The sequence below is a fragment of the Petromyzon marinus genome, chromosome 27 (assembly GCF_048934315.1).
Source record: "Petromyzon marinus isolate PM22_M1 ecotype Great Lakes invasive population chromosome 27, UKy_Petmar_22M1.pri1.0, whole genome shotgun sequence".
NCBI lineage: Eukaryota > Metazoa > Chordata > Hyperoartia > Petromyzontiformes > Petromyzontidae > Petromyzon > Petromyzon marinus.
Genome location: NC_133693.1, coordinates 10,917,775 through 11,206,132, shown reverse-complemented (window position 1 = coordinate 11,206,132; position 288,358 = coordinate 10,917,775). Strand labels below are relative to the sequence as shown.

Below are 288,358 nucleotides of genomic sequence, written 5' to 3'. Positions count from 1 at the left end.
AAGCTTCCCCACGCGATATTATGGGCGTTGTTTGACCATACTTCAGGGTGGGGTGGGGGATGGGGGTTGAGATATTACTCACCATTGACGTTAACCACGGCTGGAGGTCGGCTATTGCTCGCTGGGTTCAGAGTGACGGCATGCTAATCGCTATGCCGTCACTCCCCCGTAAATTCCTGGCCGAATCAGGATGAATACAATATCTATGATCGAAGCTGTGCTTGAGCGTCGCATCCTTCAGACTTCATGGGTGGGCATGCAACCTCTGAACCGACGGCCAACTTAGGGGCAAGGTAACACATGTTTTCATAATGGAGGTTTTTGGGTTGAGATCGCGTCAATATAAATGCGTCGTTAAACATCGCCACCACCTGACACGGCCAATTAGCAAGGCTTGTCACGTGAACAAAACATGCCAATTCGTTCCTAGTACAGCAGCAGCACGCCGGTGTGTTGGAGAGTAAAGCCACAGCATTTACGACGTTTCGCCAGTAATTGCAACCGGCATCATCAGGCGACAGCCAGATTTGTAGAGAAATCCTCCTGTGTCGGTCTCAAGTAAAGGGATACATGTGATGTCGTCACTTGTGAGCCAATCAGGCGTGAAGGCCAGAGGGAAGGGGGGGGGTAATGTGTGCCAAGGCCGGAGCCATGGAGTCAACATTGGGGGGGATCAAATCTTTCAGGGGGTCTGGGGGTCCTCCCCCAGAAAAAAAAAAAATAATCCGAATTTGAAAACTAATTTCCTGCTTAAAATATAAAAAAAAATAATTAACACAGGATGGACTTTTTTTTTACAATAATGTCTAATAGTGTATATTGTATTACATTGCTCTGTTTTTTTAATTTTTACCTTTTCTTGTTTCATTGTATGTAATGACAGAGATTAGGGATTAATAAAGTACAACTATAACCACAATCGTATAAACAAAAATCTATTTTATAGCAATATATTGGGGGGAGACATTTTGAGCGTATTTGAATTTTTTGGGGGGGGATGTGTCCCCCTCAATATATTTATTATAATTACGGCCTTGATGTGTGCACACATTTTTGTTCACATTTACTACTTCGTGGCACTACCCAACAGGAGATGCACAAACATGAGAGCAGGGCAAGCTGAGTGGTGAGTCAGAAGCGGTGCTCCATTGTATGCCCGCATTGTGTTTTTGTCTATCTTGCGGTTGTGTCGGCGACTGTCACTATTATTGCCGACGGTCTACTCAGAAGTTGAGCGCCCGTTCAATCCGTGTTTGGGGAGGGGGGAGGCATTTTACATACGCGCATTATATGAATGAAACGGGCACGAGTATCTGGTTCATAATCAAAGGCACGTCCTCCATCATGCCCTGACACTGTGGAGTGGATTTGATATTCCTGAAAAATGTAAAGAAACATAAACATCGGTATGGAAGTACATGGGATAAATATAATCTGTACTCTAGCAGGCGGGAGGAAATGCTCTAAAATACTAAGCTGCAACTGTTGGTTTCTAAATGGGTCACAGTTGTGAGTTATTTCATGGGTTGTGTACATCGTCATATACTTGTTGATATTGTGCTTAGATCTGCCAAACATTTATCCGAGGACAAAACGCGTTTTTAATGTCAATTGTAATGAGGGATGTTGCTGGACCTGAATCCAGAGGTCACCGGATTGACCTCCCAAATTGGCAATTTAAACAATGACGCAAGTTTATTCAATCTCCCCCACGTCTGTCCCACTCTGCAGTGTAAATGGGTGCACCACAGTCGGTTGGCAGATTGTGTGTACTGGCCAGCGAGGAAGAGTAGGCCTATTACCCTCCAGAGGGGCTCACTCTCGAGCGCCCTCTAGTGAGTGTCTTTCTGCCAACAGCGGTGTGAGTACGGAATTGCGGGGCTACGCCTTGACCTTTTACATGTCGATGGACCGGTAGCAGCAGAAGATGAACTGTCTGAATGGGACTGTTAATGCATTGCCTCCGCGTAGTCTTAGTCACAAGCTCAGTCGCTGGCCCATCCAGTCACCCACGACTGGACTCGTGAATAGTACTGACCTTGCCTGTGGAGTAATTCTATAGTAATAATTGATAGCTAGCCATCTTTCAAACAACCATCAGATTTTGTCTACTTTAAATGTTGCATCCGTCTTGCGCATAATTAATTTTAACATCGACGTGTCCTGTCGAGGCCGAAATAATGGGTCCGAAGGCTTACGGACCTCACGGGACGTGGAAAAATAACATTTACACTACTCGGGACAGGACGGGCTGCTGCAGGTGGTTGTTCGTCAGTGTGCGAATGAAAGGTTTCTGTACAAGTGGCATTTGAAAAAGAACAATAACTTTTTAGCGGTTAGAATGAAACATCTCTCATACTTGTAATTTCTCTGAGCGGAGAAAGTTGGTGGTGTTGACTCACCAGCTGTAATCTCAAAGCAGCTCGCTGTTTGGGAATTTTGAAGCTAATTGGTTTTTTTTTAAATAAGGCTGCCAAGTTAAAACTTTGAATTCCAAGAATTCATAAATGCCCAGGGCTTGAAAATAAATCATCAGATACTGTAAACCAAACCACGCAAATGAGAGTGCAGGGAACAATTCACGCAACACATCACAATGTTAAAATATATATTGTGGAAGATTTTAATGTAAAATGAGCATGATTTTCGGTGTGAGCTGGGCTACATTTATATGGTTTCATTCATACAATTCAAAGGCTTTCGCATTTTCCTTGAAAATGTATGATTTATATAAGCAAGTGCCATTCACATACACAATAGGGCTCATTCAGCACCACACGAGAATATTATTTTAAAAACTCATATGCCATCATTGGCATTATGAGTACCACAATGATAAATACAAAAAAGTATTACTATTTTGTTCTTTCGGTAAAGTCACGTAGAAATAAATAAAATAAAATAATAATAGAATACGACGTTTCGATTGCAACCCAAGCAACCATCATCAGGTACAAATGAATGAGAAAACAAACCTAGTAAACCTGGAAATATAATGCAATACAACACAGAGAGTCGGCCAGTCAACACCCCAGAGAGTCGGCCAACACGACAGTCAACACCCCACCTGGTTGATTACGTTCTTCCAAATATTGCTAAATTTGAGAGAGAGACAAAACATAGACACGGAGACACACAGACAGACACACAAGCAGAGAGAGACTCACACAGAGATAAACAGAGAGAGACACACACATAGGTACACAGAAAGACAACGTCTCTGTGTCGAGGCCTTAAATAGAGAGATTAGGGGGGGGGGGGCAGAGGGGGAGTTTTGTGGAATTCCTGCCCATAGCGGCCGGTTCAAAGCAAATTTAGTCAAATTAGGAAGTGTAATGCAATGCAACACAGAGAGTCGGTTAGCACACAGTTAACGCATAGTCTGCTTGTGTGTCTGTGTGTCTCCGTGTCTATGTTTTGTCTCGCTCTCAAATTTAGCAATCTTTGGAAGAATGTAATCAACCAGGTGGGGTATTGACTGTTGTGTTGGCCGACTCTCTGTGTTCTATTGCATTATAGTTCCAAGTTTACTATGTTTATTTTCTCATTCATTTGTTCCTGATTATGGCTGCTTGTGTTGCAATAGAAACGTCGTATTCTATTATTTAATTTAATGTATTTCTACGTGACTTTACCGAAATAACAAAATAGTAATTCCTGCAGTCACGGAAGCTTTGGACAAAAAAGTATGTTTCTCCATGTTGGGTTTTTCTGTGACCTAGATTGTTACATTTATTAGGATTTGAATTTGATCTGATAGTTGTTGCACCCTTATTTGTTCATGAATAAAGGGCCCATTGGGCTGCTATGGGTCCTGGTTTGTTCATACCGAGCACCGCTACTGCTCGGATCACGAACATTATTAGTGCGGCACCCTTTGTCAGAGTTGCCCTATGGATAGACTGGCTTCTGCCATGGTAACGTGTAACGTCCACCTTGAAATTGGGGCTGTCAATTGAGACCAACATCAGCCCAAGCTCGACTGAGTGGACAGGCTATGACTTTCGACTTTGAGCAGCACTCGTCCCAACAGTCCATCTCGGCTAGAATTTGATTTTTTGTGTCTGTCGTTGAATTATCCACACTGCCGCTCCATCACCCCACGACACATGGAATGAGCCATCTGCTCACGAACTGACATTTCATCCTTCATGACAGCAAACCCGTGCCGCTGTGTACATGCAAATTTGGGGATGTCAGAAACACGACGAACAATTTTGAATACACGTGCAATTGTACTCAAATAATACAATTACGTCACCAAAAGTTATTTTCTATTACTCAGGGTTTTTTAAAATGTTTTGCCAGAATTCTGACCGATTATGTGCATAGCCTGCTTGTAGTATGAATGACGGACCTGTATAACAGGTCACACATAATAGTGCCATATTCCAGTGAATTATGACTTCAGTATTAGTATCACCATCAGATAGTTTATATGCACAAATATATTGCTGCATATCAATCGCCATGGTTATATGGAATAGAATTGAATAATAGATCATTCATGACAAAACAATGTAATTTAGATGCAAATATTATTTTTCAAAGGCCCAAAATAAAATGTTTATAAATAGTGTAGGTTTTATCTACGAATACTCAGGGCGATGCAGTGAACTCCGTTTACTTGTTCGTTTGAATGTTATTTAAAAATGCCATGCGAAATCAATTTTTAGTAAATGTAACTCCTCAAAAACTGAGCGTAACGGAAATCACACACGCTCCTGCATTGTATAATGAAGCACTATATGGTTTAATGCACGTAATATATTACCTGCCAGCGCCGGTTTAGATCATTTAAAATGTTGCCATGCAAATGATGGCATGTCGTCTGGCCTCTGCGGTCAGGGGATTTGTAAATTAAGCGGAAGTGGCAGCGGCTGAAGGTGGCGCGCATTGCGGTGACACACCGCGGACTGTTGTTGGACCTTCACGCGAGGTTTCCAACGTCCAACTTGAACCGGCTCTTCCACACTGGAAAGGAGTAGTTTAACATTTAAATATATATTTACATTTCTCTATTCGGTGTTGAGAACATGCCCAATAGGTTAAAATGGAATTAATTGTACTCGGAAGGAAAGAAAATATAATAAAAGTAATGAAACGTATTTTTAAATGTAGTTACCATACAAGTAATTATTTGATGCTGTTATTGTCCATGCTTTATTCTATATGTATATAGGATTGGTAATCCTGAGTAATTTCTCATACACAACATGCCCTGGTATAATGTGTTGAAATATCGAGTGACTCCATGGAGGTGATTTACCACCTCTGATGGAGCTGGTAAATTATGGAATGTTTTGTTTATTACTTAGATGAGGACAAGTACATAAAACATAACCAGATGGAACAGCTGCTAGAGACACTGTCCGCAGGCTGTCTCAACGGCCATAGCCCGGCACATTTGGTTGAGTCGTACTGCAAAGTCTAATGAAGCTGGGTAAGATGAAATCAATTGCAAACACCAATCGAGGCTGCATTGTCACTCATTGCTAACTGGGCTGAGTCCCGCAAACTCATTGCACAAGGGTATCTTATTGACCCCAGTGAGTAATCAAGGGCTCGAACCCAAGATCTCATTCTTGCCGGTTCAGTGCCCTGACACAAGCGGTTAGCGATCCTGGGGAGCCACGCGGTCATCTCGTTTAGTTACAGAACGTGAGATGCGCCACCGCCGCATCGCACCTGACGCGTCGTGCTCTCGTCACCAAGGAATGCACAAAACCCCAATGTTTCGGACCGGCAAGCTTAGCAATGTTTCAAGCCATATACCTGTACATGGTCGCTGCTCAGGGCTGTATGTTAACCCCTGTGATATATAGGCGCCGCGGTGACGATATGTTATCGATCTCGCCTTGTATGCAGGAGGTCGTGGGTTTGATCCCGACCCTAATTCCTGTATATTTGGAGTTTGCGTGTTCTCCCCGTGGTCGCGTGGATTTTTTTCTGGGTCCTCCGGGTTTTCTCTCCACATTTAGAAACATGCGTTCGGAGTATTTTGGCTGCTATAAATTTCCACGTGATAAGCCACTTCGTTGAGCTATCATTTGTGGCCAGGTCGCTTCTGAAAAAGATGTCTATAGCTCAGTGGGCCTTGCCTGATACAATTAAAAATATGTATCGTTTTGTAGATACTACAGCACAGCATACATTTAACAAGCACTATTGCAACTTTAAAGTATGCAAAATAAATATTGCTCAAAGGCAATGACACTGTAACAATATTTATTCTCAATAGAGACAGCACTTCATTGGTCCATGATGTGGATATATGCATCTGTTGATGAAATACAACGACAGTACTGTATATCCAGTTCCGTAATGGACCTCATTACCATCAGCCATTATCTGTCCATGTGAATGAAGGCTTTCCCGCGTCTTCACCATCTTTCGCAGCCTTACGATATCGCAATCCGTCTCGCTCCTGCACACACGCGCTGATATTATCGCTACATCTCTGCCACGGGTGTCCTTATGTCAACGAGATGGCTGAAAAACGCGTTGTTCCTTGATCCATACATTTGCGAGCAAAAGCATGATGGAGTGGTTTTGGGAAATTAAGATTTATAATGAAAATCAATGTTACCAATGCGCCCGAATAGGAACGTTTTCTCTCAGTACGTATTACCTGCAACACAATAGATCATAAACATTGAGTCTGATAAAGAACATAAAACACAAGCTGAAGAGCATAACAAGAAGCATGGAGGATGCAAGGAACTACTCTGCTGTATATCCTACAATGCATTATCAAACATGTACAGTATGCTCCTGGAATGATACTATGCTGTGCTAGAAAACAGTTGTCATTTTTTTTAATCTGTTCACGTAATCAGTGTCACCTTGCGATAACAAAAAAATCCAGAGCTGTGCTGCAAGGTATAGAGTCATGTTTATGATTCTAGTCAACAACAGCATCCTACATCGAAGGCCGCATCCAAACTGTCGTCATCCAAGGAAATCAAACTTTCATGCGAAGTACCTCAGGGTTCGGTCCTCGGCCCTTTGCTATTCCCTGCCTACACCTCTCCAATTGGCCATCTCGTTGAAAGCTTTGGTCTAAATCACAGAAGATGGCCTCCTCTTCACCTTCGTCGGTTCCATCCAACGCCTCTCGACTCGAATGGCTTCCTTTTTGTGTGTTTAGTTTGTCGTCCTTCCCCCGCACCTCCGATTCGCACGGGTCGGCTATGCACGGTGCGAACGAAGTTCAACATACCACCTTGCAGCAGTGATTCTGGGCCCACGATCTCTCTTTGAACGTGTCCAAATCAGAGGCCATCCCTTTATAGCGTATTCATTGCTGGCTCCATCCATTTTCTCCACATTTGACAGCCGACACACTCGACTCCACCTTATCCTTCGACAGCTACATCAACCACATCATCAGATCTCGCAAACACCACCTCAGGGCCCTCCGTAATGTACGTCCACTCGTCACCAATCGAAATCGCCAATACCCTCGCCTGCAGCGTAGTTGGGTCTCGCTTTGACTCTTGCAGTCCGTCCTTGTTCGACCTTCACAGAGTAACCTTAAACAAAATAAAACAACTCCCAACGATTGCAAAACTATCTCTCCCGTATCATCATCATCAGGCGCCTGCCATCCTCGGCGAGATTACCTCGCCTCCCTCCGTTCCCTCCGTTGGTGTCTCATCGTCAGCAGGGTCGGCTACAAGATGGCCTGCTTCTGCCAACGCGCCTCTACTTTTGGTCATTCGCCTTCCCCCGCACCTCCGGTTATCACGGTTGGCTATGTACGGTGCGAAAGAAGTTCAACATACATACATATACTCCTACACTAAAGCTCATGGTAGAACTCTCCGCGTGGTTGGCAAAGCACGGTGCTAAAGAAGCTCAACATATATACATATATACTGTACACCGACTTTTAAGAGACACTTAAAGCCCCACCTCTATCGCCCGGCTTTATAGACACATTGAGTTTGGCTCCGCATCTCAGAGCCATGGTCATTTATGTACCGCGAAATATTGCGCGCATTATCGTATATTATTATCCCTACATTGAAGTTGACAGAATTCACCACGGTATTAATGCGTCCAAAACAAACCATGAGGCACATGATGCGCTATCACGTATTCCCGTGGAAATCAAGAACTAACAATGTAATTAACAATCAGTGATCTAAAACAGTCGCACTGGGCGCTGACCTTTCGTGACCCTGTCAACGGTATAGGGAAGTGTTCGAGCCACGTGGTGAGACTGAGATCATTAACAGGCCGTATAAGTGACTGGAGTAATCACAGTGGCTGCTGGCTTGAACGGTGTGAAATGAGATGTCACAATTCATTTTACAGCAAGCTGCAGTCTGACAGATAGGCCCGCTCACTGCAATTGCGAGAGGTGATAGATTTCAGAGAAGCGCGGCAATGCCGTTTAAATTAAGTATTTCGGGATGACGGTGTAAAAGTTGGCTCATGTCATTTTTAAAGATTGGTCTTGTTCTGCTCGTGCGATTTTGTCCCTTTTTTGCGCGCGGTTCTGTGATCGTTTTTTTCTGCTCCCAACTTAAAGAAGTTGATTATTCCGAATGGAAGCTTACTCAATTTGTACTCTCTGTGTTAGTTTATCCTTTATTACATTGGCTTTATCAGAATGACCAGAGTAGGGCTTGTTTCCCATGCGGGTAATTGATTGTCTACTGTGTCAAATGCTACCTTGTCCCAGCAGAAAGGTAAATCACCAACTGGGAGTATTCCACACACTAGCATACTTCCACAGCTATCCTGTAGTACATAATCTACTAGTTGCACTTGCTAACACTTCATTAATAACACACTTACTGGATGCATGTGTCATGGGAAAGCATGGACCACTTTTAAGGAAAAGGAGCATGAACTTGGTTCCAACCGTGACATGTTTTAATGTTGATTTAAAGTATTCGTGACTGCAGGGATTCATTTTCTTGGTTCTTTTGGTAAAGTCACGTAGAAGGGAAACAATAAAACAATATATTGTTTTCATATTTTTATTATTTTTAGAAGGGAAACAATAAAATAATAAGAAAATATATTGTTTTCATATTTTTATTATTTTATTGTTTCCCTTCTACGTGACTTTACCGAAAGAACCAAGAATGTGCTTTAATGTGGCAATATTCGGTACAGTAACACCCCGATTAACGTTTCCTCATTTAACGTCGTTTCGCAAATGCGTCGCCTCAACCCAACACTGACGTCGCTGACAGCATCATCTTTCCTTTCTCCTATCTGTCGCCTCTCTCAGCCTTCGCAGTCACCTACCTCGTAAATCGCTTTGATTTAAGTCGTTTTGATGATATTCGTCATTGCACCTTTCAGGAACGCATCACCCCCGATGTAAACCGGGGTATTACCGTTTCACAGCTTCAGATGACATCACCGATGTGTATTTTGCTTGGCGATATTCACTTACAATTCAATTGTTTAGCACGATACACCATCAAAATCTGTGAATTTATTTAATATTTACACACGAATGCGATTGCTCTTGTAATTTATGCTGTCTTGGAGACTTGGTTAAAGTGTTATTTTTAATTTACAACACATCCTTTAAATAAAATAGAGTACCCATCAGGTTTTTAAAATGTAAAAGCAAAAGTATAATTACAATACTTCAACAGTTTTGAATCCCTAGAGACACTTGTGAGATGATTATTTCGAACAAATTTAATCTCATCTTGAACATTTCCCTTGTATTAAACATGAATTAAAATTGACGACAGTAAATGTCAGGCGCACGGAGCTGAGAATAAAATATTACCTTCAGAAATACCAACTTGTGGATAGGGAAATATATAATTAAAATGTAACACACCATGTTGATAGACAAGGTAATATCAAAATATGTTTTTATTTATTCATATGTAATGCTTTCCGATACAGTTAACATTATTTGCACCGAATATCACAATGCTGAGTTTGTTTGCACAAATGGATGATCGAGCTTCTTTATGGAATAATCGTGACAATGCAAAATGATATATCAAGGGACATGTTTTGATCTCCACCGTGATAATAATGAAGCACTTTGTAAATGTCAAACGACCCCCACGACCTACAGTGTGGGGGAGGGCCTTCATCCAGCAGCGGCTTGAGCTGTCGATGATTTACATAATGTATAAATAACTAGACAGTGATGTTGGGTTTAGTTTTACATGGCTTTATCTCTGCAGTGTTAAGCACTGCAGGCAGTGTGAGATAATGCCTTGTTTGACCAGGTGCACTGGTCAACGGTGCAGAGTGAAACCCCTCTGGGAGTGGACTTCACCGGTGCATCGGAGTTGAACCCACAAGCCACAAAGAACATATCTATGAATGATCAAAATGCTAATTTCACGAGTGTCTGTGGCACGTGACACAGTCCCGTATTTATGAAAATGAACACTTCTACGAAGCAATTACACATAAAAGGGTTCGGGGAGGTGTGGGGAGCATTTAGTTGTCTTTTAAAGTTTATTGAGACGATGCCACTTCATACATGGGATTAAAGACAGCCTGTTGTAGAGTACAGCCAACAGATGTGTGGGCCATTATTTTCTCACCCGCCTCCGTGACTTTATTTCAGCGTAAAGTATACATTTCCTTTGATATTTTTCGAAAAGCTATTTCACAAGTACAAAATTGCAATTTTTAATGTCAGCCTCCATTATTATGCTTTGGAGAGAGAGAGAGAGACAGTTTCTCCTGATGCATGTCAACGGAATCCAAATGTTTTGCAATTCAAAAAAATGCATCTGTCGTTGTGTTCCTAAATGCATATACCTGCTGTGCAGCCTAATTCAATATAAAATCAATCTGATCGCTTTGGCCTTGCCTGAAAATGTATGTGCATAAAGTGTTCCCATTATGAGCTCTGCAGGTGCGCTGGAAGGGAATGAAAGACGGTAAATCCTCCAATCCCACTAAACACTCATTATTAACTGGCCAAAGGAAATTCTGGGAATCAGCTAAGGCTATTATTTCTCAAGATTATATGGACATTGACTTATCACCCTGATCATCACCATCATCATCAATGTCAAGTATTTACTTGATTTTACTCTTTGCATTTATATCTTAAGATTTTTAAAATTATTATATTAATTGATATGTAAACCCAAAATATATTTATTTTTAGTTAGGATTAGCATTTATAAATGTGATATTTCAGAAAAACTTAATTCGATTTGACATGACAAGGTAATGTATTAAAAAATAATGTCCATATAAGTGGTATGCAAAGTATTTGTAGTGTTTGATGCATTTAAACTTTTAAACAAAATGCTAGTTAATGGAATATATTATCAGGTGGTGTGCATATATATAAAGTGTGCAGTGAATAATATGATGATGACATTGGCTAGAAATGTAATAAAAAATGAAGGTACATTGAAAACGTGTTCTTGGTGCGCTCAGTATGTGTATGCTTCTCTAATAGAGCAACGATTTTCCTCGTGCAGGAAATTTTCCCCACCACCTGCAGCAAAGCAGTGCCACTCCACATGGAACAACTTTTGGAATCCAAAGTTGCAGCTTCCCTCGCCGATCTAACGATCCTTTTTTTCTCTTTTACTATTTTTTATTTAGTTTTACCATTTGAGGTCCACTGAGCTGTATAGCTCTTTTTCGGAAGCGACCTGACTTTCACAAATGATAGCTCAACAAAGTGGCTTATCGATAGCAGCCAAATACTCTAAACGCGCGATGTTGATTCTGAATGTGGATGGAAAAACAAGAGGGCTCGGTGATAAACCCACGTGACCACCGGGAGACAGAGACACGCAAACTCCAAATATACAGCAGCAGCAGGCGTCGGGGTCGGGATCGAACCCACGACCTCCTGTATACCGGGCGAGGTAGTTAACATCTCCTAGCCACCGTGATGATGATGGGAGAGAAAGACGCGCAAACTCCAAATATACAGCAGCAGCAGGCGTCAGGGTCGGGATCGAACCACAGCCTCCTGCATACCGGGCGAGGTAGTTAACATCTCGATGAGGGGACATAACCTTCCCAATGGCAGTGACCCTTGAAGCTGCGTGAAACATTTAAAATACGATTGGCTCACACTGATACATGTTAATTGGGACTGAACTAATTATGGATCAGTGATTACTTTTAATTACGTATGGTTCATTAGAAGCTAATGATATGCCGCTAATTAGCATTCAGCCTGGTGAAATCGGACACCACCTCCACGTGCTGCGTGAATGCTGAGCTTGTACAGAACACAGCCACGTGCGAGCTCTCTGTTTTAACTTTGACTCTTGTTATCTTTCGGACACAATCAATTATATTGTACCGTATAAATTATAGTATACTGCATGCATTATCGTGCACTGTGTATATTGAGTGTGCTGTATACATTAAAGGGTACTGTAGAAATTATAGTGTCCTGTAGAAATTATAGTTGCAGTGTATTAATTATATTGTACTGTATGCATCAGTGCACTGTATAAATCACGATGCACTGTATACATTAGTATACTGCACAAATCACAGTATACGGTGTCAATTACAGTGTATGTACAAATGGGGAGGTTGGATGGGTGGCGAATTTGCTCGCAACACTGCGCTGTTAAGAGATAACCCAAAGGTGGTGTTCCTCGGAGTAACGTTGGGACAGGAGTCTAGACACTGCACCGCCCACACCTATGGCACGTATGGCTGGACGATTTTGGGAAAATATGTAATTGCGATTTTTCTGACAGATCGATTGCGATTTGATTTGCGGTTACATTTTTTCAAGTCAAGCTTCAGTTCAATAATCACTGTGTAATAGATTTAAAACATGTGATGGGGCATTGCCACATGATACCATCAAATTATGAAGTGCTCTATATACTCTAATGCAAGGATGAGAACTTAAAAGATATTAATTGCTTCCAACATGTATTTATTAAAATGTTTTAATTGAAATAGAACAATCAAACATATAACAATTGTTAAGTTAAATAAATAAAGTTATATTGATACAAAAACACAATTCCATAAGAAAGTAATATGACTTTTCAAATCGCAAAAAATCGCAGACTTTACGATTTGCTAATCGCATTGTGTCAAATTGCGATTTAGATTTTAAATCGATAAATCATACAGCCCTACCGGCGAGTTGCTGTTCATGGAACTGGCCGGTGGCCCCGGCTGGCTAGCCCCTGCTGGCTGGCCCCAGCAGGCTGGCCCCGGCAGGCTGCCCCGGCAGGCTGGCCCCAGCTGGCTGGCCCCTGCTGGCTGGCCCCGGCAGGCTGGCCCCGGCAGGCTGGCCACTGCTGGCTGGCCCCAGCAGGCTGGCCCCAGCTGGCTGGCCCCGGCAGGCTGGCCCCGGCTGGCTGGCCCCAGCAGGCTGGCCCCGGCTGACTGGCCACTGCTGGCTGGCCCCGGCAGGCTGGCCCCTGCTGGCTGGCCCCGGCAGGCTGGCCCCTGCTGGCTGGCCCCGGCAGGCTGGCCCCGGCAGGCTGGCCCCGGCTGGCTGGCCCCGGCAGGCTGGCCCCGGCTGGCTGGCCCCGGCAGGCTGGCCCCGGCTGGCTGGCCCCGGCTGGCTGGCCCCGGCAGGCTGGCCCCGGCAGGCTGGCCCCGGCTGGCTGGCCACTGCTGGCTGGCTCAACGTGGGGCGCTGGTAACCCGACGGTGCCTCTCGCTCTGACCCTCCCTGTGCTGCTACTCTGCGAGCAGAACGCTGTCCAACACCGTGTGGACTTGATCAGCTCGCACAAAATTGGTGGACACTCGGCTGAAGTGTCACCAATCAGGACGAACCCATGGCTGTTAACCCATACGGTTTACCCCGTATTCTTGTGCAGGGACATCGAGTTTTCAGGTCCACATGGCGTACAGACATCCAATACGCAAACACCTTTTGTTTTGTCTATTTATGTTGTGTTTCTCCCTTGTGATGAGACTTCGTATGATAAACGTTGACATTTATAAGGGGCACGGGGTGACCAAAAAGGTCTGAATTGGTCTGTAATAATGTTGGCACTGACAAGGAGCTGATAGGTTTGCGAAACCCTACGGCCGTGGTTTCCAGTACTCTGCAACATCCCCCCTCACTCCCCCCGGCCCAAAAACGTGCCACCGGGCTGCAGCGGCCTAGATCCTGGACAAGGTACAACGTGCGGCACCGATCGACACCTTAAAGCCTCCACCCGTGCTGTCCCAATGACCCTGAAGTCCTGAACACCCAGTGTGGGCATTGCCGCAGTCCGCCGGCTCGAGTGGGCGGGAGATACCCGCACTGCCTGGGGTGAGGAATGGAGATGCGTGGATGTGTGCCTAACAAGGGCCTCGTCAATGATCCGTCTGTCCCAGATGCCTGGCTTCGACCTCCCAAGATGCCAGTCGGGCAGTGGGCGGCTCGTGACATGTCCACTAAGTGGGGCTGTTGTGAGTGACCTCTGAAAAGATGGTGTTCCAATGAAGAAAAAAATTCGTCGTGTTATTGGCCTTCCCGTGAAAGTGATATCACTGTCTTATCTACCAACAGTAAGGCGTTTATAAACAATGCGAAAATAAACAACAAAGCACTCAAATGCTTTTACCTATGACCCTCAAGTCCACACTACACAACCCTTTCATACTTTCAAATGGAATATTTAGAAGTGACTCCACGTTGTTCGTTGCTAAATGTTTCGTTTGCTGCACCTGCTGCCATCGCTATTGCTGTTTCCTCCTAGAGCGTGTAGGCTGTGACCTGCTATATTTCGTGACATCGCCACGGGCGCCTTTTTCACCGCCCTGAATGACTGAACGGGGACATCTCTCACTCGGACGCCTTCACAGCCGCACCCGAGACCTCCCCGAGGCACAAATCAGACTGCGGTGTTGCAGCCGTTTATAATATGAACAACTTTAAATGTTATCTTCGTAATTTTTTTATTAGAAAAATAATTTTCTCGGCTCCAGCTGCTTGGTCGTGGCTGCTCCCCAACGTCCCGAGTGGACGAATCGCGCCTGCAGTCAGGTTCATTTCGACCACTTCGCGTGCGACCAGGGGGCATCGTATTACTCCGTGACAGTCCTGCTGTGTGAATGCGAGGAGCAGCAGGAGACAGTGGAGCACCATCGTCTCCGGCCGTGAAGTCTGTCAGGGCGTGCCGGTTGCCGACCCTTGACCATGGAAATGCAGTTCGCCATGGAAGTCCAGTTTAATGTGGGCAGCGGTCGGCAACCTGTGAAGGACCGTCTTGTATTCACGTGCATTTCGGCTCTTGAAATATTGTTTTTTACCGAATTTGAAAAAAATGGCTCCGTGTCTGTGCTGATGCCACTACTCACCAGCGAGTACAGTCACTGTCAACCTCAGCCTACAATTTCTGTACAAATTTACATGCAGATATCCTCATTCACATTTACAAACAAATACGGTCACTTGAAAATTATACCCCATCAATAAATGAGTTGCCAAAGGCAACACACAAGTAGAAATGGTGTGAATAGCAGTGGTGTCACTTAGTGTGGGCACCCGTTATGCGTATCCCGACCCTATGGGTAGATGTCTCCTTTAATCCACATTCATCCACAGCTGTCCACGTGGGTAAGATGACTTTTTTCTGCAAATAAACAGATAATAGCATGCATGATGAATAGTACACCCCCCCCCCCCCTCATAGGTATGAGGAGACTGACAGCCAGACCATGAGAGTTCTGATGAATCCAGTTGAAACCCACCCTCTCGTTTTTAACGACCGCTACAAACTCGTTGCCTCTGGCTTTTTACTATAGACGTGCAGGTCGTGCACAACTCCATAATCAATGCGCGTATGATACAAAGTATTTGGTGATACTGTTAGGCAGTGGTGTACAAGCACAAATCACAACTTTCAACACGTTCATTAATAACATTGCCTCAGAATGAAAACTATATGATAGGCGACATTTCGACTAATGGCAAGTCTTCATAGCAAAAACATATACATTTTTAAACATTTGCTTTTAAGAATGGCCGTTGACCAAACCATCGCCAATTTTATATATACATATTCATGCCACAGTGTTATCGACATACTATATATGGTCAATACAAATGTACACAGAAAACTCATATGTTTTCATTTCCATTACTTGACTTTAAATGTGGCTTAGAAATACAGACGGTTACATTCCTTGCTGTAGATAAGAGGCACTGTGAATATCACAGCCGTTGGTGTGACCTCGCTTGCATTTAAGGGAAGACGGTGTTGCATCACTTAACGGATGGCCATGCAAGTGGTGGTGACAGCCTACACTTAGTTGGAGGCATACGAAACTAATAAAATCACATACACTCCCACCTATTTCTGCTGCACAGGTTTACGTCGCACGGAGATCACTGATTGGTCAGCCGCTGGCTGTACGGAATTCTGGCCCATTGCCTGGGCCATATCCTGCCTTTGTTGCCGCTCTCTGTGCGATGACTGGGACACATTTATCTGCTGGCATGGGGTCCATTGCCCCAGGGACGAAGCAGAGGGCTGGTCCCAGCCATCTCGCAAACACATAAATCCCCCCTACGGCGGGCTCTGTGATTTGGAGGTGAAGAGAAATCAAGTCAGCGTAACTGGCCAAAGCACCCACCCTCTGCCAGACCCAATACACTGCGCATACCGGAGCCTTATCTCTAGGCTACGGTAACTTTAATACATTTGAACTTGTCTCAACCCAGGACATTCCCTCCAGAGTAGGGGTTTCTGTTCTTGCTCTTAAGCCCTCGGCCATGTTGCCCATTGGGAAATTGGAAACATTGTGATAGATGCCCCAATACAATGAGTTGACTGTACGAGTGTTTTCAGATTAATGTTTGACCACAAAGTACTTCACTAGTTTTGGGAATTTGAGGTGTGTTTAGTTTCTGCATTTCATGATTGTTGAAAGGGTCTGTTGATACCGACATTGAGCTGGAATACTTGAGCACCAGAGCAGCATTGTCTAGGGTAGTGGTTCTCAACCTCTTTTGGCTACTGTGACACCCTTGTTGAATGTTGTTTCAACCGAGTAACCCCCACGCATTACCCAACATGGTTCTGAGAAATAAATATATGAATAATGAACATTAATATTTTAACCGATTGTCCATTTTGCGAGGTATCCTAACTGGCCAGTAACTCCAAGCGAATAAAAAAAAATCAACGGACGCTCTGGATCCGTGACGTAATTTGATCACGCTCGCTGGTTACTCTTGGAAACCACATTGTTGCCGATAAATGAGTTTAGAAAGGTATTTTACGTCGTTCTAGGTTACCATATGGATTAAAATGTTATCGTAGTTATATTGGCAGATGTGTACATGATTATTCACCAATGACTCTCACGTGTGATATTATTACACACATTTATAAATGACCCCACGCACCCTCTGGGACATTGCCACGTACCTCCAGGGGTCCGCGTACCCCAGGTTGAGAACCACTGCTCTAGGGGGACACAGAATATACTCGCATGCGCCTCACTTGTAGGTTCGATTTCCTCTTTTCTTTGCCAATGATGAGCAAAGGGATCCCACGACGTCTGACCCCTCTAAGGGCCCCAGTATAGAGTGCGGGGCCCATTCAGGTACCATACCTTTCTGTTGATAAGTATCATTTTAGAAATTACCATTTGCAATTAACGAGATGCCCACCAATGCTGAAATATAATATTCACTTTAGCCAAGAGAGGAACTCTCCTCTCATAGTCCCAGTGAGTCACTCAGGCACAGCCTGGTAGCGATGGCCTTGTTTAAAAGGGGGATGGGGGGGGGCACAGTAAAGTCAATGTTTAACAAATTTTAAACAAATGTTAAACCATGAACAGAATGAGCAACGATGTGATATGCTGTTGTCCATCGTGCAATCTGCTGGAGTCTCCCACCCCTTTTTATATGAGTCAGTCCCCTCCAGTTACCCCCCTCCGTCCCCCCCACGCTAAAGGGCTGCTCTGGCCCTTTTCCACCCTGACATATACCAACCCTTGGCTTCCTTCCCTTCCTCCTTTGAGTCACTCTGTAGCTTCCCCTTAACAGAAAACATGGGTAAACTTGTTTTTACAGATCATGTCCACGTTGGTTCTTGTATGTATGATGAGCTTCTTTCGCACAGTACGTAGCCAACCGTGCTAAACCTTCACAAGCACCTTTGTTTTTCTGTGTCTGTTTTCACACGTGCATGGGCAGTGATGCTCACCCCCTTTGTAAACTCTGAGCGAGTGGTGGAAATTCCATATTTCCATGACAAGAGCCAATATGTCCAGAGAACAGCCAACGGTTGATTTTATTTGCACGCGGTATGTACATATAGCATTTTATTGACTCCAGCGCGATGATGAGCTTTTTCAACTCTTGGCCCACACTTGGGAATGTTCAATTGTGAGCAGAGGTCTGGCATAGCACCAAACCCATAAGTGGCTCAAATCCCCGTAACAAGCCGTGTATCTGTCAATTAAAAAACTGGAAGCATGAACACTACAAAGCCTCGCAAATCGTCAGTGACAAGCAATGTTATTGTGGTATTTTTGCTTACAAGGCTGCAACTTTAAACAGCCTTTGATTTTGTGAACTAAACTTGGCCGATTTGTAAATACAACCGCTGGTGCTGAAGGCTGTGAGTATACACTGGACAGATTGGTGTTCAGTGTACATCACCCTTTGCCACAACATGAACTAAAGAGGCACTGTGGTCTTCGTTTGACCTCGAGCCGCATACATTTCCTGCAACGTCTACGGCTAATTGCCACCCCCAGAAATGACTGATCTGTTTGAGAATTACATAAAATGATGAAGCACATTAGTCTGCCTGCAGCTACAGAATGCTACTCGCTTTGTGTTTTGTTTTATGCACAAAGCAAAATGCTCGTTACGTGATCCTCTTTTATCAACTCATCACACAACGATGATCCATTTTCTTGTGCCCTTAAATCATTTAAAAATATTTGAGATGATGAGATGACTCGAAGGTCTAATGGAGCCGTCCGACATAAAACCGGGTCTCAAGTGAGGTCACATTTATGGTCTTCGTACATTTGCCAGAGAATGTCCAAAATGATCATCGTAAAATCTGCTTTTGGTTCTTAAATTTACGAAGCTCCCTAGGCTCATAAAACAAGGGTGAACGGTTATGATAGGATAGACCCTTGACTGATAGTGATAATGTGTTATATACTGTGATGGACCAAACCAACCCGCTTTACAATGTACACTTTGATTAAGATTCACACCATAGTATGTTTAATGGAAGGACTCTTAAAATACAAGGTTCAAAATGTTAGTGTAGAAGCCAAGGAACCTCCCTGTTGCACGCCTTGGTGCAATGGTTGCATGCATGTGTGTTTGTTGAACTTCTTTCTCACCCTACATAGCCCACCGCGCTAATCATAGGTGCATGTTTTGAACACCGCTTTTTTCACCATATGAAACGATCCCCCATCGGACCTAAGTACTGCAGACTGTCAGGGAAAGTGCTGTTAGCGAGCACCAATCAAGGCTAATGACTTCCGGTTCCTGTTGAGAACCCATTTAATGTTTGGTGGACAGACCCAATGTTATTCCAGGAAACCTAATCTATCTCTCATGGGAATTCAATCCAATTATTCTGGACTATGTTTGCATACACTTTGTATGTGTGTATGTTACCAGTCAATAGTGGATATTTAACATCACATTTATTAAAATTCATTCCTAAGCTCACGACACTTCCATCAAAGTGTTGTAAGAATGAATCTGCTATTTGGACAACTTAACAAAATAAAATACTATTGTAACAGTTTATTTTATGAGAAAGTTCCCGATGCTGTGGGAAATATGTTTGATCTCAAAAGGCTCTAACCTTGACACGTACGATATATAGTTTGGGTTCAAATTAATCGCAAAAGTTACAACTTCATAGTTTTCCAGGAGATAAGAACATCTAACACTGGTTATTTGAGATGCTCCGGCGGTATGATTCCTTCGATTGTCGAGTAGAGAACCCTTCTACATTTGAGAGTTTTTTCTTACAATAAATATCACTACATTGGCATGTGCGTAACTTTGAAAAATGTTTAGAGAATTGGCGAGGCGGAGCGGAGCACGGTCGACAGCAAAACAAAGGGTGGTTTGTGTTTCTGGGCTCCTCGGGTCAGGGATAATGACAGGGCCCTCTGCAGTCACCAGTGCACAGTGCTGCTTCAGTCGCCCATGCTAGGTGGTGATGGGGCCAGCACAATACTCGACTGTATGCCTTTATCTCGCTAGCCGTGACGGGGCACTACAAGACCAGACCGTGTACGTGCAGCGTTCCGCAAGCCGCATTGGCTTAGGGTTGCCGACCGAATTCGTTTAAAGGTCGCAATCGTTGCACGCAAAGTGCCTGCCACAAATGAACCACAGTACCTTGCTGAGCTCGTCATGGAGCATACACCATTAGGTTCACTCGGGTCTATCTCGCAGCGGCTTTGGGCAAACCACCGCAATCAGATGCGTTTCTGCGGCCGTCTGGAACGCTCTTCTGATGTTAGGAGTTTATGCACTTTTAAATCGCCTAGATTGAAAAGTAATTTCTTTAGGACTGCTTTTTTGTGTTGAGTTTGTTGCCCTTCTCCATCGCGTCTCCAATGAGCGTGGTTGGCTACGCACGGTGCGAAATACTTTCAACATACGTCTCGCTCGTTTGTGATTTTGAGACAGCTGCACAATACACAGCGCTCATTATACGCAGAGTTGACGTAGGGGAGGGACCAACTCCAGCTTCAGATAACAACGTTTCGCTGGTGTGCAAGGTCGGGGAGTCGGAACCTGCTCACAGCGGCATCGTTCAACAATTCGCCGTCAACGCCACTGCGAACCCCCTGGCTCTGGCGTACTCGCTGGGAAGCATCGCAGCAGCTTTGCGGCTGCAGAGTTTCGCGCTGTCAGCTTTAACGGCCTCCAATATCGGCTTGAAGACACTCGGAAGGCGAGTCCTGCCCGGTTATATAGCCACCGCTCTGTGAAAACAAAACATTCGCTCCTTAGACAACTCACCAAAAGGCAGCGATGCCAATTATAGTTGCCGCTGATTTATCTCGCTCATCCCCCGTGCATCTTTCTCTGCAAGAGGGGGGTGGGAGGATTTCACATCAAACATAGATTCATGAGTGTGTGTTTTTTTCGCCGTTTCTAAAAGTCTGCAAACCGAGGATTTATGACTCGAATATGTTTTTTTATGTTCTTTTACTTTATTGTTATTGGGAATGGTTGCCCCATTTTGCTTCATAGAGTTGTGTTAACCACAGGGATTGGGGATGAGATAAATTAAACTTTCTCTTCTTGCTATTTACATAATAATATTGCAATGTAATGCACTGCTTGTTTTTTTGTATTATTGACGATTATGATCCACATTTGTCATGGTTTGTGCCCCAAAAAAAACAGGACATTAAACATACTGATAAAGTTTAAATTATTAATAGACCTTAACATTAATACATTATGTTGTCAAATGTGCACGTACAGATGTTGCTTCAGTCTTTATTTGTCATAACCTATTGTACACTTAACAGATAAATATCATTAATCATTCTCTATCCACTTCCAAGTGAAGGCCTACACATGTGGGAAATGTTTCAAGTCCAGTGATATGATAATTAATATATTTGTTTCCATGTGCGTGCGCACACATTTTTTTAACGTTGGTAAACGCATGCTGAAACATGCTTCGAGAAAGATGCGACCAAAGGGGGTGGCAGCTTGTGGACATTGTTCCTGCAAATTGAAACCAATGTTTCACGAAATAATAACATCATTGATCAGGGATTTCTTAAAATAGGGCACTGAAATGATCACAAAGCAGTGGCTGGGAACGTGGTGGGGGTCTTGGGGAAGGAAGCCAGGCAGAGCGAACCACTTCATTAAAAGGGTCCCTTAGGTGCACACCAAATAACATTTTCCCACCCCTTGGCAGAAGCACCCACAGCCACAGTCTGTCGTCCCACAGATAGAGCACGGGGAGTTGCGGGTGGAGGGGAGATGAACAGTGTGGGTGTGTGTGTCTGTGTGTGTGTGTCTGTGTGTGTGTCTGTGTGTGTGTCTGTATATCTGTGTGTATGTCTGTGTGTCTGTGTGTGTGTTTGTGTGTGTGTCTGTGTGTGTGTGGGAAGCGATAGTGTTGCGGTTAGCGCGCTGCGCTATGAACCTGGCGACCCGGGTTCGATTCCCGCTCACGGCCAGCACCAGTGACAATGATCTGAACCGATCCTGGGCCTCCCCTAGGTCGACTCAGCCGCAAATGAGTATCTGTTGCAGTATATATCACCACGAGGGAGACAAAGGCGGCCGGGCGTGGTGCTGGCCACCCACCCCTTCGTGTGCCGTGCCTACCTTCATTGGTGTTCGCTAACGGCACTTGCCCCAACAGCCTGCTAGGGATACACGGGGGATCTTTGTCATTGCCTTTTGTGTGTTCCACGACCCCCAAGAGGTGATATTGGACCTCTTAGAAGACAACGCAATTTCCCGCACACACAAATCTACTACTGCACCGGACTAAGGCTCCTCCTGGCAGTTGCCGAAAGCCCAGCCAGCAGCTCCAACTAACACGGGGCTTGCGAGCAGCCGTTCGCCTCCGTCCATCACTCCGGCTTTAGCGCCGTGCTCATGCTCACCCCCACAGCGGCCCGTGCGTTTGAGCGCACATCACCTCGAGCGTGTCAAAAGGAAATTCTGCAAGGAAATGGTCCGTTAACAGACGCTTGGAAGTAGCCGAGGTGGAATTCGATGCCTCCATCTGGGGGAAGGTGCCTCCTGCTGGAGTGGTGGATGGCAGAGTTGGATTTGTTTCCAATTTTTTTGTTTCTTCTCACCGCCGGTGTTCGGTTTTACTTTATATACCAATTATTTCTTATAGTTCAACTGTGTATTGTGTCTGTGCTTTGTAGCATTTGTGACAACAGCAGTCGTTTTTCTACGGGGAGGATTCTTGTGAGGAACAAAAAATACACGTACAAGGGCAAAAGAAGTCACTTGCTATTATTCATACGGTCCTAGACTTAATTATTAATCTTTGATTTAAAGCTTTCGTGACTGCAGTAATTTATATTCTTAGCTCTTTCGGTAAAGTCACGTTGAAGGGAAACAATAACATAATAAAATATATATAAAACAAGAAAAATTCTCACGACGTTTCGACCATAACACAAACGGTCGTCATCAGGTGTGTCGGTTTGCATAAATTTACGTATTTAATTTAGTAGATTCGCCCACAGATGACATCAGCAACGATGTTGCAGTGTCTGTTACGTGTGCAATGGTAGCCAACATAATTTGAGCGAATGAACGCAAACCGACACACCTGATGACGACCGTTTGTGTTATGGTCGAAACGTCGTGAGAATTTTTATTGTTTTATATATATTTTATTGTTTTATTGTTTCCCTTCAACGTGACCTTACCGAAAGAGCTAAGAATATTAATTATTAATGTTTTGTAATCAGAGTCCACCTTTTAAAATCAAGAGTGGATTGATCCTAACACAGTGGTTCTTAACCTTGACTGCAGCCTTGCACCCATTTGGTTCTCAATCGTAAAAAAAATGTAAAATGTTAATAAACACAAACAGAGGTTTGATGAAACACAGTCGTTGTACTCACGTGCCCCGTGCTTAATCTGTTTCGATGATTTACAATCTAAAAAAATATATGGCATGTCTCGCACTCCCAGAAAGGGCATCTCACACCTCGAGGGGCTGCGTCTACCCCAAGTTAAGAACCACTGTTAATTTAGCACAACACAGGCTCTGCTTGTGGAAGACATCACAGGATCCTTTAACTCGGTTGTACAACAAACAGCAACCCAGAGGCATTGCCGGGCAGAGTGAGGAATCTCACGATCCCACAATGTATGTTCGACATCGTACGTGCCAACTCGGTCATAATTAGTTGAGTCAAGATAGCAAAATAAATGTACTACAGTCGTTAAAAAGAGCAAACCTTTTACATTTTATACTTTGAATGCTATCTCTGTCTGTTCAAGAAGGTGGCGCAAGCAAAGCGATAAAATGGTTATGTGATAAATTATGATAACGTCAAGTAGGTTTATCATTTTGATTTAAAGCTTTCGTGACTGCAGTAATTCATATTCTAAGCTCTTTCGGTAAAGTCACGTTGAAGGGAAACAATAAAATAATAAAAAAATATATAAAAAACAATAAAAATGCTCACGACGTTTCGACCATAACACAAACGGTCGTCATCAGGTGTGTCGGTTTGCATTAATTTATTTATTTTTAAAACGGTGTATTTATTTATTTTAAAAAAACGTCAGCGCCACGCGCAGCGATTTGGCAGTTTATTTAGAAGGACAAGTCCATCTATGTTCTGAAAAGAGGAGGCGGGAGACGAAAAATTAATTTATGCTGTCTGAAAGCCACCGTAAGCGTGAACAATCAATTAAGACCTAAAATGGTTTATCAAATCTTTCCAATGATTGCTAAGCCAGAATCCATCTTCTCGGTTGAAATTGTCTCTGTGCTTGTATATGTGGATAGCCTCATGAACGAATCTCTCATGGTAGCCAGATGGCTTACAAATAATTTCTGTCTTGGAAAAGTCAATGTCAATACATACTTCACTTGGAATGGAACTTTCTACAAACAAACTGAGGGCACCCCAATGGGTTCCCTCCCCCCTATCTCCGGTTATAGCTAACATTTTCATGGAGAAATTTGAGACTGACGCCATCCAGACTGCCACTCTGCGCCCAACCTTATGGAAGAGGTACGTGGATGACACTTTTGTCATCTGGCCACATGGCCGGCCTGCTCTAGACCAATTCTTCGACCACATCAATTCCATACACCCAGCCATCAGATTTACCATGGAAGTCGAAAAAGATGGCAAGCTACCTTTTTTGGATGTCCTAATAAAAAAGAGACCTGATGGTTCAATGAGCCACTCTGTCTACAGGAAAGCTACCCATACGGATGCTTATCTGAAACCGGATTCCCACCACCATCCATCACAGAAGAATTCTCTCATCAAGACTCTGTACCATAGAGCCCAATGCATATCCGACCAGGAACACATAGGCAGTGAACTCAAGCACGTACACCAAGCTCTTAAGGCTAATGGTTACTCCGACTATACAATCCGCAAAGCTATCACTCAAACCATGACGAAGGACCCTCTTGAGGAGCCTTTCAAAACCATCACTTTACCCTACATTGCGGGGATCACAAAAAAGATCTCCAAAATCTTGAATAAACACAAGATCCAGGTCCGTTTCAACACATTACATAAAATCCGTGATCTGGTTCCGTCTGTAAAATATGTGATTCCGGACATACAGTACCCTGGTGTCTACAAACTAAGTTGCCTCTGTGGTAGTAGTTACATTGGAGAAACCAAACGCCATGTCTCGGACCGCATTCGTGAACACAAAGCAGACCTTAAACACGGTAGGACCAACACCTCGGCCGTGGCAGATCATTGTTATAATTCAGTAGGCACACATGACATTGACTTTTCCAAGACAGACGTTCTTTGTAAGCCATCTGGCTACCATGAGAGATTCGTTCATAAGGCTATCCACATATACAAGCACAGAGACAATTTCAACCGAGAAGATGGATTCTGGCTTAGCAATCATTGGAAAGATTTGACAAAACATTTTAGGTCTTAATTGATTGTTCACGCTTACGGTGGCTTTCAGACAGCATACATTAATTTTTCGTCTCCCCCCTCCTCTTTTCAGAACATAGATGGACTAGTCCTTCTAAATAAACTGCCAAATCGCTGCGCGTGGCGCTGACGTTTTTTTTTTAAAATAAATAAATACACCGTTTAAAAATAAATAAATTAATGCAAACCGACACACCTGATGACGACCGTTTGTGTTATGGTCGAAACGTCGTGAGAATTTTTATTGTTTTTTATATATTTTTTATTATTTTATTGTTTCCCTTCAACGTGACTTTACCGAAAGAGCTAAGAATATGAATATAGGTTTATCATACCCCGAAAATAAGGTTATCCTGGGCATGTGCTTGCCCATGTGTGGCGTTATGGAACAGGAATCGACAGAAATAACAGCGATTTTGATTCCATGACCAATCTCCAACTGCTTAGAGCACATGCTCCAACCCTGACGATGCCAGTATATTTGGAGTTTGCGTGTTCTCCCCGTGGTCGTGTGGATTTATTTTCTCTGGGTCCTCCGTTCCCCCCCCCCCCCCTCCATATTTACAAACATGCATTGAGATTATTTAGATTAAGTTGGTGCTATAAATGTCCAAATAATGGGCCACTGTGTTGAGCTATGATTTGTGGCCAGATCGCTTCTGACAAAAAGAAGTGAATACCCCAGTAGTTAATGCAGACATCGAGTTATTGCAAACTCTTTGTTTTTTTCGGTAAAGTCACATAGGTAGAAATAAAATAAAATAAATCACGACGTTTCGATCGGAACACAAGCCATCGTCTTCAGGTGGAACAACCACAGCAAAAAAAACCTTTTATTGCCAGAAAGGGTGAAACCTATTCTTATACCTCAGCAGGCTTTGCCTGGTAGGATGGGGATGGTTTAGCGTTGTATTTGTATGTGCTTGGGTGATTTGTTTATTTTTCTTGTACTTTGCACTCCTAGAATTTGTACTGTTCGTTGTTGTAACGTTCTTACCCGCCCCTACTAGACATCTGTGACAAAGAGCTTTATAGCTCATCGGATTCCTCCTGCGGTACAAATACATATTCTGATGACAGCTGGAACCCCACTTTCATAGTTTTGAACCCCGATTTGGCCACCCGTCTGCCCCCAAAGTCCTGCGGCAGCTGCCGTGTGCATTTATTTGTTTGAAACTGGGTTTGTTGATTCTCTGTCCTCACCTACTTTTTTACGTAAACAAACTTCCGCACTGGCCACAACTATCTTCAAGTTGCAGACTTCAAGGACAAAAGGTCCTGCTGTCATGGTTCTGGAACTTTGGCTTCCGATAGACATAGAAGTAAAATGATGGGCAGAACCACTGTGCGATTGTTAATGGACTGCTGGCACGTGCAATGAAATGGAATAATATTTCATGAATGGAAAAAAAGGAAAAGCAAAGATGGCATGAAACTAATTAATAGACACATTTGCATTGTACTGTGTATGTGCAATGCAGTTTATAGATAACAAAGGCACATTTCTAGGGTTTTGTACATGTGAGCAAGAACATTCAGTTAACTAAAAAACTAAACGTTTTTTTTACTTGACCAGGTAAGACAACTGAGCTATACGGCTCTTTTACAAAAGCGACCTGACCACAAATGATAGCTCAGCAAAGTGGTTTATTACGTGGAAATTTATAGCAGCCAAATACTTTTTTCATACAAAATTTGGTTTACCATGCTTATCTGTTTATCGTATTTGAAGACCCCCAAGCCTCTCTTTTTAAGGGCGCGAGATATACTGCCCACTCTACATAAAATTTAGATGTAAAATTTTACAGCACGTGCTGTGTGCAGTGCTGAATATTATTGGCGAACTCCTGCCAGACGCAGTGCCAGGACATTACAACCTGGGAATTTTTGCCAAACCCTATCGTTAAAATAAATCGAATTACAATTCACAAGAGTTCATATTTTCACTGTACATGTTACACCGCAGTCAATTCACCTGACCTCTAGGGCCTCCTCTTGAAGACAGATGTGGGAAGTCTAGTTGTAACCAAGATATTTTGGAAGCAATTGACAGCAAAGGCTGTTGCAAATCTTATACACTGAAGCGATGTGACCTTCTCACGTGCAGACTGATGGCAGAGTGAAAAGAAAGCATTGTATATATTTTTTTGTTTGCACCAGAATCGTGGAGAAATAATAGCAGGGACACGGGAGTAAGGCCATGAAGGATTTAAGAGACAGTGACGGATGTGTTACACTTAAATGGGGCAAGTGAATGGAAGGCTTGTAACGAGACATGTAATGGGATCACCTTTTGTGAGTTGGCATATATACATTGTATTGATGCAGTTATGTCATCAGTTCCATTTACATAAGCGCACCTTATATTATCAGTATTTTAACAAATGAGGAAAGGAATATTATGGATAGGATGATAAGTTAGCAAACTACTCTGGATCAAGACCGAGCTTCTTAAATAGTGGAGTTAAAGCTGCCACCAGGAATTAAACTTAAGTCGCTAGGTTCATAACACAGTCCACAAATGTTCATGAACTTGAATTTCTTTCACACCGTACGAGGTGCGGGGAAGGACAACAAACTAAACACAAAAAAACTGTTCTAAAGAAAATGAGTTTTCAATTTAGATGATTTAAAAGTGCATAGCTCCAGTGGCTTCCTAATATCGGAAGGAAGAGCGTTCCAGACGGTCGCAGAAGCGCATCTGAAAGCGCCGCGCGATGCGGTGACCGTCTTTGTTCGATGGCCAGCCAAGAGCCGCTGCGAGGATGAGTGAATGTGCTCCCCGCATTACACACACCTAAAAAATAACAAGCGACATTTTTATACACATGAAGACATGCACGCAGATATTGACACGAGAGTTCCATGGCTCTCACAATTCCTAGCCTGCTGCTGGAATTCCACAAAAGCACAACATCAAATTATAAATTAATAATGCCCAACGTGGCAGGGAAAAAAAAAGAGCCGTGGATGATGTCACGTCACTTCTGATGATGATGTCATGTAAATTATGATGATGATTATGTCACGTAACTTATGATGTCACCTAACTTCTGCAGGCGCGGAAGTGAGCCTCTTATCCAACACTAGATGGCATACACGAATGCGCTGCAATAGATACGATTCTATCGCATTTAAATGCGTATTTCTGAGATCTGAAATTACATTATAAGCAACAACCACAACAAAAAAACAAGTTAGACGTGGTGTCGTGTGTGAAGTCATTTGTGAGTGGGCTGAGACAATCGTTGAGAACCTGGTTTAAACACAGGTGGCTGCCTCGATTCATAAACCATTTTTGTATTTTGCAGCTCAGGACCCAATGAGCTTTCCAGCTCTTTTTCAGAAGCGACCTGGCTATCACAAAATGACGAAGTGGCTTATCATCACGTGGACATTTACAGGAGCCAAGCAACACCAAACGCCTCACATTGATTCTAAATGTGTGGAGGGAACACACAAAAAATCCGGAGGACCCGGAGAGAAAAAACACTCCACGTGACCACGGGGGAGACTGCTGCTGTGTCGGCTCAGTGCTCTGGCACAGGCAGGGCGAAGCCTCCCAGCCACCCGGAATGCCACGACTGCTGTTGCCATCTCTTTTTCTGTCCATCGTGACCCAGTGATCTTTGTCGTGACATTGATCACGTAAGCGAGTTTTCACCGAACAAACCCCCAGCCCGCACCACCGCAACCCCACTATTGTTTCGTTCATAATCTACGGATTGAATGTAAACATGGTTTGAGACAAAGGGGAAAAAAAAAGTGGCTGTGCATGCCAAAACAACATCACCGGAATCGGTCTGGAGCGAGGGGGCGATTGGTACGGTGCAAGGGGGTCAAAGGGCATACGGACGCCGTGCACTTAGCAGCAGACAACACTCAGCAGGCTGCCACCTGGTCCCTCGTGCAGCCCCAAGCTCAGCACATCGCCACCCCTCACTACTCACCCACTCCCCACCCAAAACCCCTTTAACACTGCAACCCCTATTATCCTCATAACCTCAGCCTTCCCAACAACGTCTGCTTCACCTCACCCAGTTGGAGCGTCCACCACTTCCCATCCGTACGCTATAGCACCCAGCACCGCGCTCACCCGGCACAAACGCCAACACCCCCTTCCCGCTCCAGAGATGCCGGCTCACAGAGAATGACATCCAAAACAAAGTGTGCATGGGGGAAGAGGCTCAGTCATGCCCCAGCAACAGGGCAGTTCTTCTGTCAGCACTCCACCACCTGCTCATCTGATGATCTTGAAAGGAGAAGCGACAACAAGAAAACACCGTCATCGTCGTGACAAACCACACATGGCTTATACCTCAACCACAAAAAAAACCTTCAAGTTGTTTTTTTTTTCTTTAGTCTGTTAACAATGTTTGCTTTGGGGCCAAAAGAACTTGGGGGAAAAATGGCCACACGATGGCGGTACAACAATTAGATTCCTTGCGAGTCGCTCTCACGCGTGTGGACCTTCTGGCTTCCAACCACGTACAGTTGGCCAAACCTCCCAATAATCGATGCCTTTCTTGTAAAAGAGTCTTGGGACTCCTGGATAACTGCTGTTCGTGGTGGGTACAGGCATATCTGCGCAGCGCTCTCCGAGCTGCATTGGCTTCCGGTTGCCGAACGAATACATTTAAGGTCGCACTCATTACACACAAAGTGCTTGCCACAAATAAACCACAATACCTTGCTGATCTCGTCATATCTCGCAGGTTGACTTTTGCGGCCGTCTGGAATGCTCTTTCTTCCGACATTAGGAAGCCACTGGGGCTATGCACTTTCAAGTCTTCACTGAAATTAATTTCTTTAGAAATGCTTTTGGTGTTTAGTTTGTTGTCCTTCCCCCGCACCTCCATTTAGCACGGTTGACTACATACGGTGCGAAAGAAGTTCAACATACATAGATACACGTTGAAATGGCTTTGTGGTTCAAAAGGTCATGACCATTTCAGAGCAACAAGTCACGGCAAACGAGATCCTGCCAATGAGCCCCAAATGTCAGTCAGTACTACGACACTCTCTTCTCAAACCCAGACACCAGTAAATAATGGTGCAATGATGGATACGAGCGGTGGATTGATACGGACCCAAAACAAAAACAAATTTGGTTTGCCATTTCATTGCGTTTATCACATTTCAGACGAATGAACGACAACAGTAAATACAGGGGCAGGGAGCCACTCATTTGTGCAGCTTGAATGCATTCCAACTTGTGGTTGTGATAATAGAGCGCGGCTGAGGAAACACAAAACATAATGTCTATTCTGGAATGTCCGTGATGTGAGCTTGTATGAGTTCTACAACAGGCAGGTTTTTTTTGCCTTGGAAATGTTTGTAACGATTGGGGATACTATCTAAATAATCAGTGTTCTTTTGCTTCAGAAAGTGGGTGCGTTCAGATGCATAGGGTGGATATGCATACTGTATACATACGTCACAAAAAACACAACGGTGATGTGGTCATACTCTTTGTTTTTTTCGGTAAAGTCACGTAATTAAAATAAAATAAATCACGACGTTTCGGAGGCAACACAAGCTTGCATCTTCAGGTGGAAACCATTACAGCAAAATTGCTGCATCAAGTGAAGAGAGCTCTTAGAGACCCGAGATTATATACAGGTTAAGGGGGGGGGGGGGAGGAGCCAGGAAGGGCCATGGGGGGGGGGGGGGGCTAAGTTAAGCCGCCTTTTGTTATGCTGCAGGGTTAGGGGGATGGAGAGGCGATGGCAAGCGGTTGTCGAAAATGAGAGAAACCAACTGGAAGAAATGGGAATGGCTGTGCACTTATAAGGCAGCTAAAGTTTGACTTGGTTAATGACATCTTTCCAATGATTGTTTAATTTAAAACCATTCTCTCGGTTGAAGTTGTGTCTATGTTTGTATATCTGGATGGCTTCATGGACAAATCTTTGGTAGTATCCGGGAGGTTTGCAGAGTTCTTTGGTATCGGAGAAAACAATATCATGAGAACCCGCTGTGTTGAAACAATGATCAGCTACGGCCGAAGAATTCGTTCTGCCGTGTTTCAAATCTGATTTGTGCTCGCGAATTCGGTCATAAATATTTCGTTTCGTCTCCCCGATATAGCAGCCACCGCAGGTACAACTCAATTTGTAAACACCGGGGTACTGTAAGTCAGGAATGACATCCTTTCCGGATGGGATCAGATCACGGATTTTGTGTACTGTATTGAACCGGACCTGGATCTTGTGTTTGTTTAGAATTTTGGAAATCTTTTTGGTAATGCCTGCTATGTATGGCAACGTGATGATTTTGATCGGAGTATCAGGTGGTTGTTTCTGTATGGTGGGAGAAATAGCTTGGCGGATAGTACGGTCAGAGTATCGGTTCATCTTGAGGGCCAGATGTACATGTTTTAATTCACTGGCCAGGTGGTGTTGGTCAGAAATGCAATGAGCCCTATGGTATAGTGTTTTGATGAGGGAATTCTTTTGAGCCGGGTGGTGGTGGGAATCAGGCTTCAAGTAGGAATATGTGTGGGTGGCCTTCCTGTAAACATAATGTCCCAAAGAGCCATCAGTCCTCCTCTCAAACAGAACATCCAAGAATGGCAGCTTGCCATCTTTCTCCACTGCCATGGTGAATTTGATGGATGGGTGTCTGGAATTGATGTGGTCTAGGAAATGGTTCAATGCTGGGAGGCCATTTGGCCAAATGACAAAAGTGTCATCCACATATCTCTTCCACGGAGAAGGATGAAGGGTGGATGTCTGGATGGTGTCTGATTCAAACTTCTCCATGAAAACATTGGCTATCACTGGTGACAAGGGGTACCCTCATTTTGTTTGTAGAAGATACCATTCCAGGTAAAGTAAGTGTTGGTGAGGCAGTGCCTAACCAGCACAGGTACATCAGGGTTCAGTCCATGTTGGACCAAGTCTTCAATTATTGTTATGGTGTCAGGCACTGGGACCTTGGTGAACAGAGAGACCACATCAAAGCTGACGAGGATATCGTCAGGAGACAGTGCAATGTTCTTGACCATAGAAACCAATTGGGTTGAGTTAAGTACTGCTGAGGTGGCCTTGCCAGTGAAGGGAAGCAGAGTATCCGATAAAAAAACGGCCTAGATTGTAGTTAGGAGAGTTGATCGTGGACACGATGGGCCGTAGTGGGTTACCTTCTTTATGGATCTTGGGAAGACCACAGAGTCTGGGAGGTCTTGCAACCAAGGGTTTTAGGGAGGGACGTTTGGTTGGTTCGATTAGGGAAGTCGAACTCGTGATGATCTTGTTGGGTTTTGTCGTTAGGCTGTTAGTAGGATCACTTTTAATTTTGGAGTAACTCCCATCATTGAGTAGGTCCTGGATTTTGTTGTATGAGTTTTTATCCATGATAACAGTAGCATTGCCCTTGTCGGCCGAGAGGATGACTATATCATCCCTCTTTTTTTAATTTGCGAGTTCAGAGAGTTCGTTTTTGCTAATGTTGCTAATGGGTTTCTTAGCATTCTTGAGAATGGTGGCTATTTCAGCTCTCGCAACGTCCGCTTGGATATGTCCTATGCCTTTGAGGGCTACATCGACCTAAGAGATAACATCCTCTACTGGTATATGTTTAGGGGTGACAGCGAAATTGAGCCCTTTAGCCAGTATTGTTTTCAGATTGTCTGAAATCGGGATGTTACTCTGATTAATAACGATTTTGTTAACATCCAGCTTTGTGATGTGTGGTTCTGGCTTCTTCTTTGATAGGAGGTTGAATTGAGTGATCAGGTTAGATTTGCATTTGGCTGACAGTGAATTAGCAGAGGCAGCAGTCATGTTGTCAACGTGGTTTTGTGTTAACATTAAATGTGATTGTAAAAGAGTCTTGTCTAAACTATCGAGTTCAAATCGGAGTTATCTTATTCTCTCTGAGATTAGTGATAGGCTAGCTTTAAACAAAATCCGTTTAGAGTTCGGTGAAGATACAGCAGCAGATGTGAGTGTGAAAGTGATGGGTATTACCTTGTTATCGCGGCATCCCTTGAGGAAGGTTAGCGTCTCAATGAGCTGTGACTTCTTGTCTCGTTGTCTGTTAAAAACTCTAACAGATAAGTGAAATTCCTCCCCGTAGAGGGCATTAATTCTAGATTTGAAGCTTTCGTGACTGCAAGGATTCATACTCTTTGTTTTTTCGGTAAAGTCACGTAGGTAATATAAAATAAATGAAAACAACTAAATTAAATATAAGACCTAATCCACTTTGTATTTCATAATCTGACAACAGGAATTCAGTCTTTTATTCATAAATACCACCTGTCTGGTGCTTGCGTGACGATTTTAAAACGTGGACCCGTAGAAAATACGCATGAATATTTGGGGGGAGTGGAGTAATGTGTCCGAGTCTGCTCTGTCTGGCACCACGGGTCAAGTTAAAGAGCTTTAACAACGACAACAAATCCATTCTCAATTTTGCTCAGCGCTGATTACTGCATATGCGTGCGGTACATTTGAGTGTGGCCACGTGTGCTTCCTAGCAACAGGAGTAGCTAGCAGCCTGCAGTGTCTTCTAAACGTCAAACCAGCCCTGTGATAATTCAACCCAACCCATGCAAATCAATGTTTTTTCCACGAATGTTTTTGGTCAGCGATTCAACTCAGGAATATATTAATTCGACGTAAAATGTTTCCCGTCTCATTTGTATTGTTGCTGGGTTGTTTTCTTACATCTCGCCTGTACAATTGTGTTTGCACCATTAGCCTAAATGTAACATTTTATTTTCCATTTGCAGAAAATTAGCAGAAACCGTAAGCGATTCTCAACATATTGTGAGGTTAAGAATACATTTTAATGAGCACAAATGCATCATTGCACACCTAATTAAAATAGATATTCACAGGATTCCGGTGTCAGCCTCGCTTGGGGGATTTGATGACATTTTGACCTTCATCTCTTGTGGAAGTAGTGGAAGTGAGAAAGAATACGCGATGGAAGGGACACCAGACTTGGAGGATAGGATCGAGCAGGTGGCAGCCAAGTAGTGGTTGTGGATGTAAAATTAGATGTTAACTACCTCGCCTGGTATACAGGAGGCCGTGGGTTCGATTCCGACCCTGACACCTCTATATTTGTGAGTTTGCACGTTCTCCCCGTGGTCGTGTGGATTTTTTTTTCCGGTGCTCCGGGTTTTCCCATTTAGAAAGATGCGTTCAGAGCATTTGGTTGCTATAAATGTACACGTGATGAGCCACTTCGTTGGCCTATCATTTGTGGCAGGGTCGCTACTGAAAAAGAGCTATATGGCTCAGTGGGCCTGACCTGGTACTGTAAAATACATTCATAACATCAGGTGGTTGTGTCAGTGCAGCAAAAGACAAAGATCCCCCGTATAGCCATAGCAGAATGTTGGGGAAAGTGCTGTTAGCGAGCACCTATGAAGGCCGGAATGGTACACGAGGGGTTGGTGGCCAGAACCACGCCCGACCGCCTTTGTCTTCCTAGTGGCGATGTTTACACCCTGAACCAGGTACTCGTTTGAGGCTCAGTCGACCTAGGGGAGGCCCAGGACCGGTTCAAATAATCGTCACTGCTGTTGGCCGTGAGCCGGAATCGCACTCGGGTCAGCAGGATCATAGCGCAGCGTAGCGCTAACCACAACACCACCACTCCCCAAATACGACACACGCAACGAAAGGACAATTATGTTGATGATGAACGCTGCCTCAACCAGTCCACCCCGGGTCCCCCGATTCCGCGCATCTCAACGGGCTGTCGCACGCTTAAATGAAAGAAGACGATCGATTGGATACAGTCGGAGAATGAAAGGCGCGGTGGGTGGGGTGGCCGAACATGGCTGAATGATGGAGATGGGGGATGACCTCTTGAAATTGGTCGCAGGAGGTTTAAGGCGTACAGTACCCCCCTCCGCTTCAACCTTTAAAATACGTACAGTGTATATTATTGGTTATTTCGGTAAAGTCACGTAGATAGAAAAGAAAAAGAAAAATAATAAAAAAAATAAAGGCAAAAAACCCACGACGTTTCGATTGCAACACAAACGGTTTTCATCCGCCTGCAGTCACGAAAGTTTTAAGTCAAGTACAGTGTATATTGAGAGCCCTGGTAGTGTAAAATATTTGAGACTTGGACATGGCCCATGGAAGTCAATAAACATCTGGCACAATGTAATCTTCCGTCACAAACCTCATCCTAGAGATGAATCCCCTAAATATTGTCCTGCCAAATATCTACCATGTCATTGAACATGCTGAGCACTACTGTGTATAACTTGAACATTTGACCAGGATGGAAACGGCTCTAGTTTATTTATTTTTTAACACAAGAAGCAGCAGCAATTCCACACACAAGTAATACTCAACAATGGTAGCCAGACAAGTAATATACATCCTATCATGTTAAACCACTCAATGACGAAGTAAATCATTAGCAGCATGCTGGCCGCTGCTGTGTGTCTTGTAGTTTGACCACGTGCCAGTTTTCTTTACTTGAAGTGCCAGAAACAGCTGATGGCTTGGTGCAAACTAACACAACGTATTGCAATGTCCAAGTAATGGTGTTGCGATGTCGATGGTATTGCAATGTCCAAGTAATGGTATTGCGATGTCCAAGTTATGGCATTGTGATGTCTATAGTATTGCAATGTCAAAGTCATTATATTAATGTCAAAGTCATGGTATTGCGATGTCCATGGTATTGCAATGTAGTTTTGCTGTTTTTTGGCTGCTATAAATTACCACACTACGATAAGCCACTTCATTGGGCTATCATTTGTGGCCAGGTCGCTTCTGATAAAAAAAGAGCTGCACACAGTGGCTCATGGGCTTTCCTTTGTGCGATTTCATACACATCCTTAAAGCAATGACAAATGATGCATTACTTGATGACTTTTTTACAATTCCAACCGTATCTCACAGTTATGCTATGCGCTTTTTTATTCCATTGCAAGTTGCTTTAAAATCAATGAAAATATAATAATTTACCAGTGTTTCGATTTAAAGCTTTCGTGACTGCAGCGATTCATCTTCTGGGTTCTTTCGGTAAAGTCACGTAGAATGAAGAAAAAAATAATAATAACAATAAAATTCTCACGACGTTTCGGCCACAACACAAGTAGCCTTCCTCAGGTGAAGAAACAGGACTGTCTGGAAGACAGCGCTTGATTTAACCCTGCCAAGATTAGCAGCGTATTTTAAGCTGTGAGGGAGGAGCAGAGTGCCTTGACAAAGGATTTTACATATAAATTAGCATGTAACTGGGGGATTAGCATGATGTTGGTGTGAGGGATTAGCACCACGGAGAGCGACGAGCTTTGTTCAGATGGACGAGTTCAACTATGTTCGGAATAAACACAAGATACAGGTCCGATTCAACACAGTACGTAAAATCCGTGATCTGGTTCCGTCTGTAAAAGATGTGGTTCCAGACATACAGTACCCGGGCGTACTTTGTTCGATGGCCAGCCACGGCTGCAAGGATGATCGGAGTTCGCATGATGGTTCATGCTCCTTGCCGAGATTAGTAAGGTATATATATATAAAAACAGCCCTGAGTATCCCGCAGTTCTGCACCCACCAGATAAAATATATTACCATGGAATGTCCTAATACAGTAATTACAAGCAATGGTATGTATGTTCACTGAACATTCATATTTATCGTAGCAACAATTCTTCCATGTAAGGCGCCGAACTTTTCAATTACCCCTTGTGCGCGTACAGCATATCTGCAGCTAAGATGCAATAAACAATTTGAATACATTTCAGACTCATAACTATGCAAGGACCATCTGCTGGTCTTTAACAAGAGCCCTTTGACATATATAAGTAACAGAGAGGACGAGGCCAAGCAGATATTACATTGCAAAGCATTGAGACTGTATAATATAATTCGGAAGAAATAAAATGTGTGTGCGCTTTTGGAAAGTGAAAATGATCACAGTTAGCGAAAGGTTACGCGTGAAAGTAAAAGTCTGGAGATGCGGGTCGTGTGTGTGCGTTGCGTCTGCGGTGGTCTGCGAGATGCATTCGTTTTGGCCCTTTCGTCGTTGGCTGGAATGCCACGTTCACGTATTATCCTCACGGCGTAATTGCACACAGACTCGGTGCCCTGCTGGTGCCCTCCGATTAAGCGAGATAACTTTTTTTTCTTTAATATGTGTGCCTGGCACGTGTTCAAGTCAGCACTCGACTTGCGTTCAGTGTTGCGTGCGCAGTGAAGTATATCGGACGAAATGAGCGGCGTTTTTCTTGAACTGTTCATGTGGCTTGCATTTAGGTTTTTTTTCGAGATTTATGGCGCCTGTGGTGTAAAATGGTTAGCGCACTGAATGGTCTATTGAGAGGCCGCTGGTTCGATCTCCCCTCCACCATGACTGTCAGAGCCAGGTGCGTTAATGCGCAATATCGCAGTTGATTGGTCGGTCGCTTGTGGTGGGGAAAAGTGTGGGGGTAACCTCACTTCTTCTAAGACGTCTGACCAGCCTGGAGGAAGTCAAAATGCCCTCCAGAGGAGCTCTCTAGAGCTCCCTCTCTTTGAAGGCCCATCAGGCAGCAGTGCCATCAGGGAGTCATTGCAAGTCTACACCTTTATCTTTTTACCTAAAAGCAGATTGCAGTTACGCATTTAAATATTAATGTGACGCAATGCCATGACTTTGACATTGCAATACCCTGGACATCGCAATACTATGATTTGGAAATGAATACCATGACTTGGACATTGGAATACCATGGACATCGCAATACCATAACTTGGACATCAACACCATTAATTGTACATTTCAATACCATCGACATCGAAATACCATGACTTTGACATTAATATAATGACTTTGACATTGCAATACTATGGACATCGCAATGCCATAACTTTGACATCAATACCATTAATTCGATATTGCAATACCATTGACATCGCAATACCATGACTTTGACATTAATATAATGACTTTGAAATTGCAATACTATAGACATTGCAATGCCATAACTTGGACATCGCAATACCATTACTTGGACATTGCAATACCATCGACATCGCAACACCATTACTTTGACATTAATATAATGATTTTGACTTTGCAATACCATGATTATTGCAATACCATAACTTAGACATCAATACCATTAACTAGACATTACAATATCATGGACATCACAATGCCATTACTTGGACATTGCAATGACCGTACGAGCCACTAAGCCACCTATTGCCAGCCCTATTATCAAATGGTGTTCTTCTACTGAGTTTCCAAATGAAATACCATCTGCTGGGTTGTTTATGGAGATGGAAAGACCGGTGGGATTGCGTACTCGGAAAGGGGCATGGGTAACGGTATTGTGGCGGAGATATTTGAACACGTGTTGCTTATAAACGCAATCAAACTGAATTTCCCAACTGAGAAAATAATGATGGTTTAACTCGGCAGGACATCTTGGCAAGCTTTCTGAGGCTGCAGCAGCGTGTTGTTTGCTTGTCACAGGTGTAGCTAATTTCTGATTATTTATAGAGCACTACCTCTCGTCTAAGATTTCTTGGAAAATGTTGGTCACAAATTCTGGCGGAACCATGAGCATTGTATTGTTTAAAAAGCAGTTCCAATGCAGTCATCATCTCCACGATGCATCGTTACTTGTGTAGAGTTTAACACGCAGGCACACACTTGACTTGGAGGCAACACGTTTATTACACAGCCCAACGGGGCTAACTACATAAACCTACACTCTAGACCCCAACAGGGTAACGACACTACTTTAACCGGTAACCACTTAACCGGGTCAGTCAGTAATTTGCCTGACTGACCCACGATGCCAAGCGGAAACCGAAAATTGGAGAGACGTGGCGCTGAGGGTTGATTCCAGAGAACAGCCCAGAATGCTCTCGGGACTGCCCCTTTATGCTCCTGAGCGTGGCCTTGTTCCGCCTCCAGCCACGCCCCCTTTGAGACCTTCTCCGAAGGATCTCGAGTGAGCATCACGTGTCCCTCAAGCCCCCGTCGGGCCCTTCTCCCTACCCTGTCCCGGTCACGTGCCCTCTCGGGTTCACCCAGACTAGCGTGTCCTGACTTGCCCTCTCTCAGGCCGTCACCAGGACTTTGCCCCCTAGGGCCCGTTCGCATGCTGTACTCACACTCGCCCCAGGGAGAGGTTCCATCCTCACACAGTAGCACTCTTGTGACAGTGCCTGGCGATAACACCAAAGTGACAACTTTAACGTCACTACATCACCCCCCCCCCCCCCCCCTTTATAAAACACAGCCGTCTCGGCTGTAAAACCTCCTATATTGGAACAATTTTTTTTTTAAATCCAGTCGCATGCCTCCCATGATAAAAAGAGTTTCAATGAAGATCGCAGCCAGCGGCAGAACAACAATTTCCGAAACCCTAATATATATACATTACCGAAAAACTAAATCAAAGGGAAAGATTTTAAAGAAGAGAGAAAAAAAATTTGGCACTCTGAACGCACCAAGGACGCGCCAAAAAATTTTTGGCACTGCGAACGTGCCAAGAACGTGCCAAAAAGAAATGTTGGCACTGCGAATGCGCCAAGGATGCACCAAAAAAAAATGTTGGCACAGCGAACGCGCCGATTTGACCTCCAGGCAGCAAGCAGCATTCCACCCCTGTCTGTGTGTCACCACCCACGAGCAGAAGAAGAGCAGGATCAGCCAATGGCTCGCGAGTGTGACCACAACCAGACGGTGTAAGGACAATTTGCCTGCCGAACAAGGGTCACTTAAAATGGGCAGTTTTTGAGTGGGTCCTCGCCGCCGGACCCCCAGGCAGGGTGAGTGTGGGCTACCCGGGGGTTCCAGGAAAAGGTATAAGATGGCCTAATGGGCGCGGCCACTCCCGAGAAGAAGGAAGTCCGGCAAGAGGAGAAGGAGTGGACGATGGCCGCTCCTCTCTCCCCAATCCACCTCCGGTCAGTGCAGTCGGCTGCGCCAAGGGTTCTAGACGCTGGGATCCTGCGGGTGGAGAACCAGTAATCCCATGAGGAACAAACTCCATGGCCACATGCCCCAGCTCATCCGGCGCATCAGATACACAGCCCCTGGTTAGTGAAGATGAAGGGAACCAGGCCGGCGAAAAAAATGGTTTCAGTCGCGACGGATGCACAAACCTGCGGCCTGCGACCGAATTGAACGCATACATTTCGTGGACATGCAACCTCTATAATTTTCACTGGACTTCGACAGGGCTTATACAACGTGGGGGATGTACCTACTGGAACTTGGGGGCAGTGAAGCAAAGCCATATCACCTGGTGACCATTTTGTTCCCGATTCCCGGCGCCCAACTAAACGTTCGTTTGCAGCTTGCCGCAAGGCCGAATTCCTTCAAGAAGCTTCCCTTGCTTCCGATAACCGATTGAGGGTAGGGCGAATGGGGCTACACATTTTCTTATTACCTGCTCCGTGTTCAATTGAACCTCAATTGGTGGATCCTGCTCCCTCCCATACATAAGAAAGAACGGCGAGAAGCCGGTGGAGGTGTGAGGGGCCAATCTGCGCAGCGAGAATGCCTTGGACATGCAGGTCCCAATCAGACTGGTCCTCATTGACCTGTTGACACAGCATGGATGTCAAGGTCCTGTGCAGCCATTCCACCATGCCATCAGTCTGCAGGTGATAGCGTGAGGTGTGAACCTTATTGGTGCCCAACAGATGGCACACTTCCTTAAGTAATTTATAGAAAAATATTTTATCTTGGTCTGTAAGAAGGCGTTCTGGGGCCCCCTTATCAAAAATGGAACCGTGGAGAAACGCATTAGTAATCGTCGCAGCCAACTGGTCCGGCATCGGCCAGGCCATTGGCTACCGAGATAGGTACTCAACACCCACCAACAAATATTTATTACCCCACGGGGTGATAGGAAACGGGCCGAGCACGTTGAGCGTGATGAGTTCGTTCACACGGGACACGATGATCGATTTTAGAGGGGGGCAAGCCATTTTAAGCGGAGGTTTCCGATGAGCGCACTCCATGCATCCTTTCAAAACATTATGGACGTCTCCTGCCATCCTGGGCCAGAAGAAATTTAGCCGGAGAGTCGACAATGTCTTTTGTACACCAAGATGCATCACTCATTCATGCGTCGCCCATATAACTTTACCCCGCAAAACGGTGGGCACAACAATGTTATATTTCCGCAATTCCCCATCCCACCTCATCAATAGACCCCCTCGAAGGATCACCGTGGACAATGCACGTCGGCCCCTATCCACCTCAGAGTTCTTAACATGGTGCCTTATTTTAATTAAAGAGGCATCCTGCGCCTGGAGTCGCCCCCATTCCGTGTGGGTGAAACCGATTGTATCATCCCGTATGTCAGCAGTGTCAGTGTGTGCAACATCCGCTGCAGCCACAATAGTGCGAGACGGTCCCGTCACAGCGAGCTTGCAATACCCTGCCTCCGTAATGCATGCACACTGATCACCTGGTGGCAGTCGTGACAGTGCGTCAGCATTTCCATGGCGAACACCATTTTTGTATGAAACCACAAACGAGTAGTTCTGAAGGACTTCTAGCCATTGGGAGAGCTAGCCGGACGGCTGTTCGACTCATAGCACATACTGGAGAGCTGCATGATCGAGCGTACCTCAAACTTCTGTCCATAGAGGTACGGACGGTATTGCTGGACGAAGCGAACAATAGCCAGCAACTCACGGTGCGTCACACAGCAGCGCTGCTCCGCCGGGGACAGTACTCCCATACGCAACCACACGCTCCACTCTGTTTACAACCTGGGATAACACGGCGCCAATCCCAGTGTTACTGGCGTTGGTATCAAGGATGAAGGGAAAGGAAAAATCAGGGAACCGACGGGGAGGTGCGTTGACCAGGCCATCTGTCAGCGTGGCAACGCAGCCTCCTCCTCCTTCCCTCATCGAAATTTCTGTCCCTTTGCCGTGAGGACGTGGAGAGGCTTTGCAATTGTGGCAAACCTGGGAACAAAACGCTGATAGTAGGAGGCAAACCCAACGAAACTACGCACTTCACCCATCGACTTGGGGGTTGGCCATGTGCGCACGCACGCAGTTTCATCAGGGTCTGTCGCTATCCCAGATTCGCTGACAATGTGCCGCAGGTAGCGGAACAACCATTGCAGCAGATGGCACTTTTGCAGCTTAAATTTGAGTTGCACAGTCCGTATTTTAAGGTAAACCACGCGCCACTGCCACAGGTGTTCCTCGAACGTTTGGCTGAAAACAATGACGTCATCAAGGTAAATCAGACACGCGTCCCATTGGAGTCCCACCAGCACCAATTCCATGAGCCTCTGGAACGTGGCAGGGGCCGAATGAAGTCCCATCGGGAGCCGGTTAAATTCAAATAACCCCTGGTGTCTGCGGAACACAGTCTTAGGTTTTGAACTGTCGTCCAAGGGTAATTGCCAAAACCCCAACAATAAATCAAGGGTTGAGAAGAACCGCGCCCCCGACAAAGCGTCCAAAGAGTCATCCATCCGTGGGAGTGGGTATGCATCAGCCACAGAGACTTTGTTCAGCTTGCGAAAATCGACGCAAAAGCGTAGTCTCCCATCCTGCTTTTTAACGAGCACAATGGGAGCCTCCACGGACTGTTCGACGGGGAAATGATGTCAGCGGCCAATATCTCGTCAACCGCGTGATGCACATGGTCCTTCTCCTTGGGACTCAATCTATACAGGTTTTGGCCAATGGGGCTGGCGTTTTCCCTATCGACGTGGTGATGTAGCAGAGGCATGCAGCCAATATCGAATTTGGTTTTACTAAAAACATCTGAGAACTCATTCAAAAGTGCACGCAATTCGAGCCTCAGTGCACTTGATAAATCCTTGCTCTCGGTGCAAAGTGCGTCAAGCCATGATTAATCACATTTCTCACCCTGCCCCACAGCCACCGCAACTTCTGCAGTCCTGCCGTTTCCTCCCTCGCAATACGCGGCCGATGCGTGAGCCAATACACTACCCGCCTGTATGATGGACGTCTCTCACCCAACGTTTAGAACCTAGATAAACGGCTGATGATCATTCGCCACCAAGGTCTGCGCATAAACCAAGGTCGGACCTCGAACTGACTTATTGGAGTGGACCAACAGCATCCCTTCCGCGGTCGTTTCCCGGTCTAGTTGTTTATGCTGACGCAATGGGATAAGCATCTGTGCACTGGGGGGAACATTAACTTATTATTATAGTAAGACTTTTTTAAAACTTATTTAAGATTTTAGATTCCTATATGTTGAATGTATGCACCATCCTGCCAAAGTAAATTCCGTGTCGGTGTGAACTTTCATGGTGAATAAAACCCTTTCTGATTCTGATTCTGAGTTGGGGAGGACAAAAATGCCAATCGGCGGCCCGACGGCAAATCAATGCAGCCCTGATCCACGAGGATCTTCAGCGGCATTTTACCAAGGAAATCCGTCCCTAACAGGCAGGGTACAGCCAGGGACTTAGAGACAAGTACTGGTCCTGTTAGCCTAATGTCGCCTATACAGACGGTCACTGATATCTGGCCAATAATCCCTAAGGATCGTCCATTAGCGGTAAAACAGGGGATATCAACGGGCCGAATGGTGCGCGCATCTAGCTGAAAACAATAAAAAATCATCTCGGAAATGATGGTGGTGGATGCTCCGGTGTCGATAAGCACCCGCACCTCTACGACCTGAATGGTTCTGATCATGGCCGATGAACCCGCAGCTGCAGCAACAACACGGCGGCCTAACGCCGACAACTGACCAGAGTCTCACGGCCACCCATTGCCCGCAACAACGCAATCCTCACCCAATGCATCCCGACGATAACCGACGACCCGCGACTCCGAACACGATTCCTGAGGTGACTGAAGGGCTGTGTGTGTGGTGCACCGCGACTCACCTGAGGACCCAGCAGAGTGAAGGACGGTCGAGTGGAGGATGGCGGCATCGTGAAGGGTCTCCCCGGCAGGCCGCGCCTGAGGCCCGTCATCCATTTGGTACCGTCAAGTGAAGCACAGGCTTGTAGAGGCTACGCATCTTCGGGTGCTCCTCTGCCCTCGGGAGGTGCGGCCACGGTCGCACGCTGCTGGATAATCGAGATGTGCGCGTGGCGAACTTCTGGCACTTGTTGGACGGCGGTGCGAAAATTTCCGCCATCTGCACGAGGGCTTGAGGCAGTGTCGACTTGTCCTCGGACAGGATGGCGTTGAATGCTGTCAAAGCATCGTCGTCGAGAGCTGTGGGAAGCGCCTGCAGCGCCTCCATCTCCGTCCACCCCGCAAGAGCGCAGGTGGCAGCGAAGCGTCGTTGGAACGCCTCCCAGTTGCCACCTGCAGCTGTAAATTCCCTAACGAATGGAAGCCTTTTCTTCAGAGTGCCTTCTTGAAGCATCGGCGCTTTCGGTGGGAGGTCAGTTTTGGCGGGAATCTCGTCCCGACCGTCCGTCAAAATGGCTGTGGCTTGCACGGGCCGCGCCTCTCTGGTTTCCCGCATGACAGAAATAGCTGTGGCGGAGACTTTTTGGCACGGCTCCGGGGCTCCGAATACGACCGTCCTCTTCACAGCGGCAGTCAGAGCAGCAAGGGCGGCCAGAAGGTCGTCGTTCTGACGTCGATCGGCGCTCCCCCTCCAGCGGCGATGGCGTGGCGAGGTCCGGGTCCGCTCGCTGCTCCACCGGCAGCACCTCCTAGCACTCCATTTCTGGGGCTGCAGCTCCCAGGGCTGTCTGTGGGATCACCCCGTCCTCCTCCCCCTCGTCTAAAGACAACTTGGTGAGCTGTTTCCGCCTAGTCAACATTTTAATAACACTATTATTTTTTTTAATAGTGTACGCCTTTTGGGGTCATCTGGTCCAACACCAGTGGAGACTAGGCTCTAAGAAGAGCCGTCTCGGGTGTGGACCAATCAAATTCAAGGACAGTGCATATTATTATCATAGTTGTCTCTTTTGTTTGCATTTTGACTGCTTGTGTTGTGGTTATTGCAAATATGATGCCTTGAATAAAGGTGTCAGTTTTTGTGCCAGTTAAGAGGGTAAAACCTATTACTAACGCTATTATTCTTTGGGACTTTCGGTAAAGTCACATAGTTTTTTGTTACTTTCTTTGAACCTATCTACGTGACTTTATCGAAAGAATCAAAGAATATGAATTCCTGCAGTCACGAAAGCTTTAAGTCAAGATTTAACCTAACTGTTACTTTTGACTTCTGACACCAGTTGTAGTGTTGAACACGGAGGCACACACTTGACTTGGAGGCAACACGTTTATTACACAGCCCAACGGGGCTAACTACATAAACGTACACGCTAGACCTCAACAGGGTAACGACACTACTTTTACCGGGTAACTACTTAACCGGGTCAGTCAGGAGCGGCCTGACTGACCCACGATGCCGAGCAGAGACCGAAGATTGGAGAGACGTGCCGCTGAGGGTTGATTCCAGAGAACAGCCCAGAACGCTCTCGGGACTGCCCCTTTATGCTCCTGAGCGTGGCCTTGTTCCGCCTCCAGCCACGCCCCCTTCGAGACCTTAACCGAAGGATCTCGAGTGAGCATCACGTGTCCCTCAAGCCCCCCTTGGGCCCCTCTCCCTACCAGGTCCTGGTCACGTGTCCTCTCCAGTTCACCCAGACTAGCGTGTCCTGACTTGTCATCTCTCAGGCCATCACCAGGACTATGCATCCTAGGGCCCGTTCGCATGCTGTACTCACACTCGCCCCAGGGAGAGGTTCCAGATGCACAGAATCACTCTTGTCACAGTGCCTGGCACTAACACCATAGTGACACCCTTAATGTCACTACACTTGTACACGATGCTGAATAAAATATTTATTTTTTGGAGATTGATGCTTCAGTTGCAGAGGTAAATAACATGTATTTTTTACATGATTTGCTCAAATACAACACTGTACTCCGGAATTTGAGCGATTTAAATGTAAAAACATTATATATACTGTATAGTTTATACTTCTACAGTAGTGTAAGATGTCTGAGAAAACGGTATGTTGCCTATAAAAAATAAACTCAAATCGTGCTCCCTTTCTACCGAGCATTCATGCAATATCATACAGACCGTGCCAAGCACATACTATATGCACTTCAGTGCTCCATGAATAATAAGTCAACTTGCTTTTCTACACAACATTGCATTTCTGTGACACCACATGAGAGCAAAAGGTCAAAACAGATGCATTAAATCTCATAGCAATACATTGCATCCCACGCACAACACCGCACATGGAACATATCGCACATACAGGCACATACTACACACTGTGTTCGGATACAAACACAGACAAGGATCCCCCCGATAGCCTAAACAGACTGTTGGGGCAAGTGCTGTTAGCGAGGACCTATAAAGGCCGACACGGCACATGGGGGGGGGGGGGGTGACCGGTAACCACGTCCGGCCGCCTTTGTCTCCCTATTGGCGATGTTTACACACAGCACCAGGTACTCATTTGAGGTGGAGTCGACCTAGGGGAGGCCCAGGACCTGTTTAGAAAATGATCACTGGTTTTAGCCGTGATTGGGAATCGAACATTGGTGACTACGTTTGTAGTGCAGCGCGCTAACCGTTACGCTACCGCCTCCCACAATACATTGCGACTAAAACGACCTTGCCACAATACATAACTGCCGTACGTTTGGGGCTATGAAACGTGAAAGCGAAAACAATGGTAGTTGCATCGTTGTTAAATTACACAACATCCCATTGCATTACTGCCCAAGAAAAGAAAGCAAAGAGAAGAAAAAAAACGGATAATAGCTTTCAAATATCTAAACTGAACTTTTTATTTGTTTTACTAGGTAAGGCCCACTGAGCTACGTATATAGCTCTTTTTCATAAGCGGCCTGGCTACAAATGATAGCTCAACGAAGTGGCTTATGACGTGAAAATATACAGCCGCCAATCACTCTATACGCATGTTTCTAAATGTGGAGGGAAAAATCAGATTGTCTAGAGAAAAATCCAACGTGACCACATTGAAACTCCAAATATACAGCAGGCGTCAGGTCAGGATCGAACCCACGCCCTCCTGAATACCAGGCTAGGTAGTTAACATCTCACCACCGCGGTACCCCAGTGATGTACGTGCTCTGACTTGCCACTGCTGGTCAAGGGGCCTCCACTAAAGAGCCCCTCTAAGAGGGTATTTTGGCCTCTTCTTCTACACTGGTGCTAAACAATTACGCCACTGTAGAGATGGACACATTAAAACAATATTTCCAAATTGGCATCAGCGATCGTAATCTATTCTCTATGGGCCACTTCTCAGGGAATCCTTTTTTTAATAAATACTCCAGCCATATCTCAACAGCATCCCATCAGCTGATGGATCTAATCGTTAACTTTCTATTCGAGTTATTGGTTGTAAATGAAGTTCAAAAGAACTCACAAACACCTTGTGAAAGACCCAACGTGAAAGATCCCTGGGCTTGATCTTCCACGAAGCTCATGGTCCACCCTAAACCGCATCCACTGTACAAACCATGGCAGTAGATGCAGATACCTGATGCACAAATGGAAAATTTAAAACTCTCCGGTAGTGTGCGACTGCGGTTATCCAGAACAGACCATACTACGTATAACAGCGTAATGCCCGATCCACAAATATGTAGGAGACATCACAGCGATAGCACTCCGCTGCTGCTGACGCGGTTATCTGGGCTTGACCACCTGAATTTGACTTTGTAGTCGTTGTTCTGCATGAAGATTGGTTGTAAAGCAGATTATTTTTTTCTCTGCTTATTATTGTATCACTCACAACAATGCACCAAGACAATTAATTGTCATTTGCATAATCCTAAGTGTACCTTAGCCTGCTTTTCTGAGCCTCATGAATTAACTCTGAGCTAGAAGAATCCTAAGCATGCCTCAGGCATTGCATTTAATGAATTAGGGATTCATGGATTAAGGTTCAAGATTAGTGTTATAGTAAAGTATGTTGCCCAACTTACAAGATACATGGTAAACAACGAAAGTGTTTTGTTGGAAAAAAAAATCACTGCTTTTGTGTTTAGTCTGGTGTCCTTCCTCCGCATCTCCAATTAGCATGGCTGTCTGCGTATGGTGCGAAAGATGTTCAACATACATTCTTTATGTATGTGTGTCAACTTATGAATTGAAAAATGTCCCTGAAAGAAGAGGTGCATATGGAATCTCCCTGCGCTCCAAGCTGGGTAAGGACATGAATCAGCACAAGTGTAAAATGGCAAGTAAATACACTCATGTGAGTGATAGTCACATAACAAAAAACTAAACAAATAATTACAAAACTGTGCATACTTTAATACATTTTACAAATCTGTAATTTTTTACTGAACATCATAGCTTTTGACTTTATAGTGCTGTCAAATTTATGATTTTGTATAATTATGCAAACAGATGTAACTTTTTTCACAATTTCCCACGAGGATTTTTTTTCCACCCAAAATTTGTGTCCTGTAAATACTCCTTCCCATTACCAATGGGTAAATGTGCTGGGTGACTTACTCGTGTGATACGATTTTGCTGTGAAATGCCAGTGTGTTTTTTTGGTGAGTATTGTGGGGCTGCCACCAGCAGACACGGGGGGTAGAGCTCAACACAAAGATGCGGAGCATCTCAACAAAAAAAATAACCCCATATCACAGCTGCGCTGGCCTAGGGATATAGCAATGCATTTACACAGGGGTGGACACATGGTGTACTGGTGAACCCACTGCACTCTGAACCCAGTGATTTCCGATTAGCGCAGTTGGCTACGTACGGTGCAAAAGAAGTTCAACATACATAAATTTAAGTTTGATTCCCGGCCACGACTAACACCAGTGGTGACTAATATTCTTTACTGGCCCTGAGCCGATTTCACAAACCAGTACTGACCAGCATAGTGAAGTATGAATTAAAGCTTTCATGACTGCAGGAATTCATATTCTTTGGGTCTTTCGGTAAAGCCACGTAGATAGAATTTTTTATACAATATCACGACGTTCCGATCGCAACATAAGCAATCGTCTTCAGGTGAAAAAAGAGGAGGAAATCTGCCGAGGAAGGCTGTTGATAAAGGTTTAGAGATGGGCGGGGCAGCTAATGTTAATGTAAGAGAGGTCTCCGTAACCTGCAGTAGGTCTACACCAATCAAAGAGCTGTTTATAAATAGTTTAGAGATGGGCGGGGCAGCGAATGCCAATGTGGGAGATGTACTACGGAGCTCAGCGAGAGCTCAGAGAGCGCAGTGGCCACATGGAGGTGGAAAAGAATGGAAAGCCACCGTTTACTAACACAGCTAACGGTGGCTGTGTGAGTGAATGTGGCATTGGGGGGTGGCCATTGTATTGTGAGAGATTAGCATGTCAATGTAAGATATTTGCTTGTAAATGTAAGCTCGGCGAGAGCTCGGACAGCGCAGTGGCGACATGGAGGTGGAAATAATACCGATCGCCTTTACACTCACATTTGCTGCTATCACTTCTCCTAATGCTAAACGGATCTTGTTGAGGGCCAGCCTAGCCCTAATCTCAAGAGAGAATAAGACTGCTCCGATTTGAACTGGACAATTTAGACAAGACCCTCTTGCAATCACACTTAATATTGACAGAAATAATGTGTCCATCTGATTGGGACCATGTAGATAACATGACAGCCTCTTCAGGCACTTCAATGTCAGCTAAATGCAAAGATAACTCGATTTCAAGTTCAACCTCCTCTCCAAGAAAAAGCCAGATCCAGACACTAAAAAGTTAGATGGTGACACGATTGTTATCAATCAGAGCAACATCCTAATTTCCGACAGCCTAAAATCGGTTCTTCAGGTGATTTGCTTGTCAGTTTCGATGTGGTATCTTTGTTTACCAAAGTTCCTGTGCCTGACATCATTGCAATCATTGAAGATTTGGTCCAACAAGCAATGAAAACTGATGTACCAGCCCTGGTTAGACACTGCCTCACCAACACTTACTTCACCTGGAATGGAACACTCTACAAACAAGTTGAAGGTACCCCTATAGGTTCTCCCTTATCTCCAGTTGTAGCCAATGTTTTCATGGAGAAATTTGAGACAGATGCTATGCAGGCATCCACCCTACGTCCTTCCTTGTGGAAGAGATACGTTGATGATACGTTCGTCATCTGGCCACATGGCCTACCAGCTCTGGACCAATTCTTCAACCACATCAATTCTATACACCCAGCCATCAAATTCACTATGGAGGTGGAAAAGGATGGCAAGTTACCATACTTGGATGTTTTATTCAAAAAGAGACCTGATGGCTCAATGGGACACTATCTACAGGAAAGCCACCCATATGGATGCTTACATAAAACCTGACTCCCACCACCATCCAGCCCAGAAGACTTCCCTCATCAAAACTATATACCAGAGAGCTCGTATTTCAGACCATCACCACCTAGCCAGTGAACTGGAGCACATACACCAAGCCCTCAAGAGGAATTGATATTCGGACTACACAATCCGTAAAGCTATCAACCCAACCGTGGGGAGAGAACCATCTGAGGACCCAATCAAAACCATCACCTTACCATACATAGCAGGGTGTCACCAAAAAGATTTCCAAAATCATTAGCAAACACAAGATCCAGGTACGATTCAACACAGTACATAAAATTCGTGATTTGATCCCTTTTGTGAAGGATGCGATCCGCGACATGCAATACCCCAGTGTCTACAAACTAAGCTGTCTGTGGCAGCAGTTACATTGGGAAAACTAAGCAACATGTCTCGGACCAGGTCCGTGAACATAAGGCAGATCTGAAACACGGTAGGACCAATACCTCAGCCGTGGCTGATTATTATTTGAACGCTGTGGACACACACGAAATTGATTTTGCCAAGAGGAAGGGACTCTGCAAACCCACTGGCTATCAACAAAGATTCGTTCATGAAGCCATCCAGATATATAAACACAGTTCACAATTTCAACCGAGAAGATGGGTACAAACTGAGCAATCACTGGAAGGATGTCATTAACCAGTTTAGGTCATAACTGGCTATTATGTTCCTATCCTACCTACCTATGTTAGCAGTTATTTTCAACTCTCTGAGTTACATTCACTAAGACAGCCACCGTTAGCTGTGTTAGTAAATGGCAGCTCCGTCGTACCTCTCCCACATTGGCATTAGCTGCCCCGCCCACCTCTAAACCTTTATAAACAGCTCTCTGATTGGTGTAGACCTACTGCCCGTGTCGGAGACCTCTCCCACATTAGCATTAGCTGCCCCGCCCATCTCTAAACCTTTATAAACAGCTCTCTGATTAGTGTAGACCAGGGGTCGGGAACCTTTTTGACTAAGAGAGCCATGAAAGCAAAAAATTTGGAAATTTATTTCAGTGAGAGCCATATAATATATTTTAAAAGTGAATTCAACTAAATGTCAGTATAATAAGCCTCTGAATTTATTCTTTTAAATAATGTTGTTATAACACTCACCATTAATGCGACTTCTGGTGCTGCATGGATTTGCTGATGTCTTTGTAGTCGGGTTGGTACTTGGTGAGGTTAAGCTTCATGCAAGCGTTGAGGCTTTCATCCGTTAAACGTGATCGTAGGTTGGACTTTATGTTTTTAAGATGTGAGAATGACTGCTCACATGCATACGTAGATCCAAACATGGTCAATACAGCAATACTCACACGCTGCAGTGTGTGGTATGTGACAGGAAGCGCGTTCCAAGTTTTGAGAATCAGCTGGTCTTCGGGTTGGAGTTTTTTCATTTCTGTCCACATGTGCTTGCTCGCCAACTCCGCTTTCTGTCGTGTGATTCTTTCCAAATCTTCATTCAGTGACTTGAACTTATTCACCCACATGTCTGAGGCCTTCAGGTCAGCCACTTCTGCTTCAAAATCTCTGACGGAGACACCAGGGATGTAATTCAGGTCGGCTGTGTTCAGTGAACACTCGTTTGGATGGGTGATGAACTTAAAAAGACGAGTGTGCTCACGAAATTCTCCAAAGCGTGCTTTGAAGGACTGTAGGAGACTGGATGTGCAGCCAGCTAGCTGGTGGAGATCAAGGTTTTGAATGGGCTCACTTGCTGTGCATGCATCTTTAAATTGGCTCAGTTTTTCAAAATGTAGTAAACGACCTGTTTCAAGATCCGTGATGAAAAGCTCCAGCTTGTTTTCAAAAGCAAATACAGCTTGTTGAAGGGATAACACTGTATTTCCAATGCCTTGCATTTTCACGTTGAGCTGGTTCAGATGTTCAGTCAGATCTACGAGATAGTAAAACTTGAGGAGCCACTCGGTGTCGGCTAGCTCAGGATGCCCGACGCCTTTCATTTCAAGGAAAGTCCGGATTTCGTTCAGGCAAGCCGCAAAACGGCTAAGCACCTTCCCTCTTGACAACCAACGCACATTGCTGTGCAAAAGCAGACCAGGATAGTTATTTACAACTTCATCCAGCAGTGTTTTAAACTGGCGATCATTTAAGGCTCGGGCAACAATAAAGTTGATCACACGAATGACCAGCGACATCACTTCGCCAAACTGCCTGTCACACATCTGAGCACAAAGTGCCTCCTGGTGTATAATGCAATGGAAACTTAGGATGGGTCTATTTTCATGTTCACGGAGAAGCGCCACAAATCCTTTGTTTTTCCCCACCATACACGGAGCACCATCAGTACACACTGAGAGAAGTTTATCCATAGGTAGACTTTTTTCTTGAGCAAACTCCATGAAAGACTTGAATAAATCCTCACCTCTTGTGGACCCTTTTAATGGCAGAACAGCAAGACTTTCTTCGCGCAGTGTGTCACCAACAGCATATCTTGCAATCACGCTGAACTGCGACAAATGGCTCACGTCTGTTGACTCATCCAAAGCCAGAGAAAAGAACGGCGCTGCATTTATGTCCTTCACTTGCGTTTCCTCCACTTTGTTTGCCATCACGATGGTACGATCATGAACAGTTCTTGCCGACAGAGGCATGTCTTGTATCCGTTTGATTATCTTGTCTTTGTTCGGAAGATCATCAAAAAGTTCATTGGCTACATCCAGCATGAACGTTTTAGCATACTCGCCATCTGTGAATGGTTTTCCGTTCCTCACTATTGCTAAAGAACCAGCAAAGCTAGCCGAATTATAGTCACCTTGCCGGGTCCATACGCGGAGTTGCTGCTGGCTAGCTTGCACCCTGCTCAGAAGCTCTTGGCACGCTTTCTTTCTGCTGTCTCCCGCAGGGTATTTTGATGCAAAGGTAGCGTGGCGCGTGTCGAAGTGCCGCTTTACATTCGACCGTTTCAACGATGTAATTTTGTCATTGCAAATTAGACACACCGCAGAACCCGCTCTCTCCACAAAGGCGAATTCTTCGGTCCATTCGTCCTGAAATGTACGATACTCGTCGTCTTTTTTTCTTTTCGCCATCTTCTTCGTCGAAGGGTTAGCTTTGAGCTAATGACCGAGCAGACGCAGTCTCAGATTGATTCAAAAGGGGGCGTTTACCTGTTTTACCCAGCAACGGCAAACGTAGGCCAGTATCATCCAATTAAAATAATGGACAATTGCTCCTGCAGCCCTGAACAGGACATGCGCAGTGAAAAATCGATGGATGGATTAAAACAAGTGAGAATATTTTGTTTTATCTGCGAGCCATATGCAATCATCAAAAGAGCCACATCTGGCTCGCGAGCCATAGGTTCCCGACCCCTGGTGTAGACCTACTGCAGGTTACGGAGACCTCTCCAACATTAACATTAGCTGCCCCGCCCATCTCTAAACCTTTATAAACAGCTCTATGATTGGTCTAGACCTACTGCAGGTTACGGAGACCTCTCCTACATTAACATTAGCTGCCCCGCCCACCTCTAAACCTTTATAAACAACTCTCTGATTGGTGTAGACCTACTGCCCGTGTCGGAGACCTCTCCCACATTAGCATTAGCTGCCCCGCCCATCTCTAAACCTTTATAAACAGCTCTCTGATTAGTGTAGACCTACTGCAGGTTACGGAGACCTCTCCCCTACATTAACATTAGCTGCCCCGCCCATCTCTAAATCTTTATAAGCAGCCTGCCTCGGAAGATTTCCCCCTTTTTTTCACCTGAAGACGATTGCTTATGTTGCGATCGAAACGTTGTGATATTGTATTGTTTTCTATCTACGTGGCTTTACCGAAAGACCCAAAGAATATGATGAAGTATGGTTAAACAAACCCCATGACCAACGCAGCATGGGGGAGGTCTTTGTCCAGCAGTGGCTGTAAGTTAGTTTTACTGTCTTATAATTAAATTGGCAATATTACACGCATTGCTTGTATTTAAGTAAATATTGGTAGTAGAATGTGGGGTTAAAACTGAATGCACAACTGCATGCTTCACGGTGTCATTAGTTCCTCAAAATCCAAGGCAGACGGGATGACAATTATAACTGTGACTGTCAGGGCAATAATATGCACAATTTACCTTGCCAGAATTCAAATTTTAATAGCGCATAATCGTACTGCCAGACACAACAAAGTGGGTTCAGCTGCCCTTTTATTAAGAAATCTGTCAGCAGTCTGATTTTTAATAGCTTTCTAACGGCATATGCTGCTATCGGGCTTTAAAACAACTTGCTGTTCACTCAAGGCTCACGTCACGTCTCCAGTATAGCGCATGCAGCGGTCGCGCACCGAGCCCATACCAATCACGAATTCACTGAGAAGGTGGAGGGGGGGGGGGTCACGAGGGTGAGGTGGAGAGAGCGTGGAGGAAAGAGGATGAGGGAGACTTGGAGTTTTTTTTCTCATCTTGTTTAAATATTTTTAAAAAATGTATTCCATACCCTCCCTGGCATCATACATTGATAGGTATAGAGCAACATTCTGATGTTCCGGTGGGCGGTAGTTCCAAGGGGGCATCAACTTTATCGTACACAACAGACTCATCAGAGCAGGCGCGGGGGGGGGGGGACCATTTTAAAGCAACACTTTTACTGGGTCAGGTTTGATTTAGAGCATTGTTCTTCGCGATTTAGAGCATTGTTCTTCGCGAATTTTCAGAGGGGGGCCACTTTTGCCGATAGGCCACCATCAGTGTGAGGGGCCGCCACACATTTCAAACCATTGGGGTTTGACAGCACGATGATAGGGGGGTTCTCTTCTTGTGTATTGTCAGGGGCCACACTAAAGGCCACCAGAGGCCATCGGTGGCCCACGGGCCTTGCAATGAAGAACACTGATTCAGAGCATTCTCACGAGGTCAAGATATCGACTGGAGCAGGTTTTACGTTAATTAATGAAAACCTTGCTCGTGCAACATGAACATTTAAAATCAAGCACCAGGTTAGCCGGGGCGGTGATGGCTACGTAAGTGGCCTGTAATCCAGCACTGGGGTTGGTGGATCGCATGGAAGTTGTGACACTCCTTTCCTGTGGGTGTCCAGTTGCCATACCCCGGCTCGCCAGGAGAAAGCAGGAGATTAAATTGCAGGACTAATATAGCTGTCCCTTCTGTATTTACTTCAATATATGTTGAACTTATTCCGTATCGTACGTAGCCAACCATGGCTAATCGGGAGTACAGGGGAAGGACAACAAACTGCACACAAAAGCAGTTCTCAAGAAACGAGTTTGTTAATCTATAGTCACGACATACCACTTTTATAATAATGATAATATGCAGCCTTTTGTCAATCCACTGCTGGAAATAGGCCTTCCTATGCCATGTCGGTCGGTATCTAGAGATGCATTGCACCTAAATGCGATTGCCGATCCAAATTGCACTGAACTGAAATGTTTTTTTTCCTTCTAAAATGTGTATATTTTATGCCTTCCTTAAACTGCATGTATGTTGGGTGTTCTTTGTTACTTTCGCCATGCTGTGCCTGCTGATTTAGCTTCGAAGATGAAAGAGAGCGAGAAAGACACGTCAAACTGTGGAATGTTCACCAAATGAAAGACGTTCAGTGTGCCTCTCTGTGAGCAGCCAAGAGGTGGGCATCTCTCCCACGTTTGCACCGCGTGCTGCCCAGCACGATGTCCGACGGTACTGAGCAGCTCACTCTCACAGCGTTGCCTGCTCAAGAACCGATAACACCAGCAGTAGCAGTCGATACGTGTCATGAACCCACCACCACTGGACACAACCAATTAGTAAGGTTCGTCACGTAAACAAAACGTGTCAAAGCCCAAGTGTTAAACCAGGTAAGTTGCGTTCACGGAGAAGATCCCAGTACGTGGAGCGAAACGTCGGGCACTGTGCTGAACCACACGCGTCAGAGAGAAATCCACTAACATCCATTGTATAGTACACATAATACAGCCTTGCATGCTCCTGCAGGTGGGGTGTGGTGGCTATGCAAACCTGTAATCCAGCACTTTGGAAGCGAGGGTTGGTGGATGACACGCATTTTGCAAAACGTCCTTCCCGTGCACTAACCTCCATCTGTTCCATCTGTTTGGGATAGCTGCAGGGGTCGGGAACCTGCGGCTCCGGAGATGCGTGCGGCTCTTTAAGTGACTGCTTCGTGACAGTTATTTATTAAGGACAACACCGTAACTCGCTTTCACCCACAGTGCATTGTGGCTCTTGAAATATAGAGGGTTTTTGTTTTTTTTACGGAATTCGACAAAAATATCTCTTTGTTGTTTTTGTTGCCGACCTCTGGGATCGAGCGTTGCTCCCTAGCCCATGCAGAATTTCTCCGCGTTCTCCAGATTACTCTCACACGAACATAAACTCGTTTAATTGGTTCAAAACATCCTGATTATATATATGTGTGTCTCCGTGTATTGCAGATCGTGCAGCATTATGAGATGCAGTTTCAATGAATGATGCTGTATAGAACAGTGGTTGTTATCATTACAAAGTGATATGTGATATATATATTAGCGCTATGATCTGTTTACTAGTCACATCGTAAATGCATCTCTAGAGGGGATAATACATCTTTTCGTAGTCATAGCCTCTGAATATGTCACTTAAAACATTCTCCATCCAATGCAAAACTTTTGTCTCTCTCGTGAGGGTGAAACTTCACAAAGATAATTCAGACTGTAAATACTGTGCTGAAACGGTCGCACCAGCGTCAGATTAATTAAATGTCCACTAATTGCAACGGAGACCTGGCTCTAATTAGGTAATCAGTTTACCACACACTTATTTGTTAACCTAAGATCCAATTTAAATCATTCATAATGCAATCATAATGTTCTCTGGCCACGTATGTTCTGGGTGAGGCCGGATGTGTGTGTGATGACCTCACGGAACTGAGGAGAAGTTAGGGTGGTGTTGGCATTTCTACGGTGGCTAGGGAATGTTAACTCCCTCGCCTGGTATGCAGGAGATCGTGGGTTCGATCCCGATCCCGACCCCGACGCTGGTATATTTGGAGTCTGCGTTTTCTCCCCGTGGTCACGTGGATTTGTCTCAAGGTCCTCCGGTTTTTCCCTCCACATTTGGAATCAATGTGCGTTTAGAGTATTTGGCTGCGTTACATTTTCACATAATAAACCACTTCATTGAGCTACCATTTGTGGCCGGGTCGCTTCTGAAAAACAGCTACATAGGTCGGTGGGCCTTACCTGGTAAAATAAAATAGTTGAATTGTTTAGTTTTTTATTTCTTCCTTTACTTGTGTAGTATAGAAGTTTCCCTCAAAAATGATATCTGATTAGCATATGCAGAGGCGGAGTCAGGGGGGGTGACAGGGGTGACATTCAGCATATAAGTGTACGACACTCGGTCTGGCGGACTCCGTGCAACTGCATTGTCAGAGTGTGTCGCCAACCGATGGCGTCTAGTTCAACAGCCTGACTCTCTAATCATTCTTGAAATTAAAATTTGTTGAATGTCACCCCGGCCTAAAATCCTGGCTCCGCCCCTGAGCATATGACCAGACTAGATAATTAACTTGAGATGGCAAAACTTAGCCATGGTTTTCTTTTTTTACGTAAATGTCCGTAATCATATGTGTATATATCACCACATTGCAATGAGTATCTTGAAATAATCAACTTTTTACATATCAAAATTGTCACTTCTCAAGTTCAATTGAGGCCAATATCTGCCATGGCACATGACTAAAGGAGCATTGGACTGCAAAGTTTACTGACTCGAGATTGAACGAACCAGCATGAGATGAACTCTAAATCAACTCTCTTATTGTGTTATGATTCAGACGCCTTTTACATTACATTCCTCTTGTGTGCCATGACCAAGTAAACAATCCGACTTAGAAGAAATATCCCGGCGGGCCAGGTATTTGAAAGTTTTTTTCCTCCTTAATTAAAAGTGCTCCACTGCATCCCACTACCATTGCGTAATGTCGTGACCCCATTGATATGAATACAAATACCAATATGGTTGCCAGTTAAAGTATGCCTGAGCTTTGCCATACGTACAGTAATACCATTTTAAATTAAGAGGCTCCGATAATTAATAACAACGACGTAAATACAGTAATGCGCCTTTACAACATGCCTTGATGCCATCAGAATTAAATGCTTAGCCGGTGGGTTGTCAGCCTCTAACATCGCATCTTACAAGATCCCTGCGAGGGGAGGTTTGCAATTACATTCTGAGAACAATAAGATTTCCCTACGGAAAGGAGTGAGTGTCTATTGGGGCTGATGCCCCGCACCTTATGTAGGTCTTGACCGTATAATTTTCTCAACGCAAGGGGTGGCTCCACTTATACTGTCTACCCATTGTTTCATGATGATGTATGGGCCCGTGTAGTACAGCAAATCGTGTTTGTTTCTCCGTATATCCGTAAATCTGTCGAATTGCATGTCCCCGTCTATTGCTCATTGCCTTTCCATATCTCTCTCTTAGCCATAATAGAGGTTTTTGGGTTAGACCGTGTAAATGTGTCGTTAAACCCACCACCACCCGACACAGCCAATTAGTAAGGTTTGTCACGTAAAAAAACACGTGCCAATTCATTGCCAGTACACCACACCAGTGTGTTAGAGAGTATATCTACAACATTTACAATTTGAGTACGACGTGTCGTCAGTAATAACAACTATCATCATCAGACGATAGCCAGAGTTGTGGAGAAATCATCACGTTTCGGTCTTAAATGTTGTGGGTTTACTCTCCAACATACCGGTGTGCTGTACCAGTAACGAATTGGCATGTTTTATTTACGCGACAAGCCTTACTAATTGGCTGTGTCGGGTGGTGGCGGGTTTAACGACACATTGACATGTATGCGATCTAACCCCAAAACCCCCATGGTCTAATATTGCTCGCGAAAACCCTTCTACTAATTGTTAAACTCTCTCCCTCTGGGTTGTCTCTCTGTCTCTGTGTGTGTTGCGATTAGAGCTGGGCGATTCCCACAATCCATAGCTTGGAATCATTGTTCATTTCGAGCAGAAGCTACCAAGTGAAACTGTCCACAACTGGCGCTAACTTTGGTGCTTCACGTTAAAGTTGGTGAAGCGCTCACGCCACCACCGTCTGCTCTCTCCCTCCCCTTATCAAACTTTACACTGGCAACCAAGACTAATACGTCCACTGTGGTATGCAAGCCATGCGATAACAAACATTGAGCTAGTACAAACAACTGTTGTACTCTACCAAATTGGTAAAAAAAATATGGGAATGTTATATTTATTCATGCAATACGTGCAATTTATAAAATGTTGGACTGTGCACACTGAAAGGAGTATGGTTTAGTTAATTTCGGTTAAACGTTTAAGGTAATTGGAGTCGATATATTTTACATCCTGGCATTCCTCTGGTCAATAAAAATGAGTAATGTACCACTTTGTGGGAAATCAAGAGTGGTTGTCCCGAAGAATGACCTAGACCAGTCATAGGAATCTGGAATTTCCAGCACTGGCTCAAGAATGCTAATGGAAAGGATGATGGTTGAAGCATGGAGACATTGACTTTTCAATTTTAATAACCTTTAAGTAAGACATCTCCGCATATATAAAAGGCAAAGTTGTGATTATGTGTGTCTGTTCAAAATGTTTAGCGTACTTCCCGACATGCAACAAACTTGAAATTTGCCATGTGGGTACTTTCCAAACTGTACACCATGCAAAAATGATAAAATTACACTTTTTTGGGGGGGGGAGCTCAATAATGTATATATTTTTTTCACGGCAAGTGAGCTGTGACGTCAAATCTGTCATGTGACCCGCGCATGTGGAAACGTAACGCATTGTAGTGTAGTGGTTAACGTAACAGCGCTACGAACCCGGCGACCCGAGTTCGATTCCCGCTTACGGCCACCACCGGTGACGATTATTTTAACTGGTCCTGGGCCTCCCCTAGGTCGACTCAGCCTCATACGAGTAACTGGTGTGGTGTGTAAACATCGCCACTGGGGAGATAAAGGCGGCCGGGTGTGGTGAATCCAAGTCTCGGGCGAAGCCGGGTAGTTAAGCTAGTGATTTTATAAAATGAAGTGGACAAATTCCAAAAATGTTAAGTTGAATCATTGACCTTAATTTAACACGGCAAGTCCAGTGAGATTAATTTGTTTTATAATCTTGGCTAATTATAGTGACACACTGGGGTACATTGTAATTTAGCCCACATGTAAGGCTAAAATTTCCATCTACGACACCATTAGACAGTGATGTAATACCGTGCCAATAATGGGTACTGTGAAAATAACAAGAAAAGTTTTTGTACAGATGATTAAACCCAGCACGTTCCAAAAATATGTCACCACGAAGATTTGCTCGCGAACAGCACTATCTGATGAAGCTTAGAGAGCCCGTGGCAGCAAAGTAATTATTATCCTCGATCTTAATTCACTTGTTTCCCTCGCTGCATGCTCGTGCCCTGGAAGCCCTGCAAGCAGGAGGAGACACCTGCTCCACGTTAAGTTTAGCACAGGAAACGTTGAGGATTTACACCAGGGTCGGGCAAAGGAGCCGGCCGTGCTCAGGGCACTAACGGCACGGCAGATTCCTCGGGCCATCCGCCCTGTCGTTATTGCGTGCACGCATAGCGTCACGACGACGACGTGAGTGTGTGTGTGCGTGACCGCGGAGGGGGGGGGGAATCCGATGGGACGCATTCCTGGTATGAAGGATCGGGCGGAGTGGGCAGCCCGTATTTCACGATCTCTAGCGTCTGTCCGGCATTCCGCGGGATGGCCATGGTGGCAATGTGCCGCGCGGGTCGCTGCAAGCAGCTCTCACTGCACAGGGCTCTACGTTGGGAATGCCAAACGCGAGCGAGCTGGCCAAGGGTTACTGATACAATTATTTTTTCCATTCCGCTGTTCATCCAATGCCTTTTGAGTAGGTAGCAGCGCAGCACTGTGGACACGTAAAAAAAAGGGCTCGTGTGTTTAAATATTACCTCCAATATGGGAACCATCGGGTTGCGTTCCTGCGTCCTAAATGATCAGCAACACCCTTTTTGTTCAACTAATTCCAATTGATGTCCACCTCGACTGAAGGATGCAAAATCGCTGTCCATTTATTGTGTGTGTGTGGACAATCTTTACTTTTCAATTTCACCGCAACGCACAACCCATTTCTCTTGCCGCACCACGGCACTCATGCCAAATGTTCGCCCCTTACGCTGTCACTTGAACATTCACAAATTCGCCATCTAGGCGTCCGTCTAACGTCCTCAACGAGATGCATTGGGCAATGTGTGAACATTTGCGCTGTGCCGTTATGCGTGTTGAGTGCGTTATGTTATCACACGAACAAATATACACGAAGAAACATACACGCAAAAAAAACATACATGCTTATTACATCGTTGTCACTGTCGATTCATTCACAACTTTCCAATGGATGCGGCACTCTCACAGCGCTACTTTGTCGACGCGGTGATGACAATCAGCTGCGTCAAACCGTGTGCAGCCGGAACATCACCTTCCTGTTCCGGAAAACAGACCTCGTTAGGTACACCGTATAGACCCGAAACACGCGTTCGAAAAAGCCGCGTTGGGCAAGGTTTTCCCTGTATAAATGTTCTTATTATATCCAAGATGTACGTTTTTGCAAGTCAGTTACAAAGATTTTGTTCACATTCAAGATTATGCAGTGTAATAGCATGGGTTGCTCGTCTTTTTTTAACAAAACACCCCCAAAACAGTAGCCCCAGAAGTAATATCATAGGCCTTCACTGGAAAAAACTGCATTTCAGAGGAATTCCCTCATGTCACTCCCAGACTGCATTTTGGCCAATGTAGCTGCATTAACGGTTCACTCCGAGCTGGTCTGTGATGTAAACGTTTAAAGAATGAAGAACCACAACAGTTCGTGCCAAACTAAACTCACGACATGCAGTGTTATATTTTTTTGCATCGTGGCTGGGCTGAGGTCATCAATTTTTTTGGTGGGAATTTGTTTTAAAACGTTGGGTGGCTGCCCCTCACACTTAAAAACCTGGTGTTTCATCGGTGCCAAGTTCCGAGTCGGAGGCACGCATCCACCCTACAACCAGCCCGGTGTTGCATCTGGGTGATATGTCACAACTTTCAGCGGTGGAATGACCTGGGACCGGCGAAACGTGGCGATTGGCTGTCCAGGACAACCTGTTTCCTCTCAAACGGACACCTGCTGACATGAATCACTCCTTTTTTTTCTTTTTAGAGGAACAAAAAAATTGAAGGAGCAAGCTTTGTAATAAGATGCAGATGCTGTTTTTTTATAGATGTATCAAATGTTTGACTTGAGTAGACGCTTGCGCAAAATGGAATGTTATTGAGAATTATGTCAACGGGTGTGTCTTACGTGTACTAAAACGTTAATAAATCCCGACCGAAGTTGCAAGAAGAAAACAAAATCAGTTTCATGCAAACTGCTCTGGTCGTGCTTGAACAGCTATTGTCTGCAGATACGAAACTATTTTATGTTACCACATAAGACCCACTGAGTCATATAGCTCTTTTTCAGACGTGACCTGGCTATCACAAATGAGAGCTCAACGGAGTGGCTTACCATCATGTGGAAATGTATAGCAGTCAAATACTACGAACGCATTTTTTTATTCTAAAAAAACAGATGACCCGGAGAAAAATCCACACGTCCACGGGGAGAGAGAACATGGAAACTTAAAATATACAGGCGTCAGGGTCGGGATCAAACCCACGACCTCCTGCATACCATGCGAGGGAGTTAACATCTCGCCACTGTGATACAGCCATACCATACCCCTGCACCTCAAGATGCACTGCACAATTCTGGAAAGACTGACAGCTCACAATTTGATCGTGGTCTGAAATTATTTGAATGGCTTTAAAATTGTATCTTGCTAGCTGCCACGACTCCTATCACACTTTTTCACAGATGAATGATCCAGGTTGCAATTTTGATGGAAACAGTAATGAAAACACATCTCTATATATAGGCACTATATATCACTGGCATGTATATCAGAAATTCCAGAACAGAATTGGATCTAGCAATTATAAAACTGACTTGAAGTATATATTTTTTCACATTGTACGAAAACGCAGTACGTTTTATGTATCCTACTGTATCATAACATCTGCACCTTCCTAGCTGTCCTCCCAAGTACGAGATCTCAGAATGTTCCTGAAAATAAAAATAACAGGCTTGATTTACTTGTCAGCAGGTGTCCTCAGGGAAAAGGCAAAATGTGGCCGGGAGATGACGGGAATGGGATCGTCGAGGCTTTCAACGGTGTCACCTCTTGTTCTACAGGGTTCACGCCTACAAGGGAAGTGCTCATTAATGGAATTGGCCAAGCACCTCAATGCAGGACCCCCCCCCCCACCACCCTCCCTCCCGACTGAAAAATAATAATACGACTGAGTGAGTCTTTTGTGAGTAGATAAAAACGTCATTGTTATTATTTACCATTACAACCGCAACATCTGGAAAGATGTTGGAACAAATTGCCTTTATTATAGCCTCGCGCCATTACAATCATTAAAACACCAAGTGTATTAATGATTTGACTTTGACTATTTTATTTTTGGCAATGGACGTGGGTACCAGGAGTCGCGTCGTGAATTCCATATGCTGTGGACAACGGTGGATAATACGGTATGAGCAACCAGCCACTCGGGTGCCGTCTGCTGTTCCATCATTAACAGCAACAACATTACCATCACCATCAACAAAACCATGTTCACCATCAACAACATCAACAATAACTTGACAATCATCGCCATCAAAAAACATCACGATCATCAACATCACCACCACCATCAAAAAGATAACCATCGACACGTTGACCTTCAGCATCATCACCATCTACAACATCAACAGCATCACCATACCTTAATCACTATCACGAATATCATCATCATCAACACCACAACAACCATACTCATCACCAACCGTATCAATAGCATAATTATTTATCCACTGCCGGATCAAGGTCACTCTGCACTGTTACCATTCCTCATGGTCCTGTGATGCCTCCTTAACCGATCTCACTGCTGCACGCAAGATTGATCTCGGCTTCATCTCCGCGGCGGTCGGGCTCGGCCCATTCTCTTTGTTCCCACATGCGACGAAACCCGCCGGGCTCGTGCCCAGCTGGAGACAGCGGCCGCCACGCGCAGAGTGAGCCATGGCACTTCACTGCTGCGTGAGGCACGGCACTTTACCACGGGGTGAGCCACGGGGTGAGGCACGGCACTTTGCCACGGTGTGAGCCACGGCGCTTCAACATGGCGTGAGCCATGGTGCTTCACCGCAGGGTGAGCCACGGTGCTTCACCGCAGGGTGAGCCATGGCACTTCACCATGGCGTGAGCCACGGGGTGAGCCACGGTGCTTCACCACGGGGTGAGCCACGGTGCTTCACCGCGGCACTTCACCATGCCGAGAGCCACGATGCTTTACTGCGGAGTGAGTCACCGTGCTTCACCGCGGGGTGAGCCGGGACACAGCCCAGCAACAGCACATCCCAGCAATTACAGCATCACCATTACCATGATCCATATTTTTGTTTGTGTTGGACCACGTGGTAGGTTTACGCCATTGTCCCTTCAACGAGTTGACAACATTGGCCCATTTACAATGATAGTTTTTAACGTGCCAATGATTTGATCAATTGATATTGTAATTTTCATCAATCCATTGTCATCATCGTCATAATCACATCCAAATATTATTATCGATTCATCATCATCATGCCACGATCGGAGGCCATAGATAAATTGGAATACAAGGGGGAACTTTGTCTTGCGACTCCAAATAGCCACCTTTTACAGGATTCGCTGGAGATGGTACATTTACGTGTCTTTTTTTACAATTTTAACTTACCGCCGTTACAATTTTACTGCTGCTCCTTCTGGGTCATTCTCTTAGACACATAATAGTAACATATTATGGGAGCGATCTATGCTGTGGATAATAAGGGTTTCTGTGGATAGGTTTATGCCACGGATAAAGGGAGTCAGGTATAATAGGGTTGCGGATAAGTAAGAGGTGCTACAATGCACAGTGAAACTCCCCTTATCCTGATGATGTGATGAGTGCTATTGGCATATCCTATTATCTGTAAAAAGTACTCCACATATATCCGTGCAGTTACCCATAAATAACATGATGAGTTTTTAGCACTTCCGAGTAATCACTTTAAGTTAACTCACTTATGGATTGAAGGTTGCATTTTTTGCTTCCATTTCTTGTTGTCCCCTATTATCCGTATATAATACAGATATAATAAAAACGAATCCATACGTGGATAACTGGAGTTTCTGCGGATCAACTGGTGCTGCGGATAATTTACGTAGCAGATATTCGGGTCACAGAAAAGTGGAGTTTTGCTGTGCTGTGCCGTAGATGGGGAATCATCATCATCAACAGTTATCAGCATGGGGACGAGTCGAATGAGCATTGAGGCAAAGGGCTTCTATCACGTTTCATGCGCTCGCTCCGTGAACCTGACCCATGCCTTGCGATGACAAACTGCAGGCAATGCTTCACCGCACGTTGAGAATCAATAATCTGTATCGAAATGCAGCAAACCCCGTTGGTGCATTGCAGTACTGTAGATTCAACACGACCACGGAGCCGTGACACAGACATGTGCACAATCTCTGTTCTGGCGAAGTTGCTCAGCTGCATGTTCTAACAAAAGTGTGTTACTTTGGAAAAAAAATACACGAAAGTTACACGTAATTATAGCCAGATGTAAATTAAACTATACAATGTTCTACATTTAGACACGTGCAATTGCAATTTTCCTGATGCAAGCTCACTTTTTTGTTGTCGTTACCTTTCATATAACATTTGAATTATTACCCGATTATGTACAATAAGTTGCACTTATGCCTACGCTGAAAAAACTTGAGATGGTGGTCATAAATATTCCACTGAAATTTGGGAGTACGTCGTTTTTTGTGTGTGATGCGTTTGACAGTGAACACATTCGACTGTCTCTCTGTGTAGGCATGTAGAGTCCTCCTGTATGTTACCAGGTAAAAAAAAAAACATTAGCGCTGTATTAATTAACACAATAAGAGATGAATTAGAAACTTAAAATTTGATGTTTTAAAATGTATTGTCACTTATATAATGTGTGATCCTACATCCAGTGAAACGAACGCTGCCCTGACAAAGAATTTCATGATAGTGTACAGAAAAAAAAAGATGAACTAGTCATCTTTTTACAGGTGTTTGAAATCATCTCGTTTAGAAACTCGAGCTGAGAACAGTCGTAACGTATATTCTCAAGAAGGGCATGACTCTGCCAGAGGTCTATAGCGACATGGGGAACACATTAGGAAGGATCTGGCCCATCGTCTTCCCCGGTTAAAAAACAGTAAGATGGACGTTCAATGTGAAGCCAACGTAAATGTGGTAGGAGACAAACCCCGGGTTTTTTTGTTAACGGATGGCACAGTCGATCAGCAAGACAACACATAATACATTCTCTCTCCAGTGTGCTCCAATTACGATTACAATCATCGCAATGCAGTCGCATAATGGTGCATTTGCAACTCGGCAGGAGTATATGTGAGGGGTGGGGTGCTCTCGAATCCAGCACTTTCAGATCATTCCCAGCGTTTCCCTGCGGTGACGCGGGTGGCCAGGATCTCGTGGGTCTCTGGGACCGGGAGAAATTCCCCCTGCGAACAGGCCGTGGCGGCAGGACCGCTCTTGAGCTCACCGTCCTGGCAAACCGATCAGTCGGATTGACAAGACCACCACGTGGGAAAGGCCACAACCCCACCGACGTCCCCAACTTCACGGCTCCGAATTCAATTAAGATTAAAAAAAAAGTAACTGCGCACGATAATAATGCGACAAAACGCTGTGCATTGCATTATTTAATGCGGCACAAAAAAGTGGAGTATATTACAATCGCCGTACAGCAACAATAACTGTAAAATGACAGTGCAACGTAGCGGTGTTGAAAACAAGCGGCATGTAATACATTATGACAAGATGAAGTGCTATACAGTCCTGGCACCAATATTGCATGCTGTCGACATATCTGGTAACCGGTGTCACTTGCCGGTAGGGCTGCTGGCTTTGCGCTGTAGCATTCACGTAGATATTTCTAAATTGTATCATAGTGCATTAACCCTGATTCAAGCAGCTTCAAAAGCCATAATTCCGACCCCTTTTGGCAAGAGGTGACGGACTAATTTCTGGAATAAGGGCTGAACGAGCCTCACTCAGCATTTAACTGCCTCCCATTACTTGTGGAGTCCATTCAGCTCTGTTTGTATCCCACATGCTGGAACGGTGTTAAGCAGTGGTTCTTAACCTTTTACTGCAGCCTTACACCCCTTTGGTTCTCAATTGTAAATGTGTTTTTATATATATGTTAATAAATACATAGGTTTGATGAAACAAAGTAGTTGTACTTATGTGCCCATGCTTACTTTGTGCTTTCGATGATTTACCTTCTAAAAAAAAATCTAGCCATGTCTCGCACCACCAGAATAGGCATCTCGTACACCCCAGGTTAAGAACCACTGAGCTAAAGTGGATGGATGGGAATATCGCGGAGCTGTGGAACACTGTGGAATGTCCCCACTATTCGCAGTCCATGTTTCAGTGTGTGGAACTGTTGAAATTTAAAAGGTCGTGGGTGTATCCACAACAATGAACCTGGGATGGGTCGAGGATGGAAGCTCCATTCCATACTATTCATGAGTGGTCATGCACGATTATTACGAAAAGCATGCACGAAATCCCCCACATTATCATCTTGCCGAAAACCCTCTCGGAAATAGGGCCATAAAGAATACATCCAATGCTGTCAGTCGCATATAAACATGTTTTTGTTTTGACTTAAAGCTTTCGTGACTGCAGGCATTCATATTCTTTGTGTCTTTCGGTAAAGTCACATAGATAGGTTCAAAGAAAAGAACAAAAAGTTACATTTCTATCGCAACAAAAGTGGTCATCATCATTTCCTGATGACGACCACTTGTGTTGCGATCGAAACGTCGTAGTTTTTGTTTGTTTGTTATCGAGGCTGATCACTGGAGCCTTAAGTTGGGCTTTCCAAGAACACAGTTGAGCATAATGGTTAGTGATGAGTCTCCTGCTGCTTTATCACAGGGGTCAGATGGAACTAAGAGTGTCCGGGTACAAACCAGACAATTACACACGAATCAATATACAGTTTGTATTGCACGCAATATGTCAATAGATCAAGAATGCTCAAAGCTTACCCTGGCAATCTTTAAGGCCTCCTTTGATATTGTTCTACCCCAAGGCAGGTATGGGGGTGTTGATTACACAGGAACTTCCTGATATGGTGTTTAGGTTGGTCACGTGACCAGGAAGTGACGATTTAACATTCTCTAAGCCATGAGGCAGGGTGTCAGCCATTACACAGAGTACAAAATGGAGGCACATATAGCGTCTCAATGAAGATAGGTGCATCTGTTTATTGTGAGACTTTAAGAAGCATTGTCTGTAAGGTCGTTTATGTTCTTATAATACTGGGAATGCTGTTATAATGTTAGGATTGCCGTTATAATGCTGTAAATGCCTTTATAATGCTGCTACATTTTTATGATGAATATGAGGCCTAGTTAACAACGAAGCCTGCCGCTTGCATTATTGCAACTGTTACTTGTAATTGAATAAGTCGAGTCAGACTTGTACTCGTGTAACTTTAATGCGATCTTAAGAGCTAGGATGAAGAAGTATCTCATCCACAGTTCAGTGTTATGTGCAGCGCTGTACATTTAGGCTGCAGTATGGTGATTACACGATGTGACTTTATTTAACACAGTTTATTCTCTTGTGTAGCTATTTAGTGTTAATGTAGATGCCTGGTCCATCCAGGACCTACTGTTGAGTTTCATGATATCTAAGACAATGGTATGATGCTGCAGTGTTTATTGTATTAACAGATGCTGTATTTTGTGCTGTGTTTTTCCATCAGTTTTACCTCGTTCTATTCATTAAATACGTCAGAGTCGGATGTTCACCCTGGCTCTGAAAGTTTATTGAATGTGAGGTTAACTACTCGGATAGTGAGACAGATATCACATGACACGGCCGCCAAAATGCAGGTATACCCTGTCTAAATAAAGAATGAACAACACCTCCTTAAGCAACATCAATCTGGCGACCCAGGAATAGCAAATCGCATCCTAGAAGGCCTGAATGAATCCTGAACAGCATGCTGGTAGTAGCAAGCTTAGAAATGAACTTGTCAAGATCTATCGGGAAGAAATGGACGACATTCATCCCAAGCAGTGTGACCGCAAATCTGACCAATGTTGCTAAAGCGAAGATAAAACCTAGTTGGAGGCGTCAATCAAACAGATTTAACATAAACACGGGCGGATCTCCTCAGCTCGACCAATAGAAATGCACAGATATCAACGAGCACAGTATATTCCATTGGCATCGCTCACATGATACCATCACATTTGAGTACAAAAATGTGAATGCATGAGTAACTTTTTAATTTATGTATTTATTCGTTGTTGGGGGGGGGGTATCATAATTACAGACAAGAATGTCGCTGACTTTTATGAAGCTTGCGGGATGCGATGCAAAACAACATCAAACAACCGATCGTTCCCATTCACAGCGTGCACAGTCCTGGCTCGTGCATAATGGGCACTGAAGCCAAATCGCTGTTATTTTAATGTTTACACGGCAGTGACAGCGGTGGCAGTGAAGACACATAACACGACACAAACTAAGTGAACGTTTCATATTCTTGGTTCTTTCGGTAAAGTCACGTTGAAGGGAAACAATAAAATAATAAAATATTTATAAAACAATAAAATTCTCACGACGTTTCGACTGCAACACAATCAGTCATCATCAGGTGTGAAAACCAACGGAAAGAACATTTGAAAGAAGTGGCGGTTTGTATTTATTTATTTTTTAAACGTTAGCACCACGGATAGCGATTTGACAGTTTGTTTAGATGGACGAGTCCATCTATGTTCGGAAAAGAGGAGGGGGGAGACGAAAAATTAATGTATGCTGTCTGAAAGCCACCGTAAGTGTGAACAATCAATTAAGACGCAAAATGGTTTATCAAATCCTTCCAATGATTGCTAAGCCAGAATCCATCTTCTCGGTTGAAATTGTCTCTGTGTTTGTATATGTGAATAGCCTCATGAACGAATCTCTCATGGTAGCCAGATGGCTTGCAAAGAACCTCTGTCTTGGAAAAGTCAATTTTATATATATTATTTTATTGTTTCCCTTCAACGTGACTTTACCGAAAGAACCAAGAATATGAATCACTGCAGTCACGAAAGCTTTAAATCAAAATGTAAAGTGAACGTTTGTTTCCCCATCATCTCGGATTGCCAGTTTAACGCGTAGTAGCCGTAGGATTTCGCGACCAACATCCATAATAGAGGTTTTTTTGGGTTATATCTCGTGAATATAAATGCGTTGTGAAACCCGCCACCACTCGACACAGCCAGTTAGTAAGGTTTGTCACGTAAACCAAACATGCCAATTAGTTACTCGTTCAGCACACTTGCTGTGTCGGGTGGTGGCGGGTTTCACGACGCATTTATATTCACGTGAGCTTAGATTAACCATGCTGCTGCTCCATGTGACGTGTAAATGTAAGTGGTGTTATTTACTTTTGCCCAGCATGTATATTAACGACCCAACCCAGTCTACCTCCTGTTTTGCAAGAACCAAACCCAAGGCTTTTGAAACCTCATACCTCCATAATTATTGACATATGTTGCATTTGCTAACATTGTCTCTTCAAATGTAATCAGGTAATCTGCAGGGCGATACAAATGGCCTGTGATCCCCTATTAGTCGACCCCTAACATGTTTTTTGTCCTTTGCATGTTCATTTCTGTTTTAAATAAACCAAAACATTACAATTTAGTAGAATTAAATTCGGGTCACAATACATCTGGACCACCTTGTACTGAATTGCAATGGATCTGTTGTTGACCCACCTCCTCCCTGTAGTAACACAAGGCACTGCGTATTAGATTTCAATCATGGCTACTGAGCACAGTAGGCCCTAATGCCCAAAACGTTTAGCCGTCAGCAACAAACGGCACAATTAAATTAGGAATACAAAATCGAGTAACGCGTTTTTTTTTTAAAGCAAGCAAGGTTTGTAAGAGCTCGGGTAAAGGGCATGATCGGAGGGAAAGGCTCCAAGGTGGAGCAGTGCGAGAGAAGAAGCAGAGAGAAGACTGCTGTGTACTCTTTGGTTCTTTCGGTAAAGTCACGTAGGTGAAAAACAATATATAAGATCAAAAATACAAAATTGAAATACGTGACTTTACCGCAAGAACCAAAGAGTATGGATCCTTGTAGTCACGAAAACTTCAAATCTAGAAAGGACTCCTGTGACCGGCAGTGTGGGGGTGGTTGAACACAGTGTGGTGGGCGTGGTGGTAGAACACAGTGTGGTGGTGGTGGGAGAACAGTGTGGTGGTGGTGGTGTTGGTGGTGGTAGAACACAGTGTGGTGGTGGTGTTGGTGGTGGTTGAACACAGTGTGGTGGTGGTGGTGTTGGTGGTGGTAGAACACAGTGTGGTGGTGGTGGGAGAACACAGTGTGGTGGGCGTGGTGGTAGAACACAGTGTGGTGGTGGTGGGAGAACAGTGTGGTGGTGGTGGTGTTGGTGGTGGTAGAACACAGTGTGGTGGGCGTGGTGGTAGAACACAGTGTGGTGTTGGTGGTGGTTGAACACAGTGTGGTGGTGGTGGGAGAACAGTGTGGTGGTGGTGTTGGTGGTGGTTGAACACAGTGTGGTGGTGGTGGGAGAACAGTGTGGTGGTGGTGTTGGTGGTGGTAGAACACAGTGTGGTGTTGGTGGTGGTTGAACACAGTGTGGTGGTGGTGGGAGAACAGTGTGGTGGTGGTGGTGTTGGTGGTGGTAGAACACAGTGTGGTGGGCGTGGTGGTAGAACACAGTGTGGTGGTGGTGGTGTTGGTGGTGGTAGAACACAGTGTGGTGGTGGGCGTGGTGTTGGTGGTGGTTGAACACAGTGTGGTGGTGGTGGTGGTGGTGGTGTTGGTGGTGGTTGAACACAGTGTGGTGGGCGTGGTGTTGGTGGTGGTTGAACACAGTGTGGTGGTGGTGGTGGTGGTGTTGGTGGTGGTTGAACACAGTGTGGTGGTGGTGGTGTTGGTGGTGGTTGAACACAGTGTGGTGGGCGTGGTGGTAGAACACAGTGTGGTGGTGGTGGTGTTGGTGGTGGTTGAACACAATGTGGTGGGCGTGGTGGTAGAACACAGTGTGGTGGTGGTGGGAGAACAGTGTGGTGGTGGTGTTGGTGGTGGTTGAACACAGTGTGGTGGTGGTGGGAGAACAGTGTGGTGGTGGTGGTGTTGGTGGTGGTAGAACACAGTGTGGTGGTGGTGGTGTTGGTGGTGGTTGAACACAGTGTGGTGGTGGTGGTGTTGGTGGTGGTTGAACACAGTGTGGTGGTGGTGGTGTTGGTGGTGGTAGAACACAGTGTGGTGGTGGTGGTGGTGTTGGTGGTGGTTGAACACAGTGTGGTGGTGGTGGTGTTGGTGGTGGTTGAACACAGTGTGGTGGTGGTGGTGTTGGTGGTGGTAGAACACAGTGTGGTGGTGGTGGTGGTGTTGGTGGTGGTTGAACACAGTGTGGTGGTGGTGGTGTTGGTGGTGGTTGAACACAGTGTGGTGGTGGTGGTGTTGGTGGTGGTAGAACACAGTGTGGTGGTGGTGGTGGTGTTGGTGGTGGTTGAACACAGTGTGGTGGTGGTGGTGTTGGTGGTGGTAGAACACAGTGTGGTGGGCGTGGTGGTAGAACACAGTGTGGTGGTGGTGGGAGAACAGTGTGGTGGTGGTGTTGGTGGTGGTTGAACACAGTGTGGTGGTGGTGGTGTTGGTGGTGGTTGAACACAGTGTGGTGGTGGTGGTGTTGGTGGTGGTTGAACACAGTGTGGTGGGCGTGGTGGTAGAACACAGTGTGGTGGTGGTGGTGTTGGTGGTGGTAGAACACAGTGTGGTGGTGGTGGTGTTGGTGGTGGTTGAACACAGTGTGGTGGTGGTGGTGGTAGAACACAGTGTGGTGGTGGTGGTGTTGGTGGTGGTTGAACACAGTGTGGTGGGCGTGGTGGTAGAACACAGTGTGGTGGTGGTGGTGTTGGTGGTGGTTGAACACAGTGTGGTGGGCGTGGTGGTAGAACACAGTGTGGTGGTGGTGGTGTTGGTGGTGGTTGAACACAGTGTGGTGGGCGTGGTGGTAGAACACAGTGTGGTGGTGGTGGTGTTGGTGGTGGTAGAACACAGTGTGGTGGTGGTGGTGTTGGTGGTGGTTGAACACAGTGTGGTGGGCGTGGTGGTAGAACACAGTGTGGTGGTGGTGGTGGTGGTGTTGGTGGTGGTTGAACACAGTGTGGTGGTGGTGGTGGTGTTGGTGGTGGTTGAACACAGTGTGGTGGTGGTGGTGTTGGTGGTGGTTGAACACAGTGTGGTGGTGGTGGTGTTGGTGGTGGTTGAACACAGTGTGGTGGTGGTGGTGTTGGTGGTGGTAGAACACAGTGTGGCGGTGGTGGTTGAACACAGTGTGGTGGTGGTAGAACACAGTGTGGCGGTGGTGGTGGTGGTTGAACACAGTGTGGTGGATGTCTGGTCGATGCCATGGGTGGAGGGATTATAGCGTTCACGGGAACCAGTAACCATGGTGGTTGTGATTAGCAGCTGAGGACCGAAATTCACGCATTTCTTTGGTCTATTAGATGAACACATCACACTTTAACCTACACGCTGTCAATGGCGACATGCAAATGCTACTTGATTGTGGCACGGCTGAGGTTGTGCATTCACGGTTATTCAGAGAAATCTGGCGGGCATAAAGAAAATACACCGTCTAGAAAGGCAATCCATGGAAAAGTTCTCCATGTGTGGCTGTCTACTTAGAGACAAAAAAAATGGTCCAAAGACCCCTAAAACTCCATACGACATTACTACATTATGTTCATTTCCTTAGCAGATGTTAATTGAAGTGAAATGTGCTTTCTTCTTCTTCTTCTTCTTGTTACCGAGAAATTTTCTTCGAAAGTTGAATTGAACACTGAGCGCCCGGTGCTTCTACGGTGAACGCATTTCCCTCATTCGCGGACGTCGCTGCGGCCGGCAAAAGGAACCAGATGTGTGTCCTGCAGCTTTGTAATCCACCCTGCGCGGCCATCCTTCACCGCACGCACCTCCGCTTGGCACGGCGGGCTGCGCACGGTGCGAAAGAAGTCCGGCGGACGTCGGCGTCAAGTGCCTTGCCTGGCGGCGCCTTCATCGTCGAGAGGACGGCATTTGAGATGAACTCTGAGGTGGCGTGGCGTATCTTGTGATTTGTTTTCTCATCGACGGACGATCGATTAATTATGAATGGTCGGCCTCCTACTCGCCACCGCCGAGTCAGTTTGTGGCGGTCGCTTTCTCTGCGGTGGTCCAGCAATGCTTGAGGGAGAGTGCGCCATTTGTTATGGATTAGGAATGAAATGATGTGACATGCTTCGAACACTGTTGCTACGTGTGTTACGGCCATAGCTTGAAGGCAATGTGTGTGCGTGTGTGTGTGTTTTTTTTTTACCTCAAACTGTATTTTAAAATAATTCTCCCCGCATAATTACTTACGCATGGGTCTCCATCGCAAAAGGGAAAATGAGTATTGTTATTGATGCTCTTTCATTCGGTTATACAAGGAACGCTGCTTTTTAAAATACACACGTACAACTGTGATCCTTTGACAGTGATAGCAGATGAGACTCACTGAGAATGAGCCTAATTTCACTGAGACACAGAATAGGAACATCTCTGCATCGGGAGAACATCCGCAAGTCAGATGAGTCATATTGACCGTAAACAAAAGGTAGTTTGGGTCGGACGCATCGCTAGAAGGCATGATCGTATCGTTTGTGGCCAAAACTTCTTCTTCTTCTTCTTGGTATACGGCGGATGTAAATGCAGAGCAACAACTTACAATTTCACATTCAGGTGGCCGAGACTGACGCCAAGTCCAAAGCAAAGGAGCGACCTTGCCCTGAGGGGACGTCAAACCCGGAGATGGAACGATGAGAGAGACCGGCTGGTGGTTGGATTGCTTCATCACGTGAGCATGAGGGGCAACAACAGCTGGGAGAAGTCTTCATTCAGCAGTGGATAGGATCATGGCTGGTGATGAACATGTCAAAGTACTACTTAGTTTGTCATCGTTGTTTACGCGTGGGGCCACTTGGACTGTGTATTGGGTCCCTGGGACGTGAATAGGCATTCCAAAATTAAGATGTAGCAAAATGTAAACTATTAAGTTCTGCTAATTTGAAACGTAGGCGAGTTTGCGTTACTTCGGGAGGTGTGGTTTTGGAGCGTGCTGACGCATAGATATCAACTGAATTTTCCATGTGTCAGTTACAGAGCTTCTGTGATTCCCTTGTACAGAGACGAGCAACAGCTTAATTGGACTAAATATTGATAATGAAATATTTCATTAGACCTCCTTTGCCAGTACCATAATATAATAATCGGGGTTTTCCCCTTTTTTCTGGCAACAAAACTGAAACCTTTTATAAGGATTCATGTTACTGACGCCAAAAGGCGTCACACAACTGTGTCACACAACTGTGTGACGCCTTTTGGCGTCTTCTGGTCGAGCACCAATTGGGTCGAGGCTCAAAAGAAAGCCGTCCCTTGGTGTGGACCAATCAGTTTCAAGGACAATGCATATATTATCATAGTATGTTTTTGTTTGCATTTTGACTGCAGGTATTGTGGTTAATGCAGCAACATGAATCCTTGTAAAAAAAGGTTTCAGTTTTGTTGCCAGAAAAAAGGGGAAAAACCCTATTATTATAATGAAATATTTATTATGCTATCATATTACCATTAGATAGTAGCATATGTTTATACTGTACTGTACTTCAATATTTAATGCAAGTCAGTTCCAGCATGTAGTATGTATGAGGTAAATCTTGCCTAAACCACAATGCAAATTGTAATTAACTGATATGTCATTTTTGTCACTAAAGTCCAAGTCAATTGCGGTGTGGCTTTCGCAAACTGTACTCGGGTAAACCTGATGAGGTCAAAGGTGACCGGATGTTGGAGGGATTATGGGTTATAAATCTAATCACACCCAGAGGATGGGCTGGTTCCAGTTTATTAATATATACACATGATAGTTTACAAAACTAATCACACATCCATGGGATGGGCTTGTGCCAGCCTATTTATATATATAAGAACAATGTAGTACTGCTTAATAGTTATCATATTGTGGGCGAAACCAACATCACCCAACCTTCACAGTGTTTGAAGTGCGTAATTTTATAGATACGTGGAGGCAGGTGATGAGGTCAGAGCCAATGTTACCAACTTAGGCGTGCCACAGTTGTGAATGACATGATGCTTCCTGTTTAAAGTTGGTGAAGAACTCTAGGATAGGGAATTGCGTTCATTGAGTGGGTTAAATATTAAAAAAAACATCCCAAAGTGCTTTACAGTGCTAATGAGAAGAACAAAACACCGTGTGACAACGAATGTACAATTTGGAGATGGTAAACACGTGAGAGAGAGAGCAATTAATTTAGGGAAACATTTAGGAATGGGACCTCAAAGACCCTGCTATTATCCACTGCCCTCATCTCTTCCTAATGCACAAAATTGTGGTCAAATTAAAACTCGTGTACAACTGCGACTATAAACAACGAACCTTGACAATAAAACTTTGCATTGCCCAAAATATAAATTTGAAGGCCTTGGGTGTATCTGCAATTCACCAACTCTCAAGCATTGTAATTGCACGACTAATTAAGTTGAAACTGAATCTGTCATAGTTGCTCTATATAGGCTGTGCTAAAATAAATAAAATGATATGTTCCTTACCAAACATCACAGTGGTCTAAGCTTAATCATGTGAGTAGGACTGGCCTATTTTGACGTCATTGGATTTGTAAAAACAAGAGTGGTTCTGCCACTATCTAAGCTAAAGGGCAAAATACACGTCAAGGTCCTTGTGTTTCCTGTCTTACTCTATAGAGCAGAGGACTACATGTCACGTTCACCACTGAGGACATAACTACATTCATATCTTCGAAGGACTTTGGTCAACTATTCACATGATCCATAAACAAAAATGCACGTGTCATTTCTTCATTTACGGATCCAGCGTGCATCCTCGCTGGGAGACATTTCTCCACTGGTAGTCCTGAACGTGACTCTACGTGGAGTTACCCGAACGCAGGATAATCAAGTGGGCAGCTACACTCTTCCCAAACGGATTAACAAATGCTCCTTAAAAGTTGTTCGTGCTGCAACAAGTTGTGCCATTTGGAATTAAATTACACGATCTGCACGTAGCATACGAGAATGGTATCCGCACAGCTTTACGATATCCCTGCCTAGAATGGCACCCAGGGCTGACAGGTGAGCAGAGCTGCATACAGACTTCAATCGGTAAGGGAGTGAACAATGAAACATAGGAGCAGGAGCAGCAGCAGCAGCACAGCACCAATGAGGAAGGCTTGCAATTGCTTAACCTTGCCCGGGGGCTGGCGTGCCATCAAGACCAGTGCCGGGGTGACGCTTGCAAAATGAGACAAGAGCAAATAGACTCTGGAGTCAAACAGGAGCCTTTCCAGTCACACGCGCTGGCATCTCCCGGAATGTGACGGAAGGAGGCGTCGTGTCACGTGGAGGCATTCGATTTGATGGGGCAGCGCGCGGCGCGGGGAGGCTGTTGTTTTAACTTGGTCACACCACGGGCGCCCGCTTCGACCGCCGCCGCTGTCGCTGATAGAGGCGGTGGGCTGCGGAGCGTTGGGCAGGAATCCGCTGGGTTTCACGCCACCCACACCACCTCCACCTATTCATTTTTCTGGCGTCTTTATCTCGGAGGATGCCTGTGAAAACAAACGTAGGATTGGGATGATATTTCCGAAAAAAAAGGGTCTTACAGTTTGCTTTAATCACGGTCACCCTGTTTTGTTATGATATCCTGTTTTTCCTGATTTTTCCATTAAAGAAAATACACACGCCACTATTTAACATCTTGTTGTGCCCTTATACAAATAAATCAATGCCATTTATTCAATGGGGTATACGCGCATTACCATATTATTTTTTGTGATTTATATTCCAGTTCTCTATTAACTTTCTCAGCACACGAGTGGGTGGGTGGTCAACACTACGCCCGACTGCCTTCGCCTCCCCAGTGGCGATGTTTACACATTGCACCATGGTATTCATTCGAGTCTGAGTCGACCTAGGGGAGGCCCAGGATCCGTCCAGATAATCGTCTCTGGTTTTGGTGGTTGTCAGCGGGAATGGGACTCGGGTCGCAGGGTTTGTAGCACAGCGCGCTAATCGCTGCACCACCGCCACCACCACTGTCCCACCATGCAAATGATATAGAGTATACTTAATGTTTATGCCATTCGGCCGTGGGTAATATTCAGATTGGATATTTGGATTCCGACACCTACATACGGACTTTATCTTCTTTGAAAGGATATTGCAGCATGTTAACAACCGCTTTCCATCACGGAGCATGGCCAGATAATTAGAGTGATGCTGTGGCAATGAATTGTTGACTCGGCTCTAAACCATGGCAAGTACTCAATACTAGGATGTAAAACCAACCATATGGTGCACGTGTATTCAGCACCTTAAAGTTGTTTTCAAATTAGTTGGTGTCGTCATCAACGTTGGCAAACATTCATCTTCGTTATTGATTTTGATCCAGGGGTGAAACTTCCACATTTCTGTGGCAGGGGCCAGTCTTTTTGAAGAATAAAATTAGTCCCGTATACTGCATGCAAAAACAAATCTGGTGACACCACTGTGGCATTAATATTTATACTCTATAAAAATGCACGATTAGTGACTGTTGCAGCAGCATTGGTCATGGTATTGACACCACAAGAGCACTCCATATCACGACAGGTTGCGACTTTAACGTATTTTTGAGTAATCTATCTGCAATAGTGCGGCACTACTGAGCCTGAAACTGCTGTCAGGCAGCTCAGAACATTCGGGCTTTGCCAGGTATCCTGCAGGAAGCTGCTTGTACTTTGCATTCCACATTTTTTTTAATTAAAGAATGATATACTTGTACAGAATAACACACACAGCAAGGATATACTCTATCTAACTGACATCAGTGGCATAGATACAGACCAACTTTTTGTGTGTTAGTTTGTTGCCCTTCCCCCAGCACCTCCGATTATCGCGGTTGGCTAGGTACGGTGGAAAACAGTTCAACATGCATACATACAGTTGCGGTGCAAATGTATGCCATAATGCCAACGAAAGATAAGGCATGCAATTAGCTAAAATAAATATTCAATCAGTAATGCAAATTAGCACTTCACAAGATATCCCTGAAGCCTCCCGCAAAGCGTCAGCAATTAATGTTAAACAAAAATAATCACAAGGTCCTTTATCCGATGCTAAACGTTGAAACATGTTTGGCCAATTAAAGTGTCCGTGTCTTTAAAGGCAGCCAGTCACAAAGGTGTGCTTTTAAGAACACTCACAGCACACTGATATATGCATTGCATAGGTGCAGATATACTGTGCAGTATACAGGGGTTGTTTTCCCTTCTATAAATCCATGGTGTTGTACGTTAGCTCCCCGGGTTACGGAAGGGTCAGGTTACCGAGAACGATCCATAACCCGAATTTTCCGTATGTCAGAAACTGAACAAATGTCCCCCCAAGATCGAGACAACATCGAATAGCCGGAAATAGTTGTGAATGACGAAGGACTTAATTGTTAGATGAGAAAGAAGGAGGGGAGACGGGCATTATTACATCATCGGGGGTTAACATCAGCAGTCGTGGTTTCTAAACTCTAAAGGCAGGGATGCATCGCTCCCACTGCAGCCCTGCAGTGGTCCCTCTGTCTGTCTTGCCGCCCCGTTCCGCGGTATTCATCCGCAACCTCACCGCGCTGCGCTATTTGCGCTTACGTAACTAACGCAAACATTTCCGCAGATTTATTTTTTGTAACACGATTTAATGGAGCATTTCCATAAAGTCGGATTTCCGTAAGTAGGATCTTCCATAACCCGGGGACTGCCTGTGTACGTTTTCTACTCGGGCAATCTCAACAAACAACGCAAATAACGAAAACATTCTTATCAGCATCTTATAACATTCAGGTGCACTAGCTTGTCCGCGCAATCAAGCCACAACTTACAAATCATGCAATGCATTGTCGTACGTCCGCTTGAGATAGATGAGAATGAAGATGCAGATTGAGCAGAGCACAGCCTATTTCAATACTGATTTAAAGAAAAAAACCCCCAATCAGCTGCAATATTTACCGTACGTTGTTGTTCTATTCCATCGTAATTAGAATTCCTCCACACGAGCTTCGCCAAACCACCGTGCGCAATCATCGAGGCATGAAACTTGTTTGGCCACACTCTTTCGGTAAAGTCACGTGGGTATAAAATAAAGTCACGTGGGTATAAAATAAAATATCTACGTGACTTTACCGAAAGAACCAAAGAGTATGGATTCCTTCAGTCACGAAAGCTTCAAATCAAGATTGTTTGGCCACGGCTGGCTACGTACGATGCGAGAGAAGTTCAACATATTTACGCGCACACATTTAGACTATTTACATTATTTAGCTGCTATAAATAATGGGCCACTTTGTTGAGCTATCATTTGTAGCCAGGTCGCTTTTGAACAATAAGTGAATACCTCAGTGGGCTTTGCCTGGTAGGATGGGGATGGTTTAATGTTGCATTTGTAAGTGTTTGGGCGATTTGTTTACCTTTCTTCTACTTTGCACCACTATCATGCTTTTGTACTGTTTGTTATTGTAACGTTCTTAACCCGCCACGCCGTGACATCTGTGAAAAAAAGAGCTTCATAGCTCATTGGATTCCTCACAGTATAAATAAACATTCTGATTCTGACATACAAACAATTGCCAACACAACAACAACAACGCACGCACATCACTTTGGAGCAACTATCGCTCCTCGAGATTGACGAGGCATGCGAAGGCATGATTAGCCATGTGCGGCAAAATGCGCCACACGGTAGCCGCGCCTTGCAAGGCACGGCTTATAAACTTCCACGGGAGTCATGATCGGGCGTTCCTTGCTTCCTGAGGCTACGCGGAGTTAGAAGCCTACCGGAGGCTGTATCTGCAAGGGCAATGGCCAGAGCTGCGAGTGACCGACACAACAAAATACCCTCCTCTGCCCCCGACGAAGGCACAGCTGGGGAAGAGACAAACATCCGCTGTGTTATTTCCCAACCCTGCCCGAATCCCACACAGCCCTGCCTCTATCTTTGTTTTTATTATCTCTGTGAATAATCCTTAACCCGTACTGGTGCCCCCCCCCCCCAAAAAAAAAACATTTCGTGGGTTTGGCAGTGTCACTCTTAATGCCTCTCTCCATTGGGGCCTGCTAATCAATAAGGGGTCAAAGGCCACGGAGGCAGCCATCTCCATTAGCAACCCAGGCAACTGGCAACAAAATAGAAGCTCCGCGCGTCTCGGCAGCTTGCCCGACAAACTTTGCGGCACGTTCAGCATTTCAAAATCTGTATTTTCACAAAAACGCAATGTGATTAAAGTGACTCTGACCAGCTTTGTCTTATTCGCCTCTTTGTTGTTGAGGCAGAGCGGGCAGTGTCGTTATGTCGACTGCCATAAGGGGGACGGCGCTAATACTAAACCCCGGTGTGTCTAATCATCTTCCAGGGAGTAAACATTAACTTGTGGCCCACCGTGGTCAGCGCTGCAGCTGCTCCTTGGCATCTTGCTTCAGTGCGGATGGACAAAGCTTTCGCTCGACATTCAAAAAGATTCGCCTCACGGACGAGCACTCCTGTTGTTGTACCTCCAAATGGCTTTTTTTGGTCAAAGTTTGAAGATGGCTGTGCAATATATGCGTTTTTGAGGTCGTGTTTGGCTATAGAATTTGCCCAATTGAAACCGTCCAACTAGGATAATCACCGCACTAGCGCGACGCGAGAACGCCAGATTTCACATTTAGCCCAGCAGGCTGGCAACTAAACAAATAAAGCATCCCATACATTTTAAATACAAGAATATAGTGAATAATGTAATTCGCATACAGTATGCTTTAGAGTACATTATTAACATAATGCACATTAAAATGTACGAGATCGCATTAGATTGTGTATAAGTTACACACACATAAATACATCAACATATGTAAAGTACACAGCAGACTGTTGTTTTTTTGTCTGTACGACAACAAAGACAAAGATCCCCCGTGCAGCCTTAACAGATTGTTGGGGCAAGTGCTGTTAGCGAGTAGCACCTATAAAGGCAGGCACAGCACACGACGGGGTGGCTGTCCAGCACCACGCCCGGTCGCATTTGTCTCCCCAGTGGCGATGTTTTTGCACACTGCACCAGTTACTCATTTGAGGCCGAGACGACCTAGGGGAAGCCGCCAAGTACCGGTTCAGATAATCGTCACCGCTGTTGGTTGTGCGAGCCGGAATCGAACTCTGCCCGCCGGTTTCATAGCGCAGCGCACTAACCGCTACACTACCCCTCCCTAGGACAACACTGCACAATAGTACATTGCATTACATAGGTGCACGTCTACTGTGCAGCACACACGGTTGTTATTTTATACATTACTCTTTATTCAGATCGTGCTTAGCTGGACTCTTCAGCTAGCCAGGCTAGGCCCCCCCCCACCCCGATTAGCTCGGCTAGCTGAGGTTTCACTCAGATTAGTGAGTGGAACAATGCATCTATTCAATGCAATTGTCTTGACTCAGGGCAGCGATTCGATTAGACCAGGGGTCAGCAACCTGCAGGCTCTGGAGCCGCACGCGGCTCTTGAAATTCGGGAAAAAATGTCTCTACGTCTGATTTTGGTTGCCGACCCCTGACCATGGAAGTCCAGTTCACCATGGAAGTCCAGTTCACCATGGGAGTCCTGTTCACCATGGAAGTCCAGTTCACCATGGAAGTCCAGTTCACCATGGAAGTCCAGTTCACCATGGGAGTCCAGTTCACCATGGAAGTCCAGTTCACCATGGAAGTCCAGTTCACCATGGGAGTCCAGATTAGCATGGAAGTCCAGCTCACCATGGGAGTCCAGTTCACCATGGAAGTCCAGTTTAGCATGGAAGTCCAGTTCACCATGGAAGTCCAGTTTAGCATGGAAGTCCAGTTCACCATGGAAGTCCAGTTCACCACGGAAGTCCAGTTCACCATGGGAGTCCAGTTCACCATGGAGTCCAGTTCACCATGGAAGTCCAGTTCACCATGGAAGTCCAGTTCACCATGGAAGTCCAGTTCACCACGGGAGTCCAGTTCACCATGGAAGTCCAGTTCACCATGGAAGTCCAGTGCACCATGGAAGTCCAGTTCACCATGGAAGTCCAGTTCACCATGGAAGTCCAGTGCACCATGGAAGTCCAGTGCACCATGGAAGTCCAGTGCACCATGGGAGTCCAGTTCACCATGGGAGTCCAGTTTAGCATGGGCAAGGGGTCAGCAACATGCATCCTCGGAATGGCAAGCAGTCCTCTAAGGACTGCTTCGTGACGTTACCGTATTCATTAAGGACCACCTCGCATCCACACGCATTGCGGCTCTTGAAATGTATATATATTTGTTATCGAATTCTAAAAAAAATGTTTCTTCTTGTTGCTTTGGTTGCCGCCTCCTGGATTAGACCATTCCTCAGCACGTTGGTCAGCGACGGACGGTGAAAGCACGGAGTACAGTCGCGAGAGCATAGCAGCACATTACAACAATGTACTTAGCTCTACTGTTTTCTTCTGTCCACCATGCAACCCCAAAGCCATGCTGGTACTGACTGTGAATGCCATTTCACAATGTGTTCTGATTTCTGTTGGAGGTTCCATGATTGATTACTATTTAGTCATTGACTTAATTTTGAGCACATTTGACTAACCTCCAGATTTAATTATTTTACGTACTATCGTCGGCTTGAAAATGCATAACAAAGATAAGGTTGCTATTGGTCGCAAATGCGTGAATGATAGGGGAGGGCAGGTGATTGAATATGGCATTGTAATGGGCGTCAGACGACCTAAAGTCAGATGATGGGCATCTGTAAGAGTAGCAATTGGAGGCTGAGTTGTCAACTTTTGCAGCAGCTGCACGATCTATCAGAAGGCAACCACGGTGAGGTTGAATCAAAATCATCGGCCTTGATGACAATTTTCAGTGACAGTGACGTTTACTTTAAATTAGCTGTAAGGCAACTTGACCTCAGCGTCATAGACCATGACCAGCAGAAAAATTTAAAAGTGAAAACCTTGAGGTTGTATTGATTCAGGGGACTGATAGTATGCTGTGAGTAAGCAGCTATGTATGGTTAAACCGAGTAATGCACACACTGCGATATTACGCTGCAAAACGAGTTAGTATTGAAACCCACTTCTCAAAGTTGAGACATTTTAAATATGGGCTCGTTGAAATCTCTGGCTGTAGAATGAACATGACTAACAAGAAAAAGATGGAGCTGTTTTAAATTTTACTTCCTACGATTAATTTTCTTTGTGTAACTTTAATTAGATATAACCCGTATGGAAAAAAAAAACCCCCGTAAAGGCCATTAATTCAGAGTATTACATTTCCTTGAATACGGTAAAGAATAAAAAAAACCATATACACATGGCTCACATTATTCTCCAGACTCGACTGCCCCAAACAAACATCTGAACCGAAAGACGTGCGGCCCGTAGCCATCGCTGCTTTAGGTTTTGAATAACTCGCCATTGCTGTCCCCTGAGGGATGGCTGTTGAATGCAAAGTGAAAAAAAAAACCTTTTCCTTTCAGATGTTATCTACCCCTTTCATGGTTTAATGGCATTACAACCTTTACTCTTTGTCTAGATTTTTTTATTCTTCGCAAGGGACATTTTGCAGCTCAATATTTTTTCATTGTAAAATTGAATGTTTGTTATATATATTTTTAACGTTAAATTATTCGCTGTCGGCCTCCACTGTTTTATTCAAAGCACGATGACGACGATAATGATGACGACGACGATGATGATGACAACGATGACGATGATGATGACGACGATAATGATGATGATGACGACGATAATGATGATGATGACGATAATGATGATGATGACGACAACGATGATGATGATGATGATGACAACGATGATGATAACGATGATGATGATGATAATGATGATGATGACAATGATGATGACAAATATATTATTTTTTGCAAAGCGAAAAGACTGTATTTGATTCTTGGATTAAGACAAATCGTTTCCCGTTCACTATGAGTGAGAGCTCTGTATTTACAAGAAGATGAATCATTGCAGTCACGAAAGCTTTAAATCGAAATTTAATGCACAAGCATTTACACACAACTACTTATTGACATTTTGAAATTCTACAATATGCGAGCTAGGTAATTAAAGTAGGTCACCAATAACACCAACTGACTACGAGGACTGTCACGGTTTATTCTGTATTCGTCTTCATTTGAGATCAACAAATATGCAGTCGTTTATAACATTAGAAAACACATTCCTGCGGAGGGAGCTGGTAGGAACGTTGGGTTGCTCGGTCAATGGCCAGGGTCAACGGCGGCACCACGTGGTGTATTCCACACAATATGCCCGACTGTGAGGGTGGGCACAAGCCGGCGTGAGTAGGTTAAACGTTGAGTTTTATAAGGGCACCACGGGGTGACCAGCCCCTCCCCGCCCAGCCCCTCCCCACCCTCCCCACCTAGCCCCTCCCCACCCAGCCCCAACCTCACCACCCAGCCCCTCCCCACCCAGGCCCTCCCCACCCTCCCCTCCCCACCTTCCCCTCCCCACCCAGCCCCAACCTCACCACCCAGTCCCTCCCCACCCTCCCCTCTCCGCCCAGCCCCACCCCTCTCATTTTTGGATACACGACAGACGGACACAATAATCCCCTGTGGGCTGGTGTTGTAACCAGGAGGTTCCTACCAGTAACAACACTATGTAAAACAAACTGAAGAAAAATTACAATATCTTTCAATGTTGGCATTGCACAGATAAATATAAAAATGTATAACATAAAATCTGTTGTAATGTACTAATTGGAGCATTGACACTCATGGTGAGCCGATGCCAATTGGTGGCACCGGCTCATCATAGGGTTGCCTACCAGCTTGTCTGTGGTTCCGTCAGTGATTGTGAGATACAATTATCATGAACAACCACATTATATAAACGTAAAACATTGTGATTTACTTACAATAATTAAGAATATATCGCATCAAGAAATACCATTTAACAATACCACTTTACTTCCGGGATTTCGAGCCAATGCTCTGCCTGTCCACTCTCATGGTACTACATGGCTTCACGATCAAACGTGCATTTTATGTTCAGAATCATTTGTAAATATACGTGCCTTTATTTCATATCCAGATTTCCATAGCACCCGATCAACGTACTCATGATTATGGTGTGTTATCGGAATATATAAAAGGGAAATTTGTGAATGTGTGTCTGTACCAAATGTTTAGCATACTTCCCAACATGCGACAAACTTGAAATTTGGCATGTGGGTAGCTTCCAGACTGCACACAATGCGAAAAGTATATAAATAGACTTTTGTATATTTTTTTTTGGGGGGGGGCGCAATAATGGATATATTTTGCAGTGCAAGTGAGCGGTGACGTCACATCTATGATGTCACCCGCATGCAGCAGCGTCACGAAGTGTGCCTGCTGACGTCACGCATCCCCCGCCATCCGCGTAGGCCGTGTATTAATCCAAGACATGAATCCAAGTCTCGGGCGAAACCGAGTAGTAAAGCTAGTGTATTATAAAAAAAATAGTCCAAATCGGACCCATATTTTAGAAAGGCGGTCCTTGGTACATAACTTCTGGCAGTTCACCAGCATTTATTTAAGCAAGCCTGACTGTTGATGAGACACTGTATGTCGAAACCAGTCCAGAGTTTGCTTGTACTGAATCACTGCTACCGACATGATGCACTCCCAGAATGCCGTGTGGCCATGGGTTGTATAAAAATATTAGTTTTACGTGGAGATACATTTATCGAGGAGATATTGTCTCCTTATCTGTTTTGTTATTACAATACAATGTGAGTTATATGTGACTATTTTGATTAAGAAAATACAGCGAATAAAGTGTCAAGCAGGTGACATAATCACGCTTCCTCGTGAGCTGGGTCACATAGGCTGGACTGCACCACTTTGGCAGCAACTCATTAATTATGTGCATTGGGCGCCCAAAGATTGGTGACTGAAGACGAAGACCTCCAGCCACATCGTTGCGTACGGCAAGAGCAGACCTTGTAGGTCAGACATTGACTGCTACAAGTGCAGGATCTATCAGAAGGAATGGATGGTTGGAGGTGTAGTTACAAATACAGCGTTGGCCAAGATGACCTCCTGACCTTGTATTACCAAAGGACATTAGTGTTATAAAGAGTTCATTAAATACCATATGAAATAATTTGAAAGTGTAGGTAATTGTGTACCAGTGCCATATCACAAATTGAAAATTGATTCTCAAATAAATTGTTTAAACACATACTGTAATGATATATTGCATTGTTCTGCAAGGTCTCATTGGCAATTACTGTATCAATGACATTTCACGTGGTTGCATTAAATAACTGATTGTGAATACATCTGAAAGGTTTATGATAAACACTGGCATAAACAAAAAAACACCTGTCTCTATGTTTGCACTCATAAGCATGTTCCCATTCCTGCAGTACAGGGAGGTATTTGAAGACAAATGCTGCTCACTCACAAAACACATTTTTCTATTTTGTATTTTACCAAGTAAGGCCCACCGAGCTATTAGGCTATTTTTATAAGCCACCTGGCCACAAATGATTGCTCAACGAAGTGGAGTATCTTGTGGCAATGTATAGTAGCCAAATACTCTAAAAGCATGTTTTTAAATGTGGAGGGAAAAACCGGAGGACCTCGAGAAAAATCCACGCGACCACGGGGAGAACATGCAATCTCCAAATATACAGGGGTCAAGGTGGGGACCGAACCCACAACCTCCGGTATACCGAGTGAGGTAGTTAACATCTGGACACCGTGGCACCCTAGGCAATCACGCAAACGCCCACATGGCAAGGCAATGATGCAAACGAAATACAGGGAAGGGCTCCATTGTTCAAATCGAGTAAACAAAATGCTGGCCAGATGTGACGTGTTCAGGATTTGCTTGATCATAAATAAATGTGAGAATCGTGACTGTCAATACAAAGCACGGGGCCACGATGCACCCATTAGCAAATAATTGATTCCATAATGAGAATTGTAAAATAAAATGGCTTAAAAGTTAAAAAGAAAAATCATTCTGAAAGACAAACAGCATCAGTATTACAGGCTAATGATTTGCCCCTATTGCGGTTCAATGTTTTTTTGTTGCAATTCAGGGCTGCAAATCGATTCAAGAATCAATGATTTGAAGAAAAAATATGGTAGTGAATATAGTAGATTGATGGCTAGAAATGGGCTCACACGCATCTGCTACATACAACATACAAGGACAATAGTTTACACGGCCTTTGCATAAAACACAGCGTCGGACCAAAGGCTCCCCCCAAGGCGTTTAATAAGGGGGGGGTTATTAACCATACTTCACCATGCTAGTCGGTGCCAGTTTATTAACAAGGAAGCATACCACACACCACTTGTGATAACCACAGCCAGGTACTCCATCACATTATATTCACGTCAATATTTAATATTAGTATAGATTAATTAAAAAATACACGTACATTCTTACGGGCAATATTATGCATGTATTATGACGCATTTAACGCTTCAGAATAGATATTGCCCAATGAGTCCAATGCATCGTTAGACCCCTATTAAGTACGCTACTCCAAAACTTGCACGCTGATGAACGGCCTGATGATATGTATCGGTGTTGTAATACGTGAAGAAAAGTACGTGCTTATTCCTTCCATTCTGGTGAGGAGAGGATTAATGGTGTGTAATTCGTCTGGGTATGTTTCCAACATCTTCAAAAAATCATAATAAAGGTTTATAGGTTAGATCGCGTAAATATAAATGTGTGACGCAACCCTCCACCACCCGACACAGCCAATCAGTAAAAAAATGTCACGTTAACAAAACGACAATTATTTACGTCTTCAGCCCTCCGGTGTTTGAAGAGTGAATCCACAACATTTAGAATTTGTGGATTCACTCTTCAAACACACTGGAGGGCTGAAAACGTAACTAATTGGCGTTTTGTTAATGTGGCACATTTTTACAGATTTCCCTTTTATATATATAGATAGCGATAATACTTGTCGCGAAAGCCTACGTGTTAAATATGCAACAAAGCACCAACATCTGCGCATTACTCGCCTCTACAATCCGCCTGCACTTTCATATGCGCACTTCCTTCGTATGTCTTGCCTGTGCTTTTGATGCTGCGGTTACAACTGCATCGAGACAAACAGCTGGGGAAGCCTCCTAAACAATGAGTGACCACTCGCCGTGCACTGTACTCAACCCCCCCCCCCCCCCGGAATCCAATTTGAAAAATCACACCAGGGTCAATTTACAGCTGCAAACTTGATTTGTATTTATTTTATTCTTGCGACCGGCATACAACTCCAGTACCTATTGTGGATTTCATTGCCTGCACTAATAAACGACGACGACGACTACTACACACAAAACAACACCGACGACACCTGCTATATCCATAATGCAAGCTTTAACCAGGATTTAGAGCTCGTCCATCTCGGGGCAGCGATTCTTAACCTTCACTGCAGCCTTTCACCCCTTTGGTTCTCAATGGCAATGTTTTTTTTAATATAATGTTAGTAAATACATAGGTTTAATGAAACAAAGTAATTGTACTTACATGCCTGTGCTTAATTTGTACTGTCGATGATTTACCTTCGAACAAAAATCTGGCCATGTCTCGCACCCCCATAAAGGGCAACTCGCACCCCCAGGGGGTGCGTGATGCACCCCCAGAAAGGGCAACTCGCACCCCCAGGGGGTGCGTGCTGCACCCCACGTTTAAATCACTGCTCTAGGGCATCAGCAGCAGCACACCCAGCTTCAAGGCTGACTCGCTGATGGCAAAGATGAGCCCAATGTGGGAGCGACACCCCAGTTGGGCCCTTCTCACACAGGGCTTATTGTTATAAAAAAACAACACTTTTTATTTTAGCAGGTAAGGCCCACTGTGCTATATAGCTCTTATTCAGAAGCGATCTGGCCACAAATGATAGCTCAACGAAGTGGCTTATCGTATGAGAATTTCTAGCAGGCAAATACTCCAAACGCGTGATGTGGATTCTAAATGTGGAGGGACAAATCAGAGGACCCGGAGAAAAATCCACGCAACCAACGACAACATGCAAACTCCAAATATACAGGCGTCAGGGTCGGGATTGAACCCACGACCTCATGTATACCCGGCGAGGTTGTTCACATCTCGCCACCTTGGCGCCCAGCAGTCAGAGTAGACTCTTGCATTGGGACCTGAAATGTGGTCAAGACTTGGGAGCCGAGGGTAATGTTGATCTGGAGCAGTATTTTCCAGACCGGGTTTGAAAACTGCTCTCGGAGGGGTTGCAAAGTGGTATTTAAATAATTACGTGTGTGTGTGTTCCGGCACTTTTTGTTAAGCTGTAAAGCATTGAATTCTACACAAATTGCCAGCACCCATGTCTTACTTTTCACAGTAGAGATGGGTTGCAGCAGAGCCATGAAACATTTATTCAAATACTTTTACATTCATGAGACCAGTGGCTGAGGAGTCCCCAGCATTTCGTTTAAACCTAAGTGGCAAAAACTAAATATTAAACACAGACTTAGACCCATGCACAAAGCGGTTACAGTAATTCCTGAACTTTTTGTCGGTGGAGATTGATAGATTCAATGTACATGAATTTTAAAGAAATGCCACGGCCTACTTTCCAGAGGAGTACCTTTTTTTCCCTCCAAGACGAACGCTTGTCCCCAATAGCCCATGCACACACTCACAGACTTACTCGTACACTCACTCACAAAACAGACACTTGGGCAAGTGCTCCTTAGCGAGCACCTATGAAGGCCATCACAGCACGCGAATGGAGCGGGTGGCCAACATCACCTTTGTCTCCCTAGTGCTAATGTTTACACACCACACCAGGTACACATTTCAGGCTGAGTAGACCTAGGGGAGGCTCAGAACCTGGTTCAGATATTCGTCACCGATGTTGTGCCATAAGCTGGACTCGAACTCGGGTCACTGGGTTCACAGCGCAGCGCACTAACCACTGCGCCACCAAAGCCAAAGATCCCCTGAAAAGCCTTCACAGGCTGTTGGGGTAAGTGTTGTTATCGAGCACCTATGAAGGCCGGAACGGTACACGAGGGGGTGGGTGGCCAGCACCACGCCCGACCGCCTTTGTCTCCCTAGTGGCGATATTTACACACCGCACCAGGTACTCATTTGAGGCTGAGTCGACCTAGGGGAGGCCCGGGACCGGTTCAGATAATCGTCACTGGTGTTGGCCGTGAGCGGGAATCGAACCCGGGTCGCCAGGTTCATAGCGCAGCGCGCTAACCGCTACACTACCGCTCCCCACAACGTACACACACACACTAACACACACACATGCATGCCAATTATTGTGTAACAATACAATATGTATTTTTTGTTCCTGGATAGTAAGTGTTATTTTCCAATTGCATATGCCTCAAAAGTATATAAAGTGGCTATTATTCCCACAAACGTTGCTTTTGTGACCAGGACACAAAAGCAAAGTTAATAATCCACTCTATTAATAACACTGTGTAACAATTTTAGTAGTAAGTGTTATTTCCTAATTGTGACCAGGACAGTGATATTTTGAAAATGTACCTATTTTCAATGAGAAAACGTGGTGTGCATTTGTGTCATTCCTTCACATAAAGTCCTGGTCACAAAAGCAAAGTTCGTGGGGAATAATAATAATAGCCATTTTCAATACTTTTGAGGCATAAGCAATTAGAAAATAACACTTACTACTCAGGAACAAAAATCGTGTTACATAATTTACATGCACTCCAACATATTTGTATTGCATGTACACATATACTCACTCACTCCAACCCATGACACTAGAGCCAAACTGCACTCTCTGGGTTAGATCGTGTAAATATATAAATGTAAATATAAAAATATATAAGTGTCGTTAAACCCGCCACCAACCGACACAGCCAGTTAGTAAGGTTTGTCACGAAAACAGAACACGCCAATTCGTTACTAGGGCGTTGGCAGGTTTAATGACACATTTATAAATTTACGCGAGCTAACCCAAAAAAACCTGTATTATGGATGATATTGGTCGCGAATGCCTACGTGTTAAACTGAACTCTCTGCGAGGTTCTCCAACACCCACCACAGAGGCCAGACTTGGCTCCCAGCGAGCTCCATCTGCCTGACCATCTGAAGGAGGACCAGTTTGGTGGGCTAACATTCTGTAATCAGATGACAGAGTGAAGCCAATGTCCCGAAATGGTTCAAGTAGGGAGACGTTTTTTTTCCAGCGCAGCATTGGGCATTCAAGCGCCTGTTGCATGGGTGGGAAAATAGGATGTGTTGTGGTTGGAGACTATGTTGAGATCTAGGTGAGCTGCCATGAATCCTGGAATTAAAACCCTCTCTTTTTCAGTGAGCAATAGTCAAGGGATGGACTCCAACCAATCTCATAGATCCACAGTCTTCGATATATGTGCAACATTGTAATCTGTCCAATATGCGGCAGACGAATGCCTGTGAAGAGGTCACATGGTAATTGCCATTTTTGTCATTTTTCTTGAATTGGGGTCGTGCAGGTTCCACGTCGAGTGTCATGGGCAATGATGCTGCTGCTGCTGCTGCAAAAGAACACCACGGGCTGTCTGGAAGCTTCTATTTGGAAAATGTGTCCAGACATTTAACAATGAAAAATTGTTCAAAATACCCACACATTACTCATTACATTGCATTTTCTGTCCTCAACTATTTTCTCGTTAAGCCTCTTCAACGCTTATTTATTTCTCATTTACTATACAGCTGGTTTAGGCTGTAACGGGCAGATGTTAGTTCCCGTAGAATTCTGGCCGTATTTGGCAGCGGCATCTGGGATTGGCAGCATAACGGTGTTCAAGGTTTTTTTGCTGTACACTTGCGAAATAATCACTGGCGTCGTTGTGGAGAATATAAGTAACAACATAAACATAATAAGACAATATATCTGCTTCCCATATCTTGGCGTTATGTATCAAATAGTTGTATTTTAGTATACAACTATGATCTGTATCTGTCAGACAGAGAGGGTCCTTGCATTAAAAAATATCGGGAAATTCAGTATTGGTTCAAGAAAGCCTGACTGCTGATGATACACTGCATGGTTGAATCAGGTCCAGAGCTTGCTTATGGTTGAACAAATCCTGCTGAAATGATGTGCTCCCAGAAGGCCCGTGTGGCTCATCAGATGTGTAAAGAATACACTCATGGGTAGTCGGTGTGAGGGTGAGTTGTGCGCTTAGGGAGGGGATGTCGCAGCTCATGGGTAAAAGAATGAGAGGTTACCCAACTGGACAGGTCTCCTGCGCTGTGCTGATTTGTCGCGCTCCGATGTGTTTTTATTATCGTGTTGCTCGGTAAAACGTACGACATTTCTAAACTAAAACACAATTTTTATTTTACCAGGTAAGGCCCACTGAGCTCTTATATAACTCTTTTTCAGAAGCGACCTGCCTATCGCAAATGATAGCTCAACGAAGTGGCGTATCGAGTGGAAATGTATAGCAGCCAAATATTCTAAATGCGTGATGTTGATTCTCAATGTGAAGGGAAGAGCCGGAGGACCCAGAGAGAAATCCAAGTGATCATGGGGAGAGAGACACGCAAACTCCAAATCTACAGGCGTCGTCAGGGTCGGGATAAAACCCACGAGCTCCTGTATACCGGGCGAGGGAGTTAACATCGTCAAGTGCTTAAAAGTTCAGTTCCTTAAGAAAAGCGTTCAGTACGTAGAGCGAAACGTCGGACATCGTGCTGAGCAACACGTGGTCCAACCCAAGAGAGGGGGGCTACGTAAGAGCGGTGGGTAATGGTAAGGGGAGGGGATGTTGGAGGGGTTGGTATGATGATGGGGTGGGGGGGGGTCGAGATGATGGAAAGGTATGAGGTGGAGCCGAACAGAAAGGCACAGGGAAGATATGCTTGGTGAATGCGGAAATGAGGAGAATTTGTGTTGAAACCTCACATTATTATTATCTAGGGCAGCTAAAGCTGCTTTGCCATTGTCAGCGCGGGATGATGGTTCAAATTCCTACAGACGTCTGGCGATGTATAGGGGAAGTATTGATGTACATATTCTAAGAAATGGGAAATTAAGGGAGCAGCTGACAATTCTGTACAGGGGCAGATAGCTACTCTTTTGTAATCAATGTCGTGGACCAAATCCAAAACAAGAACATATTTCCCACGAATATATATATACCGTACATAAAAATCCAAAGTTTGTGTGCGTGGCGGACGGTAATGCTGTGGTGAGCAGTGCCATGGGGGGAGGGCAAATTGTCGATTGTCCATTTCCCTCATGGCATTTGTAGCCACCACAGAGGCAAAAGGGGGCTCTGGACGGGTGCGAGGGGCTGGTAACCCCTCCACCTTCAATCCAAGAAGCACTGAACCACGGAAAAAATATCTACTTAAGCTTCTGCCGGAGGCACCGGGGGGACAGGTGTCCATGACATCTCTTGGCCAAGCCGTATTTGGTGGAGCGAGGAGATTGAATCCTTACCCTCGGAGTTCCTCAAGAAACAGCAAAAAGCCACTGCGGGTGGCCACGTGGAATGTTCGAATGCTCACTACAGAGGAGAGGTTGCCACTCCTCTATCGGGAGCTGGACCGGTACCGCCTAAATCTCTGTGGCATTCAGGAGGTCCGGTGGACCGGCTGTGGCTCCTGCCACCATGAGGGGTGGACAGTCCTCTACTCGGGGCAGGAGAATGCCAAACAATAGGGAGTGGCTCTTCTTCTGAACAAAATGAATTGGGCGTGGTAGCGTAGCAGTGGGGTGTGGGAAGCTGCAAGCCCCAGGCTACTTTGGGCTTGCCTTCCTATCAACCAGAGGCGAGGATTGGTGGTCGTGGTTACTTATGCCTCCACCAAAGAGAAACATCAGTGGAGGGATGCAGGCAAGGACGATGAGTCAGATGTCTTCTATGACCTCCTGTCAAAGGTACTAGCTAAAGTGGCCCCTCGAGTTGGTCATGATGTTGGCACCTGGTCTCGAGTAATTGGAAGGCATGGGCCAGATCAGCTGAATAACAACAGTAGGAGGGTGCTAAATTTTTAGCAACCCATGGGTTTGTAATTACCAACATGCTGTTCCGGCATCGGTGCATCCACACATCATGGATGCATGCCGGGTCCAAGCAAGAACATCTACTGGACTATATAGTGATGGAACAGCGGATGCGGGCCCATATCCTTGACACCAGGACCGACCGTGGAGCTGATCTGCCCACTGACCATCGACTTGTCATCTGTAAGATAAGCATGCCATTCTTCCACTCTAGTGGTGGGTGTACACCCAGGACCCAATTCAAACCCATAGTGGCCTGGTCTCAGCTAGCTGATGAAAGTTGCAAGCAAGAATTTTATGATCGCTTGTGGCTGGGGTTGGCATCTTCCCCCACTCCTGATGTCGAGGGGAAATGGGTGAGGTTTAGGACTGTGGCTCATGCAGCTGAAATGGCTGCATTGGGTACACGGTCCAGACCTCCTCAGATAACCTGGCTAACAGAGGAGATATTCAGGCTGGCTGAGAAAAAGTTACAGGCCCACTCTCATCGTCTACAGCATCCAACGTCACAGAATGAGGAGGCTTACTGCAGCCTTCGCCCAGAGGTTTGGAGAGTCATGAGGCACTGCAAGGATAGGTGGTGGTCGTGGGTTGCTGAGGAGATGGAATCTGCCTCAGTGGCCCGCGATGACAAATCGCTCTTTAATTCCATCAAAAAAGTAACTTGCAGCATCACACCTATTACCGTCATGAGGGGAAAGAACGGTGATCAAATCTCCATCCCCCAGGAACAGGTTTGCAGATTTTGCTGAGCATTTCTGTAAGGTTCTGGGAGAGGAAATCCCTCAGCATGGAAAATATATTGGGACAAAGTGAGGATGACCCTGCTGAGGCTGCGGTGCCTCAAATATTGGAAGAAGAAGTCGCCCCCTATGAGTGGTTGGCTGAGGTGGCATCTGTTGAGGAAGTACTGAAGGCGATCCAGAGTCTGAGACAAGGAGAGGCACCGAGCAGAGATGAACTCCCAAGTGAAATGCTGAGGGAGGGTGGTGTTTGTGCACAGACTCTCCTACATGATATCATAACAACAGTCTGGACCACTTGACTGGTTTCACAGGATTCGAAGGATGCCCTGGTGGTCCCCCTCTTTAAGAAGGGGTACCGCACAGACTGTAATAAACGCAGGGGCATCTCACTCCACAGTGTGCCGGGAAAGCTCCTGGCAAGAATTATTCAGCATCGCCTTGCCAGGCACACTGAGGAGAGGTTTGTGGAGCCCCAATGTGGTTTCAGGACAGGGCAGCCCTGCACAGATGCCATATTTTCTATCTGTCTGCAACAGCAGAGGTGTAGGGAATTCCAACAAGACTTACATCTCTGCCTTATTGACCTGGTCAAGGCATATGATACCTTCAGAAGGCCTGGGCTCTGGGTTGTAATTGCATCTATTGAACTGCATCATAGGGTCCTTAATGTACACTTGACAGCAGAAGTTACGCACTAGTAATTGCATGCCCATTTACAACAATTACAATGAAAATAACTTGCGCATAGATCAAATTATTAATGACAATTTTACATGTAAGAAAATACAGTGGAGGCATAACACACACTGGCAGGCGTTGGAAATATTTCATGGTTGTAGTTTTGCGGGTGCAGTATCGTACACATTGAAATTAGCTTATATTATTTATCTGAGTGCCTGTGAGCTATTTTATATCTCGTATTTGATGGGGGTTTTTTTTGTATTTGGAAGACACTGTTTTACAGCGTTATGAAGACTGATTAAATCCTTTAAGTACACACAATTGATCACAATCATTAAGGCCCTTCATGATGGTGAGCGGGCCCGGGTAAAACTATGTGGCCGGGAGTCGGAGCCATTCCATGTTCACCTTGGGGTTGCGACAGGGATGTCCTCTGGCTCCCACATTATTTCACATTTATTTCGACCACGTAGTTCGTAAAGCCTTCAATGGCTGAACCGGAGGAATTTGCATCTGGTACAGATACAATGGGAGGATGATTGAAGCCCGGGTGCGGTCAAGGGATGGCTCCCTATTGGTCAACCATGTTATGTATGCCGATCTGGTAATTGCTGCTCACTCAAAGGAGGAGTTGTAGGCACTGCTGCTAAACCTGGAGCGTGCCACTAAGAGTTGGGGCCTTACCATCAGCCCCACCAAAACTAAGCACTGCCTGGGTATTTTGTACCATTGAACACTCCACCCCCACAACTCCCAATTGGTGATGGGGCAGTTGTGGAGAGAGTGGAGAGTTTCAAAAACCAGGGAGTGTGCTCATGACCGGCTCTGGTTTGACAGCAAAGGTTTCACTCCGAATTAGTCGAGCGGCATTATATTTTAATCGGTTGCGTAACGCTGTGTGGAAGCTACCTGGTATGTCAATCCACACAAAGCTTCAGTTCTTCTCGGCCACAGTCATGCCCTCCCTTCTCTATGCTTGCGAAACATGGCCCCTCCTAATGAAACATCTTCGCCGGTTAGAAACATTTAGGCTGGCCTGCCTACGATCCATCCTGGGTTTAACGAGGCTGGATTGTATGAGGAGCTCACAAATCCTTGAAAGATATGGACAGAGTCCCATCGGTGAGCTCCTCCAGCAGGCAAGGCTGCATTGACTGGGTCATGTAGACCGTATGCCCAGCCACCGCATGCCTAAACAGCTTTTGTTCGGCCAGATAGAGGGGGCTAAACGGGCGCGGCACGGGCTACAGAAGAGATGGAGTGATGCGGTACAAGAGGATGTAGAGCTGAGTGGACTTGCTGATGACTGGTACCAGCGGTGTCAAGATTGGCCTCTGTGCAGGAGGCTCGTGATGGATGCTACTGGGCAGTTGGAGGCAGTCGCCCTCCAACAACAACGGAGGGCAGAGGAGCGACGCTCACAACAAAGAGCGGAGCGCCAGGCAGCTAAAACACAGCAAGTTGGCACAATAGGAGGCACAGGTGGTTCATAATCTCAGTCAGTCGACCCATTGCACCTGGGTCTACTCCGTTACCTTGTGCCAGCGGGCGTTCGACACTTCACGTGGCCTCAAGGTGCACATAGCCTGGCACAAGTACCACAGTGACGTCACTACCACTTGGTGGCGAATGGCGGTTGTTGTTATTACCATATATTTATAAAACGTGAAAATAGAGATCATTAATGGAGCGCACAGATGGTTGTGCCATTTTATCTTGCTTTCCAGGCAAATTCCGGGTGCTGAATGCACTCGCGAGCTGTCGCCAGGATTCTGTTGTCAAAAAGGTAAATTTATATCGTAGGATGAAACATAAGAATAGGTTTCACCCTTTCTGGCAATAAAATGGTGTTAATTTGTCCAAATACAATATGGATATCTTTTACAAGGAATCAAGTCTGCATTAACCACACGCACTTGTGGTAAAACATGCAAACAAACACGCTCTGATATTATATGGGCATCGTCTTTGAAACTGATTGGCCTACAACAGAGACAGCCTTCTTTATGTCTTTGTCTCACCACCAGTGTCAGACCAGAGAATGCCAAAAGGCGAACATTACAGAGACAATGCAAGTATCAGAGCATTTATAGCTCGGGTTGAGTTGTTAAAAAATGTCACGTAGATATCACCTCATGGGCTGCACCACTACAGGTGTGGCACCAGAGCGTACCTTTCACACTTGGCACGATGCATCTATCGGATGATTTGTACGTATGTACAGTGTGTATGTTGAACCTCTTTCACACCGTACGTAGCCAACCATGCTAATCGGAGATGCATAGCTTAAAGGTCCGTGGTCTGAGCGTGGCTCTGTTTCACTCCTGCGCTGTCCTCGAGACAGCCTGGTCCCTTCACCTGATGAAGGCCGCTTGTGTTGTTGCCGAAACGCCGTGATTTTTGTTGTTTTATTTTTTACCTACGTGACTTTACCGAATAGAACCAAAGAGCATGGATCCTTGCAGTCACGAAAGCTTTAAATCTAGAATTGATGTTTTTGTCCTTGATGCAGATATCGTGCAGATGTTGTCTTTAAATCTGAAAAGACAACGTTTTTGTAGCTTCAATAACGACCTGACAAGGCCATTCTAAATCATCCGGCCAAGCATTTCAATGCAGAGTGCTCCTGAAGAAGAGTCTTGAGATTCGATGTGGCTTTCCTGGATGAATACACTACATTATATATAATTAATAACGGTATTATTGTATAGCAGTACTTTATTTTAGACAATGTTACGTGCTGCATGTAATTTTTCGCCTGCGAGTTAAACATACTGTCGTGCCATCTGAGACCACGTACACTGAAGGCAATGGACCCTCTATGGCACTGGCACACCAGCCACCCGCTCTCCGATGGACTCGTACCTGCACCGTGCCCATGGCCTGCTGCCCAAGGCTCTCACGGCCACGTTCTCCGTTTTACTGCCCACCCACCGGCTCTAACCCCGACCCTTCTGCCCTCCGCTCGTATTCCACACCACATGGGGCCGAGCCCCCCCCAGCTCCAGCCTCATTCGCCCTGGGCCTTGCCACACAATGTGGCCCTCTCTTCCCCCTCTCCCTTGTGTCCCTGCCCTCACTCATTGCCCCTCTCCTTCCCATGGCTGCTGCAACAATTCCCCCTTGTTTCACCTCCTTCCCAAGTGCGCCCCCCGCCCCCTCCCACCCATTCTGGCATAGCACTTTTGAGATGCTGTTGCATGTAGATGCCTAATAAATATATAGTGTCTTGTAATTGCATCTATTGAACTGCATCATAGGGTCCTTAATGTACACTTGACAGCAGAAGTTACGCACTAGTAATTGCATGCCCATTTACAACAGACAATTACCGTGAAAATAACTTGCGCATAGATCAAATTATTAATGACAATTTTACATGTAAGAAAATAGAGTGGAGGCATAACACACACTGGCAGGCGCTGGAAATATTTAATGGTTGTAGTTTTGCGGGTGCAGTATCGTACACATTGAAATTAGCTTATATTATTTATATGAGTGCCTGTGAGCTATTTTGTAGCTCGTATTTGATGGAGGGTTTTTTGTATTTGGAAGACACTCTCTGACAGCGTTATGAAGACTGAGGAAATCCTTTCAGTACACACAATTAGTGACTGTCACGGTAAACTGAACAACTTCTACAACGTACAAACAAATATTTGACAACGTAGAAAGCACCAAAAATATGGCGCAAGAGATGGTTAAATTAGTTACTTTAAAAAATCAGAGCAGATGCCACATTTGAGGCACCTACGCATAAAATTACACACCGTTGCAGTGCAAGACTTGCGATGTAAAAAAAGTGCACATTTTAAATTCAAAATCTCATTTCCGGTGTATTTCTAGGGTCATGAAGAGGTCACGAGCCCTTGCAAATGGGTCGCGAGTGCGGTGGATAGACAATTACCATGAACATGACATTAGAAAGTAAACGGACTGACGAGTGAAAATTACTGATTACAGATGCAAGGCATTTTTTGGTCATTCACAAACATGACTTGTACGTGAAAAAGGAAAAATAGTCTCCATTTGCCGTGGGGCGCACGTAACAGATGGTGGAATTCCACGGAGGTGCGCACACTCTAGTAAAATGTCAGACAATTTCAACCTGAGAGTAGGATTTTGTTAATTCAGATAACTGGGGGAGGGTTGGATGGGGAGGGGGAGGGGGTCTGGCAATTAATGAAATACACAACAATTTACGAATTAAAAGGTGTCTTTGCATCTCTGGTTGAAACGCGCTTTTATAAGTGCAAATTATGTTTTCCCTTCTAAGTATTCCATTTAAAAGCTGAACATAAAGTTTTTGGATCTAATCTCCATCAGTATTTTAAAAAACATACTTAAGAACTAATGATAAAACTCTTACATTTTCAAACTCTTAATTTACACTGGTATGTTTTTGTATTACTTTATCGTGTTAGTCATATGTTTGCGGTATTTTTTTTATTTAAAGCGACTTGGGACGTGTTGTGAAAGGCACCGTACACGCGTGAATTAATATTCTGACGGTCACGTGTAGAAATGGAGCTCCCGTCTGATATACAGACACCATGTGCATACAATCAAAGATAACAATCCCCTACATAGCCTTCAACACAATGTTGGTGCAAGTGCTGTTAGCGAGCATCTATTAAGGCCAACACAGCACACGAGGGGGTGGTGTGGTCAGCACCATGCTCGGCCACCTTTGTCCCTCCAGTGCTGATATTTAAACACTGTACCAGATACTCATTTAAGGCAGAGTCGACCGAGGAGAGGCCCACGACCAGTATAGACATGCCTCACCAATGTTGGCTGTCAGCGGGAATTGAATTCGGGATTTCAAGCTCATTACGCCGCGCACTAATTACTAACTACCGCACGCCACACGTGGACACAGTCACACGCGCAGACGCACACCGACAGACACACTCATACACATGGTGCTTACACATACAACTCTAAATCTCAATCCACGTCTCTGTGTCGTCACCTTCTCCCCCTGCCTAAGCTTCGCAAATGCTAAAAACTGCATACGGATCTGCGGACAAGCATTTCCTCGGGTGAGATTGGAAATTGAGCCTCATCCATGATTGTCCACCCATCCCCAATGGGATCTGGGTCTATGTAAGCATCGCTTGAGAGTGGGGGGGGGGATTTCAGGCTGACAATGAACCCCGTTCCCCTTCGCTGTAGCCGAAATGTCCACACCTAGTTGCGGTTGAGTGGGGATTTGCGTAGCCTTATCCTCCTTGGAAAAATATGCGATGGAGATGAGGCAGTGGGCGCTGTGGCTGAGCCTTGGACAGAACGTGAGGCTTTATTGAGCTGGTGTCTAGAAACTATTAAACTAAACTAGTTTACCAGGTAAGGCCGCCTGAGCTGAAATATAGTTATTTTTCAGAAGCGACCCGGCCATCACGAATAATCACTCAACAATGTGGCTTATCATCACGTGGAAATGTATAGCAGCCGATAACTCTAAACACACATTGATTTTCAATGTGGAGGGGAAAAACCGGAGTACCCGGAGAAAAATGTGTACGACCACGGGGAGAGATACATACAAACTCCAAATATACAGCAGGCGTCGTCAGGGTCAGGATCGAACCCACGAATTCCTGTATACCAGGCGAGGTAGTTACATATCTCACCACCACCGCGCGTTTCCACGTTGTCCAGCGAGTACTGCTCTGCCTCGTACGTATGTATGTATGTGTGTTTGTATGTATGTGTCTTTGTATGTATGTGTGTTTGTATGTATGTGTGTATGTTAACTGCTGGGCTAAAATAAAAACGAAAACGAAATTGTGTATGTATATTGAACTTTTTTTGCACTGTACATAGCCAACCGTTCGAATCGGAGGTGCCTCGTCTCTCTCAGGGGATAAATGAGGACAGTGAGTTATGCCCTTAAACAATTTAAACATACGCGGGCAATGTCACCTGCTTTTGTTTTCTTAATACAGAGATCACGTGTTTATTATCTGCTCAGCCTCAGATCCTTACCTCCCTATCTTACGTAACGTTGGAGGGGAGGATGGGAGTTTGTCGCCCGAATTTTCACTTACGTCTGCGATTGTGGCCATGAATTAATGATGTCTTTCTTATCTGTTATCCGTGCTATCTGACAATCCGCAGGGATTCATGATAATGGGAGGAATTGCACATCTCCTCGCCTCGTGGGTAATGGGATTCACAGACTACTACAGATGGTATAGGATTTTGACTTTCGGCTGCAGTATCGCAGTAATTGTACACTTTTATTTGCGAGCCATTCGTTATTGTTTTTACACTGGATGCATCACAACCAGACAACTCCTTCTCATCGAGAAGTATTTTTACGTAACGTAAACTTTAATTAGGCCAATCCGTGAATGTTAGCATTGCATTGCTACAAGGTCGTAACCCATGTAACGGAAGCAAAATAAATAATCTACAGAGACATCAATCAATAAATATGAACATCCCCTCATTTAAAAGCAGATGCGGACCCACTGAGATTCAAATATCACATTTTCAAGGGAAAAACAGATGTAAATATCTGATGGCAAAAAGAGGGTTGAAAGCAGTTAGGCAATGGCCTTGACTACAAAGTTGATGCCCAAAGTGATTTTGTATGAGCTTAAGGCAAAATTCATGATGAAACAAGCAAACGTATGGCAACCGCTAAGTTGGTTTCTGCGGAGTTTGTGGTTGGATTTACTGTGACAGCTTACGGGATAATTCCCAATACATCACAATTAGACTGCGGTGTGCTTGTGCAACGTCGAAAGTTCAAAAATGCCAATATATCCCAGCAACTACATTACGAACAAATTAATAAAGGGCTACATTTCGGGAGCATTGGCTCAGGACTTCATTGGAAAGGACATATTGAGTGTCAGGGAGCTCTGAGCAGGTTCGAATAAAGGTCATTAAATTACAGGGGTGGGGGGGGGGGAAATAAACGTGTGCATTCATCCCAGGGTAAAGGAATTTAAAATTAAATTACAGCAATTTTGGTAATATACTAATCTAAGTGACATTAATATTGGCATAAAAAAATGTACTACATGACTGGAAAATGCATCACTCAAGAGTGAATTCACTGGCTGAGGGGGGTAAATTGGCTCTGTCGATGTCCGTAAGCTAAAAGGCAACGTGGTAGAGGCTGTCAAGGCAAGCAGGCTGTGCTGAGATTAATGAAAAGTACGTCGGGCGGGACAATGCAGACACATACGTGAGGAATATTACACCAAATGAGAGCTAGAGCTTGCACAGCAATGCTGGTGTGTTCATATTCTCGGGCGATGAATTCAACGTTTCCTCGGACACAATATTATTCGACTGCTCATAGTACAATTGCAATGCAAATGACGTTACGGAAACATTCAACAGATATAGGATGACTTTTGCTGACATGTTAGCGGACAAGGGAGCGTACAAGTGGCAATCGAAGACAACACTTTACCCATCTATATGCGCTATTATTGCCGCGATGGGCATCCGTGCAGCTTCAGCGGTGATTCACAGCCTTGCTGGGGCCTCCCGCATCTCCAGTGACAAGGTGCGAGCCGCGCCGCTCCGGCCGTGTCTCCAGTGCGTCGTCGCACGGGCAAGGAAGCCGCTTCGCGTTGGTCTACGGGGGCTTCGAGCACGGAGGGGGTCATTTGAAATCCGTAATGGTCGCACGCTGTCCCGACAGCCAGGAGCCAGGATTTGAAAGGTGAAATGGATGTTTTCTATTTAAGGAAACGTATTTCAACTGCTGCAATGCCCGTGGATCAATATTGCTTTGATAGATACAATCCTGCTAGCTTTGGCAATGCCTTTGGTGCCGTCTGGTCACAACGGCCTTGCAGAGATCAGAACAACCGTGGACACACGGGCTAATGCTTGTGGCTACCTTGACTTCTGGAATCAAAATAATATCTTTTTAAAAAGCTATCTATTACGCACGCGTTTTTTGCGAATTTGGCGAATTGTTTGATCGAGAATTTGGAGGCGCAGAATAACAGACAAGCATCTTTCAGTTCATTGTGATGAAAGCATCTTGAATAAAATGAATACTCACGTGATTATTTGAAATATATGGTAATTCAGCCTTCCATGCCGGTGTCTCTCGCAAGTAATCATAACTAAGTAATCAGTCCATGACACGATTTTTCTCCAATCTCCAGGTCAAATTATACCCCGAATATAAATTCAACACTAAGCGAAAATGCATTTTAATTCTGTATAGTTATATATGTATTTACCACTTTAAATTATGTCATCAGCATACAAAATGCTACTTATGTCAATGACGTCACAGGAGCTTTATAGTCCAATTTGGTTCAACATTCGTGAATTCTCTCCCAGCCAGTACGATTACCTCATTTGTCTGGATATGAATCAGCCACCGCGAATGTAATGTAACGAATGTTGAACTTCTTTCACACCTCACGCAGCCAATCCATGCTAATCGGAGGTGCGGGAAAATGTCTGCCTGGCTGACCGACGAGCGGCACCGCCATGAGTCCTTTCCCTGCTGCACGGTGCCTCCTCCCGTGTATAAGCGCCACCACTGTGGGAGGAGAGCAAAATCTCCACGTGCCAGCCGGGCACCATGCTGTGCCAGAGTGGCCCCACTGCGCGGCATGCACACACCCCATCTGCTCCGGCTTCTGCTCGCCGTTGGCGACTTACAGAGTCGCAAAAAGGGCGTGCCGCAACAAATGCAACTCGATGCGTGGAACAGAATTGTTCGGGTAAATGTTTTGCACGCGGCCAAAAAAAAAAAATGCAATATGAAGCATTGCAAGCGTGCAACGGTGCCTCAATAGCTCAGGAGCACGGACAATAAGGAGGGGAATAGACCAAAGATTGAAATGTGCACAAGTTGGCACGGAGAGATGCACACTTGGAATTGCATTGAGAGAGGAACACGTGCATTAGAGAACATACAAATACAGGTTGAAGATGTAATTCTAACCAATAGAAACGCTTGCGCAGTCAATGTTGCTTGAAGGGACGATAGCTGATGGCCAAGGATAACGACGGAGTGGCAGCCAAGGGATGGAACGCGCCCGAGGGAACGTCCATCCAGAATATGAAGCAATAGGATCAGCTCGGGTGCAGCTGGCAGGTCATGAGAAATGGCAACGGCTTGTATGTGTGTATGTTGAACTTATTTCGACAACAAACTAAACACACAAAAAGCAGTTCTAAAGACATGTATGTAACATAAATACATGTAAACACATACTCATGCAATCATACGTACACACAACAGGCTTGGGAATCCTTCATCCAGGAGCGGATTGATCAAGGCTGATGCTAATGTGTAAATTTCTCAGACCATATCTTCACTGCTGAATGTTGTTATACTGTACATACGTCAACCACTATAGAGTGTTTCATGTATCTGAATGTTGCACTGTTATTGTGGCACATTAATGTAAATACTTTAATAGTTTTCAAATGAAGACCATTAGCAGCATGTATAAATGTTCAATTCTGGAATAAACCAATTATTGCTACAAGTGAAGATATTTAGTGCATTGGCTCGGCGATTAGAATGGGCCTCCATGGTGGCTTAATATTTTAGTCGTTTCTTTATGCAAAAAAAAATTGCAATCTGTCATTTTGATAATACGAACGATGATGGGCATTTAGCTCGAGTCCCATTAAGGGGAGTGCAGCTGGAAATATACGACTTCACCTAAATGCCATTAAGTAATATAATACCGGTGAATTACGTCTGGAGGAAAAAAACACCATAGCTTCTGCAATTTGAGTTTCGCTCATGTATAATGTATAATACTAATAAGTCAATTAGATCAGCAAATGTATTTGATGAATGGTGCATTGAATGCAATTAGTAAAATGGCACGCCTTTCGTTAGCTTAATTTCAAGTGCAAAACAGTAGCTGTATGACGCACTCCGATACGTAAACGCTATCATGCAAAAAAAAAGTTTTAAATATATATGAAACAAAGTTTCCACAACCAAAAAATATGCTGTTATGAATAGAAAACAAAGAGTTGTTTTGTTGGTGTAATCACCACTGAGTGTATCACATCGGAAATTGTGATGACCCTGAACTCGTATAATATTTAAGTAATTTCCACAAGGTCCAACTGTCAGCACATGGGCCAAACTTATACATTTTTTCCAGGTGTGCCAGAAGGCCCGGAGTTACAGTGCGAGACACCAGCTTCCCCATTGTCAGACAGTGCTAGACCAACAGCTTAGCGATGCAAAGCTACCAGGGTCTGAATATGGATGTCAGACAGCACGAGACCAATACCCTACCAAAGCAAAGCCATCTGGGTCTGAATACGGATGTCAGACAGTGCTCGACCAACAGCCTAGCAATGCAAAGCCATCAGGGTCTCAGTAAAAATGTCAGACAGTGCTAGACGAACAGCCTAGCAATGCAAAGCCATCAGGGTCTGAATATGGATGTCAGACAGTGCTAGACCAACAATAAAAACAACCCCCTACCTCCTCTTTGGTGCCGGACGGCAACGCTGTGGTGGGCAGTGCCATGGGGGAAGGGCCTATTTAGATTGACCAATTAATTACCATAGAGCACAACTGAAAAATATAATTAGTAAGCTTGTGCCGGAGGCCTCTGGGGGACAGGCATCTATGACGTCTCCTGGCCAAACCCAATTTGGCAGAGCCAGGAGACTGAATCCGTACCCTCGGGGCTCCTCCAGAAACATCAAAAAACCGCTACGTATGGCCACGTGGAATGTTAGAACGCTCACTGCAGAGGAGAGGCTGCCACTCCTCTATTGGGAGCTGGACCAGTGCCGCCTGGAACTCTGTGATATTCAGAAGGTCTGGTGGACCGGCTCTGGCTCCTGCCAACATGAGGGGTGGGCAGTCCTCTACTCGGGGCAGGAGACTGCCAAACAACAGGGAGTGGCTCTTCTTCTGAACAAAATAATGAAGGGGGCATGGGAGCGTGCCGGTGAGGTGTGGGAAGCTGTAAGCCCCAGGCAACTTTGGGCTCGCCTTCCTATCAACCAGAGGCGATGAGTGGTGGTCATGGTTACTTATGCCCCCACCGAAGACGAACATCTGTGGATGGATGCAGGCAAGGCCGATGAGTTAGATGACTTCTATGACCTCCTGTCACAAGTGCTAGCTAAAGTGGCCTCTCGGGATAGAGTCATCTTATTGGATGACTTCAATGCCCGAGTTGGTCATGATGCTGGCTCCTGGTCTGGAGTGATTGTAAGGCATGGGCCAGATCAGCTCAATAACAACGTCAAGAGGCTGCTAGATTTTAGCGCAGGCCATGGGCTTGTAATTACCAACATACTCCTTCCAGCATCGGCGCATCCACATAACATCATGGACGCATGCCGGGTCTAAGCAAGAACATCTGATTGGACTACATAGTGATGGAACAGTGGATGCAGGCCCATGTCCTTGACACCAGGACCTACCGTGGAGCTGATCTGCCCACTGACCATCGACTCGTCATCTGTAAGATGCGCCTGCCATTTTTCCACTCTGGTGGTGGGTGTACACACAGTACCCAATTAAAACTCATAGTGGAATGGTCTCAGCTATCTGATGAAAGTTGCAAGCGAGAATTTCATCATCGCTTGTGGCTGGGGATGGCATCGTCCCCCACTCCTCCTGATGTCGAGGGGAAATGGGCAAGATTTAGGACTGTGGGTCATGCAGCTGCAATATGGTCCAAACCTCCCCAGAGACTTTGGCTGACAGAGGAGGTGTTCAGGCTGGCTCAGAAAAAGCGACAGGCCCACTCTCATCTGCTACAGCATCCCACATTGGAAAATGAGGAGGCTTACCGCAGCCTTCGCTCCGAGGTTCGGAGAGCCATGAGGCACTGCAAGGATGGGTGGTGGTCGCGGGTTGCTGAGGAGATGGAGTCTGCCACAGTGGCCCGCGATCACAAATCGCTCTTTAACTCCATCAAAAAAGTAACCTGCAGCACCATACCTATTACCATCATTAGGGTAAAAATGGTGATCCAATCTCCGACCCCCAGGAACAGGTTTGCAAATTTGCTGAGCATTTCTGTGAGGTCCTGGGAGAGGGGAAATCCCTCAGCCTGGAAAACAACATGAGAAAAAGTGGGAATAACCCTGCTGAGGCTGTTGTGCCTCAAATATTGTAAGAAGTCACCCCTTGTGAGTGGCTGGCTGATGTGCCATCTGTTGAGGAAGTACTGAAGGCGATCATGAGTCTGAGACCAGGAAAGGCAGAGATTTTCTCCCAAGCAAAATGCTGAGGGAGGGTGGCGTTTGTACACAGACTGCCCTAGATGACATCATAACAACAGTCTGGACCACTAGACGGGTTCTGCAGGATTGGAAGGATGCCCTGGTGGTCCCCCTCTTTAAGAAGGGGTACCGCACAGACTGTAACAATTACAGGGGCATCTCCCTCCTCAGTGTGCCGGGAAAGGTCCTGGCAAGGAACATTCAACATCGCCTTGCTAGGTACGATGAGGAGAGGCTTGCGGAGCCCCAATGCGGTTTCAGGTAAAGGCGGTCCTGCACAGATGCCATGTTTTCTGTCTGCTTGCTACAGCAGAGGTGTAGGGAATTTCAACAAGACCTACATCTCTGCTTTATTCACCTGGTCAAGGCCTATAATACCATCAGTAGGCCTGGGCTCTGGGTTGTTCTTCGTGCTTTCGGAGTCCGTGACTCCTTGATCACAATCATCAAGGACCTTTATGATGGTGAGCGGGCCTGGGTAAAATTACGTGGCTGGGAGTTGGAGCCATTCCCTGTACACCTTGGCGTGCGACAAGGATGTCCTCTGGCTCCGACATTATTTAACATCTATTCGACCACGTAGTTTGTGAAGCCTTTAATAGCTGTACCAGAGGGATTTCCATCTGGTAAAGATACAATGGGAGGCTGATCGATGCCCGGGTGCAGTCAAGGAATGGCTCCCTATTGCTCAACCATGTTACGTATGCCATGATCTGGTAATTGCTGCTCACTCAGAGGAGGAGTTGGAGGCACTGCTGCTGAACCTGGAGCATGCCACTAAGAGGTGGGGCTTTACCATCAGCACCACCAAAACTAAGCACCTGCCTGGGTATTTTGTACCATCGAATACTCCACCCCCACAACTCCCAATTGGTGATGGGGCAGTTGTGGAGAGAGTGGAGAGTTTCAAAAACCAGGGAGTGTGCTCATGACCGGCTATGTTTTGACAGCAAAGGTCTCACTCTGAATCAGTCGAGCGGCATTATCTTTTCATCAGTTGCGTAACGCTGTGTGGAAGCTACCTGGTCTGTCGCTCCACACAAAGCTTCAGGTCTTCTTGGCCACAATCATTCCCTCCCTTCTCTACGCTTGCGAAATGTGGACCTTCCTAATGGAAGGAACATCTTCGCCGGTCAAAAACATTTACGCTGGCCTGCCTGTGATCATCCTGGGTTTAACCAGGCTGGATTGTGTGAGGAGCTCACAAATCCTTGAAAGATCTGGACAAAATCCCATCGGTGAGCTCCTCCGGCAGGCAAGGCAGGGTCATGTAGCCCGCATGCCCAGACACCGCAAGCCTAAACAGCTTTTGTTTGGCCGGATCGAGGGAGGCTAAATGGGCACGGCACGAGCTAGAGAAGAGATGGAGTGATGTGGAACAGGAGTATGTGGAGCTGAGTGGACTAGCCAATGACTGGTACGAGCCGTGTCAAGATCGGCCTCTGTGGATGAGGTTCGTGAAGGACGCTACTGGCGAGTTGGAGGCAGTCGCCTTCCAACCACAACAGAAGGCAGAAGAGCGGCACTCACAACAATGAGCGGAGCCCCGGATAGCTAAAGCACAGAAAGTTGGCACAGTAGGAGGCACAGGTGGTGCATCAGCCAGTCATCTCAGTCAGTCGACACTTGGCATCTGCGTCTGCCCCGTGACCTCGTGTCAGCGGGTGTTCGACACTTCAAGTGGCCTCAATGTGCACATATCCTGGCAAAAGCGTCGTGGTGAAATCACCGCCACATAGTAGCGAATGGCGGTTGTTGTTGTTGACCAACAGCCTACTAATGTCAAGCCACCAGGATCTGAACATGGATGTCAGCCAGTGCCAGACCAACAGCCTAGCAATGTTAAGCCACCAGGGTCTGAATGTGGATGTCAGACAGTGCTAGACCAACAGCCTTACAATGTCAATCCACCAGGGTCTGAATGTGGATGTCAGGCAGTGCTAGACCAACAGCCTAGCAAATGTTAAGCCACCAGGGTCTGAATGTGGATGTCAGACAGCGCTAGACCAACAACCTTACAATGTCAAGCCACCAGGGTCTGAATGTGGATGGCAGACAGTGCTAGACCAAGAGCATAGCAAATGTTAAGCCACCAGGGTCTGAATGTGGATGTCAGACAGCGCTAGACCAACAGCCTAGCAATGTCCAGCCACAAGGGTCAGAATGTGGATGTCAGACAGCGCTAGACCAACAGCCTTGCAATGTCCAGCCACGAGGGTCAGAATGTGGATGTCAGACAGCGCTAGACCAACAGCCTTGCAATGTCAAGCCACCAGGGTCTGAATGTGGATGTCAGACAGTGCTAGACCAACAGCCTAGCAATGTCAATCCACCAGGGTCTGAATGTGGATGTCAGACAGCGCTAGACCAACAGCCTTGCAATGCCAATCCACCAGGGTCTGAATGTGGATGTCAGACAGCGCTAGACCAACAGCCTTGCAATGTCAATCCACCAGGGTCTGAATGTGGATGTCAGACAGCGCTAGACCAACAGCCTAGCAATGTCCAGCCACCAGGGTCTGAATGTGGATGTCAGACAGCGCTAGACCAACAGCCTTGCAATGTCAAGCCACCAGGGTCTGTATATGGATGTCAGACAATGCTAGACCAACAGCCTAGCAATGTAAAGCCACCAGGATCTGAATGTGGATGTCTGACAGTCCTAGACCAACAGCCTAGCAATGTCAAGCCACCAGGGACTGAATGTGGATTTCAGACAGTGCTAGACCAACATTCTTGCAATCTCAAGCCACCAGGGTCTGAATGTTGATTTCAGACAATGCTAGACCAACATTCTAGCAATGTAAAGCCATCAGGCTCTGCATATTGATGTGGCTAGCACAGGGCATTGCCTGCTGGATCTGGGTAGGGTTCTTTTGAACTGCTTTATGTGTTCAGTTTGTCGTCCTTCACCGGCACCTCAGATTAGCATGGTTGGCTACGTGCAGTGCGAAGAAAGTTCAACATACATACAGAAGACGATGATGGACAACAACGCCACCACGACAATATAGCCCTCACTCACAGGTGCGTCTAGAAAGTAATCAATTCAACAACAGATGGCAGGCGAAGTGTGGCTGAAGATAAAAATGTACGTGAACATACAGCAATATGGTGCCGAGTGCGTTCCGTGTTTCAGTAGAGAAAGAAGCAGTAGGAGTGGAATGAGTTACCTTTACAAGTGATTTGATGAATCATCATGATGATTCAGGGGTCACCATTCGATTCCGTAATCAATTATTTGTCGGTTTTGTTTACTTCGCAGTGAAAAGTAACATATCTAGCAGCTGCAAGGCTTGATGCGAACTCATTGCATACCACGTATACGAGATACAAATTTATTCTTACACGTGGAGGTGCGAAGCATGTATCAGAAGCTTAAACATTGACATTAATTGATGGAACAATGCATGGTTCCTCCACTCCAAAGCAGAATTAAACCGTGCCATTGACTGGATGGGAGATCTCTTGATGTAGACAGATGCTCTTGGCAGCTCCATGAATGGAACGGGATGAAGTTGTATGCGTGAAAGATTCAAACTGCAATATGGTCATGCGGTTCACAAAATGATTTTGATTAGGACTGGAGTAATAAGCGCATTATAAAGTGCTATCTAAATGCAAATTTAGTGCATTCATTCGTGTGAATGAACGCACTAATTTAGTTAGGATGAGGTTCAAGCATTGTGATTTTGATGGTAGCTGAAGAATATGTGCCGAGTGAACCACGGAGAGCCATCTGATGACATCATCCTAGTTCAGTGTTCTTCACTAATTTACAGAGGGGCGGCCCCCCACACATCACCAGTGTCAGAGGGCCGCCACACTTCTTAAACCATGGGGGGTTTGACAGCGGCACGATGATGACGGAGGGGGGGCGGGGGGGTCTCCACTTGTTGTGTATTGTCGAGGATTGACGAACGTCATGGCGCCACGCTGAAGACCACCAGGGGGGACGCCAATGGTCCCGGGGGGCCGCCAGTGGTCCCGGGGGGGCGCCAGTGGTCCCGGGGGGGCGCCAGTGGTCCCGGGGGGCCGCCAGTGGTCCCCAGTGGTCCCCAGTGGTCCCGGGGGGCCGCCAGTGGACCCCAGTGGTCCCCGGGGGGCCGCCAGTGGTCCCAGGGGTCCCGGGGGGCCGCCAGTGGTCCCCGGGGGGCCGCCAGTGGTCCCGGGAGGCCGCCAGTGGTCCCGGGGGGCCGCCAGTGGTCCCGGGGGGCCGCCAGTGGTCCCAGGGGTCCCGGGGGGCCGCCAGTGGTCCCCGGGGGGCCGCCAGTGGTCCCGGGAGGCCGCCAGTGGTCCCAGTGGTCCCAGGGGTCCTGGGGGGCCGCCAGTGGTCCCAGTGGTCCCAGGGGTCCTGGGGGGCCGCCAGTGGTCCCAGTGGTCCCAGGGGCCTTGCAACGAAGCACGAGTTGGTACAGGAGATGAACCTCGTTACTTGCACACGGCTCACTCACTCGTGTGTGTGTGTGTGAGTGTGTGAGTGTGTGTGAGTGAGTGTGTGTGAGTTAGTGTGAGTGTGTGTGAGTGTGTGTGAGTGTGTAAGTGTGCCGTGTGTGGGAGTGTGTGTGAGTGAGCCGTGTGAGGGTGAGCCGTGTGAGAGTGGCCGTGACGAGAGGGACTTCTGCGTTCGTGTGTGTGTGTGTGTGTGATAGTGTGGTGATGTACACTCTGTGTGTGTGTGATGGTGTGGTGATGTGCACTCTGTGTGTGTGATGGTGTGGTGATGTGCACTGTGTGTGTGTGATAGTGTGGTGATGTACACTCTGTGTGTGTGTGATGGTGTGGTGATGTGCACTCTGTGTGTGTGTGATGGTGTGGTGATGTGCACTCTGTGTGTGTGATGGTGTGGTGATGTGCACTCTGTGTGTGTGATGGTGTGGTGATGTGCACTCTGTGTGTGTGATGGTGTGGTGATGTACACTCTGTGTGTGTGTGATGGTGTGGTGATGTGCACTCTGTGTGTGTGATGGTGTGGTGATGTGCACTGTGTGTGTGTGTGATAGTGTGGTGATGTACACTCTGTGTGTGTGTGATGGTGTGGTGATGTGCACTCTGTGTGTGTGTGATGGTGTGGTGATGTGCACTCTGTGTGTGTGATGGTGTGGTGATGTGCACTCTGTGTGTGTGATGGTGTGGTGATGTGCACTCTGTGTGTGTGTGTGATGGTGTGGTGATGTGCACTCTGTGTGTGTGATGGTGTGGTGATGTGCACTCTGTGTGTGTGTGATGGTGTGGTGATGTACACTCTGTGTGTGTGATGGTGTGGTGATGTACACTCTGTGTGTGTGTGGTGTGGTGATGTACACTCTGTGTGTGTGTGATGGTGTGATGGTGTACACTGTGTGTGTGTGATGGTGTGGTGATGTACACACTGTGTGTGTGATGGTGTGGTGATGTACACTCTGTGTGTGTGATGGTGTGATGGTGTACACTGTGTGTGTGATGGTGTGGTGATGTACACTGTGTGTGTGATGGTGTGGTGATGTACACTCTGTGTGTGTGATGGTGTGGTGATGTACACTCTGTGTGTGTGTGATGGTGTGGTGATGTACACACTGTGTGGTGTGATGGTGTGGTGATGTACACTTTGTGTGTGTGTGATGGTGTGGTGATGTACACTCTGTGTGTGTGTGATGGTGTGGTGATGTGCACTCTGTGTGTGTGATGGTGTGGTGATGTACACTCTGTGTGTGTGTGATGGTGTGGTGATGTGCACTCTGTGTGTGTGATGGTGTGGTGATGTACACACTGTGTGTGTGTGATGGTGTGGTGATGTACACTGTGTGTGTGTGATGGTGTGGTGATGTACACACTGTGTGTGTGATGGTGTGGTGATGTGCACTGTGTGTGTGTGATGGTGTGGTGATGTGCAGTCTGTGTGTGATGGTGTGGTGATGTGCACTCTGTGTGTGTGTGTGTTATGGTGTGGTGATGTACACACTGTGTGTGTGATGGTGTGGTGATGTACACTGTGTGTGTGTGATGGTGTGGTGATGTACACACTGTGTGTGTGTGATGGTGTGGTGATGTGCACTGTGTGTGTGATGGTGTGGTGATGTGCAGTCTGTGTGTGTGATGGTGTGGTGATGTGCACTCGTGTGTGTGTGTGTGATGGTGTGTTTTAGTTTTTTTTGTTTGTTGTGGTTGCACCCGATTCAAGAGCCGAATGGCTCACAGGGCTATACAAAAATAAAGAAACTAAAATAAAGAACGAAAGCAACTGAACTTCCAAAGGGAGAAGCTGCAAGCCACACTTGGGGAAAGTGCAGGTGGGTGGCCACAAATGTCATCGCAAGAATGTGAGACGGCATCGGTGGCAGAGCTTGCAAACGCTCGCAAGCCTCAACAGACAAAGGTGAATTGGGAAACCAGCAACCCTCCTGGGATGATGGAGACAACACATTTCAGAGGCAGTGGCAAAGACCCCCGGATGCGGCAGGGAAAATATAAGGAAAAATCAGTTCAACACGTAGGCTTTCGCGACCAATATTATTCATAATAATGGTTTTTGGGTTTGATCGCGTAAGTATTAATGTGTCGTAACCCTCCACCACCCGGCACAGCCAATTAGTAAGGGATTTGTCACGTAAACAAAACGCCAAATAGTTTACTACTTCAGCCCACCGGTGTGCTGGAGAGTAAATCCACAACATTTTCAATTTGAGTAGTACGACGTTTCGCTGGTAATTACATCAACCAGCATCATCGGGTGATTTGCCAGAATAGTGAAGCAATCCACCTGCTTCAGGTCTTAAATAGAGCAGGACGACGTCATCACTGAACCCAATCAGGTGCAGAGATCAGAGGCGGAGGAGGGGGGTTATTGTAATTATATAATAGACTAGTAATCAGTTAATTGGTGTGCATTTCCTCGAAAAGGAATTATAATTGTAAGATGTATTACTTCATAATAGGCTTCCAGGCCGCACTAAGCCTGGAGCTGTCTGAGCGATTAAAAACTCACTGAGTAGGGAGAATCAGTCAGAGGAGACAGAAGATCGTCGCACGAGTCGTTGACTTTGCTCCAAGAGGAGCTCACAGGATATTGTTCTGAAGCGGAACAATTATAGTAGTGGTGCTGAATGATCGGAAGAGGAGAAAGTTCCTGAATGCTATGATGGTCCAGTGCTATTAAGTTGTTGATGTTTTTAAAAAAAAACAGAGATAAACAGCAAGATTCGGTGGAATCATTCAGAAATATCGAAGAGCAGCGGGGAAAGTATTTTGTGCAGAAGTAGCATGAGAAAAGCCTGAATAGGAGCAAACGAGTTCCACGTGGTGAGGTGCAGGAATGTGTGGTGTTACTGACAGGATATTACATCGTTCTTATGACTTCTTAAACACACCGAATCGTCCACTACCTCAACACTATCACTTCCTACTGACACCAGTGATTGAGTTGCAGCAAAAGGTACATTCTTATGCTTGTGTTGCTTCCGAAACATCGTGATTTATTTTATACCTACGTGACTTTACCGAAAGAAGCAAAGAATAATTCCTGCAAGTCACGAAAGCTTCGAATCTAGATGTATTGCTGTCCAAGATAAGCAACCTATATCGTCTGCATTGGAATCACATGTGCAGGTGTAAGTACTGGTTCAGGTGTAACTTGCCATTGATATTAGCCGTGGCGTGCGATAACCACTGCACGACCACTCCGCTCACTTACATGAATGCTGAGGAGTGAATATCACCTGCAGTTAAAACGGTAAAAAGTACAAGAGTCGTCTGTCTGAAACCACAACTTACACGGTCAGGCGATAACTGACCAGAGTATTTTACATTGGAGAATGACACATTTTTTTCCTGAATTAGTTTTACCTTCTGTTTTCCTATAAAGCTGCGTGTTTTCATAACGCAAATTGGATATAACGCGATTCATGTATTAGCGGACACATTGTTTATAACGCGGATGTGAATTGGATAGAACGCAATCCAGCGAACGGAACTACGTCGCGCGAGTGGGAGTAAGCGTTCGTACGGCTGCCTCGGCATGGCATCGCACAAGGCAGTGGGATGCTGCTGGATGCTTCTAGACGCTACCCACGCGGCTCGGTCTTTGTTCAGCCTGCGTACGCATCTCACGGTGTTATCGCGGACTGTGCTTTACCCCATATTACATATTATTTGTTATAACGCGATTGTTCCATAACGTAACGCCGCGTTACAGGAGATCAGACTATGCTAAGCTCATATGTAGCATTTCAATGAGTTTACTTCAAGGGACATTTAAAAATGCCGCCGTTTGCCAGTCAAAGGAGCGATGGCGACCACGGTGGAGAAGCAGCCGTCAGATGAGTCCGTGGGATGCATTGTGGCAGCAATAGGAGCACATGAGATGGCAAGGGCATAGGGAGTCCCTCATCCAGCAGTGGATGAACATCGGCTGACGATGATGACGATAATGATGATGATGCCTCGCCGTGTGGTGTCATGGCGGTGGCTGATAGTCACGGACGTCGGGAGGCAGAATTGGTCGGCTCATGCAAACCGAAGTTGTAACTCCATACCCGCAGGGTTCAGAGCTGGCCAGTAGATGGCAGTAGAGCAAGTAGGTTGCTGACTCGTCAGTCGTGAATTTTGAGAGTCTTTCCTCGTGTGCGCGAGTTTTCACCAGGCTTTCTAGCTTCTTTCACAAGCAAAATTATTCAACAAAGAATCGACCGAATTTTCGAATGCAAAAGCTACGAACTTTTAAGGAACAAAAGCATGTGTTAATGAAAGCATCATTCAGGGAAAGGTTATCGTTTTTAGGATTAGTCTAGAAATATCTCATCTAAAATTGAAGTTACATTGTAGATCAAGGAGATTGATGCAAGGATTTATAATACGTGACCTAAGTGTAAACTAACATGTAAATATATGCACATATTTGTATGTATGTTGAACTTCTTTCGCACCGTACGTAGCCAACCGTGCTAATCGGAGGTGCAGGGGGAAGGACAACAAACTACACACAAAAAGCAGTAAAAAATATTATTCTCGTCACATTCGTTCCCGTGAAAATAAAAAAACGACTAATTTACACATTAAGCTACAGGGACTCTTTTTTTCAGGAGGGTCGTACATTGCATCTCTTGATGTGAAGATGTTTTCAGCCAATTCGCGAATGTTTACGCTTTGTGCGAGGAAATATCGGAGCACCCCGAGTAATCCCACGTGTGCATTGGAGCGGCAACCGTCACCTCCACAGTTCTGGAGCACTATAAACTAAACTATTAAACTATTTTGTTATCTGAGCAGGTAAGGAGCACTGAGCTGTTTCGCCCGTTTTTCAGAAGCGACCTACTTTTTAGTCGATTTCTTCATAGTGATTTGCTTACCTTTCCGATACTTTGCACTCCTATCGTTTATTCTTTTGGTGTTGTTTGTTGTAACTTTCTGACCCCCCCACCCCTACTGATCGCGTGTGAAAAAGAGCTTCATAGCTAATCGGATTCCTCCAGCCTCAATACATATTCTGACTCTGAAAAAAGATTCCGAAATGCCTTAATTAGCATGGGTACAACTGTTGTGGCGAGTGCTGTTTTGGAGCAGCTATTCAAGCCGATAATGCCACGCAACCGGGTCCTGTGGATGGTCGACTCGGTTAACATCGTCTCTCTCGACTCTCTCCGTCTCGAGCCATAGCCATTTTTTTTTTTTACACCAGGTACACGCATTCGATCGTTAACAATTTCCATCGGTGATTTGCGAGGCCGGGAATAAACCCCAGGTCACTTGGGTTACGGCAAAGTGCTCCCCTATCAGCATGCCGGCGCTCGTCCCACCTGGGAGCGGCGACTTGTGGGCGTCGTGGGTGTCTGGACAACCCACAATTTATTTAGATGTGGCCAAGAGGACACCCGCAACAAATTTCGGACGGCCGTCGGTATTTTTTTTTTATGAGGCCCAAATCATTCTCCCCTCGAAAAAAAAAGGGAGACGGGGGGGGGGGGTGGGGGACATACATGGCGAATGATTCTGGCCCGGTGTGCAGCGGGCGCGTGGATTAAATATCGGCCGCTCTATAGGATTCTATAGGATTCTATAGGATTCGGGGGGTGGGGTTTTGACAGATTTTTTTTTGCGTCCTTACTCAACGGATGGCCCCTAACCGCGGGAATCCATAGTCGGGATAATTGCTCGCGTTCGGCGGTTGGGATTTCATGACTTACTTGAATTCTTGCTCATTTCGCACGCCTTGTTTCTGTACGTTTTTTTTGTTCACTTTAATAGCACACAAAAAACCCCCCTAAAATTATTGTATCACGGCGATAACGTAATCTTGCTCTATATCGGACTAGAAGCATGTGGATCTCTTCACAGTTCTGGTAAAAATCGCCCGATGAAGCCGGTTCATGTAATTGCCAGTGAAACGTTAGACTACTCAAATTGTAAATGTTGTGGAGTTACTCTCCCAACACAGCGGTGGGCTGAAGTAGTAACTAATTGGCACGTTTTGTTTACGTGACAAATCTTACTGATTGGCTGTGTTGGGTGGTGGTCGGTTAATGACACATTTATACTTAAGCGATATAACCCAAAAACCTTTATTATGAGCATATCATGTGTTTACGCGGCATTGTACTCTTCGCACATCGTTAGCAATTGACATTCGCACGTACGACCAGACGCACGTATAACGGTGAGCACTATAAAATCGGTTACGATTGATGAATTGACGCATTGTAACGAACCGCTGGGCTGGACACAAACAAAATCCACCCTCGTCCTTCCTATGGTCTGGCAGTGTGCATGCCTCGCTATTCTGTACAGGTCACGTACATTGTGTAAATGCAAATTGCAATGCTTTGCAAAGTTACTTCAATGCATTTATGGTATGACTTAACGTCTGTCTGATATTTCCATTTAAAACCGATGTTATTCAAAAGCGCTTGGAAGGTATTGGTAAATGTCAGTGCTTTGTATTGTGAGGAAACACCCCTGTACTTTTCGATTTAAAGCTTTCGTGACTGCAATGATTAATTTTCTTTGGTTCTTTCGGTAAAGTCACGTAGACTTTACCGAAAGAACCAAAGAAGACTCCTGTACTTTGCAAATAGATGTTCATCTGCCTTCCCTTTTAAAATGTACCGAATGTTCTGTACAGCACTAACATGCTGTTACATTTAGATGCATTGCAAAAACTCAAATTATGTTGTATTGTACTTGTTGATGTTCGCGCATCGTGTACACATCGGCCGAGTATGTTTGTTTTGTTAGATTAACTGTACAGGTATTGAGACTGTTAAGTGATGTCCCACCCAGGGACTCGTTACAATGCGTCGCATCCCCAACCTTGAAACTTTGGTGCTCCAAACTCTTGGCAGCGATAGGGTGAAGGGGGGGTGCACACGAAATTTTGCAAAGGTGCTCACACACCCGGCACGACAAAAATAAAGCCGCGCATCAATGCCGGGATGTTAGCCTCCACAAACGCTCGCAGACCCACGCACCGATTCCACTCGCCCCAAAAAAAACAAAAAGACAAAGATCCCCCGTTTAGCCTGTGGCAGACTGTTGGGGCAAGTGCTGTGAGCGAGCACCTGCGAAGGCCCGTACGACACACGAAGGGGTGGTTGGCCAACACCGCGCACGGGCCGCCTTTGTCTCCCTCGTGACGATGTCTCCACATCGCATGACCTGTTCAGATAACCGTCACTGGTGTTGGCTGTGAGCGCGAATCGAACAAGAGTCGCCGGGTTCGTAGCGCAGCGCGCTAACCGCTACACTACCGCGCCCCACTCAACGTACACACACACACACACGCACACCAATTATTGCGACATGCAATCCAACATTTTTATTTTCCAATTATCACTCCGGCACTCGTGTGCACTAACTGCAAACGAGTAGTTTTTGTCTGACTGCACAGTGCACTAACAAACACCACGAAGCGTGCAGTTCACAGTCGCCCTCGACGTGATTTTCAAATTCATTAAATAAGCACACCCGCGTTTAAGCCGGGGGGCTCAAGCTGACCACCACCCATCACCACAACCCCCCCCTCCCCCGTGTTTTTTTTTGTGACGGCGGTAACGCGCACGTTCCGTGCGGAGCGATGGTCCTTCGAAGGTGCGTGACGACGTCTTCCGCCGCAGTGGAGTGGCGCGTGTCGCGTCAACGACGACCCCGTGCCCGCGCGCGCGCGCGCTTTGGCTACGAATCGGTGAAAGTGGGACAGGCGCGCGCAAACGCAGCGCTCCCAAGTCCACCACAACCCTCCCCACCCCCCCCCTATTTTTTTTTCTTTCCAGTAGCCATCTGTCGCGCTCTTTGCTTATACGCAGCAGGCCAGCTGGTTTGAGATTCAGCTGTAAATGTAATCTTAAAGGAGCACCACTCCGGTTGCCTCTGAGTAACGAGCTTTAATGCGCTGACTTTGGAGCCCCAGCTGCTGCCACGGGGGTTAGCTTTGTATCTTGCCAATGCCATCCCTTGCATAACGCCTCGCCGCCCGCCCGTGCGCGCTTGCATGTGTGTGCCTGTGTTTGAGAGTGGAATTGGTGCTTGGGTCTACGGAATTTGTGCAACGGTTAGCGCTACGCTGCGCTGCGAGGCTCGCGACCCGGGTTCGATCGCCGCTCACGGCGAACACCGGTGACGATTATCTGAATAGGTCCTGGGCCTCCCCTAGGTCGACTCAGCCTCAAATGAGCACCTGGTGCAGTGTGTAGTAAACATCGCCACTTGGGAGGCAAAGGCGGCCGGGCGTGGTGCTGGCCACCCACCCCCTCGTGTGCCGTGCCGGCCTCCATAGGTGCTCGCTAACAGCACTTGCCCCAACAGTCTGTGAAGGCTACACGGGGATCTTTGTCTTTGCACGTTGAGCCCGCTCCTGGTGACTAGTAAAGTATAACTATATATAACCATTATCACGTCTTCAAATCCTATTATTTGCACGGGAAATATGATCCGCGCCTTCTACAGTTATCCACAGATCCTTTAAGTGTGCAGACATATGAGGGTGGGTAATATTTCAAAATGTCAATGGTGGCCCAAAAATCCAACAGTGACTGTGATGGAGCTGTTCATGAAACAGCGTGGCACCGCATGCCACAGCCTAGCATCGCATGCTACAGCCTAGCATCGCATGCTACAGCCTAGCACCGCATGCCACAGCCTAGCACCGCACGCCACAGCCTAGCACCGCACGCTACGAGGTGCAGTTTGTGGTACGTGGCAAAGTGTGCTTTGACCCCCCCCCCCCCCAAAACCTTGAGCGGTCTCCACATGAAAAAAAGAACATCGTCCACTATCATTTTATTTTAAATGCACAATTGTAGCTAACGTTCTCCAACTCTACGCCGGGTAGAGTTGCAGAACGTTAGCTACAACTCGCAGGTGTTGCATTTACTGCACCTGCTGTGCAGTAGACGGGACGAATGAAGTGAGAGTCGCTGCCTCTGAGGACCCACAGTGTCGAGGACCGCTGCCTTGTCTCCATCGTGATTGTCCAATCACGATGGAGACAACAAATTCACGCGAAGCTCCGCCTCCCGGCAGTCACATCTCATCAGCTGACTGGGATTTTGCCAACCCACTGGGTCCGATCTCTGGGTGGCACCTCCAATGAGCACGGCCAACTACGCACGGTGCGAAAGAAGTTCCACGTACACTCATACACACGTTACGCCAGCTCTGAATTGATTTGGGGATCTGTTCAGATCCGACAATCAGCCACTGTCAAGCATGAACTGTACACCCCCTCGGAACGATGTACTCGCTGTGGCAGCAAGCGACTGGGGAATGGGGTGTGAGGTGAGGCTTGTAGGCACGGTGACGCTCCACTTTCGCTTGAAGGGCCCCGCTCAGATCATACCCTGGGCAGTGCAGGAGTTATTATTCAGATGCTCGCACACTCAAGTCTAATGTACTTAAATGCAAATAAATGTCAATAACCTCTTTTAATGATAGGCGTTGCATAAAATATACATTCAAGTCCAATGTTCATTATGTTTGTGAGTGATGGGCCTCACTGAATATTGCAAAAGCATTGTGGCACTTTTATTAACGCAACATTTTACTAGACCCGCTTCTCATCGATTACATTGCGTCGCGTCGCGTGGGCTGCCCTGCCACAATGCTTGGGCTGCCGCTGTCTGGCTGTCTGCGTGCCATTCCGTCAGCAACAACATTACCGAGAAACCACACACAGCGTGGACTTAATAAACCTTTAACGTACTAAATGCACCTCCACGCACACGCGCACACATTGTGCCAGGATTCACTGCCAATTTTTTTTTTACAAGAATCGCAAGCATGTCCCCAATCTTTTTTATGCAATGTTTTACTTAACATATGTATTGAGGAAAAATAAACTGCCTCTTGTGCTGCCATAATAACTGAAAAAGTAAACTAAATATTTTTTTGGTTTCTGCTTGGGAGTCTCATCATGAAATATTGACTCAAAGAAGTGACCGTGGATTTCAATTCCCGCCTGGGTAGGATAATCTTCGAAGTCAACCTTAAGTTGGTTCGCTGTGGCACTCAGGGCCACTGTGAATAAATTAAATGTAAAAAAACACATGTCCTCAACAGACGACATCCCATTAGGAAATAATACAGTAGAGTTAATCATTCATAACCAAGATATCAATCACACGCAAGGAAGATATCATAATTATATCAGTGGTAATAACAATGCTAAAAGGTTTTAGCAACTCTCAATTCACTGCTGGATGAAGGCCTCCTCACGCTGTATTAGTTGTGGTTTGTTGGTTGGCCATTCTTCTCCACGCTCATCATTGAGGGGTGGTGCAGGGGACAGCATTTTTGTTTTGGAATTGTTTATTTCTCTCAAATTTGGGACCCACGATGGCCTATATTGGCAAATTCTGTGGCATACACATCCTCGAATGTCAACTGTCGAGCACACACCTTGGTATCACCCCATCACGTGATTGGGTGGCCGCAGGTATCAGATACTCAGTGAGGAATTGAGCTGTGGACCACTGCAAACTGGTTCTATGGCAGGCATGTTGACCGCTGGGCTAAATTCTAAACTAAACAATTTGTATGTACAGTGAGGGAAAAAAGTATTTGATCCCCTGCTGATTTTGTACGTTTGCCCACTGACAAAGAAATGATCAGTCTATAATTTTAATGGTAGGTTTATTTGAACAGTGAGAGACAAAATAACAACAAGAAAATCCAGAAAAACGCATGTAAAACATGTAATAAATTGATTTGCATTTTAATTAGGGAAATAAGTATTTGACCCCCTCTCAATCAGAAAGATTTCTGGCTCCCAGGTGTCTTTTATACAGGTAACGAGCTGAGATTAGGAGCACTCTTAAAGGGAGTGCTCCTAATCTCAGCTTGTTACCTGTATAAAAGACACCTGTCCACAGAAGCAATCAATCAATCAGATTCCAAACTCTCCACCATGGCCAAGACCAAAGAGCTCTCCAAGGATGTCAGGGACAAGATTGTAGACCTACACAAGTCTGGAATGGACTACAAGACCATTGCCAAGCAGCTTGGTGAGAAGGTGACAACAGTTGGTGCGATTATTCGCAAATGGAAGAAACACAAAAGAACTGTCAATCTCCCTCGGCCTGGGGCTCCATGCAAGATCTCACCTCGTGGAGTTGCAATGATCATGAGAACGGTGAGGAATCAGCCCAGAACTACACGGGAGGATATTGTCAATGATCTCAAGGCAACTGGGACCATAGTCACCAAAAAAAACAATTGGTAACACACTACGGCGTGAAGGACTGAAATCCTGCAGCGCCTGCAAGGTCCCCCTGCTCAAGAAAGCACATATACATGCCCGTCTGAAGTTTGCCAATGAACATCTGAATGATTCAGAGGACAACTGGGTGAAAGTGTTGTGGTCAGATGAGACCAAGATGGAGCTCTTTGGCATCAACTCAACTCGCCGTGTTTGGAGGAGGAAGAATGCTGCCTATGACCCCAAGAACACCATCCCCACCGTCAAACATGGAGGTGGAAACATTATGCTTTGGGGGTGTTTTTCTGCTAAGGGAACAGGACAACTTCACAGCATCAAAGGGACGATGGACGGGGCCATGTACCGTCAAATATTGGGTGAGAACCCCCTTCCCTCAGCCAGGGCATTGAAAACGAGTCGTGGATGGTTATTCCAGCATGACAATGACCCAAAACACACGACCAAGGCAACAAAGGAGTGGCTCAAGAAGAAGCACATTAAGGTCCTGGAGTGGCCTAGCCAGTCTCCAGACCTTAATCCCATAGAAAATCTGTGGAGGGAGCTGAAGGTTCGAGTTGCCAAACGTCAACCTCGAAACCTTAATGACTTGAAGAAGATCTGCAAAGAGGAGTGGGACAAAATCCCTCTTGAGATCTGTGCAAACCTGGTGGCCAACTACAAGAAACGTCTGACCTCTGTGATTGCCAACAAGGGTTTTGCCACCAAGTACTAAGTCATGTTTTGCAGAGGGGTCAAATACTTATTTCCCTCATTAAAATGCAAATCAATTTATTACATTTTTTACATGCGTTTTACTGGATTTTTTTGTTGTTATTCTGTCTCTCACTGTTCAAATAAACCTACCATTAAAATTATAGACTGATCATTTCTTTGTCAGTGGGCAAACGTACAAAATCAGCAGGGGATCAAATACTTTTTTCCCTCACTGTATATATGAATGTATGTTGAACTTCTTTCGCACCGTACGTAGATAACCGTGCTAATCAGAGGTGCGAGGGAAGGACAACATGTTGTATTTTACCAGGTAAGGCCCATTGAGCTGTATAGCTCTTTTTCAGAAGCGAAGTGGCTTAGAATGTGGAAATTTACAGCAGCCAAATAGTCTAAACGCATGTTGTTTCTAAATGTGAAGGGAAAAACCGGAGGACCTGAATAAAAATCCACGCGACCACTGGGAGAGAGACATTCAAACTCGAAATATACAGGCGTCATCACGATCAGGATCGAACCCACGACCTCTTGCATACCAGGCGATGGAGTTAACATCTCGCCACCGCGGACAACCCAGCAACGCGTACCAACTGCGAATAAAAACAAGAACCCTTTAAAGGACATCACCCCGATCGAAGAAAGCCCATAGAGTACTTTATGCGAGCGCACAGCTGCTGAGGAGACGAATGGGCTCCAGGTGTGGTGATACTGATGCACTCTCGCAGCACTTGCCTCGGCAGTCCTTTAATAAGGCTTCAAATACAGGATCCTTTATCCTTTTTGTTCTGCAAGGCCTGGGGGATATGCAGCGCAGTGGGTCAGCTTTCCTCCACCGCACAATGCATTTCAGTGTCACGAAGCCTCCCCCACACTCGCCCACCCGTGCACGGGAGGGGTCAAACTCACCAGAATGCAACGCTTCTCAGAGAAAGTATCCGCGGACGTCGAGGGCCAAAAATAAAAAATAAAACCCCGCTGTACGCGAAGTCAGACGCACAGGGCCCTGCGTCAGCGAGCGGTGTCCGTGCATTCGCTGCCCCGTGCCACGGCGGCGCTGTGCATGCGTGGCCGTGACGACTGTAAATCAGGAAATTCCCATAATTAGCGATGAAGATTGATCATGACCTCACTCCTTGCAACACTACCTGAAATTGATTCCACCCGCTAACTGCACGCTGCTATGAAACGCGCGGCTGACGGGCTGAGAGGGCCTGCCTACACATACCGCAGACCACAGCACAATGCCTCGAGGTTGTATATACAGACACCTAAATACATTGACGTTGTTTTGTATCCTTCATTGAAGCGCGAACAGCCCACGAACTTATATATTTTGAAAGGCAGACCAAAGTTTACGCTAGCAGCGGTGTTTTCGGAATGAATCTATTCTGGTAATTATATACGAATATTGGTCAACATCATCAAAGGATGACTGCCTTTCTGCACGTGGTCGCGCTGTTTCTTTAGCCGCCACTCACAATGCAGCAGCACCTGCACTGGGGTAATTCTCTGCAGAGCTCACAAGGCAGTGGTGAGCACTGAACTGTTGACTTGGTACCAGCTGAGGGTGCACCAATCGCGAGGCATATCCGGCCACACCACTACAGCGAGCAGTGTGAGCAGGGCGGAAAGACTGTGGAAGGTTGCAGTGTCATGTGCGACGAATTGGCATGGGGTGAGGATAGGTTTGGAGATGAGTGCAGTAGCACGTACGCATCATGCGTGTTGAACTTCTTTCGCACCGTACGTAGCCAACCGTGCTAATCAGAGGTGCTGCTGGAGGACAATAAACGTAAACACAAACAGGAGGATGTCTCCACAAATCTGCCTACCGCTTGACTATGCTGGTTGTAGTAACTGGTGAAACGTCGTACTCAGATTATAAATGTTGTGGATTTGCTCTCCAACACACCGGTGTGCTGTACTAGTAACCAATAGGCATGGTCTGTTCACGTGACACACCTTATTAATTGACCGTGTCGGGTGGTGGTGGGCTATTATAGACGATATTGGTCGCGAACGCCTACGTATTAAAAGGCACTTCAATAGAAATGAAGTTTCAATCTGGATTTAAAAGTGCATAGCTCTCAGTGGCTTCCGAATATCGGAAGGAAGAGCGTTCCAGACGGCCCCAGAAGCACATCAGAAAGCGCGCAATGCAGTGACCACAGTCTTCGTTCGATGGCCAGCCAAGAGCCACTGTGAGGATGACCGCGGTTTGCGTGATGGTTTGTGATGTGGACGCGAGAGGTTCGTTTTGAGGGGAAGGCATCTTGATGGCGTGGTGGTGGTGGTGGTGGTAATAGTCGTTGTTGTGGTTGTAGTCGACTCGGCCTGAAATGAATATCTGGTGTGTTGTCTAAACATCGCTACTTGGGAGACAAAGGCGGTCGTGCGTGGTTGTTGTGTTGGTGGTAGTGGTGCTGTATGCTGATGATCTGGTGATTCCTGCTCAGTTAGAGGAGGAGTTGGAGGTTCTGCTGCTGAATCTGGAGCGTGTCACTAAGAGGATGAGGTCTTACCATCAGCCGCACCAAAACTAAGCACCTGACTGGGTATTTTGTGCCAGCAAACACTCCACGCCATCAGCTCCCCATTGGTGATGGAGCAGTTGTGGAGAGAGTGGAGAGTTTCCAATACCTGGGAAGTGTGCTCATGACCAGCTCCAATTTGACAGCAGAGGTCTCACTCTGAATCAGTCGAGCGGCATTATCTTTTAATCAGCTGCGCAATGCTGCGTGGAAACTACCTGGTCTGTCGCTCCGCACGAAGGTTCGAGTCTTCTTAGCGTCCCTTCTCTATGCTTGTTCAACGTGGACCCCTCAAATGGAACATCTGCGCCGGTAAGAAACTTTCAGGCTGGCATGCCTACGATCCATCCTGAGTTTAACCAAGCTGGATTGTGTGATGAGCTCACAAATCCTTGCAAGCTCTGTACACAGTCCCATCAGTGAGCTCCTCCGGCAGGCAAGGCTGCGTTGGCTGGGTCATGCTCAGTCAGCTTTTATTTGGCCACATAGAGGGGTACAGCTGGTGCATCTACCGGTCATCTCAGTCAGCCAACCCATTGCACCTGGGTCTGTCCCGAGACCTTCTGTCAGCGAGCCTTCGACACATCACGTGGCCTCAAAGTGCACCTGGCCTGGCACAGGCGCCGTGGTGACATCACCTTCACTTAGTGGCGAATGGCGAGTGTTGGTATTGGTCGTGATGATTGTGGTGGTTGGAGTGGTTGGGGTGGCTGTGTTGGTATTGGTAGTGATGATTGTGGTGGTTGGAGTGGTTGGGGTGGCTGTGTTGGTATTGGTAGTGATGATTGTGGTGGTTGGGGTGGTTGGGGTGGCTGTGTTGGTATTGGTAGTGATGATTGTGGTGGTTGGGGTGGCTGTGTTGGTATTGGTCGTGATGATTGTGGTGGTTGGGGTGGCTGTGTTGGTGGTAGTGATGATTGTGGTGGTTGGGGTGGCTGTGTTGGTATTGGTCGTGATGATTGTGGTGGTTGGGGTGGTTGGGGTGGCTGTGTTGGTATTGGTCGTGATGATTGTGGTGGTTGGGGTGGCTGTGTTGGTATTGGTCGTGATGATTGTGGTGGTTGGGGTGGCTGTGTTGGTATTGGTAGTGATGATTGTGGTGGTGGTAGTAGTTGTGTTATTGGTCGTGAAAATTGTGCTGGTGGTCTTGGTGGTTGGGGTGGTCGTGTTTGTGGTAGTGGTTGGTTGTGGTGGTTTTCATGGTGGTCATGGTTGCTGGAGGATATAAGTAAAGCAGGAAGGGCAAAAAAAAATGCTGGCACGGTCTGTAGACACTCACTCACGCAGATTCACCAATCACATCTAATTTAAGCCAGGCAGTGGCAGCACACACCACGTCTGTGCCAATTACCGTGAAACGCTGTCAATTACCAGTCTCGTCAAACGCTGCATTAAAGTTGCGATGAAAAAAAAATCCATTAAAAACCTGCCTCGGGCTCTAGACGGCTGACTGATCAGTTTGGGGGGGGGGGGGGTTATCCTCCTGCTCTCTTTCTCAATCCACGATCCTATCATCTTCAACACGCGCATATTCAGCGGATCGCTCTTTGAACGCCTACCCCCGTGTAACCAACATCTTTCTTCTCTCTCTCTCCCTCAGCGCAATTTTTGTACGTTTTGAGTAAACCCTGCACACACGCGCGCGCGCGCGCGCGTTTCCGCTATACAAATATTTCACTATCTTCTTTACGCCCGTCAAATGAAATGGCATTCAATGTCGTATTAAAGTGGGAGAGATTTCAAGGCGCCTTCTCCGTCACCCCCCCCTCCCCCCCCCCCAGAGAGCTTCTTCATACATTTTAATGCAGTGTGCTTTAAATACCTACTAATAAAACCTAGTGATCATCCGAAGCAATTCGCCATGAAGATTAAAGCCGAAATAGCTTTAACCCTTTTCTCTCCGGCAGTCGTATAAAAAAACCTGGGTTGACATTCAATTACCGCTCATTAACATTTGAATTATGTCTTACTTCTGCCGCGCCCTCTGTAAGGCTAACGCCAAGTACCGAGGTTAAGGAAGAAAACGGAGCCAGGCCGCAGGACCATGCATACAAATGCTTTTAATTAAAGTGCAGTAGGTAGTAATATCCAAAAGAATACCACCGAAGCTGCCCGTAAATCACAACGGGGAGCTGATTAAAGTTGCAAATCAGGAAACATTCTCACACAACGGGGGGCCTGTTCGTCTCGGAGGACCAACAGACGTCACCAAAATCACCGAGCCAGCAACCTGCTCAGCAACTCGGGTTGAGTCGCGGGAGACTGACCAGGGTGAGACCCATGGCCTCATCTGCAGACAGGTGTGATAATCTCAGCGTGCACGCCAGTGGCCTCGCACGCAAAACACAACGCACGCGGTTCTCGACTGTAATGTGGTTAAGCTGAACACCATGGAGCAGATAGGCCGTATGTGAAGAAGCACCATGTCTGTGGCTGTGGCAATACCACTTTACTGTTATTGAAGTACTTTACAAGTGGCATCTCTTCCCAGGGTTAATGCTCCGATGTATACTTCTTTCATGATGGCTACTGCTCTGTGGCTGTTCAGAAAACAGTGTAAGGAAGCAAATCGCCAGCTACGATCTATCCACAGCTGGATGAACGCCTTCCCAAGCCGTTCGCCATCTTCCAGGGCCCTGCGATGCAGCAATAGATGTGACCCCCCCCCCACTCCTGTAAACGAGCCAAAACCATCGCTCTGTCCCTACGGTAGCCGAGACTGAAAATGATAAGGTGGCAAAAAGTAAGGATTAATTAAGACATGTTTAATCCACTGGTGCTTGAAGGGCACCCCACGCTGTGCCGCTCATTCGGGGTTATTTGACCAGGCCACACCAAACTGGCCACTGTTGCTTGGTGAAATAAGCTGGAAACTGTTGAGAATCAAATAAATAAATATGAAAGGATTACAACGCGTGTCTGGGTAAGCTACAACAAGGATGAATACAGCGACCATAAAAGTAAGAAATATTGAGCCACTTTGTTATGGGATGTTGTTTCATGGTGACGAGGGTTAAGGTCACGGTGTAGGCATAGCGAGTGGCTCGGAGCTACAAGCCTCTCATTCAAGAACATGACATTTCATGCTTAATATTCCCACGGATGCCAGCCACCGCAGCATAAAAACAGCTTGCAGTATTAACCTCAAGCATTCATTTAAATGTTTTTTTACGCATTTTGGATTTGTAATTTATATGAATTATGTTCATTTCCCCAACCTACCCGCATGAATTATTTATTCATGTCTTACAAAGACAAAGATCCCCATTATAGCCTTAACAGGCTGTTGGTGCAAGTGCCGTTAGCGAGCACCTTTGAAGGCCGGTATGGTACACGAGGGGGTGGGTGGCCGGGACCACGCTCAACCGCCTTTGTTTCCCGAGTGGCGATGTGTACACACCATAGCAGGTACTTAATTGAGGCTGAGTCAACCTATGGGAGGCGCAGGACCAGTTCAGATAATAGTCACTGGTGTTGGCCGTGAGCGGGAATCGAACTCGGGTCGCCGGGTTCGTAGTGCAGCGCGCTAACCGCTCCACGACCGCTCCCAGTTTCTCACACACACGGCTGTACTGTACACTTATTGTGATGAAGCAGCCATGCTTTGGGAATGCGATGTAATCCAAAAGCTACTGCCTAATGCTGGCACGGCCTCAAAAACATTGCCACAAAAAGGCATTTTGATCCAAAACAGTAGTCTAAGACTAAGCCTCTTGGCTCAAAATTTCATCCCTCTGATCCTGAAAAAAAATAGTTGGCTCAGTCCCCAGGGCTTAAATATAATTTCCATTTTTCATGGAGTCTTTAACGTTACCGTGATGTTAAATATTATTGTAAGGGCAGGGCTTAACTATACCCCCCCCCTCCCCCCTCCGTGCTGGTATCTATGCTGGAGACCGCAACACACTGGGACGCGATGCGGGACGAGCAGCAGCTGTGGGCGAACAGAGGGGCCCGTAATGAGATCTGGATGGGAGCTGCCCTTAACGAGATCAGTCTCCACCAGCCTCGGCGATAATCCAGGGTCAAAATGTCAGCACACGACCGCGCTCCGCGTGAGCGTGCGCAACTTTGGATGCCCGTGTGCGAAAATCTTGTGACGGCTTCTTAATTATTTAGCGCATTCACCAGAAGCGCGGGGTAACCGAGGGGCCGGGTCCCAGCTGCTTGGCTTTTTGTGCCAAATGCGCCGAAGAGGCCATTCATTTCTCACCGCCTTGGCCAGGTCGGTCCAAACGTGTCACGCCAAGGAGCGAAGCCCCTTAATGCTTCAAAACAGGAGGGCACACCACGGGCTCGGTTTGTGTCTGAAAGCCAATGTATTTACTGCAGAGCATGAGAGCAGGGGTCGGTGAGATGCAGAGTGCGTTGGAAGGAGGACGGATGAGGCGAGGGGAATTCAAAACGCAGTGCCCGAGGAAACCATTTTGAGCTCCACTGTTGAGCTTATTCACATCGAAGCAGCTGGTGTTGTGATGAGTTGTGTTTGCAGGGGTTTGTCAGGTTTCTTCACATGTGACAACTGCCAGAAAAAGAAAAAAAAAACTTCGACTGGGATGAACCCCGGAATTCAAATCTCCGCTGGAATCTTATTAAAAAGCAGTATGAATGGCGCACGTGGTGGAATAAAGTGTGGGTGCTCCCACCTCCTCCAAAATGTCGGGCCAAAAGTAATCCTCCCGTGGTCCTTCGAGTGGAAGGCACTTTCGGAAGCAGCGGCATACGAGCAAGATACGTGACCACCGTACATTTACCTCGTGAGGGTTAAATAGATGGTGGTGGGAAAAAAAAAAGAAACAACAGTTCGGCTGGAAAACCTGCATCCAACCCAACAAATTACATGGTGAACGTCCTTATCCACGGTCCCAAGAGGCTGCTACGGTCAGCTTGGGCCTTCTGCCTTCTGCGTCCACTTGAGCCACCTCTGCCGATCTGGTTGAAGCCCTTTTGACTCGTGTGGCATTAAAAACGGCAAGAATCTCAGAAAATGGCCAGCCCCTCGCACGAGGCAAATTGACTTCGTCACAATTACGGGCCACCGTTAGAGGAGTACAGCAAAAACCTCTTGAGGCTGCACTTGAGGAAGCCAGAAATTGGAAAAAGCTGAAAAAAGCTAAAAATGAAGAGCTTCTCCCCTAATTAGTCTGGCTTCAAATATTCATTAACGCGATATATTTTCACCACATAGCAAAACGTTCACGGATAAAAAAAAAAGTGGATTAAACGACATAGTTTGTGGTTTTAATTAGGTAGGCATTTAATGATTTGCCCTTCATTAGTGATTCGATTACCACAATTTGGGGGTTGCAATTAAATTATTTTTTTGTCTCGGTTTTATTTGACTGTTTTTGGACCGTATTTGTTTCTTGTTTATTCCATTTAACGTAATTCATACGCAGCTCTATTTGATCCATTGACCTATATTTACCGCGGGCATATCACGTGCACGCCATTCGCAAAACTACGAATTACCGCGACCGTGTCTTTTAGTTGTTTTTGTTGTTGTTGTTGCGTGCATTATTTAAATGTGCGCATTGTGAAAGGCAACAATGAGATTTGTTTGTCGAGGAGTCCGCGCACTGACCTCCTCGCTATCCAACGCCTGCCGATGGTGCTCGTCAGAATGAGACGAGGTGTACAGGAATGCGATTCCGTTTCTGCAGCCGGTGCTTAGTTCACAAGGACACGATGAAACACAAGTGTGCCGCGCGTTTTTTAATTGACCATTAAGGAACCGGTGACATCGGTGACCCGAGGAGGCTATTTTAGTGCCGGTGCCGTGGTTAAAATCCCACGTTGGAAAAATATCCCTCGCACCAAGTCAAAAGAGGTAAATTCTCATCAGTAACAACATTTACCAAAATCTTCGTATGTACCATATCTCAATGACTTTGCATCTGATTAACAATAAAAAAAATGAAAAGTGTTTCGTACGGGTTTAGCTCTCTCCAGGTGCATATTTAGGCTGCAACAACTTTTGAGAAAATCCTCATTAAGTATTCCTTACAGGCCGAGCTGACTTGCAAGAGGCACTCACCATGTGCATTTAAATTGTTAAGAGGCCAGATCCCTGCCCAGATAAACAAGAACAAAGACTCCGTTCTGCAGCTTCCACACGGCCCTAGTGACCCATGTGTGTGGTCTGCTTCCTGAAACATTTCACTTGGGATAAGTACTTTACTGTTTCTCTGTGTTCCTTTTTATTATTTTAGTGCGTGCTCAGCCATCTCTGGTTTAGCTCTCGACGAAGGGGGGGGGGGGGACACAACAAAATGCGATCAGTGTTGGCCAAATGATGAGAGCTCTAGGCATTTGCAGCAAACGCTTTTTTGACGAACATCAAGAGATGCAGTTGAAAACGTTCGGTGCTGGATAGCCAAAGTGAAAATCCAGGCAACGCGGAACGTTGGCGCAAGGTTTGCTCAACGTTGGCTGAACGTTGGCGCAAGGTTGCCCCAACGGTGCTAACCGCATGCCAACGTTGGCGCAACGTTGGCACAACGTTGGCATGCGGTCAGCACCGTTGGGGCAACGTTGGCAACGACGTTCCATGTTGACTGCTCATTACTGGGTCACTTTGCTCAACTCAATGGCTGCATTATTCCCATTGTCCAGAAACTTCCTAATTTGAATTTATCGGTGCTGTGCCACACGCTAGAAGGTGGAGATAAAGATACTGCGGTGACACTAGCGAGAATAAGCATCGGTGCTGCAGGTGCATGTACACCTATCTCCAACGAGACCACTCAAATCCATTTCAGAAAAGCAACACTGTATTTTTAGCCAAAACGTTACTGACAGAAGCAGTCCCTGCCAAGCCCTTACGTACAATTAACCCCCCCCCCACCATCCTGCCATTTGCCAGAGTGAGTGGCACAAATAATCACAGGCTTTGGTCTCGTTACCACCGTAATTACGGGAAGCACATCAACTCGGCGTAAACTTGCTGGCGCTCACCCCCGCCCACCCCCGAAAGCGAATTTCACACGTCCACACGTCCACACGAGGGTCTTTACATCCTAATGCGAGCTCTCGTCTGCGCGAGTGACACGGTGGCCGAAGGGAAAGTGCCATTTGGAGCAATGAGCGTGGAAGCCAGGCGCTCTTCACGCCATGGGGAAGACTTGATGCTCTTCCTCCCCCCCCCCTCCCCTTCCCGCTGCCGCACGGAACGAACATCCCACTGTTGTTATTATTAAATCAAAATTTAAAAATCCCACTGTTGGTCAATTATAGATGCCGCGCAAACTTCAGAAATGTCACCACTCGTGCAACAAAAAATTCGGCCGTGCCCCCCCCCTCCCGCCACCCCCAACGCAGTGCTGTGCGGCAATACGCATTTCGTATTGCCATGCGTAATTTAACATTGCATTCGGCATTGCGCAATAATTTATCTTTTAATATGGTTTGAAAAGGCGATATCCAGTATGTGTGCATATATGCTGTATAACGAATGCAAAGAGCCCCCTAATTAGGCTTAACAGACTGTTGGGGAAAGTGCTGTTAGCGAGCACCTATGAAGGCCGGCACGGCGCACGAGGAGGTGGGTGGCCAGGACCACGTACTCATTTGTATATATATATTGAACTTCTTTTGCATCGTATGGAGGAGCCAACTGTGCTAATCAGAGGTGCGGGGCTGAGTCGACCAAGGGGAGGCCCCGGTGGAGATAATCGTCACTGGTGTTGTGTATACATACACACAGTGGGCGGCGATAGTGGAGCGGTTAGGACACTGCGATACAAACCTGGCCAACAGCAGTGACGATTATCTGAACCGGTCCTGGGCCTCCCCGAGGACGACTCAGCCTCCATTGAGTACCTGGTGCAGTGTGAAAACATCGCCACTGGGAAGACAAAGACGGCCGGTTGTGCTGTTCATCACCCACCCTATCATATGCCGTCCCAGCCTTCATAGGTGCTCGCTAACAGCACTTGCGCCAACAGTCTTCTAACGCTATACGAGAGGTCTTTGTTAAACACACACACACAGCTCGAATCACGAAATGTTCCCACCGAGGTGCTTGTTACATATGCAGTAAATCCTCCATGCTCTACTACGACTACTACTATTTGCACCTTCCTTCTTGTGTTTAAATCCTGCCGGTCGACGAGCCGTCGAGGACACGGGCAGTGGTGAAAGTACCACGTTGCGAGGGGGGCACAAGGCTCACGGCACGTGGAGTGGGGGAGGGCACCACTCCGTGACCGACCGCCATAGGCCACTGGAGTCCTGCTGCCACCCCCTTGGTGTCTGCGTGGTCCGCACGCCGTTGGCGTGGCAGAGCCACTGCCCGGCAGAACTATTAACGAACAATATTTATATTCTTAGCTCTTTCGGTAAAGTCACGTTGAAGGGAAACAATAAAATATATATCAAACAATAATATAGTTTATTATTTTATTATTTCCCTTCAACGTGACTTTACCGAAAGAGCTAAGACTATGAATTACTGCAGTCACGAAAGCTTTAAATCAAGACCAATATTTATTTTATTCGACCAGGTAAGGCCCACTGAGCTACGTAGCTCTGTTTCAGAGCCTCGAATGTCATCTGGAGAGCATGCACCTTGGTATCACCCCAAGGTGTATGCTCTCCAGACACTCAGTGATTAATCGAGCTTTGGACCATAGCAAATTGGTTCTATGGCAAGCATGTTGACCGCTGGACTAAACTTGTTATATTACCAGGTAAGGCCCAGTGGGCTATTGGCTCTTTTTCAGATATTACCTGGCCACAAATGATAGCCCAATTAAGTGGCTTATAGTGTGGAAATTTAGAGCAGACAAATGAACTAAACGCACGTTTCTAAATGTGGAGGAAAAACCGGAGGACCTGGAGAAAAGGTTTACGGAACCACAGGGAGAGAGACATGTAAATTTCAAATATACAGGCATCAGGGTCGGGATCGAACTCACGACCTTCTGAATACCAGGCGAGCAAGTGAACATCTCGCCATCACGGAGCAAGGGGGCGCGGTGCCTATCACTCCACGGCGTTTTTCTCTGATCGATTTGTCCGGTCAGCGGAGGACATCTGACGTGATACTGAGCTGTGGTTGTCTCCTCGTGTGGCACGAAGTTTACAGACGAACACCGCACATCTCCTGCACCTCGACCGATGATGCCACACGCGATCTTTCCCGCGGAGCGCTCCGACTTTAATTTTTTTCCTTGGGGCGTGAAGATGGATGTTCTTCTGACTCGTGTGCCGACCGCCCGTCTGGGACCCCGGGGTCCCAAAGGCAAATCCAGGTCTCGCCACCGGTTACCGTAAAGCTGTCCAAAATCTGCCTTCACCCAGGTTACGATTGTCATGCTCGGTGATCAGACGCTGCCACCTTTCAGAATTCCTGGCTCGCTCCCGAGCGACCGTGCCAGATTGTTTACGCCGATGCCCAAGGTGTCAGCTGGCCATGCGAGGCGACAGCAACACGGCAGGCTTCCGAAACCGCGTGGCGCACGGCCTTTCCAAGTCTTGCTCGTTCGCCTGCCCCGACCCAGGGCCACCTTCAAGAGGCCCTCTTCAGTCACGACAAAATCCCGCAGCGCGCGTTTCTCAGCTGCTGCCGCTGCTGCGCGCGTGCCGGTGCTCGACTCGCGTGAATGAATAATAAATAATACATCTCGCATCGAAAATTCAATGACAGCACGATCCGGCAATAGGCAGAGCCTGAATAAGAGGCTAAGCAATCTAGAGGAGTGAGCTCTGGCTGTTTTGAGTGTTCTCGACTACACGAAACCACAATATCAAGGGTCTTTGGAAGTTCCCTCTGAAATAAGCTCAGAACACGCTCTACCGCTAGATATGAATCATGTTCGAAGGTTCCCAGTAAACCTTAAGTGAGGTAAAGTGTGAGGTTCTGGAGCCAGTGTTGATAAGTGGTTGGGATCTTATGGCAATCTTGCTTAATATATGAATGTTACAGATTCAAAACCCAGCTCAGGCAAAGTTAGGATTAAGACTTTTTAAACTGTAAAAAACATGTTTATCTTCAACAGAAGCTTTTATCTATATTGGGGATATAAACACGTTTGTATGAATGTATGATGTTGAACTTATTTTGCACCGTACATAGCCAACCGTGCTAATCTGAGGTGCGGTTTAACTTTGACAACAACAAACATTCTTCCGAAGCTGAATTTCAAACGCTTCTGCCTTCACACGCTCCGCTGCCGACTCAGTGGCCGAGTTCTCTGCGCTGGTGTTGACCTTCCTCGAGTGGTCTCGAGTAGACTACTCTAGCAGTACCGAGTAGACTACTCTAGCAGTACCGAGTAGACTACTCTAGCAGTACCGAGTAGACTACTCTAGCAGTACCGAGTAGACTACTCTAGCAGTACCGAGTAGACTACTCTTGCAGTACTGAGTAGACTACTCTAGCAGTACCGAGTAGACTACTCGATGGGTCCTGAGTCGACTACTCTTGCAGTACCGAGTAGACTACTCTTGCAGTACCGAGTAGACTACTCTAGCAGTACCGAGTAGACTACTCTAGCAGTACCGAGTAGACTACTCTTGCAGTACCGAGTAGACTACTCTAGCAGTACCGAGTAGACTACTCTAGCAGTACCGAGTAGACTACTCTAGCAGTACCGAGTCGACTACTCTAGCAGTGCCGAGTAGACGACTCTAGCGGTGCCGATTTAAAAAAGAAACATAAAAATTGTGATAACAGGGGTTTTCCCCTTTTTTCTGACAACAAAACTGAAACCTTTTTGCAAGGATTCATGTCTGCATTAACCACAATACCTGCAGTCAAAATGCAAACAAAAAACATACTATGATAATATATGCATTGTCCTTGAAACTGACCAATCAGTTTCAAGGACAATACATATCTTATCACAACTGACCAATCAGTTTCAAGGACAATACATATATTATCATAGTATGTTTTTTGTTTGCATTTTGACTGCAGGTATTGTGGTTAATACAGACATGAATCCTTGTAAAAAGGTTTCAGTTTTATTTCCAGAAAAAAGGGGAAAAACTCTATTATTACATTTTGGTACTGGCAAAGGAGGTCTAATGATGAGATAAAAATTGTGCTTTCCGTTTCGATCAACCAATTGGATCCCCGTGTTTATTGACGAAAACCAAAGTTCGAGCCAACGTGGAGAAGGCCCTGCCCAACTCCTGCGATCACTCGAGTAGTTCAGCAAATAATGCAAGTGTTTTTTTTTTGTTACCAACTCAAGTTGTCCTGCTATGGGAGCTCTGGCCGAAATAAGGTCCAGCTCGAGTCGACTCGAGTTGGCTGTCCTCTGGAAACTGGGAGGCCTCACGATGATGATGACGATGAGGAGTTAAGCCAAAATAAGCTGGCAAGAGGGACCACAGCCTTTCTGAAATAAAACCTGGTTCTGGCACAGGTCCGGAACAATTCCTAACAGGTTGTTTAAATGGGGTATTAAACGTTGTAACGTTGGCCCAGGTTTAGAGCATCTTACAGCGGAATGCTGTTCAATTCGCGCAAGCCATACACTGCAGACGTGAGGTCCATGTCACGGTGGGAAAAGCTGATCTACAGCATGGAATCTTCAAAAAGTCTTAGACTTGGGGAGAAAGCATTTGCAAGAAAATGCGTTCAGCATCGGAATCAATTCTTCTTATTGTGTCCATACTGCTTCAAACAGCAGCGCACACATGCTGACACGGACACATGCCAGAACACAGAATGATTTCTTTTGGAAGGAAGCTGCCAATTTATTTTTAATTAACTTGCACAAAACAACTTGTTTGCTTTATATTGAAATCTGGCATGCTGTGACGAGAGAGGGAGAAAAAAAAAGATTTTAAAAAATGCATACAAGGGCATTCAAGGACAGAATCCTTGATGGCGGTCTTTTTTTTTTGCATGTTTTCACTCATCTTGAAAAATTTGGATGGTGGAAAAAAAAAAACCCTCACTCAGCTTGAAATCTGGGAACAAGGAGCATGAAAATAGACATCGTTTACCACAATAGCAGCCCTCCTCAGGGCCCATTATTTTAATTATGAGTGCATTAAGGGGCCTAGCAGTGGGAGCAGTCGGGCGTGAGATTCCGGCAGTGGCCACAGCAGAGTTAACGACCCGCTCTCCACTTGCACCGTCACTAAATCCCAATTCGCAGTCACAGAGCGCTCACACGTTTCAGCATTGTATATTTGTTTTCAATTGCTTCTGACGTAAGCACGTGCGTTTATTTTAATTTACAATGCGATAAACGTCTTGATCTTTCGATTAAAACTCGCCTGCCCGTGTTTCACTGAGGTCTGTGGAATTGCCCGAACCGTATGTAATCTTGCTTTCGACCAAAAATGTGAATCGCAAGGCTCGATGAGCCGAATCTACTTTAAAAAAAATTGTAAGTAAAGGTTGAATTCGGAGATGAAAAATATGGCAACATTATTTGTGTGCGCGTACATGAACGCATGGATGCTACAACTTAACCACATTTGACGTTTACATTTATATTTATGAAAATAATACATACATTATGAAATTATACCACAAAGGTCAATAAACCAAATATACGAACTGTAAATGTTGTGGATTCACTATTCAGCACACCGGTGGGCTAAAGCAGTGAACTATTTGTCTTTTGTCAACGTGACACTTTATCATTAATAAAATAAAATGTTTAAATTGGAAGTCTAAGTTATATATGGGAGATGGGAAACTTTTACAAGTTTACGTTTAAACGCACGTGCCCCACGAATGTATAGCTGTTTATTCAGTGTGCAAACTCACTGCACCAGGTACTTGCTCAGTTAAGGATGTTCCCTTAGGCGAGTCCCGGGACGAGAAATCAAACTCAGGTGTCAAGATTTGTAAACTAAAACTATTTTTTTTATTTTACTAGGTAAGGCACACTGGGCTATATAGTTCTTTTTTAGAAGTGACCTGGCCGCAAATGATAGCTCAATGAAGTGGCTTATCACGTGGAAATGTATAGCAGCCAAATACTCCAAACGCATGTTTCCAAATGTGGATGTAAAAACAAGGGGACCTTGACAACATTTCATGGCACCACGGGTAGAAAGCCACGCAAAATCCAAATATACAGCAGGCGTCAGGGTCGGGATTGATCCCACGACCTCCTGTATACCAGGCGAGCTCGTTAACACCTCACCACGGTCGCATCCTCTCAGTGCTTTGTATTTTGAAGGACTCCAAAAATTTCCGAACCGTATAATAATGGTTGAAATGCAATACTATGGCACAATGATAAATACTATTATGTAATTTGGTAATTAAAGCCATGCAATCACTGTGTGTTACTACCAACTATATGCTTAAATTTAACTTGTTTTGTTCGTTTTAACGTTGACATAGCTATAAAATTCGTTACATCACTTAAAAAAACAGAACTGAAACAGCCAAGGTGAATAACTGTGGAGGGATTGGTGTTGGGTATGGGTGGAGGTGAAACAGTAGTGGGAAGGAATTGAAAATACAGAGCCACCACCCCCCCAATCTCTCACAATCCCGTGCTCCCATCACACTCAATCCAGCCCCGCATCGTCTGTCCTGATAGTCAGCACCGAATTTTCAGAAGCGGTCACTGCATCACGCACTTTCAGATGCTCTTCCGATATTAGGAAGTCACTGAAGCTATGCATATTTAAATCTAGAATGCAAACTATTTTCTGTAGAATTGCTTTTTGTATTGTGTTGGTTGTCATTCCCCCGCCCGTTCTATCAGCATGGTGCAGGGGAATGATGCGAAAGAAGTTCGATATCCGTATTTCCATGAGAAAGTACCAATTAATAGATTTATTGATTGAAACAGATTTTTTTGTTAGAGTCACCTAACGCTTCACATCATAAAGGTAAGCCTAAGGGATAATTCGGTGTTCCATGGACAGCAGACACCAGAGCATTTGATCTCGACCTGACGGGGATAAAGAACACCATGTCGAGTGTAGATGCAAGTCAAAATCAGAATCTTTATTTATGCTGGAGAAATCCGATGAAGTATGGAGCTCATTTTGCACAGATGTCCAGTAGGGGCGGGCAACAAGGTACAACAACAAACAACACAAAAACACGGTAGGAGTGCAAAGTATTGGAATGTTAAACAAAACCACTCAAAATAAAAAGTTAAATAGATAAAGCACGTAAGTTCAAATCACATCAGGACACACCAATGTTCAAGCTTGGACAAGGCAGCAAAACAACAGCTGAAGCTGTTCCAAACCACACCGAGACAACACACAGTCCCTCAATAAAATTGCACGTTACACACAGTCCCTCAATGAAATTGCACGTTAAAATGTATCTATGAATCCACGAAATGCCTTGGCTCTGCTGAAATCGGGAAGACCAAGGCTTACGATCGTGACACACGTGTCGAATCATCGTCTGCGTACAAATGCAATTAACTTTCAGAAGCCACGAGCGCCGCCTTCACTAAAATGGCCCCGAAAAAATATATTTTCCCGCAAATCGAATCACCACAAAGAATTACGATAATTCATTGAATTGTTAGATGGTGAGATGGGGGGGGGGGGTTGCAGCGATGGGGAGGGAGGGGGGCAAATCATTGCCTGTGCGTGCCAAAATGGTTTTTCTGCTGGATTTGCGACAGGCGCTGTTTGAGGCCCTCTGATGTTGCTTGAGATGGCTGTGTGTCCGGCTTTACACCAGGGCAGCTGTACATCCCCAGGGAAGGTGCTGCATCTGGTAATCTATAATTTTGGGCTGAGCTGACCTAAGGGAGACACGCACTGAAATAAATGTCCGAGTCTCCTCACGTCGCGAACGACTGTGAATTGAACTTTAACCTCCGGGGTTTATACTGTTGTGGTTTGACCGTTGCAATAAGGCTCCGCATACAGTTTCCTTAAACATATAAACAGACCATTCATGTAAATACACACACCAGCATAACGTATGCAGAGAATCATAACGTACACTTTAATTCAATGATGGATCACTAAAACAACATCCTGATCCAGATAAAAACACCACCTTGTTTGAGTTAAAGCAAAAATGCAAATAATGTAGTATAGCCAAAGGCTCTGCATACAGTGTGCGACTACACAACGTGGGCTGGAAATGTAAATCTCCCACTTTATCTACACTGTCGTGTCGTTACATTGAACGCAAATATAATTAATGTTCGTTATCAAACAACGGGTATTGTAACAGGAAAAAAAGGGGTTAAAAAGGAACATTATTCCACAACCGATGTTGAGAAAGCAAATCCGATGTCCGTATTAGTTCCACGCTTTGAATGTGCAATCCTGGGCTGGTAAGTGGTAATGGATTTATTCTCATTTGACCTTTGCCAAGGTCGCGTGCATCAGCGGTCGTCTCCGCCGTGCGCCGTTGCACGGGAAGAACCCCGAAATGCCAAGGAGACGGGCGATCCGCCTGCCACCCGTGGTGGTGAATGTCACGGGGTGGCGATGCACGCAGGCATCGCCCTCCTCCCCCCCCCCTCCCCCGAGTGGCGGTGAATTAACCGCAACGCGACGCACGCTCGGGCGAGTGCCCGCGGTCAGAGCGTTCACGGTGCCGCGAATGATTGCGGCAGCGTGGGTGGCCGTGAGCTGCGTGCACGAATGGCACCGGTCGGGGCGATCGCAGTCGTTGGCGGCGCGCGCAACCACTGCACGTGCAGCCGTCACAAAGAAACACGCAAACAGACGCGAAGGGTAAAGGCGCAGGAGCTGCCATTGCTCGCTCGCTCACGCCACTGCCGGCGGAAAGAGGGCCTCCGCTGGAGCAAAGCAGACGACCTTAGCAAAGCGACTACGAATAGAGCGTAGGACCTCGGAACAAAAAACAATGAGGATAAACGCAGACATTGCGCTTGACGTTACTTTATTTCCGGTTTTGTTTGGTTACATTATTACCGCTTGCTCCCCTGTTTCCCCTCTTCTTCCCCTTCCCCATTAATCTGCTGTGCCCGATCGCTGCCCGCCTACTGTGTGGTCGGGCAGTGAGCCCAAGTGCCTCCAGACGGCCTCCAGATTTGAGGGTGTATTGTCTCGGGTTCGACCAAATGTTCGTAAGTTGTATCTCCCTCCGTGATGTCCGTGTTCTGGCTTCATTATTATTGAATAATAATAATAAAAAGGAACATATGACCTTTGAGTGAATACACTAAACTAAACTGTACTATTATTTTTTATTTAGCCGGTAAGGCCCACTGAGCCATTTATATATATTTTTCAGAAGCGACCTGGCCACAAATGATAGCTCAACAAAGTGAAATACTCTAAACGCATGTTTCCAAATGTGGATGGAAAAACGTGAGGACCAGGAGAAAAATCCGAGCGACCACGGGGAGAACACGCAAATTCCAAATATACAGCAGGCATCACGGTTGGGATCGACACCCACGACATCCTTCATACCAGGAGAGGGTGTTGACATCTCACCACCGCGACACCCATGCAAAGGACGCCAGAAATGTCATGGCAAGAGTAGGCAAAGAACCTGGAAACTGAATGGAACGTGGCATGAGGCAATGAATCAATTTGACGATTTCAGACGTGCATTTTAGACACTTGAAAGATGTAGTATGATCATTAGTGTTTGCAAGAAGTGGATTTTTTGTGAGTCCACTCGGTGAGACTGATAGAAGTAATAACGTTCTATTTTCTGGATGAGGGAGTAATACGTATAAAATTCACCAAGGTTAAACGTACTCGGGCAAATACACATTTTTTATAGCAAGATAATCACCTATAAAATGACACCACGCGCATTGTGGATGATTTTGAAATTTGATTGAGGTTGCCGAATTTCTGGAACTTACCATCCCTCTATCTCAACGTATATCACAGTACAGATAGTGACCGGCTCGCATGTATGTATGTATGCATGCTGAACTTCGTTTGCACCGATTAGCCAACCGTGCTAATTGGGTTGAATAGGGAAAGCGAGTACGTATCGGCAATGCCTTCGGTCAGTTCATTCCTCGGAGAAGAATTTGAATCTTTTCAAGCAGTACAATTTGTTACCGGTCTCTTTCCAACAATTGCCGTGTTTGGTAAATATTCCAAAACGGTGGCGCCATGGTGGCGAGATGTTAACTAGCCTGTTATACAGGAGGTCGTGGGTTCGACCTCCACCTTGACGCCTGTATATTTGGAGTTTGCACGTCTCTCTCCCCATCGTCGCGTGAATTTTTCTCCGGGTCCTCTGGGTTTTCCCTCCACATTTGGAAACAAACCTTTAGAGTATTTGGCTGCTATGCATTTTCACTTGATGAGCTGCTTCGTTGAGCTATCATTTGTGGGGAGGTCGCTTCTGAAAAACAGCTGTAGAGCTCAGTGGGCCTCACCTGTTAAAATAAAAATAGTTTCATAGTTTGTCTTCACAAATTAAATACTTTAATTCTTAAAATACCGCACACGTAAGCATTACCTAATCTTCGTAAATATTCTGTTCTTTATTTTTAACATTGCATGTCGATGGGATTCTCATTAGGCATTTGAAGAATGTTTTTTTATTTGATAACATTCACAATAGAGTTTCAAACACAAATGTGTAAAACAACCGCGCTCATTTTCGCTCATCGTGCTTGAGATTTTACAGCTTCTGGTGGAAATAATTCTTGAGTTGTTATTCTCACGCTGAATTATGGTCTTAGACAAAAGTTCGGATGGCTTCCAACTGCAGGACGCTTGTGTTGCGCCCGAAACGTCGTGATTTAATTTAGTTTTCATTTATTTTTTACCTACGTGACTTTACCGAAAAAAACAAAGAGTATGAAGAATCCATGCAGTCACGAAAGCTTCAAATCTAGAAATAAGCGATAGGAAAGGACACAAAGAAAGCACACGTGGCTCTCCTTAAACAAACTGCAGGAACGACACAATTCCCCTTCGAGCTAAGAAGCCTCATAAAGACTGATGGAACAAGTGCCGTTGGGCTGGCTCTGTAGCTAACCCAGCAGCCGCCCGAGCCTCCCTCTCCCCGCCCGCCCGTCCACGCGCCTCTCTCCGATGACAGCGTCCGTGACATCGCTCAGCGGAAGCGTGGCGATTTGCTTCACAGGTCAGACGTGCTTGGACTTTTGAGTCCCAAGGACGTGGCTGCGAGCGGCGCGCGCTCGCGCGTCCAGGGTGCTGCCGTCGAGGACGCGAGTCAAAGAGTCGCGCCGCTCACGGGCTCCTCCCTCTACGACGAGGACGCGAGTCAAAGAGTCGCGCCGCTCACGTGCTCCTTCCCTCTACGACCCCGTCACTTTCGCTCTCGCCGGGTCGGAAACTGCCGCGCGTACACCCGATGGAAGGTGTCCGTGCGGCATCCGGTGCGGCGACACGCGACCAAAAACAAGCCAGCCCTTCACTAATCCTTAGCGTCGCGCGAGCGCGGCACGCTTAACGGAATGATCGATGGCCTTGCCTGCGCCACGTTGCACCACCCCCTTGCAGGTGCCACGCGCTTGCTCCGGCGTCTGGCGAGAGTGGGCGGAAAAGCGTCGGACTGGCTCGCCGCCTTCACGTCGCACGCGAAGCGGGAGGGGGCAGCGGCGGAATGATTCGAGGTGTACCTCTCCGTCGTTCCAATTCGAGGCCTCGTTTACATTGATCAGGGAAACCTGCCTTTTTATTTTTTTTCTCAAGGGTAACCTGGCTCACCAGAGTCAAAGATGGGCAGCTAATAATTAATTCACAATAAAGTAAAGTGCTTGAAGGAAAATGCCTCATCAACATCTTAATTGACACTGCCTTATCTATATTTGTGATTTACAGTGCAGTGTCAATGAAGAAGGCGATACGATGTTTCTCATCCATATTAATATATAAGTTGCACGTTATAAACTAAAACTTAACTAAACGATTTTTTTTTATTTTACCAGGTAAGGCCCACTGAGCTCTTTTTCAGAAGCGACCTGGCCACAAATCATAGCTCAACGAAGTGGCTTGTCACGTGGCATTGTATAGCAGCCAAATACTCTTGAGTGCAGGTTCATTATAAATGTGCATGGAAAGACCGGAGGACCCAGAGCACATGCAAACTCTAAATATACGCCAGGCGTCAGGGTCGAGATCGAACCCACGACCTCCTGTATACCAGGCGAGATAGTTAACATCTCACCACCATGGCGCCCATATATTTATAAAAGTTGGACTTTGACTTTTAACTCTCCTGAAAACAATTCCTGAGACTTGGTGAGGCTTTCCTGGGTAAACAAGCGTAACAATTATAATGACAACTTCATGAAAAATATCTCATTCATTAGCTCCATGACCACCACATCCAGACAACCAGGATGAAGTATGGCCTTCATGACAGAGTATTTACACAATGTTTACACTGACGAACCAGCAATGCGGGTTTGCCATTCACGTTCCAGGTCACGATTATTAAACACCAAAGGCAGAGAAAGCTAAAGCATGTTTTCTCCCTCCCAGACTATCGCATCAGAGGTCAGTCTTCTGAGAATCCGAATCTTAATTTATACTGGGGGAATCCGATGAGCTACAAAGCTCTTTTTCACAGACGTCCAGTCGTTTCACAGATGTCCGGTAGAGCTCCCCCAAACCGTCACCGTGCATTGCAAGAAGCTTATTTTAACACGCTTTCTTTAAACTCACTGTCTGTTGTTGTATCCTCAAATCTTGTCACTCAATTTTATCCCACTTCCCAATGTCGTATCGACTGCAAACTTGGTATACTTATGTCACTGATGACAATACTATATTATATCATTGAAAATAAAATAATATATTTTAAAGCAATCTTTTTTATATCTTTTGTTTCGGCTTGGCTCTAATTCTCCACGCTCAACTAACGTTGGCTGTAAATCACCACGGCCCTCTTACGTTGTAGCAAGCTTCGGGGCCACTTCCTGGAGTCGTGGAGTTCTGCCATTACTAGTACATTTCATAAAAGCGTGTTTTTAAAAAAAGTTTTTAAAATAATTGTGACAAAACGCGAGCCCCCCATTACAGGACGCTGCATAGCTTACTCAACCGCGTGACATCGTTCGCTGATCATTGCAAGCGAACGTTTTAACGCGCTTCGCATACGATTTTATTTGAAAGCCAAAACATGTCTCGAGCGATATTATTCTGAATAAGATTATTTGGTGACAATGCACTTGGGCAGGGATCGCGAAATCATTGTTAAATATTCATACAGATGCACGATTGAGTGTCTCTGCATGCATACCTTTAGGAGCACAGGTGGATGTGTGTGCGGAGTGGCAGTGTAGCGGTGAGAACGCAGCGCTACGAACCCGGAAAACCGAGTTCGATTCCCGCTCACGACCAACACGATCATCTGAACCGGTCCTGGGCCTCCCCATACATCGACTCAGCCTCAAATGAGCACCTGGTGCGGTGTGTAAACATCGTCACCAGAGATACAAAGGCGGTCGGGCTTGGTGCTGGCCACCCTTGTACACCGTTCCGACCTTCATAGGTGCTTGCTAAAAGCACTTGCCCCAACAGTCTGTTAAGACTATTAGGCGGGATGTTTGTCTTTGTATATAAATAATGTATGTGAGTATTACATTATTTGATTATAGGTCTACGTGGTGGTCTCAGTGATCCCAATGCGAGTCCCAGTAGTTATGGTGATGCCGGTGGTCTCGTTAGTTATCCTAATGGACCCGGGAGTAGTCCCAGCGGTTCACATTGATACCAGTTGACAGGCATCGATTAGAATTGCCATTTCATTCTGTGGTCAATGTACACAAACGTGCGTTTCACTCGCCTGTGCTTCCCTTCTCTCACCATGCAGCCCATAGTCCCACTCGGAATCATCGAAGAATCCGCAATCCCACAATCATATATGAATTGTTATACGATTCCAAAAACGGAATTGAGGTTCCAGGCTAGGAACCACGTGAATCATCCAGCTCTGATTAAAAGTGTAAAACATTTTTATTCGTTAAAAATGCAGTAACATGTTCCGCTTCGATATAAATTGGTCAGATATGATCTGCTCTGCTTATCACGTATACGACAAAAAAGGCAAACTTAACATTGTCCGCTCAAAATCTGGTTGCCCGTTTCTCGTCCGCGCCACTGTTGATACAGTTTCGCCACTTGAAAGTACATTCCAAATAAATAGTTCCCATGACATCGCAAAAAAGTGCCTCCATCTCTTCTCAGAGACAAAACTCAAAACAGCGATGCACAGCTTGCTTTTTTTTTACTCTCCCCACACCGTCAGAGAGAGAAAGAGAGACAAAAAAAAAGAAACCACCGATCGTACAGGAAAATAAATGTTACGTCGATTGGCAGTGCTAGAAATGGCGAGTCAGTTGTAATTTTGTTCGATCTCTCGAGGAATTGTCGTGGTGAGTTTTTTGGGGTGTTTTTCTTTGAGCATTCCAACTTGTTAAAAATACAACTGAAAAATTCTCACAAAATTGAATGGCTCCCAAAAGCAAGAAAATGCATTCAAATCAGATCCTCTTGGAAACTAATCTTGAAGGCTCAGTGAGGTTTTTCCAGAATAAATATTTAAAACCGTAATTGAATTACCGGGCATGCAATTTTGTGTTAATTTACTTTCATAGCTATCATCATCACCATTATCGTTACCATTCACCCATGTATTTGGGCACTGCCCATATATACATAAGCAGATTAAAATCCATTTCAGTCGCTGACACATGTGCCCTGCTTCCCTTTACTGTAAATTGGTTGATAACTCTTTTGGTAATTTCCCCATCCCAGACAACTTGTTTTGGGGGGGAGTGGATGGGCTGATTATCGCTTTGCCCAGAATAATTTACGTCCATCAATCCATCCGTCCCTCTCAGTCCTTCCACCAACCAAGGACACATCACATTTCTTCATAAAAAAGAACAAAACTGCAAACCAATTGAGGCGAAATGTACCGAATAGTTTACCAATACCCATGCCTAGGTGCATATACAGTAGTTTTAATGCGAGATTTACAAGATATAACAAAACATCTTCAAACAAAGTGGCGTTATGCTGAGCACAAGCACTATGAGCTCATTGGCGTACGTGTGTGCATCTAACCTGTGGATGCCTATTTGTGTATACATTTGTGTGTTCCTGTGCACACGTGTTGTTTGCCCAGTCAAATCCTCCAACAAAAATCGGCCTCCCTTAATGCACTGGCTTGCCAGCTTGTTTTCCTTTGTGAGGATGAGAGGTTTCAATACCGTTTGCACTTCATGGCGTTTAAGAACAACCGCACCTCAAGGTGCTGTACAGAAACAGTGGGCATATTCTGCGGAAAGTGATGTGATCCCTCTTTTATAAACCATTCCGCAAGTGTAAGCTTTCTTCTGCGTTTATGTGTGATGTTAACATTTGAAAATGTATTTTCCGAGCGAAGTTTTGAAAATGTACAATTGCATATCAAATGTTGGCATCTTAATGTTTTATCCGATTGGCTGCAATGAGTCTAAACCAGGTGACTGCTGCTATGATTGTATTAATGTTGTCCTGAGTAAAGTTAAGTTTGTATCACTCAATAATCAGAAAACGATGCCGACGAGAATAAACATCAGATTATTCCGCTGGCCAAAAAATTATTTCTAAAAATGTGGATCACATCTGATTGACTCAGAAATAAGTTTTAGTCTGAGCAAATCTGATATTATTTCGTCAAATTAGACCATCACTGCGCGCAAAACTTGTATTTTGAAATGCTGAATGTATTGGTAATGTGTCTATGTAGCAATTCAATATATATCCATACATGAGGTATTTTAGACTTCATAAAGTGTTGTTCTATCTTCAATCTCAATTCACGTCTAAATGCATACCAAGCATACATAACCACGTTCACTTTAAGTGTGCTTCATATTTTCCAGCCAAAAAGAATATACTTGTTTACAAAACGTATGGTAAACCATTTTTTCCACGTTAAAAATTATCCATAACTCGTAAACACGTTCATCTTACAGACTTACACGAACAAAGCCAACGCAATTTGCGATGGGGTTTTTTGTTGTTGTTGTATTCCCTCTTATTTCAAGCAACGCTTTCCACGACGGCACGGGAGAAACTTAAATATTTGATGATGGCACAGAGAGATTGATATTGTGCAGGCGCCTGTCAGACGTGCCTCAACGTACCCCCACACATCGCAGAAAATCTTCCCCCTCGCCCCCCTCTACACCGTGGCCTTTTCCTCACCCCCCACCCCCCCCCCCCCTGGACATGAGCAGAACGTTGGAAAAATGCGGCACCTGCAAAAATATAACCAAGTCGCTGAGAGAAGAAAAAACTTTTTTTTTTCTCCAAAAATTACAGCCATATGTTTCTTAAGGTTCATGCATCTAGGAAATGAGGTCTACAACATAAACAAATATTGCTAACCCGTTGCAAGAATTTGGTCAGTATCACGTTGGCCGGCGGTTGTGACATACGCTAGCAATAACAATGAACACATGTATGTTACACAGATACCGGACACCGTGGACACACACTGGAGGCATAGCGATGAGACCGATGTTAAATAAGTATGTACGTGCGTGTATGCATGCGTGCGCGCGTGTGTTTTGCTTCTCTCAACAGATACGGCTCACTGGTGTGTGAGAGCCTGATCTGTCATTAAAGTCCAGACGCGAGCGCTTTGCGTTTGGACGCACAATCTGCAGTCAAATTCATGCAAATTGAACGGTCACGCGCGGGTGGTAATCCGTGTGTTGCGCCCCGTAAACATTAAAAATACTGTCAAAGAAATTCTCTGCATTTGGATCCGGGATGTGGAAAGGAGTTGGGTAGAAATTGGACGCACAGATATGCTGGCGTGGATTCCTTGGCTCGGCACGAACTCCAAATTTGGAATCTACTGCTTGAATCGGTCCCAGGAATTTGGCACTCAGATTTACACGTGCTTTTAAGCTGAGAAATGTTGATAGGGGTGTGCCCTATGCCGTCTAGCCGTGTTGGCATTCTCAATCGTGAACGTAATATTCCATCCCCTCTTTCCCACTCCAGCCCCCCTCTCCGAGTGGGATGCTTGGGTGGTCCAGCGCTTCGTGCAACATCTTTCTCATTGAGCCGCCCCATCTTCTTCCATGTGAACCTTTCGGGCTGCACGCCTGAGGCTGAACTTTTATAATCGTATGCACACCTTCACAAGAAAGGCTGCCGGCGGGTGCAGGGTTATTTAAATATTCTTTGGGTATAAAAAGTCTGCTTTTTTGTAATTTTCAATTTCACGCAATTTTGCCGTGAACACACGAGCACAAACCGAAACATGTTTCATTATTACGGAACCACCTCGCTACCTAAGATGCACCACAACATTCTGATAATGTGCAGACTTAGTGCCAGATTCGGAGAATGTTCCTTGATCTGTGATGCCGCTCAAATCTGGAACAATGTAGCACTGGTTATAGCCTAACATATACACATGGGACAACGACGTGGGTATGTAGCCTTGGCCATAGCCTCGCATATACACACAGGGCAGCTCCTTGTGTATAAAGCTCTGCCTATAGCCTCGCATATACACACGGGGCAGCTGTGTGTATACAGCTCTGCCTATAGGCTCGCATATACACACGGGGCAGCTGTGTGTGTATACAGCTCTGCCTATAGCCTCGCATATACACACGGGGCAGCTGTGTGTGTATACAGCTCTGCCTATAGCCTCGCATATACACACGGGGCAGCTGTGTGTGTATACAGCTCTGCCTATAGCGTCGCATATACACAGGGGCAGCTGTGTGTGTATACAGCTCTGCCTATAGCCTCGCATATACACACTGGGCAGCTGTGTGTGTATACAGCTCTGCCTATAGCGTCGCATATACACAGGGGCAGCTGTGTGTGTATACAGTTCTGCCTATAGCGTCGCATATACACAGGGGCAGCTGTGTGTGTATACAGCTCTGCCTATAGCCTCGCATATACACACGGGGCAGCTGCGTGTGTATGTAGCCTTGGATATTCGCTGAGTTGCTCCACGCACCCTGTCCGCACGTGGGCACGAGTAAGCAGTGTGCACCACTCGGCCTTCCCTCGGCCACCCGCCTTTCTTTCCTCAACACCATTTTAGTTTCGGGTTATTTCGAGGGCGATTCTAGCTACTTGGAATTAGCCAGAATCACCATTCGCCAGAATAACCATTCCACGATAGAATGCCGAGAATCACCATTCTGGTTGGCTAGAATCAGCAGTGCATAGATTAGTTCAGCGTTCCCATAGGTTAGCTACATTTGAAGCACATTTATATATTTATTCGATCTAACCCAAAAAAACCCTCCTCTATTATAGATTTGAAGTAGAATTGCAATAGTGTCCAATTATGTTGCATACATCTTCCATGCCAGAATTCCCGATGTAATCTCATTCCAATGAATTGAGATTTTGAACATGGGACTGACACACATAAAAATTGTGAATTTGGTAGGAATCATCAAAAGGTGTAATCATATGATTCCTGCAGGAATGTCCATGTCCATTCACCTTGTTTCCACAGCGCTGATTTCTTAAACACCACACCTGCTATGAATTTTCAGGGCTAGCTGACGTGAGGCCCAAACACCTGGTGACCAGGAATTGAACCCGAGTCGCCGGCACCGTAGCACAGTGCACCAATCGCCAATCCAACACAAGTAGGAACCACAAAAAGTGCAACGTCCGAGGTGAAGGCGCAGGCTTGCAATTTCTCACGCCACTGCTGGGGGGGATAGGGCCTCCACCAGAGAGTCGCTCCAGAGAGTCGCTCCAGAGGGCATGTGGCTACTCACGAACCGTTGTTCACCACTAAGTGGTGAGGATGCCGCCGTAGCGCCTGTGCCGTGAGGCCACGTGAAGTGTCGAAGGTCCCGCTGGCAGGAGGTTGTGGAACCGACCCAGTTTGCCACGGATTGACTGATTGAGATGACTGGCAGATGCACCAGCTGTGCTCACCCACTGTGCCAACGATACATAGGCGCACGCACGTTTAACTTCTTTCGCACCGTACGTAGCCTCTGCTCATCGGAAACGCGGGGGAAGGACAAACTAAACACAAAAATCAGTTTCAAAGAAATTCGTTTTAAATCCAGATTTAAGGGTGCTTAGCGCCAGTGGCTTCCTATATCTGAAGGAAGAGTGTTCCAGACGGCCGCAGAAGTGCATCTGAAAGCATACGATGCAGTGACCGTCTTTGTTTGATGCTTATTATGAAATGCAAAGCCATTTAATTAGATTACAGTAGATATTTCACATCTTTTAAAAAAAAACCTTGTTTAACCAGGGGTCCATTATGAAATAAACAACCGTCTTGTTTTCAAGAACCCTACAGTTTCAAGATTACAGAAACTAAGTTTCCAATTACAGAATTGTTTTAGAAATCTGCGATTGATTTTCAATATTGGCTTAGGGCCCAAAAATCCATATGGATCTTGTACTTCAAAAGCAATTCATCAACTTTGCTAAATGATGTTCAATGTTCTCGGCAAATTCCCTGTGGGATACCGACAAGAGACAATACATTACCAGCAGAGTCTCCGGTTCACGGAGGCAAACATCCTCTGCAGATCTCTGATGAAGGCTCTTGAAATCAGCCAATGCAGCAAAGCATTCAAGAATGTGCCAGTATATATGCAATTTATTACTTCACAGTTTTTATTTATTTTAAATTAATCTCCAAACTGCATCCCGAAACGTCCTGTTGGTATCGCTGATTATCTCAGAGGTCCTCCGGCTAGTCGAGCGTCCCACTGAAATACTATTCCTGACAAACAAGAATTGGGTTCACGGTGGAAAAGTTGCATTGATCAAAATTGACAAGGGGAGGCGTGATTCAGCTCTCGACTTTCCAGTTCATTTTCCACACGGCAGAAAGTCCAAATTTGAGCTGAACAGCACATGTGAAGTGGCTGGGTGGCTCAGAGGGCTGATACATCGACAGATAGCGGAGCTGACGCTGTGATTAAACCGGGTTCTCAAGTGTAGCGAGTTGATGGTATCAGCCCGGTCACCAATGACTGCACAAAAAAGCCCAACATATTAAAATGTGGGTTTCATTGCGTTCAGGTCAGTCAAGGTTTACCAATTAAAAATGTTGGTTTGATTGACGTGAAAAGAATAGTTATTTGCAGGGCATATCAAATGTGTGCTCCTATTGTGGATAAAGATGTTTATTGGGGAGACTAAAGAAGTGGTGCTATGATGTCGTCATCCAGGAGTCTTCTCTGACATGGCGGTTCACTGTTTCACTGAAAGGAATCCAAATCTCATTGTTTTCATCTCCCGATATGACATTGACAGCACAAACGCAATGAACTTTGGAGAAAAAACGAAAGAACTGCACGTGTTTCAACACCTCACATTCCCGTGTCCTTTGTAAAACTATAAGTATAGTAATACCTATATTCTTTGTTATTTCGGTAAAGTCACGTAGAAGGGAAACAAAATACTAAAAATATACAACAATAAAATTCTCACGACGTTTCTACTGCAACACAAGCAATCATCATCAGGTGTGAAAACCACAGCAAGAAACCGCCACTTTTTTCAAATTTTCTTGCTGTGGTTTTCACACCTGATGATGATTGCTTGTGTTGCAGTAGAAACGTCGTGAGAATTTTATTTTTTTAATTTTTAGCATTTTATTGTTTCCCTTCTACGTGACTTTACCGAAAGAACCAAGAATATGAATCCCTGCAGTCACGAAAGCTTTGAATCAAAATTAATAGTAAAACCTCTTCATTCGCGTTCGCGAAATTCGATTCTTTACAATTTTATATGTGTACACCAGTTCAAAGGTCGAGCATTTTCGCCTCGACTATTCGCGATTTGGCAACCATGGCATCATGGCGGAGGGGTGACTCACGCAGCGGTGGACTGTGGGTCCCGTTGCCGCCACCACTAAACCTCCGATTAGCGCGGTTGACGACGTACGGTGCGAAAAAAGCGTTCAACATGCAGTGCATACGAGCCATTGTGTCGCACGGACTCAACGCGCTCGCGTGCACGCCTCTCGCGTGCACGCACATTGGCGTGTGCCATCTCGCCGTCCACTCGTTGAGGATGCAAGTCACACGGACGCCTCGATGGCCTGTCACTCGTATTCACGTGACCGTGACGTTCTGTGTCGAGGCACATAAAACGTCATCATGTACAGACGAACTTGTTGATGTGTTTTATTTCATTTACTGTATCTTCCACCGTTTGTGTTGATATCTATGTATACTTTTGTGCAATTTTAATAAGTTATTTACGCGAATAGTACGGGATTCATATTGCTAAACATTTTCATTTTCTTCCGTATGGTGAGTCGGACACGGGACCCCCCAACCTCGTGTTTCCAATATAAACGTAGTACTCTGTCTACATTCGCGAATTCTACCTTCATGCAGATTTCAAAGACACCTGACCCTCGTGAATATCGAGGCCTTACCGTATTTAGAACAGGTCCCTGCAGGGTGGGCTGGTAGGAACATTGGAATTTTGCGCAATTTTATGACATTGTTGCTTCCAAATGTTGGGTGCAATAAGACATATCAAGTCTCTGCGCTGTCTATTGCTGATATTACACCCAACAGCAAGATATTTCACTTCGTTAAAGTATTGAAAGGGGACGGACGGACGGACACATTAATCTATTGCAGGCTGGTACACTCAGTTTACAACTTCGTTCCTACCAGTAAAATTCTATACATAAATATAGGATATGAGGTGTGAATCATTGGTTTGTTTCAAAATTGAAGCTGATCCAATATTTTTTTCAAGAATAGTGGATCAGACTGGTTGATCCATGCGACCATGCACAGCATTGACATGTGATTGGAGCAAATCCTGATGATTGGTTTGCATAGCTTTGTCCAGTAAGCCAATTAGTAGGAGGCATTATTTTACTTCTGCTATCGAAGCATTATCCAGGCTTAGCTTCAGAGATCTGATGAGATCAGGTGCATTCTGGATGATCTGATCATAGGCAAAAGGCCCATTAATTACAACAATGTTTTAACGTAATACGTAGGTTTTCACCACCAATGATTATTTATTGACTTTTTGGGGTTAAGAGTTAGGATATGTAAAGATGAGGCCACATTTCAGTTGGGGAGCTTCATGATCAAAATTTCTGCAGCTCGTTATGCGGCCTAACCTAAAAAAATATATATTGTGAATGTAACTGTTCAAGAGACGATACTAACTAGGCTTGGAACCCCTCAGTAAACATGGAATGTTGGGCCAAAGCTGGGCCAACGTCCAATGGTTCCATTCACATGCCGACGTTGGCCCAGCGTTGCACATTTACAAGCTTTGTCAAGTGAATCCATCTTAACAGTGTAGCCACTCAGTTAAAGCACCTCTCAACTTAGAGTTGTTTTAACGCACTTAAAGTTGCTCTAATTTTTTCCTCTTTAAAACTTAAAAGTTAAAGGTACAGGTGCAGCGCTGTTATTGCTTACTGACACCACTGCTGGTGCAAGGGCATCCACCAGAGGTAACTCGTGAGAGCCCCTTCATAGGGCATTTGGCCTACTCTTCCATGCTATACCGAAAAATGTGTTTACTGAAACAGCTTTAAAAATATTGGCAAGTGAACATACTTTATGTTGTTATTCTCATAAACTACTATATGAATTATACAATATGCAATCATTACCATTTCTTCCCCATAATTTGATCAGGATAGGGATTCTGCTGCCAGCGAATCAGATTTTAAGAACCTATATTTGGTCACTCAGACGCAAAGAGTGTCCCTCGCTTCTGGGTGCATTCCTGTGCGTAATGACTATACATACTTGCGTGAGCATATTTGTATACACATTGGTAGAAAAAAAACGTGCTGTGCATATATGTACTTGTTCAGGTGCACACACAGGGGTAATTATTTGATGCAAACATTTAAATAAACAGAAATAGAATTTGAAAAATCTAAAAAAAAATTGCCGAGCAGTTGAAAAGGGCCCATGGAATGACTTCCAATGTCAATTCACATCCCAAATCTGGATCAAACTCAATTTAAAAAAAAACAACTAATTCTTGATTTATTTTTGTTCCGTCATTGGTATCTCTGCTGTGTGCCATGAAACCTGCTAAACATAATAATAATAACAATCAGTTTTACCTTTGGTGGATGCTCATATCTCAAACCTAGGCTTTCACTGGTATAGATTTGTGTCGTTCATATGGGCATTCTACCTCTCGGCCAACTCTCACACATGTGTGCTGTTCAATTCTGTTTAAATGTGCAAGCGATGGTGCTGCCAGTTAAGCTGGATTCTGGGGCTGAAAATGAAGCTGACATTTTTATGCCAGCCACACACACACACCTGACTCCACTTAACTCATGCTTCGTGTGTTGGCTCACTTCCCCCTGGTTGTTTAAAATTGGGACCCTCTGGCATGTATCACACATTGACATCTGTTCAGGTCACAACGTCTCGCAGCATTTGCAGGAAATTTGTTTTTCTTTTCTTCCGAGGTGGCTACGTGGCTTCGGGTGCGACGACTGATGTAGAATCTGCATACGAGTTAGAGTACTGAGCTGGCATCAGCGAAATGATGAGACCAAATGAAAGGATTTCCACTTCAGATAAATACAAAATCCCATTTCATCAGTCATTCATTTGCAGTTGCCCCATTTGTGTCCCTTGTGTTAATATTGACAAAGCCGAGTTGACTAGCATAACTTCTAAAGCCAAAAGGGACAATTGAAAAATACCGGCATTTTTTCTTAGTATTTTGCAATGAAAGTTATTTTATGAGAAATGTGGCCTATGACAAACTATTAAAAAGCCTACTCTTGCAAAAGCTGGCTCAGTGGTTGTAATACACACACACACGTAACAGTAAATGGTACATATTGCATTGATAATGCCCACCAGTATCACCAGATGGAGTTTACCCAAAAAAGCACTTCAATCTGAAGTGGAAAACACACTAACCATATATATTAATGGGCAATAATACATATTTCATCACCGAAATAAGAGAAAATGGCAGTCAATTGACTAATTGCTCCATCTAGACCACTGACCAATTATTTTGGCAGTTCAAAATCATTCTTATCTATTTCTATTTCAACTTTTTTTTTTACGCAGAGAGCCTCTCGAGACAACGGGTCTCCTCAAGGCACGTCTGGCTTTGAATAAGGACCAGAAAACAGTGAATTTGCTGTAAAAAAAAAACATTCTGTTAGAAAATTATAATACTGCCTTAAATTCAAAATACATGTTCAGCTTTTGTCAATCCACTGCTGAAAAAGCCCTCCACGCCACCCCAAAGTTGTTCTGGAGGTTATTTTACCATACTTCACCACACTCGTGAGTGCGGCATGGTGAAGGGAAGGCCCAGGATCGGTTTGGATATTATGCACCACTCAAGTTATCTGCGGCCAGTAATCGATTTCAGGTCATTCAGAGCACAGTGCACGATTTTTGTGTGTCTTCGTGATAAAGCTTTATCACGAAGACACTGGTGGAATTCCTGAAAGCCATTTCTGTCTTGGAATTGGCTGCAGTTCGTGAACTGATGGTGATCTCCCCCAACTTTACTCACCAAAACGAGGCCAACATTGGAACATTCATTCATTAGATGGCACTTTGCAGAAAATGTTCACTATCGGAACTTATTGCCCTTGACAAGAATGAACAATGCATGTTATTTTATAAGAAACAATTTACTGCATGCGATGACTATGATTTTCATGCACGAATAACAATCCTGTTGGGAGGACAGTGTAACATAACATTCCTGTATATGGTATGAATGTTTATTTACTGTTGAAAATGTAGTGGGTGGAATGGAAATATACATTTTTAGTGGAACATTACGCCCTGATAAAGCACGACCTTACATCTTTAATGTGCAACCTTTAAAGCGCTTAGTGGCATTAGCCAGGCTTATACTTATAAGTCTTTCACCAACTATGTTGCATGAATGCTAAGTGGCGTTGCATACCAGTTAATGTATGACTGCCAGACTCAATTAACACCTGTACCTTGGAGTTTCACGTCGGCTTAACGCCAATTGTGAGTGGTGAGCCACATTTTTGATTCGGCAGTGCCAGTGTGACACTGGCCATAGACTGTCTCTATGCGATCGCATGGCAAGCTTCTTATTGGACATGGGGCGATGCAGCAGCTGCCCCAGTAGCCCAATATTGGATTGAATTGGCCAATGAGATGCCAACATGTCCATCTGATAAGGGTCGAGATTGAAGTGCACCAAATCGATTCAAATTATATTCATAGTGAATCGAATTTATTGAAATAGATATGAAATTAATCAAGTTAGACGACTTAAATTCGCCATTTATTTTGAGCTTGTATTACTTCAGTTTTTTTTATTTTATAACGACAGCATTGGCCGTTTTTAAAAAAAATGTTTAAAAGTTAAGCAAAAGTTGACGTATGTACGTTAAACTTCTGTCCCACCGTACGCAGCCAATCGGAAGGTGCACGACTTCAAATTGCGACGATGACGTAAAAACAAAACAACGTCAAGTTATGGCACTCACCAGTGCGTTCGGCCGGAGCTAAAGTAGCGGGCCGCCCGCAAAGCGCCCAATCGGCACCCACGGACGCCACTGTCCTTTCGCCTCGGGGTCCTCTCACCGGACAGCAACTCGGTTGGGGCGATTATTTAAATCGGTCATCGGGATGCCAAACTGAAGATGCCAAAATCCGCGTCTCATTGGGGGCCAGGCAAATCGGGTTTAATTCATGAATTAAGATAAACAAACATTGTATATCCTTTAATAAGTCACATTTTGTGGTGGGGCACTGTCCCAAGGTCCCCGTACAGCCCAGCTGTCACTGCTTGAATCAAATTGCCAAATCTGTCAATGCCAACAACACCCAGTGCTGCAGGAGACAAATGTGGCTGGAAATTGCCTTTGGCCCAAACTGCTCATTAACATATCGTGCCAACCCTGATAAGTGCTTGCTTACAGCACCTGCTCCAATAGTCTAATCAGGCCAACAAGATATATATATTTTTTCAATGCATGCATGCGTGCATGAGAAGGCTTTGCATGTCGATCTGATAACTGTAACGTGAGCCGGCCATCCTCGGAGACTTGATGTGGCGGTGCCGGCTTGGCAGTGGAGCTCCCCAGGTGAGACGGCGACTGAGCGCCACTCTTGCACCACAGAGGTCACAAGACCAGCCGTGCAGTTCGGTTGGGCAAGCGGTGGGCAAAACGTGACTTCATTCACGTGACTTCATTCACGTGACTTCATTCACGTGACTTCATTCACGTGACTTCATTCACGTGACTTCATTCACGTGACTTCATTCACGTGACTTCATTCACGTGACTTCATTCACGTGACTTCATTCACGTGACTTCATTCACGTGACTTCATTCACGTGACTTCATTCACGTGACTTCATTCACGTGACTTCATTCACGTGACTTCATTCTCGTGACTTCATTCTCGTGACTTCATTCACGTGACTTCATTCACGTGACTTCATTCTCGTGCCACGCACTTCAGCTTCGGGCCATAATTGAGAATCGGCATCCTTCTGTCCTTCCACCCCCCGCTGGAAGTTGGTTGAAGATTATTTCGCAAATGCTTTTGCACGCGACTTTCACACAGTTTAGAGCACCAGATACACACACACACAAAAATAGGTGTGTTTGTCGCTTGTAGCACTAGCTTTACTGCCTGGCTTCGCCCGGGACTTGGATTCACCACGCCCGGCCGCCTTCGTCTCCCCAGTGGCGATGTTCACACACCACACCAGTTACACATTTGAGGCTGAGTCGACCTAGGGGAGGCCCAGGACCGGTTAAAATAATCGTCACCGGTGGTGGCCGTGAGCGGGAATCGAACTCAGGTCGCCGGGTTCGTAGCGCAGCGTAGCGCTAACCACTACACTACAATGCGTTACGCTTTCACATGCGCGGGTCACGTGACATATTAGACGTCACAGCTCACTTGCCGTGCAAAAAATAAATGAAATCTTGAGCTCCCCCCCATCCCCCCCCCCCCCCCCCCAAAAAAAGTGTAATTTTATAATTTTTGCATAGTGTACAGTCTGGAAAGTACCTACATGGCAAATTTCAAGTTTGTTGCATGTCGGGAAGTACGCTAAACATTTTGAACAGACACACATAATCACAACTTTGCCTTTTATATATATGGAGATTAACTAGTTCGAGCACCATCATTCTTTCAGAACGTGTCAAACTTACCACTTTGATATGTGGACAGTTCAGCGGTGAGCGCTGCCCTCTGCGGAGGAAAAAAAAAACGACGTTTTTATCATTTGAATCCAACCTCTGGCCAATAATGCTGGCTTCATCATCATCATTCTCACCAGTAGCGATCAATGCGCTGGTGGATGAAGGTTTCTCCAGCCTATTGCCATCTCCCTTGGTCCTGTGATGTAAAATCCCATCGAGTAACCATGAACAACTCCTGGTTTGCCACTCCATCGTTAGTCCATCGTTCGTCTCGACTATCAGCCATCATCCCTTCCAGCGATGTTTCATTGTATCTGCCATTGTCTGTATTTCTGACTCCATATGTCACAGCAGTTGCTATACCCGAATATAAAATAAAAACTTTCTTCTATTGGCACATTTGGTTTGTTGCTTAAGTTCAGTTTTTTTTTAAAGCACTGCAATCTGCTGTTAGTCTGCCTCTTCATTTCATCATTTTTATTTCAGTTCGCCCACAATGCCGAACAACACGCAGTACAACCCACAAACACCGTCGGAGATCTTTAAGCCAGGGAAAACCAAGCAATGTGTTCACTATTGATATTCATGGATAATTGTCGACAATAAAATTTTCAGAAAAAGTCATCGAACATCGCCCTAAACGGCACGAGAAGAAAAGAGCGAAACCTCGTTGGACTCCAACTCTGTGCTTTTTTTGTCTCACGGAATCTCAGTGTAGCCGTTTCATTTTTAAAAAAATATATATATTAAATATACTTTAATTTTAAAGATTGGGAGCTCGGGGTGAGCAGCTACATCATGGGACCTTCCCTTGCCAGTATCAAAAGAACACTCTTTGAGACAAGGTTCTAAAGAAAGCTGCTTCTGGTGTGGTCCAATCGGTTTCAAAGACAATGCATATACATGTTTTTGTTTAAATGTTCACCACAAATGTGGTTAATGCAGACATGATTCCTTGCAAATAGGTTTCAGTTTGGTGTGTTAACATCTTAACACATGTTTTATAGCCAGCAACGGTAAAACCTATTCTTATAATTTCTAGCGATGTCTAATTTAGGTCGTGGTATCTCAGTGTAGCCGTTTCATTTTTAAAAATATATATATTAAATATACTTTAATTTTAAAGATTGGGAGCTCGGGGTGAGCAGCTACATCATGGGACCTTCCCTTGCCAGTATCAAAAGAACACTCTTTGAGACAAGGTTCTAAAGAAAGCTGCTTCTGGTGTGGTCCAATCGGTTTCAAAGACAATGCATATACATGTTTTTGTTTAAATGTTCACCACAAATGTGGTTAATGCAGACATGATTCCTTGCAAATAGGTTTCAGTTTGGTGTGTTAACATCTTAACACATGTTTTATAGCCAGCAACGGTAAAACCTATTCTTATAATTTCTAGCGATGTCTAATTTAGGTCGTGGTATTTATTTAGAGTATCGAATATTAATTACCACGACGCCATCCATGGCCTTGGTAAACTGTTAAAGGGCGCAGATTGACTGGGTGAAAATTGATGCAGTCATCAATGCACCAGGGGCTGAATAGTTGCAGCGAACCGCCCTCTCTCTCTCCATCCGCGAGGTTTGCGTTCTTGAAAACGCTCGCGAATGCAGAATTCGCGAATGCAGAAACCTTGTTTGCAATGGGGTAACAAATGGGGTTACGTTCCTGGTAGGAGGGAACATAGGTGGGTGAAATGGAAAGCGTTTAATAACAATGATTACAATGAAGAAATAATACATTTTAAAGAACAATGTTTTTTTTTTAACTTCATTTGATGATGATGATGATGATGCTGCTTTGGCGATGGGGATGGCGAGGCATTCTGGAGGAGGTGCAGGCGTTTGATAAACAACACTGGGCAGTTATCACTTTATGTACTCTGCGAAGCGCCAGCCGCAAACACTTTCCCCGATTGCATTTCAAGTTGTTTTGCCACGGACCTCACGAAATGCATGAACTGTGAGTACGTGTAAAGTCAAACAATTAATACATGTGCAATAGCGAGCTCAGAGCGGGATTACTGCGAGACTGAGGACTACGCGGGTAGCCGAAGTGGCGTGCCCAATCATCGCAGCAGACAGTTTCACATGTAGAGCAGTAACATGTACAGAAGGAACATGTACAGAAGGAACATGTACAGAAGGAACATGTACAGAAGGAACATGTACAGAAGGAACATTCTGCGAGCACCATCCTTGGTGTGGGTGGTCTGTAGGCACTACGTACAATTCGGGAGTCTGGCGGTGTCGCGAATAGGGAATTGGGACACATTCAGTAATTCGCGAATATGCGAAACTCGCGACTCCTCGTCATAAGTCGGTTCGCTGTAAATACGAATATCTGTGGTTTTCATCGCTCATATTGTACGCCGTCTTCGGCAACAGCGCACGTTCAGGTCCTCGGGCCCCTAGATTTGCGCTTTTGCTGTCGTTGTGAAAAAACTCCCCGAACGAGTGACAATATGAAAATGTAACTTTTTTTCTCTCAAAGAAATCATTACGTAAAAAATATATAAGCGCACGTTACCGTGCGGGCAAACCTGCTGTGTGTGTGTGTGCCTGTTGGGCAATGTTTCGTGTCGAAGCCCTGTAGCCCTCTGACACCGGGTCCTCTTTAATTTTGACTTTACAAGCACCGCAGTGATACAGTTTGCTTTTATTGAGGAGGGGAGGGGGGTAGCAACAAGACCACACGTTTCCTGAAGAGTAAAGAGAGAGATGACGTTTTTTTCCATAAGTTATAAAATTACACTTTTTTTAATGAAAAGTTCGCAATCGGTGCTGCTGAGGGTGGCACGCTGGTTAAAGAGCCATGTTCATTTGCACGAACATTACCCACTGCTCGCCATGGAAATTGGGTACAGTATTAAATCATTACACATGTATGTTGAACTTCGTTCGCAAACGTACGTAGCCAGCCTTTCTTTATTAAGTGTGAATAACATCATTTGCCCAAAATTTTGATTTAAAGCTTTCGTGACTGCAGGGATTCATATTCTTGGTTCTTTCGGTAAAGTGACGTAGAAGGGAAACAATAAAATAATACAAATATAAAACAATAAAATTATCACGACGTTTCGACTGCAACACAAGCAATCATCATCAGGTGTGAAACGCACAGCAAGAAAATTTGAAAAAAAAATAACACCTGATGATGATTGCTTGTGTTGCAGTCGAAACGTCGTGAGAATTTTATTGTTTTATATTTTTATTATTTTATTGTTTCCCTTCTAAGTGACTTTACCGAAAGAAACAAGAATATGAATCCCTGCAGTCACGAAAGCTTTAAATCATCATTTGCCCAGTTTTCTTAAATCCTCCCCATTACAATCCACCCAGCAGTCGCCTGCGATGGCGAAACGTCTTGGTTGGTATTCGCACTTCTTCAAAGAAAGTCTGTCCAACGTGGAACTCTGGGCCATGGCTCTCTGGAGCTGGCTCTAGTGGAGGCCCCTCCACCAGCCAGTCACGGGCAGTGATGGCGAGTTGTTAACAACCTCGCCTGGTACACAGGAGGTCGTGCAGGATTCGATCCCAACCCTGACGCCTGCTGTATATTTGGAGTTTGCGGTGTCTCTCTCTCGCCGTGGTCGTGAGGATTTTTCTCCGGGTCCTCCGGTGTTTCATCTCCACATTTAGAATCAACATCATGTGCGTCTCGAAAATTTGGCTGCTATAAATCTCCGCATGATAAGCAACTTCGTTGAGCCATTGTTTGTGATGACCAGATTGCTTCTGAAAAATAGCAACGTAGCTCAATGTGGCCTTACCTGGTAAAATCAAAAATAGTTTAGTTTTATTGCTGTTCTGTTCCTCTTCCTTGTACCCAGGAAAGCCTCGGTAAGCCTCAAGATCCTGTTCCAGGTCACCGCATCAAGACGTTTGGCCAATTCCATGAAAGAGTGTTCGGCTTTAATAACGCGGTCTGTGAAACATCAAACCGGCAATGTCCGTACATTTCCTGATCCCGGATACTTTAGATGCTACGTCTAAAAAGGTGAATATAATGACACCCAGATGTCCATGTCTCTCACCTCTCCCCTGTCCATTTCCTCCCCCCACGATGGTAGTTACCTTCTCCCGGTACGTTAGTCACCTTCTCCCGGTACGTTAGTCACCTCCCGGTACGTTAGTCACCTTCTCCCGGTACGTTAGTCACCTTCTCCCTGAACGTTAGTCACCTTCTCCCGGTACGTTAGTCACCTTCAGTCACCTTCTCCCTGAACGTTAATCACCTCCCTGAACGTTAGTCACCTTCTCCCGGTACGTTAGTCACCTTCTCCCGGTACATTTTAGTCACCTTCTCCCTGAACGTTAGTCACCTTCTCCCGGTACGTTAGTCACCTTCTCCCGGTACGTTAGTCACCTTCTCCCTGAACGTCAGTCACCTTCTCCCTGAACGTTAGTCACCTTCTACCTGAACGTTAGTCACTTTCTCCCGGTATGTTAGTCACCTTCTACCGGTATGTTAGTCACCTTCTACCGGTATGTTAGTCACCTTCTCCCGGTACGTTAGTCACTTTCTCCCGGTACGTTAGTCACCTTCTACCGGTACGTTAGTCACCTTCTCCCTGAACGTCAGTCACCTTCTCCCTGAACGTTAGTCACCTTCTACAGGTACGTTAGTCACTTTCTCCCGGTACGTTAGTTACCTTCTCCCGGTAAGTTAGTCACCTTCTCCCGGTACGTTAGTCACCTTCTCCCGGTACGTTAGTCACCTTCTCCCAGTATGTTAGTCACCTTCTCCCTGAACGTTAGTCACCTTCTCCCGGTACGTTAGTCACCTTCTCCCGGTACGTTAGTCACCTTCTCCCGGTACGTTAGTCACCTTCTCCCTGAACGTCAGTCACCTTCTCCCGGTACGTTAGTCACCTTCTCCCGGTACGTTAGTCACCTTCTCCCGGTACTTTAGTCACCTTCTCCCTGAACGTCAGTCACCTTCTCCCTGAACGTTAGTCACTTTCTCCCGGTACGTTAGTCACCTTCTACCTGAACGTTAGTCACCTTCTCCCTGAACGTCAGTCACCTTCTCCCGGTACGTTAGTCACCTTCTCCCGGTACGTCAGTCACCTTCTCCCGGTACGTTAGTCACCTTCTCCCTGAACGTCAGTCACCTTCTCCCTGAACGTTAGTCACTTTCTCCCGGTACGTTAGTCACCTTCTACCTGAACGCTAGTCACCTTCTCCCGGTACGTTAGTCACCTTCTCCCGGTACGTTAGTCACCTTCTCCCTGAACGTTAGCTACCTTCTACCGATACGTTAGTCACCTTGTCTCGGTACGTTAGTCACCTTCTACCGGTATGTTAGTCACCTTCTACCGGTATGTTAGTCACCTTCTCCCGGTACGTTAGTCACTTTCTCCCGGTACGTTAGTCACCTTCTACCGGTACGTTAGTCACCTTCTCCCTGAACGTCAGTCACCTTCTCCCTGAACGTTAGTCACCTTCTACAGGTACGTTAGTCACTTTCTCCCGGTACGTTAGTTACCTTCTCCCGGTAAGTTAGTCACCTTCTCCCGGTACGTTAGTCACCTTCTCCCGGTACGTTAGTCACCTTCTCCGAGTACGTTAGTCACCTTCTCCCTGAACGTTAGTCACCTTCTCCCGGTACGTTAGTCACCTTCTCCCGGTACGTTAGTCACCTTCTCCCGGTACGTTAGTCACCTTCTCCCGGTACGTTAGTCACCTTCTCCCGGTACGTTAGTCACCTTCTCCCGGTACTTTAGTCACCTTCTCCCTGAACGTCAGTCACCTTCTCCCTGAACGTTAGTCACTTTCTCCCGGTACGTTAGTCACCTTCTACCTGAACGTTAGTCACCTTCTCCCTGAACGTCAGTCACCTTCTCCCGGTACGTTAGTCACCTTCTCCCGGTACGTCAGTCACCTTCTCCCGGTACGTTAGTCACCTTCTCCCTGAACGTCAGTCACCTTCTCCCTGAACGTTAGTCACTTTCTCCCGGTACGTTAGTCACCTTCTACCTGAACGCTAGTCACCTTCTCCCGGTACGTTAGTCACCTTCTACCGGTACGTTAGTCACCTTCTCCCGGTACGTTAGTCACCTTCTCCCTGAACGTTAGCTACCTTCTACTGATACGTTAGTCACCTTCTCTCGGTACGTTAGTCAACTTCTACCGGTACGTTAGTTACCTTCTACCGGTAAGTTAGTTACCTTCTCCCGGTACATTAGTCACCTTCTCGAGGTGCATTAGTCACCTTCTCCCTGAACGTTAGTCACTTTCTCCCGGTAAGTTAGTTACCTTCTCTCGGAAAGTTAGTTACCTTCTCCCGGTAAGTTAGTTACCTTCTCCCGGCAAGTTAGTTACCTTCTCCCGGAACGTTACTTACCTTCTCCCGGAACGTTACTTACCTTCTCCCGGAACGTTACTTACATTCCCCCAGTACATTAGTTACCTTCCGCCGGTACGTTAGTTACTTTCTACCGGTACGTTAGTCACCTTCTCCCGGTGCGTTAGTTACCTTCTCCATGACCGTTCGTCACTTTCCATGGTACGTTAGTCACCTTCCCCCAATACGTTAGTTACCTTCTACCGGTACGTTAGTTAACTTCTACCGGTACGTTAGTTAACTTCTACCGATACGTTAGTTACCTTCCTCCAGTACGTTAGTTACCTTCTCCCGGTACGTTAGTTACCTTCTCCCGGTACGTTAGTTACCTTCTCCCGGTACGTTAGTTACCTTCTCCCGGTACGTTAGTTATCTTCTCCCGGAACGTTAGTTACCTTTCGCCGGTACGTTATTCACCTTCTCCCGATACGTTAGTTACCTTCCACTGGTACGTTAGTCACTTTCCATGGTACGTTAGTCACCTCCCGGTACGTTAGTTACCTTCTACTGGTACGTTAGTTACCTACTACCGGTACGTTATTCACCTTGTACCGGTACGTTAGTTACCGTCTCCCGGAACGTTAGCCACCTTCTACTGGTACGTTAGTTACCTTCCCCCGGTAAGTTAGTTACCTTCTACTGGTACATTAGTTACCTTCTACCGGTACGTTAGTTACCTTCTCCCGGAACGTTAACCACCTTCTCCCGGTACGTTAGTTACCTTCTCCCGGAAAGTTACTTACCTTCTCCCGGAACGTTAGTTACCTTCCCTCAGTACGTTAGTTACCTTCCGCCGGTACGTTAGTCACCTTCTCCCGTTACGTTAGTTACCTTCTCCCGGTAAGTTAGTTACCTTCTCCCGGTAAGTTAGTTACCTTCTCCCGGTACGTTAGTTACCTTCTCCCGGTAAGTTAGTTACCTTCTCCCGGTAAGTTAGTTACCTTCTCCCGGTACGTTAGTTACCTTCTCCCAGTACGTTAGTTACCTTCTCCCGGTAAGTTAGTTACCTTCTCCCGGTAAGTTAGTTACCTTCTCCCGGAACGTTACTTACCTTCTCCCGGAACGTTAGTTACCTTCTCCCGGTAAGTTAGTTACCTTCTCCCGGTAAGTTAGTTACCTTCTCCCGGTAAGTTAGTTACCTTCTCCCGGAACGTTACTTACCTTCTCCCGGAACGTTAGTTACCTTACCCCAGTACATTAGTTACCTTCCGCCGGTACGTTAGTTACTTTCTACCGGTGCGTTAGTTACCTTCTCCCGGTGCGTTAGTTACCTTCTCCATGAACGTTAGTCACTTTCCATGGTACGTTAGTCACCTCCTCCCGGTACGTTAGTTACCTTCTACCGGTACGTTAGTTAACTTCTACCGGTACGTTAGTTACCTTCCTCCAGTACCTTAGTTACCTTCTCCCGGTACGTTAGCTACCTTCTACCGGTACGTTAGTTAACTTCTACCGGTACGTTAGTTAACTTCTACCGGTACGTTAGTTAACTTCTACCGGTACGTTAGTTAACTTCTACCGGTACGTTAGTTACCTTCTCCCGGTACGTTAGTTACCTTCTCCCGGAACGTTAGTTACCTTCCTCCAGTACGTTAGTTACCTTCTCCCGGTACGTTAGTTACCTTCTCCCGGTACGTTAGTTACCTTCCTCCAGTACGTTAGCTACCTTCCACCGGTACGTTAGTCACCTTCTCCCGGTGCGTTAGTCACCTTCTCCCTGAACGTTAGTCACTTTCCATGGTACGTTAGTCACCTCCCAGTACGTTAGTTACCTTCTATTGGTACGTTAGTTACCTTCCTCCAGTACGTTAGTTACCTTCTCCCGGTACGTTAGTTACCTTCTGCCTTATCCCCCCCCCCCAATATCAATCTTCATGGCCCTACACGTGAGTCCCACTTTGGTGGGGGCAGTGAGCCAAATCTTTTTCTCCTTCCTCAGGCCCTGTCGCTCCAACCTCGCGTCGCTGTTCGTGGAGTTTGTGCCCCCCGGCCCCCCGCAGTTTTAGGATCGGCGTATCGTACCGCGGTGGTTCTCAACGTTATTTACGCTGCTGTGACCCCCTTCTTGCATTTTGTTTCAACCGAGTTTACCCCCCCTACCACTTTCCTGTCCCAGACAGCATGGTTCTGAGAAATAAATGCACAAATAATGAACATTAATTCACAATGCCGGTGTGTTTTCGGCTAGATCGCGTAAATATTTGCGTGTGTCGTTAAACCCGCCGCCGCTCGACAGCCAATTAGTAAGGTTTGTCACGTAAAACAGAACATGCCAGTGCGTTACTAGTACAGCTACACCGTTGTGTTGGAGAGCCAAGGCAATTAGTAAGACTTACGTGACAAAAAATACTCTTTGCCTGTGTTGCGTGGTGGCAGGTTCAACAACACATTCATATATTCTTGGTTCTTTTGGTAAAGTCACGTAGATTGAAGCGGTCTTCATCAGGCCTGATGAAGACCGCTTGTGTTGCGATTGAAACGTCGTGGTTTTTTGCTTTTATTTTTATTTTTCATTCATGATTTTCACATTTTTATTTTATTTTTTATTTTCTATCTACGTGACTTTACCGAAAGAACCAAGAATATGAATTCCTGCAGTCACGAAAGTTTCAAGTCAAAATTTAAACATATTTATATGTTTTATGCCATTTAACCCAAAACACCTGCATTACAGATTATTTTGGTTGTGAAAGCCAACGTGTTAAAATGAACATCAATATTTGAACCAACTTGCCATGAGCTGCAAGCGAATACAAAATATCAACAGACATTCTGTTTGCTTGACGTCATTTGTTTGCGACCGCTGGTTACTCTCGGAAAAGACATTGTTTACAATCAATGAGTTTAGAAAGGCCTTTTACATCGTTTTCGGTTAACCATTTGGATTACAAAAGTTATCGTAGTTATTCTATATCGCCAGATTCGTAAGTGATTATTCAACAATGACTCTCATGCACCATATAATTTCACACATTTATAAATAACGTGTTGCCCCGGGCTCACATAAAAAAAAACCCATCTCAGACGTGCAACACGAAGCAGGCATTTGGTAATTGCCAAGTCAAAGGGCACGACCTTGAGTCCCTGAGAACAGTGGTCCGGTGCTCACAGCTGATATGTCCATTATGACACCAATTAACTAAATGTATCATGGCAAACGCATTGGCTTAAATGCATGTTTTATACTTGAGAGAAGATTCCGAAGAAGAGTTGAACTCCTGAGAGACAACTGTTGCAATTTTACCCTTTTGCGATCACAACGTACTTCAGTGCATGCACCACATACAATGGACATGTTCCACGTGAACAATGCCACGCCGTTGGCAATTCAAATGACGAGTGATTTAGATGATATGAAAATACATGCGTGGTAAGTAATGCATTTTCATAGACAGTACCGTACGTATTGTTATTATCAGCTACTGTCTATTGACAGCTGGATTATTATCTGTATTTTGATTTAGCGTGCTGATCTTAAAGGTGCATTGAAAAATTTGATACTCCGACTGATGCTCCTGTTGTTGTGGAGTGACTCATGCAGCCAGCTATGGCTCTAGGGTTTGGTGTTACATGTTATTTATGTAGCTTATTGTTACAAATTCGGTCACAGTCCCTATAATCACTGTTACATTGCATTTATGGCTTTATTTTGGTGATGTCGAAAACGTTTTTGGTTTGGCCATGTTTGTTTGTTGTAGTACGGAGTTAGACTGATGGCCTTAATCTAAGTTGTCTTATGGTTGTTGTTGTTGTTGTTTGACTTGCATCCCACTAGGATTTTTGCACACAGCGTTGGTGAATGGTGCTTTTTCAGGAATATTTTGCTGTTTTTTCCTGGATTTTCTGTTTGCACAGTCACACACTCAGCTTCAGTTTTCAGTTTCATTTATTAGGTATAGCCCTGTGAGCCATTCGGCTCTTGAATCGGGTGCAACCGCAACAAACAAAAAACAAAAACACGAACAAGAAAACATCTTAAAGTGACTATGTGTGACTGTTTTCTTGTTCATGTTTTTTTTGTTTGTTGCGGTTGCACCCGATTCAAGAGCCGAATGGCTCACAGGGCTCTACCAAATAAATGAAAACTGAGAAACTGGATGAAGCTTCCCCACGCGGTTGTCACATTTCACAGTCTTGCCGTGCCGCAATCTACCTCGCACTCATGCACATCAGCCGACCTCACCATTCCACCTCCGTGGCGGTTGTCCCATAGGGCGAGTTCCCCTCCTTCGATTCCCATTCCGTCACGAGTCTCCTCCAACGGCCAATCGTCCCTGCCGGCGACGTTCCGCCCAAGACCACTTACTTTCCTTAACTGTCAATGTGAAGTCTCTGATTTCCATGTGTTCTCTGCTCTACGCGTCCCTCTGCCTGTTTGTTATTGTCGATCCCCTTACACGCTTCTGTGTGCACAAGCCAGTCGCCCGTTTCATTTTGTTTTTTGCTGTTGTCCATGTAATTGATCCGCATGTCACAGTCGGTAAAAGCCACCGAGCATTAATGTTGCACTGCAGGCACAAAAAAGGTATTGGTATCATGACGATTCATGATCAAATTCTGTTTTCCAAAAGCGGTCCGAACCGCGCCTTGTTCCCCTCAGCATGTCATCTTTGTAATCCAGATGGACCTTCAGTAATTGTCCTTGAATACCCATCCACGCTGTACAAACCGGTCCATCGAGTAGGAGAGTACCACGGGGCAATTCGTGAAGAATCCCATAAAGCTTGGCCGTCAAACAAACAGCTGGCGCGGCGCAGCTGAAGGGAAAAAAAAGTTACACGAAGTAAAAACGTAGCAACGCAGGATGGACAAAGCTCTCTTTACAAAAAAAGTGAACGGAGGAGACTTTCAAACCGCTGACATTTCAAGCTCTCATCGTGTCCTCTGAACAAGCCAGACAACGGGTAAACAATTTTCTCTCTTTTGATTTAAAGCTTTCGTGACTGCGGGGATTCATATTTTTGGTTCTTTCGGTAAAGTCACGTAGAAGGGAAACAATAAAATAATAAAAATATAAAACAATAAAATTATCACGACGTTTCGACTGCAACACAAGCTTAACCAATACATACTTCACTTGGAATGGAACTTTCTACAAACAAACTGAGGGCACCCCAATGGGCTCCCCCCTATCTCCGGTTGTAGCCAACATTTTCATGGAGAAATTTGAGACTGACGCCATCCAGACTGCCACTCTGCACCCAACCTTATGGAAGAGGTACGTGGATGACACTTTTGTCATCTGGCCACATGGCCGGCCTGCTCTCGACCAATTCCTCGACCACATCAATTCCATACACCCAGCCATCAGATTTACCATGGAAGTCGAAAAAGATGGCAAGCTACCTTTTTTGGATGTCCTAATAAAAAAAGAGACCTGATGGTTCAATGAGCCATTCTGTCTACAGGAAAGCTACCCATACGGATGCTTACCTGAAACCAGATTTACACCACCATCCATCCCAGAAGAATTCCCTCATCAAGACTCTGCACCATAGAGCCCAATGCATATCCGACCAGGAACACATAGCCAGTGAACTCTAGCACGTACACCAAGCTCTTAAGGCTAATGGTTACTCCGACTACACAATCTGTAAAGCTATCACTCCAACCATGAAGAAGGACCCTCTTGAGGAGCCATTCAAAACCATCACTTTACCCTACATTGCGGGGATCACAAAAAAGACCTACAAAATCTTGAATAAACACAAGATCCAGGTCCGATTCAACACATTACATAAAATCCGTGATCTGGTTCCGTCTGTAAAAGATGTGATTCCGGACATACAGTACCCTGGCGTCTACAAACTAAGTTGCCTCTGTGGTAGTAGTTACATTGGAGAAACCAAACGACATGTCTCGGACCACATCCGTGAACACAAAGCAGACCTAAAACACGGTAGGACAAATATCTTGGCCGTAGCAGATCACTGTTATAATTCAGTAGGCTCACATGACATTGACTTCTCCAAGACAGAGGTTCTCTGCAAGCCATCTGGCTATCATGAGAGATTCGTTCATGAGGCTATCCACATATACAAACACAGAGACAATTTCAACCGAGAAGATGGATTCTGGCTTAGCAATCATTGGAAGAATTTGATAAACCATTTTCGGGTCTTAATTGATTGTTCACGCTTACGGTGGCTTTCAGACCGCATCCATTATTTTCGTCTACCCCCTCCTCTTTTCCGAACATAGATGGACTCGTCCATCTGAACAAACCGTCAAATCACTCTCCGTGGTGCTAACGTTAAACAAACCCGCCACTTTTTTCAAATTTCTTGCTGTGGTTTTCACACCTGATGATGATTGCTTGTGTTGCAGTCGAAACGTCGTGATAATTTTATTGTTTTATATTGATATGATTTTAGTGTTTCCCTTCTACGTGACTTTACCGAAAGAACCAAGAATATTATTCCCTCTCTATTTTGTTTGAGAGAGAGAGAGAGAACGCGAGACCAGCAAAGCCATGAGCTCACGGCGCCCGCGTCAACTCATTTTTTCGAGGCAAAAATCTGGTTTGCAAAAGCAAACCCACCCCAGCACCTGTGGCCATTCAAAGCCCAGCTGGAGGAGAAAAGTAACAACACCCCCCCTCTCACACAGGGCTTTTTAGTGGCACTTGGTGGTAACCCGAGAATGCGAGGAGTGGATTTCCTTTCAAGTCCTTCCCGTATCCCCGCCAACCTCTTAGCCTAGCAGTTACAAGGGGGTATTGTGTTTTTGGTGTGTGTGTGTGTGCACGTGTGAATGTGTGTTTGAATGTGCACGTACATGTGTGTGTGTGTGTGAACCTGTGAGATCGTATGAAGTGCGAGGTGCTACGCAGCAGAATGCGCGGGGGGATGTTGTCCGTGCGGTGTCACGGCCAGCGCACTGGACTTGCAAGCCAATGGGGGGGTCGCTGGTTTGGTTCCATCTCCGGGCGCGGCGGTTGAAGCAATGGAGCGAGATTTTCTTAAATCCTAACACCGCCTCTGTCCACCCAGCGGCACAAATGGGTCCCCACCACAGTTCGTCGATTCCGTAGGTCGGGTGTGGTGGCGTAAAATACGGGTATTCTCACCTCTTCCAAGACATCTGGCTGGCTTGGAAGAGTAGGCCAAACACTACAGGGGGCTCTCTACAACTCGCTAGTCAGCAGTGGTGTGAGCAATATGTTGCAAGGTGGCCTCTATGACGCACACGTGATATCACGTATGCCCATTGCGCACGTGTATAACACACGGTGGCTTGGTGTTTTTGCACATCGCCATACAATCCCAGAGACGTGGATTCAATTCCTGGCTGGGCATACCCAGAGGCAATTGGCATTTGTGCCGAGAACTCCAATGGGACGACGCGACCCAAAATGGGTGTGTGGCATCATGGTGTGTCTCTCAACAATGGTGAGAGAAAGAGAGAGGTCAGCCAGGTGCCATTAGTGGTCTCCCAACCAGCCCCAGATAATAAGTTCACAATAGGCAGGGGCACATGGATATGCAACATGGGTGATGGACTAGGGCGTAACAACCGTCGTTCACCGCTAAAAGGCGATGACGTCACCGCGGCACTTGTGCCATGCTCGGTGCACTTTAAGGTCACGTGAAGTGTCGAAGGTCTGCTGCCAGGAGGTCACAGAACAGACCCAGTTGCCATAGGTTGACTGACTGAAATGACTGCTATGTGCACCAACTGTGCTCCCCACTGTGCCAACTCTCTGCGCTTTAGCTGCCCGGCACTCCGCTTCGTTGTTGTGAGTGTCACTCCTCTGCCCTCTGTTGCTGCTGAAGGGCGACTGCCTTCAACTCCCCCAGCAGCGTCCTTCACGAGCCAGCTCCACGGAGGCCGATCTTGACACCGCTGGTACCGGTCATCGGCAGGTGCAACCAGCTCCGCATCTTCTCTTCTCAAGCCCATGCAGCGCCCGTTTAGCCCGCTCTATCTGGCCGAACAGAAGCTGCTTGGCCTTGCGGTGGCTGGGCATGGGGGCTACATTCAAAAAGACTGGGCAGGGACCACACAAAATACATTTCAAAGGGCCTTGGCCTCCTGGTATTTGGGCATGAGGTGGTGGGTGTGCCTTTGGAAGCGGTGCCTCGGGGCACCAGTAATCCTTGTGTCAATAGGTGCTCGCTAACAGCATTGCACAAAGTCTCCCCCCGTCTGACAAAGAGTTCATTATTTATATGGTGTGTATTCAAGCCCCTGTGACTAATCCACAACTGTATTTCAGTTATAGAGCGGAAAGAAGTCGTTACGAGACTTTTTGGGACCTTGCCTACGTTTGGCAGACTAACTAAAACATTACAGTACAGGAATATATTTTTACAGCTTTGCTTTTTCTCTTTCATGATTATGTAAGAACAAAATTTGTTAAGTCTATATTTTAATTATGCATATGCTAGAAGTAGTGGTATTGCTATCATAAATTTGTTTTTTTTATTATAGCCCAATCGGCAGGTCACGTATGGCGCGGTAAAGTATGGGTAGTCCAAACTCATTCCAAGAAATCTCCCTCGTGCTGATGTTTACACACCACATCAGGCACGCATTTAAAGCTGAGTTGACCTAGGAGACGCCCAGGACCAGTTCGAATATCAGCCACTTTTATTGATCGTGAGTGAGAATCGAAATCGGGTTGCCAGGATCATATTTCAGTGTGCCACAACACTACCGCTCTCCATAAGAGCATTATAAAGACAAAGATCCACCGTATAGCCTGAAACACACTGTTGGGGCCGATGCTGTTAGCGAGCACCTATGAAGGCCGGCACAGCACACGAGAGGGTGGGTGGCCTGTAACAGTCGATGTTTACACACCGCACCAGGTACTCATTTGCGGCTGAGTCGACCTAGGGGAGGCCCAGGACCGCTTAAGATAATCGTAACTAGCGCTGCCGTAAGCGGGAATCGAAATCGGGTCGCCGGGTTGGTAGCGCAGCGCGCTAACCACTACACTACCGCTCCCCATCCATATGAGCATTACAAAGACAACGATCTCCCGTGTAGCCTGTTACAGATTGTTACAGGCATGACATACATACATAGACATGTGAAACATAGAGACAACAAAGCTTCAATAAAAAATAAAATGGGTATTTTATTCTCATTTTTGTATTTTTTTGCAAAAGGCCACCTAGGGATAACGTTTTTTTTATTTATATCAAAGAGTGAACAAAAAAAGTAAATATATATTTTTTTACTTTTACTGCCACTGCGCAGGATAACGGCAGAGCTCCCAAGCGCCGCACATTCTGTGAAACGCTCGCACGTTGGACAACTCTCTCGCGTTGCTCTCACAGTGACACAGGCGCGGCAATTATTATCACGCAATTCCAGGAAATCTGTCCACGGAGACCAACGTTACCAGTACCCCATCACAAAATCTCTGAAAGTTATTTTTTTTTTAAAACCACAAATGCTATAATACCTTCTCCCCCCTCTGATCAAACCGAAAAACTCTGAATGTGCCTCATCAATGTCAGATTCAGAGAGTGAGCAGAATTCCGCCTGGTTGGCACGGGAATGTGTTTGCTGGCTTGGGCCGTGAAATGCGGGCCCAGGAGATCCATCTGTGCAGATGTTTGAATGTTGCCCTCTTGTATGCTCCCTCCCCCAACACACACAAAGCCAAACGCTCATTAATATTTTGGAAGAGGTGCGACCCTCAAGATGACTGATAGAGACCAAGCAGACCCTGCTGCGAGTACTGAGAGATATAAAGATGTCGATGTCACCAGACGATTATATTTCAAATGACTAATGTTAATAACGTGTCTGTACATATAGCAGATACCGTTATACATTAATAAGCCATTCTAACCCATCATTGTATATCGAGAATAAAAACAATACAAATGACAATTAAGTCTCAAAGAATCAGAATCTTTATTTATCCTGGAGGAATTAAATAGAAGGAGAATTTCCAACTTTCATGATTTATATTTATTCTAAATATAGTGAAACAGGAATGCACATTTCCATACTATATATGGACAATATTTTGTATATACGTATATATACATACACACACACACTTTATAAATATATACTGCCTATGGAAAAATACACACATGCACAGTGTTTATCTTTATACCACTGCTGGGCATTTACCGATAAGAGAATAAACATATGGAGCACAAAAGTCAAAAATGATGTAGATACAGTGAAAATACAATAACCTTCTCATGTCTCACTTTGCTTTGGTATCTTAACAATAACAGTGTGTCAGTTTGTACTTTGATTATAGTCTGTTTTCATAAGAGTTCCACAATTTCACGGTGTATTTAAACAACACTGTCAATGTCAACATGAAGATGTTGCCTCAAAAAATTTAATGTACCCAATGATCGTTGTTTACGAATACAAAATAAATCATCACGGTTCAAAAACAAACATTTGGACGTGCGTGTATCGGTTACACTATGAGTAATCTCACAATAAAAAAGCAATACCACACACGTACACGAGCATTCGGTTCACTGCACGCAACACGTTCTGCAGAGAAACTGTGGTACCGGTTGACGAATTTACTTCCGACCAAATTGCCATGAATCCGACCCTAATCTCATTTGATCGTGCAAGCTGAGCAGTGTCAAGCCTGGAATAGTGGACAGATGGGTGACTTTGACACGTCGGCTTTCGCGACCAATATTATTTAGAATAAAGGTTGTTTGTCGTGTTAGATCGCGTAAGTATATAAACGTGTTGTTAACCCGCCGCCGCCCGACAGCCAATTAGTAAGGTTTGTCACGTAAAACAGAACATGCGAATGCGTTACTAGTACAGCTACACCGTTGTGTTGGAGAGCCAAGGCAATTAGTAAGACTTACGTGACAAAAAATACTCTTTGGCTGTGTCGCGTGGTGGCAGGTTCAACACATTCATATATTCTTGGTTCTTTCGGTAAAATCACGTAGTTCGAAGCGGTCTTCATCAGGCCTGATGAAGACCGCTTGCGTTGCGATCGAAACTTCGCGGTTTGTTGCTTTTATTTTAAATTTTCACTCATAATTTTCACATTTTTATTTTCTACCTACGTGACTTTACCGAAAGAACCAATAATATGAATTCCTGCAGTCACGAAAGTTTTAAGTAAAAAATTTACACATTTATACGTTTTATGGCATCTACTCCAACCCACCGGTGTGTTGGAGAGTGAATTCACAACATTTACAATTTGAGTACGACGATTCGCTGGTAATTACATCGGGCGATGTTTGCCAGAATTGCGATTTTTGCCAGATGGGTGACTCGAGATGGGTGACGAGACCGTTGCAGGCGTTGTGACTGCAAGGACCGTGAGGTGACACGAGATGGCAGTACAGCGATGAGTTTGATCCGCTGATAGATTTGGCCGCAATCACTGGTTTGAGTCGGTGGATTTGAACGTCGTCTACGCGGAGTTTTGAGCAGTGCCGGATTATCCTAGTCGCAAAAGTAGCTACATATGAAACGGGGCCCCGCACTTTGAAGGTCCCCCGCGATAAATTATTTCAAGCTATCAATTCCGGTTCAGTGATTCTGCACTTGCTCTATTACTACAGTACGATAGATACTGCCTTCAACTTTTATAAACGACTGGGTGAAAAAGGCGAGCGATTTGTCGTCTTATCTGCCTGTATAGCAAATAAAAAATACAATTACTTTACTACGCAAGTAAAAAATGTGTTTTAATATTTATGCGTTTTTTTTTTTAATTCAGGGCCCCTTTATAACATTTGCTACAGGCCCCCGCACTAGCTTAATCCGGCCATGGTTTTGAGTGTTATCACTTCATGTGTGTGGTCTGTTTTCTCCGGCTACTCCAGTTTCCTCCCACATTCCAAACACTCATGAATGGAATTGGCCAAATATCCTGATGTAGGACCCTGCACACATATGATTGATATTTTTTGGAGTAATTTACATCATTTAACTGTAGCTTAAAATAAATATTTGGACTCCCCCCCCACCCAAATGTATTGCAATTGTACTATTGTCAGCATGCAATGCGAATTAGAATTCGTTTGGAATCCTCAAAGAGCACAATGTGTCAGAGAAGGGCTGCTGAAAAGATTTTCCATCGGTCTTATGAATCATTATTTTCAAATTTGCCTCAATCCTTTACACAGGAGGTGGTCACACTTTTTCCCAACGCTGGTATGGCACTGGCATTTCTCACAAGGCACCGAAACTGTTATTTAAAAATTATAGTCTATGAGCCCAGAGCGGATGGTGCCACCTGAAGTGGCATCATCCTCACGGTTCAAAATTTATCTGCGTGACCAATATCAGTGAATAATGAGATAAACATTTAAACTAGTGGGGGTTATCGAATGAATCACCCTCAGCCATATAACATTAAATCGGTACTATTTAAGGTTTGCTACCTTAGGTGGTACCGATTTCTGCCCTGGCCGATGGACTATTATCCATGCTGGCAGTTAGGCAAATTAAGTCACGATTATTATCAGCCATAATCAATCCAGGTCGGACTTTACACTGGCCGTGGAGCTGGCTACAGCCTCTGTTTAAATGCCCACTAATGTGCATATGAATGGACATTAAAACAGCTTTCGGGGGGAGACGCAGTAAGAGCAAAACTCAGTTTAACACGTAGAAGGCTTTCGCGACAAATATCATCCATAATAGTTTTTTTTGGGTTAGATCGCGTAAATATAAATGTGTCGTTAAACCCGCCACCACCCGACACAGCAAATTAGTAAGGTTTGTCACGTAAACAGAACGTGCCAATTCATTATGAGTACAACCACAACATTTACAATCTGAGTACTAAACTTCTTGCCCGTGTGATTCACGTGCATTGCATGGGCAGCACACACGCTGTGCTTTTAGAGTGCATGCTTCCAATACAGCGAGTGCGCTGTCTGTATGCACTTCCTATGAAAACACAGTGCGTTTCAGTAGCCACCGACAGGCTCTTCTTATTAACGGACAAATTTGTATGGATAAGTGGAGTCGCTTGGCATAGTCGTATGATTGTCTGTAGTTTATCCATGGAGTCTTGACTGGCCCATATTCCCAGCCCATGGACTATTATCCATGCTGGAAGTTAGACAAATGAAGTCACGATTGTTCAGCCATAATCAATACAGGTGAGACTTTAGATCAGCCGTGTTGTGGGCTACAGCACGCTGTTTAAATGCCCTCTCTCATTTGCATATCAATGGACATTACAACACCCTTTTGGGGGAGACGCAGCAAGGGGGTTGTTCATCTTCGATGGTTTGCATGATGTTTTAATGTTCGGGAAGTTACATCATCACTGCAGAAAATAATCGGCAACTTCATCCTCTGATACACATTAATGTGGATCATAATACATACATATAAGAACAATCCCATGTATAGCGATGTAGGACGATGGGGCGAGTGCCATTAGCGAGCACCTATTAAAGTTAGCGCAGCACACTAAAACGTGGTTTGTCCGACACCATTCCTAATCCGCCTTTGTCTCCCCAGTGGCGATGTTTACACACCTCACCAGGTACTCATTTGAGACTGTGTCGACCTAGGGGAGATACAGGACCGGTTCAGATAATCGTCACCGGTGCTGGCCGCGAGCGGCAATAGAACTCGGGTCGCCGGGTTCGTAGCGCGGTGCGCTAACCGCTACACTACCTGCTCCCCCATAAATCAGTACCCGGGACACACAAAGAAAAGACCAAAAGCGCGTACAGCACTATAAAACATTGATCCAAGTGGTGGAGCGGACATCCGGGGGGTGTAAGTTAACCGTACAGTTCTCTTAGACGTGATTCTATCGCAGCATCCGTGGGGATGCACAGATAGCGCTGGTGCTGAAAGGGCAGCGAGACTCCAGACCACACGCAAGCCGCTGCACACAGACGGAGACCACGGAGACTCTGCAGGCTCCACCTTCAACACGTGGTGAATTGAGCGAGATAAGAACACACGTGCATTGGTGGGATCGGGATAGATGGATAGCCATTGCAACCCCATGTTGGAACCCAAATAAATCAGGTCCGTTATTTCACCACGATGAATGCGAAGCAGAGTGGCATGGGAACTTTAGGAACCTTTGGAGCGTTATCTTGCCAGATTGTACGGTGATTCGGAGTTAATTTTAAAATCAGGAACTTGAGCCATGACATAATAGGGTATTTAAATCTATATACAGCAGTTGGAGCACTTTGGCAATGCTGTACACTTTAACTTCGTAGATACCAGAATTTAAACCATTAATTAATTCTAAAGTACCTCTCCTATGATCACAGGAATAGATCATTATTAACGAGTGAACAGACACTCTTCTGTTTCACCATGTGAATATAAGATTAAAATAAGTAACATTTTCGTCTATCAACCAATGAGCTTTCTGGACTAATGTTGTTCAGCAGCTATCGTTTAAGCAGGAAATCCCAGAGCCAGTTTCGCTTTAGTCAGTCTAATTGTCAGTGCGTGGCCCAAAGAAATGCTGCTGGGTTCTCAGATATCAAAGTACTGTAAAAACGTCCTTATCCTGGAAAGCCTCAAAAAGTTGAAAAACATTCTTTCTGGAGTACCGAATGCTGGGATGTTTGAGGACTATATTTAAATATGCTTTAAAGTACAAAAACAGTCCTTGCAAATACTGACTAGCCAGACGGTTTTTTTTCTTGCCGACGTTGAATATTCAGTAGAGGAAGCCGAATACTGTATGCTCTGTTTAATATCTGGTGTGACTGGGTTTTGTTACTCACAAAATGTTCATTATTTTCCCACGATGAATGTGTAAAGCACGATTAATTTGTCTCAGTCAACAATAATAATGATTCCTCAATATGTCCCAAGTCATGAACTCCAAACACTAACAGGGAAGTACCATGTCTTGACCCGGCAATGAATGTTCTCCACCCAACAGCCTCCAGTGGGCTTAGCCTACACAATCACAATAGTGTTCTCTAGTCATTGTTGCAGATAATCTTCATTATACGTACATAGTCTTACATGTTATTTTGTTGCGCAGGCATTAGTGAGCGGACTACGAGCAAACTCGCCACACGCAATAACCTGCTCTCATCCTTGGGTGGGGGCCCAGCCACCCAGCCACCCAGTCACCCAGCCAACCAGCAACCCAGCCACCCAGCCACCCAGCCACCCAGCCACCCAGCCACCCAGCCACCCAGCCACCCAGCCAACCAGCAACCCAGCCACCCAGCCACCCAGCCAAGCAGCCACCCAGCCAACCAGTCACCCAGCCACCCAGCCACCCAGCCAAGCAGCCACCCAGTCACCCAGCCACCCAGCCACCCAGCCAAGCAGCCAACCAGCCACCCAGCCAAGCAGCCACCCAGCCAACCAGCCACCCAGCCACCCAGCCACCGAGTCACCCAGCCACCCAGCCAACCAGCCACCCAGCCACCCAGTCACCTAGCCACCCAGCCACCGAGTCACCCAGCCACCCAGCCACCCAGCCACCGAGTCACCCAGCCACCCAGCCACCCAGCCACCCAGCCAACCAGCCACCCAGCCAACCAGCCACCGAGTCACCCAGCCACCCAGCCAACTAGCCACCCAGCCAACCAGCCACCCAGCCAACCAGCCACCCAGTCACCCAGCCCCACCCAGCCAACCAGCCACCCAGTCACCCAGCCAACCAGCCACCCAGCCACCCAGCCACCCAGTCATCCAGCCAACCAGCCACCCAGCCACCCAGCCACCGAGTCACCCAGCCAACCAGCCATCCGAGTCAGAGCACGACTGACACACACGAGGAAAAAAAAATACTCACGAGCGTCTAAACGCAATAACAACATGATACATGGATAGTGCATTGCTCTATGAACTTGCCAATCCGAGTCCAATTCTCGGCCAAGGTGTGACGTCACTGAATCACAACAATACTTGACCTATTCTTAGCTCTTTCGGTAAAGTCACGTTGAAGGGATACAATAAAATAATAAAATATATATAAAACAATAAAAATTCTCACGACGTTTCGACCATAACACAAACGGTCGTCATCAGGTGTGAAAATCCAACGGCAAGAATAAACAAATGTTTCTTGCCGTTTTTTTTGTTTTTTTCACACCTAATGACGACCGTTTGTGTTATGGTCAAAACGTCGTGAGAATTTTTATTGCTTTATATATATTTTATTATTTTATTGTTTCCCTTCAACGTGACTTTACCGAAAGAGCTAAGAGTATGAATTACTGCAGTCACGAAAGCTTTAAATCAAAATGTAATACTTGACCTGGCCCTGAGATTCACGCCCCCCTCTTTACCAACGTGCATTCGCAACTGTGGTGAAGTATGGTCAAACAACTGCCCTGACTGATGCAGCATGGGCATGCCTTTATAAAGCAGTAGACTGTCGGGGGACCAGAGAATACACATTCGTGACGTCGACATTAATTGCACGTACGTACGTACATACATACAAAGATACATGCGATACTGCACCTACAACAAGTACAACAACAAAAACTTGAGCTACCATCCCACAATGAATGTACCGCATACCGTTCTAAAACTGAAATTGTACTCGGGCGCACGAGTGAACGCGAGCGTCGTGCGTGCACCCCCGATGATAGGAGAACTGCCGCAGACCGCAGACTGCAGACACCGTATCCGGCACGGCGAGGAGGAGGGGGCCGCTTGGGATGTCCTGGGGCGTGTAAGACGAGACGGGAGCTCTCTGGCCTCCTCCTCCTCCTCCTCACACGGGACACTTACCCACTTATCTTGCTGCAGACGCCGGCCGCTTCCTCCGTGCGCCGAATAATACGACACTGACAACCCCGTTATGTTGCCAGTTTAGTCTTCGAGATATTGAGTCCACCTGCATCGGCAAACATCGAGAAAAATTGAGGTTAGCGTGTTGCCGCATGCAACGTTTTCATGAATTTTATTTTATTCCCTGCAGATGAGTGCGGTGAGCGATATTGAGCCATGTTCGAATTGGACTGTATTGAAAAGTGTGGACTTCCTTACATTTTTTCACTTGATACGTGCAGACTTTAAAGTCATTAATTTCGCATGACAAGGTTATATGAAAATAAGTAATCCGCACATGTAGCAGTGCGAATTACAGGACCATTAGCATCCTTTCTTCCGGATATAAATTGTTCACAAAAGATCATACACGGAAACAGAATAATTCGCATTTTATAGGCGAGCCAAACATATGAACCTTATTTTGGGACCCCGCGGTCCCATAAGCCCCCGGCACTCGCATAAACCGCGTTGCGACGTCATGTTATGTCTGTTGAAGGCGAACGACACGGCAAGCTATTCCTCTCGACGAGCTCTACACGATGCGCTCATCAAAGTTTCAAAGTTTTGTTTCTTCTGCGCATTCGTCCTCACTGCTGCCCTTGAACGTGACACGACAACAGAAGGATCCGCGCCAGGTGGGTCGCGGCGTTTGTGTGCGCGGTGGGACGGAGTCGCCAAAAATAAATTAGTTAATGACGATTTTGACTTCCGTTTATTCGGGACCCCAGCGTCCCGCCATAAGGTTCATTTGAACAACCTGGATGTTCCAAAAATATTTCTACCATCGGCCACATAACACAGAATCAGAATATTTATTTATACTGGGGGAAGAATCCGATAAGCTATGAAGCTCTTTTTCACGGACGTCAAGTAGCTTCACGAAAGTCCAACACGCCATCAATCAGAACCTAGCAACAACACCAGTAGGATTTTTTTTTAATGCCAGTTAATCTGTTGCCACATGCAATGCGCTCATATATATATTTATAGTGATAATCTTTTGGGTTAGGTCATGTCAAAATGTGTTGTAAACCCTCCTCCACCCGACAAAGCCATTTAAGACAGACATTCTCATGTGAATTAAATGTGCTAAATGTATTAGTGCTTCAGAATCAAAATATGTATTAATACTGGAGGAATCCTATGATCTATAAAGCTCTTTCTCACAGATATCCAATGGGGGCAGTTCAGAACGTTACAACCACAAACAACACAAAAATATGATAGGAGTGCAAAGTATAGGAAACATAAAAAAATCACTTGAAAATAGACAAGTAAAACTAAACAACGTTTTTGTTTTATATATCATACTAGGTAATGCCTACTGAGCTATTAGCTCGCTTTTCAGAAGCGACTTGGCCACAAATGATAGCTCACTGAAGTGGCTTATCGCATCAGGATCGGGATCGAACCCACGACCTCCTGCATACCAGGCGACGGAGTTAACATCTCTCCAACACGGGGCAAGGTCTGGTTGCTCATCGCTCCACAGCGTTTTTCTTTGATCCACTCGTGCGGTCTGCGGAGCACGTCTGCCTGATATTGACCTCAACGAAGTGGTTTATTGACCTTATCACGTGGAAAAGCATAGCAACCAAATACTCCAAACGCCTGTTTCTAAACGTGGAGGGAAAAACCGGAGAACTCGGAGACAAATCCACGCGACCACGGGGGGAGAACACGCAATCCATAATTTAGATTATAATCTCAACGCGTGTTGATTCTAAATGTGATTGTTTGGTGAGGAATCTCACAACGTCCCCATGGGTGGAGGAGCGTTTTGTTACGGCACACGTGGATGCACCGCCTCGTGCAAAACAAAATCAATTGTAACTCACAATATCGGTTGTGAGAGCCTAAGCATGGAAATTGGACGTCATCTACGGTTCCCCACGCACGAATGCCGCGTGTAACAAAAGTTAACCGCATCGCATTCGTAATGGGCTCGTGAAAAGCGTGGGTCTCTTTTACAATCGGAGGTGTTTCACATATATGTCAACCCCTTATCAGTGCCGACCGTATTACAGACCAACTCAGACCTTATTGGTCAGCCCGTGCCCCTTATAGATCTCAACGTTCATCCTACAAAGTCCCATCAGAAGGGAGAAACACAAACAAATTGACAAAAATATGATTTTTTTTGCCCGTATTTAAACGGCTGTATGCCGTATGGACCTTAAAACGAAATTTCCCTGCACAAGAATAATGGGCAAACCGTATGGGTTGACAGGTATGTGTTCATGACTTTGCAGGCACTGATCTGACATGACAAAGTTATGTGAAAATAAATACTGGAAGCCACACACAGAGACGTGGTCATATGTTGAGTCCATGTAAATTCTATTTATATTATTTATTTTTTTACAGTGACTAGCCAATACATTTGCAAAAGACACCCACCCACGTACTGACACACATATCTACTGTAGATATATATGCTGTATAATATTCATTATATTCATTTTAGCCCACATTCGCATACATGTACAATAAAATATGCACGTATGCTTACAAAGATAGCCATACAGGCTGTTGAGGCAAGTGTTGGTATAGGAAGCACCGATGAAAGCCAGCAAATGAGGAAGTGTGGCCAGCACCACGCCTGGCCACCTTTGTCTCCTCAGATCCGATGTTCTATACACCGCACCAGGGACTCATTTGAGGCCAAGTCGACCTAGGGGAGGCCCAGGACCGGTTCAGATGGCCATGAGCAGGAATCGAACTCTGGTCGCCATTGATGTAAGCCGTGGCATTGAATAGAACTGAGGTTGCAGAGCTCATAGCTCAGTAATCTAACCACAACACTCCCGCTCCCCACACACATACCGTAAATGCTTGCTCAAAACAAAGATTCCCCGTATAGCCTTTAACATATTGTGAGGGCAAATGCTGTTAGCGAGCACCTATGAAGCCCGGAACGGCACACGATGGGGTGGGTGGCCAGCACCACACCCGGCCGCCTTTGCCTCCAAAGTGGCGATGTTAACACATCGCACCAAGTACTCATTTGAGGCCGAGTCGACCTAAGGGAGAGGGCCCGGGGCCGGTTCAGGTAATCGTCACCGGTGTTGGCCGTGAGCGGGAGTCGAACTCTGGACGCCCGATTTATGCGTAGCACGCTAACTGCGACACACACACATACGGAGGGCATAGATGTGCACGCAGACGCACAGACATACACAGCACTGCATAAACACACGCACCCCAGCCTCTTACGCAGAATAAACGTCAAGCCATTCCGCACGGTGACTCAACTGCTGAACACGGAGCTTTGAAAACTAAGGCTACGTCAAGCTGAAACTTTGTTCGAGTTAAATGAAGATGACAACGGGAACTTTTTTTATATTTGAACGAGATCATCGGTATCTCGCTTGTGATTACTTACACGTAACAGCTTAGGGACTATTTTAGCACATCTGCTGAATATAGGAGGACCGTGTCAAAGTCTTAGGATTATCCTCTCTCTTGGACATCCCAGCAAAGGAAGCCGTGATAGAATGCAGCTTTCGTAAAACAGACAGTTACACAATAGCGTGGCTTACCTGTACACCCATTATTTTGGTTAAAAAAGCCAAACCGAGTCCTTCGTTACGCAAAGACCACAAGCCATTCCACATCAATCAGCGCAATCCACGGTGATGTGTATGTGGGTCGCCATGGTTACCAACGTGTTATTTTTCTCTCTCTCTCTTTAAAATTCCAAGTCTGCTAGGAGATAGAGAAGAAGCCAAACATTTGGCCTTCCCCATTGCTTGCCCTACACTCATCCACTCTCCTCTGTCACCGCTTGTTGGAGACAAAATGTGTCCCTCTACACGGGAAGGATTGTCCCTCCCTTCAAAATGTGTCCCTCCACACGGGAAGGATTGTCCCTCCCTTCAAAATGCCCAAATCCTGAAGCATCTCATTGAAGAGATCAACCCTCAAGAGAAAGAGCTTTGCTGCTCCTCACATGGGCAATTAAGGTGGAGCTCATCACCTCAATACAGACGTGGGTCAGTGGTGAAAATTCCACGATTCTATGGCAGGGGCGAGTGTATCCACAGGACAACAACTGTTGACCACAACAGTTGTTGAGGAATGATGGGCAACTACCAACCCACTAACCCGGATTCAAACTCGTCCCCTTCCAACTGTGAGCCGCTCATTCTGCCTCTACAGGCTCCCCTCGAACCACGTTGAAGGTTTGGGTTAATTTTGTATTTAGCGTCCTATATGCCAGGGCATCTAAGAGCACATTTACATCACAACTCATCTCCATTCAATTAACATAGCAACGAGGTGACTTAGCCAGTAGGAGCCAACGATTGCTGCGTTTATAATCCAAACAGTAATTTGGGGCCATTGTTTTTTTTTATTGGCATGACCCTCGCGAGTGATGTCACGGGATCTTTTAGCGTCTACTGTGTAAGCAGATGGCGCGCAGTGTTGTTAAGTATGATACGCGTGCACCACAGTGTTAACCAGGGCGGCCACTGAACTCGAACCCTCTGCAACAAGCGCCGAGGCCAATTTTGTCGCCCACTCAACAATAACAAAAACTTAATTCTTCATGCATTTCAATTTAATGTTTATAAAGAGTAATTTAAAACGTAAACGTGAGTTTCTCCAAAAAGGAATAAGGCGATCAGTGGTCTGTGTCCCTGGCACCAGTCAGAAAATATCCTGTTATGATGTTCCCAAACAAGAGCCAACGGATTTGAAATGTAAACCAGTTATAATTTGTTTCACCTAAGAGTTTGTATTTTTCAAGTGGAACACTTAATATGGTTAATATCACATCTCTAACGGTAGTTTTTTTTGTTGTTGCTCTGGATAGGAGCCAGGCTGGCCCATCATTGTTGCAGCCAGGCGAGAACGTCCCCATGCATTTCTAAATGGGTCCTGAGTTGATCTGCCAGCCCCAGGCAACGTTGGCTCTCATCAGTGCGACAATTCGGGAGAATTTATCGGGCTGATGAGGTCACTGCCTTGGCTCGTAACTATTGCACATCAAATGTGTATTTTGTCATGAACGAGTAATACTATTGCCGGAACAAAGACAACCGTTCCTCATTTGGCCCTATAAATCGTTGGGCCAAGTGCCCGTTAGTGAGCCAGCAGAGCAGACGAGGGGGGTAATGTGGCTTAGACCAAGCCCAGTCGCTTCGGTCACCCCACTGCTGCTGTTAGCACACTGCACCGAGTGCTCATTTTGGGACGATTTAACGTATGGGATGGCCAGGCCACGTTCAGATATGAAATATGAATATCTATGGGACCTATTTGCCAGTATCAAAACTAGTAGAACAATTTTTGTATATAAAAAATAGCCTTTACACTTTCTGGCAACAAAATAGGAAGTGTTACGATGTTCAAACACCAGATAGATAACTTTCGCAAGAAATAAAGTCTGCATTAACCACACGTACATGTGGCAAAATATTCAAACAAACATCCTCTGATAATATACTCATTGTTTTTTTCGGCAAAGTCACGTATGTAGAAAATTATATTAAAATTATATTAAAATAATATTATTATTAATAGTAGTATTATTAATAATATTATTAATATCATTTTAATATAATTTTCTACATACGTGACTTTACCGAAAAAAACCAATGAGTATAGTAATTTATGCAGTCACGAAAGCTTCAATTCTATATTAATCCTCTGATAATGTTTGCATTTTCTTTGAAACTGTTTGGCCTACACAAGAGACAGCCTTTTTATGGGCTTGTCTTACCAGTGTTAGTCCAGAAAACGTCAAAAGGCGAACAGTACAAAGGCAATGCAATTTTCAAAGTATTAATAGCTCGGGTTGAGCAGTTATATGGTGAGGAGTTAAACTCGCAATGTGCCCAACGCTGTGCTCGGCTGTTGGGGGCAGTAAGTGCAGGGATCTGGGTGAGAACTGTGGTGTTTAAGGTGGTGGTGCTCGACCCACCCTGGGCTCTCTTTTGAGAGTAGCACTCGGGATGGAAATGCGGCTTCAGTGGAGGATTTGCAACATTGATTAGCCAATGAAAAAGAGTCGTGAGGTTCAGTGAGGCTTTCCTTGGCAAACAAGCGTAGTAGTGACAATTATAATATATTCAAGAATTGTCGTGCGTTCTTTTGATTTTATACGCAAACAAGTCAAATGCACTGTTTCTATATTTTATGTTACCCTTTGAAGCACGCTTAATCAAAATTAGCTGAATGAAATGCTTTAATTGGCACGTAACCTTAGTTTCCCCTCACAGGAGGCGCGTTAGAATTATGTAAGGTCTGTATGCGCGTGTTTACGTTAGGAGAAATCCTTTAATTAAACATTATTACTTGACCCGCATTATCTAAATTGCCATCACTAAACAAACACAATCAATTAGGAAGAGCCGCTGAACACACGGCGCTCCACCCACGCCGAGTGTTACATTTCAGGTGCTGTATCCACAGCCACAAAAGCCGAGACACAAACAATTCTGGGACTCTCCGTTTCGAGTGTCAAACGATGCGCCGCCCATCCAGAGGTTGCCCCGTCGATCTCCCTGTGTGGCAGCTAGGACCATGGCTGATTCTCTTGAATCACACTGCCCCCCCCCCCAATCCGCACCTCTATTCACCAAGCATCATAAATGGGTAGATTAGAGTTAGCGTGTGGTGAGTTGAAGTGGAGGTGCCCCCACCTCTTCTGAGATGTTTCAGGGTTTTTTTTCCAGTTTCATTTATTAGGTTAGATAGCCCTGTGAGCCATGCGGCTCTTGACTCGAGTGCAACCGCAACAAACAAAAAACATGAACAAGAAACATCTCAAAGTGACTTCGCGCAACAGAAAAATCCAGGAAAAAACAGCAAAGTCTTCCAGAAAAAGCCACCGTATTTCAACGCTGTGTGCAAAAAATCCCAGCGGGATGCAAGTCGAACAATAACAACCATAAGACAATTTTAGATTAAGGTTATCAGGCTAACTCTGTACTACAAACAAACAAACGTGGCTAAACCAATCTAGCCAGCGTGGAAGAGTAGGCCAAACACAGTCTAGAGCTCCCAACCAGTGGCAACCATTCCGCCTGCAGAGGCCTGACTACGCAATTTCTGGGGCTGCAGCTTGGCTTTTAGAAGACGTCTTCTTGTCAAAAATACAGAAAAACTATTTCAAACTATATAAAGATGTAAACAAAAGTATACATTGCATTGGAAGCAGATTAAGAGCATCGTTCAAACATGCATTAAAATCATCGTCAAGCAAATTCATACATCTAAACACACACTGTATTGTATAGGGTCCCCTAATGTCTAGTCATCGTCTGCACTAAATGTATGTGATCAAGTAGGAAACGTACTCGGTTCCATACCTGACACTGTCTGACAATGTCTGACAATGTCTACGGAGAATTCTTACCTCTGCTGTAAGGGATAGAAGGATGTAAACGGGCAGTGTGACACCATTCACAAAGGCTAGCTATTGTGTTCCATTATCACGGCCTGAAGGACAAGTACAAAATAACCAACATTATATTTGGGTTTCTTCTGGGTACTGTACTCTAGTTTCCTCCCATATACCAAAAATGCGTTCATTCGTGAAAGTGGCCAGGCCTCTAATTGAGGACTCTTAAAAACTAGTCTCGATACTCGGTGACATTTCCTGCCATTATTACACCGATGGCCCTCTGGCACTATCTGTCAAAATATTTGCCGTAAAAAAACGTTAGAAAGTGTGTTAACGACAAGTTAAATACAGTGTTTGTAAAACACATAGACAATATTTTTTTTTGGGGGGGGGTAAATGTTGTTTTTGTACACAGTATACCAAATCTGACATTGTTAGAATGTTCTTAATTAGACCATGTGACCACAAAGCAAGCCAATCGCGAGATTCTGCCCCCACTGCAATTGCTTCTCGATTCTGAAAGGTTAGATTCCCCCACCTGTGCTCCCAAAAACCCAACCTTGGCTGCCTTGACATTTTTACTGCCATGATGTAATATTAATGATTCGAGGATGCATTTGTTGACCTTTTGCTAACAGTGGGCTTCCCAGGTGCTCTCTGCTTCTTTAAAACTGCCATTTGCACACTGCAGCCAGCAACACAGCCATGGAGCAAAGGGATCTCGACAGGTTTTTTTTTTATCGCCGAATGTGTTCGCACACACCCGTCGTCACACTGCTCACTTTCATCTGCCCGGGCCGCCAGACGGGGAACAATTTCCTGCGCAATTGGACATTTTGCGTGTTTAAAAAAAAAAAGGAAAAGCTGCTGTGAATTGTTATTCAAAAAATACAACTTTTTAAAAAATGTCTGCTCTTCTTTGAAGTTTGAAGCTGGCAAATGAGGCGTTATTCCTTCATCTGTCCAAATGGTTTGGGTGTTATTTCCCCTCCCCCACCCTCCCCACTGATTCTGCAACGTGCTGTCTATCTTTAAATATCATTGATGTTAGCTGTAGCCGGGAATCACACTTAATATTTAATGCTCAACGATTTTGACATTACGTATTTATTATGTACTCTTAATGGTGTAGTGTTTACTCCAATTGTGCTATATAAATGCAGCACGGTACTTATTTAAACCCAGATCTCTATTGAAGAAGAGAATCCTTGTCTCAGTGGGTTTTTACTGTTTATAAAGGTCATCTGTCTACCTCCGATCTATCTTTACTCAATCCCCTTTACACAAACACTTCCCATATAACCTTATAGCCCTTCATTCTCAAATAACTGTACCATTATGACGAAGGATCTGTATGAGATACCTCAAAATCAGAAACGTTTTATCTTGGAGAAATCCGATGAGCTATGAAGCTCTTTATTCACAGATCTCCATTAGAGGCGGGCCAAAAGGTTACAACAACAAACAATACAAAACAAAACACCTACATTTCTCAGCAACTCAAAGCGCCTCGCATGATATCTCATCTCCACCAATCCAATGCCCTGTTTGCAGACTGCCAAGGGATAAACCCCCCAGCGGCAGCTGCGGTCGTGCGGCACAAGATGTTGATCAGCAGCTCCGACCTTCAGATAGGAATTTGTTTGCCAGCAGGAGGCGATGTCGCTACGTTTTGTTTTCTTTAAACCAAATCAAGTAATTTTGTAATCATAATAATAATAGGGGTTTTCCCCTTTTTTCTGGCAACAAAACTGAAACCTTTTTACAAGGATTCATGTCTGCATTAACCACAATACCTGCAGTCAAAATGCAAACAAAAAACATACTATGATAATATGATGCATTGTCCTTGAAACTGATTGATCCACACCAAGGGGACGACTTTCTCTTGAGCCTCGACCCAATTTTTGTAATCGTGATGAAATTTGGCAAATGACGCCGGCACACGTGGCCTGCTCTTTGGAATCACACTGCGGGGGCCTTTTAACGTTCGTTGTGAAGCGGACAGGCACGTGTTGATTTTTTTTTTATTTCTTTACAGTTAATGCACCCAGAGTATTAACCAGGGTGGCCACCAAGCTCAGACTGCGGTCCTCCGCAACGAGCGGCGAATTCGCCACTGCGGAGGCCATGTCATACAGCCTCGTTCACGATTCTCATTAAGTTCTCCATACCGAGGTCACTTTTGCAAACGAGGCTCTCTCCTGGTATCTTGAGTTCGCACACCTGGTCGAACAAAAGAAAATTTAAACTCCCTTGAACAGAATTACGTTCATAGAATGGGAAAGAGAGTGAAATGTGCTGGGCACTTAGCTATTCATTCTGTGTGTGTGTGTGAAAACGCCATTCGAATGTTGTGTTCCCCAAAAAATCATACAAATCCTCTAATGTTCGCATACACCTTTACCGTCAAGTGATGCACAATAAGATCAACGAAACTGGATAGCTGGATAATAAGGCAGCTGGAATAGCCTGGTGGCTGGCACGCCTCCAATTGTAGGCGATGTACACGGGGTAGACTGCTCCAATGTTCGTGGCCAATTCTCGCAGCTGGCTCGGTAACTATTTGGCCAAGAAATGAAAGCAGCGTCTACTTCAAAAAAAAAGAACGGACTTTGAAAAAGACCGAGACATCTTTCACATTTAGTACGCCTCTGTGGGGCCTGGGTCACAGCCTAAAATTCAAATTCATCACGTGTAAATTACTTGCAATAAACTAAAAATAAAAACTTGGCATTTTAAAATACGGTCAATTAGGTCTTGTTTGCCATGTAAACAATGCACGATTCCAACAGCTACTAAACGTAGTGGAATATCGGACATTAAAATGAAAGCCTGTTTGCAGCACTTCTAGGAATTACGTACTTTACAGTGATTTAATCCCTGAGGGGAAAGGAACTTACTCCGAATTGCTCTCAACTTTGACGGTATTTTAAAGCCCCGTGACCATGCCTTCTGGTTGAGTTGTCCACACACCCAGGCCACCCGCTCCGCACCTTCTACAGCCCCTCCCACGTGACCAGCTGTGGTCAAGATACGAAACAATTTTTTGGTTTATTTTGTTTAACAGGCTTTCTCCACCAATATCATCCAAAATAAAGGGTTTTTTTTTTGTTTGGGAGGGGGGGGGATTAGATCGCGTAAATATATAATGTCTGTAAACTCGCCACCACCCGACACAGCCAATTAGTAATGTTTGTCACGTAAACAGAACATGCGTTGGAGAGCAAATCCACAACATTTTCAATCTGAGCAGTTCATTCTTTTTTTATTTTACCAGGTAAGAGCCCACTGAGTTATATAAAGCTTTTTTTTTCAAAAGCGACCGGGCTCTCACAAATGATAGCTCAACGAAGTGGCTTGTCACGTGGAAATGTATAGCAGCCAAATACTCCGAACGTACGTGGATTCGAAATGTCGAGGGGAAAGAAAAAAAACAGACGACCGGATAAAAATCCACGCACCAACGGGGAGAACATGCAAACTCCAAATATGCAAGCGTCAGGATTGGGATCGAACCCACGACCTCCTGTATGCCAGGCGAGGTAGTTAACATCTCGCCACCGTGACGAGATGTATGCCTGCCCCAGATCTCCCAGTCAGCGTCGTTAACCTCTCTCTATTCTTTCCACTCGGTGTCTCTCACCCACTGCCCCCCTCCCCCACCTCTCCCATGCACCCCCTGTCATACTTTCCTGCTAACTGCCCCATCCTCCTAGAAACAGCTCACTTTTACCCATCCGGCTCCACGGGCTCTCTGGGGCTGTTAAAACAACAGGCTGCTGACCCCATGCATTGCTAACACTTTGCTGCAAAACAATCACGACATTGTACAAGTCACCCCCTTGCCGTATGCACATTTGGGCTCTGCCACTGAAGAGGCGGCAGGGGGCGGGGTATGGAGAGGAGCCGACGGCTGTGCCCCGCTTAGGGTTGGGCATGCAGCAGCAGCAGCAGCGGTGAATGCAGAATGTGCGGAGATGCAATGGAGTATAAAGAAATGTGCAGCGTTCAAAATCATTCATGCTACACTGCATATTGATCACTGCAGTTAATACTGCGGCTACTAATGATGATTGGTGACTGGTGTGATCGCATTTAAACGTGTTGAGATATTCATTAATTTCGGTGTGTCTGTATTGAATATTTTTTTTTAATCGGCATATTGATAGAATGTCCGTGATTCAAATTAGGTCATTTAATCATAAGTAAACACATTCTTTGGTGACACTGCATGGGGCAGTGGGTGCACAAGCACAAATAACAGCAACAACAACAATAAAACTCAACACATTCGTCAATAACAACACAGTGGCCTTTAAAGGAAAAGATATTACGAGAGGCAAAGGCGATTTTCTTTTAACGGCACGCAGAGAATCCAGAGGGACACTGATCCAGGTGTCTCCTCTTGTCATAATGTTCCCCTTTTTAAGGCCATGGCGTTATTGACGAACGTGCTGAGTTTCTCTGCATCCTCATATGCATGGGGGGAGTCCGTTTTGATGAGTGTGTTTTGAATGGGAACAATGCAAAAAAATTACATCTCAAAACACCAAACTTAAACGTGCAATTTTTTTGTACGTGCAAAGTCAAATATATTATCTAAAACAACTGAAAAAAACAATGGAGAGTTACCATTCAAATGTAAACTACGTCATATATAAGTGCATCATTTCAAACAAACATTACAGTTCGATAAAAGCTTGAATAAAAATAATTCACAAAATAAAATAAAAATAAACTAATCTTTTAAAAAAAAGACATTTTCAAAATATGAATTTAAGAACTTTATACTCTATTCAACCATGCCTGTACAGTATCAAGCGATTATCAAAATGCAGTTCCTATGGTGGGCTTGCTTTAACATTTCTCTAATCAAACACATGTATACGTTCCTCATTTCCACAACAGTGGATAATTGTCCTTTTGCAGCAAAACGTCGACACGACCGGACTTGCTGCCATCTCGAATTAGATCCTCGGTGTTTGAGATCTGATTCTTAATGGAAAGGGCAGTGATAAAATATTTATTATGAATGCATTTTTTTCCCGAAATAAAAAAAACCCACATCATGTATGTATGTATTCAGAACTTCTTCAACACCGAAAGCATCATATTTATACCAATTATTTGTTTTATTTCTGGAAATACGTACATGTATTTAACCTAACTCTTAACCCTTTGACGTTGATCATAGCCTCTGCAATGAATGTGTATGAACATCGAAGCATCATTAGAATAATTTTTAATGTTTTACGATTCATTTTGGGTTTTTTTTATCAAACGTGGAATTTGTACTATGTGATAAGTTAACAGTTACATTATGGTATTGAGAAGGCCGTAGAATATTGAACATCCATTTTCAAAAATATGGAGCGCTTTGATAATGACCGGTTGTGAGATTTGGATGTGCCCTGAGCAGACAGGTTCTGTGGCGAGCGTGTTGAACGTTCGGCAAAGTCGGCTATCTTAAATATTTAACGGTCCTATTTCCAACGAAGAATGAATGTTTAAGGTAAAGATTGAACACGGGAGGGTGGCTTTTTCCTAAGATGCCTACGAATGCACTCTTGGTGGACTACCCACATTAGCCGGGTTTTCTACGCACATTAATGCATGCGCATTGCTGGTGGAATATGTGGAATGCTACCATAAATAAACACACGTTTCTACCAAAGAATGCACACTTGGCATGAATAATAAATGTGCTGTAATGTACTGAGGTTTTATTTTTCATATTTAAATAAAAAAATACGACATTACAATTCCAGAACACCCACTGTGGCTCGAGAACAACAGCTGAGACACACGCCATTCGCACAGCACACACTGCCGGGATCGTCCGGGATCAATTGTCACGATATTAAATTAGCAAGTGCACGCAATCCGACAGCTATAAAACAATTTGTCATAAAGGGCCACCTTCGCAACACCTGGGGAAATTCACCCGCTCATCAAATCGCACGAAACAATTGATCCTGTATAAAGGTCAGTTATGAATGGTGCGCTACAAAAATCCATTGAGTGACCGCCCAGTGTCGAACCGAATCTATTAATTGTCCTTTTTGTGAATCAGAGCAGCAAAAATGTTGATTTTCGGACACAGAGCTGTACATCGACACACGTCAAGTCGTTTTTTTTTAAATAGCCAGAGCTCCGGAATGTAGGTGTATCCGCTCACACCAACCATCATGCACGCCCTTGCAAAGAGCAGGGTCTCAACCGGACCTTTCGCAAACGACGTTTCACGTGGTTATGCTCAAGTACACCCATTGGCTCTCAGTATTGCTCCTCGTGTTCAAGGCACCCATCACGGCACCCTGGAATACTGCAGCAGGGTTGTATTTTTTGACTCTGGAACAAGCAAAACACATTCGGTGTTAAATGTTTCCTATTGAATTGGCAAGCTTCACTAAATGTGGAAATATCCAGCGCCAAACGCTACACTCCGCATGGTGGCACGTTACTGGTCACCCTGCAAAAAGGGGTCTTCAATTACAATTCGTAAAGCGTCTAAAAATACAACGGCATCTCGAAACACGGTGCTTTGTGGACATTTGCTATACACAGGAACGAGGGGCATGATGGAAAATGGTTTAGAAGTTTGAGGAAGGCAGTGTGTACAGAGTATGAATTGGAATGTTGGTTTGTTTGGGTATCAAGTTTTAGAATAAAGTATGGATTTGATTCTCAATTCAAATCGTGCCAAACTCACACAAAAAAACTCAAAGTGGTTGAATTTGAGGAAGGTGAGTATATTGCAATATGTAAGACAAAGATTCCCTACATAGCCTTTAACGAACTGTAAGGGCAAGTGCTGTTAACGAGCACCTATAAAGGCCAGCACGATAAACGAGGGGGTGGGTGGCTAATACAATGCCCGGCCGCCTTTGTCTCCCGAGTGGTGATGTATACACACTACACCCGGGTACTCATTTGAGGCCAAGTCGACCTAGGGGAGGCCCAGGACCGGTTCAGCAAACTGTAACTGGTGTTGGCCGTGAGCGGGAATCGAACTCTGGTCTTGGGGTTTGTAGGGCAGTGCGTTAAACGTTGCACTACCGCTCCCCATAAATATGTAAGCACCTGCACGCTAGCACCCAAGATTGTAAGAATACATTCTGTAAACTCTAACTCAAGTGTTAAATGTACTATAGTCCATTGGCTCCACAACCCTATCTGGAAGTGTCAACTATCAAGAAATGTGCAGTCCACCGTGCAATTAAAAATCTGGTACCTCGTTAAAACAAATAATTTGGCCATGCTGCATTGGCAATAAATAAATAAACTATTCAAAAAAACGAACACTTCCTCATAGCGGATAAATGAAGGATCATTGCCCAAAACGTGTCCTATTAGTACATACATTAAAATATTTTATGCATAAAAATATTACTCTCCAACTAACAAACTTCAACATTATTTTTTGCATAGAGTGCATTCCCTGCGGCATTTCGCGCTGCATAAATGGCGTGGGTTGTGTGCACGTCTCAGGCTGCAGCTCAACGGGGCCGAGGGGGGAACTCCCCCCCCCCATGCCCCCCACGGGGCTCAGAGAGGAATGCGCGCTGCAAGCACGGGAACGACGCACCTGGAGCGAACCGTGAAGGAGGCACGGCCCAAACAATTTTCATTGCCGCATCCGCTACATCTCACTGCCGCGTGCCGGTTAAACAAAGACAAAGACCCCCCCCCCCCCGTATGGCCTGAACAGACTGTGGGGGAAGTGCTGTTAGCGAGCACCTATATAGGCCTGCACACAAGGGGGTGGGTGGCCAACACCACGCCCGGCCGCCTTTGTCTCCCTAGAGGCAATGTTTACACACCGCACCAGGTACTCATTCGAGGCCGAGTCGACCAAAGGGGAGGCCCAGGACCGGTTCAGATGATCGTAAATGGTGTTGACTGTGAGCGGGAATTGAACCCTGGTCGCCAGGTTCGTAGCGCAGCGCACTAACCGCTACACTACCGCTCCCCACACTACCGGTTAAACACACACGCACGCACGGCCCGGTGCAATTACGGCCAGGTGCAATTTCGCCGAAAATGACCGCGAATCCTAAAATATCGGTGCTGTAAAAGGAATCCTTCATGCGAGCAAACTAAAAAAGAATCTGAAAAATGTTCAAAAGGTGAATGTAAAAAAATGAAATATATCGCCAGTTAAAATTGAAATAGCTTATTAGGATGCTAAAATGGCATTTCTATCAAACCGTGTAAAAGCCAGATGCTCCTCGGTGGGGCCCAGCTCTTTATATTGATACTGAATTTGAGATATATTGTATTTGTTTCAGCGGGAAGGGCCCAATAAGCTCTATCATGAGCATCTTGGGATGGTACGGATATTTTTTCACAAGGCGTAGAATCACCTGATAGTTGATAATGTATAGACTGATAGCTACATTATATAAACAAATGTTCGTAAAATATGTTAAATGTCTAAATATATTCTTCAAAACACCCACATTCTATATATTCATTATATGAGCTGAATTATGTTAATACCAGACAGTTCAATAAAAAAAAATGCCCTCCAATGTGAGCAGATGGGAAAAAAAAAATCACATTTCCCATGCACTGTTAGATTAAGACCTCCAAAGCACAGTGGTTGTTTTACTTCACCACTATGGGTGGAGGTTGCGGGGGAGGCACGGGGGAGGGGGGGGGGGCAAGGCCCCTTCCCAAACTGGACACATTTTATTAATCTTCTTTGGTTCTTTCGGTAAAGTCACGTAGAATGAGAATAAAATAATAAATTGATAAAATAAAATAACACAATAATATTCTCACGACGTTTCGGCCACAACACAAGCGGCCTTCATCAGGTGAAGGGACGAGACTGTCTGGTCTCGAGACTGTCTGGTCTCGTCCCTTCACCTGATGAAGGCCGCTTGTGTTGTGGCCGAAACGTCGTGAGAATATTATTGTGTTATTTTATTTTATCAATTTATTATTTTATTCTCATTCTACGTGACTTTACCGAAAGAACCAAAGAAGATGAATCATTGCAGTCACGAAAGCTTTAAATCGAAACATTTTATTAATTTATTTTCAGTAGTATACAATTAAGACCAAAAATTGCACTCGCGATTCCTAATGTGAGGGACAAAGCGAACTCCTGCCCCACCCCCCTCCAAATATAGAAATCAAACTCCGCCTGTGTCCACCGCATTCGTAAGGGTTGGGAGGGGGGGGGGACCCCCTCCGGAACAGCTCACATGTCGCTTGTCTGCAGATGTTTGCCATGGCCAGAAACCGAACTAAATCCACCCAGGTTGCTTGGTCAACATCGCAGCGCTCCAGCAAAGCCTCTCCGCCGCCGTCACTCCGTTTTTCTGCCCCTCCATTCATGCCAAGCATTCCAATAATTATAGGGGGAAATTAAATCATCACCATTATTTATTTATTCATGCACACAAAGAACGAAGGTCCTCCATGTAGCCTTTAACAGACTGTGAAGTGTCGTGAGCGAGCACCTATGACGGCCGGCACGGCACACGAGGGGGTGGGTTGCCAACACCACGCCCAGCTGCCTTTGTCTCCCCAGTGGCGATGTTTACACACCGCTCTAGGTACTTACTTGAGGCTGAGTCGACCTAGAGGAAGCCCAGGACCGGTTCAGATAATCGTCATTGGTGTTGGAATCGAACTCGGGTTGCTAAGTTCGTAGTGCAGCATGTTAACCGCAACACTACCGCTCCCCAATTGCATGTATGATCACACACACACACATACCGCGATTAGAAGGTGGCATAAAGCAAATGACTGTTGGCATACCTGTCAACCCCTTATCAGTGTCTACCTTATTACAGATCAATTCAGATCGTATTGGTCACTCCGTGCCCTGATAAATCTCAACGTTCATCCGACAAAGTCCCATCACAACGGGAGAAACACGCCGTATGGACCTGCAAACTCGATTTCCCTGTACGAGAATACGGTTAAACCGTATGGGTTGACAGCCATGTGATTGTTTCATCAGCATTGTTTTATTTTACAGAGCAACACAAGACAAAAGTTATTGCCAAAGCCCATATAAGCGATCAACACAGAGCGAACGCAGAGCAAACACATTGCTTCCTGCCACGGCGGATTCCTTTGCTTGCCCTTAGAACTGTTCAGGGCAATTATAGCCACTTCCCACTATTAGCCTTTGAGACACTGTACCCCCGCTGTGCTCACTCTTTGCTCGACTGCGCGCTCCGTTATTCTAAATATTTTCACCAGAGAACGTGGCCAAGATGCTACTCGTCACTGGCAGCCTGGTTCTGGTGGCAGTTCAGGGTCACATGTCACCCGCCACTATCTAAACAGTCTACAGAGTCTGCATTTTCAAGATAAGTTACACGGAAAACTAGACGGAGGAGAGAGAGCTCATACTCAAAACACTGTGACCCATTACATTCAACATACGCCGTAAAGGCATACCATGTGTACAAACAGAGCCGAGCACATACACAAATAATTCGAGCGTGGCGAATGGGAACAGCGCAGAGAGAAGTACTGTGCATAAAAAACACACAAGAATTATGCTTTTGTCCAAGAAGGATTTCACAATTGGACCAGCAGGTTCCGTTTAGGAAAGCCATCTATTGTGACTTTATTTAAAAAGGCAGACGAAAACAGTGGAGGGGATGTGGAGGAACGCGGTAAACACCAGCAGTTGTGTTAGTTGGAAGTATAGCAGCTCACTGGATTAATGGTAAACCCAGGTGAAGTCATGTTTGAGAGCATGGGCCCTTTGCTGTGAATGTCTCGTGTCAGGTAAAAACAACAACGGGGAATCCCCCAACAATCACAGGTCTGGGACAGACAATCCAGTGCTTACGGGACTGCAGTTAATGCACAGCAACAGAACAGAACTAAACTGGGCTAGCAATTGCGTGATATTGCTGCGTTGGCAGTGGTGCACACGCACAAATTAAATTAAAAAAAAACCTTCAAACACATTCGTCCATAGCACTGCCATGAAGCAAAAACATATACCAGGCGATATTTAGGGAAATGTCCCTTCTGCATCGCACAGACAGAGAGAGAGAGATAGCGGCCAGAGAGATAAACAAAATAGTTGGAAGCCTGCACTCTACACCATGGGGCTGCTAACAATAATAAAACATGTTTCCTAATGAACCCTTAGATTGGCATCATAAGTTACATCATTGGTATATAAATAGCTACCTATGAGTGGAACTAAACTGAGGCTGCACGTGGCTTTTTTCGCAGCTAGCAAGTCAGCATTGCTCTGATTTATGTTCAAAGTTTGAGCTTCGGGAGCAGAGATTATTATTTCTTAAAACGATGGGTCCCCCAAAACGACGTGGGACTGGTTTATCCGCTCACGTTATTTCGAGGGCACACTGCACACCCCCCGTGCGCGTTCTCCCATCGCACCGACAAGTGAGTGCTCAGCTTGAAGATTGGTCTCGAATTAATTGATATATATATTAAGGCTTCTCACATGGGAGACGAGTTCCGATCCTTGACTTGTGACTGTGGTGAGGCACTGTGTACATGGTGGTCCAGATGTCCTGTGACCTTTAAATTATCTCGAACTGAAAAAAAAAATTCGAGTTAGGCTTATTTAAGACAGCAATTAATGCGCACGGGAAAACAATGTTAGGGGTCAATTTCATTTGGGATCACAAGACATCTGGACGACCATGTAGTATATAATATATGGTATATTATATATAGTATATATGAATATATTATATATGTAATAGTATATGGTATATACTATATTAAGCGTCTCTTTCCCTGTCTTAAAAATATGATGTTATCTGCAATAATTATTCCTTAAAATACAACATTACACATAACGGAATGCATTTATCTCACCCTCAAGCGCTCTCTGTCAAGACACACACAATGTTGTGTCATCAGGGCGGCAGCAACAATATAACTCCAGCATTTACAATACACACGTGCACCTCTGTAAGCCAATGTATGGGTACTGCACACAATTGCAGCAGTAGGCATTAATCTCTATTGGAGGTCGACTCATCCCATCATCTCAACAGGGTCATAAAATATTTACCACTTTTTTTTTTAAAGCAGATAATGGTCACTTATCCATAGCTTGCCTCACGCCATGATAATGTGGAATTTCCATCATCGGCTCAAGGGCACCGATGAAGACGACTAATTTCGTTCGATCAAGGGACACCGACTTCATGACTTTGATACAGAGAGTGCAGCACACATGGCTTAACATTGTAATGTTGGGTTCAATAATATGAGAAGATACTCGGCTAAAAGCTTTTAGGTTGAATGCTTTGTCTGTAAGAGAATTTGAATAAGGATGGTAGATGAGATGGGAGGTTGTTTAGTAATTCAGAGGAGGGGATAAAATCTAGTATTCTTTACCTTCTTGACATACATCACCAACTACTGCAACACGGCAGAGCACGTGCGTGCTAGATACAGACTCGCGCGAACAACAAGATTATACGCGTGATTCCAAAGTTTAAATTAATTCTCAGATCCCAGCGCATGTGCGCGCTTGCATTTGTGAAGAGAGCGCCTTGAGCGATGCCTATTTAAATATTCATCTGTAGTTGCAGAGCACCTGTTGTTTTATTGGAACCCCAGGAATGTCATGCCGTAGTCTTGGCTGCTTGCGTGGCCGGTTAGACAGGTCCTACCAAAAAAAACACCGCGTTCATATTTAATTATGCATGTGTGGCCTTATTAAATTTGAATGGTAATGAGGAACCAAATGACTCATGCATGCTAACCTTGGAAAAGTGCTATCATTTCAAACGCATTCAAAACTTAAAATGAACAGAGTGTTCGAGAAAACGTGTATTAAAAATATATACAGGTTTATAAATGCTTGGAAATGTGAATATCAAACTCTTGCTGGTAATCGTGAATTTGCTGCTGCTGACATGGTTATATCGCCCTTGTGTTCCCATGTATGTCCTGTATATGTGCTCTACATTGTTAACGTTATGCCTCCGGCATGGAATGAGGAATTTCCACCACTGGCTCGAACTGTCAGCTGAGCGAGTTCCGATCCTGTGTCTCCATCATCAGCAATGATCCACTGCTGAATGACGGCCTCCCCTAGGCTGTCCCCCATCTCTCGCAAATCTTGCGATGTAACAATCTATCGGATAGGTTTATCGCCGCGTCTCAGCGGTGGAGGATTTCTCCACAAATCTGCCTATTGTCCAATGAAGCTAGTTGTAATTACTGGCGAAACGTCGTACTCAGATGGTAAATGTTGTGGCCTTGTTCTCCAACACACCGGTGTGCTGTACTCGTTACACGTTGGCACGTTCTGTTTACGTGACAATCTTTACTAATTGGCTGCGTCGGGTGGTGGCGGGTTTAATGACACATTTATATATCTACGCGATCTAACAAAAGAAAACCCTGTATTATGGATTATATTTTTTTCTTGCATGTATTTATATTCTTTGTTCTTTCGGTAAAGTCACGTAGTAGGGAAACAATATATATTTCTCGTATTTTTTTTTCTCAGAGCAATTCCAAATATTGCAACTCGATGTACTTCCAAGAATTATTTATTTTTGCTGCTGTTGTTGTTGGGTATTACAACAGAACTACCAACTTACAAAAAGGTACAAATAAATGTTCGTTCAGACACTCGTGACAATAAAATGTTTTGCGTGCATGTGTTTGTATCCCATGCCACTGTCCGCGAGACCACCATAATAATGTATTCACTTCGGGGTATTTTGATATCTAACTAACATCTGCAGAAAATTAGTTTCTCCCTTGGAATCATGAAAAACGCACGGGCAGGTTAATAGAGGCTTTGCTCTGTTACAGCCCAAGGTACAATTCTTGGATGCAAATTAGCATAGCCACATCACAATGGCGCCCGCAAGCAAGGATAACACAATCTACGTACACTTGCCAATGTTTCCACTGCCTTGACATTCAAAATATCTCACCTTCAATGTGGCTAAAATTATCTGCAATTAATAAGGAATGCCCTCTTTTTTGATTGAACGGCGTTGGGTATTCCCACAGCCTGCGCAGCCTAAACTGTTGACATTATAGCACGCACAATGTGGCTTTATTTTGAAACCGCACGTGTTAGCTTGCGCAGTGAGTCAGGTTGCATTTAATACAAGGGGGTGTTGCGTGTTTTAATCTCCGAGGTAGTTGAGGAATGTTTCTATGCGCGGTATGATGTGAACGGTCTGCATTTGGCGAGCATTCAGCTCAACTGATTCGGCGGTAACAATTTAAAAACAATGGACAGGAGGTTCCACAATCCTGTGGGTTGAATACTTCACCAGAAATGGAATGTCTAGGGAACTCAAATGAGCGCGAGCAATACACCGCGCGAAGGTGTTTGCAATCTGACGAGTTAAACCGCCTCTAACGGATGACGAATTAACAAGCATGCGTGAAGTCAGGTTATTATTTATATTGTTGTTGTTGTATTATATCACAGTCTTGGCAATGTGACAATGACGTTGAATAGACGTGCGCATAGAAACACAAACTTTCGTTGCCAAAATGTCTGGCAAAAGCAATTGCACAGCGCAGTGCTATCCATTACAATAGGATACAATGGTACGGCTTGAGACAAAATAATACACCAGTTATCACCATATCTCAGAAACCAAGAAGTGGTTTGGCCTGCATCATGCTCGGACGGGCGAGCATCGTGCATAGCAGGCTGTTATAGGGTGCGGCAGCGCCACGTGGTAGGCAGCAGAGGGTCGAGTGGCACACTCCACTCATCCGGATATGTGAAAAAAAGAGCTTTATAGATCAACGGATTCCTCCAGTGTGCATTTTCTGCTTCCGTCAGTGTAATGTACTTCTGACCGCCTTCACTGACCAGCGTGGTGAAGTATGGTCAAACAACCCCCCGCATAAAACGGCGAGGCCTCGGTCAACAAGGGCTGTAGGCAGACCCATGACACAGAGCTTCACTGAAGCATTGTTTCCTAAAGCTGTCCAAACGTGACACGTCACCTGCAGACTGCTCAACTGGAATATGCAGGGCGGTACATGAGCAATCTTGGCCCTCCCCACCCCCCGACTGCGAAATCTTGGCAGGACCCTCCCGATGAAGTATCCTGCGAGCTAAAAAAGTTCTTGAATCGGTCTTGATTTGCAGCTTTCGTGACTGCAGGAATCCATACCTCTTTGGTTCCTTCGGTAAAGTCACGTGGGCTAGAAAATTAATAGATCACGACGTTTCGGGCGCAACCGTCAGCAGTTCTCCTGCTGTGTTTGTCTCACCTGATGACGGTTGCTTGCGATCGGAACGTCACGTGATCTATACATTTTCAATGTACGTCTCTTAAATTGGGTTTCATCAATAAAAGCATCGTCGGTTCCTTAGCAAACATAACGGACGTAACAGGTCGCGTAAAAATATAGACTTTAAAAGAAATACACGATGAATAAATTAATGGCAAGAAATCACAATGTATATTTACGAAATTATCTTTTGATCAAAGAACATATTGCAATTAAGGCATAAAAACGCAAATGGTAAAATAGTTTCCCTGAGAAACATCAAATTTCAAGTTACAGTAATAATTACAACAATCACGATATTGCACTGGCTATGTACGGCATGAAAGAAGTTCGACATTCGTTACATACATTTCCCCCTCCTCAATGACTTGACCCAACTCCACACTTCCCAATACTGAAATATTACAACAGAATAATTAAGAAAGCTTTTTTGTAATGCGTCAAAACGGACAATTAACTGCTTTGTATCCGGCTCAAAATTAGCTTTGTTGCTTAAACTGCTCTTGCTTGTGCCATTAATGATTAAACAGTGTCTTTTTTGACAGTGTGTGAGATAACATATTGATTTACACGCCACAAGGCATACGAATAAAAAAAACAAGCAATTATCTTGTTAAAATCGTGTCAATGTTAGCCATACTCTTGATCTAAGCAAATACTTAACATTCATCTCAACCTATAAACGTTTTCAAGTGTGCGAAAGTAAATATGTTATGATTAAGCACAATTCTAACGGTATAGATTGGGTTTCTGGAAAGGCGCATCAGCAGAGACCTGTCGCTGGCATCTGCCCCGGGTGTCCCCGAGGCTGACAAGCTGGTGCTTTGTGTCAACATTACATCATCATCATCACCGAGGTAGCAATGTTGTACCAACTACGCCACCTCTGTGTGCTGTGTGCCTTAATAGGTGCTTGCTAACAGCACACGAACAAAACGGGTCTTTGAAGAAAATAGATCATACATTACGCACTCGACAGTTGTGTGTTTGTGAGCACGTGCACATTTTAACTCCGTACGAATTTAAAAAAAGAATATTGATTTTTTTTTTAGACAAGCATATCAAACAACTTTTCTGCCCCTGGGCCCTAACATTAACATGATTACATTAGTGCTACGCATGATTGTTATACATCATTTACAAGCATTGACCTCTGGGCACAACGGAAATTAATTTGCAGGGGAGGGTCGGTGAACACTTAGCGGCGTTTCCTCTGGACTGTAAATATAATTGAGATTTGACTGCGCCCTTGAAATAATGCAATTGTATCACTTGGCGCGCCACAGTTACGGCGCTCGGTTATGGAAAACGTGAAAGTTCATCCCCTGCATGCGGTGGTGATCACAGCAACGGCGGGCAGTAGCCCTGGTTCACAAGCGTCAAACCCTTCCACACCGACTCGGCGGGCTACACACGATATCCTCGGTGCACCCACACTTTATCCCGGCACAAATAATCCACCGCTAAATTTAATGCAAGCAAAGCATTCATATCGATACAAGTACATCGGCATTTAGACGACAGTATTTTCCAGCAGAACGGCAATTCTTCATAGGCAATGATGTTTCGGGGTGCGTGGCTTTGTAAATACGTGAATTCGAGATGAAAGTTACCGCCTTTCTGATCATGTTCCCTGCCGTAAGTGCGCCTCACGTCCACAATATCACAGACAAGAGTGTGCATTTAGCCATCTCACTTCTACAAGGCTGTCACGTCCCACGCACTGTACATGTGACGGCAGACTTTAAGGGCGTTAGCGAGCACTCATGAACACCCGCCAGGCACACGAGGGGGTGGGTGGCCAGCACCACGCCCGGCCGCATTTGTCTCCCGAAGGGGGCGATGTTTTCACATCATTTGAGGCTGAGTCGACCTAGGGAAGGCCCAGAACCGGCTCAGATAGTCGTCACTGGTGTTGGCCGTGAGCGGGAATCGTCGCGCAGCGGGCTAACCGCAACAATATGTGTGGCACAGCTCACTCACACTGACATGTGCATACAACTCTGGAAAATATATCTTAAATATTCCTGATAAATTATCATCTTTTACTTTCCAATTGCAAAGACTGCATAGCATGATATGTATATATATAATTTCTTAAAACTTGCTCTGTAGGATTTTTGAAGCATTTCGAATATCATGAAGGTTTTTCACAACAAACTATATTATTTCAACACTGGATGTATTTTCGTACTATTATTATATTCACAAACGGGAAAAATGAAGGCAAGAGAACGTTTGTGTGATTCATATGCAGTGCATTTTCAGATGTGGTTGGTATATTCGTTTGTTATTGTTTATACCGAAAATCCAATTAGTCTTGGAACATTATCATTTATATATTTTCTATTGTTCCTGTATGGACTCAGTGTTCAACATTTTAATATTACACAAAACACACACGACTCCCTCACGTATTCATGACCCAACGCTCCACCACCACCACCCCCACGCCCCCGATGATTGCATGCCAACCCACTTCTCTCTCTCTCCTGCACCCACCCACACAGCAAACACACATTCGCATTCCCTAAGCTTGACAACCCTGCAGATGAGATACCTTTCCGTTACTTTGGACAAACGGTGGCTTGGCTGTGACCCTCCCAGCAAATATGTTTTTTTGGCAAATGCAAAAGGTTATTTTTTGTTATTGCCAAGTCCGTAAAATGTTGCAATGTCCAGTAGATGAACACAGGTTGTTCGCCCTTCGCATTACCTTTGTTGTTGTTGCATCCTCTCTTTAACCACCGAGATAACAATCCCATTGATACACGTGAAACATTATTGCCTCTTTGCAAAGGCAAGCTGGGTATTAAATACTTCACCACAAAGTTAGTGAAAAGTCCCAACGTGTGCGATAACAGCACTTGCACAAACCATCCGCAAGGCATGCAAACATGAACACTTCAAGGAATTTTCTCACTAAAAGAATAAAATATTTACATTGGCCTGAACTGGTGCTATACACAAAAATCATCGATGTAACAGGGCGACTGCGGCGCTCCCACGTGTGAAGTCTGGTGGTGGAGTGCATGCTTGCGATTCAACTATCACTTTGGGGGACAAGGGGAGGTGGACAATACAGATTTCCAAAACTCGAGAACCTGTTGGGCTTTGATGTGGTCAGGAGATGTAAACTACCTCGTCTGGTATATAGGCGGTCATGGGTTAGATCCCTACCATGATGCCTGTATATTTGGAGTTTGCATTGCTCTCTCTCTGGATTTTTCTCCGGGCGCTCCGGTTTTTCCCTCCACATTTATAAACATGCGTTCAGAGTATTTGGCTGCTATGCATTTCCACACGATAAGCCACTTCGTTGAGCTATCATTTGTGGCCAAATCACTTCTGACAAAGAGGTATATAGCTCATAGGGCCTTACCTGGTAAAATTTAAATAGTGTGTAGCTTTTTTGTTTACAGATGGTCGTACAGCAAGTTGGTTAGTGCACTCATCTGCATGGAGCATTGAGTGTTATCAGCTTGTATGCGTGATGGGATTTACTTCAGTTTAAAATGGACTAAATACTCAAACCTTTCAGAAGAGAGTGTTGATACCCAATGAGGCTTTGTTCAATAAAAAAAGATATCATGATGAGAAAGTCGCCCCATTATCCGTGTTGTTTACACCATCGATCATTCACAACTGGAGCCAACTGCAGATTCCCATTAAACGCCAATGAAAAAGCCATTGTCATGAATTATAAAATGTGCTGCACGTGCATTCCTGGACACGTGCTCCATCTACTCCCGATCATCATCATCATCATCATCATCGTCACAATCAATGGGCAGATAGCCCGTATGTGTCCACTGCACATTTCGTCTTTTGTTTCCACCGTCCTCTATCTTGTGCCAGTGTGCTCAAGTAGTGCCACATATTTCTGGCATCAATCTGTTTATGTCGTCAAGCCCTTCTTGAGGTGTAACACTTTTAATTGTCCTGTTCTTGTCCATCCGACATATGGTGCCCAAATAGTGCCGGTTTCCTTCTCATCACTGCCTGCAACATCAGGTCGTCTTTTTGTCTGCACAATTTTTCTCATTTCTACATCGGTCATTCTTTGGCTCCAGTTAAGATGCAGTATCCTTCTGTAGCAATACATTTCGAATATATTATTGGTGACTTGTTACCTTCATCTTGGAAAATCATGGAGTACATGCCACACTATATACAGTACCATCATTATGCACCAGTCCGATAGCTTACAATCGATGTGGACCAATGGTATGCGGCTTGTTTGGATTGGAAATTGTACATACAGGCAAAACTTGCCATCCGTTCGCTCGCTCCCCCTTCTCGATGGGGCTGTGGCTGTCGGGCTCGAGGGGGGAATTCTCAGCTTGAGAAGAAGGAGCATGGCCGATCTGAGCACATTTGGGCCACACCAGCTCAAGAGAAGATATCGATCAGGTATCCGTGCTCACGGAGAATACATAGATCTTGCCCCTTTAATGGAATGCAACCACAATACAGTACAGGGTTAAGACAAAACAAAATCAATATGGGTGATATATGCAGTGTCGCAAAGGTTAATTTTAATTAGTAATCTGTCTGCTGATTACTAATCAGTTGACCGATTCCTGAATTTAACCATAATCTGATTACGTTTTTACTTTTAAGATTATAAATTCAAATTGATAAACACACCCAGAACTACATTTCTAACCCAATAACATAATAAAATGGTAAACACAGTACATGGACAATCAGATAATCGTCACTGATGTTGGTGGCCATGAGCGGGAAGCGCACTCGGGTCGCCGGATTCGTAGCATGGTGCGCTAACGATTGCGTCACCACTTCTCACACACAAACAAAGACACATATCATCTGTATAGCCTTAGCAGGCTGCAAGGGCAAGTGCTGTTAGCGAGCACCTATAAAAGCCAGCACAGCACACGAGGGGGTGAGTGGCCAATAGCACGCCCGGCCGCCTTTGTTTCTCGAGAAGCGATGTTTACACATCGCACCAGGTACTCATTTGAGGCCGAGTCGACCTAAGGCAGGCCCAGGATCGGTTCAGATAATCGTCACTGGTATTTCCCGTGAGCAGGAATCGAACCCGGGACGCCAGGTTCGTAGCGCAGCGTGCTAACTACCGCTCCCCACACACACACAGTGACACAACCCACACACATAAACACACACACAATGCATTCACACACTTTTCCTCTGCGGAGTCTTTGCTGGATCCACACAATCCCTGCTGATTTCCTTTGACCCTCATCTCTGCCACTCCTCCCTGCCACGTGGTGGAGTTTAGAACGCACTGGTCCTTGAGATGTGCCGTCAATTTCAAACCGACATACTTTGGACTTCAAAAACTACATATTCTGCGAATATCACAAGAAAAAATTACGCGCTAAGTAATCCCAATACACATTGAAGACAATGCAATCGTACCAGATTACCACCACCTTAAATCGCATCTGCGCAAACCATGGCATATGCAAATAGTCGATGCACAAAAGGGCAAGTGAACACGTCCCACTGTGCGACTGAGGCTATCCAGAACAGACACCGCAGAGCGTATGGCGACGCAATGCCCCGATCCACAGATACGACGGAGACATCACAGCGATACACTACTCCACTGCTCCTGACGCGGTTGCCTGGGCTTGGCCACCTGAATGTGGAATCGGCCTGGGCTTGGCCACCTGAATGTGGAATCGTCGTCGCTGCTCTGCGTCGACATGAGCAGCCGCACAAAGGAAAACGAAGACCGCTACCTGAGGGCAGTTGGCGTGGTGGACACACGTGCAACATTGCACACAGTGGTCCAGATGTCTCGTGACCCAGACAATTAATTGACCCCAAACATTTTTGTTCCCTTGCAATATTCACTTCCGTTTTAAGTAAACCTTACAAAATACAGTAACTTGGTCTGCGAGTGTTTTGCAAGACGAGCAAAAAATTAAATAAATATTAATTTGACGAACGAGCGAGGTCTTGCAATACGAGTAGTACGCATACGCTTTGTCTGCCGAGCGTCACGTGATCACAACTGATATACGAGTGCTTTGGATGACAAAAACGTTGCCGGAACGAATTATGCTCGCAATGCAAGGTTTTACTGTATTACGTTTTAGAGAATCAAATGGTTGGTCACAAGATATATGTATCAACGTGCAGAGTATATGTGCATTCTTTACAGTACTGTGTCACTTCACGTAACATTAGGGGAGCCGTAGCGGCGAGAATGTTAACTCCCTCGCCAAGTATGCAGGAGGCCATGGGTTCGATCCAAACCCTGACGCCTGCTGGATATCTGGAGTCTGCGTGTTCTCCCCGTGGTCGCGTGGATTTTCCTCTGGGTTCTGCGGTTTTTCCCTCCACATTCATAAACAATCGTTTAAATCAATTTGGCTGCTATACATTTCCACATGACGAGTCACTTCGCTGCGCTATCATTTGTGGCCAGGTCGCTCCTGAAAAAAGAGCTCCGTAGCTCCGTCGGGCCTTACCTGGTCAAATAAAAACGAATAATAATTTACAGCCCTTTGCCAATCAACTGCGAGGTGAGGGCCTCCCCCATTCCGCGTTGGTCAATTCCGATTCGCCCTGTTGGCTACGTACGGTGCGAAAGAAGTTTAACATACAATACATCCATGAGGGTTGCATGACCATACTTCACCGCGACGGTGAGTGCGGGTTGGTGAAGGGGGTGGGAGGCCAGCACTGGTGCAGGTATCGCTCGCCACCGATGTTAGCCGTGGGCAGAAATTAAACCCGGAGCACCGGGTTTCATTGCGCAGTGCTTCATTGACCACCACGCAGTGTCTCGACTCACTTTGTTTTGCTGTTGCATTCAGTAATGTCGCGCTTATAATGTGAATGCGCGCACAAAGTGTATGCGGACGCGAAGTGTACGAGTTTGCATGTGTGTGGGTCAGTGGCGTAGTAACGACACTATCAGCTCAATCGGTCAGGTGGAGCCCCAATATTTGATTCGTCTCGCACGGTCGCACCCTGGAGGCTATTTTGTATCGCGGCCTCCTCTTGCCTCATCACATCGTCGTTACGCTCACGGTCTCGAGCATTTAACGCTGTGGGGGCGCTCCCTCTTCCCAAAATAAGTGTTGTTGTTAAATTTCGATGTAAAGCTTTCGTGACTGCAAGGGTTCATCTTCTTTGGTTCTTTCGGTAAAGTCACGTAGAATGAGAATAAAATAATAAATTGATAAAATAAAATAACACAATAAAATTCTCACGGTGGTTGTCAAGGGGGGCCCCAACTCGTTGCTTTTGCCACCAGGGGGAGAGCGGGGGCAAGGGTGTTTGCATATCCCTGTATATGAGGATAAGTAGGGGGTAGCCAGTTAGCTCCACGCCGCGCTACGAACCAGGCAACCCGAGTTCGATTCCCGCACACGGCCAAACCAGTGGCTGTTATCCGAACCGGTTGTGGGCCTCCGATAGGTGCGGTGTATAAACATCGCCACTAGGAAGACAAAGGCGACCGGGCGTGGTTGATGACCACCCACCCCCCTCTGCGTGGCCGTTCTGGCCTTGATCGGTGCTCGCTAACAGCACTTGCCCAAACAGCCCGCAAAGGCTATTCGGTGGATCCTTGTCTTTGCGTATTCCCGTGCGTGTTTATTTAACGCTTAATTGCGAGCTCGGTTGTGTAAACGCATCCCTCAGTGCTTGCATGTTTATTCCTGAGCGCACGTGTCGTGTGAACGTGACTACAGTTCTCTCCACGTGTCTATGCCACTGTGCCCTCCATACACGAGTGTGAACACACACACACGTAATATGCACGTGGATGCATGTGAATCGCGTGGGATAACACTTGGAAAGTGGTCTCTGCATAGGTTCTGGACCACCTCTAGGTCGGCTCGGCCTCAAATGTGGCTTGTGAACATCAGCGCTGGAGAGATGAGGTGCTAGCCACATTCATCGTTAACGTAATTTGGGGATGGCCTTAATAGGTGCTTCCTAACAAAATGTGTTGCTGTTGGATAGCAAGCCTGAAGTGCTGGATCTTTGCGCTACACCCTTACGATTCAGTTTGACAACGACAAACGTATTAAAATGCCGGAGCAGATTTGTTTATAATCTCGCATGCAATGTTCAGACTTATTTTCAAAAAAGATTCACAGTGGCACGCTATGCCGGTATGACGACCGGTGGCTCGGACCACTACGCAAAGGAACAAAAAACCCGGTGTAATGTCCTGAAACTGTACGGCTATCATCACGAATGCAAACTCTGTGATCATATCAGCAAGCAGTCTCACGGGGAGCCTGGCAGACAGGTTTCAAGAAGGTGTGTGTAAAAAAAAAAATAGATTCGTGTGAAAACGCGGCTCATTGGAGCTAAATTCCGTGCGTGTGTGGGTGGGTGGCCTCCCGAGAGCCGTTAAGTGGCTTACAGGTGCAAGAATTTGTAACTGAGAATTGGTATGAATCCCCTGCAGCGCGTATATTGCAGAGATGTTGCTACGTTCATTACCATGAACCAAAAAAAAAACCTTCAGAACATTACGGCGCATGCCATCCGTATTTTCGGCTTAGAGAAAGAGAGGGCATCTCTGAAAGACGGCAGGAAAGCAAATACAGTAAAAGATGCAGAACACATTTACACAGTAGATTAGTCAGTGGGGCTGTGACCACAGCAGGGAAACTGCCAAGTCTTATTATCCAAATAACGTATTTAAAAATCTCATTTAAAAATCACTGTGGTGGTCTTAAGTGGCATTGATAAGGTAACAATGCCGTGTTTCCCTGACCACTAGAAAATGTGGCGGGCTCGGATCATCAGCCAGGCTGGCCGACTTGGACCGAGTTCCCAGAGCAATCACAGCAAGGTCTGCAAGTCACTTTCATCATCCTGCTGCTGCTGCTGCTATACTCTTTGGTTCTTTCGGTAAAGTCACGTAGGTGAAAAAATACAAACACAAAATAAATTAATGAAATCACGACGTTTCGGGGGGCAACACAAGCGCCCGTCATTAGGTGGGACAACCACAGCAAGAAAACAATTGCTGAAGTGGTCAAGAGAGCTGCTGCAAAACAAGAGGTTATATATTCGAGAGGTTGGGGGGGGGGGGGGTGGAGTCAGGGAGGGGAGGCAGAGGGCGGGAGGGGAGGAATGGTGAAAGCTGCGAGAGTACGGGGGAAGGGAGAACAAAGGGGGAAGACGGGAGGGAAAACGGCAACTGCAGGAGCGGAGGTGGTGGTGGGGGGGGGAGCAAGCGGGTCTGGGAAGCTGAAGAACAAGATGCGGAAATCAAATCTAGAATGATGCTGCTAACCCAGGCCAAATTTCGGGGCAATTCGTGACAGTATGGGGCCAATCTATGGGACCTTTTTGCTGGTATCAAAATTATGAAAAAAAATAGATATAACTGCTGAACCCAAGCGATTAGTGTTTTTATACTTGCATTTGCCTTCGTACTGTTCGCATTTTGACGTTCTCTGCTCCAGCATCGGTGAGACAAGGCCATTAAAAGGCTGTCTCTGGTGTAGGCCAATCGGTTTCGAAGACAATGCTTTTATTCTAGATTTAAAGCTTTCGTGACTGCTAGGATCCATACTCTTTGGTTCTATTGGGTAAAGTCACGTAGGTGAAAATAAAATAACAAAAAATCACGACGTTTCGGCCACAACACAAGCGGCCTTCATCAATGAGCCATTTCAATGCTAAATTATATGCTAATTCCTTTGTCAAGGCGCGTGGTCTTTTTTCTTCTCACACAGCTTAAAGGTCGTGATTTAAGCGTGGCTTCTTCCACTCCAACGCTGTCCTCCAGACAGTCTCGTCCCTTCACCTGATGAAGGCCGCTTGTGTTGTGGCCGAAACGTCGTGATTTTTTGTTATTTTATTTTCACCTACATGACTTTACCCAATAGAACCAAAGAGTATAATGCTTTTATTATCAGAGCACGTGTGTTGCATGTTTTGCCACAAGAGCGTGTAGTAAAAGCAGACTTGATGCCGTTGCAATAGGTGTCTATTTGGTGCTTGAACATCTTAACACCTACTGTTTTTTTCCAGAAAGGGTGAAGCCTATTTTTATGTATTTATCAGCATAGGAGGAGGAGGGGGGGGGGGGAGCACGTTAACACGGTATGCATTCAGTAACGTCCCTCAAGTAGACCAACTTTTGAAGGCCACGTAAGCATTGTGGAAATATCACGGTGGAAAAGCACAAATTAAAGAATCGTTACACATTGTTTCCAACAAACCACTTTTTTGTTCTTCAAACATTACTTTGCAACCCTCTATGCCCGAGCGGTAGTGACGGCACTGTGTGGGAGGGCAGGTGCACAGAGTGCAAGAGGCCACTTCAGAGCCCATGACATGTGGGGGAACAGGGCGGGCGTCTCGGGCCACGCTGAAAAACGCACGAGGTGCCCTGGACCACCCAAACGCCCAGTTGCCAGACGTTGTGGAAAAAAACCACGAGGCTTCCATCTGGCCATACTGGGTGATTTTCTGAAAGTAAGTTCACATGCGTCTAACAATCTGGCATTCTTTCAACGGTCTTTTTTTAACTGCGATATAATGCGGTCTTTTCAAACACTTTTGGGATCATGGATATCTAACTGTCCGCAATGGAAAACGAAAGGGAAAGGAAGACATTGCATTAATTAGGGGAGTTTTCTTTCAGGTTGTATTTATCTTGAGCAAGGTATCTGCAAGCTTCCAAAAGTACCGTCAGCACCTGGTCTCACACGTGGCACAGAAACTTTATTTACACTGGAAATGTCCAATAGGGGTGGGTCAGATTGTGACAAGAAAATGTGGAATGCCCCACACTCAAAAAAAGCTATTGCAATATTAAGGTAACACTCTAAAATAAATCAATCTCCATTCTGTATCTCTACTTAAAACATAATTTGACGTTAGTATATCGGCCTATTAGCCTTCCAGACGCGTGTGAACCAGCAGTGGTTATTTATTAGGAGGCTGTTTACAAGAGGAGAGATGGACAAAAAGAAGAACGGGAAGATAATCAGAAGAGATGGTGCGATGAAATCAGAGAATTTCAGAGGCCACGACTGGACAACAATAAACAATACTAACGAATGAATGGAATCCCTTCTGAGAGACCTTTGCCTAACAGTGGGAGGTAAGAGGCTCACAACAGCTACAATAACATTCAATTATGAGCATGATTTACCACCTGAATGCTCTGCTACTGTGCCCAGTGGGTTTTTCTTTATATTAAATTAAGGTCGTTTTAGGTGGCTAATTCCCACGTTTGTCTGGTGAGTGAACACCGCTGAGGTTCTCGGTTCATAACAGGCAGTCAACCCCATGCACGGTAGAAGCAATATCCTCACATTCACCCCGGTCACCAATTATAAAACATCGTTACATTATTTAGCACTTTGCTACAAGCCACAACGTTGGATGCACCACCTAGTGGTGGCTATAAGATTGATGCATTGATTCAAGCAAATCCTGACTGCTGATGAGACGATGCGTGCCGAAACTAAGTTTTCCTTCTCCCGCATTAGTGCTGCTGAAATTGTGCACTTCCAGACGGCCGCGGGGCGGACGGGTTGGGCAAGAGACGCTTTTATTTTGTACGAGACAATGGAGGAGACGCATTTTCTTGTCCATTTTGTCAAAGAGCCGTAACTGCAATTTCAACAGTCGAAGTTGTCATCCTCCAGGAGCCGCCCCCTGACACCAAGTACACATCATTGTGAGCTTTTGAGTCGTCATTTATGCGTCGGTTCAGGCCATGCAATCAATGACCTGACCCAAATGTGGTATGGGATTGCAACAATTCGGCGGGGAATAATTGTTTTGTGACCTACCGGTGAACTGGAACAATAATATGTCATCTTAAATGCTCGTTAAAAGTGACAGTTAACTAGTTTGGCTATGTCGGGTGGTGGAGGGTCTGCATACCAAAAAGAATTGGCCCATTGCCAGGCCTCACCCAAAAGTCAACAACTCCCTCGCCTGGTTTTCGGATTCTGTCCCGACCCTATCGTCTTTATATTTTGAGATTGAATGTTCTGCCTGTGGTCGCATGGGTTTATGTCCGGGTCTTCTAGTTGTACCCCTTCACATTTAGAAACATGCGTTTAGTTTACTTGACTGCTACTGTTAATTCCCACATATGATAAGCCACATTGTTGAGCTGTCATTTGTGACCAGGTCGCTTCTGACAAAGAGCTCTATGGCCCAGTAGGCCTACCTGGTAAAATATTACGTAAGACAAAAATACATTTAATACTGGCTGTGAAAACCTACGCGTTAAATCGTGGAGGTTTTTTTCACGTGCGTATATATTATCCGAGTGAGAGTTTCTGGAGGAATAAGGCAAGCAAACCACCCAGTGTGCAGAATGCACCATCACACGTGTCAAGGATGCACCCACCGTTTATTTTGAATACGGCAAGCGACGCAGAGTAGCTGTCGCTGGTAACCCGCTCAGGTGGCACGGTGGGGGGGGGGGGGCAGGGTTGGGACCCTTCATGCGGATAACAACAACAATAACGCTGCTGAAACTAAGTTTTCTTATCCGTCAGCCAGATTATCTGTGCATTCCTAAGAGTCAGCAGGCGACCGAAATGATTCATAATCCACCGGACCCCACGGATAACAGGATTTGAAGAGTTCCCACTGTAGGCAGCATGGAACACGATGTGCTTCTTTGGAAAATCAAATTAACAGCATTTCAGAGGGAACGGAATGCTTGCTCCGTGGAACAACCACCCGTTATATACGGGTGACTTACCATCCAATTCGATATCCTCTATCGGAAATGTAATTCGATTGGAACTGACTTGCACTGGATTTTCATCCTGAATATTCGCAGCAATCAGGGGTTGGTTACAATTATGCCGAATTGTCGCTCGCATATACTGCGAGTCATGGTCAACTATTTTGATATCTTGTTTCTTATTAAGGGTGAAAGGCATGCAGAGGTAATTTCCTAGAAGCAAATTATTACACTATCTACCGCAATTTTTGTTCCAGGGTAGTAAGTGTCATTTCGTAATTGCTTATGCCTAAAAGTATAGAAAATGGCTATTATTCCCCACAAACTTTGCTTTTGTGACCAAGACAGTGATATTTTGAAATTTACCGATTTTCAATGAGAAAACGGGCAAATTTGTGTCTTTTCGATCACATAGTCAGAAAAAAATAACATATATAACAAAAATAACATTGATTTATACTAAAGTAATATAAAAATGACTACAAAAGATTTAGACGTGAGTAGTTTTTCTAGATGAACGATTATACTGTAAATCACTTTCACGAATCAGCCTCCAAATCTGGTCTTCCATCATTTTATCGTTATACTGTCCTTGGTTAGCGGCATTTCAAAGTCCAGTACAGTATATCCTGGTGGGAGCGCTCGCCTTGCTCCTCCGAGTACGCTCCCATGTTCTCCTTGAATTTATCAAGATGAGCATCAAGGATATGGACTTTGAGTGACATCCATACGCCAATTGTGTCGTAGTTCTTCACCAGAGTCTCAACCAGCTCCACATAGTTTTCGGCCTTGTGATTGCCCAGAAAGCCACGAACAACTGTGGAAAAGCTGTTCCAAGCCACTTTCGCCTCAGACAGCTTAGGGAAGAAGTTTTGAAGGTACTTGAAGGCTGCCGACTCCTTATCTACAGCTCTGACAAATTGTTTCACAAGGCCCAATTTGATGTGCAGTGGTGGCATCAGTACCTTCCGGGGGTCCACCAGTGGCTCCCACTTGACGTTGTTCCTCCCCACAGAGAACTCGGTCCGCTGTGGCCAGTCCCACCTGTGGTCGTGCGCCTTGGTGTCCCTGCTGTCCCAAAGGCAAAGATAGCTGGGCAACTTGGTAAAACCGCCTTGGAGACCCATCAGGAATGCCACCATTTTTAAGTCCCTGATGACCTCCCAGCCATACTCATCATACTTCAAGGCGTCCAGCAAGGTCTTGATGCTGTTGTAATCCTCTGAGGTGCACCGAGTGAGCCACGGGAAGAGACGGGTACTTGTTACCATTATGGAGCAGCACGGCTTTGAGGCTCCTGGATCAGCTGTCCATGAAGAGGCTCCACTCATTTTGGTTACAGGCGCTTCTGATTGCCTCGAATAGACTGGTCACATCGTGGCAGAAGCAAAGCCCATCTTGACAGGTGAAGAAGTTGTAAAAAGGTTGGTGACGTTTCCTCTGATCTGTGACTTGCATACTTTTATCCAACAAGTTCCACTGCTTGAGCCGAGACATCAAAAGCTCGGCATTGGACTTGGTGAGACCAAGATCTCTGATCAAGTCGTTGAGGTATTTTTGGTTGGGGTAGTATAGGTTTCTATCCTCAGCTCCACCTCTGAAATTGTCATCTTGATCTACGTCTTCCTCGCTCTCTGACTTGCTGCTCTCTTCTAAAGACGGCTGCTCTCTCTCCGGAGAAGTGGGTACGGGGAGCTCATGGCAGTGTGGCACCGGGGCGATCAATGAAGGAAGTTACGGATACGTGACAGCAGGTGCAATCTTGCCAGTCCGACGTTTGGAAGGGTCCACCATGCAGAAGTAGCAGTTGCTTCAGTGGTCAGTGGGTTCCCGTGAAATTCTTGGGATAGCGAACTTCATGGCTCTCTTTTCCCCTCTGTACCATCCTACAAAAATACATTCATTTTACCCATGACTAATGTGTAAAAGATTCTCACAAAATTGGTCATTAATGATGTATTTTTTCACTAACATTGAAAATTGTAAAACATTTAAAAATTAAAACTTTTACAATTTTAAAAATTGTAACAAATTTTACAACATAAAATTCCGAGTAACAATTGTTCATCTTACTTTCCAGAATTTTTTTGCATTGCTCGCAGGTGAAATGAGGTGCCCAGGGTTTGTCTTGATCCCTGACAGGGATGCCGAAATATGCCTTGTAGGCCTCACACATCTTAGCAAATGGTTCCACAGAGTACTTTCGCGCTCTTGTCTTGATGAATTGGCCGCAGACATGGCAAAATGCTTATGCCGGATGCTTGCAGCCTCTTGATGCCATTTCAAAAAAATGCAGATATGTATCCATTTAGGCAGCTGGAACTAAACTGAACTGGTGGGCATATTTATATTACTGGAAAGTTCTAGAATGTTCTAGAAGTTACTCCAAGTTCACTCGCACTGAATCTATCTGGAATGTTCTGGAAAATAGGTAAATTTCAAAATATCAGTGTCCTGGTCACAAAAGCAAAGTTCGTGGGGAATAATAGCCATTTTCTGTACTTTTGAGGCATACGCAATTAGGAAATAACACTTACTACCCAGGAACAAAGAAAAAGTTACACAGTGTTATCATTAATACTTATTACCATGTCATCTGCAACTAACCGTAAACCTTGTGCGTGTTTGTTCCAGGTGGCTCAAAAACAGAGCAATCAGAGGGTGGCGAATTCAAATTTCTGGTTGGGGGTTAACGCAGCCCATCATCTCTTCTGGATCAATAAAATAGGTACCACTTTGTAGGGGAGCCAACGGTGGATGGACAGACTCGTCCCTGCCACAGGAATGTAGAATTTCCTACACCGGTTCAGAGCTGTCAAGAGGAGATGAGTACCACCTCTTATTGCTCATCTGAACAGGGAATCACATTGACTTTTACTCAGTGGATCAATGCAGAATACGAATCGGGATGGGCTAGAGGTTGCGTACTTTTTGACTATCACGTATGATTAGCACGGTTGGCTACGTATGGTGCGAAAGAAGTTCAACGTACATACAATAAATGTGTGAGTGCTATTAGTCAAGGTGTAAAGTCCTGAAATGTATTTCCCTATGACGTTAAGGGGAACAGAGTGAGGCTATTCATGTTCAGGGGCACCAAGTGGGGGCTATCCATGGTCTGGGCACCCCCCCCCCTCCCTCCCTCAGAGCATCATGTCACACGAGTTCATTCATGCAAATGAGTTAAACAAAAATAAACCCACACGGAGATAAATGTCTCAGAAGGCCATAACTCCACGATCCACTTCGTCAGCACCCTCTCTAAGCCAACGAGGGCATTGCCATCTCTATGCCCTGAAAGGTTTCGTACCAAGCAAGCATGAAACATGGAAACGACCGAGGCCAGAAATAAGGACAGGGTCAAATGACAATAAATGGGCGAGGGGACAAAAAAACAACCCAATTTACTTATTGTGGTGGAAATTTGTTTGTGGTCGCTTGCGATGAATCTGATGCCCCCTACTTGAAACAATAGCTTGGAGTGCACCTGATAACTTTGACTGAATCACGTGTGGCCGACCCAGAATCATACCCAAGTTTTCTGGCTTAGTGCTCTCAAAAGGAGGCGCGTGAACGGTGCTGAGACGTCGGGCCACCCACAAGCGCCCTTTATAAATCCCTGTTTGCGGACAATTCTGAACGTCCCTTGCTAGAACTCGGACATTGCTCTCGCTCGAGCTCTTTGTTGTTATCTTGGCTTTGCTTTAAAGACCTCGGGGCCTCTGCTTAACAGCTGAGAAGAAGGGAAAACAATGTGCCACGGACACCCAGCAAAGAATGTCATTTCATGCCTGTCCATGATGAGCATGTCAACTCACACTCTCTCATCTTGCAGGGAAATCACAAGTTCTAATGGAGTTTTGTTGACGGTTGTACACAACGGCCTCGTCTTGCAAGGTCATGCCAAAGAGCTCTTAATCTCCACGTTACAACAGACGGTGTACAGGTTGGTCCATATCTCTTGTGACCCCCCCCCCCCCACAATTAATTGGCCCTTAACATTGTCTTTTGCTTTGCATATTCATTAAAAAAATAAACCTTTACTTACAAGAATTATAACGTTTTAGAGACTTCAATGGGAGGAGAGGGGGGGTCACAAGACATCTGGATCAACCTGCACAACACTTCAGCAAGTAGCTGCCTGGCTAAAATCGCGACCCTTAAGCGTGTAAAGTGTCTCGTGCACGCGAAAGGGTAGTGGGGGTGGGGTGGAGGATGTGGATGCGTTCGTTTGAAGCGCAGCTAAGCTTTGATTTTTTGTCGCAAACGGCCTCGCCGCTTCTTTGCCACCACTGTTTCTGGACAAGTTCTTACACAACACAATGCCAGGGCCCCAAGGTGGATATGGGGGCAAGGGATTTTTTTTTTTACAATGTCATAAATAAAGAATGCATCTGCTAAGGGTTCTTTTTTTTTCTCCCAGACTGTGCATAACAACCGTTGTTAGTGTGCTTAATGCAAGCGTTGAAGAAATATCTTTCCGTCCTCCCTGGAGACCTATGATTTTTTTCTTCTGGCAAATAACAGCGGCAATTTAATCTTTCGGAGGCTTTTTACACGGTTAGTATTATCCACACCGGATATAACTTTATCTTCTTCATCTGTATGGATGTATGTGGAACTTATTCCGCAAAATCAATAAGTCTCTGTGTGAGTCTATGTATGTTGGACTTCTTTTGCACTGTAAGTAGCCAATCGTGCTAATCGGAGGTGCAGGGGAAGGATAACAAATTATGGGTATCTGTGCGAGTCTATAGGTCTCTGTGTGAGTCTATGTATGTTGAACTTCTTTCGCACTGTACGTAGCCAGCCGTGCTAATTGGAGGTCAGGGGGAAGAACAAACTATGAGTCTCTGTGCGAGTCTTGAGTCTCTCTGTGAGTCTATGAGTCTCTGTGCGAGTCTTGAGTCTATGTATGAGTCTATGAGTCTCTATGTGAGTCTTGAGTCTCTGTGCGAGTCTTGAGTCTCTGTGTGAGTCTATGAGTCTCTGTGCGAGTCTATGAGTCTCTGTGCGAGTCTTGACTCTCTGTGTGAGTCTATGAGTCTCTGTGCGAGTCTTGAATATCTGTGCGAGTCTATGAGTCTCTGTGCGAGTCTTGAGTCTCTGTGCGAGTCTTGAGTCTCTGTGCGAGTCTTGAGTCTCTGTGCGAGTCTGGAGTCTCTGTGTGAGTCTATGAGTCTCTGTGCGAGTCTTGAATCTCTGTGTGAGTCTATGAGTCTCTGTGCGAGTCTTGAGTCTACGTATGTATGTTAAACTTATTTTTCACTATACATAGACAATCGTGCTAATCGGAGGTGTGGAAATCTTCACGATCTAGTGTAGCAAAATAATCCCATTTGCGCTCAGGTGGTATAACGCAATGTCCAGCATGCTCGCAGGCGGACAATTCAAACAGTCTGAGTTCAGACACGCGAGCCACTCGCCACGTCAGCTTCTTCGTTCACTCCATTTTTTTGCAACACGTGTGAGGTTTAAAAAAAAAAGAAAAACTTTTTTTTTCCAATGTAAATAAAAGCCCTGCAGGCGGGCAGATGACCCGGTGGAACGGGGTAATCCACGTGTCATGGTACCGGAACCTTTAAAAAGCCCCTGAACACTCGGGATGCAAAGAGTCGGCATGTGGGTGGCAAAAATCTGTAATTGGTGTGTGCATCCTGAAGGTAGGCAAAGCTCTGCAGCACGAGTGGTCGGGCGTTTAAATCCTCGCAAACTGGCAACTATTTAATGTGTACCGTTTCATAGATTAAAAATATAAATCACTAAATTCATGTTTCAGAATTGATCATTTAAATATCTGCAATTGGTATGCAAATGCTCCCAACTTTTTATATTATTCGACATGGGGTGTACAAGAGTGTACAAAGTAGATTGGACACAAGACACAATACAAACAAAACACTCGAAATGTGTCCAAGAATAATTGATGGCAGTTGGTGGAACAATTGCCTGCTTGTAAACCCAGAGGCATCAGGGGAGATTTAGAAAATTTCACAATCGCAGGATCACAAGGTTGCCAGAGGTGGTGGTGGCTTGAAGAGGCCTTCCTTCAGCAGTGCATTGATCATGGCTGATGATGATTATTTTGTTACTCAATTGCAAAAAAAAAAATCTCAATTGATTAAGCAGCAAATTCCCAAGAATGCTAAAAGTTCAAATCCTAGTCAAGGGGGAGGTGGGGGTGGGGTGCTCAACTCCCTACCTTCCATAGTCATTGAGGCCAATAAAATAGGTACTACCTGGTGAGATGTCGTTTGTAGTTGACTAATTGAGAAAATTAACTCTGCCATCAGAACTTAAAATTTCCACCACTGGCTCAGAATAGCTGAGATGAGCCATGTACAATGATACACAGAGCGCGTGGGAGCGCTCGCATTTGCAGTGGCGCCCTTGTGATAGGGGTTTGCGACTACATGACTTTGTGGATTTCTCCAATGCATCACCATCGTGCATCCACGTTTCATGCAGGATGTTCGCTATGTTTATCTGCATCGTAGCAACACAGTTGCCCAAATGATCTCCGCACGAGTAACGGCCGCTCGGTCACTGATATAAAACACGCGCGTGAGAGATTACGTCCGGAAAGTTGTACGCCCTCGAATTTGTTATATTTACTGCTTGACTTTGAGCTGGGCTGAAAACCATATCGTAGAGGCCTCTGCGATAAGGCTAAGGCCCATAGCTAAGAGTGGTCCTAACGATGTTTTGATGCCAGTCTGTTTGGACAAGTAACAGCTGCTGTTGTGGCCGTGCGGATGCAGGCTCGAGCAAAATGGGAATTCGATCGAACGCGCGAACGTTTAATTCATACAAACGCACGCAATGAAAATGCAGTCTGGATTCACAGACGAGCATCTAAATGCGACTGCATCTCAAGAAGTCATATTTGACTAGAGACCAGACAAGTCACGAGAAGCAAATTAGCTACACCAACATTCCCTAACTTAGAGCCCACTGAGGTTGATCATTCCAGGAACAATTTAGTTTGCCCGTTCAAAATGAGTAAACCATTATTATATGCCGAATATATATTGACTATGATTTTTATCTTCAGTAACGTTCACCATTCTTGGTTGTGAACCCGAGGACATAACATAGTTTGTCTCAAGGTCTTCAATGTCGACCTTACAGCAGCAGACACGCTCCAGTAACTCTTGGGCAAGGCGCCACGGTGGTGAGATGTTAACTCCATCGCCTGGTATACAGGAGATCGTAGGTTCGATCCCGACCCGGACGCCTTTATATTTGGAATTTGCATGTCTCTCTCCTTGTGGTAGCATAGATTTTTTTCTCCGGGTCCTCCGGTTTTTTTCCCCTCCACATTTAGAAACATGCGTTTATAAACATTTTCACATGATAAGTCACTTCATTGGGTTATAATTTGTGACAAGGTCGTTTCTGAAATAGAGCTCACTGGGCCTTACCTGGTAAAAAAAAAAGATTACAATCTGGCAGGTGGTAAGAAGCAAAGGAAGACTACAAACTACCGGTAGGTTAGTTGTGTCCTGAACACTGGATTATGGGAGTGCTTATAGCGAACTCATTAAGCTGGGCGGTAATGCAGGCTGGATGTCTCGCTCACAATCAGAAGGTTGTGAGTTTTAGGGCTCAACTCAGCTCTTCATCCCTCTGGGAAACCCCTGCCAGAGGGACGTGAAATTTCCCTCGATCGTCTCAGGGTTGTAAACAAGAAGCACGCAGGCACGCAACACACGCACCGATCCCATCGCTTTGACCTGGGAGTAAAACAAACGCGACAAAAAAAAACAAACCCGGTTCGCGCAGCACGTGGCCAAATCACGCGCCCACGGACGTCGAGCTCGCGCATGTCACGGCGAGGCAAATGGTGGCGGGCAATGCGCTTGCGCGTGGATCGCGGCAAGGGTGAAACCCTCGGCGACAGCGGGGGGCTGTGCGTGCATCGGCGGTTGGGCCAGGCGAGGAAGTGGTCCACAATCCACAGGGGGCGAGCAGCGAGGTGCTCGTTGATTGCTCGTGCCGCGGGTGAAGCCACTCTCTCCGGGTTTTTTTTTGTTGAGTGGGATGTCAATGCGCACGCCGATCCTTCAATTTTTTTTAAATTACTCCGCCGCCTTATTAAACCCTCCTCTCGCATTCTCATACCCCTTCGCAGGCAACAGGAATCAATACGGCAGCCTCAGAGAGCACCCATCACTCGATTTCGATGCGACGCGTCTTGATGTTGTAATCCCCTTTGCAAATCACGGAAGCAAACACTTGAAGCGCCAGACGCGGTATTGAAAACCACGGTTACTGTCACAATAAGGACCCCTTGTTTCCGAATGCATCAATTGTTCGATAGAATCATTGCCAGTTAATGCATTATCTTCAACACAACTTGCACACAACACGCCAACACATGTGCATTCTGCACATACATAACGCGTGCTATTGATGTTGGTTCCCCTGTTGCAGTACGTTTGGACAACAATCCCTTGACTGGTAAGAGTGTAGGGAGGCCTTCATCCAGCAGTGGATTCGCAAAGGGCCGTAAAATAATAATTATAAAAATCAAGAGTAGGGATGGCCTGTGTATTTACGCAAGTTGCACGTGCATACACACGGCACTGGGTGACGGTTATGGCCATCAGCACCTCCAATTGGCACGGTTGGATACGTACGGTGCGAAAGAAGTTCAACATGCATACTGCAAGTTGCTCGCAAACAGCACTTGCCCAGACAGCCTGGTAGAGACTATACGGGGGATCTTTGTCTTTGTATGCCGCCGTGTGCCTGGAATCATTACAAAGTACACTCACCGGTCATCAACCTCCCCAAATGCAGGAAAGCTCCTCCTATCTGCGATCATCTAATTCACGGGCCCGACCCAATCTGCAAATAGCCAGATTAACCGGGGAGGTTTAACATTCCTATCGTTTTGTATTTATCAATGGGTAAGAGAAGATTTCTGCGAGCGGTTGCAAATGAGAGGTGGCATCGTGTGGAACATTCACCCAGCTGTCCATGGGTAATGGCACAACCGAAAGTGCTCAAACCTGGTGCGAAATTAATGATGATGAGTGATGGCTACAAATCTTTCAAACGAAACTAAACTATTTTCTTTCAAACCTATCTACGTGACTTTACCGAACGACCCAGAGAATATGAATTTCTTCAGTCACCAAAGCTTTAAGTCAAGATTTAAACTTTTATTTTTTTATTTTACCAGGTAAGGCTCACTGATCTTTTGGAGCTCTTTTTTTAGAAGCGACCTGGCCACAAATGATAGCTCAGCCAGGTAACTCATCGTGTCGAAATTTTACTTTAAACGCACGTTTATAAATGTGGGGGGAAAAACCGGAGGACTCAGACAAAAGTCCACGCGACCACAGGAAGAACATGCAAATATTCAGGCGTCAGAGGCGGGATCGAACCCACGTACTCCTAGGCGAGGTAGGTAATATCTCGCCACCGTGGCACATTCATCCAATTATCCGTGATACATATTTTGAAGGAAAGAAGAGTTGTGTGTGAAATTCATCAAAGTCTGCCCATTTATCCACGCTTACTTTCGCAAGTAGGGGCATTGATATTTTGAGATAGGCACCGATATTAAGATCTGCCAATAGCATCCCACATATTTTCGTGGGAGCGAGAGAGGGTCAACTGCAGTTGATAATCAAACACTCAAAACCGACGAATATTGAACCCTTTCATTGTGACGGGCGCACTTAACGACCAGCATCAATTGCCACGGACAAAACAGCTGCTGGGTTTGCCAGCAGCCACGTTGGATTGTGGCCCACGGCATAATGATTCCTGTGCCAGGGCTAAGAAGACAGTTTGTAAACCTGAGCTCATGAATTACGGAAAGTAAATCGTTGCAATGCAGACCAGTGTACCACACCACTGGCTCCAGGCCTGGGGTCAATTATAATTACAATGACACCGGCAGTGCTAACCGACATTACAATGACATTGTGATTGAAATTAATTGCAAACGACACAATTACAATGGTAATTGACTCCAGGGTCTGGCTGGCAAGCTCGCGTATTTGCGCGAATTAATTGCTATAATACCTGAAGAAATCATCAAGTTAATATTTTGTCATGGCCCTTAAAAAGATATACCTTCATATATTTTGCGCATGCACAAGGCGAGAGAGCTCTGAATATAAATGTCACCACCACAACATCTTTTTCTTTTGTATGGCTGATGTAAACTAAACGAAAAACTATTTTTTTTTTATTTTACCAGGTAAGGCCCACTGAGCTATGTAGTTCTATTTCAGAAGCGACCTGGCCACAAATGAAAGCTAAAGGAAGTGGCTCATCATGTGAACATTTATAGCAGCCAAATGCTCTGAACGCACGTTGCTAAATGTGGAGGAAAGACCGGAGGACCTGGAGAAATTCCACACGATCACGGTGGAGAACATGCAAACACCAAATATACAGGCGTCAGGGTCGGGATCGAAACCACGACTTCCTATATACATGGCGAGGGAGTTAACACCTTGCCATCGTTGTAGATGCAGAGCAAAAATTACAATTTCACATTGTAGCGGTCAAGCCAGACAATCGCGTCAGGAGCAGCGGAGTGTATCGCCGTAATGTCTCCTTCATATTCGTGGATCGAGCAATTGCTTTGTTATAAGTTGTACGTTCTGTTCTGGATGACCACAGTCGGAAAGTAGAGTTTTAAATTTTACATTTGTGCATCAGGTATCTGCATCTGCCATGGTATGCGCGAATGTGGTTTTGGGTGGACCGTGAGCTTCGTTGGAAGACCAAACCCAGAGATCTCCTGCACTGGGTCTTTCACAACACGGTGTGTTTAAATTTTGATTTAAAGCTTTCGTGACTGCAGTAATTCATATTCTTAGTTCTTTCGGTAAAGTCACGTTGAAGGGAAACAATAAAATAATAAAATATATATAAAACAATAAAAATTCTCACGACGTTTCGACCATAACACAAACGGTCATCATCAGGTGTGTCGGTTTGCAAACCCTTCAACGTGACTTTACCGAAAGAACTAAGAACACGGTGTTTGTTTGAGAGTTCTTTTGAACTCCATTCAGCTCTCCACGCTTCATTGGGGTTTGAACTCGCATCGTTGAACATTAAGCGCATGGGGTCCAAAAGGGCTTGGCGTGACTTCAAGCGATGACGAGGGACGTTAGTGAGGTCCTGATGAATGGGAAGGTGACTGTTTTCCTTGATACGCAGGACTTCCCAGAGGTTTGCAGCGTTGTGGCGAATGTCTGGAGGAGAGATGTGTGACGGTACGTGCAGCCGAGGTTTTGTGGTCAACTTGAGATCACAAAATAACACAGGCCCATTCCGCCCACGGGTTGCTCGAGAAATATGTTCACGTGGAGAGACAGATAGACAACAGAGATATATTGTCTGCTCATATATTTTGTTAGATATACGTTTAATGTCACCATGACAAGGACACTTAATTTCCAGACTCCCAATGTGTCTGTATGTGGAATGTTTAAATGCTATTTTGTAGAAAATATGAGACAGTGGCTCTCTAACCTGTTGTTGCACTTCAAGTAGGGGATCGCACGCCCATTCAGGGTACGTGTTTCTACTTCGTTCCCACTTTTTGAAATCCAGACCTCAGACCGGTCTCTTCTCAACGGAACAATCGGCTCTGCGAGCTCATACACTACTCTGACATGCAAAGCATCGTTCACCTTCTGAGCCACTCGGTCAGCCCAAAAGTCGTTACCTTTGCACTGCTCCTCACGTAATCAGATGGGAGGGTTTGGAGGATTAGAGCGAGAGGCAGTAGACGGTGTTTCTGGAGAGGTAACTCGTCATTGGCAGGCCTTAAGCCTGGGCGTAGTTTGTTGTCCTTCCCCCCGCACCTCCGATTAGCACGGTTGGCTATGTACGGTGCGAAAGAAGTTCAACATGCATATACATACATATATGGATGGAATTCTAGACTGCATGGGGCAGCAGAGGTGGTGTGACCTCCCACAAATAGGATGTCAAGTCGAGTTTATTTGTTTAACCAGATGAGAACTCAAGAGACCGGGTGGGATAGTCTCATTTGGAAGATTGACGTGGGATGTCACTTGTGGAATTCAACAAAAGAGCTTGTGCTCTCTCTCTCTCTCGCATAATTTTTTCAAGTAGGGGAGTAAAAAAACAATTGATGAGAGCCAAGATGTACACTGGAGCAAGACCTTTAATAATAATAATAATAAAAACTGGATGAGGGTTATCTTGTGATTGATGCAAGTAGTGGTGGCAGTCCTTTTGGGGGGAGAGAAATTTAAAATAAAGGTAAATGATTGGTATATGATGAGCGAGGTTGGACAGAGCAGGCTGTCAATAGATAATGTAACGAAAGGCAGGAGGACATTTCCAATACAATTAAATAGTTTGCACTCATTATTTGGATTTTATTGCTAATATCTGTAGCCGATACACAAATATAGAATGAGCACTTATTCATAGTCATTCTCTCCCAAGTTCCAGTAATGAGCATTGCAGCAGTAGCAATGTCGACCACAGGGAGATTGAACATATCCAGTGATAAAAGAGCAATACAGTGGAATGGCACAGGGTGTCTTTTCAGGTGGACGTGATGATTAAAAGACAATTTTTCATCTTACAGAGTGTAGTGAATATCTCTTAATATCGAACCATCCATAAACTTAAAAGGATATTAAAAGGATATTAACCGATGCTGTATGTCCAGGATTACAGTATCCCGAGTGTGTTTGAAGCTTTGTAAAGGGGGAACAAAAATTAAAACAGATTCAGGAGTTATCCAGTGACACCATTAAGGCATCGCTGTGGCATTATCAGATAACGCCTTACTAACTTTAAGGTATGCTTTTAATTATCTCATAAATAAAGCTTCAAAACCCCCTTCTCTGACTGCCCAAAACGCGAAGGGTATCTGCACAATAAGAATCCCCGGTGTGTCGAGTTACATCTTCCTCTCACGGTTAAATCAGACCGACCTGCATTATTGTTTGTGGTGCACGCCAAAGTCGTGTTTGCAAATCCTTATTTACGTTTAATTGTAACAATGGAGCAATCACCGTTGGCCAACAAGTTTCGAGATTTAAAAGATAGCAATCTCTCGCAAAGTAAATGGAATGAGTTTGACGAACTAAGGAAGGCTCCGTTCTGTGAATTCCATTTGAACTGTGAAGTATAAGATGCGCTTCATTATGCTGAGCAAAGTTACAGAGCAAAGAAGCGGACGTGCGATAAAAAAAATCTGAACTTGCACGGATACAGCCAAAGAAAGCACAACTTTAGATGGTTTGGCCATGCTGCGATGCAGACAGCCCATTTATGGCACTGGAATATACGAATGCCTATCAGCTATACACTGTACGGTATTTTCTCCACTTAGTCAAATTATTTGTAAAGCGCTGCTCCAAAACAGGAACACAAAAAAAACACATTTTATCGGACTGTGATTGAACACATTTGTAGAAGTAATCAACTACTCCCTTCTGTCTCTCGTCTGCCCCGAGAATGAAATGCTGTAGTCTGGGACAATAAACAAACAGCAGCCCTGCCTGCGAACATACACGGATGTTGTAATTTTTTTCATTCTGCATACAAAACAACAGGAAAATGTTACTAAATTACTACAAAGTGACTGAGTATAACTACACAGAACTATATCTGCGCCTTCATGTCCTGGCCCACAGCTGCCACGGTGGCGAGATGTTAACTACCTCGCCTGGTATACATGAGGTCATGTGTTCGATCCTGACGCTGGCGCCTGTTGTATATTTGGAGTTTGCATGTCTCTCTCTCCGTGGTCGCATGGATTTTTATCCGGGTCCTCCGGTTCTTCCCTCCACACTTAGAAAACATGTGTTTGGAGTATTTGGCTGCGATCCATATACACATGATAAGCCACTTCGTTAGGCAATCATTTTTGGCCATGTCGCTTCTAAAAAAAAGAGCTTCATCACCCAGTGGGCCTTACCTGCCAAATAAAAATAGTTTAATAGTTTAGTTAAAAAAACGTCATTGCCCTGAACAATAGCTTTTTAAGATCCCTGGTGTAGTTTGTTCAGTTTTGGGTAAGCGTTGATAGCCTCCTCAGCAGTGGTGGACGGTGGCCAGGCAGTATTACCAGATCCCTACCAATGTACGTACATTTCTGTGAAACTTTCCTTGAGGCAACCCAGCGCATATAACAATTACGACAGATTATGCAAGATAGCAATTATTTACCAATGCCTACACACATGCAATGTCGTGTACGGCTAAGGCGCAGCCCTGCAAATTCCATGCTCACGGCACTGCTGGCGGGAAGGCCCACACTACTAGAGTGAGCTCTGGAGAGTTACTCTGGAAGGAATTATTACTGGAGTTCTGCCCTGCTGTATTCTTTTTTTGTGAGCTGCTGCATATAGCGAGGCTTTAAACACAGTGCTTAAGTCTTCGTTTTCTGTGCCAAGCATTTTCTCCAGATGCAATCTATCTAGGGTCTACAAGGGATTGAATGTGCTCAAGGCAAAAAGAACCACAGGCAGCAGGCAAATTTACCGGATACAATCTATGCACAGCGAGTTGGGATTTAAAGTGTGGAAACATGCACAAGAAAGTACCGCGCATTCTCGAGATGCAATCTATTTAGGCGCACTAAGGTTTTAATAACGTGCTGCAAAATATACTGGCAAAGCACTGCACGTAGACCAGATGCAATCTATATAATGAAGGTTTAATAATATGAGCAACAAGACAGCAGCAAAGGCTCCACGCGTTCGCCAGAGTTGAGAGTCTACAACACCGTTAGTGGCTCGTTAATTTTGTTGTAATTACCCATTGATGCCATTTAATGGGCTTGCAATATACGGTCTGGGAGAGTCGATGGTGTAATGATCCAATTACTCACACAGGTGTGGAAAAAGTGAAGGAATGGAAATAAATTGTCAGCCTTGCAGGAAGGTCGTTGATGAAGGCAAAACCGGCTTGTGAATTATACACGTGTATCCGTGGATTCAAAGGTGCACAACTTCAGAGTAGCAACTCTAGCCCCTGGGCAAATAAAACTCGCCATTAAAATATATTATTGCACAACATTAAAATGTAGTTATATTAATCATCTGCCCACTGCTGGCTCGAGGTCTCCCCAAGCTGTTTCCACATACTGTATCTTCGGTGTACCGCCGTGGCTAGGAGATGTTAACTACCTCGCCTGGTGTGCAGGAGGTCGTGGGTTCGACCCCGAACCCTGACGCCTGCTGCTGTATATTTGGAGTTTGCGTGTTCTCCCCGTGGTGACGTTGATTTTTTTTATCCGGGTCCTCTAGTTTTTCCCTCTACATTTATAATTAATGTCACGCGTTTAGAGTAGTTGGCTGCAATAAATGTCCACGTGACAAGCCGCTTCGTTGAGTTATCATTTGTGGCCAGGTCGCTTCTCAAAAAGAGCTATGTAGCTCAGTGGGCCTTACCTGGGAACATAAATTTAATAGTTTAGTTAATTATATGGCGTAAATGTGTTGCTTTGGCGATTTTACCAATTTTGTTTTATATATAGGAAGAGTCATGGGGACATTGTGCCGTAAACCTGACGTCCAGAAACCATAACAAATGCACGCATCTGGCCCAAAATCCCGAAAAATAGTCCATCGAATTAAAACCATTATTTTAGAGTTTTCTCGTGATTTGACTCAATATTTGTCAAACGTGCCTTGAGAAGGAAGGGTAGTCCAATGTCTTTTGCTCGGACAGCCGGGGCGGCTTTGTTGTTGATCCATCATGGGCTTCGTCCTCCATGCGGCCTCGACGCGAGTGTCATTGACGGTCTCCAGCGAGAGTTTTTATCATGGGTGGAGTTTGGGGGGGGGGGAGGGCAATGTCCCGCCCAAAATTGACAACGTTATTAATTTATTTTCAGTTTACAATTAAGATACAAACATCATTAATTGTATGCACCCGCGATTCCTGATGTCAGGGACAAAGCGAATTCCCCCCCCCCCCCGCATTTCCCCCCCCCCCCCAAAAAATATAAAAATAAATCTCTTTGGTGGTTTGATGGGACCCAAGGTGCCATCGCAGAGGCAAGCTCGAAAACAGTACAACAACAACAACAGTAGCAACAACAAATACCCAACGGAATGACAGCAGATTGATGGCTCGCTGATGAGACTTGGAAAAGTGTAAAGTGGTCCAACGAGAGAGACTTTGTTTCAAGGAAAGGTAGGAGAGTTTGTGTTTTTTTTTATTTAAACAATTGCTCCTGGGAACCGTTAATCTGTATGGCCTATTCGGAAGATTAAATCTTATTTGCATTAAAAAAAATGTAACAAACCCTGTTAACCTACAACAGTAATTCATTGTGCTTGCACTGGTTGCTGTGTGCAGTTGTTAATGATCAGATTGAGACCAAAGTTGGTGAAATTTATGGAGTAGTTATTTTTTGTATCCCAGTTGGGGACCACATATTTAAAACCACAGGGTGTTGTGGCGCTCGCTCGCGGATATATTAACCCTCGTTAGCCCCCTTGCATAGCCCCCCCCCCCACCTCCTGCATAGCCCCCTGCAACCCCCCCCCCCTGCATAGCCCCCTGCAACCCCCCCCACCTGCATAGCCCCCTGCAACCCCCTCCTGCATAGCCCCCTGTAACCCCCCCCTGCATAGCCACCTGCAACCCCCCCCCTGCTTAGCCCCCTGTAACCGCCCCCTGCAACCCCCACCCTGCATAGCCCCCTGTAACCCCCCCCCTGCATAGCCCCCTGTAACCCCCCCTGCATAGCCCCCTGTAACCCCCCCCCCTGCATAGCCACCCTGCAACCTCCCTCCTGCTTAGCCCCCCCTCCTGTATAGCCCCCCCCCACCACTCCTGCACAGGCAGCTGGCACGGCAGTGTTGGCTGTGCGTGGGGTGGAGACGTGGAAGACCCGGAATGAACGCTGCCATAAATGAGATAGGTTCGCAATAAATGTGCGTGTTTTAATTAACGCACAAAAACGCAAGAGAGGGTTTGATGGGGGCTAAGTCCCGTTAGTCTAAGCCATCGGCCCACTAGAAGCAGCTTGAAAAAGTAACACGCATCGTTAATTAGCCTCGGTAAATTATTGTCCATAGATCGTTAATAATTCCAAATTGGCAAAGTGCACTGCATTGATTACTTGTGTATGAAATAAAATGTCGCGGTGTGAATGTGGCATCTTAAGCACGGTGTTGTATTCATATCATTCTCATGATGAGAACATTTATGTACTAATACAAACATAACCCACTTACTGGAAATCATTGCGAGGTTATTTAAAAATAAGAATATGTAAGACGCATTGTAATTGGTTTATTTGCAAAAACTCTAGGAATATTTGGTAGAATTTTATATACAAATACAGACTAAAAGTTATCAAGAGCTTCGCTTTCTGCAGCTTAAACTGCCCAATAATAATAATGAAAAGAAAAAAGCCGGTAACGTGAAACAACCCACTAACAAAGGAAAACAAATGATGCAATAACTTGCATTTTTAAAATTCAACAATATTAATTATCCAATTGGTCATGCTCACATTTTGCCTTCGCCGCGCTCAACCTGTCGATCAACTCCAGTAATTCACAATCGATAAACAGCCACGGCCGTAGCCAGAGTAATGTGCTCATGATTATAATGCTGCAAGCAACATGGTGTGGCCAGGATCATTTCTTTCTGTCAGTGTAAACATTAGGAATGTAGCAATTTACCTCCCCCATCAATCAGATGAATTGTCAAGGTTCTCGGTTGCAATTTGACTCGAGAATCCATTATTTTTAGTCTCGTTTATAACGTTTCCCATTTGCACAGGTTGTTATCCTCTCTGTAACCCTGTATGTAAAACTGGTAGATCTCATGCATATAATTGTATAGAAGGTAAATAATAAATTCTCACTCATATGATTCAATGCTTGTATCTTGAGCGTAATAATAGGTTTTACTAACGTCCTGTGAAGGGTCATTGTCCGAAACGTCGCCTATTTTGTAATTTTCATTTTTCAAAAGGCAGTGTTATTTTTTATAATCATAAATTTTGACGAAATTGTTGAGGTTTGTTTTGTTGTATGCACCACTGCCAACGCAACATCGCCAGGTAATTGTTTACCTTTGACAGATGCACGCGACATAGAGAACACGCACACACAAATTAAGCATCCACCCACAGCACATATTGTACCGTATGACCCACACGCGAACAGTTATACTTTGAGAATATTCCGTCTAATCCGCGAGCTTACAGCCTCAACGAACACCCGTGGTTTTGGACAGAACCGTGGATTAGCGGAAGAGTACTTATTGAGTAAATTTGGGTATATCAATAATGCTATGAATAATTATCTGTGGCACTGCACATATATTGGCTTTCGTGCAGTGACACTCTACTCTTCGCCACTCTCTCGATTTGACGTTTACTTAAAATATATATTTTACAATGTGTTCACAAATGGTTTCAACCATTCGTAAAGAAGCATTTGACATCAGTTTGAGCAAAGATTGATGTAGCCTTAAGACTGTTAGCGAGCACCTATGAAGGCCGGCACGGCACACGAGGCGGTGGGTGGCCAGCACCACGCCCGACCGCCTTTGTCTCCCCAGTGCTAATGTTTTTACACACCGCACCAGGTACTCATTTGAGTCCGAGTCGACCTAGGGGAGGCCCAGGACTGGTTCAGGTAACCGTCACTGGTATTGGCTGGGAGTGGGAATTGAACTTGGATCGCTGGGTTCAGAGCAACACGCTAGCCGCTGCACTACTACTAAGACAACAAAAACAAAGACAACGATGCCCCGTATAGCCTGAACAGACTGTTGGGGCAAGTGCTGTTAGCGGGCACCTATGAAGGCCGGCACGGCAAACGAGGGGGTGAGTGGCCAGCACCACGCGCGGCCGTCTTTGTATCCCTAGTGGCGATGTTAACACACCGCACCAGGTACTCATTTGAGGCTGAGTCGATCTTGAGGAGGCCCAGGACCAGTTCAGATAATTGTCATTGGTGTTGGCCGTGAGCGGGAATCGAACTCGGGTCGCCAGGTTCGTACCGCAGCGCGCAAAACTCTACACTACCGCTCCCCACACTACTACACCCACACATATGTTGATAGTGTGAAGATTTTATCGTACGAATTTAATCGATCTATCGGCGATCTATTAGAGACGTTCCTTGTATGGAGTCTTGAGAGTCCCAGGTGTTAACGAGCATCTCGGCTATCATTGTCGCCAATGCTTGTCTTACGTGCAGTTGAAGGATCACTCTTCATGCCAAAAATAAGTAAACGTGCAGTGTACAGCATATCAGGAATACAGTGATGGAAAAAAATATTTGATCCCCTGCTGATTTTGTACGTTTGCCCACTGACAAAGAAATGATCAGTCTATAATTTTAACGGTAGGTTTATTTGAACAGTGAGAGACAGAATAACACCAAAATCCAGAAAAACGCATGTCAAAAATATTATAAATTCATTTGCATTTTAATGAGGGAAATAAGTATTTGACCCCTCTGCAAAACATGACTTAGTACTTGGTGGCAAAACCCTTGTTGGCAATCACAGAGGTCAGACGTTTCTTGTAGTTGGCCACCAGGTTTGCACACATCTCAGGAGGGATTTTGTCCCACTCCTCTTTGCAGATCTTCTCCAAGTCCTTAAGGTTTCAACTCGAACCTTCAGCTCCCTCCACAGATTTTCTATGGGATTAAGGTCTGGAGACTGGCTAGGCCACTCCAGGACCTTCATGTGCTTCTTCTTGAGCCACTCCTTTGTTGCCTTGGCCGTGTGTTTTGGGTCATTGTCATGCTGGAATACCCATCCACGACCCATTTTCAATGCCCTGGCTGAGGGAAGGAGGTTCTCACCCAAGATTTGACGGTACATGGCCCCGTCCATCGTCCCTTTGATGCGGTGAAGTTGTCCTGTCCCCTTAGCAGAAAAACACCCCCAAAGCATAATGTTTCCACCTCCATGTTTGACGGTGGGGATGGTGTTATTGGGGTCATAGGCAGCATTCCTCCTACTCCAAACACGGCGAGTTGAGTTGATGCCAAAGAGCTCCATTTTGGTCTCACCTGACCACAACACTATCACCCAGTTGTCCTCTGAATCATTCAGATGTTCATTGGCAAACTTCAGACGGGCATGTATATGTGCTTTCTTGAGCAGGGGGACCTTGCGGGCGCTGCAGGATTTTAGTCCTTCACGGCGTAGTGTGTTACCAATTGTTTTCTTGGTGACTATGGTCCCAGCTGCTTTGAGATCATTGGAGCCCCAGGCCGAGGGAGATTGACAGTTCTTTTGTGTTTCTTCCATTTGCGAATAATCGCACCAACTGTTGTCACCTTCTCGCCAAGCTGCTTGGCAATGATCTTGTAGCCCATTCCAGCCTTGTGTAGGTCTATAATCTTGTCCCTGACATCCTTGGAGAGCTCTTTGGTCTTGGCCATGGTGGAGAGTTTGGAATCTGATTGATTGATTGCTTCTGTAGACAGGTGTCTTTTATACAGGTAACAAGCTGAGATTAGGAGCACTCCCTTTAAGAGTGTGCTCCTAATCTTAGCTCGTTACCTGTATAAAAGACACCTGGGAGCCAGAAATCTTTCTAATTGAGAGGGGGTCAAATACTTATTTCCCTAATTAAAATGCAAATCAATTTATAACATTTTTGACATGCGTTTTTCTGGATTTTGTTGTTGTTATTCTGTCTCTCACTGTTCAAATAAACCTACCATTAAAATTATAGACTGATAATTTATTTGTCAGTGGGCAAACGTACACTATCAGCAGGGGATCAAATACTTTTTTCCCTCACTGTACCTTGCCAACCAATGCAACCACAACCGTTCCACAATGCAGTCGAATTATAATTATTTAGTAATGATTGACACCTCTAGATGGGGATCTGTAGGGGTCCCTCTTGTGGAGGCCCTTCAGTAGCAGTGGTGTCAGAAGGCAAATTGCAGGGTTGCTCCTTTATGTATATATGACCTAAATGGGCACACCAGTATCTTTTTTTTACAGACCGCAGAAAACACAGCTCACGTTGTAACTGTTAGTTCCACGCGTGCTGCTGCAGGCTGTTGTTGCCTTTAAACCACACTGAACCGCACAAGCGCGGATACAGGATTTCATTAAGAGACCAAATAACAGATTTATGAACGGATGTTTGTGGGGAGTTGCTCATATTCATCACATGCCTGAGCTCAGGAGGCGGGCTTGGGTCAGTAGTTTGGACTTGCGCAAGTATCCCGTGCTAATGGGTTGCTTCCTGCCCGCTCAGAGCCCCTGCAGGCACGGCCGCTCCAGCCACGTGGTTCGCATCTCGCCGCAGCTTATTGCCTCACGCTGGGGGAATGCGCTTCCACACGCAACGCGCGCGCACACACGCACGCGCGCGCGTAGCATTGTTGCTGTGAGTCCCTTAAAAAAAACGGTTAATTCAACCTCTGCGCTTAGCCAATTGGAAGGTCGTGTTGGGGTTTGAATAAAGTTCGGGCTGACTGCCACTACTTTTCAAGAGGTCTGGCAAAGCATACAAGAGAAGGCCATATAACCCTCGAGAGGGCCGTTTAGTGGAGGCGTTTCCGGCAGCAGTGGTGTAAGCGGGCAATTGCAGGGCTGCGCCTTTACCCGCGGTGGCGAGATGTTAACGACCTCGCCTGGTGTACAGGAGGTCGTGGGTTCGAGCGGAACAGGATGCCTGTATATTTGGAGTTTGCGTGTTCTACCCGTGGCTGCGTGGAATTTTTCTCCGGGTCCTCTGGGTTTTCCCTCCACGTTTAGAAACGTGCTTTTTCGAACATTTGGCTGCTATAAATATCCACACGACGAGCCACTCCCGTTGGGCTCTCATTTGTGGCCAGGTCCGCTTCTGAAAAAGAGCGACACTTATAGCTCAGTGGGCCTTACCTCTTAAAAATAAAACAGTTTTAGAAAAAAATGCGACAGGCTCCAGTCCAAAATTCTGGACTGCTCAAATCATTTAACACCACCCCACCTCCCCAGTGGGTCCTAAACATCGCACTATATCTGCCTTGTGTATAAACATCACATTCAACCAGTCCTCGTTGTTTTTTAGCCCGCATTTGAGAGCCAGGATCATGACTTGCGACTGTGACAGTAAAGAATGTTTTAATAGAGAGGCTTATGAGCCGAGTGGGCAATGTGTCCTTCATCAAGAGTGGTCTTCATGGGAAACACATTGCCTCTGTATGTAGTTCCACAGTTTTGTTTGTGTATTGTAATTTGTATGGATGACTTTGGTTTTTTTCGGGGGGGGGGGGGTTCTTGAATTGTTGGGGTGTTATAGTTAGACTATGAGATGACTGACCATCACACACACACGACATATATACATGATGTTTGTGAAAAGCAATTATATTAATAGTCTGTTCTCCCATAACCCCGTAGCTGTTGTGTTCCTGTAGAATACCGCATTATGGAAAAATCGCGTTCTAATAAATAATACATAATGTAGGGGTAAAGCACAGTCCACGATAGCACTGTGAGATGTGTACGCAGGCTGAACAAAGACTGAGGCGCGTGGGTAGCGTCTAGAAGCATCCAGCAGCATCCCACTGTCTTGTGTGATGCCACGCCGAGGCAGCCGTACGACCGCTTATTCCTACTCGCGCAACGGAGTTCTGTTGACTCAATCGCGTTATATCCAATTTTCATCCGCGTTATAAACATTTTTCTACTTAATACATTCATCGCGTTGCATCAAATTCTTAAGGGGTTCGATGGATTGTCGTGATTTCAGAACCAAAGTTCAATGCAAGACTAAAATCCTGTTTTCACTAGTTCGTCTCGTTTGTATTATCCATCTTGTACGACATCTCTGGTTTATAATCCCCGTCGATGGTGTAATACTGCGATGCACGGTTTCCCCCTGATGTGCACTGTACAGTATACGCACCTCTCAGGATTTAGCAAAAAACAAAGGGCAATTCAATTTGAAGGGGCATTGACAGATCACTCCGGGATGACACCTCACCGCGGTCACCTCAAATGACCCAAGAGGCTATAATTAGCTCATGCTGCTGCTACTGCGGACCGAAAGTGAAAGATGAAGAAGACAGATTAATTTAGACTGGGAACACTTCCTATCTGTGAAGACAAAGTCTATTAAATTATTAAACATTTTATTTATGTTGCCAGGTAAGGCCCACTCACCTATATAGCTCTATTTCAGAAGTGATAGCTCAACGAAGTGGCTTTCATCACGTGGAAATGTATAGCAGCCGAATACTCTAAACGCGTGTCTCTAAACGTGATAGGGAAAAAAAAACCGGACGAGCCGGAGAAAAATCCACGTGACCACGAGGAGAGAGAGACACGCAAACTACAAATATACAGCAGGCGTCTTTGTCGAGATCGAACCCATGCCCTCCTGGATACCAGGCGAGGCAGTGAGAATCTCGCCAGCATCGACGCAGGTCACAAGAAGCGTATAGCTCGTGGGCTGAAATGCCTTGCAACCTACATGGGTCATTAAAATTACGAATATCGATTACTAGTTAATACGGAGTGTTATGTTGGCATGATGAAGTCTGGTCATCGTCGCAGTGGCTTTTGGCTATCCATCGAACAAAGACGGTCACCGCATTGCGTGCGTTCAGATTCGCTTCTGCGGCCACCTGGAACGCTCTTCCTTCCGAGATTCCGAACCCGCTTTTAAATCATCTAGATTTAGATGATTTCTTTGAAACTGCTTTTTGTGTTTTAGTTTGTTGTCCTTTCCCCGGGCTTCCGATTAGCAAGGTTGGCTATGTATAGTGCGAAAGTAGTTCAATATACATACATATGAGATCAGCAAGAGTCAAAGGAGTTGATTAGTTGTACACTAAAGGCAGTCTGCATTGGCAAGAACATGTGTCATACAGCATGCTATAACGACTGTGTGTTACACGGCATGCTCTCTGGACGAGCATCATTGGCAATAAACAAATAAATAAATAACAGGCAGGAGGTTTAACTTTTCACGCAAATTTTCAGTCCATCAGCGTATGAGCCTTCCAGACCAATGCTTTCCCATAGCAGCAGCCAACGTATGGAGCGATGTTGACACCACCTGTCTCATCAGCAGTCAAGCTTGTTAAATAACTGCTGCCAGATGTTATTCAAAAGAGGACTCGTGTTATAGTTAAGCCTCCTGTTGTGAAAGGTTGATTTATATGACGATTCATATTGATATATGCTAATTCACATGATAGGGTTATCCATGACAAAATCGTGACAAGCAGGAGCCACCCATCACAGTGGGGAATACTCCCACAGAGAGAACACGAAAGAGCAACTGTGCTCCCAATGTCTCGGCAAATGGGCCTCTTAACGCAACTCGCATTACGCGTTCGGCGATTTTATTGAGTTACTCGTTATGTCTGTTGTCCTTCCCTGCACTTCCGATGGGCACGGTTGGCTATGTACGGTGCGAAAACGTTGTGGGTCTATATAGCAGGGCATATTAAGACTGAACACAATGAACTTCAACACGCCACAATGAAACAAGCAGATTAAAGGTGGGGGGGGGGGGGGGGGGAGAGTGTCGGGTTTTTCCTTGCATGGGCATCAAGAGAGCAATATTGGGATGTCGGTGTTCCTGACGTTTACGATCAAGGACACAATGATTGTTCTCAGCGAGCTGCTCCGATGTACTATCGGGTTTCACTGCGGATTGTTCTGCCCAATGTCAGACGCTCCACGTGCTGGAGCGAAACGTCAGCACAACCCGATAGCACAACGTAGAGCTGTCCAGCAGCACAACCATTAATACGTACGGACCCTGTGGACATGAGCAATACTTTCGTCTTACCGATGTATTTATACAGCTGATACGCGTAGATTGTTTGGGAAGCCACTCATTTCACATGGCTATAGCATAATTCACTGTAATTGGCCACGTAAATAAACTGAAACCGCTCACGTTATGCCACGTTAGTTGGTACCAACAAGTGCAATATCTGGTCTGGGCTCATGCACGAACGGTAGTACAAGTTTCACGAGACACCTACTCTACGTATGTATGTTGAATTTCTTTGGCATCGTACATAGCCAACAGTGCTAATGTCGAAGTGCGGAGAAGGACAACAACCTATATGCAAAGGGCAGTGAAAAATAAATCCCAAAAATTGTAGGATATAGTGGAGTTGTGAAATTGTACGACAACACTCTGGTCAAGGCTTTTCCTCGTGTAACATTTCCACGTTCTAAGGTGTACAGGTCAGACAGGACTGTGTGTAGCTGTCACGTGGAATTTTCACTGTAGGTTTTACGCTTTCAAAATATAAAAAGTGCAAACATACATACGGAAAAAACAATTCTTAGCAAATATAAAACGATGCGACTGGAATGTGTTTACATTTTTCAATAAAGCGATTATGGACAAACGATAGTGGCGGCCAAGAGAGGGAGACTGCCCCAAATGACATCCCCCGTGAAAGTGAGCGATAAAATCAGCTCGTGAGCACAAACTAGATCAGTCGTCGCATCACGACAGCTCTAATGAATGGCGATATATTGGGGTGGCTGTCATCCAGCAGTGCATAGATCGTGGCTAACGATGGAGATGATACTGAGCAGAGACTGGATCGTCAGGCTACAGTGAAACCGCGGGTAAAGAGCGTGTGATGGTCAAAAGTAAAATGTAATGCATGTATGTCGTACATTTCACAACATTTACACAGGTAGTTCGTGTTTTTTTTTTTCTTCTGATGACGATTGCTTGTGTTGCGATCGAAACGTCGTGATATTTTCATTATTATTTTTTATTAACTTTATTTTCATTTTAATTTGTATTATATTACTGTTATAATTTTTTTCTATCTACGTGACTTCACCGAACGAACCATAGAATAGTTCATGGTTTTATTTAGAAACAAAACATTTATATTTGGACAAGTAGTTCTACATGCCCAATAGAACGATGCTGGACACACTGGCTGTTGTATCAGAGAGGTTAGAATGGGCGAATCCTGGTCCTGTAGAAATGTGTTAATTCTGTGGAGTAGCAAGATAGTAGAGTGGGTTGTAGATATTAGCAGTACTCCTCTGGGTCTCTACATTAGTGCTCACAGCACCATCCTAGATCAGGAATAATTTGAACCTGAATCGGACTTTAACTTTGACTGCAGCCACGCACTTGCGTAATTAATCCGCCTCTGATTATTTCAATGTGAGAGAGCCTCAATTCTGTGTAAGAGCCTATTGAAATATACATTGTGGATTCCACAAAGGTAACATCACAACCGTAATTGTAGAGTGGAAAATAACGATTGTAAAAAGGCTTTAAAAAAACTGCATTGAGTTTATGTTATGGGAGCCATCTAAACACCAGTGTTATTAAAGTATTACAATTATTATTCTGATTGTGGGGTATTCAATTTTCCAATGTCACAACATGCACAGATCACTACATTATTTCTGGGCATTGTCTGTGAAACAATTAAAATAACATTATACCGTCACCGTTATGATACATATGTAATTGGAAGCATACTTTTTAAAACGTGTTTTAATTTTAAAATCTACTTACATCTAATATGTCCCAATTTTTTTTTTTATATTCTTTATTCAATACACATTTGGTACGTGTATATATACTGCTCAGTTTAATGTGTTATGAGCTGTGTCGCCTCTGCATATAGAAGTCATCTAAGACTTGTCATCTGCTTTGGTTCTTTCGGTAAAGTCACGTAGAATGAGAATAAAACAATAAAATAATAAAATAAAATTCCTCAATAAAATTATCACGACGTTTCGGCCACAACACAAGCAGCCTTCTTTCACCTGCAGCCTTCTTTCACCTGAAGAAGGCTGCTTGTGTTGTGGCCGAAACGTCGTGAGAATTTTATTGTTATTTTATTTTATTGTTTTATTCTCATTCTACGTGACTTTACCGAAAGAACCAAAGAAGATTAATCCTTGCAGTTAAATCGAAACTTGTCATCTGATTCGCTTGAGTTTACTGGTTAATAACGGTCCAAATTGGGAAAATTACCAGAACATTTCTAAAATGGAATATATATATTATATAGCAAGCATCGCCTTTCCTACTCCGAAAACTTGGCAGGACCCTCCTGAAAGGAAGCCATGAGACTGAGTGAAGCTAAGTTTTGCCTCCAGTCACGCAGCGCAATTAATGGTGTTTTTTGTTAGTTTTTACGTGGGATTTTGGTAATGACCTCGGCCCGCACTAGCCAGGACTTGCAAATGCTTTCATGGGACAGTTGACACCCAAATAAAATGAGACTGAAAACTATTCGATAACACCACGTGGCTGCACCAAGCGCGAGGAGAATTCAAACGGTAAAATTGCGAGGTTAATTTTTGTTCTTTAACCAATAAAATGTCTGTTGTGACACGATGTTCCCTTGGCAAGAGAGACAATAAAGAACGCAAGCGCCACATTAACAACAAAAATAATAGATGCACACTATGGTCCCTTCAAAAATATAGATTGCAACATGAAACACATATTTGTGACTACAACTGGGTATGTGATGTTATATTTTACAAGATTTTGTGTCGCCCTGCTGCGGGAATTATATGAGCAGCCTTAGAAATTAAACCGCGGATCCTGCGCAAATGGCATCAGAAACGATCGCGCCGAGGGCCTTGGCGATATCGCATCCGCCACGGGACTTGGAATACGGCAGCAGAATGACGATGGTAACAATGCTCATGATTTATAAACACACGCACACTTTTCGCAGCAAGTCGCTAACATGAGTTCGTATTGCAGATACAAGCCAGTTTAGTTTAATAGTTTGGACACAAGCCATAGGCGTTATTCTAAATATTTAAAAAAAGCATACTTGAATATTTGTTGATATTCTCTCTAAGTATTGTTTGCTACATTTTAGTAAATTAATCAATTGTTACATTCAAAGAGTTATCGTAAAAAAAAATGTGTCCTGGCAATATTTTACACTTTTGTAATTCATGTGGATTTCCATTTAATTACGTTGCTATCTTGCACACGACAGAAGTGCGTTTTTTTTGTTCAATAATTTTAAATATTGTGCATTCATTTTCCCCTGTATTGATGGAAACCTATTTACATTGCGTTTAACACCAGCTCCGTCTGGCAAGAGATGAAAACTGCGTTCCTGGCTGGGGCTTTCGCCCAGCAAAATGCAGCAAATCTCAGTTGATTCATTGGGTTTAATGTCACCCTAACGATCCATAACCTGCACAACAGGTGGGCAACATTTTAGAATTGCGTACAATCGAGAAACTTGTCATTTATACATCGAGACAATGAAAGGATGTGGTGGCATTGCCGGGAATACAGCATTGTCTAAGAAGCAACAGCTTGCTCCATCCAGGCATTGCTCTGAGAGCCAATATCCGCCTTGTCGCGTTCGTCCCACCTTAATGCATTAAAGCCTCTAAATAGTACAGCACTCTCGCAATAATTGATTTGTGTATATAATTTGTTTTTATTACGATCTTGCATATCAAATAATTCCACGGCGCAAGGTGCAGTGAAGTCCTCCATGGATTCATAAATACCGATACTGTCGGATACCATCCTCAAATATACTGTAACCAGTCTCTGTATTGCGTTGATGCGAATGGGAATGATAAATCCACGTATTTGTGCTTTTCCCTTTGGCGAGTCTGAGAACAGTGACCAACTGTCAAACATGCTAATTTCCTCTTGAAGCAGCCTTGTTGTATATTATTAACACCTGTTTTAAATAATAAATAGCATTACCTATCGGAATTTATCGAATGTATATATACTGCAACTATAAACTGTATTGATTTTCATGCAATACTAATAATACATAGCGGGTGCTTTATGAACAACATATATACACTAAGTACTGCCCGTTTAACATTCGTTTGAATTTGCACACCAGCACTAAATTATTAAAAAGGCAGACACGCGCTCACAAACTCAGCAGCTTTTCCAATATAAATATCATTTGGCCAATTTGCAAACAAAGAGATGCCTGTGCTGAGTGCAAGTTGCTGCTCTTTGTCTGGAACAATGCACAAGGATCGCTGGTGCATACTGCACAGACACTGGCATCGCCACCACCACATTTTCAATTAAATAAACGCACACGACACATTCTGATGGACAAACACCCCCATGAACTGTCAAACGCGATCATCACCCTAATGAACACACATCGATTACACACAAAGCATGCTTCTTATACCGATAGCACGGTATGTCTAAATGCCGGTCACGAAACACAAAATATGCGCAGTGCACACACACACACACCCCCACGCAAGCTTCATCAGTTGGCCGACCTTATTTCGGAACGCAGAGACAAAGCGGACAGCCTCTTCGCGTAAACTTGCGACGGAAACAAGACGCCGATTAATTCGCCATCTGGTCGTGCGCGTTGGCGACGTTTGGGACATCGTTCTCCCCGAGTCGCGACTTGTTAAGCGCAACAAAAGCACAGCGGCTTGCAGAACCCCTCGGCTGTTTCGCATTCCTATGCGCGGTGCCGTCCGCGCCACTCCGCGCAGGAACAATGGACATCACCAACACTGCCGCGCGGACCCCCCCCTCTCCCGCCCCCCGACACAATCTTCCGATGCAGATGGATATTGGCGATCTCGCTTTACCTTCGTTCGTGCGTTCCCTTCGGTCTGTCCGCCGTCGTGCGCGCGGACGGGAGAAATCATTCCGGGGATGGAGGGAGCCCACAAAAGGGACCCGCGGTGTAATCCAAACTCCGGCACGGCGCATTGTTCCGAACAAAAGGGGACGTCCCGTCCGCCTCTTTGTCCCTCGTATCAGCAGACTCCGCGACATCTCATTGGACGCACGCCCCTCCACGGGAGTAAACAATCGGAGGGGGCCGACACTTTTGTCGGCAAAGTCGACTTTCGACAGCGGCGGCGGCGGTGGCAGAAGAAGAAGAAGAAGAAGACGAACGCCGTTAATTAGCGTGGCGCGTGTTGGAGGGGGGAGGGGGGGAGGTGGGGAGGTGGAAGAGAACGAGTTCCGCGATTCTAATTGGAGTCGCGCCTGGCGAGCCGGCGGGGAGCGACGTCCCCAATCTCCAGCGGCAGCGGCGGCGGCGGCGGCGGCGTGCGCGTGACTCACGGACAAGTGCGGCGGCCACGGGCAAGCTATGGCAGTAGTCGCGTTGTTAAGAGCAGTCACCGGTTCTTTTGTCTTCATGTGCAGCGCGCTGCATGCCGGACTCCCCTCCTCCTCCTTCTCCACACCACCCCCCCCCCCACTCCTTGTTTCCCTCCATCCATCCGTCTCTGCCTCCTCCATCCCGCGAACACCCTGCCGAGCCGCGCCAATCGCTCACGGCCCCAGGAAGAAGAAAAACAACTTATCTCGTGGCAGCGAGCAAGGGGCACGTGTTGGGGGGGGGGGGGGTGTAGTCGTTGTCGACGCGGCCACACCTTGAGACGCCCCTGCCCCGTGCTCCCTGCGAAGACGGACACTGCCCCCCCCCCCTACCAAATTGCCTCCCTTGCTCGTTATCACCGCAGCGGCGTGGCAGCGTGACAGCCACACTCCGCTCACTCATTCGGCTTTTGCGGATGAATTTCACGGTTTGATTTTCAGCCGGGGCTGTGCCGGGGGTGGTGGGGGCTGAGCTCCGGAAAAGACTCTCGCCACTTCGGGGGAGGCGGGGAGACGGGGGTCTCTGGAAGACCTTCCACGATAAACGAAGCCCTTGATGAATCAATCATCGGATATGCGTTGTTACATAACGCGTGTGTTTATATATTTGCAAACGCTATACAACAAAGCAGCACGGTTGGCACGCGTTTGTGCAGTATTAATGATCATTGAAATCGTGCCTTTTGTCAATCCACCGCCTTGGTCACGGGGGATTCTATTCCACGGCCATACTTCACCACCCCTGGTCAGTGAAGGGGTTGATGGAACAAGGCAAAGGTGATGCGAGGTAAGTTGAGAACAAGTGCAGATATCATTCGCGCGTGATGTTAGCCGGGGCCGGGAGTCGAGCTCAGGTTGTGTGGGTCAAGTGTACCCCCCCGAACGCCGCGTCCAGCCCCGGTACAAATGAACAGCGCTCAGGTCGACAGCTCGGCAAGTTGTTGTTCTTGCTGCTGTTGTTGTTGTTGGGGACCGCTGGAGTCGAGCCCATCGCGGAGAAATCGTGGATATTCCACGCTCTGATTTCCTTGTTTGTTTAATTTTAACGCCGACAATGTATCCTCGTGTAAATTGAATATTCCTGTCGAAATGCGGAGCAGCCGTGCTGTATTTGCGTGTCCCCTTTTTTCATATTCTAAATCAACGTTTACATCCATGCCTATTAAGATATCAATGTACAGTATATATATAAATGCACACACACACGCATCGTTTTTTATACAATGTATACCGACTTTAGTGCGAGACTAAACGGAAAATCGAATTACTTGCTTCACTGGTCATGGGGATTATGTAATGTTAAGTGGCTAGCACAAGGTTTAAAACAATTCAACTTTAGGTTCATCCGAACCCAGGCAATTAAACCATTCCGTCTGCAGACCATGATGATATTTGAGAGCCCAATTCGACAACATGTACCTTTCAGGATGATTCTTCTCATAATTATGAACTTGACATAATTGTACCAAATTTATACTTTATATTTCGATACAATACGGTACAACATCGCGGCTCCCGACAGTCAGATGTCCTCTCTGACCAAGTAACCGGCCACACCCAGTCCATAATGTAACTGTGTGTCTAGGGAGAGGCGGTGCTGTAGTTGTCACGCTGCGCTAAGAAACCGGGTTACCTGGGTTCGATCACAACTCACGGCCAACATCAGTGACGATTATCTGAATCGGTTCCTGGGCGTCCCATAAGTCCACTCAGCCTAAATGAGTACCTGGTGCGACAGGGAGACAAAGGCGGCCGGGAGTGGTGCCGGGCACCCACCCCCTCGTGTGCTGTGCTGGCCTTCATCGGTGCTCGATGGCAGCACTGGCCCCAACAGTCTGTTAACATACTTTGTCTGTGTGTGTTTACAAATGCATCAATTCAACACAGTAATGTATTCTTTGTCTCCCATACATCCGCTTCTCAAGCACAACGAATTATTTCCCCGCGTTTAAAGCAGCTGTATTCAGTAACATCGTTGTGCACGCTTTTATGGATGTTCACATACCCGACATTTGCATGTATGCGCCTGTACATTTAGTCGGCAGCGAGCCAGATTTAGCAACGTTATGCGGTATAAAGTAATAGTTTGCGTATATATGTACTTTTATTATCCAAAATGTAAACTCCAAACGGGAAACATAATTCAATATATTTGTATCACTCTTTTCCGAAGAACGTTTTGGCAGCTCAACATGACATAGTCTACCTGTTAAATATGTGTGTAATAAACCACGGTGGCGAGATGTTATCTACCTTGCCTGGTATGCAGAAGGTCCTGGGTTCGATCCTGGCCCTGACTCCTGTATATTTGGAGTTCGCGTGTTCTCCCCGGGATTCTCCAGGTTCTCCCTCCACATTTAGAAACACGCGTTTAGAATATTTGGCTAAATTTCGATTTAAAGCTTTCGTGACTGCAAGGATTCATCTTCTTTGGTTCTTTCTGCTATACATGTCCACGTGATGATAAACCACTTCGTTGAGCTATCATTTGTGGCCAGGCTGCTTCTGAAAAAGAGCAAAATGGCTCAGTGGGCCTTACCTGGTAAAATTAAACATAGTAATAAGAGTAATACCTGCTGTAGTGCATGCCACAGTGTTGCTGACGGTGACTGCAGAAATAATAACAGGAGTTATTTTCCCTATAGAATGTAAATTGTGGAGCTACCAGAACATCCATATTCTCTTCAAGCAAAATAACCCACCTTTCAACTAATATTGTTCCTATTATACTTAATCTGCGAATGAGCATTGAGGCAACAGCACTTTGCTGTAATTATACGTCCATGGTAAATATGTCAAGGGCGCATCTTCCTTTAACTTTTAGTCAAGTTCGCTGGAAACATACATCTAAAGTGCAGTACTTTTGCACATTGGAACACTGTTTTATGGCAGGGGAGACTAAGAATCCCTCTATAATTGCTGTCATTTTTCCTCTTTACGCTGGAAAAGGTTGTCAGGATCGCAATTTTATGAGGGTCTCTCCTTTTATGTTCACCTCACTTGTTCACCTCACTGATTCCAATTTACATCACAATTTATACTTCCCAATTGCGTCTCCGGTTCAGCAAAGTTTGATTCACTCAACAGAGTCTGCACGATGTGCATGTCTGCAATGATCCAGAAAGCTCCTAGTTTCTACCCAGTGATTATTAGCATACAATGCTCCCTCTCCATGTCAACGGATGTACGTACGTTGAACTTCTTTCACACCGTACGTAGCCAACCGTGCTAATCGGAGGTGCGGGGGAAGGACAAGGCAAAGCAGTTCTAATGCCACGATTGGTGGTTGCACTGCTGATGGAGAATGGGCTATGCTGTAGAAACGCTGGTCGCGATTATCATACTTCGACATTGTGGTCGTCGCGGTAATGATGATGATGATGGCGAAGACACTAATCTCTGTCTCTGGTAGGAACTGAAAAGGGTTTGTTTTATATTGCTGCTGAAAAGGCCGCCTGCGTGGGGAGGTCAAGATCGGGTGGATTTAGTTTAACCAGGAGGCAAGTCAAGAGATCAGGAGGGTCTCGTTTGGATCCGTGAACCCGTCCCATCAAATTTAACAAAAAAGCAAACCCAGGTCACGGCAATGAAAAAAACTAGAAATCGGAACAAAGGCAAAAAACACAAACGGACAACTGTGTCACGTAAATAATCAAACATATTGCATCAACTAATAAAAATATATATTTAATACGTATTTTTTTACACTGATCGTAATACACTCACAAAATTAAGTTACAGGAACATTAAACATTCAACAGATATAGGGTAACTATTGTACCATTATGTATTCAGACAAGGCTCTATGTCAAAGCAAATGGAGGTGAAGTTATAAATAATCGACAGTTTACCATCAAATTAGAGACATTCACAGGTGCTAATGCAGCGTGTATCTAGCAAATGAATCAATAAATACATATACATTATAAAATCGGTGTATGGTGTGTTTGCATTTATTGAAAACGCAACTACATGATTGTACCTCATTATTGTAAGCCATGGTGTATCCACTGCTGGATAGATCACAATATCTCACGGTCCCACAATGCAACAACCCATGCACGCTCCTTGAACAGCAACAGATTCCAATGCTCCGTCTCCCCGGTGGAGATCCGGCATGATCTTGGTGTAGAGCTAAAGGAGCAGCCCTGCGATGTTCCTGCCGGTGAAAGGTCCACCAGTCGAGGGACGTCGAGCGGTGCACAAGATCGTGGTCACCGCATCATCGCGCGGCGCTTGCAGATGCGCCTTTGTGGCCGTCTGGAACGCTCTTCCTTCCGATATTAGGAAGTCACTTGAGTTGTGCACTTTTAAACGATCTCGATTTAAAGACTAATTTCATGAGAACTGCTTTTCGCGTTTCGTTTGTTGTGCTCCGATTAGCGCGGTTGGTCTACGTACGGTGAGATAGAAAAAAAAGTTCAACGAACATACTCTTTAGTCTCATCTTCCACACTGGCCACAAGTCTTGGATAATTGGTGGAAGTCGCCACACTTGAACTCACCGCACACGACCTGCCGACTTGACTGCGTTGTACCCATTTACACGGCTTGACAAACCTGCGCCATTGTGTCCAAATGTCGAGGCGGGAGATCACGGCGGTGACCTGTGCAACTCGAGACACCGGGCGGCAGTAGCCGGTCCGTGTGCACTTGGCATGGGCGTGCACACCTTCCATTAGCACGGTTGGCTACGTATGGTGCGAGAGAAGTTCAACAAACATACATAAATATGCATCAATTAAATGTCAAGAGGTCAAAGTCGTAACTCGGGAGACATCAAATTTATGGGGTTTTTTTAAACTTCTGCTTGACAAATTCTCCTTACCATTGATTCCATTTGTCCACTCGGCTGGCGGGTTTATGTGGCGGAACAGTAATGCGCCTCGCGCGCGATGAAGCATCTGCAGGCAATTGCGTGATCTTTACAAAAAATGAGTGGACTCAAATTAGACAATAGCGTGGTTGCCACGCAGAAAAAAAATTAGCAGAGCCCCTGCAAACATCCTGAAATGCTTGCACGGATTGTCGTGGAGAATGCAGCGAGGGGAGCCCCATGCGAATGCTGTCGGGTTAAGCGCGACGGCTCCTTCGCTGGCGATGCGTGAGGTCTGAACGAATTCTGGACATAAGGCGTCGTATCACCAACGGGACAAATGTGTGGTGTTGTGTTTTGGATACGGCAAATTAAGTTTATTTTCCTTCCTTACGAGAGGGTTGTCGCCGGTGCAGATCTATACATTACAACAACAACAACAAGCACGCATTTCAGTCAATGTAAACCGTATAATACATAGGCAAATGAAGAATAATTTCCCCCTTGGGACTTTAGTAGTCAAATGTCGATGAGCCACAGTGGTGAGCAGAGTGGTGGCGCTGACATCAAATAAAACACGGATTATGCAACAACAGAAATCTAAGCATGAGTTAGGCTGAACAAATAAGAATCGGTTTGACCCTTTCTGGCAACTAAAACAGGTGTTAAGATGCAACCTCTTGCAAGGAACCATGTCTCCAGTAACCACACGTGCTTGTGGTGAACATGCAAACAAGCATAATCTGACAATTATATATGCATTGGCTTGAATTAGGCTATACAATGGTGTCCATTGCATAATGTCGGCAGAATCTCAGCAATTACATTTGAAATTACAATTCATTTGAAACACAATAATATGCAGCATTGCATCCACAACAACAACATATTCACTGGGTTTGATGGCGCGCGAGGGATCATTGGCGACAGGTATGCGCTGAGCGGGGTTCCACGTGATGAACGATTACGCACAGGCCCGAGACAGATGGAACTCTAGCAGGGAATCAGCTCAGCCTGGAACCTGGCAAAGCATTGTACGCGAACATGGACACGTGGTGCCATGTGGTTATTCAAGACACTGTCCCGCTTGTTGACCCAACGATGCACCACTGCGCACTTCAATATATTGAAACCCCAGGGGCTTGAATATGGATCACGATCGGGAATTAATGCAGTACACAATATTGTACAATAGGGGTGTTAAGTCGCCAGCTTGTATGAGTCGTCGTAATTAGGGTGTCACTAATCAAACGATGCAGCGATGTTGGATTAACACTTTTTTTCTGGGATTCTTCTCATCCACATTTAAAGCTCTCATAAAAAAAAAATCGGCAGTGCGGATAGGGATGGGATCACCCATGGCAAGTTGGGACATCCCAGCCTTTATTTGCTTTTTATAAGTAAGGTGTTTTGATTGCAGTGAGCATATTGTAGCACTCACCGTCGGTTAGATGTCTCCACCATTGTTGCGATGGATGGGCTAAAGTAGGCACAGAGGATGGGGTCAATGGTGTGTGTGTGTGGGGGGGGGGGTTACTGTACATGTGTGTAATGTATGTTAAACTTCTTTCGCACCGTACGTAGACAGTCGTGCTAATCGAATGTACGGGCGGGGGGGGGGACAGCAAGTGGTAACGGAGCAGGCACATTTCCAATGTGCCCCACCACATTCCAACCGTCTGTCGGCAGTTACCCATGCAAGGTCGCCGCTACAGAGCTCCTGTGAGGTGGGGGTGGCGTGCGGCTCGAGTTACGCGCCAGGTGTGGCTTTAGAATGTTTATTGTAGTGGCCAGCACGTGCTGTGGTGGAGTCTGTGTCTGCGTGCAGTGAAGCGGTTAGCGCGCTGCACTACGAACCCGGGCCACCCGGGTTGGATTCCCGTCCACGGCCAAACACCGGTGACGATTCTCTGAATCGGTCCTGGGCTTCCTCCTAAGTCGACTCAGCCTTAAACGAGTACCTGGTGCGGTGTGTAAACATCGCCACTGGGGACACAAAGGCGGCCGGGCGTTGGTGCTGGCCACCCACCCCCTCGTTTGCCGTGCGTCAGAGGTGCTTGCTAACAGCAATTGACCCAACATTCTGGTAAGGTTTAACGGGGTGACCTTTGTCCCAGTATCTGACCCAGGGAAGCTACTGCATTCTATAACACTCGTCTGCGGTCAGGAGCTTTCGAATTAGCATTTTTTTTTACAAACTCTGGTTTGGGCAAGGAGGGACAGGGTTAATGCACATATTGGTGGATGCAGGTTTTACGTGGTGGCGTTGGCATATACAGTATGCGTACGTACTGTACTGGCGGAACTCATCAATTATGTCCGACCACCAACAATATATCTGAGAGGTAGAACGGGAGGAGAAGGAGCTTGCTCCGTGTGTGGGTCTCCGCGTGTCTGTGGGTCTCTCTGTGTGCGTGTCGGTCTCTGTGCGTGTCTGTGGGTCTCTGTGCACGTCCGTGGTATCTATGTGTGCGTGTCTGTGGGTCTCTGTGTGGGTCCCTGCGATGCTGTGGGTCTCTGTGCTCGTCTGTGGGTCTCTGTGTGGGTCTCTGTGCGCGTCTGTGGGTCTCTGTGCTCGTCTGTGGGTCTCTGTGTGGGTCTCTGTGCGCGTCTGTGGGTCTCTGTGCTCGTCTGTGGGTCTCTGTGCTCGTCTGTGGGTCTCTGTGCTCGTCTGTGGGTCTCTGCGCTCGTCTGTGGGTCTCTGTGTGGGTCTCTGTGCGCGTCTGTGGGTCTCTTTGCTCGTCTGTGGGTCTCTGTGCTCGTCTGTGGGTCTTTGTGCGCGTCTGTCGGTACCTGAGCGTGTCTGTGGGTCTCTCTGTTAGCCTAAGGGTATATCTGCGAGTCAAATAAAAACAAATCTGAATTATTGATTCCTTCCTGAACTCGGTCGGGTTCAAATTTTCACTCCCATCTCTGGGGTGCTCCGGCCCATTTCCACTACTGCTCTCAGCTTTGATAATGAGAAAGTATAGAAAGCTGCTATAGACCGTCTGGCATGGCGTTGACTATTTGCGATCTTATGTTCCACAGGGAGCGAATAGGAGTAAGATCAGATAAAAAAAGTGTGTAGTCCAGAAATGTCTTCCTTACACCACTCCTGGTGGAAGGGCCTCCACGAAGAGGGAGCACTAGAGATGACCTTTCGATGGTATTTTGGCTTGTAATTCCACACTGGCCAGATGTCTTAGAGTAGGTGGGAGCACCCATCACTTTACCCCGCCACACGCGGCCTGCTGATCGACTCTACTGTGTACGGGGTACTCATTTATACCGTTGGGTGGACAGAAGCAAGGGGATTTAAGAATCTTGCCTCATGCTTCACTGACCGTGCCGGGAGATCGAAACGGCGGCCTCAGGATTGCAAGTCCCGTGTGCTCACCATTGCTCGGCGGCAGAATACCTCTCATGAGAGGACAGACTTGTGACGTAACGGCCAGGCGCTCCATCGTAACACTCACGGTGGTGTCATTACTTTGGAGATGTTTAAAAAAAATGTATTGGAGTGAAGTCACTGAATTCCAAAATGAAGCGGCTGATTATGAAGCAAAAATAAGCGTGCTCATAATCAAACCTTCAAAACCCTTTCAGTCCATCTGGGACACCTTGACTAGGCATGTACGGTGCTTACGTAAGCTTAAAAGTAAAAGATTGGGATTATATCTTGTATTTAAAAAATATTATACCGTCTGTAAAGGTATAATTTTATAATTGATGGTGTGAAAAAACTTAACACCACTTTAAAGCCAATTAACACATGACGTGTTCAAAGGCTCTGCTATAAAGGTTAATACAACAGAGCAATAATTGAACCTTATATATGTTTCACGTCAGTAACTCATGGATTTGCTTATTTGCAACAATCATCGTGATCGTGTACAAAGCAGGGCATTGCCACGTGGTATTGTGGTCTAAAGAAATCCCGGTGGCTGAATAAGGAAGCATTGAACCGTGGCGACTACAAAGACAGGGATAATATGGTAATTGTGGGTATCTGAACAGATCTGATGCAGCCACACAAGGGCCTCTATTCGTGTTAACAATATCACTGGATCTCAAACGCCTACACAAATTAACACGCTGAATGCCTTATTTAATAATCGCCCGAGCAGCAAAGAAGCATGGCATTGGATCGCAGCCAACAACGAGCGCAGGCCACTTGGCAACCTCTCCCTGTCCTTTACCACGAGTGCTGTCGTGTATCTGGCCAGGTGCTGTTTGTTGCTGGCCTCATGGTGTTTTTGGGCCGTTGGGGCCCTGCCTCAGCTACCCCTCAAGTCGAATCGTCTCGAGCCAACGGTGGCACCAGTGAGCAGTTGCAGAGGCTGCACCTTCCATGTACTGCAACGAACGTAAATCTGTCTCGAGTCAACGCTGGAGTTGTTCACATGAGATGTAAGTTATTAATTGGATCCTTGCCGGACGTTTACGTTATCCTTGAATTTCACGTGCCTGTGGAAATTAACGGCGGACCTAGGTGAACATTGATATTAAAAAGCAGAAAGATTCCTCATCATCATCATCATCGTCGCCATCCACGGGCAGATAGCCCCGTCGGTGTCCACTGCACATTTCGTCATTTGTTTCAACTTTCCTCTCTGTCTTGTGCCACTTTGCTGAAGGAGTGGCCACAACTTTCTGGCACCAAACTCTTTATGTTGTCGTCAAGCCACTCTCTCTGTGAGGTCTTCCTTTCTTTTCGGCTCCTTCCATTTATCCAGACAACACACTTTTAATTTCCCTGTTGTTGTCTGTCCTACATGTGTGTTCAGAAAGATTACTTTGCTTTAAAGTGTACCAGTGTAAAATATATGTCTCATTACCCATCCACACACCGCCCTCTCCCCCCACCTCCTCCTCGGAAGGATTCTTCAGTTACACCCTGCATTTTACAGTGCGACACTACATAATTTCTGCATTTGGCATACATTCATATTATAGAAATGTCTTCATGCATTAAAATCGAAACATTACCACAACACGTAGCTGAGTTAGCCATCCAATTATCACGTAAACAACTGGGACACACATCCTGTTTACATCTCTTCTTCACGCGCACAGCGGTGGGTTATGCAAAGCGACGAGAATCAAGAATTCGAGCATTTATTGCAGCATTTAATATAAAATTGTAATGTCGCACCCACAATTATTCGGCATGGACGCTTGATAAGTGCGTCTATATTTTGGGTAAAAAGCGACAACCGCAAACATGTTTGTTGTTATTACCGATAAGTCAAGAAAGATCTAAGTCTGTGCCCTGCGGTTGCCTGGGTGAACAGTAGTCCTTGACCAATCCTGGCCAGTCTGGCTCAAACACTCAACACATATACGTGGAAATACATAGCCACAGTAAGTTAGAGGTCACTCTTGCAAATGAGACTATCCTGATCTCTTGAGTTCTCGTCTGGTTAAACAAAATAAACTGGAGGTGATTCCAAAACACGTTGTCCCTTCATATAAAGGGATCATCTGTGACCCTGCTCACGGCTGCAAATATTACGTATTGCGATGTGTGCGCAATACAGCTCTGTTCAAGTCTTAAACCACGTGTGTTTTGTTTGATTTGTTTAAGTCTGTGTGTGTTTTATTTTAGAGTGCTCATTTCTTCGTACCCACTCTCGCATTGAACATCGAACACGTATAAAACAACGACGATTCCAAATCCCACATTCGCGAAGGTTCGATTCACGAAAATTTCGCGTCAACTGCAAATTGACAAATAATTGACACTTTCCGATGAACGAAATCGAACTTTTCGCGTTAATGAAATCTCACGACGGCCACGCTCGCCGCGAGATCATCGAACGAGAAGCATCCAACCCGCGAGGCTGCGGCATCCAACCCGCGGCAGCTGCTTCCACGATGTCCCTGTGGTGGCAGCAGCAACGCCTGCACGCAACGCCTTGCCACTCAATCCCACGTGCAGCGGCGCTGTTGGCGTGCACCCCGAAAACGTTGATTATTTTTGGTTAAAAATAATAATTATTATTATTATTATTCAATCGTAAACCGACAATGCACTGTCAGAGCATCTATAGCTTCGGGGTGGTGAGCAGCTACAAAATGGGACCGTTTTGCCAGTATCAAAGTGTGAAGCAATAAGAATGCTCTCATAGTGGCATTGCCTTTGTACTGTTCGCCTATTGGCGTTCTCTGGTCTGACACTGGTGAGACGAGGCCACAAAGAAGGCTCTTTCTCCTGTAGGCCAATCAGTTTAAAATACATTGCATATATTATTAGAACATGTTTGCATGTTCACCACATATACTGTGTGCGGTTAATGCAGTACTTGATTATTTGCAAAAAAGGTATAATCTATTTGGTGTTTGAACATCTTAACACTTCACGTTGTATTGCCAGAAAGAGTCAAACCTATTCGTATTTTATCACACTTTGATACTGCCTTAAAAGGTCTCGTGATATAGCTGCTTGCCCCGAGCTATAGATGCTCTCATAGTGGCATTGTCTTTGTACTGGTCGTCTATTGGCGTTCGCTGGTCTGACACTGGTGAGACGAGGCCACAAAGAAGGCTCTTTCTCGTGGAGGCCAATCAGTTTCAAAGACAATGCAATATATTATCAGAGCGTGTGTGTGTGTGTGTTTGCATGTTCACCACAAGCACGTGTGGTTACTGCTTTTCTTGATTCCTTGCAAAAAGGTTTCTATTTTGTGTTTGACCATCTTAACACCTGTTTTATTGACAGAAAGGATAACACCTATTCTTATTTCTTCATAATTTAATATTCATGTTCTTTATTACAGTTGTTTTATTGGCTGTTTATTTTTTTAGGTTAGATTTAGCAAGAGACCGTCCGAAACACAGCCCTAATTTGTTGTTGTTATTAAATTAAAGCGAAAAACCATTCCTAAATGTTACAGAAATTGCAATGTACGCGTGTTTTTCAAAGAATGCATCCCTTTCGTAAATCGAGGAATACATGCGCATTTCAAATGCAGCGTTTTCTCTATCTCATCCCAGACTGAATATACTTTACCATCAGCATCACTGGCTAACACCACCTTGTAACCCGATCATACGACTGTATTTTGGAATACAAGTTTTGCTGCCTGGCTTCCGGCCTGGATTCCGGTTTGGCTGGCTTGCTTGCGGGCAAATGCCCGCATCCCACACAGCGCTCAGTCGGGGTTCGTGCATATTGTGCAGACTTCACGCCTTCCCCGCCCCCATCTTTCCACCCAGCCATGTGTCCCGCGGGATACGCTCTCGCTCGATCAAACGATATTCGAAACAAGTTTTGCTGGCTGGCTGGCTGGAGGGTATTTTTCGACCCTATTCTTCCACACGAGCCAGATATCTTTTGAAGAGGTGGTGGGAGTACCCCCCCCCCCCCCCCCCCACCAATTTACCCCACCACATGCACCTGGAGATCGACTCGCTGTGGTGAACCCTGGTGGGAGGGGGTGTGGAAGAAACTCGCTGAGATTGTTTTGACCAGGAGATCAAACGGTCCAGTGTGCTCGCCATTGGGCCAGGGCAGCATACCACGTGAAATACCCTCCTTTAGAGAGGAGACACGCTTCAAGGAAAACCCATTCGACGCTCGGTCTACTTTGTTGATTTGCAGCAACAACAAAAAAAAGTTTCATATACAGTCTGTTCCGCAGTAACGCGGTAGTTGCGTTCCTGAAGAAAATCGCGTTCTAATAAATAATACATAATGTAGGGTAAAACACGGTCCGCGATAACACCGTGAGATGCGTACGCAGGCTGAACAAAGACTGGGGCACGTGGGTAGCGTCTTGAAGCATCCAGCAGCATCCCACTGCCTTGCCACTGCCTTGTGTGATGCCACGCCGAGGCAGCCGTATGGCCGCTTACTCCTACTCGCGCTACGTAGTTCCGTTCACTCAAACGCGTTATTTCAAATTCGTATCCGCGATATAAAAATTGTGTTCGCTAATACATTCATTGCGTTCTTTACAATTCGCATTGTGAAAATATTTGTTATACAGACTGTGACTGACATTAAATTATAATGACATTAAATTGCAAAGTAAGTTACGTAACTAAACTACACAGTTTCGAAGCTTTCGTGACTGAACGAATTTCTTTTTGGTTATTTCGGTAAAGTCACGTAGAAATAAAGTAAATAAGAATAATATTTTTTAATTAAATTAAATAAATGTTATTTTTATTTAATTTATTTCTACGTGACTTTACCGAAAGAACCGAAGAGTAAACCGTGATAGCAATGTATGCTAAATGTTGGATTCAATGAAATACACGTTAAAACATTACACTGTCACGAGCTATAACTTAGCTGTTCTTGTATCGAACGAGTATAATTAAGAAGGAAAACACTACCAAGAATTATGCAAGCGGGCATACGATGCTATTTCTCAGCAACGTGAATTAACGAACACTTGAACATACACAACAACAATTTAAAAAAAGGTCTCGCCTCAGCACCTATGGCAGTGTTAGATAACCTCCCAGGAGGACTTCCGTGAGGAATAAAAGTCGTTCCAGTATGGGAGCCAACGCACGCGACACGTGGCTCCGTGAACTCAGGGCACCGCCGTATATGAGTTCATTTAATGTCCACCAGACATTGGAATGAAGGTCGCGACCCCCACCCCACCCCACCCTCCCGTTACGCTTGTTTTTTTTGTCGGTGTTCACGCGATGGCTCTCAAATTTCCGTTCAGCCGTGCGCACCGCACGAATCGCCTGTGTATCCCCGGTCAGTCTGCAGCGATTGCCGCCCGTAGCGCTGAGTGACACCAGTGCCAGCAGTTACCAGGACGGCGATCATTCCACGCGAACGCAGCCGTGTATTATTTGTACGTCTGCACACACTGCGCACACACGTGTTTTAATTCTTCTTCTTCTTCTTTTTTTCGCAGTCGCGGTTTATGGATCGCAAACATGGCTCTTCGCCGAGAAACGAGTTAACAAAAAGAACAAGCCACACGTTCGCCTAAATATGTGTGGAACGTAAATGTGGGAGTAAGTCGAAGTTAAAGGTTAAGTGATGAATTGTACAGGGTGCTTAAATATATATTTTTTATAAATCACTTATTTGGGACTATCATTTTTAATGCAAAAGAACGGACAGTACACCGTAACATGAGAACAAATGTGATGTTAATCGCTTCAAAAAGTCAAAGAGCCTCGACTTGTTGTCAATCGTTGTCCATGCACGCCTGGAATATTCTCCAGGTGGTGTCCAGAGCCCCGAGGCAGCAGCACACTTACTGAAGCACCCTGTATAAGGAAAACAAGCCGGGGTGCACTGATGCTGTTGATAAAACAAACAAACAAACACACAAAAAAGCATTGAAAATTAGCAGCACACGTCATGCGAACAACCGATGAGAGGCAACATCGACTGCGGAGCGGAGACCCAGAGAAGCAAAGAGAAGCAGAGAGGTTCAGCGGGAAGGAACGACAGGAGTGAGACGTAACCGCAGAGTTCGGAGGCCACGTTGGGACACGAGGCAAGGAAGAGGAAGAATTAATAATAAAGGTTTTTGGGTTAGATCGCGTTATTTATAAATGTGTCGTAACCCTCCACCACCCGACACGGCCAATCAGCAAAAAAAGTGTCACGTTGACAAAAGACACCATTCTGGCGAATTGCCCGATGATGCTGGATGCAGTTACCAGCGAAACGTCGTACTCAAACTGTAAATGTTGTGGATTCACTCTTCAACACACCGGTGGGCTAAAGTAGTGAACTATTTGTCTTTTGTCAACGTGACACTTTTTTGCTGATTGGCCGTGTCGGGTGGTGGAGGGTTACGACACATTTATAAATAACGCGATCTAACCCAAAAACCTTTATTATGAATAATATTGGTCGCGAAAGCCTACGTGTTAAACTGAAGAGGAAGAGTCTTAAAACAACGGGGGAAGCAGTTGGCCAGCAGTGGCAAGTCACAGGCTCAACAGCAACAACAACCACGGCATGCAAGTGTCATTTTTAAGCCACATTCCACATTCCTATGGCGGGGGTGAGTCTATCCAGAGGACAGCCAGTGGTGACTTCCCCGCAGAAGTGGTGCAAATGTTATTGACCCATGAGGGATGATGGAGTAAGTCATAGCTTGATCTACTATACAGACTAAAAGTGAGCAGTCCTTAGATGTGTGGATTCAGAAGCTGATGGTTGAACGTTTAAAATGTCGCTCGTATATACTGCATGTACACGCGACTCTATATCAACTGCACTTGATATAGTTGCTACATAAACCATACAGTAGCACTTACGCAACATTCGTAGTAAGCAAATGCATGCTCTGTTGACTCTTCTCCGGTTTCATATATAAGCTTCACATATTGATGACTGTGTAATACAGGTTTTTTGCGTGTTAGATCGCGTAAATATATAAATGTGTCGTCAAACACGCCACCACCCGACACAGCCAATTAGTACGACGTTTCACTAGTAATTAGAACTAGATGGCGAAACGTCGTACTCAGATTGTAAATGTTGTGGCTTTGCTCTCCAACACACCGGTGTGCTGTACTAGTGACGAATCGGCCACGTTCTGTTTACGTAACAACCCTTACTAGTTGGCTGTGTCGGGTGGTGGCGGGTTTAATGACACACTTATATATGTATGCGATCTAGCCCAAAAAAAAACTCTTATGGATGACATTGGTCGCGAAAGCCTCCTACGTGTTAAACTGGTGACTGTGTATTGTGCGAGTGTTGAATTATGTGTTTGTGGAGCGCGTGCACGATAGAACAACAACAACCCAGCCATGCTGCGTTCCGAGTTTTAAAACTGAAGAAAAGTTGCGCCCTTGACATCGGCTCAGCTGAGGCGTTCAGTCAGGCGTACGAGGTCGGGGGTCACGCAATTACGTCAATATGATTCATATTGAAAGTGCTTCGCATTAGAATTAACCTTGGATCGTTTTTTTGTTATTGCTCCTTCCACAAAAAATGTTGCCACGTATGTCGTAGTGTCCATGCACTTCAGCAGGGTCGATCACACACACACAAAATCGCTTTGATTTTGGCCTCCTCGTGAATTCACTCTCCGACGCTGACCGCGTCACGGCAGCCAGCGTCGAGATCGCGATGCACAAGGCTCACTTTTACCTGGTGAGATTGAAAACACCAAAAACAATTGTAATTAGTATTTTTTTCAGCGATTTGTTTACCTTTCAAATAACTTTTCACTCTTATCGTGCTTTTGTATTGTTTGTTGTTGAGACGTCCTAACCCGCCCCGACTGGATGTCTGTGAAAATGAGCTTCATAGATCGTCGGATTCCTCCTCCAGTATAAATAAATAATTCTGATTCCTTGAAAGCGGCTCATTAAAAAAAAAATGTTAGCATGGCGGTGTAGTGATCAAGTTCATCATGGTTACTGGAAGCCAGGTTTGATTCCTGGATCCGATGGAAATAATTGTTGTCAAAGCATCCGACCTGCCACGGGCACCTTATAGGTCAACTCAGATTTAAATGGGTGTCTGATGATGCGGTGTGTTAACGTTAACACCATGGGGAGGGGCCACGGGGGTGGGGGGGGGGGGTGCGGGCGTGGAAGCAGCAAGTATCCGTGATGACCATTAGCCATGGTGGCCTAAATAGGTGCTCGCTAACAACACCCTAATTCTTTAGCTTTAATGGGGGCCATGGGGCACTTAGGTCCAGCCTTCAAAGCCACACCACCTGGGTCTGTTCTGTGACCTTTGGTCAGTAATCCTTCACCCCTCCACGTGGCCTCGTTGCACCAAGGGTGACACTGACTGCTTTCGCGATGTCTCCACCACTTAGTGATGAATAGATGATTGATTAGTTATTCGATGGACAACACAGCCTTGGTGTGTGAAGCCTCCGTGTGGCAGGCAAAAAGCCTTGATGTTTAATTTGAACGTCAAAGGTCAAGGACTTAAAACACATCGGCTGTCAGGAGCAATATTCATGGCTGTTAATGTTGTTAGCGTACGCTACTTTCAAGAAGATGCAAACACCTCATAAGGTGATGTATGGATTAAATATATAAACATTACACCAGATCATAAAATGTTATGGTAATATGGAATAACTTTTTGTCTTGAAATATATCTTTAAGATACCAGTTTTCTATACATGAACACTGGTGTCTCAACTATTTTTGTCTTACTATTTTTATTTTACCAGGTAAGGTCCACTGAGCTATATAGCTCTTTTTCAGAAGCAACCTGGCCACAAACGATAACTCAACGAATTGGCCCATCATATTGAATGTTACAGCAGGCAAATACTCTCAATGGATGTTTCAAAACGTGGAGGGAAAACAGGAGAACCCAGAGAAAAATCCACATGACCACGGAGAGAACATGTAAACTCCAAATATACAACAGGCGTCAGGGTCGGGATCAAACACGACGACTTCCTCCGTACCAGGCGAGGTAGTTAACATCTCGACACTGTGGCACCCCTTAGAAATATAATTGACACGTGCATGCTAAGGTTTCACAGATTGGAGCAAGTACAGTGTATCCATAGTTCTTAACACTTGAAGCCTCTATCCGCATATTACGAGCAGATTATGAGCAAATTAAACTAAAGATATCAGAGGTGGATATATGGCTCAGAGGTCTGAGCAGTGAGTCAACACTGCAGAAATTAAACTAATTAAGCTATTTCTTTTTTCTTTGACAACGCAAGGCCCACTGTGCTATATAGCTTTTTTTCAGAATTGACCTGGCCACAAATGAAAGCTTAACGAAATGGCTTATCGGGTGAACAATTATAGCAGCTAAATACTCAAAACGCATGTTTTTATAATGTGGGAGGGAAAAACCGGAGGTTCTGGAGAAAAATCCACGTGGCCACGGGGAGAGAGGCATGCAAACTCCAAATATACAGGCATCAGTCGGGATCGAACCCACAACCCCCTGCAGACCAGGCGAAGGAAGTTAACATCTCACCACCGCGATGCCCCCGGAGATCCTGGGCCTGAATCTGGGCAGCCACGTGTCATTAAAATTGGTTCTCAAGTGTAGCGAGTTGATAGCGTTTGGGGAATACATGCTTCGGCTGTGTCATTAATACTATGTTTAGCCATTGCCTTATTAAGGGAGGAGGAAACCAAACTCCTCAGAGAAAACTCACTCAAATTGGGGATTAACAACAACAAATAATCGGAATAGGGTAACAACCTACTTGGTGTACTGCCTTCTTACAGACCAACTCGTAATCCCACACACGCAAGATGACGTCTGAGCAATTCACCAAAGCTCTGCCTCCAGAGGCCTGGGGTCGTTCCCAGGCATACCACACCAGACCAGACCAGACGTGACACGTGACTCTTTTCTCAGCTGTGTAATTCTCATTCATACAATTTGGCACGAAAAACAAATCATATTTTTTTCATTGCATTTTTATATTGTTTGGACAACTTGACCACGGATTTGTGTACCTAATTAGTTAGGAAACATAATCTTTCTCGCCAGATTTGGTCACCGTCCTTCTGAGCAATAACCTCTGAACGTCGAATGAAAAAAACAGATCACGTGGTAAGAATATGCTGCATCCCAATCATAACATTCACGTATTCATTTCTAAATATTCACCAAATGTAATGTATTTCATCATCATATTTACGAGCAAAATTAGCTGTCGTGATGTTGAAGGTACCAAGTTAGATTCCCAGTTCATTGATTTTAACATTTGTGATGTCTAAAAGTTACATTACCGATTGGCATTCAGTGTGACATACAGTGAGGGAAAAAAAGTATTTGATCCCCTGCTGATTTTGTACGTTTGCCCACTGACAAAGAAATGATCAGTCTATAATTTTAATGGTAGGATTATTTGAACCGTGAGAGGCAGAATAACAAAAAAAACCCGTAAAAATGCATGTCAAAATGTGTATAAATTGATTTGCATTTTCATGAGGAAATAAGTATTTGACCCCTCTGCAAAACATGTCTTAGTACTTGGTGGCAAAACCCTTGTTGGCAATCACAGAGGTCAGACGTTTCTTGTAGTTGGCCACCAGGTTTGCACACATCTCAGGAGGGATTTTGTCCCACTCCTCCTTGCAGATCTTCTCCAAGTCATTAAGGTTTCGAGGCTGACGTTTGGCAACTCGAACCTTCAGCTCCCTCCACAGATTTTCTTTGGGATTAAGGTCTGGAGACTGGCGAGGCCACTCTTGGACCTAAATGTGCTTCTTCTTGAGCCACTCCTTTGTTGCCTTGGCCGTGTGTTTTGGGTCATTGTCATGCTGGAATACCCATCCACGACCCATTTTCAATGCCCTGGCTGAGGGAAGGAGGTTCTCACCCAAGATTTGACGGTACATGGCCCCGTCCATCGTCCCTTTGATGCAGTAACGTGGTCCTGTCCCCTTAGCAGAAAAAACACCCCAAAGCATAATGTTTCCACCTCCATGTTTGACGGTGGGGATGGTGTTCTTGGGGTCATAAGCAGCATTCCTCCTCCAAACACGGCGAATTGAGTTGATGCCAATGAGCTCCATTTTGGTCTCATCTGACCACAACACTTTCGCCAAGTTGTCCTCTAAATCATTAAAAAAGGTTCATTGGCAAACTTCAGACGGGCATGTATATGTGCTTTCTTGAGCAGGGGGACCTTGCGGGTGCTGCAGGATTTCAGTCCTTCACGGCGTAGTGTGTTACCAATTTTTTCTTGGTGACTATGGTCCCAGCTGCCTTGAGATCATTGACAAAATCCTTCAGTGTAGTTTTGGGCTGATTCCTCACCGTTCTCATGATCATTGCAACTCCACGAGGTGAGATCTTGCATGGAGCCCCAGGCCGAGAGAGATTGACAGTTCTTTTGTGTTTCTTCCATTTGCGAATAATCGCACCAACTGTTGTCACCTTCTCACCAAGCTGCTTGGCAATGGTCTTGTAGCCCATTCCAGCCTTGTGTAGGTCTACAATCTTGTCCCTGACATCCTTGGAGAGCTCTTTGGTCTTGGCCATGGTGGAGAGTTTGGAATCTGATTGATTGCTTCTGTGGACAGGTGCCTTTTATACAGGTAACAGAGCTTAGGAGCACTCCCTTTAAGAGTGCTCCTAATCGCAGCTCGTTACCTGTATAAAAGACGCCTGGGAGCCAGAAATCTTTCTGATTGAGAGGGCGTCAAATACTTTTTTCCCTCATTAAAATGCAAATCAATTTATAACATTTTTGACATGCGTTTTTCTAGATTTTGTTGTTGTTATTCTGTCTCTCACTGTTCAAATAAACCTACCATTAAAATTATAGACTGATCATTTCTTTGTCAGTGGGCAAACGTACAAAATCAGCAGGGGATCAAATACTTTTTTCCCTCGCTGTAGGTTAATTTGTTCATGATACTGATGTGGTGCGATTAAGTGTGGATGTTGCCATCTCTTTTCATCTCTCCGGTCATTGTGAAAGAGCACGCTAGGCCCTCCTCCCACAGTTACACCGCGGTGGCCTGGTATACAGAAGGTTTTCGGTTCGATCCCGACCCCTGTATATTGGGAGGTTGCGTGTTCTCCCCATGGTCACGTGGATTTTTCTTCGGGTCCTCCGGTTTTTCCCTCCACATTTAGAATCACACGCGTTTAGAGTAGTTGGCTGCTATACATTTCTACGTGATAAGCCACTTCGTTGAACTATATCATTTGTGGCCAGGTTGCATATGAGAAAGAGCTATATAGCTCAGTGGGCCTCGCTTAGTAAAATAAATAAAAAATGGTAGTTTAGTTTGCACGAGTACCATGTGCAGAGAAGTCCTCTGCCTGGTAAACATCAGGAAGAAGAAACGAGGAACATTTCCCTCTTGCTTGATGTCTTCAACATTTACCTTCATCGGAAAAAGACTCTGGTTTGCTCACCGATACAAAGTGGCAGGTGAGGGCAGTTTGCATTCCAACTCCGTGCTCAAACCGTACATGCGCCAGCTCTCATAAATATTGAGCCAGAGGAAAGTGAAGGGTGGTTGTAATTTGCAGAGGGGAATTAGAAATCACGTGCTGCCTCCTCTGATGTGCAGCGTGCAAGTCAAGCACTGGGGAAGTGAGTCGTTGAAATGATGGAACAATCTGCTTCAAGCTTTGCAAACCATATGCACCTGATGGAGGTAATTGAGTGCACACGTGCTAATGTTTTGCTTACAACAGTGCATGCACATTCTCAAGTTACTCACCCCCTGCTACATATACTGAGGGAATTTCATTAACTCTAGTGTAGAACTATTAATTATCATCCCCTCGAATATACTACCTGTTGTTTTAAAAAGTCAGTTCACTGTCCTCCACTTAACTAAGTGTTTATTTTACCAGGTAAGGCCCACCGAGCTACCTCGCTCTTTTTCCGAAGCGACCTGGGCCACAAATGATCACGTGGAAATTTATAGCAGCCAAATACTCTGAGCGCATGTTGATTCTAAATGTAGAGGGGGAAAAAACGCACGGCCCGGAGATAAATCTACGCAACCGCGAGGTTGAACATTCAAACTCCGAATGTACAGGCGTCAGGGTTGCGAATCGAACCCACGACCCTCCTGCAGACGAGGCAAGGTAGTTAACGCCTCGCGACCGTGGCAGCCACGCAGCTGGGTAGCGGAGATGGGGTTCCAGTGGAGCAGCTAAGAGGAGAGAAATGTGATCACATCTGAAGTGCATTAGTCCGCGGTTTACAACTCGTAACCATATTTACATCTAATATGAGCCGGCCCACTTTTCTGCTTAAACTTCAATTCCAGTTAGTTAACGGCTTGCCGATACCAGCTCCAATATGCAGCGTTCACAAGGAGGCCCATGAAACACTAGGCCGAAGCTGGAATTGGCGATAATGTTCCCACGCCGTATCGGGGTGTTTTGTCTTCCCAACTGAATATATGAACATGCTGTCGTGTTTTAAGAGCGCTGTGTTATTCGACTTGCGTAACGTCCCGTTTGTGGTCAACATACAAGAAAGAGCATTCATAAAAGTAGCAGCAGCAACTTTATAACTGTACGGGAATTGGAAGTGGTACAACAGTGATCTAATTCCCTGCTCAGTCAAAAAGTACGACATGAACACCTTTGGCGCTTTTGACATTTTCAAACCACTTTGTGGGAAGTCATTGGTGCTCATCGTATGGGCAGACAAGAACCTACCACAGGAATGTGGAATTTCCACCAATGGTTCAGGGCACCAGTGGAAATTACCACCATTTAAGCTTATGTGTGTATTGTGCTAATTTCCACTGTGAAACCACAAACTTTGTTTAATTTCATCAGGTAAGGTTCACTGAGCTATATCGCTCTTTTTCAGAGGCGACCTGGCCACAAATGATAACCCAACAAAGTGGCTCATCGTGTGGAAATGTAGAGCAGCCAAGTACTGTGGAGGGAAAAAAACCGGAGAACCCGGAGAAAAGTCCACGTGGCCACAAGGAGAACATGTAAACTCCAAATATACAGCAGGCGTCAGGGTTGGGATCGAACACCACGAGCTCCCGCATACTAGGCGAGGAAGTTAACATCTCACCACCGCGGTGCCCCTTCAATACGATGCAACTTCATGTTACAATCAGTGAAAGCCAACTTTTTGCGCACTTCATACACGCATCACTGGTCCAGCTTATTAAAGCATGTAAAGTCCTTGTTCCCCCATCATGCAGCAGAATTATTCCTGCGTTTGCAACAGGAGCAAAACCATTTCCCGTCTATCGTTTCATTCATCGCACTCTGCTGCTCTTGCAAGCATATTTATAGTTGTGGTGTGTTTGGGTGATTTGTTTACCTTGCTTGTACTTTGCACTACTATCATGATTTTGTACTGTTTGTTTTTTTGGTAACGTTCTTACCCGCCCCTACTGGACATCTGTGAAAAAGAGCTTCATAGCTCAACGGATTCTTCTCCAGCATTAATAAAAACAAAATCTGATTCTGAATCCGCCGTGCCTTCCTTCCACACGGTGGAATTATCCAGAGTGGGCAGGGACAGTGTAAGAGCCATGGCAACGTCAAAAACCATCAGTGGACTTGCTCAACACCTACCATGTGTGACGGTATAGGGCACCAAATTGTAGATTCCTGTACAACCCGCCTCTCCCTCCCTCCCCCCCCCACAATTTACGGGCACAAGTTTCCACGTGAGGAAATGTGGCATGGTGTATTGTGTTGGAATGAGAAAAGAAGTGGGTAGATGCCACGCTCTTCACCATGCCACTCGGCATGCTCACTCCACTGCACAGTGGCGGATATGCCTTCAATTAATCTCCAGCTGCCTTCCTCTCCTCAAACATGCCATGTCACGGCACATTATTCAGCTCCACAAATGTTAACATGTGTTTGCTAGTGCAGTCACACACACACACATTTGTATGTGCACAAACATCCGGCGGTGTACATATATACACACACACATTCATGTATATACATTGATATACAGGGTGGCCCAAAAGTCAGGTCACATTTGTTTTAACACTGGCATTAAAACATTGTTATTGTAAAAAAATTAAGTTAATATTTGATTAATTCCACCATGTAACACAATTTTTGTTCCTGGGTAGTAAGTGTTATTTCCTAATTGCTTATGACTAAGTATAGAAAACGGCGATTATCCCCCACAAACTTTGCTCACTCAGGAGCCTTAAGGTGTGTAGATGCAAGCCACAATCACAGAAAATGTGCTTTGTGTGTATAGCAATAAATGGTTGCCTTTATATATGTATTTTATTGCCACAATCCTCCATGCCAGTGCATGATAAGTGTTGTTGTTGTGTACGCACACATGCATTATGTATTGAGTGTGCCAACATATGCATATACAGTGTATAAATGGAAACAAATGTGTCCGTGTTCATGACAGGAGCACATCCGTACACACCCCCCCCCCCCCATTTTGACAACCCAAAACGTCTTTAAAAAGATGTAGATGAGCTCTAGCAAAGTATATTTTTCCGAGATATGAACTCGTTATGCACCTTGTGAAACGGCTCTGCGTTTTGTGAAATAGCTCGACAAACAAACAAGCAAAAACGTTGAACCATTCATACGCACGCACAGCGTATGCACGCACACTTGCGCATGCCTGTGTGTGTGTGGCTGATTGGTTGGCTCCATCTGTGGCTGGGGATTAGATCTTGGTGTCATGACCTCATGGAGGAATTTCACCATAAAGGCTACCATCCATGGAATAGAGGCTCTGTCCAATTTGCCTGGTGGAATGATGCATCAGTTTTGCTCATGGATTGAGCAAAAATATATTTTCAGGAAGTTTTTAATTGCTGGAACTTTCTTCCCTGCCACATATGTACTACTAAACTCACTAATCTTGTTGTATCAGCATCACCATCATGCCAGTTTACGTGGCAATTCTCATGGGATCAAAAATATAAAATAAACGCAATGAACGTGAAACTGTGGAATTTCAGACACCGTGGCGTACATTAGTATCTTGACGCCGGTGCGTATCTGAAATGTTTTTTTTTAAATATCAACTGTGAATGTATTGGCGGTACACCGGGGAGCAGTATCTTTTATATAAAAAGTAAAAAAAATTGTGTGTGGGTTTGTTATGTGGGTTTGTGCGTGGCCGCGCGTTTGGCTGTCCAACGATGGGGTTTACGTGAAAATAAAAATAGCCAGGTACCACGCCGTAAGCCCCGGGATGAGCAAGCGCTATTCCTTTTTCACATCCGTCAACTTTAAATTAGTTTCATTAGCGATTTAGTGCGATTTGTGTGCACTTCCCTTTCTATTTATTTATTTATGACGCGTGCACGACCATACCAGGAGGTACAGCCCATGCCAAGTCGCACGCCTTTGGTGGGAGTGAGGGGGACATTTTCTTTCGCGTCTGAAAATGCTATAAAAATACATTAAACGCTGATGTTAATTCTTCACTGTGTGATGCTCCCCCCCCCCCCACCCCGATGCATGCAGTTATTGCTACTATACAGTCGCTAGATGCTACCACTATAGGCCGTAGATATGACTGCAGAGCGGCCGGGGAGATCGTGGCGGGGGGGGGGGGGGGGGTCAGGGGTAGCAGCCCAGCCCCAGCCCGCCAAGGTGCCACCTCGGCCGGCTGGACAATCTAGGTGAGGCTGGAGGCTCTGCATGGGACTAGGCCTCACCACACCACTCTGTCTTTGTGCTATACAGTTGATAAATACTGCTATAGAGTCAGCATGTACTACTGTAGTGATAGCAGGTACCACCACAGTCGGTATGCACTGCTGTAATCATAGCAGGTACCACCACAGTATGCACTGCTGCAGTGAAACCAGGTACCACCACAGTATGCACTGCTGTAATCATAGCAGGTACCACCGCAGTCAGTACACAGTGCTGTTAGATTTTTAAAAGTAGTTTTGAAATATCTTTAAGACCCGGGAAACGCCGGGTACTTCCCGCTAGTCTTTTATATATATAAAAGTCAAAATTTGTCTGTGGGTTTGTGTGTTTGTGTGTGGGTTTGTGTGTATTCGCGCGCTTGCGAAGGATTTGCCTCTCCAACGGTGGGGTTTACGTAAAATAAAAATAGCCAGGTACCACGCCGTAAGCCCCACCGTGAGCAAGTGTTGTGCGATATCTGTGCGCTTTCTTATTCTTTATTTATGACGTGTGCACAACCATACCAACTCACGCGCCTTTGGTGGGGGGGACGGCCCATGCCACATCGCACGCCTTCGGTGGGAGTGAGGGGGACATTTTATTTCGTGTTAAAAATGCTATTAAAATACACTAAACGCTCAGGTAAAATTTTCACTGTGTGAGTCCCCCCTACCCCGATGCGTGCAGTTACCACTATACAGTCGGTAGATGCTACCACTATAGGCCGTAGATATTACTGCAGAGCGGCAAGAGAGATCGTGGCTGGGGGGGGGGGGGGGTCAGGGGTAGCAGCCCAGCCCCAGCTTGCCAAGGTGCCACCTCGGCCGGCTGGACAATCTAGGCGAGGCCGGAGGCTCTGCATGGGACTAGGCCTCACCACGCCACTCTGTCAGGTGAGTACTTTGTGCTATAGAGTCGATAAATACTGCTATAGAGTCAGCATGTACTACTGTAGTGATAGCAGGTACCACCACATTCGGTATGCACTGCTGTAAGCATAGCAAGAACCACCACAGTCAGTACGCACTGCTGTTAGATTTTTTAAAGTAGTTTTGAAATATTTGTTTTGGCCCTGGCAACGCCGGGTATATAAGCTATATATATAAATTGTTGCAACAATTATTAATTGTTCCTGATTCACAACCCAGGTTAGAAAATCTTGCAGGGTGGGGCTGCGTCAAAATCAGTTATCGTGAAGTCAAAGCAGTCTGAAGACGAACGTCAGTTCAAATGTTGATTTTGGACTGTTTCATGAGGACCGGTGTGTGTGTTGCTGCACCAGCGTACCGCCAAATACTTCCTAATACTGTTTGTAACTTGCCTAGTATCTATATAAATATTCACATTCATCTTCGCACCCTTACTGGTGGCACTAGGTGATATAGGGATGTGGAATCATCATGGTTTTATGTTCGTAGTATTCTCCATTCCAAGGGCAGTCTCTTCTCTGAGTATGCCCCTCTTGTCCAATAATGCTGTGGATGAGAGACGGTCTTATATCATTATCGAACGCAGCCGTTAGGTCTAGCGTGAACACGACGTTGTTAAAAACCACATTTACCCACTTCCCAAACACCGCCCGACTACACCTGACCAAGACTTCTGCTCGGTGACCTGCAAACTTATTCTGATTTCGTTATTTAGACACACAGTAGAGTCGAGATGGCGCCTATTGGTCGGTGCGTATCGAGGAATGCCTCCGACGGAATATAACCAAATCATTTTTAAAGCACCCATTCTCATCAGATCTTGGAAGCCGAGCTGGGTTGAGCCTCGTTGTTACGTGGATAGAATACCCGGCAATACCAAATGTCATAGGCCTGGGCTTAAAAGCAATCAGAATTGTACCGGATGTGGCATAAGTCAGGAATCATAGTGACTTCACACGTGGTGCTATATATACCGTTGTTTGGTGTGTGAATGAGACATCCGCACACAGGTGGAATGGGATGGCGGAGGTCTCATTGAATGGCACCCAGGTCAGCAGACGTCACGCCTCTCGCCTATTTTCTGTTGGGAGGGGGCGGGGGGGCATTTGAAGTCGGTCATTTATCAGACTCAGAATCAGAACATTAATTTATACTGGAGGAATCTGATGATCTGTGAAGCTCTTTTTCACAGATGTCCAGTATTTCACAGATGTCCAGTGTTTTCTCGATGTCCATTTACACCTCCCGTCTCTCAGAGGCATTGCAAAACCAAAGGTGAAAATACGAGCTGAGTGCACTAAGATCATTGGGAACATGTTGAGGAAATATGAGCCGAGTGGGTTAAGATCAATGTGGACGTGTTGAGGAATGTTCAAGCTTCCTGTGTGAAATGGATTGAGACGTGTGTCCAAGAGAATTGTGCATAGTTGGAGCATCTGCTATAACTTACTGTGCAGATGTATGGTTCCTGACTTTTACCGGGCCCTGTACAATGATCTATTACAGTAGAGATATAAGTCACTGAATCTATCTGTGTGGAACTTCGAGTGTTACCTCCTTGTGTGTACGTGAGATTTTTTTTTCTGAACAATCCGGTTTTCTCCCCCATGCTGCAGACATGAAAATGGCCAGACGCTCTAAAGCAGGTTCCTCCTAAAAGAGAGAAAAAAACAGCCTTGGCACTCAGTGAGGCTTTCCTGGATAGAGGACATTATTATTAGAATGAAAAGTGAGATTTGGTCCAGGTGGGTCACGGTCTAGCGAGGTATTAAGTTCAGCCCAATCATAATTGGCCATAGAAACATAGCATTCGAAAGCCACGGGGCAAAATCAGCCTCATTGTTGGCTTCAAAATGACCTGGAAAAAAATTGGTCACGGATTAGAAGCATAAAACATTGCCCGGGATTTAACTGACAACCAACCCAATTTAATTAGCCCTGGGGGTAACATGCAGATTTTATCGTCTTTTAAAAAAGCATATTTTCAGTGTAATTGTATAAATGTTGTAATTAATATGCGTCTACATGCGGACATTCCTGGGCATTGTTATAGTTATCCAATTGCGAAAGAATAAGCGCATTCATTAAAATGTAGAGCACTGTATAATCTAATTACAAAATGCAAACAAAGTTTTTTTTTTCATGTAACAGAGCACCCACTACCGTACTAACAATGTGATTTATATTTGAAAGCATAGACTTACAATGAGGATAACCTCTAAGCTTCAAAGCAACTCTTCAGGGTTGTGCTTCAGAGGCGTGTTCAGTCAGAGAGGATGCAACCGGAGTCCATTGCAAAGCACACGCAAAGCGAATCAAAGCGGCAATCATCACCGTATGGATACTGAGCTGACGTTGTACACATAGCCATCGTTGCAAGATGCTTTTCTTACTTAGTCATGGCCAAGCATGCAGCAGCAGACGACTAACTATCCATTACGGCGTGCGTTTGTTAAACCGCCAGAAGCTGTGCTTAGGAATGTCGTACAAATGATTCGGGCAATTGCTCTCATTCTGAGTTGCAGAAGGGCAATTGCCCAAGAACATTTGTGCTTTTGTCAAAAATACACTGTTTGCCAGTGCAACAATGCGATTCAATTGCAACTTTTTGCTCCCTCCACAGCCACACCTTTGAGTATAGCGCCTGTCACCATTAAATCTTGCTGTGATCCCTTCCCTCACTCTATAAAAAAAAAATACACAACAGATATTGCCCCACAAGTTTTCCAGTATTTTCACGTAGCACATTGGCAGCGTTGGCAGTGCACATGTGGCAATATATTATGGGGACCGTATGCTGTGCTGTGAAGTAGTCACCCTCGTGCACTTGCCATTGTCGCCGCCTGTCTCATTTTTCTTTGCAGCTATTCCATGGTTTTGCTAACTCATAGCGACAGGACGCTTGCAATGACGGTTTCTGAATGGCACCACTCACGATGTCGAACTCTGACAGACGGCAACGGGTCGGTGAGTGGGACATTTCCTGCATGTGCCGCGGGCACGTCCATCTTGCCCGTCTGTAAATACTTTTTGTTGTTGTGGTAATTTAGTTTTAAGGGTATGCAACCCACCACTTGTGATAGCAGCCGCGATGCAGACCGTTGTTGCTTGATCGGTGTCAGGAAGGTGGGGGGAATGAGACACGTGGGGGGAATGAGAAACGCAAACTGTAAAGTTGGGGGAAACTAAAACGTGTGCCAATGATTTGCAGTGCAAGTATCCTGCAGGCAATTTTGATGATTGTATCTAGTTTCTGGAAGAAGTGAAGCAACCAAACTACACACAGATTACTTGCAGCTCTGCTTGTGACTTGCTTACTAAAAGGCTGTACTATTTGCTTCGTACTTTTTCTTCATGTTACCGTGACCCATGTATGGATATGGAAAAGGACACAACGTAACTAGGCGAAGTTGAGTAGATTGCAGTTTCTAATTTTAACTCTATGTTTAGCTGGTGGGAACTGTGACATTCATGGAAGAGATGCTGGTGTATACCACTGAATCTGTCATGAAATGCCATCGCCACCAAATATGCAGCCAGCACATGCTGCAAACTGTAGCTAATGATAAATTTAGCTTTTAAACTTTAACAAGCCAGTATTCCACATATCACTGTGTATTGCATTTGCATAGAGATAAATTCCATATCAGCTATTTATATATTTAATGACAACTTCACAATGTTGTGAGCCCAAGTATTGCCAAGTGAATTAAGATCCAGATCATAGGATATTACTTATTTGTATCTGCTGTTATTGATTGAATAGAATTTTTAAGGTTGAAATATTCATAATATGTACACCCCTTTGTGAATCTAATGTCAGTTGAAGGCCCCCTTGCCACGTTGGCCAAGAGGATTGTTTGACCATACTTAACCATATTAGTCAGTGTGGGTTGAGAGACAATGATCTTTGACGAATTGAAACTCTCTACATTGCAACCAGCCTCATCAGGCAACGATTGTGTCTGTCGACTGATGAGGGTGGTTGTAATTACCGGCGAAACTTCGTACTCGAATTGTAAATGTTGTGGGTTAACTCTCCAACACACCAGTGTGCTGAACTAGTAACTAATTGGCATGTTTTGTTTACGTGACAAACCTTACTAATCGGCTGTGTTGGGTGATGGCTGGTTAACGGACACATTTATATTTACACGATCTAACCCAAATATAGCTCTTATGGATAATATTGTTTGCTAAAGCCTGCATGTTAAACTGACTATCTACATTACTTGTGTCTGCAAGTGGTCCCGTTGAATTTTTCTCCGGGTCCTCCATATTTTCCCTCCACATTTAGAAACAAGCGTTTAACATTATTGGTCTGCTATAAATGTCCACATAATAATCCTGTTTGTTGAGCTATCATTTGTTGCCTGGTCGCTTCTGGAAAAGAGAGCTGTATAACCCATTGGCCTTACCTGGTGAAATAAAAAAAATAGTTTATAGATGGACTGATCTTTAGTGAGACTGGCACCCTTCACGGGAATGTGGAATTCCCACGACTGATTCAGGACTGTCAATAGACACAATCCATTATTCATCACATGGCCCAATGCTGATTTGTACGGAGAGACACTGAATTCATATTCTTGGTTCTTTCGGTAAAGTCACGTAGATAGAAAATAATAAATAAATAAGTAAATTCAAAATTGAAATAAAAGCAAAACCCACTGGTGGTGGTTTTAATTTATTTTAATGTTATTTTTATTTTCTATCTACGTGACTTTACCGAAAAAACCAAGAATATGAATTCCTGCAGTCACGAAAGTTGTAAGTAAAGACACTGAATTGTTTGCAATTGCTGTAATAGCTGTATTATAACCTTACCTGACTTGGTGCAGATCCCCTCCCACAGACCACTGGAAGGTAGAGGTGGTTTCTGTCAGTCAGTCACCTGCTCTATAAATACCGTGCATCTATAACCCTCAGCGCTGGTCATACTGCGCTAATGGCATGTCACAATTTGGAGATTTAAAGTCACCCACACTTATTAAATCAACTCCTTCAGAGTCTGCATGAGCATACCTGAAGATAAACGCTAATATCTAAATACCTCTAATAATTGACGGTAGATTCAATATGTGTCATTACGTACAGCAACCGATGAATGAAATGCAAATGCCCAATCATCTATTCCAGGACTGTGACACGTACTGACATTGGTGAAGGAGCCTATACATTATTTACTTTGCCAAATTACCACGTTTGCGTATGTAAATTTGCATTAAATAATTAGCGCATGCAATTGGGAGGACATTAACCCAAGTAAGCTTTGAGATACAATAGCAATTTGAATGCATAGGTAAGTTGTGGAATATTCCTTTTAAGCCTTCAATTTTAGATTATTAAGTCATTTGCATATGCTTATTAACCCAAGTAAATTTTTGGGATCGTTACGCCACGCATGCCAGCACGATATACGGAATAAATGCGATATTGCTGGAGATTAGACCGTGTGTCGACGCATTGCTGCTCAGTCATTTCATTTTGGTTGATTAATTCATCTGCATGTGCTTCTGAAGCCTAATTATTGAGTGTGTTTCCCCCAAGCCCCCCCCCCACCCCACTCCTCCCCCCCCCCCCATGATATGTTAAAAGCTATTTGCATTGCAGGGCTGTGTTTTGAAACGTGGGTCAGTATGCATCATTGCTCAAAGCTATTAAAATTTGCAACTAATTTGAATATGGTAATTAAGGGTGTTCGATGTGTGTTTCAGCACGATAAGATGAAAACAAATTCTTTGCGAAGCCTTTTTTAACGTAAGATGTTTTTGTTTAATGTAATTTAATGTTGATTGATCGCTTAATTTGCATGCGTTAGTTAATGTCCATCACTGTATATTACAAACCGTTTTGGTAAAATCTGACATTTCTAATGTTGATTGATATGCAAAACATCAGCAAACAAGATTGTATTGACAGAACCTACGCTGACTTGTGCAGTTGTATAACCTTCATACTTTACAGTTAACAAATGCAACCATTTACCTAAGCAATATAATCCATAAAAACAGAAGGGCCAGAGATGATAGTAATAGTTGGAGACTGCACTCTACACCATGAGGCCTGATAAGAATGGATAGTTTTTAAAAAGTTTCCTGGTGAGCAGTTTTTAAATTGTTACCTATTGGTAGCTGTTGGCAAACAAAACCCTCAATAACCCAAAAAGTATTACACAATTAACTAATTTGTATTAAAAGTAAAATCATAAAATGTTGCTGGCACATTCGAGGATTTGCGTGAGTCAGGTCAGTTGAACGGTCATTAGCATAATCCACTTAGTTATACATATCTGGGCCCAGCTGTTATTTGGCATAAAATGAGAGACGCTCTCAAGAGAGGACTTACAAATGTTCTAAATTCTTGAAACCTTTGAGGACATTTATTTTATCAACTATTACCATTGTAAAAAAAAAGTCATTTTATTTGAGCATCTTTTGAGCCATTGCCGTCCAATTTTACTCAGAAATCAGATGTTGTTGTACAAACGTGTGTTCCAAGAGGAGGTATACCACATGAATACAAGAAGCGCATATTTCTGTCGAGCACTCAAACAACAAAATTTAGTTTTAAGTGAAGGTGAGCCATTCATTCAATCTTGCCGGCTGAACGGTTTTCACTTTAAATATGAGGCGACCTTCTGTCAGTTTTTTTTCTGTGGCAATTCCCACCGGAGATCAAAGACAAGGCCACGCAGCAACATCCCACTGGGGCTGTGGTCCCACCTTGCTGTTGAAGTAACGAGCCACTGGCTTGGACATGATGTCTGCCCCCACGAGATGACACAGACGACGTTGGCCAAATCTATCGGGGAGGCGTTTACCAGTTTCCCCAATTGTAGTGGAGGCTGCAACGTTTGCATGTGATACAATAAATCAGCTTTGGTGGAGATGCATGTAAAACCTACGGTGGTGTGAGTCACAAACGATGCTCCGTGTGTTTTGAGGACGTGCATCGATTGATGCAAAGACACACGCTTTGCATATTCTCCTATTACATAGGAAGGTGCCTCGTCTGCGAATGTCATTACCGGTGTTTTGCACATTATTTTTTTTTACTGTACGAGCATGAATATGCCAATTTGCGGTCAATTTAATTACTCAACATTAAAAACTAAACCTTTTTTTATTTCACCAGCTCAGGCCCACTGAGCTATATAGCTCTTTTCCAGAAGCGAGCTGGCCACAAATGATAGCTCAACGAAGTGGCTTGTCACGTGGACATTTATAGCAGCCAAATACTCTGAACGCGCGTTGATTCTAAATGTGGAGGGAAAAACCGGAGGACCCAGAGAAGAATTCACACGACCACAGGGAAAACATGCAAAGTCCAAATATAAAGGCGTCAAGGTCAGGATCGAACCTACGAGTTTCTGTATACTAGGCGAGGTAATTCACTTCTCGACACCACGGCATGAAACCAAGTTCTTTAACAAATGTGTGTAATTGTTCGCATCTAATTTACATATTCTAATTGTTACATTGTTCATTCCTGTGTGTGTGCGCACTAGACTAAGTTTGGAGTAAGAGCATGTGTGTCAGCGTGTGTCCAGCATGTGTTTGTTTAAGAACAATTGCCAACATTGTAATTTTATTTGGGCCAAACCAAGAGATTATTTTTTTTTTGTACAACACAATACCTCAACTGTTGTACTTCAAAACCCCCACCAGACTTGACCCCCTGCACATGTAGAACTGTTGACAGTGTGCGGGCTTCGTGTTATTTTTAGGATTCAGTTAAAAATTCCGAAAGCTCAGAGGTCTCAAGTAAGGGCCTACATTTAAACAAAATGACTCCACAAGAACACAACATTTTACTGTATCATGGCATTGAAATATGAAATACATAATTTGTATTGATGTTGTTATCAATATATGTATATATACACACAAACGTAAATCAGCCATGGCAATTAATTTTCAGCTATCTGAAATATCTTCGTAACTGTTTTGGGAGTAATTGACTTTGTCCAGTGATCGGCATGCCAATGAGTCAGTTCATACGTGGTCAACATTTAATACCCACAGCTGTCTGGTAATGTCTGCTGTTAAAAATAAGCAGATAGCCCTTTCTCAATCCACTGCTGCATTGAAGGCATTTGAAGCTTCGAAAGTCGTGTTTGGTGATGGGGGTTTGTTTGACTATTCTTCACCTTGTTGGTCAGTGTAAAAGTTGAACAGTTGCTGTTTTGGGGAGAACATACCCTCTTAAAGAAATGTGGTATTTAAAACAACTATTTAAACAATTTTTTTTATCAGGTAAGGCCCAACTGAGCTATGTAGCTCTGTTTTTTAGAAGAGACCTAGCCACAAATTATCACGTGGACATTTCCAGCAGCTAAATACTCTAAGCTCATGTTGATTCTAAATTTGGAGGGAACAACTGGAGGACCTGGAGAAAAATCCACACGACCACGGGGAGAGAGAACTTGCAACCTCCAAATATACAGCAGGCGTCAGGGTCGGGATCTAACCTACGAACCCTGCATACCAGGCGAGGCAGTTAACATTTCATCACATTACATCACACACCCAAAGGTGATTTGAACAAAACACACTTTTTACATTACAAAAGATATCGCCAAATAATTATTTAATCGAATGTGTTGTCCATTTGTTGTCCTTCCCCCGCACCTCCGATTAGCCGGTTGGCTACGTACTGTGCAAAAGAAGTTAGACATACAATAACAATAATAACAACAACCGCCATTCGCCGCGACGTGACGGTGACGTCACCACGGCGCCCTGACATCACAGACTTCACTGACATGGATTTGATTTCATTGTATTAACGTGAGTAGGTAACATGTATGTATTCCCCACACCTTTAAAATGCCTGTGTTTTGTGCAGCTGTTCCTTTACTATAATTAGATGGAACATTTTACACCTGAATGCAATTATCAGCAAAATACATGTTGTAAATGTGCAAAATAATAATACACTGATAGTAATCTCCAAAATTTGGCAATCTACTGCTGAATGAATGTCCGCTAACGCCATGCGGGTTGCCTCACCGTACCTCACCACGAAGGTTGGTGAAGGGGAGCCCTGAAGGACTGCTTTCGATATCACTCACCACTAATGATAGCTGTGGCGAGGAATTGAAACTCACATTTCTGGGTTCAGTGAGCTGACCACTGCATCACCGCTCTGCCATCCATACACTATATATATACCCTGATGTATGTAAGTGTGGTGCACTCATGTTGTATTACTTCATCAGCCCCACTCCCCACCGTGCCCCCACCTCGCTATTGAATGTGTATAGAGCTACATTCATGCCACGTTCCGGAGAAATACATGCTTGAAGAAAAGCAATTATTCAAGCAGTGTGAATACCATAGTCTGTAACATGAAGAATAGATGACACTCGTGATAAGTGGTGCACTTGAGGCTCGTGCATTTATTGCAGTGCACACATCAGTCGTTGAGAATGGGGCTTTTTTTTAAATCAGTGGACAGGACTGATGTATTTGCAAATGTAAGCAACCTTTTAAGATCTTGGGTCTCCAGCAGAAACCTTCTGAACACTACATCTCACACAGATGTATGCATACGTGCATACATCCTTACGCATATCCAAGTCAATACAATTTAACAATCATTTACGACTCAACCGACCACGTTCGCCCGTGCTGATGCAATTTCATTGCAAATATTGCAAATTTACCTGCATCATTCTGCAGCTCCACGATTGTTCTGCAGCTCCATGATTCTATATATGCAGCGCCACTGAGTTCAACCCGTGCAAAGAAACCAGCGGCCTCTGAACAAGGGGCAGGCAGTCGACAGCACAGATGGCTGGGGGCAGCTCTAAACATATAAGGCCAGATAAAGATGGTCTACGTATATGTTTTAGTCGGTAAACATGAAGGCAATGACATTTTCTGCCTCCGGCTTATTGTATTTTACAAATGATATATTTAAACGATAGGTCAGAGTGCAATAAATATAGTTTAGAGGTACAACCTAATCATAGATATGTTGTGGATAGATTATATAAAACATATCTCAACACATTTGAACAAAATCATGTTTGGCAGTGTTGTAGTATTTGTAATATTTTTTACTTGTACTATAAACACAAATGCAAAACCACGCTTCTTTAAGGCAACAAATGTCCTTCATGATCTCTTTCTGGCTTAACATGCTCCAGCAACAAGCAGTGAGTGGAAGACTGCTCAATGCAGATTATTCAAATAATAAACGTCAACGCGGCCAAAGGCACATGCTTTTTCCCTAGCTATGCAAACCCGTTTGTAGTATTTTTGAAACAACACATTCCAGCAGTATACAGGCAACAAAACTGACTTATTTAGAAAGATGACTGCGTGGACATTGCCTCTTTCTCCAAAGTGGAACTTACAAATTGTCTACTATTCTACTCACGATTTTCAGTCAGCAATAAAATGTACCTTTCCGAACATCAGACTGTCCATCCAAGGCGATAAATTAGCCACATTTGTTTTCACACCAACCAAAATACTAAAACTCCAACCTGCTCTGCCCATCATCGCACCCAGCCCACACCTAGAGGGCAATACCATTTTCACGTTTCTCCACCTCCATAGCTCGTGCAGCGACAATGGAGATTCCAATAACAAAAGACAATGAAACAAAGAGGTTCTTCGCCGCTTGAAAAGACCCTGAATAGGTAGTAAACAGTGCGTACCAAAGCGCTCTTTCGGTGGACTGTGAACTAAGCAACCAGTCAGGCGATCAGCACAGGATGCCATTTGTCATGACCACCCATCAAACCTAGCTACCGTTAAAGACGCCATCCTGAAGATGTGTGATAGCCTAAGGAGTGACACAAATACTGCCAGTACATTTAAGGGACCACCTCTTGCATGCGTTTTGCAGAAACACAAACCCCCAGGATCGGCTACGTGAAACAGCTCTACGCATTCTAGATTTGAAGTTTTCGTGACTGCAAGGATCCATTCTATTTGGTTCCTTCGGTAAAGTCACGTAGGTGAAAAAAATATATGTAAAAAAATAAAAAATAAACAAATCACGACGTTTCTATTGCAACACAAGCAATCATCATCAGGTGTGACAACCACAGCAAGGAATTTATTTTTACTGAAGTGGGAGAGAGACCAGGGTTAGGGCAGTTAAATAAGTCAGAGAGGCGGAGGGTAGGGGGGGGGGGTGAGCTCTACGCATACCGGGCACCTTCCCATGTAATTTGGAGAATGTGCAACGCGTGCAACTTCACGTATTTATTTATTTGTGTGCTATGAAGAAGGGCCTAAAACAATCCATTTCAGTGGACTCTCGATTATCCACGCCAATGACAAGGAGGACGGCCGTGGATGATAAAAAAAATATCGGATAATATAATCCATAAACAATCAAACTCTGCCCACTGTTGTAAATATATGCAACTGAACCTTATGGCGGGACCCCGGGGTCCCGAATAAACGGAAG

General features: G+C 45.1%; 1 protein-coding gene and 1 long non-coding RNA gene across 7 annotated transcripts; one reads left to right on the top strand and one right to left on the bottom strand.

The window, feature by feature from the left end:
- Positions 1–67,653: 67,653 nt before the first annotated feature.
- Positions 67,654–250,989, bottom strand: LOC116946538 (uncharacterized). 6 transcript variants are annotated; one of them, XM_076070115.1, is made up of 5 exons: positions 250,638–250,989; positions 185,746–185,851; positions 162,739–162,778; positions 106,492–114,160; positions 67,654–78,685 (listed from the first exon to the last, which is right to left on the bottom strand). In XM_076070115.1, the coding sequence occupies exon 5, from the start codon at positions 74,535–74,537 to the stop codon at positions 72,129–72,131; it is 2,409 nt and encodes an 802-aa protein (XP_075926230.1). In that variant the 5' UTR covers positions 74,538–78,685; positions 106,492–114,160; positions 162,739–162,778; positions 185,746–185,851; positions 250,638–250,989; the 3' UTR covers positions 67,654–72,128. The 6 variants fall into 6 exon arrangements, 5 of the variants coding, with proteins under 5 accessions (XP_075926230.1, XP_075926228.1, XP_075926231.1 ...); XM_076070113.1 differs by lacking the exon at positions 106,492–114,160; XM_076070116.1 differs by lacking the exons at positions 106,492–114,160; positions 250,638–250,989 and adding an exon at positions 250,314–250,614.
- LOC116946539 (uncharacterized) lies at positions 250,990–265,038 on the top strand. The gene is made up of 3 exons (XR_004403579.2): positions 250,990–251,947; positions 260,185–260,368; positions 264,844–265,038. It is a non-coding gene; the product is annotated as an uncharacterized LOC116946539 (long non-coding RNA).
- Positions 265,039–288,358: the final 23,320 nt, after the last annotated feature.

Coding starts and splice junctions, on each gene's coding strand:
- LOC116946538 (XM_076070115.1), bottom strand. CDS start 74,537: ATGTGTTCATCTAATAGACCAAAGAAATGCGTGAATTTCGGTCCTCAG.